Here is a 254,575-nt window from a genome sequence, read left to right as displayed (position 1 = left end):
CTGTGCTCAGACAGGGCCAACTCCCTGTCTGCCCGCCTATGCCTATGGCAACACACACCGTGCCAGACATGAGGCCTCAAGGAAACACAAACATTTCTCAGCTGCTACCTTTCATACTTTCCCTGAGCTGAACACAGAGCTCCCAGAAATTCCCACTGCTTTCCACTCAATGACCTTGTCAGACTGTTTTATATATCGAAAAATAATTTTGCAATGAAAGGAGAGGTTAGCAGAATAAAGAAACAGAGTTCTGATGTAAGTTATTAGGGATTGTATGGAAAAGGAGGCAAACCTCAAAGCGCAGGGGTTTATCAGAACAATGGCAGACATTAAAAGAAGATCCAGACCTACCTCCCACGTCCAAGTCCACCTTATAGTTGACAAAATGGGTATGTATGGTACCCAGGGTGTGTTCCCAAAGCCTATTGCCATATCTCAGGCCGTCCCCATGGAGAAAGGATGAGCTTGGGTACCCCGTGGCCTGCACCTTGCCCTCAATGGCCCCGCTCTGGTAGAAGATGAAGTCCCACACATAGTCATAGTTGCCCACGGTGGCAATGGACCGAATGACCAGAGCAGAGTTCACCAGCCCCCCGTAGTAGAGCGACTGCAAGTTGGAGTAGTGGCGCCGCAGAGGGGAGCCCAGGTTCTGCTCAAAGATGCAGAGCGAAGCCTTCCTCTTCTTGGGCCTCAGGCTGTCAGACAGAGCGTGGGTGTCCACGTAGGTGGCCAGGTAGGGGCAGTCGACCCCCGGCACCAGGGGGGAGGTGTAGCGGCCCAGGCCAAAGCTGCCGTCCATGTAGCGCGTGGACATCCCTCCCGGGCAGTTGGAGCCGTACACTGACAGCGCCTCCTGCACACTCAGCTCATAGGCAACCCTCTCCCCCTTGTGTCGGATGTCAAACAGCCGCAGGCCTGTGCTCACGCTCATCCCAAAGGCAAAGCTCCAGGCCTGGAACAGCACGTGGTTCTTCCTGACGCTGTAGCGGGGACCCTGCGGCTCAAACTGCACAGGGAACAGCGCAGCCGGAGGAGCTCGGGGTTTCATGGATGAGAAGTCCCCATCCCACGGCACCTTCCTCACCTTCTCCACGCTGATCCGACCCTGCACGTAGGCACTCTCCAGCTGAGCCATGTCCCTGTAGTACTGCCCGTTGTAGAAGACCCTGCTCACTGCCCACTGTGAGATGTCCAGGCTGCTGTGGTCCACCAGCACCTCCAGCCCCACCGGGTGCACAAAGAATCCACTCACGTTCTGAAACAGCACAAACCAGGTGACCCGATCTCCAGACTGGAATCCACGGGGAGCAGCTGTCACGACTGCAAGATTGGCTCCATCATACTCCATTACTTGTTGCATGAAAGCTGGAGCTGAGGGGAACACTTGGTTCTTTAGAAACCCTCCCACCTGCTTGTATTCAACAGCCAGCGTGGGTCTGCGGTGGTACGGCACCTTCCCCCCGTACCTCTGCACCGTCACATCTCGGTGGTACGCGGGCGTCGGCAGCGGCCCCACCACGTACTCGGTGATGTTGGGCTCTGCCTGGTTCCCGAAGTACAGCACAGCCAGAGCCTCTCGGGGGGGGCGAGCCCCCCCTGCGTCCAGGAACCGCAGCACCTCTGCCTTGGCGGGCACCTGCAGATCCACGGAGGCGATGCAGTTGTCCGAGGGTTTGGCACGCGAGGTGTCAACCAGCGGCACCCCGAGGTGTCCCTGCAGGTACCGCACCACTTGTGACATCTCCTCGGGTGTCAGGTCAGCAAAGACCAGGCTCTGGCCATCCTCGACGTCCTCCTGCTCCAGGGGCAGGTGCTGGCACGTTCTGGGCGTCCTTTCTCTGGTCAGCAACACGCAAACCAAAGCGAATATTGTGGCTAACGCCAGACCAAGGAGGATGAGCACTGTTTTCAGGTTCATGCTTGTGGCTGGTCCAGCACCATTCAGAGGCTTTCAGAGCAGGCTTTCCAGCTCCTGCCTCTGTTAGTGTATGCTGCACTGGATGGATTAGCACAGAAAGCACAAAAGACTGGGAGAGGCTAGGGGAGGAGATCTGAAACCCTTGGTGACCAGAAAGGGCAGATCTCTCAGCTGCAGCCTCTTCTGTCCTCCTTCACGGCAGTGCCCTGAAAGAACTTGTGGAGATGTAGGGTCAGTGACTCAGACAAGTTCCACATAATTCCGTTACTTTTTCAGTCCAGCCTGGCTTCCTGAGGCTGCCTGTAAAAACGGAGATCCCTCAGTCAGCCTGAGGTGGCTGTGACCACTGCAAGGCTCTGACAAACTGGGAATTGTTGCCACACTGTACAATTTCACCTCTTTATAACTCACCGATTTTCCTTGTTTATCAGGCTGTTTCCTTGTAAACATTCTCCCTGGCAGCACCATTCCAAGCTTGTAGTTACTTTTTATTTAATTTTTTTCAGTCTTCCTCATGGAAGCCTTTGCTGAAAACACATCCTTCTGTGTAGCAGTAGAAAAACTTTGGCAGGCATGGAGATGCAGTTCAGGATGAGAATCAGGCCCCATAGCGCTGTGAACAATCAGCTCTTAGTTTGCACCTCAGAACAGCTCTGAGCCAATTAATTCCCAGTATTGCACTGCCACAGGATCATCCAGCCTTTGTCTCTGCCTCCAATTCACAGATAAACTGAGGTGCAGCTTCCAAGAATTTCCCTCAAGGACAGAATGACCCTGAACCTGCACCTGGCAGCAGCCGAGGGCAGTGCCCACTATCAGTGCTGCCAAGCCACAGTGCCCAGGCTAGGCAGCCACAGCTGCCCTCTGCCACCCCAAGGACAGTCCCTGCTGGCCTCACAGTGCTGTTCACAGGCATCGGCAGAACAAGGCAGCCAGAAGGGCTTGGTGCTCCGTCCTGCCACGCAGCAGATGCTCGGGGTAGACAGGACGCACCACCTTGGCTACAGTCCCGGAGCTGGTGCTGAGTAGGACAAGGCATCCAAGAGAACCAGGGCTGGAGATTCAACCCAATATTTCCACTCCTGCTGCCAGCCTCACCTCACATCACCCTCGTCTTCTCCTCTTCCTTGAGTCAGTTTCCTGATGGGAGACAGTGCCCACCAGCCCCTGGTTCTTCCTCTGTGGCACATCCTGCCTGGGGCTCAGCCCCTCTCTGGTCCCCGACCATGCTCAGACACCACACTGGGAGGCAGAAGGCCACGTTGCTGTGGGACACACTCCATTATCCTCACCACCACTGGCAGCCTGAGCCTTCTTCAGGGCAGGCTGCAGCTGTGAGGCCGGCACACACTCATCCTCTCTGTGCCAGCACACAGGGCTCTGCCTCGCCAGCCACCACGCCAGGACAGCCTCACAGCCACAGCACTTCCTTCACATAGTCACAGTGCCAGCAAAGGGGCTCACTGCAGCACAGACACAGCAATGGGCAGGGACAGGACAGGAAAGAACAGAGCTGTGGCTTCATGGGACACAGCAGCCACAGGTGGCAGAAGTACCTGCTCTCCTTGGCTCACAGCAGCAGAATCAAATGCCTCTAAGTAACCCCAAACAAGGCAAAGCAGCACTGATTTCCAAGTCAGTCTTTCAGTCCATGAAGTTAGTGAGGCTTTAAGGATTACCTGGGGTTAGGCTTGGAAGAAAAATTCCCTTTTGGTTTCTGCCTGGAATATGGTGCCCATTTCATTTGGAGCACAGAGCAGAAGCACTGCTGTCCTGGTGCAGGTTTGGAGCACAGCCAGGACATACCTGCTGTCTCCTAGGAATGGGACAAGTGTTCTGCTGCCACACTGTCAGAGCCAAGGTGAGACTGCAGCAGAACCTCCACAGCTGCGTGACAAAGCTTGTTTGGACCTTTCCTTCAAGAAGTACAAAGCAAATCCTTCAGGTTTGACTTCATCTCTGGGGTTTGCATCTCCAGTTCCTCAAAGCCACGGTACAGGCTGCAATTACAGAAGGGCCCTTTCCAAGCAGCACAGCAGTAGTTTAAGAAAACTCCACAGGCCTTCCTGCCCCACAAATCACAACTCAATCCTGCAGCTGGGCTGAGAGAGATCCAAAAATAGAGTGTGGGAACACTCCTGGTTCTCTGCATGTTGGGGGCTTGGAAAGAAAGAGAAACCCTAATCTGTACTGACATCCCCATGACAAACCAACCACAGCACACGCCCCAGGGCTGCTGGATAAGGATGGCAGCTTTCTGCACTGCCTCTGCCATGGAGGCCTTGTCTGATACTAGGTTTTCTTGTATACTGTCTGTTTCTGCTGGACTTTTCCAGCTCTGGTTAAGAGCTCTGTTTCAGAATAAGCAAAACAGCCTTAAATCTACCTTCATCTTGCAGTAGGAATTTCAGGAAGTAGAGTAATTAACTGAGTTTGCAGAGTCAGAACCTGTGTCAATAGCTGCCTGATGAAAAGCAATGAGGGATCTTTGGGGGCCACACACTCCATGGAATTGCTCGTGTACCCTCTACAAAAGCAGCCTGCAGCAGCTGAAAGCTAACCTAGAATTAAATAAATTGCACATCTCCATAACAGCAGCGTAACTTGTTTATGACCTGCTCAGTGCACGTACTGCTTCCCACATGCCAGTCCCCAGTGTGATCAGCCCATCACTGACCCACATCCCATATGGAGAACTCACATCCCACCCATGTTTTATTTTGGCTACGTGGCTGCTTTTAGGCACTGTCCATCTTATATTTGCTAAACTGCCCACATTCCCCAAACAAATCAAGGGAGAAGGGAGTGCTGTTTTTCACGCACACACAAAGGTAGAGGTGGCAAAAATAACATCTGAAATTTACCCAAACCAGCCACAGACAGGTTTTGGCTTGGGGAAACTCTGAGACAGCAACTGGAACAGCTAGGGAAAGGGCACAGTAGGAAAACCCCTGCCAACACTCCCAACACCAGCAAGGCTTGAGCAAGCCCCAAAACAGAGCTCAAACTTTAGAAAGCTCCCACTCCCAGTGCCTCACCTCATGGGGTCAGCTTATGCAAAACACAACAGTGGAACCTGCCTGACCCTTCCTCCATTCCAGCTGTGCTGCTGAGCCATTATTCTCCTCCCCTGCACTTAAGCTGAGATGTCTCAAGGACTGGTGAAGTGGAGCCCTGACTGCACACTGTGACTGCTCCCAGACTCACTGGGATCACAGACAACAAACCCTCTCCTGCTCCCACAGATGAACCCCACTCCCTGCCAGCACCTGCCAAGACAATTGTCCTGGATGCTCCATCTTTCCATGCGAGTGTTGGCACTGCCTTCCTGGGAATTCAGGTTTTTGGCTGTGGTGAGGAGCCCCTCATGCTGCACCACAGCAAGTCCCCCCAGCCAGTCCTTCCTTTGGGCTCCATTCCAGCTGCCTTGGCCCTGAGACCTGTTTGCAGCTCAGTGCCCCCTCCCTTCACAGGTCAGGCACCTGCAGGGCTTTCCCACGCTGCAGGAACTTCCCTGCACAAGCGGCTGCTCCTGTTCCTGGGCAGCAGGAGGTGCCACAGCCAGGAGCCCCGGTCTGCAGGAGCTGTCCCAGGGCCAATCACACACTCTGCTGAGCAGCACCGTGACCAGGACAGGCACAACCCCAAACAGGCACCAAGCCCTGGACTGGGGGCTGGCTCAGAGGGGCTGCACCCTGCAGCTGGGGGCAGGACACTCAGGAAAGCCTTGAGTGCCCCTCGAGAGGCCTCTGTGCCCCAGCATGGAGGAAAGGCAGTAACAGGATGATCCCAGAAGAGCAGAGGGCACTGTGGCTGGGGACAGCAGGGCAGCTGCCTCTCCTTGGGTACCACATGCAGGGAGCAGCCAGGAGCTGTATGCCCCACAGAGACACCAGGTGCTGCATCCAGGACAGCCAAGAGACACCTGCCCAGAAGACACCTGCCTGGCAGAGAAACCCTGGAGCAACTGCAGGCTCAGAGAAACACCATGCAACGTCCCCATGCCTGTTTGAACTGGGACAACCCAAGTCCCACACTGGGCTGAGATGAGACAGATTCAATCAAACCCAAGCCCATGGGCAAAATCTTGCCCAATGTGAGGCATGCTGAAGGAACAGAAACAACCTACACAGCAGATTAGTTTATAACACAGTCAAAAAGAGGATTGAGGAGAATGAAGGGAAGGAGCAACTGAATGTGAGAAAGGCAGAACCAGAATTGGACACTAAAACTGGATGGCCTAAGACCCCAGCATCACACACAGGGGGCTGCCTTGAAAGAATTCCAAGTACCTTATTTTAATTTCTTGACATGGTAAAAGTTTACATACGTTCATCTCGCAAAGAAAGCTGAACAAATTAAAAGGAACCAATACAAAGAAACACAAGGGGAAATGCTGCTCCCAGACAGCAGCTCAACGCAGTTGGTTTGTTACTGAATATTTATTAGCGGGAAGACTAAGAATTGACTTACTACAAACAACAACAGAAGAGTCTATAGCAAGGGCCAGCAGCCCGCTGCACTCTGGGCAAATCCCTGGGAAACCAGCAAGAGACAACATGGCTCTTAGATGTGGAAGCAGAGAAAAAAAAATAAAAACAAAGTAAAAAAAAATAAGGGAAGAAGGTTCATTCCATTCGTCACTGTTGTTACAATGAGATTAACACAACTCTTAAGGCTACTGCACAATAAGAATATACAGGTGTAACAGCGAGACCTGGGAAACAGCGAGGTTCCTGAAACAAATGATTTAATGTTCCCTGATTAGGGGACTTAAGTAGAAATACTATAAATAAGAAAATTTTGAAGCCTGCAGCGTTATGGGCCCACTTGCCACACACAAAAACTGACGCAATACAACCAGTCATTTCCAAAGGGGTTTGTAATGGACCACGAAATGTTCTGGCAGCTTAGAGGAGTCACGAGGCACGGGAGTGTGCCCTTTGCAGGGGAAAGACTGCAAGGTCTGCAAGGTACCAGGTGGGTATCAGCCACCCTCACCATCAAGCACCAGCTGTGGCAGCCAGCTCTGCCCAGGGAGCACTGCCAGGGACAGGGGGACTCAGTCTGATCACATGCAGAGATATTTTAGGACTTTAGCATCAGATCTCCAGCCCCTCCCTTCCCTCAGCCCAGGCAAAAGCAACCCATGCTGAAGGGGCAACTGGGACGTATGTGAAAGAACATTGGTTTTAGCCAAGAAAGTGGCTCTAGTCAAATGGCAGAAACCACCTGAGCTCATGACAGCCAGGACAGCACCAGCTCTAGTTCCAAGCATTTGCCTCATGCTCTGCACTGATCCAGACAGAACTGGTGAGGCAGAGACCTGTGGGGCAGGCTCTGCTGAGCCAGGAGAGAGCCAGAAAAGGAGTGCAGACGGCTCAGCAGCACCAGAGCACAGCTGCCAAGGGACAGGGTCCTGGTCAGTGCAGAGCTGGTGGCAGAGGGACCTGGCCACAGCCAGCAGTGGGGGGAGAGCTTCCCTGCTGTGGCACCACCAGGCTGCCCTTGTGCTCGGCTGTCTGCCCTGTTCCAGAGACCCCAGTGCAGCCACCAGACGAGATGGGACAGGACAAGGGCTTGGTCTACAGTGTTGTTCCCACTCAGGTAGGAAGCAAGGCATGAAGGAATGTCCCTGCCTGGCTGCAGCAGCCTCTGGGGTGTCCAATGCAGCATGGCCTCTACTACCAGAGACTAGAGGAAGAGGGAGAGCTCCTGAGACCTGAACAAAACCAATCACAAAACTAGGCAAGAATTTCTTTAGAGTTTAACTAAGAATGCAATACTATTTCCAGCCAGTTTCCCATCTCGATAGTCACGTAACAAACCAAGGCAATGACGGTCTTTAGTTGACTGAACAGTTCTCAAGTTCAAACGTTGACACTTAATAGAGGGTCTCAGCATTGCTGCTCCGAGGCCTCTTGATCTTCTCAATATTTTTGAGGATCATGTCATGCAAAGTGACCTGCAAATAGGAAGAACAGGACTCAGACAGGAAGCCATCCAGCTTTTACCACAATCACTGGTTACCACAGCAGCACCACTTCCCTTGGCACCAGCCTCAACCCTTGTGTGCAACCACACACCTGGTTAAGGTAAGGGCTTCCTTCAGCCAGACCTTAGAGAAGCCAGTACATGTAATACCAAAAACATTTATTCAAAAACCCTAGGATTGGCTTGTACTGTATGAAGAGCTTAGGATCAGATTCCCACAGAAAGGACACGAATATTTTTTTTCACTGGGGCCTGTGAACACTGCTAGAAACTTCTGCATCTCTAGGAGATGGTGGAGAAGCAAGTTGGCTCATCTCACTGGAGCCGAAGCAGGCAGGCTTCCTGCCAGGAGTGGCCATGCTCAGGGGGAAAGGGGAGAGGAGAAGCAGCAGGACAAGGGCTCTGGATCACTGCTGAGTGAGGAGCCAGTGTGAGCTCTGTGTTTTCACTTACATATTGATTTCTCAGCTCTGAAATGATGAGGCGCAGACTAATGTACTCCTTCTCGTCGATCTCCGTCACGGTGCGGCGATAGTCCTCCTGCCGGGAGCACACACGGCTCAGCCCAGCCTCCCTCACTCTGCCCTCCACAAAGGAGCCCCTCCACCTTCAGCTTGCTGCCATCAATCCTTGTATGATCCCCCCTCTTCCCCCAGGACACTCAGCTCAGAAAGGACAGGGACAAAGCAGCTCAAATCAAGAAGCAGCAGCATAAACATGTAAATCTCCGCATCCCTGGTGACTTACCACATGAGGGTACTTGGCTATTTTGGAAACCAACTTTGCTCTTGTGATATAGTATCTGGCAGGAAAAGAGAGAGATTAAAGCTCAGATAAACAGCATCAGGATTATTTTCAGGTCCAAGCTGCCTTATAACAACAGCTGCAGAACCTTTCTCAAACACATTCATTTTCCAAAGGAGATTCCAAAAAAAGAAGTCTGCTCTTGCATGCCTACCTAGAAATCTGGTCCAGGTAAGATGCTGCCTCACTCTCCACAGTCCGAAGCTCAGCAACTGTTTCTTCCTGCAGGAAAGACCAGGAAGCTATTAGCTCCAGTAGGCTGCAGCTGGCCTTCAGGGCTCGGGAAGCACTGTCTCAGCAGCACCACCTTAAGTTCAAGCTTGGGTTTTAAAACCTAACCTAATGCCATGACTGCAGCTGATGGACACCATGAACTGAAAGATTCAGAGGAACCTCAGAGATCCGAGTCCTGGGAGCACAATGCAGTGTCTTACCTGAATAGAAACACCAAAGTTGTTCCCATCCTCTATCCTGGGAATGAGAAGCTGCACCCACATTTTGACCTGCAGTGGAGAGATCACAACACTGACCAATGCCAACATCTGCACAAAGACTTCTCTCAGGAAAGTCAGCAAAAGCCTCCCAGGACCCTGCCTTTGCAACACAGCTGCAGGTGCCTTATGCATCTATAACACTTCCAAGATCACTTCCCACACAGCTGGGATGCCATGCAAGCCAGCACGGGCCCAGCTTCCCATGGAAAGCTCTCCTCATCGTGGCACAGGAGCTCCTGGCAGGAGTCTGTGCCTGTGCAAAAGAAGGGCAAAGCAAAGCCTCAGGAGGCCTGTTTACAGACATCCTTCTCCTTCAGGCAAACAATGGAGCTCCCCAAGGGTCTCACCTGCCTTCCAGCCCCTGTCAGAAAAGGCAAAGCCCTGCTTTTCCTCATCTACAGCACAGAGGGACCTGCTCCTTTCACAGCTCCACTCCTCCAGGAGTAAAACCACCCTGCTGCCTCCCCTTACTTCAGGCTCACACCCACCGTATTGCACTTCTCAATGAGCAGCCTGATTTCTGGTTTCACTTTCTCTATGATGTCCACCAGCTGCTGGTTGCTCTTCAGCATCCCATTGGGCATCACAAACACTTTGGTACCTGTGGCAGAGACAAATCCCCAGTGTCAGTGGCTCACAGAAGTGGCCATGCCGGGGTCGGACTGAGGGGCCACCTGAGCCTCACTCATCTCCCACCAAGGCCAGAAAGGGACTGAGCCAGGCTGTGGCCACCTGTAGGGAAGGGGAGACGGGACATGGGATAACAGCAGTGACCACAAGGGAAGGAAAAGAGAAAACAGAACAGGATGAGACTGAAGAGCTCGAGGATGCTGAGCACAAAGGGTTTTCTGGTGCACACGTACAAGAAGTTTCTGTCTCAGCTTAATCCAAAGCCTGGAATCTTCTTCCAGACAAGAGAGAAACTGCACAGAGCCACCAGGATATCAGCTGCCTCTGTCAGCAGACCAAGATCCAGCCAAGTACTACTTATGTCTATCAGAGAAGTACTAATTATGCTTCTAAGAGCTGGAACCTGACTCCTCCACATCCAAACATCTGTAGGTCAGGCTCTGGCCTGTATGAGCAGCAGCTGCTGTCAGGGCAGGGCAAGTGGGGCTCGCATGATTTGCATCCCCAAGGCTCAGTGCAGTGGTTCAGGGGGCAGGCAGCAATACAAGGGACTCGAGGATTCTTACCCTGAAAGGTCTCTTCGTGGTCTTCAAGCTTCCTCTTTTTCATATTTGGCTAAAATATACAAAACGTTTTACTCACAAACTAGTTGTAAGCTGTAAAAGTGTTGCAAAGGAAAAAAAGGAAAACTTAGAGCCCGGCCATGCTCCTGGTTTCTAAGCACTCTTCCTTAAAGCCCAAGGACTGCAGAGGAGTGTTACCTCCAGCAGACTTCCCAGGCTTGAGACATCAATCTCTAAAAGCCTCTGGGTCAAGGCCTGTTATTAAATAAGAATATCCTACCCCAGCACAGAGCAAATTATGCAGTTTTAACAGAAGCTGGGATCACAGCCAAGAAAGTAACCTTACCCCATCCAGTCCATCATGGCTGTTGGTGAGAAGAATTGGGTCAGGCACTGGGAGGTTCATGTCCGAATGGATCTGAGTAAGATCATGAATATTCAGGATGGGTTCCTGCAAAATAAAACAGGTTTGTTGTTTGATTATAAACTAAGAAGTTCTGGCACACCAAACACAATGAGAAGACAAAAGATCTGGCAATAGGCTGTGAGCCCCCAACCTAGGAGTGCCAGATCATGGTAAGCTATGAAGTGTTAGAGATCACACAAAGCAAACTGCAAAAGGCAGCACCCCTCCAGAGCCAACAGCACTGCAGTGCATGTGAGCAACCAGCTGCTGCTTTGTGTCTCTGCACAGAAAACACCCATGAAGAGACCTGCCACATCACTTTTAAAATGTCGCTGAAAATGGAAAAGGATACAGAGCATAAGGCACGTCCTACCTTAAGGAATCCATCGAGTTCTAACAGCTTCTTTGGAAAAAAGTTTGCTACGAGGTCTTCAGCCTAAGAAAGAAAGAACAGTGATGTGAAAGAAGGCCACGCTGCTCCTACTAGCAGGCAGGAACAACGGGGAAATTATCTGTGCAAAAGCAGGAAACAAAGAGAATGCAATTTCTTCCTGCTGCCAAAACCAAACAAAGCCCAGGTGAGAAGAGAGCCACGAGGCTCAGGAACCTCACTGCAGTGAGTGATTGATGTCCTGCGTGTTGCTAAGCTTCCAGGGCAGGTTCAACGCACAGTCGAGTTTGTCAGAAAGACACAGCCAAAAAACCCCTTTCCTGCTCGTCCTGTGACACTCACCTCGCTCGTGATCCGCTCCCTGAAGGAGTCAACCTACAGAATGAAACAGGGACAGGTCAGGGTCGCTCTTGAACAACGGGGCCCGGGGAGGCCCCCGGCTCTGCAGCCGCATGACCCTCCCAGCCCAGCTCCCGCTCTCCCGGGAAACGGGAGGGGTCTACGAATACCGAGCGGGAGCTGCCCGGGGACGCCCGGAGCAGCTCTGTCTGCCCGCCCCAGACTCCGGGCACTGCGGGCGACTGGAAACCGCGCTGCTCCCGCCGGGGTGGAAGATCCGCCGGGCCGGCCCGGGCCAGCGGCCACGCTCTGACGGGGCACGGCTCGGGGGCGGCCACAGCACAGCGCCGGCCGCATCCCCGCCCCTCGGCGGTGCAGGGCCAGGCGGGGGTGGAGACACCGGGGACTCGTCGGGGCAAACGGGCCGCGCTCGGCGGCCAGGGTGGAACGGCCGGGAGGCACCGTGGGGCGGCCCCGGCCCCAGGCCCGCCCCGCCCCGGGCCGGCGCCAGCACACCGGCGCGGGCCGGTGGGGCGGAGGCGGCAGCCGAACCGGGCCGGGCGAGGCCAGGCAGGGCGGGGCGAGCAGCGGGGCGGGCGCACCTTAAGCTTCACCTCCGGGTCCACCTTGAGCAGCGAGGCCATGGCGGGTCCGGTTTCGGGGCCGCTCCGCTTCCCCGGGCCCACACCGGAAATGACCTCACGCCGCGCGCCCGCCAATGCCGCGCGCGCCCGCCGCCCGCGTGACCCCCCCCGCGCGCACGCGCCGCCGGGTCCTGGCCGCTCAGCGCCGCCCGGGGCGGGGACGCAGAAAATGGCGCGGGCGGCCCGCGCACCCCTGCCAGGACCGCGCCCCGCCTGCGTCACGTCCGGCGCGCGGAGATGGCGGGGCGCGCGCGGGCGGCGCGATGGAGGGAGCGCGGGCGGGCGGCGGCACCGCGCACGTCAGCTTCGTGTGCCAGCGCTGCTGCCAGCCGCTCAAGCTCGACACCTCCTTCAAGGTCCTTGACCGCCTCACCATCCAGGAGCTCACCGGTACCGCGGCGCGGCGCGGTGGAGTGGGGGGCAGGGGCCCGGGCCTAGGCCTAGGCCTGGGCCTGGCTGACGCCTTCTCTCCTACAGCCCCGCTGGTGACCGCCGCCCCTGCCAGACCCGGAGACCTGCACGAAGAGGAGAGCGCCCTCACGGAGGTACGGCGGGGCCGGGCGCGGCGGCAGCTCCCCCGGGACTTCCGGTAACGATGTCTCCTTACCTTCAGGAAGCCTTCGTGGAGAACCGGCAGGATGGCGTGTCCAGGAGGTTTATCCCACCAGCCAGGTACAGCCGGTGCCGCATTCCTGTCAGGCCTGGCCCATCTTGGAACCCAGCCTCTCTCTCCGGGCAGCTTGAGCCAACGCTGTGGCAGCGCCTGAGAAAGTTCCCCCCATGACGGGAGGATACACTGAATAGCTCGTGTGACCCCCTAGAGTTTCCCCTGCAGGATCCCCGTGGCCTTCGGGCTCCTTGTCAGTTTTAGCACAGTCCTTGGGGCATTACTCCTTAGCTGTGGGTCAGCATAAACCCGACAGAGCTCCTAAAACATGGGTTGCCCCAGCCTCCTGCCCTCTCTTTTAACTGATTCAGCCCCAGGTTCTGGTCTGGTGCTTGAGCTGCCTCTCCTCAGCACTTAGCACTCATCTCAGTAACATTCTTTCCAAGAATGATGTCAACAGAAAGTGCCAACAGTTTCACGCTGATCGGAGAGGCCTCGGATGGTGGCACCATGGAAAACCTCAGCCGGAGACTGAAGGCAAGTGGGTCACGAGCTGGTAAACTCAGATCCTTGGGAACAGAGCATCGTTTTTTCCTGATGCTCTGCAAAACTAAACTGCAAAGTTTCCCATAGTGTTTGCCTTCCAAGGGCTTGGTTGGTGAGTAGTTGAGCAGAGATAGATTATTTTAATCAATATTTGACCTGCAAAGAAGACTTCTGCTAACTGAAAACCAGCAGGCCTGTGGTTTTCCTTGCACTAATGTGAGCCCTTCCTCCAGGTCACTGGCGACCTCTTTGACATCATGTCTGGGCAGACGGATGTGGATCACCCACTGTGTGAGGAATGCACAGATACTCTGCTGGACCAGCTGGACACACAGCTCAACATCACAGAGAACGAGTGCCAGAACTACAAGTGAGTGATCCAGAGATGACCCAAGACAGAGCTGCTGTAGCTTGAGACACAATCAGCATGGAGAGCTCGGGGCTGACAAGAGGTGCAGGGGCTGCCACAGAACTGGGGACTGGCAGTGCAGGACTTCCTAGGGATACCTGTTTTGGTAATCCTGCTGTTCTGCTTTAGGAGATGTCTGGAGATACTGGAACAGATGAATGAGGATGATAAAGAGAAGCTGCAGACAGAACTGAAAGAACTGGCACTGGAGGAAGAGCAGCTGATTCAGGAGCTGGAGGATGTTGAGAAGAACCGCAAGATTGTGGCTGAGGACTTCGAGAGAGTTAGGGCAGAGGCTGAGCGGCTGGAGCAGGAGGAGGCTCAGTGAGTGAACTCTGCCTGCAGCTTGTGGCAGGGGGTGGAGGCAGCAGATAAATGAGGTTGTAACATGAGAAACCTGTAAATGTGCCCAAATGCCAGTGGCAGAAGTAAAGGTGGCGAGACCAAGCTGGCCCGCAGAGCTGTCACTCTGATGTAGAAGCCAGCACTCAGCACGTCTTGTCTTGCTTTTACTCAAAGGTATCAGAAAGAATACTGTGAATTCAAGAGGCAACAGCTGGAGCTGGACGATGAGTTGAAAAGTGTGGATAACCAAATGCGCTATGCTCAGATGCAATTGGATAAATTAAAGAAAACCAACGTGTTCAACGCAACCTTTCACATCTGGTAACGTGGAGACTGGAATATTATATCCATTTTCTTGGAATCTGCAGTGTGAGGCTGTTAAGTCACTGCATTTGACAGGAAAGGTGCAAGCCAGCTCACAGTTACCTCCCAGCAGAGCAATGAATGCCACCTCCCAGGAGTGGCAGCTGAGTAAGGTGTGCTGGGCTCTGGGACTGGGAAATTCCTCCTTCACCAGTCCCAGTAATACTTTGGGAACCCCTGTGCCAGCCAGCAGTGACACTGGCATCAGGGTTCACAGAGCAGGTAGCTTAGAGGGGCTGGCTATGGGGTTTTGTTGTGTTTTTATGACAAAAAAAGAACAAGTACTTGGTATTTACATAGGCTTGTTAAGAATAGGCCCAAATCCTTTGTGTGCATGGCTGGGACTGTGTGTACTGTGCTGTTGGGACATGACCCTTATTTGGTTATCAGGCCAGGAGCTTTTCCCAGCCTAGCACACTTATTTATAATTCTTCTTATCACAGGCACAGTGGGCAGTTTGGCACAATAAATAACTTCAGGCTTGGCCGTCTCCCCAGTGTTCCTGTGGAATGGAATGAGATCAATGCTGCCTGGGGGCAGACTGTGCTGCTGCTGCATGCCCTGGCCAACAAAATGGGCCTAAAGTTTCAGAGGTACCTGCAGTATCACACACAGTTCATTTGTGACCCAGAGGAAGACAGGCAGACTCAGGTGCCTGTGAATTCTGTCTCCTTTTTTCAGATACCGTCTTGTCCCCTATGGCAACCACTCCTATTTGGAGTCCCTCACGGACAAATCCAAGGTAAGAGATCCCATACAAATCATGGGATGTTGACCTTGAGTGCCAGAGCCCTGGTCACATTGGGGATGCATGCAGGAAACAAAACTTAGTCTCTGTGAGTATGGAGTCCAGGAAAGCTGGCTGCTCCAGCTCCTCCAGCATGGTAAAATCTCACACCACATCCTGTATGAAGCCACTGGTGCTGCCAGCCAGCCAGAACTGTTGAATGACACACCTGGCCAGAGGCAGAGGCATGCTTTGGTGTGATTGGCAGGTAGATAGCATGATTTGGGATTGGTGCAAGTCAGGAACACATGCCTGCATGTGGTGGGCACATGCACAAAGCCAGTCACACTTGCTCTGTGTCACAAGCCATTTCTCAGCACCTCATGACAAATTTCAGCCTCACGTGAGGTTAAAAAGCTGCAGTGACCATATCAAAAACAAGTGCTTGGGGTGTCTGATACAAATCTCTTTTCCAGGAGCTTCCCCTGTACTGCTCTGGAGGCCTGAGGTTCTTCTGGGACAACAAATTTGATCATGCCATGGTGGCATTCCTGGACTGTGTGCAACAGTTTAAAGAGGAAGTGGAAAAAGGTGAAACTCGGTTTTGTTTGCCTTACAGGTGAGTGTTGCCACATAACTGTCAAATTCAGCCCTGTATGCTCCCCCTAGCACTGCTTGCTGTTTCAGTCCTGTTTCAGAAATCATCTGGAATTGTGATGTGTGTTTGCTAATTTTATTGAAACTTAAAGCCAGCCCCTTGGGTGGAATCCTGAGGCTTGCTCAAGTCCCTTTAAAAACAGCATAGTATTATTGTCAGATTTAAAATTTAGTGCTTGGTATCATACTGAGATTAAATGTTTGCAGTAGGAGTGCACTAATTAAAGCTTGTGTGTGATACAGGATGGACGTGGAGAAAGGAAAGATTGAAGACACAGGTGGCAGTGGTGGCTCTTACTCAATTAAAACACAATTTAACTCTGAAGAGCAATGGACAAAAGCACTAAAATTCATGTTAACTAACCTGAAGTGGGGCCTTGCCTGGGTCTCATCCCAATTCTATAACAAGTAACTGTGGTAAGAACTTGGCCTGGCAACTGGAGTGTCTGCATTGTGTTGGAGAAAGGCAAATTCAGATATCTCTTAATATTAACCAGTACAAAATGTTTACAATACCAAAAATCCACAAGACACTTTATTTAAAATACCATTATTACAAGCAGTTTATAGAAAAGCAATATGCAAAGTTGTATCACTGAGTCGAACAGAATAAAACCCAGCTATTAAATGGATTCTAAACTGTTATTTTTGGCATTTATGGCCATGGACGTAAATAATTGTCAAACAAAAGAACACTCATCAGTTTGATGCTGCTCTGTTACAGCTGATGCAGGGTTGGAAAAGCAAAAGGTTACAAACCCAGGGGAAAAGGTGAAAAAACTGCCAGTAACTACAGTTAGAAAATACTTCATTTTGAAGTGATATCAGCACTTCTTTGTGCTACTGAACAAGGTTTGATACCATTACAACACTGTAATCCCTCCTGCAGCCTGTTCCTGCACTAAGGAAATAGTGCCTGGTGTTTCCAGCCAGCAGTGCCTGGCACAGCACAAACCCCTGGCACTCACAGGGACACCCAGCCTGGGCACTGCTGGGTGGCATCACAGCACTGGCCTGATTCTGTCCTCATCACCACACTGGTCACCACTGGCTGTGGTGAGGCAAGAGCAAACAGGCTCCAAGTGCTGGCACAGAGGGGACCATCACAGGCAGCTGAGACAGGAATTTTATAAAAGCAGCAAGAGGACACAGCACAGCCCCATTTGTAACAGGGGTGTGAGAGCTGGTCCCAGTGATCCCGGTCCCAGATGAGCTCCAGGCATGGCCTGGACAAACAAAACTGCACTGAGGGGTCTCTTTGGTTAAAGGGAACTTAGATTCAAAACTTAAAAGATGCAGCTCTTACAATAAAGCTTTTGGGGCATTTCTAAACACTATGGTGCTCTTGGACCTGCCTTCAGAGCATGAGTGTGATGCCTAGCAGGATGAGCTTTGCTAATTAACATGATGGGCTGTTCCAGAATTCAGGTAACCCTGAGCTGTGCTGGGTGCCTGGGCAGTGTCACAGTTGTCAGCAGCATGACAGTTCCTGCTGCTGAGGCAGTGACTGGATGGGCAGGGTGGTTCTATTTCTGAGGCAGAATTCTGTCCGTGGGAGATTTGGTTCCACAGTTCCCACGGTGCTGCTTGGGTGTGGTGCTGCCAACTATGCGCCTCACCACAGCATAGGAGAACTCCAGGATACTTTCTGGAGAAATGCCAGTGATGCAGTTTAAATGCTCCACAACCTGGAAAAAAGAAAAGATACAGCACCTAAAGCTTGTGAGTTTACAGACGAGTAACTGCTCCATGGGCACATTTCACAGGGAGTTTGTCCCATGAGATTGCTTCTCTACCTGCCAGTGGAACATTGCCTGTGGGATTTTGTTCTGGCTGTGAAGGTGAGGACACTCACCAGTGCCAGCACACACTGCACACAGAACTGCCCCATGCCCTCAGCTCTGACAAGCCCACATGCTTCCTGCTAAAAAGACAGTGCTGTCCCCTCCCTCATGGCACTCCCAGTGCAGCCCCACTTGCTGTGCTGAGACAGACAAACTACTTGTGTTCCCGTAGAGCCCACGTGTTCAGCAGCGACTGTACCTGCTCCCAGTGCCCAGGGCTCAGGATGAACACACCTGTACTGATGACTCCAACAGCCAAGAGCATGAAATCTTCCTTCACTGTTAAAAACTTGGCTCTGCAGACGGAAAAGTTTGTTCAGGTGTAAAATGCTGCTTCACAGTTCAAAAGCACCTGCTGCTGTAGTTGCCAATGCCCAGGATATGTTGGCTTATTCAGGCCAACCAAAGCTCCCAAAGTTGGAGCTGACAGTGCAAGGCTGAATTTTAACAACCAAGTGAAACATTTTCCTTGCCTGTGAAGCAGCTGTGGAAAAGCACATTGCTTTGAACCAGTGTATTCAGAAACAATGATGAATGCCCCCCAAAGTGGTTATTTTTTAAAACATGCCCCCAAAATGGCATAATGAGAGTTATGCTGCTATTTATTAGCCTTTTTAAGGGTTTTAATTTCAAAGGGTTAAGTCATTGTCAGGCAAGGCCCTTACATCTGCAGTTTGCTTGGTGTGGAATTTTCAATGGCGATCTTCAGCAGAGTGTCATAGATGGTCTCTCTGGTCAGGTAGCAGAAGTCCAGCAGCTGGACACACAGCTGGTGTAAGGGTTTGGCAGGAAGCAAGCAGCCATTGTATCCTGGCAGAGATCATACCATCAGTCCCACATTTTGGGTCACTAAATTGAATTACAAGTCTTAGGCACCAAAAGGGAGAGAGAATTCTGAGGACAGCTGCCCTGTCTCTGAATGCCACAGGATCCCACAGCCTCAATATAATTTCACTCTAAAATTCAGGCCATCAGACCTGGGCCAAGAAAATGGTGAGTGATTGTAGAAAATGTGGCCTGGCACTACCTTTGGGGGCTTTAAACTCTTTATCTTTTACTGAATGAGTCATGACTCATCACATGTCACCATTCATCACATTCTACGAAGGACAAAGTTCTCATCTAAAAGGTGAAGCCCTGGACAGTTGAAGAGTTCCACGTGCAAAAATCTGAGACATTTTGGTTCAGACCAGCAGCAGCTCTATGACCCTACTAAAAATCTTCCTTCTCATTCTCTCTGACTGATACTCTCACCTAGAACCTCCAGAAGCAATTCCACGTAGGCCAACGGAGTTGACACATTGATGTGGAAGTGCAGAGTGTTTAAAACAGCAAGCTCTGACTCCAGCAATTCCTGTTTAGTGTAGGAGTATTTTAAGGACTGCAGAAATTTTAAAGCTGTGTCACTGGTCACTCTCTGAAGAGGAAAAAAAGAGACAAAACGTCTTCCAGGCAGTAAGGCAGTCGGTAGGAACAAAGTGCTCTATCACCTCTCTCCTGCCGAGCATGAGGCTGCAGCTCACCCGCCTGTCCTTTGAGCTGGCACAGGAAATCCAGCTCTGACCTTTCCCACAGGTTTCCTTGACTCAATAAACCATCTCCAGGCAGGTGTGAACCCCTGTGGACACACAATTTTTGACAACCATAGGCCGAGATTTTCCTGCAATTTTTTTCCCCCAGACTGGGAACATTTCCCAGCAAATTGTTATTGGACGAGCAGCAATTTGCCTGCCCTAAAGGGAATGTCGTGTCCTTGGCATTTCATTATCACTACTGTCTTTTAAAAAGGAAATCTATTTTTAAGAGAGATTAATACACTGCAGATAGCACGGTGCTAAAGCAAGGACAGGCTGAGCTGGCTTACACTGTAGTGCAGAGAGAGTTTGCTGGCGAGCTGAACACACGACACGAGGCGCAGGACAAAGGTGTTGGTTATCTGATCCCTCACAGAGCTCCAGCTGCTCCTCTGCCCTTGGTCACGACCTTTAGCGTTCCCTCTGTCATTGCACATCTGTTCTACCTGCTTGATCATAAACCTACAAAACCCACAATTACTCAGAGAACAGTTCTGTCAGATGAGAGGAAGAAAGGCAATTTCACGTATACTTAAGACTATATGTAGAACTAATAATTCGGATTAGGTGAATGAAGAGACAAAGCCCTCAACATGCACATTAGTCGTGTGGTTAGGGTGGGGGGAACAGAATGGGACAGGGCATGGGCAATATAACCCCATCAGAGAATGGGAAATGTACTGAGTGTTTAGGATTCATTACCGTTCAAGTAACTCCACTGCCTGGTACCGTGTGGATTGGTCCAAGCGCCATTTTTCAGACAAAAGGAAGATAAACTCTGCAAAAAGCACAGCAGTCACTCATTTCAGTCTCCTGAAGCTCACTGTACCGCTGTCATCTGCCCCAGGAGATGCTGTAGCTAAGTCTCACCCACGATCCGTGTATCTTTGAAGTACCCAGCATGCTCGGGCAGCTCACTCAAGTACTGCTCATTCTCCGTGGCCAAGTGGATCAGTGTGTCCTCGATAATTTCAGGAGCAACCCCACTGAACAAGGGGCCTGAGTCACGGCCCCGGGGTTCCAGTGGCACCTGAGACCCCATTTACCGAGTCACGGCCGAAGCCGTAATGACAATGATTCCACCAACCCCTCGGGGAGAGACCAGGACAGGGCTCCGCCACCTCCTCCCAGCAGCGCTGACTCCCGGCCGCCCGGAGACGGCACTGGGGTGGGACGGCCGCTCGGTGCGGTTGGCGGGCAGGGCCGGGAGCTCGGGCAAGGCTGGGGATGCGGGCAAGGCCGGAAGCTCGGGCAGGGCCGGGGGTGTGGGCAGGGCCAGGGGCTCAGGCAGGGCAGGGAGCTCGGGTACGGCCAGGGGTGCGGGCAGAGCCGGGGGTGCGGGCAGGGCCGGGGTTCGGGCAGGGCCGGGGATCGGGCAGGGCCGGGGATCGGGCAGGGCCGGGGTCGCAGCCGGGTCGGAGGTCCGGGCCCGGACGGAGCAGCGCCCCAGCGCCTCCAGTCACATGACTCCGCTCCGCCAATCATCAGGGGTCGCGACCGGCACGCGCTGGGTCTCAGCCAACCATTCGACGCCGCGCGCCGCTCGGGCCCTCCGATTGGCCAGTGCTCCCGCCGGATGTGGCGTCACGTCGCCGAGCGGAAACGGCGGGGAAAGATGGCGGCGCCCGGGGAGCCGGGGGAGGCAGCGTTCGCGCGGCGCATCGACCCGTCCCGGGAGCCGGGACTCAGCCCCGAGCAGCGCCGCCTCATGGCGCAGCTGGAGTACGCCCAGCGCCAGCGCGCCCTGCAGCGCCGGCTCCGCAGCCGCAACGTGCTGCTGGCGCTCGGTATCGGCGCAGTGACATTTGGCATCTGTATCCTTTGGGGCCGGGGCAGGGCGGGGCCGGGGGGGCTCCGGGGCCGGGCCCGCAGCGTTTCCTTAATTCCCCTCACAGACGGTTACACCTTTTACTCGGTGTCGCAGGAGCGATTCCTGGACGAGCTGGAGCAGGAGGCGGAGGCGGCGCGGGCTCGGGCCCGGGCGCGAGCCGAGGGCGCCGCAAGCTGAGCGGGGAGCGCTCGGCTCGGCCCGGCCCGGCCCGGCCCGTGACTGAGCTGCTGCCGTCGCCAGACAGGACGGGCCTCGAGACAGATACGCCTGAGGGGTTCGGGGTCTGTCCCTTGCTCTGCTTTGGCCAGAAGGCCCCGGGGGCTCCCCGCAGGCAGGGCCCCCCCGCGGGCAGACCCCGCCCCGGGGCCTTTGTCGGGACCGTGCCCATGGGAAGGCCAGGGACGCCCAGGTCCCACCACTCCCCACAATAAACCCTCTCACTGGAGACCGTGTCAGTGCCCATTGTCAAGCATCTCTTGGGCTGAGCCCCGCTCAGGATCTCGCCCTGCTCAGGGGCTGCTGCGGGGGATGTTCTGTTTTGCTCTTTATCGTCACACAGTGAGGCAAGCAGCCACACGTCCTGCCCAACAGATACACGCAGACACAGTTTGTATTCAATCCATGTTTATGAAAACACTTTCCCAACACCAGTTCATAACAAAATGCTCCCGGATCCTGCTGCTTCTGGTGCAGGCAGGGCCGCAGGGAGCTCAGGCCACTCCGCAGGGTGGGCGGGGTCCGGTGCAGGGCTGAGGTGTTGCAGGGCTGGGACAAGCCGGGGGTCCTCAGGGCGGGCTCAGCTCCTTCCAGCCACGAAGGGTGGAGACATGTCGTACATGTCCTCCAGCAAAGGGGCTGGGGACAGCGGGCAGACACCTGTGGGACAGGCCTGCACTAGGCCAGGGTTCCCGCTCCTGCGAATCCTACGGCTTCCCTGCTGCAGGCTACAGCCAAGGGGAGCAGGGAAGCCGGGCTCTCCAGGGCTGACACTGCCCCCCGGGAGGCGCAGGGAGTCTCCCCGCCCCGGGGCAGCAGGCACTTGGATGAGGTAGTTCTGGAATCATTCTTGGCCAGCCAGCTACTGGGGAGAGAAGCAGCCGTGAGCCGAGTGCCACAGGGTCAGCCGGGAACGCCATGGGCTCCGGCCCTGCCCCTTACCACGCGCCCGAGGTCGTCGGCGAAGGTCACCCCCTTGTTGAGCCGCTGCTCCTGCGAGCCGGTGCTGCTGCCGCTCAGCGAGTTCCGGCGCATGATGCCTGCGGGGACAGTGGCGCTGAGTGAGCGCACGGGGCTGTGCAGCTCAGCCCGGGGGTCGCTGTCCTGCAGCCCACACCCAGCCCGAGTGCCCTGGAAGGAGTGGGGAGCGGGGCTGGCACCTGCGGGCTGCGCCAGCTCCAGGCGCTGCAGGCTGTTGCGACGGGAGGGGTTAAAGCTGCCCTTGGAGAGGCGGCGCTGGCGGCTGGACAGCATCGCTGCAGGCGAGACGATGCCCGGCGGTGGCTGCTTCCCCATCCGCAGGTACAGCTCCTCGATCTCCTTCTTCTGGGCGCTCTGCAGTAGCTGCACCTCAGCCAGGTGCCTGGGGAGAAGACAGGGGCTGGTAGTGCGGGCTCAGGGAAGGGACAGCGAACTCCCAGGGCTGGGTTGGAAGACCTGTCGCCTCCCAGGTGCAGCCCACCCCCTTCCTCACTTCTGGCGCAGGTTCTGCAGCTCCTCCCAGATCTCCTCGTCCTCACTCTCGGTGTCATCGCTGCTCACATAGGACAAGCTGCGAGAGTAGCTCATCCACACCTGGCTCAGCATGGCCTGTGGCACATTTTCTGTGCTCTCTTCCCCAGGGCCCTCCCCTGGGTCGCTCCCCACTGACACCGCAGGCACCGTGCCCCCCTCGGCTGCCACCTCCTCAGCCTTGGGTTCTCGCTTCTCTGCCTCCAGTGCTGCATCCGAGTCACTGCTCGAGCTGTGGCTTATGTCAGGGACCACAGGTGGTGGGGAGCCACTTGCTGCTGGCTCCGTGCTGTGCTGCTCTCCGTCACTGCTCCCCAGCACCGCAGAGGTCACAGGCAGGTCCTTGGCTGGTATCACCTGGAACCGGCCCAGGACCTGGGGCTTGGCTTCTGCTGGGGACAAGGGCAGCTGGTGGGGTTCAGGGCACATGGGCTGGCCGGGGCACTGCGGTGCCCTGGCACAGGCACAGGCACACGGCACAGCCTTGGCCCTGCCCCACCTTACCTTCATTGATGGGGGAGAGCTGAGCCTTGGGCACACTGGGGGCTGGTGCCTCCGAGATGATCAGAGAGTGGCTGGGTTTGGGGGCACTGGGCAGCACCTGTGGGCACCAGATTACCATCAGCAGCCCCACCCCAGCTCCCACCACATCTCCTGTCCTCCCCTCTGTGTCCTGGGATCTGCATCCCAGTGGCTCCACAAGCCATGAGGCTCCATCCCATCCCAGTGCAGCATCTGCTGCAACCACACAGCCCTCCTGACACTGAGCTCCACCTGGAGCAGCCCTGGATTGCCCTTGTACACCCACACTCACCGTGCTGCCCTCTGGACTCCCAGATGTGGATGTGCTTGGCAACTGCAGAGGGCTCCCCACGGCCTCGCTGCCTGTGGGGCACATTGAGGCTGGTGCCAAGGGAAGGGAGGATATGGGCACCCCAGCAGTGGGGACATCAGCTCCCACTGACTGCAGGATCCCACTGCCAGGTGGGACTGGCTTGTCTGTGCTGGTGGGGTCAGGGTACACAAAGCGTGGGGCACCCAGGACAAGACTCTGTGGCCGTGGCAGCAGTGCTGGGTAGAGCTGCCCACCTGAGCTGGCAATGGAGGAGACAGTGTGGGCCACGGTCATCACTGCCAGGGAGAAGACATTGGCCAGGGACAAGAGGGGGGTGCTGGGGGACAAGGGTGTGCTGGTCACAGGGGGGCTCAGAGGACTGCTGGGCTCACAGGGAACAGGGGATGTGGGGAGAGGCTGTGGGGACAGGAGGGCTTGGGGTAGGGCCGTGGGGACAGGCCCCCCTGGGGTACTCTGGGGAGTCAGTGTTGGTGTCAGTGCTGGTGATGACGTGAGCCAGGAGGGAGCCATCGAGACGAGGGGCCAGGTCTGCACCGAACCTGCAGGGAAAGAAGCATCAGGACCAGCCCTCCAGGGCCATCTGGGCCATCTGGGCCCAGGCACCCAGAGCTTGAAACCAGCGAGCAGCTGGCAGCCCCAGTGCAATGAACATGCCCACTCTGTCATCACTGGTACCTGTGGGGGACCCTAGTGGCACCGGGGCTGCCAGTGGCTCCACAGGACTGGCCAGGTTGGTCTCTGATGGGGAGCGGCTCAGCATCGGCAGGACAGGGGACTGGACAGAGAGGCTGGGACTGGTGCAGCTCAGGTCTGTGGCATAGGGGTGACAGCCAGGTTCAGCCAGGGCAGGACATATCCTTTGAGACCCTCTGGGCTTGGCTGTCACCTGCCCTGCATGGGGCTTGGGGAGATAGGAAGGGCCTGCACAGGGGCACAAACATACCACTGAGTGAGGATGAGGAAGAGATGGAGCGCGAGAGCCCCTGCAGCTGCAGGTCCACCTGTGAGAAGGATGAGCTGAGCCCAGCACTGGGGCAGAGGCCCCAGCCAGGCTGTGCCAAGCCCCTGCTGGGCCCCACCCTGGACCCACCACCTGTGCGGACAGGAGCTGGAGACTCTTCTGAGCTGGGGAGCACCTTGTCTTGTCACAGGAGCGGGCAAGTGACCACAGGAGGACCCTGCACCCCAGGCCCCCCTCCCCCCTGGACTCCTTGGGGCCAGGCAGCATCCCAAGCCATGCTCAGCAGCAGCAGCTTCCCCAGCGCTGGCAGGGCCAGGCTGGCACTCACGGGGCTGCCCACAGCACTCTCAGCCTCGGGGCCCTTGGGCAGCTCGGTGCCACCGCGCCCGTCCTTGCGGAGCAGGGTCTCCACGCGGTGGATGATGTCCCGGATACGGCTGATGAAGCTGTCTCGCTCCGACTTGAGGATGAACTCATTGTGGACCTGAGGGTGGAGGGGCCAGTCAGTACCCAGCCCAGTCAGGCAGACCCCACCTTCACCCTCACCCTGCTCTCACCATGGCGGCTGCAATTTCCTCCGGGTTGTCCCCATCCAAGTCGAACTTGAAGGTCACCATCTTGTTGTTGTAGGTCTGCAGCTGGCACTCCACCACTCGGTCGTTCTTGTCAGAGATCTGTGGGCAGCAGGGCTGGCTCAGCCCAGGAGAACCCACCTGGCACCCGCCTGGCACCTGCCTGGCATTTGTGGCACTCACGTTGGTGATGCGCAGCCTGGAGCGGGCTCGACGCCGCAGCAGCTTCCCCGAGGCTCGCTTGGGCGGCAGCTTGGTGCTCTGCTCGCTGGCTGAGAGCCCCTCATAGCCATCACTCATGCCCGATGCCACATCTGAGGTGTAGCTGCAGGAAGCCCCAGCTCCAGAGCATCAGCATGGCCATTCCCAAGTACCACACTCCCTGCCCAGCCCCTGCCCGACCCCCCAGCCTCACCTGTCCACCGAGGAGGAGAAGCCACTGGCAGGGGGCAAATGCTCCGTGGGCAGCTGCACCGCGATGCTCTGCAGGGAGAGGACGGGGTGAGCCGGTGCCACGGCTGCCCTGACCCCCCCGCCCCTGGGGCCGTGCTCACCGTGGGGAAGCAGCGCACGGGCCGCGTGGGAGGTGGGCTGGTGGGGTCCAGGCCCACAAAGCTGCGATGGGCCAGGTCCGGCGAGTCCAGGAAGCCAGAGGAGCTCAGGTACCCATCTGTCTCACAGTCAGCTGTGGAGGAGTGCTGGCATGAACCAGAGCCAGTTCCTTCCTTGGCTGGGCAGCTGGGAAAGGGCTGTGGGGCTGGGAGAACCTGACAGACCCCCCACCTGCCTCCTGCCCCAGGTCCCCTCTGCCCACCCGGCTGTTACCCCTTGGTGCCTACGCACAGGTGGCTGAGGAGTAGCTGGTGTGCCGGTAGGTAAAGTGCTGATGCTGGTCAGCTTCGGGCTCCTCAGGCTCCAGGGGGAAGGTGCTGCTGAAGGCAGAGTCCCCAGAGCCAGGGGTGGCCAGGGCAGGTGTGGGGGCACCAGGTGGCAGCGGGGACTTCAGCTCCTCCAGCATCCTCAGGACACCTGGTGGCTGCTCTGGCTCTGCAGGTGATGGCGCGCCCTGGACACGCTTCAGCTTCTCCCGCTTGCGCTTGATGGCCACCACACGGTCCCGCACAGCCTTGGCCACCAGCTTGTAGTCGGCCTCACAGACAAAGCCCAGGACCACCTGCACAGGAGGGAGCTTATCACTGCAGAGTGTAGGGACCCCACAGCGCCCAGGGCTCCCTCAACTCTGTACCCACCATCTCCTGAGCCACCTCCTCTGCCACATCCTTGTAGAGCTCAAAGAGGAACTCGATGGCGTTGTTGTCCTTGTATTTGCCATGCAGCTTCTTTGTGTCATCCATGCGCAGCCAGAGCTTGAGCCCAGACTTGACTCCATCGTCCTCCTCAGCCAGCTCCACATGCACCCCTGTGTCCTCCTGGAAGAAGGAATGCTCCAGCAGGTCCTGGATGGTGTACCTGCAGAGGGCACAGCTCAGCCTGGGCTCAGGGCCAGGGGAGACCCTGCAACCCAGGCCCCGCTCTGCCCCCACCTCTCGTTCTTGTCCATGCGGATGCAGCCTTCAATGATCTCCTTCAGCTCGGGCACCTTCACCTTGTAGAAGCTGCTGGGCTTCAGGCCCTAGGGGTAATGAAAAAGTGAGCACCTCCTGTGCCAACCTGCTGCAGCACGGGGCTCCCAGGGCCCAGGGAACGACCAGCCCAGGGCCCCCTGAGCTCTGCAGTGGCTCCTGTGGCCAGGCCACGTGTGCCTGCACGGGCCAGGATGCCCCAGGGCTCTGAGTTTCCACCCCAACAGGCAGGAGCTGGCAGGAGCTGGCCGTGACTGGTCAGGGCAGCTGCAGTGCCCCGGGCCAGGGTGACCGAGCAGACTGCTGCCGTTCCACCCCATTAACACGCTGGCAGTGGCTGGTGCAAAGCCAGGGATGTGGGGTCTGGCCAAGCCATGGCCCCACCACCAGCACCCACAGCTCCATGGCCTGGCAGAGCAACCCCTCACTGCCCAGACTATGTTTAGCCACTCACACTACCTGCACAGTGGCACATTTTGACAGCAGCGAGGTGTGGCAGCTCCAACTGCCCATCCCCCCAGCCCCTTGCTTGCCCTGCCTCCTGTGGGATCAGCCAGCAGCATCACCCGCAGCCGGGAGCGGGGCCTCACCGAGGTGACCTTGCGGTAGATCTGGGCGGCGTTCTGGCACTCCGAGTACGGGTACTCCGAGGTGGCCATCTCCAGCATGCACATCCCAAAGGCGTAGACATCCACGGCCTCATCATACTTCTCCTCGTACATCTCCGGCGCCATGAACTCGGGGGTGCCTGGATGATGTATGAGGGCTCAGGACCCCTGGTATTCCCACCCCCCTGCAGCCCCCACAGCTCCCACGAGCCCAGCCCCACCTATGACACTCTTGGCAAAGGAGGCTCGTTTGAGTGTGGCCAGGCCCAGGTCCCCAATCTTGACTGAGCCCGTGGGGCCCGTGATGAAGATGTTGTCACACTTGAGGTCACGGTGGATGATGGGGGGTGAGCGAGTGTGCAGGAAATGCAGACCCTTGAGGATCTGCCGGCTCCAGCGCTGCAGCACCTTCAGCTTCATCTCTTTAAAGCGTTTCAAATACCTGCCAAGGACCAACAGGACTCAGACCTGCAGGGCTCAGACTCGTGCCCCAGCCTTGACTGCAGCCCACCCTCCTCCCATTGCCATGCCAAGCCCATCCGGACTGAGAGGACCACACAGGGTAAGCAACAAAGAACATCTCAGCAGAGACCCTGTTCCCTCCCCTGCACGCCCCAATCACGTTTTCAGGGTGCCGGACGTCATGAGCTCTGTGACCAGCACGATGCAGATCTGGCCTTTGATAGTTGACTTCCAGGAGTCGTAGAAGCGGACGATGTTGGGATGCTGCAGCCCCTTCAGCATCTCCACCTCCTCACTGAACCGCTGCCGCTCCGTCTTCGACAGCTTCCGCGTCTGTGGGAGCCAGTGAGGGTGTGAGGAGGGCACCCGGGGTCCTGCCGAGCACGGCGGGGGGAGCCCTGGCTACAAAAGACACTCACGTCCCCATCTCCACTCCCTACATACAAGACAGAGGAGCTTCTGTGGCCCCAGCACAGAGCTTGGGTCAGACCTGCTGTGCCCCAGCACGGTGGCACTCACAGGGCTGGAGCCACCCCAGACTGCAGTCCCCCACCAGCCCACCACTCTGGGTGGGTACATGACAGATGGGGCACCCAGGAACCTGTGCAGTTCCCCATTGCCTGGTGCTCGGGCTGCCCGTCCCCACTCCCCTCACTCAGCCCCCAGCTGGAGCCCACCACGCTGCCTCAGGACAGGGAACCCCAGCCTGCAGCTGGAGGGGACATGTGGGGGCTCTGCAGAAGCTGCTGCCATCCTGCCCTGTGCAGACCCAATGGCCATGGCTCTTCTGGCCCCACTGGGGCACCATCAGCATTGGGCTCTGTGTAGCCGGGTGCTGGGCCAGCCTCAATGAGGCCTTTGTTGGGGAAAGCAGGCGGGGGAGGCTCCAGCCCAGGTTTTTCCATGTTCCTCCTGCTCGAGTTAATTAAAGTGGAAACACAAGCCGAGGGTGCTGACTGCAGCTGGGGCAGGGGCCAGCGGAGGGGACAACCCCCTCATCCTGAAGAGACACAGCCCCAGGGTGCAGGAAGAAGGGAAATGCTGGCCAGAGCTAGAGGAGCCAGATCCAGCTGCGAGTGCTCAGCCCTGGGCAGGAGCAGGAGCAGTGACAGCCCCACCACAGCCTGGGGTCCTGCAGAGCTCAGATGCTGCAGAGCCTGGGCGCCTCCAAGCTGGGACCCCTGCCCAGCCCACATTCAGAGGCCAAGGAAACTGGAGCTGCCACAGAGCTCCCACCACCAGTGCTGCCAGAGCTGTGCTCGGCCTCTTGGCCAATGGCCACCATCCATCAACCCAGTCAGCTTTCGTAATATTTTCATTGCATCACAGGCGGCCCCATGGCTTGGCTGGAGCTGCTCCATAATCCCCCCACATTTAATACGCGCTCAGGGACAGGCTCAGCCCAGATGAGAACCTGAGCCTGCTGCAGCAGCATGAATGGGACCTTTCATAAGAAGGAGGAAAACAGCACCCGAACCCCTGCACGGCCAGCAGCACACAGCAGCTTCCCTGCCCAGTGCCACAGTCACCATCACCCCTCTGGCCCCCTCCTCCCCACCGAGAGGTGTCCAGAGGCTTCACTGCACCCCACAAACCTGCAAGAGCATGAGGAAGCTGGCACGGGCTGTGAACTGGGGCAGGTGGGGAGTCATGGGTGCCCACGGCTCTCCCAGCTCAGCAAGAGTGCACCCCAACTGGAGCAGTTGTGCCAGCACAGCCCTCACTGTGCCATGCTCAATTCCAGGCAGAACCCCAGCACAAGGCCACCTCTCCCAGAGTGCTGATGCCTGGAGTAAGGTCTAGGGGAGCCAAGCATGTCCCCTGAGCCTGTGCCAGGGCTGCTGGGTTCGCTTGGCACTGTTCGTTCCACATGACCAAAGTGGCAGCAGCTCCCATTCCTGTGCGTGCTGATACTCGCCCTGTTGAGTGTGGGCATCAAAGCCCAGCCTGGCCACGGCCTGGCTGGAGAAACACCAGAAGGGCAGGGCAGACAGGGCTGCCAGCACAGACATGGCACACAGCTTGGGCACACCATGTCCTCTCCTAACAGCACCAGCACAGGGTGGAGGAGGACACTGGGGATGGTGGCATGGGGACCACGAGGAGCTGGGTGGCAGTGGTCCAGCCCATCCTGTGAGCCAGGAGCTGGCTGCCGAGGAGCCCAGCACAGCCAACACCAGGAACGGGGCCAGTGCAGGAGAAGGGAGGGTGGCTGAGTGGCTGAGGATGGCTGTTGTCTCTGCGGCAGGAGGCTGTCCCCAGCTGGGCAGTGTGGTGCTCAGTGCACTCTGCAGCACCCACAGGGCTCTCCCATCCCTGCAGCCCTCAGCTGTCCTGCTCCTGCAGCCCTCGAGGGCCCTGGCTCTGCACTGACACTTGCATTCTGGAGGGGCATTCAGGGCAACACTACGGTGGGGCACAGAGCCAGTGTTGGGAAGTGCCCAGCACTCTCCCTCCAGACACGTCCACAGCCACAGGGAGGTCCCGAGCCCCCGCCAGAGGTGCCAGCTCTCTGTCAGCAGTGAGTGCCAGCACCTCACTGCTCTCCCTGGGAGTCTGCCCCACCGAGCAGGAGCTTCTGTGTGCTCACAGCCATGTGAGCACACACACAAGGTGCCCTGCAGCCCTGAGGCTGATGGATAAGGTTACCTGCCCAACTTGGGCACCGGAGCCGGGGGAGGCACAGCAGTGCCTGGTGCCCAGAATGCTCCTGCCCCCTGGGGAACCCCAAGGGGTTCCACTGGAAAATCGCACAGTCAGGTATTTACAGCTCGACCCCACTCTGGGCCTCTGGTTTCCTCCCTGCTTCCTCTTTCCCCACCGCCCGCAGCACCTAAGACAGAAATAGTGCCAGGCTAAAGCTGGAAAGCACAAACAGTGGGGCTGTGGACATGGGCGGGAGGCACAGACAGACGCTGCGTTCAGGAGAGGGGACGGGGATGGGCAGGTCCCCAGAGGGGTCTCACAGGAAGACAGAAGACAGGCAAAACCAGCCTCTAGTTCACCAGACTCTGAGGAGGGAAGGACAGGGCAAGGACAGGAGGGAAAGTTGTGTTTTGGGATTGGGATCCATCACAGCAGCTGAACCAGGTTCTCTGGTGCAGAACAGGTCAGGCCTGAGGTTAAGTATTCATTTGGAACTGAAAGGCAATAGAATGAGAACAGTGAAGTGCACAGGACAAAGCTATTTTTAAAATGGCAGAACCACAACCATTTTTATTTGTGGTTCCAAATCCTGTATTTGTGTCACAGTGTCCAATTCTTTGCATGATTGCTGAAAAAAACAAACTTCTAAATGTCTGCGTTTGTGCTCTTAGCCCCTTGTGGGACATGGATTTGGGTACAAGAGACACTGGATAAAGAGCAGTCAGTGGAATGGAGCCAAATCCTGGGTGGGGAGGGGAGAGGGCTGGGGCAGAGGGGTTGCAGGGGCAGGCACAAGGTGGGAGCAGGAACCCGGCTGCACTCCCGTGGGAGGGTGTGGGGTGAGAGGGGTCAGGTCTGCCAGGTCTTCCAACACCATGGGATGCTCACAGGAGGGTCCCTGGCAGGAGCTCAGCCTGGACCCCAGCCTCTCCACAACCACCCCCAGGGGACAAGTGAGTGGCTTCTGCCACTCCTGCCTGGCTGGCTCGCAGAAGCAGCAAGGGGGCCAGCATTACCTGCCGGATTGGGACACAGAAATATTTTGCTTCCCAACCCCCTTTTTGAGATGGTGCAGGCTCATCCCCTCGGCAGCCCTTCGCAAGACACCAGCACTGCCTGCACACAGCCACAGGGAAGAGCAGGGGGCAGGGAACAGGACACGCTGCCAGCCCTGCTGTGTGTGCCAGGCCCCAGGGCAGACAAGCTGGGGCACAGCTGTGACGTGGGGCTGAGACCCACAGGGAGGGACACGAAGCCAGCTGAGTGTGAAGCACTGGGGACAGCTGACTCATCCAGACAAGGAGGGTCCTGGGCTCGCCAAGGAGAGCCTGTTCCAGTCAGTGGTTGCACCTGAAGGAATAAGGACTCTAGAGAGCTCAGGGGCATTTGGATGGAGCTGTGGGGATTTGTGAGGACAGGAGAACTGAGCAGGTTCTGAATTCTCAATAACTGAAGCAATTGTGCAACCCATGGGGGTGGAGGTAAATCTTCACCTTCCTCACTAAAAGGCTACAGTCAGTCCCTCTAGAAACCACCCACCAGTCTCTCAGGATCTCTTGCTCTGCTGGGCTACAGCCACCCCAAGGACCTAGCCCAGGCAGCTACCTGCAACTGCACTGAGCTTTTAGGAACAAGACAACAAACTCGCAAGACACGTTTTTCTGTGTCAACAAGGACTTGGACCTTCCCACCACAGCAACCATCCCAGAGCCTGTGGGAGACTTTGGACTTCACCAAAGCGCCTCCCCAGGGGCTCCAAGGAGAAAAGGTAGCCCCACAGCACAAATCTCCCTGAGCACCTCCATGGACAAGATCAAGCTCATCAAAAGCACTTGAGTGGGCAAAGGCATTGTAGAGACAACACTATCACCACTGCTCTCAGCATCCTGGTGTCAGGCTGCAGGACAGCCAAGGAGATGAAGGAGTGTGGCAGCAGAGAGGAGATGGGGACACTCCTCAGAGTCCTGGAACCACAGGTCCAGCTGCTTCCAGCAGAGAGCCCCTGGCAGCATCACAGAAAGCACACACAGGTGACCATGTACACTACTTCAGCCAAGGTCAAGCAGGCAGGGAGCACCAAGGTCGTGTCGTACCCCGCTCCCAGCTGACAGCCAGCCCCACCTCACTGCAGGCACGTGCCCCAGAGCACACCAAGAGCTATCGGAGCAATCCTTGGAGGCAGCTCCAGTGCAAGCACATGCAGAGAGGGCACTGCTGCCCTCGCTGTCCTCCTGGAGGGAAAGCTGCGTGCTGATGAGCATCAGAAAGACAGTGTCATGCTCAGCCCCAGATCCACCTGTAAAGTGCCAAAACAGGGACTGGCATCAAGAACGTGGGCACCCTGACATACTTCATAGTGCCGGCAGCAAGAAAGCAAATGGAAAACAGCACGTGATGAGCAGGAGGGCCAGGAGCGGCGGCACTAAGCAGGAGTCTGGGTCCGGGCCAGCAGACCCACGAGGCCCCGAGGCACTGGCAGTGATGGGCACAGTGCAAGGTAGTGAGGGGAGCCCGGACCCAGCTCCAGGTCCCTGCTCTGCCCTGCTGCTGTGGCCCGACTGCAGCGAGGCTCCACAATGACAGGCAGAAGCGGATGCTCGAGGGTACCTGCCCTCGCCGGCACAGGCTCCAGCCCGGGGAGGTGCCTCGCGGGTCCCACACAGCACCCAGGCCGGCAGCAGTGGGCAGCAGGGTCAGGGCCGGGGAGGGCTGCACACGCCAGGGAAACCGGACGGAAGAGGGTCCAATGCCTCTCTGGAGCCCCTTGCTCCGGGGCGGGGGCCTGCGGGTGGGGGCATGTAAGGGCGGAGGCGCTGGCAGGGGCCGTACCTGCAGCTCGCACCAGGCCACCTCCACGGTGGTCTCCGTGTCCAACCCCTTGTAGACGGTCTTGAAGGAGCCGCGGCCGATCTCGATGTCGAACTTCAGGAACCGGCCGTCGGGGGAGGTGGCGACCGCCCGCGTCTCCACCTCCTCGCTCTCCGTCTCCTCGGGTTCCCGGAGCCCGACAGCGGCCGGCGGCGGCGGCGACCCCTCGCGCACTCCGTCCGGCGCCGGGTACCCCAGCAGCTCCAGCTCGGCCGAGCTCCGCCGGTTGAAGCGGGAGGAAGCACGTCGGGAATCGCGCCCCGAGGGCCGCCGGCTGCGGCTTCGGTGCGGGGCCCGTCCGGGGAGCCCTGGACCCGGCTCCGGCTGCGGCGCGGAGCCGCTGTCCGTCCGCTCCGCCTCGGGATGGGACATGGCTCCGGCAGCCGCGGGCTCGGCCGCCAGCATCGGCTCAAGCCCGGTCGGAGCGGCTGCTCCCGCGCAGCTTCGCACCCGCTGCCTTCGCCACCCGCAACCAGGAGCGACCGCCGAGACCCGGTTCGGGCACCGGCCCCGGCACCGCCACCGCTCCGCCCGGCGGCACCGCCCCCGCCCCGCCCGGATCCGCCCCCGCGCGACCGCCGCCCCCCGCCCGCGCTGCGCCACCGGCCCCGCACGGACACCGCACCGGGCAGGGGCACCGCACCGACCCCGCACCGGGCAGCGGCCTCGGGACGGCGCCCGGCGCTGCAGCTGCAGACACGGGCTGCGAGCGCTCCACGTCCCGGCACCGCTCGGGATGCCGAGATGGCTCCTTCCAGCCGGGGGTCACCGCCCGGCGCCCACCCGGATCCGCGCTGCCGCGGCTGCTCCAGGGGCTCCTTGCTGTCCCCTCCCCGCAGGACAGCCCCTTCCCTGCCGCCGCCCCGGTGGGGCTCCGAGGCTGCTGTGACTAACGCAGCCGGAGCCGGGACGTAGGAACGTCCCTGGTTTAAACATTTCCTCGGAGTTTCTGACTGGTCCCAGAGCAGCGTGTCCTAGAGCAGTCGAACCCCACTGCCGGGACGCGAGTTCCCCCTCACGCTGCCCCAGACAATCCCGCTCGGGTTCACTACGGTCCGAAATCCTGAAATTAGGGTCACGCAAATAGGAAGAGTCGAAGGTGTGTGTCAGCCCCGCGAGAGCCAAGAGCAGGACAAGAGCGTGTTGTCTCTCCAGGCTGAAGGAGAAGGTTGTTCTGCCGGTGAGGCTGTTTACACAAAACACAAAGCAATTGAGGCTACCGCTAATTTCTTTTCCCTGAGGTCAGATTGTTTCTACTCAACGATACCGGAAACATTAAGGAGTGGATCGACAAGGGAACACAGTCACGGTCTCCTGAACGCCAACCTGGCACCCGCAGGGTGACGCCGGGTGACTGGGGCTGCTGACCTGCAGTTCGGCTGCGGCCACGTCCCGCACGGCTGCTCCCCACAAATCCCCACTGGCAAGAGGGAGGGACAAGGATTTAATGAAACGTTCCTGGCCTGCCTGTGTCACAGTGCTGATCTCTGCTCTGCTACCCCCACCCGACCCAGCTCTTCCTGCCCGAAGCTTCCTCTCCCGCACCAGAGGAACCAGGTACCTCCTTCCCAACAGGAGTTTGACCGATACCTCCCTGCCAAGAGCTGCTCAAGGAGCACTGGCCAGTGAGCAGGCAGCAGCAGCCACATCCCCACTCAGCCCTGCACTCCTTGGAGCGTGAGGGACATGGTCCCAGGTGAACAAGCAGCACTGGCAGAACACCACGTCCAGCACTGGCCTCTGCAGGGCTCTGCTTGATGCTGGGGCACCAGGCGCCCATGGCCACTGGAGCCAAAAGGCCAAGACTGACAGGCCACAGGTGCAGTGCTTGCACTGGCCCTGCCATGGGTGACTCGGGTTGTGAGGTGCAACACGGTTTGACTCAGCTCTGTTAAACAATATTCTTTGCTCAGGTGAGCCTTGCCCAGAACCTTGCCCACTTCTCAGCATTGCCAGAAAGGGGGCCATGCTGCCCAAGGCCCTGTAGGTTGACTCTGTGGCTGTCCCCACACAGGGGTCTTTGCCAGGGCCCGTGCACTGTCCAGGCCCAGGAACACAGCCCAGACTGGCAGGGAGCCCCAGTTCTCCAACAAGAGTCACAGAGCCAGGTAGGGATCTCAACTTGGTCCCTGGCAGGCTCATGTCTCCTTATCAAGGGTTTCCATCATGAAACGAGATGCCTTGGAAGATCCCAGGGGAATTATCTCAGTGAGGCCCCTGCAGACAGGAGAGGAAATTAGGGGTGAAGTTTGCTCCAACTGTTGCCCTCCCACACCTTCCTTGTAAGTGGTCTGAGAAATTCCCTAAATGATCCCTCCAAATGCCACTCCACACCAGAACTTGGTAATGGGGAAGCAGGTGGGGCAGGGGAACAGGTCCTCTCCTGACCTGGCCAGGAACACCAATCTGCAGCCAGCTTGGCCTGAAACCAGAAGGCTCTTTTTCCACAATCAGGCGCCCACTGCAGCTCCCCAGCGTTATCAGGGTGACATTTCTGGGCTGCAGGTGCCAGTGCCAGTCTTCGCTTTGAGGAACCGCCACAATCAGGGAACATAACCCATTTCTCGCCTGCATTTGGCTGCCAGAAAGAGTACAGGGGACTGTGTAATCACTCTCCTCAGAATTAGATCATGAATCAAAGCCCTGCTCAGCTCCAGGCTCCACCAAGCCCTGCCAGGAATTGTTCATTCTGCTCCCAGAGCTCGGGACAGGATCACAGAGGGGCCAGGATGGGTCTGGGCAAAGGGGATGCATAGCTGAGGCTGCAGGAAGCTCCAGGAACACTCAGGGCTTGTTTCACAGTTGGCTTCACCACCCCATACCCATGGGACCTTCTGTGTCTCTCACCCTAACTCACGTGAGTTCAGGGAGGCAAAGATGGTACCCAAACTTCAGCTGTGGCTGTAATCGTGGGCAGATCACTGCAAAGGATTTCCTCAGCCCAGAGGCACTGAAGAGACCCACCTGCACATTTATCCCAACATATAAAGTTATCAAACTGAAACAGTTCTTGCTCCTAAGCAGCTGCATAAAGTAAAATCTCTCTCGGAATCTTTCCTCCTTGACCAGCGGGATCCAAGTGTGCCCAGCCTGATAGTGCCTTATCTCAGCACCAGTCCCTCTGAGCTCTGCCTCACCCTGGCCAGTGAGCCCTAATCACCATGGCCAGACACGGCAAAGGCCTCTGAGGGGCCACAGGCTGGAGGAGGGGGTTGTGCCAGCCATCTCCCCACCCGAAAACACCCTGAGCCACCTCCTCCAGCAAACCCCTCCCCAGAGCTGTGTGGCTGGGCTGGACAGCACCTCCACAGAGGGACATCTGCTCCCTCCAGGGCAGCAGCACCATTTGGCAGTGGCTCTGCTGCTCCCAGGACTCATCCCACGGCCTCAGCAGTGACAGCTCAGACTCAGCAGTGGCACCTCTCTGCAGCAGCACTGCCCAGCCCAGGTAAGCTAGTCCCACAGGGTCCTCACAAGCACGGCTGGATGTGGCCTCTGGTAACCAGCCCAGAGGGTTTGGAAAAGGAATTTTACGCAATGTCCACTCTGCAGAGGGGACGTACTCTTCCTCCTCCTCCTCCCCCCTCACTGAGTAAGCAACTAAATAGGAAGCTGAAAAAGAGAAGGGAATTGCTGCCAGGAGTGCCTTGGAATGAAAAGCTGGGTTTAGGCTTATCTAATGTCACATCAGCCATTTCCTAAGAAGGGAGCAAATTTAATTAAGAACACAGACTCCCTCAAGGACAGCCAGGTTACATACGGCACTCCCAGCTTGGAACACAGTGCTGGGAGGTCGGCATGGTGCACACAGGCAGCAGGAACAGACACTCCCGGCCCGGCTGCTGAAGACTCATTGTTTGGGATCAAATGCAGACACCTTCAGGCACAGCACCCTGGCTCTCTGCTGGGGTACAAGAGCAGCAGGCAGAGCACACTTCCCTTCCCACGGAGGGAAGGGGCAATGTAGGTGGCATGGGGATGAAAACAGAGGTAGATCATGAACATGGAAATAAGCACAGGGCAGACACTGGGAGCACATGAATCCTACACAGAGACTTCGGTGGCTGCAGACATAGAGGGATGATCCCTGATCAAGCAGAGTTCTGGGCTGGGCAGAGCCTATGCCAGTTGTGGAGACAGATGCACTGCAGGGCTCATGGCACATGCCACATGCCATGGCACAGCCTTTGCTGCTGGGTTTGCTCAGCACTGTCAGTGGCAGCACCATGACGGAGCTCATAGGGGTGATGGTCCTCAGAAAGGAGACCACACCAGCTCATTGTGTGAGCAACTCCTCACAAGCATTCCTGGTGCCTTTGTTCAGCAGAGAAGTGCTGGCCCTCAGGAATTCCTCCACAGCACTGCTGAGCCTGGCATGGAGAGGAAGCCTGGACTCCAGTCACTGTTCCAGAGCAATCTGCCCACACCAAGGCAGCACATCCCACCAAGTTCAGGTCAGTGGGCACCTGCTAAAAACCAAATTTTTACATTTCACAGCCCCTAGACTCCAGCATCTTGCCTACACTGAGAATTCCTCAACGCTGACATCAGCTGTGAGGAGCAGGTAAGCCAGTGACAGGTTGTCCCCAAAGGCAGGAAATGCCAGACAGGGGCAGACAACGGCAGCCTGTGGGGTGCAAGCGCCATCTGCTCTGCTGGACCCCCAGACTGACCACAAAGCTCTGATCTGTGGTCACTCCAACACTGCCCCCAACCTCTGCCAGTGACATGCACACAAATGATCACGGAAAGGTGATCCTGCCCCAACACAGCCATCTGCTTCCCCAAGACTGACAAGGTCAGTGACTGCACCTGGGTCACGGTTTCTGACAAGTTGGGGACTTCGTTATCAGCACTGAACGCCTAAAGCTGAGTCATCCCTCTCCCAGCCACAGTGGTACAGAGCTTACCCCATCACCTCGGCACAAACCCAGGGGCTTCCAGCAGGCTGCACATGCAAATTTAAAGTAAACGTTGAGAAGGGCAGTGAGGGCTCCCACAGGCCACAACTCTGCCAAGTGAAGAAACCCACTTGTGCTGCTGCTTCCCTCCCTAGAACCACTGCATTTCCCTGAGGCAGCGAGGAAATATGACTGAAGGGCAGAAATCTGGTACACTTCTGTGTTTTGTTTCTGATTGAAAAATAAAGATAGATGAAAACAGCCAAGTTGCTCTATAAATACATCTCATTTTAATCACCTGAAATTAGTTCCCTGGCTTCCCCCAGCCTGCTTGGCAGCAAGTGCATTTCCTTCTGCCACTGAGGGCTTCCACAGCGTAGCAATAGTGGCCAGTGCCCTGCTCCTGCCTCAACCCCTGGTACTGCAGCAGGACTGCAGGACCCAGGCACGTGGCTGGCAGGGATACAGGAGGGCCCTTTTAGGCCAAGCTTGACCAGCCAGCTGGGACTGCTTTGAGGCCATCACAGGAACAGGGACCAGCAGCAGTCCAGTTTCACTCCTGGGTGGTCCCTCTCAGAACTGCCTAGAGCAGCTTTAGCCTCTCAAACACATCAACAGGGAGAACAGACAGACAGAGGATCTCAGGATATTCCTAAGTCTTTGGAAGGGTTCGCAGACCCATCTTGCCCCAAGAAATCCCAAGATGCAGCTACTTGCAGTCACAGTTTGAAGCCAGGCCCAGAGAGCAACACTTGCAGTGAGACCCGAGACTGCAGTGGGGAAGGGGAGGAGGCTCCTGTCAGAAGAACTTGACGCCTCGGCCATCATCCAGAGTGATAATTTCAGCCTTGTGCTCCTGCTGCAAGGCTTGCAGGGCACGGAGCAGCGTAGCCTCATCCAAGCCATGAAACTCTAGGGAAGGACAACAGGAAAAAAAAAAATAGCATCAGGAAACAAACAGGCTTGTAAGGTCCAGGGACTGGGGGCAGTGATGCTGAGGGCTCTGAAGAGCAGATCCTACAGCAAATCCAGAATCATGGCTACACTGACAGGCTTATTATCTCTGCTTCAGGAACAGTACCTAAAGGTCATCAGACAACAGGGATGAATCATAGCAGCCTATAATGCAGAGCAGGAGTTTGTCTTGAAAACAAAACACCCCTCACACACACACAGATAAATTGCTGAGCACAGGGGATATGAAAACGCAATTACAGAGGGGGACGTTCCTGTAAAGTGATAAAAACCTTTGGAGTAGCATGTGCCAATGGTGGGAAAGGGCGAGTTTGCATCTGAGATGTCAAAATATTTAATCCACAAAACTGTAATCTGATAATCAACTGTTTACATGCTCCAATCTAGTGTGCTCTGAAAATCTGTTCCAGAACATGAGCCCCAACTTTACCTTCATTCTCTGTGTCATCTCCGCTGGCCAGTTCGTACAGTGTGAACACAGAGTTGGTCAGGCCATTCTTTGACACCTGGAAACACGAAGGCAATATAGCAAATTTCATGCGTGTGGCTGAACATCCTTGTCCCATCTCTCATACATCCTGGAGTGTGTAACATGCAGCATGCACAGCACTTGATAAGCAGAAGCACCCTGGACACTCTGGGGCAGAGGGGTCAGGAGGTGCAGCCTGAGGGGATGAAGACAGGTCCTCTCCTGCAACTCTGCTCTTCCTGCCTGTTTCACAGTGAGGACTTGGGCCATACAGAGGCCAGGCAGTGCTGCCCTGTCCTCACCACGGGACAGCCAATGGCACCAAGGGCGGACAACAACACCCACTGCTCACACTACAGCTCACAGCAAGTGACGAGCTGCTAATAAGCTCTCACCTCTCTGCAATAGAGAAAAGTGCAAGGAGAAAGGTAAAAGCGGTGAGGAAGCAAGCAGTGGTCTTTCCCAAATGGCAGCCAGGACCCCCTGTCCTCATGGACACAGCCTGGTGTGGGTGTGCAGCCCCCGTGCTCTCACCCATTGATAGATGAGCTTCCCCCATTCTTCTGGTCTCTTCCACATGATCAGAAAGCTGGTTTTGTTCTTATCTAACCATTCCAGGTTCCCTAGAAACAACAGGGAATAGGGATTGAAGCAGAGCACAACTCAGAAATAAGGGTCAAACATGAAGATTTCAGGACATGTGCCAGACACCGCACCTGGAGGCAGCCTCACAGACCAGCCCCTGCCCTACAGTTCACTCCGACTTCCTAAATATTGCCGTGTCTACAGAAAGTGATTTCTCTGTCGAACCCTCTCTTCCCCACGCAGCTAAAGCTGCCTGCAAAGGCAGAGCTGGGTCCCGCGGAGCCGCGAGCAGGCCCGGGCGGAGAAGCTGATCCGGGCAGGGGCACAGCCCACACCCGCGGGATGAGCAAGAACCGGCCCCGGGACGGAGCTGCCCAGTGGCTGCTGCCCTCCCTGCCCTGCGGTCTGCGGGTGGGGCACAGGCCGCGGCCGGGAGCACGGACGGACGAGGCACCCACCGTTCTTGCGGAGCTCCTCCAGCACCACCTGGATGGATTCCAGCGGCAGCTTCCCTGGGAGCGGGTTAAGGAGGCGTGAGCGGAGGCGGGGGTTAGGGACGAGGGGGGCACGGGCGACGGGGGCGCGGGTACCGGGCCCAAAGGATACGCTGGAGGCGGTGGTTGGCAAAGAGCGGAATGTCCTGAGCCTCCCGTACCGTCATGGCGGGCAGTCGGTGCTGCTGGCTGTAAGCAAGCGCCAGCGCGCACCAGGCCGCGAGCTGCTTCTGCCGCGTCTCGCCGTTGGGCTGCAGCCTGTGGGGTCAGGTCAGCATGGGGGCGGAGGGGCAGCGGCACCCCCGGCCCGCACTCCCCACCCCGCATCTCGCAGCCCCGGCCCCGGTCCCGGTCCCAGCAGTGCTCACGTGAAGAAGGGCGGGAAGCTGTACTGCCAGGGCCACACGAAGCTCATCTCCGCTACGGCCTCCGCCGGCACCGGAATCGCCGCCGCAGCTTTCCGCCCCGCCCCGCCCCGCTTCCGGCCCGGCCGCGGGCCCCGCCCCCGCCGGCAAGGCCCGCCCCCGCGCTGGGCCCACGCCCCCGACCACGCCCTCGTCTCTGGAGACCACGCCCCCTTATAGCCCCGCCCCTCTCGTACGGCGGCGGTCCCGGTTCCCTGCGGCAAGAAGCTGCCGGCAGACCCATGCCAGAAGGGCGCTTGCGAGGGGAGCTGGCCCGGGCCGGGGCCGTGGAGGGATTGGGCGACCGAAGAACCAGCGTCAGGCGTGGGGGGAGAAGCGTTTAATCCCGGACCGCAGGGTGGGGGAAGGCGCAGGAGGAACCGGCCGCCTCAGCAGCGCGGGTTGGTGACCCCGAGAGCCCACCGGGCGGTTCAGGTGGTCGGGCGGCCCCGCAGCCGGGAGTCCGTGCCCCGACGCGGGACAGGAGGGCAGGTCTAGGCCTGCGCCTTGCTATCCTTGCTGCGCCAGATGACCAGGGTGACAAGGAAGGGGATGAGGCAGATGGGTGCGATGATCATGGCCAGGAGCACATCTTCGGGCGGGTCGAAGTACACTGGGTGCTCCAGGGTGCAGTTGTGGAAGTAGCGGTGGTGGCTCTGGAAGATGTACTGCTCCGCCAGTGCGTTGGGGTAGCTGTAATTCAGGCGTTCGGCCCAGAACTCCAGGCAGCCCTGCAGCTCGCTGTAGGGCCTGGGAAGAGAGTCAGGACACACCGGCATGGGATGGGACACCAGAGGAACAGACCCCAGACCAGCACTGGACTGCTCAGCCCCTGCACCCTGCTACTAGAGGGGAAGGTCCTGCTGCCCCATACCTGCTGATGACTTTCCACTCGCACAACTCCGATGTCGTCACATTCCTCATCAGGTCGACGAAGTAATCCCAGCACCACAGTGTGAGGTCGGTGTAATTCCCGTCTGTGAGGAAAGGTGCTGAACATGGGCAGCATGCCTCTGCCCACAGTGCACCCCTGCCTGCCCCTGCTAGCAGGTGACACCTGACATATGGAGTCCTGCCCAGGCCAGTGGGAGAGACATCAGCATAGTAAGAGATGGACCCCACAGCAGCCCTGGGATGCTGCCTGGAGACTGCAGCAGCCCAGGGCAATGCCAGGGGCACAGGGGGAGAGCAGGTTGCTGCTGGCTGCCCCCACTGTGTGCCGTGGCAGGGAGAACTTCATGGTACGGGCCTGCTATTTTTGGGATGGCTAGGGGAAAGGAGGAGTCATTTTGTGGCAGAGGACCAACCCTGGCCAGGGCTGCCCAGCCCTCACTGAATTCCAGCACTCACCTATGGATTGGACTGTCCTGTTGGACATGGCCATGGGTGGGCTTGTCCCAGCATCCTGGCTGAAGCTCGTTGTCACTGTGTCCGTATGAACTGTCTGAGTGTGTCCCAGGAGCACTGCAGAGGGAGGGGACACAGGGTGAGAGGGGACATAGGGTCTGGTGTGGGTAAGGGTGCTGGGCTCCATGCGCAGGAGCTACTCTGGCAGAGGCTGGGTCTACAGGAAATAATTGCTTTTGAGTGTCCCTCGGGGGACACTGGAGCTGGCAGGTCAGGCACAGGGAGCCAGAGCGTGACACAGGCTGGGGCTAGGGCGTCCAGTATGGGCAGGGGCTGTGAGGAGGGGGTAGCCAGGCTGCAGGCAGCTATCCAAAGATTCCGAGGGGCTGTTTAGGGGCTACGAACCCTGGGCCATGGTCACAGCATGGGGGCAAACTGGGACCCCACCCATGGGGAGCCAGCTTGGTGCTGTGTTACAGCCGGACAGGGCTGGGACAGGAAGAGGAAGCACTGGCCACAACACAGAACTGCTGGAGAGCCCCTCTGCCTGCCATCAGTCCCACACCCAGCACAGCCTGCCAAGGGCGTAGGGCATGTCTTGCATGGCCCATGGGAGCCTCATGGCTCAAGGAAACTGCCCTTACCTGTGGGCCTCCAGTGTGGGGCACTGCTGCTGGCTCCACGTTGAACTGCCAGAGTGGGCTCTGCCTGGGCACTGGCCACGGGGTGCTCCTGGGCTGGTACACTGCTGTGGTAAGGGCACCCCTCCCTGTCCCAGTCTCAGTCCCTGATGGCCCCATCCAGCCCCCCTGCCTCGGCATGTGTGGTGCTACAGCTCCTGTTCCAGCCCGGGTCTTTGCAGAGCTCCCTGTCAGAGCGTGGTGGGAGCTGCCCCACAGCACCTGGTGCTCACCTGCCACTGTCCCCTGGCCATGCGATGGCTGCCCCAGCTAACCTCAGAGTTGACAGGCTGGTCCCATCTTGGGGTGGGGCGATGGGGCGGGCTGAGTCAAGCCCCTGGCCCCAGGACCTACGAGTGGGAGGACGGCCACGTGCGGGGTGGTTCGGGGTGCGGAGCCCCCGGGGCCGCGCCCCGCGCACTTACCCCACAGCAGCAGGAGCCCTTGGGAGAGACGGCCGGAGCTCATGTGCGCGCGCGGTGCCATCCTGCCAAAGCCTGCCGGCTAACGACCGGGACAAGGATTTCAATGGAAATAACAGGAAGCAACTCCTTTCCTCTGACAGGGGCAGTTTGACTACAGGAGACGTGTGAAAAATGAGATTGCTCAGTGCTGCTCTGAAGCGGCTCTCCCGGCGGGACCCTGCGCTGTCCCGTGCGGTGCCGGCCCCCGCGGGCATCTCTCCCGCACCCCGGCACCCACGACGCCCGCGCCTCACCCACCGGCCTGGAGGATCCACTCCTTGCACAGCACGTCCAGCGTTACGAGGCCGCGATTTGTTTACTTGTGTATTTCTCTTTAATCCTGTCTGGGCTGGGTTGTGAAATCCCTCGTCTCCTGCGTGGAGGGCAGGCAGCCCAGCAGCGGGGGGAGTGGACGGGAAAGCACAATGTCCCCGGACGGGCGCTGCCGCCCGGGAATGGGGACGGCAGGGGGACCCACGGCCCCAAAACCGCAGTTTCTGGTTCACCCAGGCACCTGCCCCACAGGCGGCACTGCCGGGGCAGCCCCAGCTCCTGCCCGTGGCCAAGGAGGGAAGGGTGATGACACAACCTACCCCCAGGCACGAGGCCGAGGAGGTGGGGAGAGGGCAGACACTTGGCCGACCCTGCCAGTCCTTGGCCCCAGTGCCTTCCTCCTGCACTGTCCAGCCTGGCGCCTGCTTGACTCTGCCAGAGTCCCCCTTCCTGGAGCAGTTCCCGCCCAGGGGCCCATGTCTCCCCTCACTGAGGGTGACTTCAGCCCGCAGGTCTGCGGGATTCCCACACAGGACCTGGCTGAGGCTTGGTGAGCTCCTTTCACGCCTGGCCGAGGCAGAGCGCAGCTCAAAGCCTCTCCTTTAACAGCCGCCTCAGGCACGAAGGGCAGGGACTGGAGTGCATTGAAGAGCAGCTCGGAGGGACCCTCCCTGCTGTGGATCGCACTGGTCTTCAGCTTCACAGCAAAGATCCTGGCAGAGCTGTGTGATGTTTCCCGGGCTGCAGCAGCCACCTTCTACGGGCGAGTGGCCACATCTGGAAGTCATCCCCAGCACTCCAATGGCTGCAGGGCTGGAGCCCCTGGTCCCTCTTTCTGGTGGAGCCGGCGGAGCCTCCAGCCGGGTGGCAGGAGCCTCTGCCAGGGAGACACCCAATGATCTCAGCGCGGCCCCAAGGCTGGGACGGCCGCCCCCCTCCTGGGGCGTCCGGAGGGGATGGGCAGGAACAGGACGGTGGCTGCCTGCCAAGAGCCTGGGTTCTCCACCCAGCCTGGCATCCCCGGCGCTCCCCGCCAGCCCCCACCTGGGGTGTCGAGGAAGGAGATCGGCCTGTGCAGGGTCAGTTGCCTGGGACTCTTCTCCCGATGTTCCCCCCAGGTAGATGCCCCCTGCCCAGCCTCCCTTCGTACTATAGGACCACTCCAACCCCAGGGAATCCCAAACTCCCCATCCCTGCTCTGAACTGTCACACTCACCCTCAGTTCTCTCCCACTCAGTTACCAGGACTGGGTGGGAAGGAGGCTGTCAGTGGCCTCTCAAAGACTTGGGGGCACGCAGGAGATGGGCAGCTTCTTCCTGGGATTTGAACCCCTTTCCAGGCTCTGTTGAGTGTGAGGGCAGCTGCAAGGGGCACGAGGCAGCTAAGCCCCTTGGCCACAGCCACACTGTGGGGCCAACTGCATAGCGTGGGGAGCCTGGCCTCTGTGCAGCTGATGAAGTATTCAGTGTGGACGTGCAGGAAGAAGGTGTTGAGGATGGCCCAGGCCAAGGCAGGAGAGCAGCTGGCCAGCAGCTAGGTGCCACTGGAGAGGTTGCTGTAGCTGCTGTGGAGGGGACAGCATGAGGCCAGCCTGCAGGGCTGGGGACACATCCTTGCCATGGCCCTGCTCCGAGTGTGCATGTGGCACTGCTGGGGCTGATGCTGAAACACCTGCTGATCTGGTCCCAGTGGCAGTGACTTCCCTTGTGGATGGCCATGAGTGTGGCATGGAAGGGGGCCCAGCAATAGAGGGAGATCCAGCCCTGGGAGGTGTCCTGGCAGGGGACTGGCACCACCAGCACCTCCAGAGGTCCTGCAGAGCACCAGACAGACCCTTGGATGTTGCCCCACTCCCAGTTCTCCCCCCAAGTGTGGTTTCAGGAGGGCTGTTTGGGGTCACCCCTGGACTCTCCCCAAGATGAGGCAGGCACTCTGTTGTGCAGTTCAACACACAGCCCTAGGGGTCCCACACTAGGGCTGCCTGTGACTATGGGAGCTCCATGGGCTCAGCCAAGCCGGGAGTGAGGCTCTGAGGCTCTTGCAAGCCCCAGCACAGATTGCACAGGTTTCTCTGAGGTCTGTGGTGGATGGGGAGGACAGCCAGGATGACAAGAGGGCAGCTCTACTCACGATCCTCATCCAGTAGTCACCTGGAAGCACAGATTGTGCCATTGGTGGTGGTAGGACCTATAGGACCATGTGAGATCCAAGGGGTGCTGGACATTGCCCTGCCAGTGGTAGAATCCCCCACTATAGCACTGCTGCAGAAGCCAAGACTGGAGCCACCTGGGATATGGCACCAGGGTACTACCTTCATCCTTGAGATTCTCATGCTCAGTGTTCCCGTGCCCTGCAGCAAGGAGACACGGGATGCCAGGCCTGCATAGCCAGGAACAGCCCCAGTGCCCAGTTGGTGGTCCCAGTACATCAGAGACCCCCTCCTCCCAGGCTGAGCTGAGCACAGTAGAGGTAAAGGGGCTGAGGGAGCAGGGGGCTCTGCCTTGGTTGGCCTTTGCAGCCTGGAAGAGAAGTTTCTGAGCCAATACCAGTCCTGCGGGCAGAGAAGTGCATAGCAAACCCTGCTCAGAGATCCTCAGAAAGAAGGCCAGGAGGGGCCAGGTGAGCTGTCCCCCAGCACAGCTGCACTGGGACAGAGGAGAGACTAGGCCAGGGGCTTGTGGGGACTCGCTGCCTGCCAGACCCTGTGCCCAACGCCCTGGGGCCTCCGTGCAGCACCCCCAGCTGCCTCTGCCCCACCCGCGAGAGCAGAGACAGGAGCAAGCAGCAGAGAAGCTGTAACCGAGGGAGCATCCTCATCCTCTCGACAGCGAGATTCCTGCGTCCGGGCTGGGGATCCCCGCGGGCATCTATCCCGGACGCCTGCCCATCCCAGCACTGACCTCCCGCTCCCGAGCCAATGTCCGGGACGGTCGGGGCACGCCGGGCCCCCGCTCCACCTGACTCAGCGGAGCTCCCAGATGCGGGCGGGATGAAGCCCTGCTCATCCCCCGCAGTCACCCTGCCGGAGCTGCGGGGAAAGAGTGTCTCGGCGCAGCCAGCCCTCCGCACCGCGGACGGGGGATGGACGGGGCCCCCGCCGGGGCAGGAGCCAGCTCCGTCCGCTCCCCAGCGCCGGGGCCCCCGGGGCAGGAAAGCTGCCGCCAGCAGCCGCTTCCTGCCCGGCGCCGCCACAGGGAGGCCCGGCGGTGGGGCCAGGGGGACCTGGGACCACCAGGACAGCTCGTCGAGGAGCGTGGCCACGCCGGGAAAGGCTGTGCCATGGCTCGGAGGGCGGTGGAACCGGGCGGGAACGGCGCTGTCCCACCCAGCGCTTCCCGCGGGACCAGATCGGGCCCGCAATAGGAGCCGGAGCCGGGAGGGCCCAGGCTCATCGAGAATGGGCGGGCACGGTACTGAGCCGCCGCGCTTAACCCGTTCCCCACAGCCGATAGGGATGTCCTCCAGGCTAGAACGGGTCCGCTCCGCCGAGGCACGCCCCGCGCCCCGGCCCCACCGGCACTGGCACCGGCGGCGACGCGGGGCGGGGCCTGGGGGGTGTGAGGGGCAGGGCGGGGCCTGAGGCCTGACGCGAGCCAGGGGAGGGGCCCGGGGCGGGCCGGGGCTGGGGCGGTGCAGGGAGCGGGCCCGGGCGGGGCCGGGGCCTGAGGCGGGGCGGGCTGGAGTGGGGGCGGGGCCGGGGCCTGAGGCGAGCCGGGGGCGGGAGCCGGGGCGGGCCGGGGCCTGAGGCGGGCCGGGTCTGGGGCGGTGCACAGGGCGGGCCGGGGCCCGAGGCGGGCCTGAGGCAGGCCGGGGCGGGCCGGGTCTGGGGCGGTGCACAGGGCGGGCCGGGGCCTGAGGCGGGCCTGAGGCAGGCCGGGGCGGGCCGGGTCTGGGGCGGTGCACAGGGCGGGCCGGGGCCTGAGGCGGGCCTGAGGCAGGCCGGGGCGGGCCGGGTCTGGGGCGGTGCACAGGGCGGGCCGGGGCTGGGCTCCAGGCGGGCCGGGGGCGGGGCCCGGGGCGGGCCGGCGCGCGCGCAGTGTCGCGGGGGCGCGCGGCCTCCCCCTGTCGCGATGGCCGAGCAGTGAGTGCGGGCGGGGCCGGGGGGTCCCGGGGGGTCCTGGGGGGTAGCTGGTCCCCGAGGAACCGATCGGGCCCCGGGGGACAGGGAGTTGCGGGGCTCAGACCCGCTCTCCCGGCCCGGCGGCGCCGCTGGCCTCGGCTTGCGCCAGTTCTTGTTCCCGGGCGCTCCCCGCGCCCGGGCCCGGCCGGAGCGGCAGGGAGGGTGGCTGGAGTGCACCCGCGGGTCTCCGGTGGCGTGTCCCGGGGGAGGGCGGGGACCCCAGCAGCCCCCGGGCTCACGTGCTGCCCCGGGAGCTCGGCGGACAGGGGCGGGCGGTTCTGGTCAGCACCACAGCTCGCTGCTGTCCCGGGCCTGTCCGTGCGCTTCGGCTGTGGGTGTTTCGCAGTTAGGAGCACTACAGAGCGACGGCGTTATTTTGCTTGGTTGAAGTCTGTGATGCATAGAGTGTTTTTCCCATTCATAGGGGTGTAATATCACTTGTTTCGGGGTTGAGCTCTCCATTATATAATATTTATTCTTTCTGTACTGTTACAGAAAAATGGAAATTACTACTCCTCCGACATCCAAGTGTATCATGTACTGGAAAAGGAAAGTCAAGTCCGAATACATGCGTCTGCGGCAGCTCAAGAGGTTCCAGGCGAACATGGGAGCAAAGGTACAGCCACAGCAAGGAGATGCCCCCAAAAAGCTTTATTTCAGCTCAGAGTGGTGCCAGAGGGTGTTAGCAAGGTGGATTGATAAGCTGTGCTTGACTTGCAAGTTCGATCAATGGGAAGAGATGCTACTTCTCCTCGTGCTCTGTCTTGTGCTGTGTGAGCAGCAGCTGTCACACATGAGGCCATTGAACAGGCACTGGTGTAACTGCAGCAAGAGAGCTCATTTCCAGTTGATTTTTACAGGATCTCCCTGCTGAACTCTTTCAGTGCTGTGGGAGTTCTTGGTGGGTTTTCTTAAACATTGAGAACTCCTTTCTCTCCTTTCAGGCTCTCTTTGTGGCCAACTTTGCAAAGGTTCATGAGAAGACTCAAATCCTTAATGAAGACTGGAAGAAGCTTCGAGTGCAGCCAGTGCAGCTGATGAAGCCAGTCAGTGGGCACCCATTCCTGAAACAGGTGTGCAGAGGAAAAGGGGCAGCAACAGCACATGGGGACGGGAGCCAGGACTCTGCAGAGAACTGTCAGGATATGGGATGAGTTTTTGTCTATGTTGTCCTAGGTCAGTGTCAGGCCACGCCTCACACTTCTGGAGTGCAGAAATGGACAAAAAGTACCCCCAAAGCTTTTTCCTGTGATGGATTCCACAGGGTGGATGTGGGGCTTCTGTGTTTGTCCTGAATTCAGTTTTCCTCAGGCTATGGCGGCCTCCCAGGGTGGTTCCTCACTGACTTTCTCTGTACTTGTATTCCAGTGCACTGTTGAGAGCATTTTCCCAGGATTTTCAAGCCAGACACTGTACATGAGGACCCTCAACACAGTGGCCCTGGTGCCCATTATGTATTCCTGGTCCCCTCTTCAGCAGAATTTCATGGTAAGTGTTTAAGACAAGGTCACGGTGAAGTCAGCATCTGATTGTTACACAGTTGGGAAGTGGTTCATCATCCCACTTGTTTCAGGCAACATCTGCTTGAGAGATGATGAAAAGTGTTGCTTTAGTTGTTTGTTTTGTAGAATCACATAAGCCAGCCTTGTGTCCACACTACCTCATCCAGGTAGTCTCTTTTGCATGTGACTTCTTGACAGAGTCACCATTGCTTCACAGGATTCAAGGAGTAAATATGGTTTTTTGGAGGGTTTTGTTTATGTTTTTTCCTAAGATTTTTATTTCCCTGTGTGTGAAGAGTTTTATTTCTTAGGCAGGTCCTTTCGTTTGTGACTGGGTTACAGTGGGATAGCACTGATGTGTCAGTGGTGAGACATCTGAACCTTTGCTGTGCACCGTGTTGTTGGCAGGTCTGAGGGACCAGGGAAGCCTTGAGCACAGCCCCATTAGGGTCAGCAACTACTGCTTTTCTGAGTTGTCTCTGATCTCTCTTCAGGTGGAGGATGAAACTGTCCTGTGCAATATCCCTTACATGGGCGATGAGGTGAAGGAAGAAGATGAAACTTTCATTGAAGAACTCATTAATAACTATGATGGGAAAGTTCACGGAGAGGAAGGTAACCTAGGAGCAACCAGCTCTGTCCAGTCCACGCCAGACTGGATGGGGCTTGAAGCAACCTGGTCTAGTGGCTTGTCCATGACAGGGGTGGAACATGATGAGCTTTATGATCCCTTCCAACACAAACCTTCCTATGGTTCTGGGATTCAGTGTCTTGTAAATAACATATTCAGGTAGTTCAAAAGTCAAAAGGTGGCAGCAGCAACCAGCTTTTCTGTGGGAGCTCTCAGAGCAAGGGAACAGGATGGTGCCTGCCGTTCTCCTTTGCAAGGGCACATTCTTGCCTTTGGGTACCTCACTCATTTTAACGCCTGGAGTGCTCTGGAGCCAGTCCTCCTGTGTATAGGGATTCACATGTGTCCTGGGATGTTGAAAATGGGCTAGAGGGGGAGGAGCTCAGCAACCCTGTTCTGCTTGTTGCCTTAGCCGAGAGTTTAATCACTGGAAAGTGCTGCCTGCTCCATCATAAAATTGCCCAGCGGGGAGGAAGACAGGGAAAACTAGTGTGACCTGCCCCCAGATTGCTGAAAATGATACACCACTACTGACTGTAGTGCTAAAATCCCACCTACCCCAAAAAAACTGAGAAGAGGGCTCTGGTGGGTAGCAGAGCACATTGGCTTGTAGTTTGCTATGGCGAGAAATGAGAAAGATGGGGGCACTCCCACTTCTGTGTGTTTCAGAAATGATCTCAGGGTCAGTCCTCATCAGTGATGCTGTGTTCCTGGAGCTAGTGAATGCTCTGAATCAGTACTCGGACGAGGAAGAGGAAGGACACAATGATTCTGAGGTGAAACAGGAGGATGGAAAAGAGGAGCTGCCAGTAACAAGGAAAAGAAAGCGAATTGCAGTGGAAGGTGGGTTTAGCCCCCAGAAATGGAGATTATGTTGGTCACGTTTCTGTCCTGCCCCACCTGAGCACTGGGCACTGCTCTCCTGCCATCACTGGGTTGTTAATGTGTTGCCAAGAGTAGTTCCATCTTGACAAGTTCTGCAGCAGAAGGGAAATGGTTTGTTATCTCTGTCCGCTGTGGACAGAAGAAGAAATCACCATCTGAAAGTGTGGTGAGGAGTAATTTAGATGAGTCATCTGAAAACCCACTTCCTGGTGAGATTAGCAGAGCTGAGTGTTATCTGAGAGGCTGTGGGATGTTTTCAAGTGCTGGTCTGGCAAACACCTGTCGGGGAGGTGTGGGTGGATCTGTTTCTGTGGGAGGCAGGGAGATGGACATTTTCAAATCCCTTCCAGACCTGCTTTCCATGTATTAGTGTTCCTCTTACTTCTCCTATGCCACCTGGAGCTCTTGTTGCCTAGAGGAAGCTCTGGTTTGTGGGATTTTCATGTGTCCTCAATGACCTTCTGAATGCTGATGGGTAATTTTGTCTTTGTCCTTGATCTGTAGTGATGCAGGTGGCACAAACACCAACACTTCTGTGGATGTAGAAAAGCACTGTCTGCAAGTTCTGCAGACAAAATAAATAAATAGTAATAGCACTTAAGAAAAGTTGGTACTTCCAGAAGTACATCGTGCTGCACTGAAAGTCGCCTAGCAGTGCTTCTGGAAATATCTGTGTGGTTGCAGGACATAAGGTTTATCTGTTGTCCATAAGATTACATTTCTGTCTTAAAATACAATCCTGAGCATCTCTGGAATTGCTCTGTGCAAGAAGGAAAGACCCAGCCACATCAGCTTGGCTGAAGAATTGTGTCTCCTTTTCTTTGTAGGTAACAAGAAGTGTTCCAAGAAGAGGTTCCCCAATGACATGATATTCACTGCTATTTCTTCCATGTTTCCTGAGTATGGCTTCCCAGAGGATATGAAAGAAAGGTAGAAAATCCCTGCACTGGTTGTCTGTTCCCTTTCTTAGGAAGAGTTGAAATCTTTTATTTCAGAGACCAGCACTGTGGGCTGGCTGGGCCACAAAGCTCAGCGCCTGCAGACTCTGTGGGCAGAGTGTGCTTTGAGTGTTACAAACTGCAGTTTGGCCTTGAGGTACCTGGGCCAGAGCCTGATAGGCCCAGATGGTGATGCAGGCATGTAAAGCTGTCACAAATGGGGAAAGCACATCCCTGGGTCTTTTTGTTTGTCAACAGGTACCGGGAGCTCACGGAGGTGTCAGACCCCAACGTGCTGCCGCCGCAGTGCACTCCTAACATCGACGGGCCCTGTGCCAAGTCGGTGCAGCGGGAGCAGTCCCTGCACTCCTTCCACACCCTCTTCTGCCGCCGCTGCTTCAAATACGACTGCTTTCTGCATCGTAAGTGCCACCTCAGCCGGACGCTTCCCTAGAGCCCTTTCTCCTCAGTTTTCCTCTGCACACCTTGCTTAGTCCATGCTGGAGTCTCTGGAGGGTGGTGCCTCATGAGTTTGCAGTGGGGCCTTAGGAGCTGACAGGTGCCCAGAAGCCTTTTGTCCAGACGGCTCCGTTCTTTGCTCCCACGGATGGCAGACCGACGTGCGTGGCCGTCCCCTCTCCGCGCTCAGCACGCCGCGTCAAAGCTCCCGGCAGTTTGTGCGGCAGTCCTGCCGCCACCAGACTTTGCTCTTGCTTTGCAGAAGCTCGTCAGTGAAAGGCATGAATGTTTCACTGCCAAAGTCTGTACATGCCCCTGTGTTTTGTTGCTACCCTGGAACTTACAGCTTCGTCTTAGTCATGTTCCTGCCGTTGGTCCTGCCAAAGCCTTTTGGATACTGATTTAGCTGCTGGACCTGCTGTTCTCCAGGTCTAAGGGCTTCTTTGGGAAGTCACAGGACTTTTTCCAGTGAATTATTTATTAAAAGATACAATATTAATATCATGTGGTCTTTTTGTTTCAGTGTGAAAGCTGATCCTTCTCCTATGGCCTCTCCTTCCCAAGCTGCCTAGTCCCCCTTGTGGGTTGGAGCAAGGCTACCCTGTGGGTCTGGTTGCCTCAGGCTCTGCTGCCAGGGGACCCCTCAAGCACACAGGCTCCTGCTTCCTGTCCCTTGCAGAGTGGGGGGAAACTCTTGGAGAATGCTAATAGTAAAGATAACTGTTACTTTTTCAGCTTTTCATGCTACTCCTAATGTGTACAAACGAAAGAATAGAGAGACCAAGATTGAGCCAGATCCTTGCGGCGCAGACTGTTTCCTCTGGCTGGTATGTTTCTGTGTCACTGCTTTAGAAACCATGAGAGAAGTGCCCTGGCCCACTCTGCTCTGCAGAGCTCTGTGGATCTTTTTCACAATTTGGATGATTTTTTCAGAATTAGCTCTGGTCCTTGTTGGATTCAGAGGAGCATGAATGCAAATGCAGACCTTACCAGATGCATATTATAGCAGATCTCCAACAAAGGCTAATCCCAGAGCTAGCAGATGGGAAATTGTGTGACAGATGATTTCTCTGGACTCAGTGCACTGTTAGAGAAATTAAGCCCGTGTTATAAAGGAGCAGAGCGAGAAGCCAAGAGGATCCAGACAAGTGGGCTGGGGGTTCAGGGCCAGGGAGCCTCTGCTGACTGGGCAGTGATGCTGAAAGGAACAAAGTGGGAACCTGCAATACAAGGATGGCAGGGTTTGGCACTTGCTGAAGGGACCACATGTGGCCAGCCTCTTCTACCTTCTCTTGGTGCTGGCAGGATAGGGCTTGTCCCAGGGCCTGTGGAAAAGCCTTCCTGCATTCCCTGGTCATCTGCCACCTTGTCTTGTCTTCTGCTCTGCTTGCAGGAAGGAGCCAAGGAGTTTGCTGCACTGCACAACCCCCGATCCAAGTGCTCAGGCCGTCGCCGCCGGCGGCACCACGTGGTGGGTGCATCCTGCTCCAACACCCCGGCTGTCACTGAGACCAGGGAGGGCGACAGCGACCGGGACACAGGCAACGAGTGGGCCTCTAGCTCCTCGGGTATGGTGCTAGTCCTGAGACACCCCACTCCTCTCTGTGCGGGCAGGCAGCTCGAGTTCTCCCAGGCTCCCCTCTGCTTCCTGCACAGCTGGAGAATTTGGAATTAGCAGTCAGTGTTCCCAGTAAACCTGAGGGACACCAGCCCTGTCCTTGCTGCTATGGGATATGCTGGCTTCTCCCAGGAAGTAGGAATGTTGCCAGGCAAAGCAAGAGCTTTGCTGGGACCTGCAAAGACCAGAGTGAGCCCTTGGCTCCTGAGCACTGTGCCAGAAGCACAAGTGTGTGGCTGGGAGTGCAGTGCAAGGTTGCAGGGCACTAAGGGGTGACCACTGTCCCCCAGAACCATGATGGCTAGGTGCCTTCTTCCAGGGTGTGTTTGGCTTAACATCTGCATTTCCCGCCAGAGGCCAACTCCCGCTGCCAAACCCCCACTAAGCAGAAGCTGAGCCCAGCATCCTCCCAGCTGTTTGCAGTGGAGACACCACAGGAGCCCGTGGAATGGACAGGAGCTGAGGAGTCACTCTTCCGTGTCTTCCATGGGACCTACTTCAACAACTTCTGCTCAATTGCCAGGCTGCTGGGGACAAAGACCTGCAAGCAGGTGGGTACCCAGAGCAGGCAATGCAGCAGCAAGAGAGAGGCCAGGGCCAGAGGCACTGCCTGTTGGTTTTATTTCTCTGGCACAAACCTCCCTGAGGAAGGTGCCATATCAATGCTTTTGGAATTCAGGGTGTTACTCTGCAGCAGTGCTGCTGTTGGCAGCATGAGCCCTGTGTTCCGGTGTTGTGGGTTCCCTCCCATGTGCAGTGTTACAGCCAGGTGTGCTGGCACTCATTTTCCAGGCAGGAGGAGGCAGTGTGCCATAGGCAGGAAAAGGGCAGAGCTGCCGCTCTCTGGGCCCAGGCCTGGGAGCCTTGCTGTGCTTACTCACACTCTCCTTATGCTTTTGATAAAACAACTTGAGTGCACTGAACTTGTTTCTTCTTTTTGCTTCTGTTCTTTGGTAGGTCTTTCAGTTTGCAGTGAAGGAATCACTTATAACGAAACTGCCAACAAACGAGTTAATGAATCCATCCCAGAAGAAGAAAAGGAAGCACAGGCAAGTGTTGGACAAGCTTGTTTTGTTCTTAAAATGCAACCAGATCCGCTGCTTTTTGTGCCAACGCATTCCTGGTAATCCCCATCTGGCTCCCATCTGTGCGCACGTCCTGCTGTCACATGGGGTTGCTGGGGCTGCTGCTGGGCGCTGGCCCTGGCCCTGCTCCAGGGCTGCTGCTCTGGCTAGGGGCTTAGTGGCCCTGCTGCCCCAGACTCAGTTCAAGGATAGGACAGCACTGGCTATAGGTCCTGGTGCCACTTCCCTAACAGCAGCCTCAGCCTCAGCTCCCTCACTTGTAACCCACTTTGTGTGTTGATCCCAGTGAGTCCAGTATTATTCTGGCTCTGGTGTTTGGCTTAAGGAGCTTCTGCTGCAGCTGCGTCACTCTCATCTCTCCACTTTATGGTGGCTGCTGATCATTAATGCATGAATCTGCCAGGCCCATCTCTGCTGTGCTGGCTGCTGATGCCAAGCGGCGCTGGCTGCCTCTCCCTGATGGCTAATGCATCCCCTCATCCTTCTCTACTCCTTTTGCAGGCTGTGGGCTGCACACTGCAGGAAGATCCAGCTGAAGAAAGGTAACGTTGGCTGTGGCTGTGTCATGGGAGGTTTGTGAGGGTTGAGTTCTCCAGCTCCGACTGCTGCAGCAGGATGGCCATGCCCTGCTCACCAGCCTGGCAGGTCCAGCAGCATGGAGGGGAGTGACCACCCCTGACCAGGCTCATTGGGTGCTGGAGGCATTGTGGCTGTCTCAGTGCCCGCTGAGGCTGCATGTGCAGCAGGGTTTGCTGCAGCCAGAGGAGGCTGAGGGCCAGTGTGTAGCCCTGCTATGGACTGGGGTGTGGTCAGTGAGCACAGCCCTGTGTGTGCCTGCAGGAGCTGAATGCTGCCAGGCTCCCTGCTCAGTGCAAGCAGATGGGCAGCTTGCACCTTCTCCGCTCCAGTGCCCTGCACTTGCTGCTTTGAAAAGGTTCCTGCAACATGCATCTTGCAATCTTGGCATTTCTCTTCTTGTTCTAGATAATTCACCAACCCAGGTGTACAACTACCAGCCCTGTGACCACCCTGAGCATCCCTGTGACAGCTCTTGCCCTTGCATCATGACTCAGAATTTCTGTGAGAAGTTCTGCCAGTGCAACCCTGACTGTAAGAAGAGGTCAAGGACTATCGGGCAGGAAGCAGCCAGCTCTGGCACAGAGCATGGGGAGGGTGCAGAGCTGGGGCTCGCTGGGGGTCTGCTTTATTCCTGCACTTGTTGCTCTGTCCGTCCATAGCAGTTCTGTTAGCAGCCTGCTAAAATCCAAAAAGAAATGGTTCTGTGCTTCCATGCAGCTGTTGACAGCTGAGAGACACCCCTGTTAGTGCTCGTTCTTATGTCTATATCTGTGGGTGCTGCTGCTGGTCCCCTGTGAGCAGGATGTGCCTCCAGCAATTAGGATGGGCGTTGGGTCACTGCTCTTCCATGTTTGTTTTTCCTGTCTGGGTTTCCATTCCCAGCTCTGCAATGGAGAAAACAGCCAGACTTTATCCTGTCCCTGCCCAAGGCCTGCCAGGGCAAGATGTGGCTGGGGAGAAGCAGTTGGGACAGAGACCCTGTGTGGCCCCTCTGTTCTGTGCCAAACCTCAGAGTGCAAACCCATGGTCTGTGTTGCTGCAGGTCAGAACCGCTTCCCAGGCTGCCGCTGTAAGACCCAGTGCAACACCAAGCAGTGTCCCTGCTACCTGGCTGTGCGGGAGTGTGACCCAGACCTCTGCCTCACCTGCGGCGCTTCCGAGCACTGGGACTGCAAGGTGGTCTCCTGCAAGAACTGCAGCATCCAGAGAGGCCTCAAAAAGGTATCAACAGCAGTGTGGAAGGGGCTGCCTCAGGGCAGGGCTGACACACAGCTGCTGCTGCTGCTGTGTGTGTGGGGGGAAAAACTTCTGGCAGCTGCCAGAGTGCCAGAGTCTGGAAAAGAAGCTGCTCTGCCTTGGGTCTCTGTAGCACTTACTCTAGAGTAAGGATTGTGGATGTGAAAATCAGGAGATGGGAGTTACTTGAGGAATGGTGAGAGCAAAGGAGTGTATAAAGTGACTCGAGAAAGATTTAGTGTTGAATTCTGTTGGTGAGAGCAAGGAATTGTGCATTTAAAAAAAGGGAAATTCAGAGAAAGTTGCAAATTAGTGTTTGTCAGATCCTGTGTAGCTCCATGTAATAGTGTAAGTCTGTAGGGAGCTGTGTGTCACCATAACAAGGGGATGCTGGATGGACACTGGCTCCCCTCTGCCCCCATGATCTGTGTGCTATGAGGTGCTGTAACTGCTAACTTTGTCGTTCTATTTTCGTTCCAGCATTTGTTGCTGGCCCCATCAGATGTGGCTGGCTGGGGGACTTTCATCAAGGAGGCTGTGCAGAAGAACGAGTTCATCTCCGAGTACTGCGGGGAGGTCAGTGCTGCTGCCTGTGCTGGGGCTGCTGCCCAGGCACACAAGGGCTGTGTGTGTGGTGGGAGAGCTTCCTTTGGCTGTGGGGTCAACTTCCTTCCCTGGCTTGGCTGTGCCCATGGGCTCACTCCGACCAGGTCTGGAGATGGAGCCTTGTGCTGTCTGGGGACACCTCTCAGGTACCTCTGGTCCTCCGCTGTGGAGGATGGAGCATGTGTGTGTGCTGCTGCCTGAGAGCCCTGCTCTGGCCCTGCCCCTGTGAGCCCTGGCAAGCTCCTGCCCATGAGCTGGGAGGGAGAACAGGAGGGTGTTTCCAAGAGGCAGGTGGGCACCTGGCCCAACCCTCAGCTTCTGAATTTCTCAAGGTGATCTCCCTCTACAGCTCATTTCACAGGATGAAGCTGACAGGCGAGGAAAGGTCTACGACAAGTACATGTCCAGCTTCCTCTTCAACCTCAACAATGGTAACTTCCTGAGGTTGCCAGGGGTGGAGAGGCCAGGACTGCTGGCCAGGTGGGCAGGGCAGGCTCAGCCCACCTCTTACCTGGGTGACAGGCCTGACCTTACACCATGATTTCCTTCTCTTTTTTTTTTTTTTTTTTTTTTTTTTTTTTTTGTTGTTGTTTTTTGTTTTGTTTTGTTTTTGTTTTTGTTTTTTTGTTTGTTTTTTTTTGTTTTGTTTTGTTTTTTTTTGTTTGTTTGGTTTTTTTTTGTTTTAAATAGATTTTGTTGTTGACGCTACTCGCAAAGGAAATAAAATCCGCTTTGCCAACCACTCAGTGAACCCCAACTGCTATGCGAAAGGTGAGGTGCCCCTGCCCAGCCAGGCCAGGCAGGACATGATGCTGCGAGAGCTCTGGCCCAAGCTGGGGCTGCACATCTCTGATATTGTATCTCTGGTGTTGTGTCTCTGATGTTGTATGTCTGGTGTTTTATCTCTGGTTGCAGTTGTGATGGTGAATGGAGACCACCGGATTGGTATCTTTGCCAAGAGAGCCATCCAGGCAGGAGAGGAGCTCTTCTTTGACTACAGGTACCTTGGCCAGTGGGGACCTTGGGCTGCAGGGTTGACCCCATGCTCTGTGCAGGTTTGTGAGGAGCATGGGAGGTCATTTCTGCAGCCATGACTTCCTGTCCTGTAGGTACAGCCAGGCAGATGCCCTGAAGTATGTCGGCATAGAGAGGGAGACAGACATCATCTAAGCTCCGGGGTGGTTCTGGCACACCTTGCTGCTGCACCTTGTAAGCAATGCCATGTTCGCTTCACGCTGACATGACTGCTGCTGTTCCTGCTGCTGTGTGTGTCACAAGTGCTACTTTCCATCCAGACACCAGAGAGATTTGGGGCAGGAGTGTAAGCAGCCCCTGGGCCATGGCTGTCCCAGCGTGGTATCCCCTCTGCCCCAGCTGGCTGGGAAATGGGGACTGCCCGGCTGTGGCTGCAGTGGCACCAAGGGATGCCTGGGGATGGGAGAGCAGCACTATGCAACATGATACTTTGAGTAGGGGTGCCACTGAGCTAGGTAGAGGACAATGTTATAGTCACTGCCTGTTATGACCCAGGGGAAACTTCTCAAAAACCTTCCTTGGGCTTTGTAACCCCCCTGGCCCTGGGAATAAAAAGGAAATATTCTCTGGCAGGATGAGGTTTAGCCTTGGCACCCCATGCAAAAAGGAAAGAAAAAAGCACTTTAAACTAATCCTCAGCTGGTAACTGGGCCCTATATTTTGGGGTGGAGGGACTGCAGGCATCCCAGGTGTCTTGCATCCATCAGCAGCTTTGCAGGGATATTGCTCCAGGCCTGGGAGAGGGCAGGCTGGATGGGGCCTGGGGTGACCTGAAGGTTGGGGCTGTCCCTGAGAGCCATATATGCCACCAGCCTCCTGCCTGGCCTGGTGCTGGGTGTTGGGCTGTGCTCCCAATGTCCAGGGCTGGGTTCTCAGGATGACATGGGAAGCCTGGCTAAGCCCTGACCTGGCTCCAGGGCCCCAGGTCACTCCCAGCTGTTTTGTCCAGGACCACAGAGAGGTGCTGGGTTTGCCTGGGAGCCAAGCCCTCCCTGGCCCAGCCCTCATCATGCTTTCTAAATCTCCTGCCATGGCAGGCCAGGCTGTTTTGTCTGTCCTTCCCATTTTCTGTGATGGCCCCCTGGAGCCTGAAGGTGTTTAGGTTCTGTCTGGAGCAGTTCTTGTATCCCAGCACCTGCCTGAGCCTTGCTCCCTGCCACCTCCATCTGCCCAGCTCCTGCCAGCCCTGCTCTTGCCTAAGCGTCTTCTGCCACTTTGGCCATATCTGCACTATGCCAGGCTTGTGTCTGTGGTTTGTTGACGGTGAATAATGGTAATAATAATGCACTTTAAATAACATGGCTTGTAGCCTTTGTCATAATAAAGTGGTAGCAAAGACCCTCCCCTGTTTGCTGGCCTCTGTCCCCAGACTGTCCCCTGCCTGCTGGGCTCAGCCCAGCTGTCCTCAACGTGGCTCCCAGGGTCCAGGGGGAATCACGAGTGACCCGGTGCTACACTGCCTGAATCACAGTGGCTCAGGGTGGGAAGGGGGCAGAGGTGTGTGGTGGGGAAAGCAGGACGTGATGTGTGCGTGCAGCAGCAGCTGAGCTGCCTCTAGCCCCAGCTCACTACACCCTGCATTTCGCTCTGGCACCAGGAATTGCTGTTGTCAATGCAGTGCCTTCCTTGGTACAGGCTGAGCCAGGGTGGGAGAAGAGGATCTGCCCAGGCTGCCAAGGGGAAGGCTGGGGAGTGTCAAACGCCATCATTCTGCCTTTATTTGATTATCTTCACATCTCATTCAAAAGAACAGACTTTTTAAAAATAAAGTGCCCAGTGGAGCCAGGCCTTTGGGTAGATAAATGCATATCTGTAACATTGTCTTACCACAACACAGCAAGTGAACAGGAGCTTTCCCTGGGCTGGAGGTAATCAGCAGGACTGGCACTTCGTACAGAGAAGTAGCAAACTACAGACCACGTACCACGACACGCGGGACGTCACGCCCGCGGGAGCTTCCGTTTGGTTTTTTTTTTATACAAACCGATAGAATAAAAAAAACAGAGTGTAGTAGAATATCCAGCAACAAAAATGGTAGAAAGGATCTGTACCTGATCTTATGAAAGCAGCATCTCAGCAAGGTGCAGTGGCGGCATGCGCGGCGCCAGTGTGGAGTATTGCTTGGCAGCCCGGCTGTGCGGGGCCGGTGCTCGTGGCTCTGCGTGGCGCTGGCGAAGCGAGCAAAGCAGCGGGTCATCTACGCGGGCAGCACTAACGGGCGGCGGCAGCCGGGATCCCCCGAGCAGAGGGAGGGTGGGAGCCGGGCCTGGGGCTCCCCGACAGAGGCCAGGCAGGATTTGGCAGCGGTAGAGGCAGCAGCCTGCCTCCGCCGTGGGGGCTGTCGGCGTGCCCGGGGCGAGCGAGGCTGCGGCTCGGCGGATCGTGGCCGCACTCCGGGGGCCGGTCGGTCCGGCCGTGGGGAGGAGGTGGCGGTCGGTGCGGTCCGGTCAGGTCAGTCTAAAGGCGGGTGTTGGCAGTTCAGGTGTGCTCGGCCTTTTGGTCCCGCAACGCTCGCTCATTCCCGGGCGGCTCCCGGGGCTGTGAGCCCATCCCGGCCACGCTAGTCCCCTCTCGGCTCCTCCAGGATCTGGGGCAGGTTCTGTTCCTTGCGTGCCGACGGTTTGGTAGCACCGCCATAATCCTGGATGGCCTTGGGTTCGTTGGTGTGGTAAGAGCCCTTGTAGCGGTGGTGGTAGAAGTAGAGCAGCACCAGCAGCCCTGACAGCAGCAGGAGCAGGAAGATCACGACTGCGGAGAAGAGACCGCAGTGAGGGATTGGGGAGGGGCCGCAGGGCTGTGCCAGGGTGGAATACCAGCCAGAGGCTTCACTTACACCCAATGATGATCCCAACCCAGCCGTCGTCGTGCACGTGGGGGAATTCTGCAGAGACAGAGTAGGCAGCTGAGACCAGGCTGCAGCAAGATCTCGTGCTGGAGCTTCCCTTCTGCAGCTGGTGCTTGACAAGGGCTCCATCCCCACCAGGGTCCCACCACAGTAGGCACTCACCTGTGGCCATGTACCAGGGGTCCATCTCAGGAGGGATAAGAAGGGTGCTGAGGGGGAGCATTGAGGCACAGCTCGACTCCACCAATTCACCCCGGATGCTGTAGGGCCGCAGGGGGCTGGTGGGGTGGAAGATAGCTTTAAGGGGCACGAGGGTGTTGAATTTCACCCCTGAGAGGCAGCCTGAGAAGCCAGGTGTGTTGTAGCGCTGGATCTCGGGGTCAATCACGCCAGTCTCTGTGGGGCCACAGAAGGAGATTACTCATCCCTCTCAGAGGGCAAGGGCCATTCTGTGCAGAGGAGACCCTGGAGACCCCAGCATGGGACCCCAGCTGAGGGCAGGACCCAGCTCACCCATCACACGGCCCAAGTACAGGTTTTTAGGTGAGTCCAGCTTGCTGTCCACAAACAGGGAAAACTGCTGCTCCACGATGGGGAGATAGTCCACCTGGGAGGTAGGTGCACAGCATCAGTGCCCACAGAGCCATCCCACCCAAGCCCCCTCCCAGCCTGACTTGAAGCCCCCAGGCCCCACTGGGAAGGTGGCCCAGCCCAACCTGGGTGTACAGTGTGCGGTGCAGGCGGGTGATGTTGACACGGTGGGGCCGCCCGTCCGTCACTGGCTTGTTGGTGAGAGTGAAGACGTAGGGGCTGGTGCCCAGCTGGTAGCGCAGCTGTAGGCTCCCTGCGGGCAGCACAGGACTGTCAGCAGAGCTGGACCTCTCAATGGGCACCTCCAGCCCATCTATAGGGCTGGAAAATGGCATCCACAGAGAAGAGCAGCCTGTGCATCCCCAGCACCAGACAGGGGTCCCCATGCAGGCTCTGGGTGAACCCCAGGGCAGGGGGCCCTGCCCTCACCGTCATCCTTGATAAGCACGGCCATGTAGTCCTTGACGAAGGTGCTGACGTAAAGCAGCACGGCAGGTGCTGAGGTGGTGCTGAAGCTGAAGCTGACCTCCTCGCTGGTGAGGTTGTAGCCAGGCAGGGGCTGCCAGGGACTGCTCACAATGCTGGCGAACTCGCGGGCGGCGTACAGCGACATGGGCAGGATGTTGTACCGCACCCAGGTGCCCTCCTCGAAGTACCCACCGATGTCTGTAGGAGAGCTGAGGGTGAGGGGAGCCCCAGCTCCTCGGCCCCTCCCACCCCTGGGAACACAGCACTCACCGTGGTTGCAGAAGGGACCGGTGAAGGCAGAGATGCTGCAGTTGCAGGTGTAGTGGCTGTAGCGCTCGACGCAGAGCCCACTGTTCTGGCAGGGCACCGGCGGGTCCTGGCAGTAGCCGGTGCAGTTGACCCGCACACCCTCGGTCTCGTTGGCTTTGCCCTCCAGGTTGAGCGTCACCCCGTTCATCCGCAGTGCCCGCAGGCACCCCAGGAACGGGCGCATCTTGTGCTCTGCTGCGCCTGCAGCGGGGCCAAGACTGAGTGCCCTGTGGCACCTGGGGACCTGGGGGTGCAGGGGCGTGGCCAGAGGCTCTCACCTACGTAGAGGGGCCTGTCAAATTCCAGGCGGACGAAGCTCTGTGGGGGGAACGGCCGCACTACCCAGGGCAGCTTGTCCACCCGCAGCCGCGCCAGCTTGACGTTGAGCTCAGCTTTCACCTGGTGCCACTCATCGTCGTTCCAGGGTACCACCGACCGCACCGTCAGGTTCTCGTCCCCATTCCCAATGTCAAATATAAATGCCACGTCCCTAGTAGCTGCAAGGACATGATGCTGAGAAGAGGCCCCAGCCCTTCTGCCCCCAGCAGCCCTGCACCCTCTGCCCCCCCGTACTGTTGAGCTCAATGCGGATGTAGTTTCGGTAGCCTGGATTCTCCAGGAAGACTCCAGACTGGGCAGTGGTCTTGAAGTAGAAGGAGATGTCAAGGCTGTGGTTGGCCTGGAAGGTGGGGAAGATGAGGGCTGCGCCCCTGTTGAAGGAGACGGTGTTCCAGGTGTTACCTGCAGGGCATGGGAGAGGCAGTGAGGGATGACACCACAGGCAGGTGTAGGCACTCTGCAGGCAGGGGATGTTCTGTGGGGCCGGTCACTTACGGTCTCCATAGCACCGTAGGGGCCCCAGCACGAACTGGGCTTCGGAGCCAGTGCGGTTAGTGTCTCCAACTACAACCTGGGTGACGGGCAGGTGGTCCACAAAGGTCAGCAGACCCTTATCTGTCCTCCTGCAAATGTGAGTGCATCAGAAGGGCCATGAGGTGTTTCTGTCCCTTCGCCAGCCCACAGCCCTGCTACCCCCACCTGAGTGTGCCAGAGTCTGTGCCCACCATGACTGCAGCCCCCACCCCACATCTCCTGTTCCACAGCCACCATCACTCACCAAATTGCGTGGTCGGCATCGCAGTTGCAGAAGTACTGGGGGTCAGCACAGTTCTTGTCCAGCCCGCAGGCACAGCGCTGGATGCCTGGTCGCGAGCCCCCCCAGTAGTAGTGCCGCTCATCGTTCCGACCCATCCAGAAGCTGAAGGGCAGCCCGGCTGCAGGCACAGAGGAGGGTCAGGACACGGTCCCATGTCACGGCCCTGCAGCACAGCCATGCAGCACCGCCCCCCTTCTCCCAGCACTCACAGGGGGTGTTGAGCAGGCGGGAGTTGTAGCAGTGGAGCTCAATGCGCTGCTCGCAGTACTCGGAGGCATTGGCCAGGGCTGAGACCTCGGCCCAGGAGGCGTTCCAGTACTCCACGGCCCCCAGGTAGGGCTGGTCCACACTGGAGCCCGTCACCCGCGTACCGTAGTGACGGTTGTGCCGGATGATGGTCCATGCTCGGTCCTCTGCAGTGAAAAGGGAGCTTTAGGACTTGACCCCTAGGATACTCCTGCTCCCTCTATCCTGTTCCAGCTCCAATACACAGGCAAGGAGTGGCTCCCAGGGGCACCAGACAGAGATGCCCTCTGCCCTCCTGCAATCCCCACCTCGGATGTCACAGTACACCGTGAAGGGCTTGAGCGGCCCACTGCCATCTGGATCTATGGTGTAATTGCCCGAGGTCTTCCCGCTGACCCGGTAAGCATCACATGTTTCCTTGTAAAGGGCTGGAAGAGAAGAATGGGGTGGAGGTCAGTGCAAGGGAGGCACCAGGCAGGAGTAGGGGCTGCAGATACCCCTACTGTCCCTGACCCATGAGGCTCCAGGCTCACATTTGTGGCAGGTCTCCCCCTTGTACCCTGTCAGGTCACAGATGCACATGAAGTCATCCCAGGACTGGATACAGCGGCTGTCATGCTCACACAGGTTGGGGGTGCACCTGAGGGCACAGAGGGTTCCTGTCCCAGCACCAGCACAGCCCCTCAATGCCCCCCACTGCCAGGCAGCACCCTTGTCCCGGTCAATACCTGTCTGTGATTCCACAGACATTGAAGAACACATTGTAGTACTGTGCCTGCCGTTGCTGTGCCAGCAGCTCCACGTCCACGGGCTGCATGTCTACATTCAGCATCTGCAGGCAGCCGTGGAAAGCTGTCTGGTTTGACCGGCAGCCAGTGACTGAGGCCGGCTTGGGGCAGCCTGCAAGACAGATCAGGGTGAGCAGCCCTCAGGCACCCATTGCCCCGGACCCTGCCCTGCTGCCCACCTCCAAAGAAGTACTGGCTGCCAGTGCGTAGCTGGAAGGGGTGCGCCACCCGAAACTCGGCACCATCATCATCGTCAATGGTCACCACAGCTGAGCCCTCCCGTGCCACCAGGTGCACGGAATGCCAGAAGCCATCATTCAGGCGATGCCCTGTGCAGAGAGGAAGATGTGTGGGGATGCTCCACTACCAGACTGACCCCCCAGCCCCGTGCTGGATCTCCAGCTCACCTGCGGCAAACTCCAGCTTCTTCTTGCCGGGCTGGGCGATGGAGACATTGACCTGCCCCTCGCTCAGCACCATCTCGAGGGAGCCCAGGTGGTCATCAAAGCCAGTGTAGAGCAGGAGGCCAACAGTGTCCCAGGAGCGGAAGCGGAAGCTGACAGCCAGGCGGTTTCTCCGTGGGATCCCTGGCACCTGCACGTAGTTGTTGATGCCAGCAAAGGTGATGGGGGTCATCAGCTGGTCCCGGCAGTAGTGGCCCACATTGCCCTAGAAATGATCACGAGAGGGGTGAGGAAGGGAATGTTCCCATAGAGGGGAGGCCCTCTCATCCCCGCAGTCCTGGCCTCAATCATGCCCAATTGATCCCAGTGCCTGACAGAGCCAGGCGGGCGCCCCAGGCCAGGGACAACCTTGCACGGTCAATCCGGCACCGCTTGGCTGAGCACGGCCCCGCATCACCCCGCAGTGGGCAGGGAGCCTTGCCCCAGGGAAGGGGTCACCCCACAGTGGGGCTAAGGACACCCAGGAAAGGGGTCCCCACACAGCAGGGAGAGGACTTCCAGAGAAGGGGCCACCCCCCAGGCTGAACCTCAAAGCGAATGTTGGGCCGCCGGTGCCGGGCCAGGTCGGCGATGTTGACCCCGTTGAACATGATGTTCTCCACACAGCCTCGGAAGTTTTGCCGGTAGGTGAGGTGCTGCTTGTCATGGTTGATCACCCCTCCAAAGAATACCTGTGAGGCAGAGGGAGGGTGTCAGCCCCTCTCTGGAGGACACCACAGTTCAACATCCTGGCAGCCCCCTGCCCAGTGCACCCACCTCAGTTTCGAGGTCAAGCTGGTCGAAGGTGCCACGGCAGCGGAAGCGCTTGACCTCCCCGTCCAGCGTCAGGTTGACGTAGTGGCCGAGACGCTCAATGTGCAATGAGTGCCAGTGCTGGTCATCCAGGAGGCTGCCCACCGCCACCGTTGTGTGGCCCTCACTGGCGTGCAGTGGGCTGCTGCCTGGGGAGGACCAGCATCAGCCGGTGGCCCCCTGGGCCCATGCCCCCAGCCCCTGGCCCCAGCTCACCTAAGCTGATATGCAGGAGGAGCTGGGCCTGTTTGAGCTCCACTGTGATGTAGTCACCCTGTGAGCCCTCCCCGTGCATCAGCACTCCATCCTGCTCCAGTGTCTTGAAGTTGAAGGAGATGTCATCCTCGAAGGTACTGACCCTCTTGGCTCGGAAACGGTAGGAGATGGCATCATCCCCATCGAAGTAGAGCACATGAGACCCTGGGGATTGCAGAGCAGCCCCACCCTTGTCATTGCCTGCAGCAGCAGGTGCCCTGGCACAGGGAATACTCCCTTCTGCTATGGTCTCTGCCATGGCTGCAGACTGTTTGGGCACAACCCCTTCTTAGAGAGTTTTCTAGATGTGCCAGAGCCAGGATCCCACCACGCAGGGGTGCTGGAGCCCTGGGCCAGGTACTCACGGTAGGGGCAGCCATAGAGGCCCAGGCGCAGTCCAATCTTCCCGCGTGGGTTCCAGGCCACCGGAATGATGCGAATGTATCGTGCAAGGATGGGGTAATGCAGATCATGCCGCACCACCCCGCTCTCATTCACGTTCCCAAAGAATGTCTGGGGATGAAGGGTCACTGTCAACACCTTGCTCCAGGTCAGGGGTTTCTACTCCCCTCAGAGAACCCCTCCCACAGGGAAGCCGGGCTCCCCCCTACCCAGTTGCTGCCCTGCTGGAAGAAGGGTTTCCAGCTCGTAGGGTGGTCTCCATAGAGCACAATGTAGCGTGTAAGCCAGTCATAGGTGTTGAAGGTTCCCTGCGTGGCCACTGCATTGATCCGGTGCTTTTGCATCAGGTCGATCTGGAGCCAGGGCTGCTTGTCGCGGGGGTCGGGGGACCAGCCGCTGGTGCCTGCGGGGGGAGCAGCTCAGCGGCTCGGCTCCCGACTGAGCGCCAGCTGCTCGCTCGGCCCCACCACAGTACCTGACTGGACCCCTCAGCCCCGCGAGAGGCAAAACCTGGCCATGGACACCCCCTGCCCACCTCCCCTGCCCCTCCTGAATCTAATTTCCGAGGGGGACTCACTGTGTAGACGGGCGAAGCTGGCCGAGTAGAAGATGTTGTATCTGGAGGAGGCACCGATGGAGTAGGAGTAAAGGGGAGCAACGAGCTCATCATAGCAGGGTCCTGAGGGGAGAATGGAGTTCGGGGCGGCCTCGGAGCACTGAGCTGGGCAGTGTCCCTGTGAGCCCTGCGGACCCTGAGGGCTCTGGGGACCCCGCGGCTCCCGTGGACCGGCGGAGCGGCGGGCCCAATTTGCTCTCCCCTCCCACTGCAGCGGAACTGACACACCTCTGCGGGCCCCGGCGCCGGCACCAGCCGCCTCCGCACTGACGTGGGCGACGGGACCCCTGCTCTGCCCCGCCCCGGCGGGGAACGATCCCGCGTGGGATTCCGGGGGATCCCGTGCAAACCCTCGCGGCACCGGCAAAAGACCCTCCGAAGGGGCCGGGGTCTCGAACCTCTTTCAGAGTCCCTTACCGGGCAGGAGGGAGCCCGGGGAGCCCAGGAACATCCCCAGCTATAGGACCGTGCTGCATCAACCCCCAGTCCACCGCCCGCCGACTCTACCATGCCCTGTACCACCGCCCCCCTCCTCACTGCCCCGGGGAAGGGGCTCCGGGCGCCAGCTCAGGGGGCCACGGGAAGCTGCCCGATGCGACCAGGGCCTCGCCGATTCACCTTCCCGAGCGGCTGCCCCCAGCCCCGGTAGCGAGTCGGGCCCGGTGCAGCCCTGGCGGGGCCAGCCAGGCGGGTGGCGGCGCTGGCCGAGGTGCTGGCGGAGCCCGGCCGGTCCCGCGGGGTGGCCCCGCTCTCCTCGGCATTCCGGGGCATCCCGGGTCCTCGGGGCGTCCCGGTTGTCCCGGGTCCCCAGAGGCTGTGGCCGGGAGCGGGGCCGCCGCAGGCGGGGGGGCTGCGGCGGGGCCGCCCCGGGCGGGGCGCGGTCGGGAGGAGAGCCCGGACGCCCGTGTCCGGCGGTGACCTTGGGAACGATGCGAACAGGGGCAGCGGAGGATATTGAGAGATGCTGGGGAATGCCCGGGGAAGAAGGAGGGGATGCCCGAGAGATCGGAGGATGCTGGAACTGCTCGGGGATGCGGGGACGGGGCGGCGGGCGCGGTCCCGCAGTGCGGAGCGGCAGCTCCCGGGACTGCGGCCCCACTTACGTGCGAGGCAGCCGGGACCGGGGCGCAGGAAGCCGGCGCAGGCGGCGAGCAGGAGCCCGAGGAGGCGGCGGGCGCCCATGCTGAGCGCCCCGAGCGCCCTCGGCGCCGCCGCTCCCGGTGCTGCAGCCGCGCGGCGGAGCGGGGCCGGCGGCTCCACCCACGGGGCGGGGGGAAAGCCGGGCCGGGCCGGGCGCGGCGCAGAGCCTCGGCCGCCCCCGCCGCACCCGCTGCCGCGCCCCGAGGAGATGCTCCGCCCGGGAGCCCGATTTCCCCGCTCCTGGGCACGGCGAGCTGCCGGCCGCCCCGGGCTGCACCGGGACACGGCTCTTGTGGGTGGGGGTACGGGGGCACAGTGAGGCTGTGCAGGAGCTCTCCGGGCTCCCCCGGTCCTCGACGCACTCTGAGCCTCCCCGTCCCTGCCCCTCTGCAGCCCCCGTGCAGGGAGGCTCGGAGCGGTGCCCGCAGCCCCCCCGCAGCAGATGTGGTGCGGCGGCGATTTGTAATCAAGCCGTGGATTAAGGCCTGCAGGTCTCGGGGTCGCTGCTCTCTCCAGTGATGCAGAAGAAGGGATTTAGTTTGTATCTGCTCTCAACCACCCCCAGACGCCCACAGAGGGGTTGGGGGGTTTGGTGCCTGCGTGCCCTACATACACCTACAGACCCGCGGTGCTCCGTGTCCCCTGGCCCCGCAGGGGCAGTAGATCTGCTCTCCCAGGGGCCTCGAGCTGTCCCGAGAGACGGGGATGCCCCAGCAGCTGCTGGGTCTAGGCTGGCTCCAAGCGTAGAGCAGGAGCACGGCCAAGCTGTGCCTGGGGCAGGCAGCTCCTCACGGGTGGCTCTGGACCTGGCAGCGTGTGCCGGGCCTGGCTGCTGCGGGCGGGGCAGCACAGCCTGCGGGCAGCCCGTGCTACAGCTCCTCCCTGCCCGGGCAGAGCCCAGGCCGCGGCTGGGGAGTGAGGGAGGATAGAAAGCCCCAGGTGTGGCAGGGATGTGGGACACCTGGCAGTGCACCAGGAGTTCTGCTACCAGGAGCTGGAACCGTATGCTGAGGACATTGGCACTCACCCTCCTGTCCCCCAGCCCCTGGCATTGCCTGTGGGTCCATCCCCAGGAGAGGCACAGCCCACATGGCCTTATCCTGACATGCCAGGGGGCTGCCTGCTCTGGCCACAGCCCCACATCCTGACCCTGTGCTGGCTCAGATCTGTGACCCCCCAACAGGGACATATAGAATCCCTGCTCTGTACCCATAGCTGGCTGTAGGGTCAGCACTGGCCCCAGGATCCTTCTCCCTTCCCTCAAAATGCAGGGTGCAGGAAAGCACCCCCAGAGCCAGCACAGAGCAGAGATCTGTAGTTAGCATCCTTGTACTGCAGAAAGAGCAGGAGAGGGGGAAGAGACCCTCCAGCAAAGAGCCCTGGGGACCCCCTGGAGGCTGGGGGGCGCCTGTCCTGGCTGCTCTTCATCCAGGGTGCAGCAGCTCCACAGCCCCACAGCGATCACCCGAGATCCTGTGCTCGTCTGGAGGCAGCAGGAGGGCCCAGGGCAGACTGGAGATAAGCCACGGCAAAAACAGCTGTAGCTGGGAGAAAGGGGGATTGCGGGATTATGGTCAGGAGCCCATTAAAGCTAGGGATCAATTTTCTCCTCCCTGGCGAGAGGAAATGGGGCCTCTGCCCCACAGGAACTAATCTCTTTTTAATGAGGAGCTGGGAATTTTGTTGTCAACAAGCAGCAACATGCCTGCCCAGCACTGCAGGGATACAGCGCCAGGTTGGGACCCCTGGGTGGGTGGTGTGCCCTGCACCAGCAGCCACCTCAGCTTCTGGAACCATCATGTTTGCCATCGGGAAAAGATGATCCTAGACTAGACAGGCTCTGCTGATCCTGCTGGAGGAGCATCCTGCCTGTGCCCAGCTCAGTGCCAGCCCACAGCAGCCCCCACTCCATTCATTGGCCCCGTTCCCTCTGGTCCTGCAGGAGCCAACAGTAGTCCTGGGGTGGGCTGGGGTTTCCTGCATGTGCTGGATGTCCTCGGACAGACCCTGCTTCCCTGGCTGGGTGCTCCCGGGTTTGACCTGCACACCCGCATGACAGAAACTGAGTAGAGCTGCTATTTCTGTTCCCAGCATGCAGATGTAAAAGATGCACCAAGTAAAGGATTCAGGACAGGCTCCTAACTGGGGTCACATCTGCCTTCCTCCCCAGGGCTGGGCCTGTGCTCTGCATGTTCTCAGTATCAGGGAGTTGCACGTGGTCAAACCACAGATTAGAGAGCACTGAAACACCTCTCTGTAACCTGTGTTTTGACCATGTACAGCTTCAGACCCGCTGGCCAGAAGAAAGACTCTGCTGTGCAATGATGAAGCAGGTGAGGGGGCTGCAGGGTGAGGGGTTTGCTGGGTGCCAGGCAGGACCCCCCGTCACTGGCTTTTCTTAGTTTTTTAAGGTAGTTTTCTTGTGAGCCCCGCGGGCTAAGACTGAGAGGCTGGGGAATTAGAGCAGTGCCTGCTGCTCCATGCCCCTGAGGCCCCGAGCAGGAAAGGGCTAGAGGAGCTGCTAGAGAGTCAACCTGCCCTGGCACTGGGTTCTGATCCCACCTGTGGCCCCAGAGCAGTTGAGGGGTTCAACCCCAGATCCCTGGGTTCACTGATAGGGGCCAGAGTGAAATTGCTATTGTGAGGTTACTGAGAGTCAGAGAGTGTCAGATCCTGATCGCCAGGTCAATGGGGTCCCAACTGACCAGTACCAGGCTGCAGCACTGTTCTGCTGCCCCAGAGCAGGGCTGAGCAGCTGGGAGGTGGGAGCACTGTGCTCAGCTGCCGGCAACCTGTGTGAGGCAGGAGCTCCCTATCTGGGAGCAGGACCAGGTAGTGCAAGGCTGGGGTCCCCAGGGTGGTATGTGGGGGCTTTGGGCACCTGGGGATGCTGGTGTGGATCCCCAAGATTCAATTGCCCAGGGCACTTGGGGCCATAGCCTGGGTGCTGAGCCCCAGAGCAGTTCCCCTGGCAGGTTCAGGGTCAGTTCGTGGGACATGGTGCTGTGCTGGAGACACCATGGCTGGGGTTATGTCCCTCCACCAGTTATGTATTACAGACGGCTGCTGGGAAAATGTGCGGTCACTCCTGCAATGCCTGAGCACGGTGTTTCCTCCCCCTGCTGAAGGGTGGATGTGAGACGGAAACAAACCGCGCGCGGGACCGGGGGCGGCGACACACCCACGCTCTCAGTGGTGAGGCTGGGTGGAGAAGGGCTGCCTTGGGTGTGGTGCTCTGCCACCACTGCCCACCCCTCCTCACTCAGCCTCCCTCTGCACAGGTAACTCCCAGCCCCGTCTCAACAGAGCTGATGACCACCACTGACTTCTACCTATGGGAGGACGGGTACTCGGGCGAGGCCGACATGTTGCCTGAGATCTGTGAGAAGCAGGAAATACAGGGCTTCGCCCGCACCTTCCAGCCTGCCGTGTACCTGCTGCTCTCACTGCTGGGCACAGTGGGGAATGGGCTGGTGCTGCTCACACGCACCCGCTACGGCCAGGTACACAGCATCACCGATGTCTGCCTCCTGCACCTCGCTCTATCTGACCTCCTGCTGCTCCTGATGCTGCCCTTCGCCATCACCGACAAGCTGCAGGGCTGGTCCACAGGCACAGCCGCCTGCAGGGCGCTGCAGGGTCTCTACGCCCTCAATTTCTACAGCGGCTTCCTCTTCCTCACCTGTATCAGCGTGGATCGCTATGTGGCCATTGTGCGGGTGTCCACTGCTTACCGCCTGCGCCCACGAGTTCGCCGCCATGGCTGGCTGACAGCGGGGTCGGCCTGGCTGCTGGCCACGCTGCTAGCCCTGCCCCAGTTCATCTACAGCCAGGCAGAGCAGCACCAGGATATCCGGCTCTGTCGTGTCGTCTTTCCCCATGTGGTCTCACGGGTAGCCCGGGGGGCCACCAACCTGGTGCAGGTGGTGCTCGGCTTCGCGGTGCCCTTCCTGGTGATGGCAAGCTGCTACACAGCGGTGGCACGAACACTGCTGGCGGCCCGCGGTGCCCAACCCCACCGGGCGCTGCGAGTGCTGCTGGCCCTCGTGCTGGTTTTTGTGGCCCTGCAGCTTCCCCACAGCCTGATGGTGCTGCTGGACGCGGCCGAGCTGCTGGCCAGCTGGGAGATGAGCTGTGCCCAGAGCCGCCGCAAGGACCTGGCACTGCTGGTCACCGGCGGGCTGGCGTACCTGCGCTGCTGCCTCAACCCCTTGCTCTACGCCTTCCTTGGCCAGCGCTTCCGCCGAGAGCTGTGGCTGCTCGCCAGCGACGCCGGCTGTGTGGGCTCCCTCGACCCGCGCTGCTCCGGCTGCCCCAGTCCCTGCCGCCGGACATCGCTCTCCAGCTGCTCGGACGTGGTGTAGTAGCCCAGTGCCCGCGGCCGGGGCAGGGGGTTCGGTCCCTCCGCGACTCCCCAGGGACAGCCCCGTCCGTGCACGGACCTGCCCCAGCGAGCCGCTGGGCACGGGCAGCACCAGACGATCCGCACGGCGCCTGCACACGCTTGGGCAGAGGGAAGAGCAGCCCCGCAGTGCCTGCATACCCTGCGAGTGCCTTCATTGCCCGGCGACCCGCTGGGCTGCGGTCCCCGCAATGTCACGCGTGTTTCAGGGGAACCCTGCAATGTCACGCGCGTCGAGGGCCATGCAATGTATCACATGCTGGGGGGGTTCGGGCGGTGCCGTGAGCCGGGTCGGTGGGTGCAACAGGCAGGCAGCTGGTTCCCGCTCTCACAAATAAACCCTGAACGTGTCCCGGTGGGCGAGAGCAGTGTCCGTGCGGGGCGACGCTGGCCTGGGGGTGTTTTGTGGGGCCGGGGCCGGCTCCGGCTCCTTGGCCACGGGCACTGGCGGGCGATGCCTGCAGGAGGCAGCAGAAGCTCGCGCTTCCTTGCCGCCCTCCGCTCGTCCCCACCGCTGGAGGGACAGGGAGTCCCCGGACAGGGGACAGCAGAGACACCCCGGAAGGACCCTTGGGTCCTGCACCCCAGGGCGGGGGCAGAGGGACGTTTGTCTCCCCTCCTTACTTCCCCCACGAGCTCCTCTGCACATCCCGGCCCAGAGGCTCTCCGGCACCAGGGTGCTGCGCTGGAGCTGGCCGGGCCCGGACACGTGGCAACCAACACATGACCACGGGCTAGGACATGGCGAGCGACACATGTCGCAGGGGCTGGCACATGGTACCGTGGGCCGGCAGCGCCGGGGCCGTGCAGTGTCCCACTCACCAGGCCTGGCTAAAGAAGTCTTCCACAGTGCCGGGAACAGGACTGGGCTTGACTGCAGTGCAGCTGCTCATGGAGTCTCCCAGCAGAGCTAGGCATGCAGAGAAGCAATCCCAGTCCTGCCGAGGCTGGAGGCTACTTCCTGTTCACCCCCTGCTCTGTTTGGGATTAGCCCAGGGCTCGACTAGAAGAAGCCATTCCAGAAGCTTCACTTACTGCTGGGCCAGAAACAAGTTACTGCTGACTCAGCAGCCGCAGAGGCGGGGTGATGGGCCTCTGTCCCCTGCAGCCCTCGGTGGGGGATCAAGGGCCAGATTCGGACAGTTCTTGGCCAGACAGCACAGCTGCCCCTGCTACCCACCCAGCCTGTGGTCTTGGGTGATCCCACTCCAGTCTTCCACTGCCCCCATAGCTGGTGGGCTCTTCTGGATGCCCGTGACTGCCCTGACAGCATAGCCGGCCCCACACCATCGGCTCAGCCCCAGGCACAATCCAGAGCAGGCTGCGTGGGAGGGGAACTGGCAGCCAGAGCTTCCTGCCTGCGCATCCCAGCACCCAGGCTCCCAGGGCCGGCGGTGACCCAACAGCTGTAGCAGAGCCAGAGCCTTAACTCCTGGAGCGTCGGGGCCAGGGCCTGGACGCTGCCAGGGCACCGATGGCTTGAGGGAACTGCAGACCCTCTGCCACTGGGCAGAGCCCAGGGCTGAGCTGAGCCACATAGTTGTGGTACCACGTGTGACCCCACCATGAACGCCTTGCACCAGCTCCTTTGTGGAAAGGCGCTATGAGAGCCTGCAGGACAGGCCTCCCCGGGCATGGTGCCGTCCGGCCCACGGTGCCCCCCTAGCCGAGCACAGAGCCCACGGTGCTGTCCGCTGGCACAAACTTGGCACCACACCGGGCTGAGCCGCCATGCTGGGGCGGGCGCCAGCATTGCCGCACGCAGGAGCCAGGGCAGCGCATGATGGGGGTGGCGCGGGGCAAGGCAAGGGCCGGTGCCCGGTGCCGGTGTCCACACCGGGCGCGGGCAGTGCTCCGTGTCGGTGCCCCGTCAGGTGCCGTGGGTACACGGTGCACCCCACCGGCGGTGGCTCCGGGAGCACCGGCCCTACCGCAGCCCGGCCCCGCGCTGCCCCCGCCCCGCCGCTGACGCACCGGCGGCCCCGCCGCCCCGGGCAGGAGCTCCGCCCCGGGCCGCGCGCGGCGATTGGCGGCGCCCGGTGACGCGCGGCCCGGCCCGCCCGGGGCGGCGGCGGGGCCGGCGGCCGGTGCGCGGGGCGGGCCGGTCCCGTCGCGTCCCGGTGCCGTCCCGTTGGTGTCGGCGGGGCGATGCCGTTCCCGGGTGGGCTGTGGTGGCTGCTGTGCTGTCGACGGGGATTCACGCTGCTGCGGCGGGACTACGGCGAGGCGGAGCGGGAGGCGGACGGCGAGGCCGAAGAGGAGGAGGAGGCGTCCTTCGAGCTCCGCGCCCAGGGAGACCAGGTGGGGCTGGCACCGGCTCTGGGACGACCACTGGGACGAGCACAGCCGGGATGGTGCTGCTGCGTGCAGGGGTGGCTCGTTCCGGCGAGTTCGGGCGAGCCGCAGCTCAGGGAGGGCTCCGGCGGGCGCGAAGGTCCCGGGCCCGCGGGGCAGGGCCGACCCTCACGGTACCCGCTGCCCGCTGGGTGCTCCTGCTCCCTCCTTAGGATGGGTCTGCCGCGAGGCTACCGCGCCAGACCCTCGGCGGTCCGGTGCGCGGCGCGGCCCCGGGTGCCCCGCCGGAGCGGGCCGGGGCTGTCCCGGGAGCACGTGCCGGGCGTGGGGAGCGGGCCTGGATCTCCCCTCTCCGGCTGCTTCCTCTCTGGAGGGAAACGGAGCGGCGGAAACCGGTGCTTCCTCCGACCGGGCTGCGTGTTCGACGGCTGATAAAGCGGGGTGCGGGGACAGCCCCGGCTCCCGGGGGCTTCCTGGCTGTCCCGGTCCCGTCGGTCTCCTGCACCAAGGGCCGTGGGGACGAATCCCAGCCCGGACTCGGGGGACGCAGGCGGTGGTGACTGCCTGGTTCCGCTTGCTGTGGCCCCTCTCCCCTGCCCACTGCAGGGGCTGCGGCACGGCCCGGGCTGTGCAGGGCTGGGGGCAACCCTACGCTGTCGGTCCTTTAGCAGTAGGGCGCCTTTCCCAGCAGTGCTAGCCCCATGGGAAGTGGGGACAGTGACAGGGCTGGAGCTGGGCCCTCTGGGAACTGGTGGCAGTGCCAAGGGCACAACTACGTAAGGAACAGTCTTTGGGCTTCCCACATCCCATGGGCCACACTGGCTCCGGGCTGGCGTGGGCGACTGGTGACGCCAGCTCCCCCGAGAGCCCTTTGCTGTGGCCAGGGGGTCCTTGGAAACCCACAGTTGCTCTCTTCGTGGGAGCGTGGGAGCAGCTACCCTCGCCCTGTCGCCGCAGCTCCTCTCCTGTTTATTTATATCCCTGAGAAGGAGCCGGCTGCCACCACTGCCTCCTCTGGACTGCCTGCAAGAAACCAGGCGCTGCCTCCGTGCCTGCAGCCCTGAGGAGTGCATGAGGCCCTCCCCAGCCTGGCAGTGGGGCAGTGTCTGGAGATGCTGGCCCTGTGCACCGGTACCAGCAGTTAAGTGACAGGTGCCCTTAATGCCACAGGTCAGCGGTGTCTGGTCCTGCTCCACAGCACAACCATACCTGCGGTGGCTCCCCCCTCCCTGTCACTATTTTTAGCATCTGTCTCTTTTTCTTGGCGTTGCGTGCTCTGGCCTGTCGTGCCTCTAGCTGCCCTGTTGGGCTGCAGCTGGCAGGAGCTCCCGTGCATCAACCAGGACAGCATTGCCGGTGCTTCCATGTCCCCGCACCCCACTCTGCTGGGCACCCTGCCCGACCCGGTGCCTGCCTGTGCCTGGGCTCTGCCTCATGTCCCAGCATGTGTGCCAGGGCTGTCACGTGAGCGGCACTGTCCATGTCAAGTTGTGCTGCGTGAGGAGGAACTGACCCTGTCCTACTGTAGGGCCAGGGACTTCCCAGTGCTGCGTCCCACCGCCGCGGGCAGGAAGTCAGTGGCCCCATTACAATGGGACTTTGTGCCGTAAGCGTATTACTCAGCACTGACCTTGTGCAATTCTGCACGGTATTCAGCCAGCCGGGTCAGCTGAGGACACATGGCCAGCGCACCCGCCGGCTGTCCCCGCACCCGGGGTGCCCCAGCTGCAGCCCTGGTTCTTGCCGTGGCCTTGTGGATGCCCGGGCTCTTCTGCCCCATGGCAGCAGGATGTGAGCCTGTCTCTCTGGGCCCAGAGCTGGGTAGATGAGGAGGCGTACAATCATGGGGGGATGGCCAAGGGTACCAGGTAATGACCGTGGGACTGAGATGTCTCCTTCCTCCCCAGGGATCCCTGGAGGTGAGCCTGAGCCAGCCCACCCGTAGCAGCAGTGGCTCGGAGCGGTGAGTGATCCCCTGCCTCTGTCCTGCATTGTGTCCCTTGTGGGGTGCTGCAGGAGCCGAGGGACTGGCATGTTGTGGGAGGTTGCCCTGGTGCTGGTGTGTGCTGAACCATCCTGCCCACAGAGCTAGCACCAGGCTGTGCTGCTCTGTCAGGCAGAGCAGGGAGTGGCAGAGCCAGGACTGCCGTGTTTGTCCCCATGCCTGGCGCATCCTCAGGCATGTCTCCTTCTCCCTGCCATGCTGGATAGCTTGACTGCCGCAGGCTTAGCTGACGGGGCTGTGCATGACTCTTCCTTGCCAGGAGGCTCTGCCAGGCTGTGTCCATGAGCAGAGGCTCTGCCCTGGGGTGGTTGGTGCTGAGGAAGATGGGGTGCCGGGGCACAGGGGCCTGCTCGCTCCCTGTACTCGCAGTACTGACGCTGCTGCCAACATTCCTTCCTGGTTGTTCATTTTCCGAATTCCTTGGCAAGGCCAAGACTGCAAACAGCTTATTTTTAGCTGGGGTCATTTGCACCCAATGACTGCCGCGTTCCCACCGCAGGGCTCTGGGGTGCACAGAGCCCCTTGGGACCCAGCTCATTCCAGACCCAAGGCCAGCTCCCTGTGCAGGGGCTGTAGGAGACCCCCATGGGTACCTGAGCTCAGCCCCATGTTGTCCTCAGGTCCCTGCTTGTTGCGGAGGAGATGCGCAGCCTCATCGTGGAGAAGGGCCCAGGGCCAGTTGAGGATGACCCTGATGCTCTTGTGAAAGGTAGGATTGTGCCCCAGCTGTGCCTGCTCCCATCCCAGAGGGATGGTCAGACCTGTGCAGACCCTTCCTTGTGCTGAGAAGCCGGTGGGGTGGATGTCAGTGAGCACTGAGGGTTCCCCTTCCCAGGCTGGCTGCAGCGGGAGATGCGGGGCTGCATGAAGACCCCCTGGATCCGTCCTCGGAAGTACTGGTTCGTGCTGACACCTGACTCCCTGGACTACTACAGCAGCAACGAGAAGGGGGCCCGGCGGCTGGGCTCCCTAGTGCTCACCAGCCTCTGCTCTGTGCTCTGGCCGGACAAGCAGCTCTACAAGGAGACAGGTGAGGTGCCCATGCCCCTTGGCCGGGCTGTGTCTTCCCAACCCCTTGTGCCCTGTGTTACCCTCCAAGCCCTGAGGGCCTCTTTTGCCCAAAGGAAGGGCTATGCTGAGCCCTGGGGCACTGAGCCAGCTTGGCTGGGGTGCTGGTGGACAGTGGGTGAGTGGGTCTGTCCCTCGCAGGCTACTGGAGTGTGACGGTGTTTGGCAGGAAACATTGCTACCGCCTGTACACAGAGCACCTCAACGAGGCTGTGCGCTGGGTGTGTGCTGTGCAGAAGGTCATTGACAGCAAAGCTCCTGTCCAGACACCCACCCAGCTGCTCATGCGTGATGTCGAGGTGAGCCCATGGCACCGGGCTGTCCCTGCCCACAGCAGCACTGGGATGGATGTTTGGGGCCTTGCATACCCCAGAGTGGTGGTGGGGATCTGTGTCAGGCACTCGGCCAGGTGACTGCAGCTACTGCCATTGCTTTGCCCCCCTAGGAGCACAGAGACAGCCCCGAGGTTCTGGAGCAGATCTATCGCTGCAACCCCATCCTGCGCTACACCAGTGGCCCCCTCTACGCTCCCCTGCTGCCCTTCCCCTATGGCAGCCTGGACCAAAGCGGTGAGAGGCAGGTGGGGGGCACAGAGCTGGGTCCTACACTCTAGGCTGGTGGCAGTGATGGCTGGGCTGGACGCTGTGCAGGGCAGGGGCCTGGCTGGCCCTGGGTGTGAGGGCAGTGCCCAGCTGCTGGCAAGGGCTCCTGGGGAGAACCACAACGCTGTTAACCCTCATCCCATCCCACAGCCCCTGGCCCCCGCAGCTACACCACGCTGCGTGATGAGGCTGTGAAGCTCTTCAACTCGCTGCAGCAGCTGGAGTCAGAGCGGGACCCGGTGCCGCTGATGCAGGGTGTCCTGCAGACCTGCCTGGACCTGCCACCGCTGGTGGATGAGATCTACTGCCAGCTGGTGAAGCAGACTACGGAGCCGCTGGCGCCAGGTGGGCAGGGCGACCTGCACTACTGGCAGCTCCTCACCTGCATGAGCTGCACCTTCCTGCCTTCCCCGCCTGTCCTGCGCTTCCTGCGCTTCCACCTGGACAGGTGAGTGCCAGAGGTGCCAGCTGCCACCAGGGAGCTCACCAGGTACTAAGCACCCCTCAGATCAGTGCCACTCTGATCATCCTGGCGTTTCTTGCAGGACAGAGAACCGTTTTCCTGCCTCGGAGATGGCCAAATATGCCTGCTTCATCCGGGAGGCGTTGGAAAAGACGAAGGGGAGGGAGTGCGTGCCCTCTCTGGAGGAGATCCTGGTGCTGATGCAGCGGCAAGAGATGATCTGCACAGTGCACTGCCCTGGGGTGCCCGCCTGCAGTGTGGCCATCAGTTCCCACACCACAGCCGAAGAGGTGAGAGAGGTTATGGCTGTGCCAGGCAGGGGGCTGGGGACATTTTGGTGCACAGGGCTGGGTGGGCAGTGTACCACAGCAGGTGAGCAGAGTCTCTCCCAGCTAAGCCATGGTGGAGAGGGACCAGGGGCTGTCTGCCGTTGCCCACCATGACCTATCTGTGTCCCTTTGCAGCCCTGAGTGCCGTGGCCAGGGACACGTGGTCACCATCGGTTGCCTTTGTCTCGCCCAGGTGGCCCAGGAACTTGTGTCACGCCTGGGGCTGTCCCAGAGCCCCAACCTCTTTGCGCTCTACGAGCAGTCCCGGCGACGGGAGCAGCCAGTGGGCAGTGCCACACTGCTGGCTGATGTCCTCACCAGGTTTGAAAAGTAAATGTCCTCCTGTTCTGCTGCCTATGAAGGAGAGGGGCTGGGGGGCCACGGGTGGGAGGGAACAGATGGTATGGGGCACGTCCACAAGCTGATGGAGCTGGTCCTGTCTGCTGCAGCCTGGCTGGAGAGGACCGCGAGCAGGACCCACCATGCCGGCTCTGCTTCAAGCACTACGGTTTCCTGGACACGGACAATGTCCCACGGGACAGCCTGGAGTTTGCCCTCCTCTTTGAGCAGGTGAGTGGCACACTGGGGTGGCTGTGCTGTGCCGTGCCGTCCCGTGGTGGCCGTGCCAGCTCACCCCTCTCTCTCGCAGGCACATGAGATGGTGCTGCGGGGCTACGTGCCCACATCAGAGGAGACACTGCAGACACTGGCGGCCCTGCGCCTGCAGAGTCTCAACAGCGACTTCTCCACCCACGCGCCCTTCCCGCGCCTGGAGGAGCTCTTCCCACCCCACGTGCTGCATGCCCGCTTGCCACCCCTGCCCCACCAGCCCCCCACCAAGTGCCGGGGGGCCCGACTGCGTGCAGGGCTGCTGGCCGGCGGGCTCTGGGGTCAAGCGCTGGCCAAGCAGCGGGCGGAGAGGGACCAGCGCCTGCGGGGCCGTCTGCGCGAGGAGGGGGCCAGCACCATGGCTGCCATTGTGGAGAAGTGGAAGCTGCTGCAGGGCATGGGCCGGCCCGAGGCCATGGCCGCCTACGTGGCCTTGGTGCGGGAGTGGCCTGGCTTTGGCTCCACACTCTTCGATGTCGACCTGCATGCGGTGAGGCCCCGGCTGGGTGTGGTACAGGGGCAGCCCTGGCAGTGGGCAACCCTGACACCCCTCTCCCTGCAGAGCCCGTTGGGCTCCGGGCCCCAGCGCCTGTGGCTGAGCATCGGGGCCAAGGCTGTCTCGCTCTACAAGCCGGGAGAGCCCGAGCCCTTGGACAGCTTCTGCTACGGCCGCATCTCCTCCTTTGGTGCCTCTGACAGCAGCACCTTCCGCCTCTCCGTGGAGGATCGAGACCTGCTCTTTGAGACCTCCCAGGTAAGGGGCTGCCATCCCTCCGCCCTCCCCTCTCACCAAGGGTGGCCCAGGCTGACCCCCTCTGCCTGCTCTACCTGCAGGTGGATGAGATTGCCCAGCTCCTCAACACGTACCTCGCCTCTGCGGGTGCCCAGCGGCTGCCCCGGCCCCAGGAGCCTCCCACCAGTAACCCCACCTCGGAGCCCACTGTGCTGCCCCAGGGGCTCTGCCCTGCAGCTGGGCCCTGGCAGCACCGGCCACCAGTGGGTTCCTCCCACAGCTAGCCCAACAGCAGGTGTGGCCAGCAGGTGCACCGATGGCCAGCGTGGGAGGGCCACCAAGCCCGGCAGCGAGTGGCAGGTCTGTGCTGGCCCCCAGCTGCTCCAGAGAGCAGGGGGCCAGGGGGTCATGCTCCCCCCACTGCCATTGCCTTTCTGGCTATTCCCTTAATTTATTTTGAGCGCCTGCGCGCCCCACGTCTCCCAGCACTTTCCCTGGTGGGCAGCAGGGCCGCCCTGCTGCGGCCCCCCAGACTGCCCCCAGGCCTGACCCCTTCCCCTATACCCTGGTGCCTTTGCCTCCAGCACTTGTGTTGCCTGGCCACTCTGCTTGTGCTCTGGGGGCTTCTCCCAGAGCAGAGGGTACCAGGCAGTAGTGCTGTGCCATCATCTGTCTGTCCGTCCTCTGGACCCACCCCTTCTGGAAAGCTGCGGGCAGCTTTAGCCAAGCTGCCCCGGGGACCCGTAGGCTCCTCCTGCATGAGTGGCTGGGCTCTGCGGTGGCCCTGTGGCCAGGCTTATGTCACAGGGGTGGCTGGTGGAGTGGCAGCTGGTACGGCTGGGGCTTGGCCCCTCAGTGTTGCCTCTGTAGAGTTTGTTGGTTCTGTCTTGGGATGGGGGGGTTGGTTGATTGTTTTTCTAAATAAATGCACAAAGGAAAGGCTGGGCCTCCTGTCCTGGAGCGTGGGTTGACAGCGGGAGGCTGGGACAGTCAGATCCCTGGGGCAGCCAGGGCAGCAGGGCCTGGGACAGGCAGCAGGGAGGAGTGGCACAGCATGTCCTTGGGGGCAGGGACTGCTGTCCCTCTGGTCATTGCCAGGCGACCTTTGGCATTTCACCAAGAGCACAGGCAGCTCCAGCTCCCCGGCAGCCCCTGGCACTGGCTGCTCCGGCGGGGGGAACTGCCCCAGCCACAGGGGCCGCTGCCAAAGAGGGCGTGGGAGCCCATGCTGCCATGCTGGCTGTATTTTTAGTCGCCTGCTCTGTGCCCCAAAGGGCAAGAGGAAAATGCTAATTTTCACCTTGGGCTGCCTGGGCTTGGGATGGCGCCAGCACTGCCCCTTGTCCCCAGCCCACAGCCCAACTCCCACAGGGCAGTACCAGAGCTGCTGTGTCCATATCACCTGACACTGCACGGCCTCAAGCCCATGTCCTTCCTAGTGCTGCTGTCTCCTGCCTTGGATCCTGAGCGGTGAGGGCACCCCCAGCCCTTCATGGCCCACCCCAGCACATGGACTCACTCCTGTATAATAGCCATGTGGGTGCTGTGTGCTCTGCGGGCAGGGCGGTGCTGGTCCCAACCCTGGTCAGCGATGCCGGCAGGTCCTGCCAGTATTTCTGGCTCTGCAGCAGCAATTGCCCAGTGCTGCCTGGGCCCCATGGCACTGCCAGCTGGGGTTGAGCAGGCCCTGCACGCCCCAGGAGCTCCTGTGCCGTGGGGCCAGCTGGCCGCCCAGACAAGGCAAGCACCAGCCCCAGGTTTCTCTGCATCTGGCTTCCTTGCCTGGCTGTTCAATCTGGAGTCATGCAGGCAGCATCAGTGCAGGAACAGCCTTTATTAAAGCAAAATAACCTACAAAAATATAGATACAGCCCGTGCCCCAGGCCTGATCTGGCCAAGGAGGAACAAGGCTCCTGCCCAGGGCAAGGACTAGCTCAGCCACACGGAGCCTTTGGCCACGGGGGGGCCAGGCCTGTTCCCAGCCTCAGGGTCACTCTCCTCCTCCTTACGGCAAGTGTTGCTCCCACAGGCAGAGGTTCCCTCCCAGCAGAGCGCGCAGCTGCCCCAGTCCTGTCCTGGGCCAGGGCACACGGTGGGGTGGAGGCTGACCCCGCTGAGGAGCTGCAGGCTCCTCGCTGAGGGCCTTCCGTGTTCGGCCGGCGCGAGGGCTCTGCCGCGCCAGGCAGCGCCGAGGGGTGATAAACGTGGGCACGGCAGAGACGAGCCCTGCCGGCGAGTGTGGGGGTGGCCACGGGACCTTCCTGTCTCCTGGCAGGGCACTCACTGTTCCTGCGTGCCCCAGGAAATGTAGTCAGGGCGTGTGGCTGCATGATACTCATCGATCAGCTGCTGCACGATCTCCCGGGAGTTGTCCAGCTCGTCGAAGTTGTCCTTGAAGATGTCCTCCTTGCGGAACTGCTCCAGGAAAGCCTCTCGCTTGCGCAGCTTGTCGTACTGCCGGCACGTCCGCTCAAATAGCTGGAGAGCAGCTCAGGGTCAGGGGGGCCAGAGCTCCCCAGGGACCCTTCCCTGCACCTTGGCCAGCAGGACTGACGGGAGGACCCTGGACCAGACCTGACGCCTGCTGGGAGCCACCCACCCTGTCCCTGGCTTTGTGACAGGCCCAGACTGAAGAAACACAAGGTGTGGGGCTACAGGGCCCGGCGTGGCGAGGGAAGGCACTCACCGAGGAGATGTTGGTGTGGTTTGCCATCATGAGCCCACTGACACGGTGAGCGGACGGCAGGTAAGGGGACTTGCGGGACAAAGCCACCTGGATGCTGGCAGGGCCCCAGGGGATGAAGTTGGCCAACTTTCTCTCCCGGATCCGCTGCAGACTCTTGTGAACCTGGTGGGATGAGAACAGCAAGGGGCAGCAGGGTGAGGGACAAACAGCTTGGCTGCAGCAGACCCAGGAGCTGCTCCTCCCAGGAGGCACAGCCATGGGAAGGGGGACTTCAGCATGACTGCAGCCTTTCCGTTGAGGCCTAAGCCCAAACAGGAGCAATCTGAAGCCAGCTCTCTGGTACTGCCTAGTGTCACTCCAGAATCCCTGCACAGACAGTGACCATACTGTTCCCTGGGCCACCCCATGGCCATCAGTATCTGAACAACCATGGGAACCAACCTGTGTAGGATCCACCTCTCCCTGGATGATGTTGAGGATGGCGATGTAGCAGTGGTTGGTCTGCCTGTCTCGCCCTGTGGACACCATCACGTTTTTAGGCTGCAGCAACCTTCTCATCACGTCCAGGACTGTGGTCTTCCTCACACTGGCCACCTGCACAGGCCAGCCAAGGGTCAGAGGGAGCAGGTATGCTGCTCCCTGCCCTCCTGCTGCCTGGTACACACACATACAGGAGCAGGGGGCAGCTGGACAGAGATGCCCTCACCCCAGGGATGGGAGTCACATGCAAAGCCACATGCAGGACAGGGAAATCCCAACACCATGCAACAGGCACAGCCAGGCCAAGACATGGAATGTCAGTGGAGGCTCCAGCATGGGGGCTGTCTGGCCCCCACCCTGCAGCACAGCAGGGGCTGGGGGTGAAGCTCAGCTGAGAATAGAGGGACAAGGACCTGTTTTATGTTGTTGCTGTCAAATATGAGTCCTGTCCCACTGCCAGGCAGGGAACAGTGGGGGTTCAACAGGAAAGGGGTTGTTCCCCACTGCATGCCCTCCCTGCCTTGCCCAGCTCTGAGCCATGGGCAATCTGGCCACTGACCTCCCCAAACGCTGTTGGGGCTTTGCCCAGCTGCTACTGGCCAGGGGGGCCCCAGCCAGGGCTAGCACTCAGACTGCCCACAGCAGGGACAGCTGGGTGAGGTGGCAGCCCCCTCCTGCATCGGTTGAGCCGTTGGCTGAGCCCTGCCTGCACTCCTCCCTTGGAGGACAGATCACACACTGATACCCTTTTCAGAGCCAGCAGTTTTTCAGATTTGCTTCTCTGAGAAACATCCTGAGGAAGTGCACACAGGGAGAGGAGAAGAGCAGCTGTTAGTTCCTTCCGGATCACGGTGGGCCACTGCAGGTGAGCACCTCCCAAAACAAACTGCCCCAATGGCACCAGTGGGCTGGGGGGCACTGCTTAGGGACAAGCCAAACACAAGAAGCAGCACTTGAAGTGCAGAAGAGTGGCAAATTCAGATTGAACTTCAGGAAGGGGCTGACACCTGTAGCCCACCATCAGCGACAATAAGCATTAGTGTTTGGACCCAAATTGCCAATGGACGGCTCATGGGGGTGGCAGGACTGGCAGGCCCACTCTCCTGGCCGTGCTCTCATCACTGCTGAGGGTGGCTTTCACCAGTCCTGACCATGATGATCTCGGCAGCCACCCTGATGCATGCAGCAGGTAGCCTGGCACAAGCACAACTGCCTGCTCATGTCTGATTCATTGCACATGCGGCAGTCACGTGGTGTGAGCACATGGGCCTGAGATTTGGGACGTGCAGTGACAGCTCACACTGAGATGGGGCTGACAGATGCTGCAAGGGGAGTGTGGCAGCTTCTCTGCCCTTGGGGATGGGAAGGAGAGCCTGGGGCTGCCTTACCGACTGGTCGGTGGTGAGTGGCGTGTAGCCCGTCATAAGGAAGTGCAGCCGGGGCGTGGGGATCAGTGAGGCGATCAGCCCGATGAGGTCATTGTTCATGTATCCGGGATACCTGAGTGTGGTGGTGCTGGCAGACATGATGGTGGACACCTAGGGGAGAGCACAGGGTCAGCAGAGGGTCACAGAGCATGTCAAAACCTGCCTCACACAGACATGCCAGGGGAAGCCGGGGCGCCTGGAAGGGCACAGGACCCTCGCTCACAGCTCCAGGGTGCCCACCCCTGAGCCCAGTTCATAAAGCAGGTTCAGACTCAACTAAACACAGCAGGAAAACCCCATGCTGGCTTCTCCTGAAGGAAAAGTCCTCACCAGCTGGTTGATCTGCGAGAATGACGGGTTCTGAATGTGCAGCCGGTCTGTCGCGATCCGATTCAAGGCTGTGTTGTCCAGAACCACCTGCAAGAGAAACTTGGCTCTGTGAACGGCCCCTGAGGCAGCTAAGGAAAGGCAGTCCTGGCCATGTGTCCCAGGACACTGGTGGTCCAGCACAGGCCCTGAGTGGAGCCCTTTGCACAAGTGGCAGACACTTGAAACCACAAGCTGACTCATCTGTGGCGTGTAACTGACACCGTCAATGGAACCTCTTCCCTCCCGCCTGGCTGTGCTCCCCAATGCTCTCCCAAAGAGCTCTGCCCCTGGGCCAGCACTGCACAGCAGTGTCAGTTCCAGCAGCTCCAGTGCAACTGCTCCTCCACTGCCTCATGCTGGGACCGGCTGCAGGGAACGAGACCTGACCAAGCCTGGTGCAGGCTGAAGGTGCTGCCTGGCTGGGGATGTTGTGGGTGCTGCAAATGACACAGGTGTTGCATTCAGGCAGGGGCTGCAGCACAGCTACACAGAGGAAGCACAGCCAGTCCTCACTGCCTTGGGAAGATCTGCTGGATCCAAGGTATTTCTGCCAGGCAGCTCTGCAGGGGTTAGCACCAGTGAGGGTCCCTGGGGCCACATCTGCTTGGCCCTTTTGTTCGGGGTGCACTCACTGCTGCACCTGGGGCTTGCAGGCACATGGTGCTGGCCCCAGGATGGGCTGCAGTTCTGAGCTGTGGGGACAGGGCTGTCTCCTCAGGGCTGGCTGCACCACGGGCCTCTTACCACACAGTCAGCATTCTGGGTCAGCCTCTTCAGTGTCAGCAGAGAGTTATATGGCTGGACCACAACATCGCTCATCTCATCCTGGTTGGGGAACACTGAGTAGGTCTCCACCAGTTTCTTGGGATACCTAGTGAGAAGTACAGCATCTTAAGAGTTAACACCATCAAGCTGCACTCTCCCCTCCCGTAAGCTGCCTTAGCAGTCTCCAGGGCTCAAGACAGGGTGAGTCACCAAAGCTGTAGCCAGAGTGGCTCCTAGGGAGGGAGAGAATGTGTCCCAGCAATGCCTACCCCAGCAGCACAGGAGCAGGCTGCCAGAGGAGCTACAGGGAGGCTGAGCCATCCACAGGCTGATTAAGCAGCTGCTCACAAGTATTTCCAAGAGGATGCAAGCTGAAACAGGCCAGAATGGCAGCTCACAGCCTTCAGTCAGAGCCTCCCACCCTCCCCTGCACCGTCAGGGTGTCCGCAGGCAGCTGCCTGATAAGAACGGCTGAGGGAAGACAGGGCTTGGACAGAACGAGTCCAGTTTCAGAGCCTCTGAAGTCCCCAGGCGTATCAGGAGCCAGCCTTCTGCAGGCAGCATGCCAGGGATTGCACAAGGCAGTGTTTGGGTGGGGGTGGTGGCTCTGAGTCAGCGCTCTCCAGCTCCAGCTCCAGGCAGGCTGCCCAGGCTGGGCCAGGCACTGCGGTGTGGGAAGGGGACAGGACTGTGCTCACCTGTCATTCAGTCTCTCCAGGAGGTACGAGCCCAGCCCAGAGCCTGTTCCACCAGCGATGGAGTGGCAAAGCACAAACCCCTGTGAGGAAGCAGAAGGCAAGTGCTGAAGGTGAAGCTCAGCCCCAGAACAGGCAGACAATGTGTCACCTCCACTATCTCCAGCAGAGACCTGCCAGACAGGGCCAGAGCTCCTCTGGCAGCTGGGAGCATGGATGCAGCAGAGATTGACCCCAGCTCTCCAGACCCCAGCAGCAGCCACAGCTCCTCAGGCCACTCCTGACCACACAGTGGGATCTACATCTCTGCACACCCCTCAAAGTGCAGCAGCTGTCTGGGAGCCTTCAGGATTCCTCCCACCCAGAACAGAATTGGAATAGCTCCAATGTCACCTCCAAAGTCCAGTCCGTCACAGGAAATGGAACTGCACATTCTCAGCCCTTTCCTGGGTCCTTCACACCCCTCTCTCCTTCTAGAATGACTGAGGCCAAGCTCCCACTGCCTGACCCCAGGGCAGCTCCCACCTGCTCAGCTCCCACAACAGGCACTTGAATCTCCTGCTAGCTTGTCTTGGCGATGTTCTCCCTTCCCCTGCTGCCATGTCACAGCCTGACATGAACACCTGTCTGCACACAGGGTACGCGTGCACACGGACAGTGTAAAGAAAAATGCCCCACAACCAAACAATGAAAGAACTTCTGGGACAGGCTGGCATGTGGAGTGGGGATGGACAGACCTCCTGTCCCTAGATCCCCTCTCTACATGGTCTGTGCTCAGTCCCAGAAACTCACTGAGCAAGTCTGTGCCCACTGGAGTGCTTGCCCACTGGAGTGCTGAGCTCAGTCTTACAAAGAGCAACCTAGCTGGGAAAACACCAGGCAGGGCCACCGGACCCAAACACCTTGTTCACTTACTTCCAAACTGTCACTCCCATCAGCCTCTCTGTCTATTATGTCAAAAATATCTTCATGGATCTTTTCTCCCTGCAAGAGAGATCAGGACTGGTTTTGTTCCTTTGTCACAGAATATGGAGAAGAGCTGCTCAAGCTCGGTATGAAGTTGAGTCAGAGTGGCAGTAACGTCCTGTGCCCAGGCTGCCACAGGGTGCAGGGACACAGTCCCAGGGACATCAGTCCCTGCCAGTAAGGAGGTGTTCTTCAGAAACTGGGACTGAGCTGACATGAGGGAGCCAGGACAAATTCCCAGGGCTGAAGAGCTGCCCTGTGTTTCACCCAGTCACCTCTATCTCTCACTAGAGCTGGTACCTGTGAGAAGCCACTGGCCCAGTTGTTCCCAGCTCCTCCTCCATGCTCAGACAGGTAGATGTTTTCTGGGTTGTAAAGGTTGGCGTAAGGGGAGTTGAGGATGGAGTGGATGACGCGGGGCTCCAGGTCCAACAGCACAGCCCGGGGGATGTAGTGCTCATCATCTGCCTACAACGGGAGCAAGAGGATCTTGATGCTGCTGCAGCTCCGTGCCACTTCCACTGCCAGAGCAAGAGCTACCCCCTGACTGCAGATGAGCCCACACGGGCCTGGTGAGAAGGATGAGAAAGGAAAGAGAGAGGCTGCTCCTGTGCAGCCTATCCTCAATGCAGCGTCTGTGTGCCCCAGAACACTCCCAGTGCAGGAAGGGGGGGACTTTCGTGCTTACATAAGACACTATCTATGGCAGCCACAGCCTCGTGCCTCTGCTCCGCCTCCACAGCGCTCCACTAACAGACCGGGAGCGCAGGCGGGAGACCGGAGCTGGCTATAAACAGGAGCCTGGGCTGAGCCGCCGCTCCCACCTGCACGGTCAGCGCCCGCCCAGCCGTCCCTGTGCCCGCAGGGGATGTGGAGCGGGCTGCATGGGCACAGACAGCCCAGCTGCACCTGCTCGGGCACGGAGACCCGTGGAGACCAGGGCAGCACACTTCGCGCGGTGTGCCCGCTCCGCGGCCTGGGGCCGCCGGTACCTGGTAAAAGAAGACATCCTTGCGGTCGGTGCCCTCGGTGGCGAACTCTTCCACGATGCCCTCGGGGCTGATGCCGTGCTCGGCGCAGAGCTGCTTCCAGAACTCGAACCCGACTGCGGGGAGGCGCGATCAGACGTGCCGGGCAGCGGGATGGGGATCGGGACCTGGACCGGGACCGGGGCCGGGGCAGGGCCCGTAACGCCCCGGTCCGCAGGCCCCGCCCCATTCGCTTGAAGCCCCGCCCCGTCCAGACAGGCCCTGCTAACTGCCCCCCCACCCCAGCATCCCGACCCCGCCCGGTGCGTGCTGCCCCGGGCCCGCCACAGCAGTGGCGCGCTCACTCTGGTTGCCGCACTGGCCCAGCTGCAGGGTGATGATCTCCCGCGGCATCGCAGCCGAGGCTCCGCTCTGCTCTGCTCCGCGCCCCGCCCGCCTCCGGTACCGCCGCGTCTCCCGCCGGCGCCAATGGCAGCGCGCGTGCGCACTGCTCACTTCCGGGGCAGCTTCGCGCACCTCCGCCCGTGGCGGCGCCCTGGCGACGCGCGTGCGTCCCGGCAGGAGGTGCAGGCTGCGCCTGCGCCAAGATGGCAGCGCACAGGATGGAGCTGCAGCTGGTGGCAGGGGGCCGCCATGCCTGCGGCGGGAGCGCGCGCGCGGCGGGCGGGCGGATGTTGACGCCGTGAGGGAGCGATGGCGGCGGCGGCAGCGGCGGCGGGGCCCGGGCCCGGGCCCGGCGAGCGACAACGGCGGGTGCAGGCGCTGAGCGCGGCACTGCGCTGCCGCCTCGGGCCCTACGAGCCACTGCTGGGCGCCTTGCAGGCCGCGCTGGTGTGGGAGCGGCCGGGCCGCAGCGCGCTGTGCTGGGTGGCGGTGCACGGCCTGTTCTGGTGAGCGGCGGGGCTGGGACTGGGACTGGGACCGGGACCGGGCCGCGCAGGGTGGGCGGCACCGCCGCCCCGCCTCAGGAGGCGCGCTCCGCCGAGCCCCGATCGCCGGGGCTGCGGGGGTCGGGGGACTTGGGGGAGCTGCCCCCGGGGAGGAACCTTCTCTAAGGGGCTGCGGATTTGGTCCGTGTCCCGTTCCGGACAGGAGGGACCTGGGACCGCTGGGTCTGCTGCAGCCCCGTCCGCGTGCTCTCCTTGTACCTGAGAGCATCAAACTTGCCGGGAAAGCTCAGCCTGCTCCGTGGCAGTGGAGGGAGGGCGGGCAGCTTGCCTGGGACAGGAGCTGTACAGCAGGGCTGTCCCGGGACAATTGACACGAGCAGACCAGGATCACCTGGCAGCTGCCCCCAGGGCAAGCTGCGTGGTGACTGAGTAGCAGGTGCTGAGTTTTCCCCCTGAGTGACTGGTTTTAGGTTGGTTTGTGTTACCCCTTTGTGTCTCACAAAGATCTGGTTAGTACTGACTCATTGGTTTCTTCCCCACAGGTTCTTTGCTCTGACTTCCCTTCGTTTGCTGTTCCTGGTTGCACTTACCCTCATAGTAGTAGTGTGTCTAGACCAATGGAAGCACAAGATCTGGCCAGAAATTGGTGGTAAGTTGTATTTTGAGCTCATAGCAGCAAATCAAGCCCCATTTTCAGCCCCACAAGTACAGGCTCTGCACTGCCTGCAGTTACATTGTTAAAACTTGGGCCTTTTGCTTTAAGCAAAGCAGAAGCACTGCAACAAGAGTACTGCAGACATGCTCTTTCTGGAGCTGGAATACTCTAAGCTGTGTAAACACAAGTTCTTTTTGTGCTTGTGACACTGGTATTTGTCTTGTAATCCTGAACCACAGGATGTACGTGACCTAGTGCAGGTTTGAGACAGTGATTCACTTTCTGAGCATTCAGTACTAGAATAAGAAATTGAAGCATAGGTGGAACTCGTCTGGATTCCTCCTCAGAATCCATAATAATCCAGTTTAGGATGAAGACAAGTCCCAGCCTTGCTGTTGATCAGAGATTTCTTTGGGAGAAGAGGCATCTGAACGGCTGTAATGAAGTTAGTTTTCAGCTTTCAGTAACCAAAGCAGTTGTATCCCTCCTTTGTGACATTAATACACTGATGAACACCCTCATTCCAAGCAGCTCGGGGTCCCTTGGCTTTGCATGGACAGGTTAGTTTGGAGCAGTGTGAGTGAGGGTCTGCATGTTCCCAGGGCTGGTTCCCTGACTAACCAGCAAGTTCAGCTCCCAGCTTTCTGCTTCAGTCCGTGTTCTCTGTAGTTCCTGGGAAGACATTAAAGCTTTCCTCGGTTTCAAAGCCTGGCTCAGGCTTGTTCTTACGACAGAGTCTGTCCAGCTCCCTCATCCCTCTGATTTGATCTCTCAGGTTGACTGGTACATCCCTTTCAAGTCTCAGCCTGGGTGGGAAAGTATTAAAAGATTTAAATGCCTGATTCCTCCAGTCTGCAGGCTGTTCCTCCTCCCCAGCTGGTGTGTGCAGGGAGTGGGGGAGAGGGAAGTGGGCAGCCTCTAGTGTCCAACAAACACCGAGGAGCAACAGGGAGACTTGCAGTCCTGTACTGTCACACGTACACACTCAAGATTTATTATGGAGTGATGCGTCTCCATCCTGTAATTACAGTTAATGTCTTTTCCAGGTGTTCCCCAGCTCATTAAAGCTTTACTTAAATCCCAAGAGCTAAACATTCCCATGGCAAATTCCTTGCAACTAATGTAGTGTCTGTTCTTAATATTTTAGTGGCAAGACCTGATGAATTAGACAATGAGAGGTAGGAAACTAATTGACTCCTCTGCTGTGATACTTTGCTGTGATACTGTGTTGTTACCTGCACATGCTTGGGATGTTGGCTCCTTCGGGTGAGGAGGAGGGGGAGAAGGGAGGAGGGAGCTGGGAGCTGCTCAGTGGAAGGCAGATGGAGACCCAGATGCAGTCAGGTGGTCTTGAGAAGTTTTTGACTTGCCCAAACCATTTATTATGCTTTGCCTTCATACCGGCCTCCAGATACGCTTGCTTGGTTCCCTGCGCCCTGAAGTTAGAGGTGCTGCTTTAGGAGCAATTCCTCTTGTATGGATCTCCAGTAGCAGGAAAACAGCATTTCTGTGGGAATTAATGAAGTCTTCTGAGACTTGATGGGGAATATTTAACAGGCTTGTTCCAGCAGTTGTTTCTGCATAGTTATGATCTGACTGCGGCATTAATAATGGGTTGAGAAATGCTGAGGTGTTGCCTCACTGCTCACACCTGCCTCTCTGGGCACACCTTCCTGCTGCCACTGCCAGGCTGTGCTGGATGTCAGTTCCTGATTAAATCACCTGAGCTGATGCCAAAGGACAATTGTCTCTATTCATATTTTGTAAGAGGCCCAAGCACAAAAGGAATTGCTCTTTCTAACCTTCAGGTACTTATGACTAGCAGTTAAGCAGCACTAACAAAACTGACCAATTCAAGGCCTCCAGAGTAACTTGAGTATATGAAGTGAGGTGCAAGGCTGCTTCTAGACCTCATGCTGAACACTTGGAGGCTGCAGCTGACCAGATAAACACAGAAAAAGTAAATGGATTCACTTGATTTGCCTCTGCACTGCGCACTCCCTCCAGCAGCATGGAAACTGGTTCAGGCCATTGGCTGAAATTCCTGCTCCTCAGCTGCTGTGAGAGCACTGGGATGCTGCTAGAAGGGCTGTAGATGATCTGCTTTGGGCAGGGCGCTGCTTGGAGGGCGAGTGACCCTCATTTCTAGAGCTCCGTGCTGGGCGGGAACAGAAGCAAGCATTGAGACAAGTATTTGTAACAAGGGTCTTCAACCCTGACACTGATGCAGCAATATCTGTTCCCAAATTTGCCTTCACTGCAGCTGGGGATACGTCCACCCTCGGCTGCTCGGAGTGCCAGAGCTCTGTCATCATTTGGCTGAAGGATGGGTGACTGGGACCAACTTCTTAAGTAATCTCTTCGTTTTCAAGAGGCAAAGTCCTGGCAAGGTGAGAATGTACAGTCTTCAGAAATAATCTGTTTGGTGTGGAGCCTCTGCTGACCATGAGGATCCTCCTATGCTGGCACCCAGCACTGGCTGAACACGTTCCTGGATGGGAGGTTGCCACAGGAGGTCTCCCACAAAACTGCCTATTAGGTGGTGGGGAAGAATAGAAAGTACAGGCTGAATAATCGGGTTGTGGAGGAGGGAGGAGAAAGTGAATGTCAGTGTGTGGATTGCACCACTGAAGTGAAAGCGTTGCTGCTCCTTCTGTAGGTTTCTGGCTTTTCAAGTGTCTGTCAAACTTGTCTCCTCACTGGGTTTTAACAGCTTGGGAAAGTGTGTCAAGCTTTTTCTTTCTTCTTTTTTCGAGTTTATGGAAAGAGAAACCTGTAGCACAGTGATACTGTCCTTGTCCTCTTCACCTTGAAGAGCTCTCTAGTTTAGCCTCTTCCTTGCTGTTTTTTGGAAAGTTCCTCTTGCCCTGAGGCAGGACGCCTCATCTGCCTGTAGCTCTGAGGAGAGATACCCCTGTGTCTGTGCCCAGGCTGGAGCAGGTGGTTGGACACTGTGAAGGCTTCACTGTCTTTGGAACAGTGGCTTGATCCAGAATTTGCAGAGTCTGAGATAGTCAGAAGTGAGTGAACCTACTGCTTAACTCTGGAAACTCACTGTCTCTCATGTCTTCAGTTTTGCCTTCTAGTGTGTGGAGTGTTCACCTTCCTGGCTGTCCTGGGCCGGTATATCCCTGGGCTCTTGCTCTCATACTTGCTGTGTAAGTAAATCTCTGTGCCAATACATGTGAGAATAGATGAGTGGGTGCTGAATGTCTGAGGAATTGATCTCAAAGAAAAGCTTGTGTGAATGGCTTTAAAATTTGAAACAATACATTCTGCCAGGAATTTGCTGGTTCTTGACCAGGACCTGAAGTCTGGTCTGGAGAGAACATGTCTGAGTGCTTACTAACTACAGAGTTGAGCACTAAAACGTTGGCCTCTCGATTTTGTTAAATTGGCAGAGGTGATGGCACCTGTTCTAGCTGCCCTCAGTGCTCAAATCTGCCGTGCTGTGTGTTGTGCTGCATCACGAAACGGGCAGGATATTTGCCAAGCAGCATCCTGAACAACCTTCTAACCCACATTCCTGCTCACTGCAGTGCTCTTGGTCCTGCTGTGGCCCCTGGCCGTGTACCACAGGCTGGGGCAGCGCGTGTACCTGCGGCTGGAGCCCGTGCTGCAGCGGCTGGACTTCAGCGTCCGGGGATACATGATAGCCAGGCAGCGTGAGAGGCAACGTGAGTTCTGTGCCCTTTCTGGCCCCAAGATTTTACACCTTGATCTTTGATACCTGAAACGGGTTGTGAACAGAGGCTCCAGCCCTGATGGGCGGTAGGGGCTGCATGTCTGGCATGGCAAATTCTTGGAACTGCCTTGGGGAGAGAGAGAGGCAGTTCCGCCTCTGCAGCCACCTCCTAGGAAGCAGCTGTGGTGGGCTTTTCACAGCACTGAGCTGCTCCAGTTCTTGGCTGCCAGAACTGTGTGTTCTCTGTTCTAGAAAAAGGAGGAAAGGCTCTGTGCGAGGGAGTTCTAAACATGTTCATCTCAGTAAAAAAACCTGCTATAGCCACAGTCAGAAATGATCATGGCTCTGCTGTGGAACAGAGCTGGCTCTGCTGTGGAACAGAGCTGGCTCTGCTCTCTTACGTGCAGTTTGAGGTTTTCTGGTCCTGCACAGAGCCTTGGCCCAGCAGCAGTAACAGCTTTGTGTCTTTTTTCTAACAGTGCGTGCCCGGGCCCTTGGTCAGGAAGCCACGGACGATGGGAGTGACAGTGAAGAGGAGCTGGCTGCATTTTGCCCCAAGGTAATGGAGCCTCTGGGAGAGGGAAGAGTTCAGCTGGAAAAAACAAATTGCTCTGTGGGGACATGCAGTGTCTGGCTGTGTGTCAGCACAGTGTAGCTGAGAGTGATGGGAGAGCAGATGAGGACATTGTCCTTTCAGATAGGTCTTTCCCATTCTGTTCCACTAAAGAATGTCCAGAACTGCTTGTGCCAGCTGCAGTCTCCTAGACTGCAATAAATGTGAATGAGCCTCAGGTACCAGTCTCCCATGAGGGCCAGGTTTAGCTGGAGGCCACTCCATCATCTGTTTTGTCTTGAGGCATTGGGATAACCTTTCTAGTGCTGATGTTTTCAATTTTATCTTCTATTTCAAAGCTGGATGACTCCGTGGTCGCTAAGGAACTGACCATCTCTGACTCAGAGCATTCAGATGCTGAAGTTTCCTATACTGAAAATGGGATGTTTAACCTTTCAAGGGGCCAGACGCCCCTCACAGAGGGATCAGAAGGTGAGAGGAAACAGCTTCTGCAAGGTGTGGAATGCCAAGCAGGCACCAATGTGATGTGTTGGAGGGAGGATGCGTTACCTCCTATAATTGAAGTCTTTCTGTTTGATGTTGGCCTTGCTACTGGAAATGAGCTGGAACTGCCTGTTTTGTTCAGAGCTGAAGCTTCCTCCTTCATTCCTGTGGTGCTTGAGTGGAGCAAGGGCAGCAGCTCTGCAAAGGCAGATCCAGCTCTGCCAGTCTGGCTGTAGGTGTTGGTGCTCCCCTCTAGCAGGTGGCTGCTTCAGCACCAGCATTTCTCGCAAGGGAGCTGGGATCTGCACAGCTGGGATAGGGAGAGTGAGATGTTGGAGAGAGTGTAGTCTGTGAGCTCCCAACAGTCTGACCAGGGGAGGTGCTTGCCCAGCTCCTGCCTGGGCCTGTGGGTGCTGGTGAATACTGGCAGTTAAAGCACTTTCTCCTCTTCCAGACCTGGATGGTCACAGTGACCCAGAAGAATCTTTTGCCAGAGATCTCCCCGATTTCCCTTCCATAAACCCAGAAGCAGCCGGCATAGAGGATGAAGATGACACCAGCATTGGGATCCCGAGCCTGGCGTACCGCCCACAAGGGACAGAGGATTTGCAGCTCCCATACGAGCAGGAGGAATTTGGCACATTGCCATCAGTGCAGAATCTCACCAACAACATCACTGGCTTTGTCACCAGGGGCATGATCCAGCTGGCCCTGTCAGGAGCCACTCAGCCAGGCTCCTCACGCAGCACCAATCCCCAGAGAGGGGCAAAGACTCACCTCAGAGCAGCCAGTTTGGACTTGGACACTGATGCTGAAGGGGATGACTTTGAACTGCTGGATCAGTCTGAGCTGAACCAGATGGATCCCACTGGCTCCAGGGGCCAATGAACCATCCTGTCACTTCCCTCTGGTTTTCTGTTGCGCATCATGGAGGGAATCCTAGAAGGAAAAGCCTTGCACAGTTCTCTCAGTCGTCTCCTGTGAGTCTGAGTGATGTGACAGCCAGTCCTGGCTGGGTACACCACTGTGACTTGTGACTCTGTAGCCTCGCTTGGATTTTAAAATAAAGGACACTGGCAATCTGTAGGGAAGAGGCGTTGATGGGATAGCTCCACAATCACCCTGCACTGTCTGACATGATGCTGCCTGCTCCAAACTTTATCTAAGACAATAACTCTGGTGTCTGCAGCTCTCAAGTCCAGTGGGACTGACAGCATTGCCAGGAACAATTGTGCACTGATGTATAACCAGGCGAACAGGACGGAGCCCCTCAGATGTGGTGTCTGAGACTTAATGCTGTTCTGTCTCAGACAGCTCCTAATATGTGCACAAAGCCAAGTCTTCTCTCCCAGCAATATCCAGCTCCAGGTGGAACCAAGCTTCTTGTTCCATTGTGGATGTTGTGCAGCCACTATGTTTTCCTTGCACTGGCTGCTCCCTCGTCTCCAGCTCCTGGTGATGCTGTTTTGTAAGAGCTCAATGGCAATAAGATTCCTGCTGTGACCACCAGACCACCTGCAACAACATCCACGTGTAGCCCCTGCTCTTGTGTTGCTTTTCTGAACTAACAGCCTTTGTTAACAGCCAACTAACACTTTGGGGGAAACCCCTGTGCTGCTGCAGTGCATTCCCATGAGTAGGGCCGAGGCTGTGCATCCCCCGGCAGTTTTCCTGGAGGAAGGAGGAGGTGGAGCAGGGCTGACAGAGCCATGGTGTGTCCTCTAGGCCCTTGCTGCCTCCAGCCTGATGCAGGCAGAGCCCAGCAGTGGGTATGGGATAGGGACAGCATCCCAGACCACCAGTGACTGAGGAGGTCGTGTCTGCCGCGGTCCTGTGAACAAACCAGCAAACCCTCGGGAAAGCCACCCCTCCTCTGCCTACCGAGAGCCCCCGTTACTTTTCCTAAGCCATAGACCCCGTTCTGATCACGTTTGTGCAGCCAAGAACGTACCTCGTCAGGGACCCCGTTACTGGCTGCTGTTTGTCTGACTCTGCCTATCCGACTGCGTCGGCCGTGCCGGGGCTGAGGTCGGGGGCGAGGAGGCGGGTTCAGCCGGGAAGGGGAGGTCGGTAACGGGTTGTTCCATACGGGCTCGAGCCCCTTCGCTGGCCGCGTCCGGTGCGGAGGTGGGGGCGCGAGGAGGCTCGCCCCGACCCGCTCCTACCCCAGGCTGTGCGTTGCGCCCTGTTCCCGGGGGTGCGGGCCGGTACCGGCGGCACACGTTCCCCCCGCCAATCCCGGTCTGCCTCCGCCCTCGCCGAGATTGGCCGGGAGCGGGCGGCGCGCCGGAAGTGCGTGAACGGCGCCAAGCGGGAACGGAGCGGGGTTGGAGGCCCGGCACCGCGGAGATGAGCAAAGGGCGCGAGGCAGCAGCGGGGGGTGAGTGCGGGAGCACCGGGGGAGCACCGGGCAGCCTCTGCGGTCCCAGGAGGCCGCGGTGACCGGAGCTGGTCCCTCAGGAAGCGCCACCGCTGTCCTGCTGCGGTACCTTCAGGAGCAGAACCGCCCGTACAGCGCCCAGGATGCCTTCGGGAACCTGCAGCGGGAGCACGGGCTGGGCAAGGCGGTGAGCGGGGCCGGGCCGGGCTGGGGCGGGGCGGACCCGGGCTTGGCTAACGCCGCGTCCCGCAGGCCGTGGTGAAGGCCCTGGAGCAGCTGGCGCAGCAGGGCCGCATACGCGAGAAGGTCTACGGGAAGCAGAAGATCTACTTCGCGGACCAGGTGAGCCCCAGACGCCGCCGCCCGCTGGCTCCGCTTGCCCCGCGCCCCTGACCCGCCGCTCCCCTCAGGAGCAGCTCCCGGCAGCCAGCGATGCGGAGCTCCGCGGGCTGGACGGGGAAATTACCGCGCGCTCCGCCCAGCTGCAAGCGCTGCAGCAGAGCTGCCGGCAGATGGAGGCGGGTGAGTGTGCCCGGCCGGGCAGCCCTGAGCAACCGTGGCATCCCCGAGGCCGCGGGCAGCTGTGCCCTGGTGCCGGGTGGCAGCCCGGCCGGTGATCGGTGCCACCTTCCCAGAGCTGAAGGACTTGAACAGCTCCATGACAACCTCTGAGATTGCTAAGGAGATCGAGGCACTGAGGAAGGACTGTGCCAGTTGCACGGAGAAACTGGAGAGGATTAAGTCTGCTACCAACCACGTGACTCCAGAGGAAAAAGAGAAGGTGAACAGCTGCTGTGTCTGAACCTGGAGCCAGTCTGGAGTCAGGATCCAGCACTTCCCTTACAGGCATTGCTTGCCCGGGGCTGCTGAGAGCCCTGCGGGGCGGCTCTGACCCAGTGCTGTTGGCAGGTGTGCCGGGAGCAGCAGCTGTACCGCCGGGAGTGGCGCCGGAGGAAGCGCATGGTACTGGCCGTGGTGCGGGTGGGCAGTGAGGGCCCCGCTGGGACTGCTGGCCACAGCCTTCACATGCCCTGTCTTACCAGGCCACCGAGCTGCTGGATGCCATCCTGGAGGGGTATCCCAAGAGCAAGAAGGAATTCTTTGTAAGTACCGAGGCTGGGCAATGCCCATGGCTGTTGAGCTGGGCACTAAGCCTGTTCTGATCTGCTTGGTGCCATGCAGGAGGAGGTTGGGATAGAGACGGATGAGGACCACGGTGCCGTGCTGCCAGCGACCGTGTGAGGTGCTGGGGGAGCCTTTATTCTGGGGAGAAGCTGTTGTGGAGCTGCCTCTGAAACTTGGCTGTTGGGTTGTTCTTTTTTTCCAGGACTGGGCCTTGTCCTGTGTATTTTTTGTTTTAAAATGTTTTGCAGTTGGAAGGGTGGTAGGTGGGTAACTTGGCACTGGCCCTCTCCTTGCAGTGGAATGTTGTTTTTTCCTGCCCCCAGTGCACGGAGCTGCCTGGCTGCGGTCTGATGTAGCTGAGGGGACATGTGGGGGCTCTGGTGCTGTGTCCCTGGTTTTCTGGTAAGGAAAGGGAACAAGGGACTCTATATGTGTTCTAACTGCTTCCTGCTGTGGGCCTGAGTGGTCACATGAGGATATGATCCATTAAACACCAGGCTTTTGGTTCAGCTGCACATCCCTGGGGTGTTTGTCTCTTCAGAGGGTGTCAGGGCAGGGTTTAGGCCTAGAGTGAGGACTGGGGAGGGCGGGAGCCAGGAGAGGTTAACCTGAGCCACAGAAGCTGGAATGGCTTTCTGGAAACCACCAGGAACTTGGTATCAGAAAAATCGTTAAAACATTCAGCAAAATTTATTTAATTACTTTTCACAATAGAAAAATACATCAGTTTCACATGTGAGGTCTGTAAAATTCCACATCCTCTTTCCAAGGCAGGAGGCAGCACTCCCTCCTCAGTGCTGGAAAAACTGCCTGAAATAAACATTGCCTAGATGTGCCCCTGGAGCAGGTGCACAAACATGGTTATGGGAGAACAAACCTTGCTGCTGGCAGCACCCTGGTCCCATCACTTTAGACAGTGACCAACCCTCACCCAGGCAGAGCTCTGGCCCAAACTCATGGGCATGGTACAGGGTCATACACGTCCCTGATAGCAGCTGCTTTTACATCTGGCACAGGCAGCGCTTTGGAACCATTCCAAAATTTACAACAATAAAAATCAAATTGAGGCTGGTCATGTATGTGTGTACAGAAGTTCTAAGGAGGAGCAGCAAATGCTCGTGGCTATACTATGCTACAGTTGCAGAACTTTCCTGTGCAGTACAGCCAGTGTTTCTAAAAAGGAGAGGCATTCCAGCACTCGCAGGAACTTCCTGTGTTCCTTCCCAGGGACTCACGGCTGCAGTAGCAGTTGGGTGGCCAACATCAAGACCCTGGTACGTGCTGCCAGGGCCACAGCTCCCAGATCTTGACAGGCTCATCCTGCTGCCAGCACTGCCAGGCTCCTCCAAAATGCAATAGCTGACTCAAAACAGCTGCTTCAGAGGGGCAGAGCACAGCCCAGTAGGTTGGGGAAAAGCAATTCCTACTGCTATACCAGAAACCCATCATTTTTAGTACGCATTTTCACATTTCCCCACCCTGGGGATACCAGGGCTGTCACAGGCCTGAGGGCACAGAATAGACCTGCTCTGAGATCAGCTCTGCAAGGAGAGTCAGTGGCACAGGCAATGCTATGGCACTGCCTGAGCCACAGACTCTGCTCCCCGCCTTCTGCTCCTCACCAACTTTCCCTCCCCTCCTGCCCAGTCCCTATAAAGATTTGGTGGCACTGAGTGGAGCAGCAGTGTTTGCATTGCCAATGCTGGGCTTCAGAAGGAATACAATAAATAATTCATAGAACCTTAAAAACAGCCACAAAGTAGAGGGCCCAGGGTGGTGCCTGGCACCCAGGCCTCTGTGCAGAAGTGCCCTATCCCCATGGGCGCAGAAGTGGCGAGGGAGGCTCAATAGAGCTGGCTCTTCACCTTGTGCAGGACGCCGATGACAATGTCCTGCAGCGTCTGTGACAGAGAGAGGACACGGTCAGTTGGTCTGTGGAGGGACAGCCACCCCTGTGCCACTGTCCCCTGCTCCCTCAGCCATGGCACCAGCCCCTCAGCAGCCCTGCATTCACCTGGGGCTTGCAGTGCTCCTCAATCCAGCTGAAGACACATGCTGAGAGCTCCTGAAAACTCGTTACAGAGATTGAGGCATTGAAAGACTGGAACAGGGAGTCCATGATGCCTTGGAAAACATTGAACTTCACCTCATCAGAGATCTGGTTCTTCCCCTCGTTTGGGTTGTCCTGATGAGCTTTAACAATCTGCTCATAGTTCCTGAAACAAGCATAACACACCAAGGTCAGCAGTGAGGCCTCCACTCGTGACTGAGCTGCCACTCCCAGCTCTGAATTCCCACACCCAGCTCCTGGTTCCAAGCTCCAGGCCTGTCCCCAGATGGAGAACCACTGCAGAACCTGCAAGGATGTGAGGGAGCAACAGCAAGTAGAGGGCATGACCCCAACAGCTCTTCCCTTACACTTTCATGATCTTCAAGGCCATCACATCTTTCCTGAGGGTAGAAACTTCCTCCTCCTGCTTTTTCTTTTCCTTGTGCAGGAACTGGATGTAGTCAATAGCTGAGCATGAAAACACAAAGTGAGGATTTGGAAGCACACATGGGCCCCTGAGATCCCCATGGGGGGTGCCTGAGCCAGGGCACCATCAGCTCCCACTGAGCCAGTTCCTCTGGGGAAGGTGAGTGCAGGTGAGCAGCACCCAAGTTCCCCAGAGCCTCATCACACCAGAAGGTTCTAAGGTGCTGAACTTTGCCCTGCACACCTCTAGGGTGGAGCTTTGGGGGTTGATAGCACTTCCTCCCCTCCCGCCCTTGGGACTCACTTTTCTGGAGCACAATGGCCTTGCTCAGCTTCTGTGAGCTGATGGAGAAATCTTGCTGCTCACAGGTGGGGACGATGGCCTGCAAGTCATTGTAGCCTTTCTGCAGGGAAGTAGAGCCACAGAGTGTAGGCTCATCCTGTGAGGCCAGGTCCACACCCAGCTCCCACAACACAGCCCTTCAGAGCCAAGGCAGCTCTCAGCACACACATATGCAGGGAGGGCAAATCCAGCAGCAAAACAGAGAAGTGCTGGAAGAGTGGTGTGCTGGAGCAGGCTGGCAGCAGTGCTCCAGCACTGCCTGCCGCCTCTTGCCTCACCTTGATGGCATCTCGGCGCTTCTGCTCGGCCTGGGTGTGTGCCCGGCGGCGCTTGTCCTTGTATGACTCCTTGTAGGACTCCTGATGGTAGTCACTGTCCTCATCATCTGTGGGGATAGAGTGTGGGGAGACAGAGGCATGAGGAGGGGCACAAGGCAGCTCAAGGGACCACTACAGCTGCAGCCAGGCCCAACATAACCCTCGCCCCATTCAGCTACAGCAGGCTGAGCCAAAGAAAAGCCTTCTAAGGAGCCCTGGCAACCCTTTCCCTCTCCTCAGGGAGCTGGGCAGGAGGCTGATGCTGGTAGCTTTCTTGGGAAGGTGTCAAAACCAGAGTGACTCTCGACTCCAAACCCTGCTGGGAACCACAGAACCCTGACGCTGTTCCCACCATTCTCCTCCTCTTTCTTCTCAGGATAGGAATCCTGCCCAGCCACACTCATGCCCTTGGTGCAGGGCAGACCTGGAGCCCGGCACATGCCGGATTCCCAAGCGAGCAGAAACACGCGGTCATGGAGAACAAACCCCACCTGTGTTGGGGACAGAAGAGGCACTGGTGGAGCCGATGCTGTTGGCCCGGGACACTATGCTGCCTTTCCGGGCATTTTCCATGAAGAGTGCTGTAAGAAGAGTGTCCCGAGGTCAGTGCCCAACGCGGGGTGTGACCGGGCGCAGGGACGTGAGGGGTGTCTCAGGGCAGCCGCTGCCACCCACGAACGGGGTTGGCGCGGGCCGGGCGCTGTCCAGGCACCTACCAGAGTCCAGGCCATTGTCGCCGTAGGCCGCGTCCACCTGCGCGGGGCCGGCGGGCGGAGGAGACACGTCAGCGGGGCTGGGGCGGCGATCGCGGCCCGCGCCCCGGAGCCCCCCGCCCACAGGAGCTCGGTCGGCCCGAGCAGCACCCGCCACCCCCGAGATGCGGCCTTTGGCCACCGCCCCTCGCCCCGGCACTGACTCGTGTGCGCTCCCCGCCCCCATAGCCCAGCCCGGCGCTCACCCTGCCCGGCCGCCACGAGCCCAGTCCCGTCGCGCCGCCCTGCGCCCCCGCGGCACCCGGCGGCCCGGCCCGACCCGATCCCGGCCCCACCTTCCCCCACGAGTCTTCGGCCGCGGCGCCCGGCGGCTCCGCCATCTTCCCCCCGCGCGGTCATGTGACCGCCGAGCGGCCGCCGGGGAACGGGGGCCATCCGCGCCGCCAGGGGGCGCTCGCCCACACTCCCGGAGCATGACGCACTCGCGTGACATCATGGGCGTGACGTCACCCCGCGCGCCCCCGGTACGCGCTCCGGCCAGGGGATCCCTCTGGGCACCGGCGTCCGACACCGAGCCCCGCGGGGCCGGGGCCAGCACGGGAGCGGAGAGGGGCACCGGCGCATGGACACGCACTGCAGGAGCAGCCTCTTTACTGTCACCCAGCGGGGCTCAGCTCTGCAGGGTTCCCCCTCACCGGGGGACCGCAGGACGCCCCGGACTTCTCCGGAGCTGGACGGGGCCGGTGGTCTCGGTCCCACGCTGCTCCGTCCGCCGGCTCATCGTGGGCAGTGGTGGCAGGACACGAACCTTTACGGGGCCGTGCGGGACGGTCCCTTACGGGCTCAGGCGCTGCTGCAGCAGGTCCCAGGCCTTCTGCACCTGCCGGAGAACCGTCCGGGGCCACACCTCAGAACCCACGGGGAAGGTGAGCGGCGCCTCGGTTCGGGGCAGGAGCGTCAAACGACAGTCCCACACCTCTGCCTTCCCGGCTGAATTTACATGCCCAAATCCACCCCTTTGCGGCAGCCTCGGTGGTGAAACAACACACCCAGAGCTCAGCACTGAGCCCTTCAGTTCCTGTCACAATCACCCAGAACATCCCTGGTGCTGCAGCAGCCCCAGGCTCACCTGCTGGCGGGTGATGTCCGGCTCCCAGAGGGTGCAGAGCACCACCTGTGACTGCTCTACCCGTTGCTTGTTGCTCATCTGGCTCTGCAGCCGGTGCCGAGCAGCCTCCTCGGTCAGCCCATCCCTGGCCACAATGCGCCTCACGGCCTGGCAGGGACACAGGGGACACTCGGGTGCTTAGGGGGAGGCTGAGGACCAGCCCTGGCAGCAAGTGAGGGGCCCAGGGCATTGCCCACCTCCTCTTCCGGGATGATGGCTGTCCACACCTCGTGGACCATGTCCTGCCAGCCGGCCTCCAGCAGCACAGCAGCGTCCAGCACACACACGGCCTTCCCTAAGGTACAAGGGCATCCAGCACTCAGTGCCCAGCCATGGACGGCAGCAGCCTGGGCTCAGTCCCACCTTCCTGCAGTGCAGATGCTTCACTGCTGAGCTGAGGCTGCCACAGAGCCGCCCCCATTACCTTGAGCATCAGCCTCCCTGACTCTCTCCTTTGCCATCTGGGCTATTTCGGGCCACACAATGTCTGTCAGGCTCTTCAGCCGCTCCTAGAAAGGACCACAGTGGGATTTGAGAGTCAGTTCCTTGCCCTCAGAACCCCTGTGTAAACAACCAGGAGAGTGGGGGTGTAAGCAGTCAGGGGACACCCAGGAAGGACCCACTGAAGCTGGGGAGGTGTGTCCAGCCCATTGCCAAGCACCAGGAAGGAAAGCTTTTACACTGGTCAGAGGCTCCTATTCCTGTTGCCTGTTAGTTTTCCCTGTTAGTTTTCTTGTTCTGCCATTAGGGCCCTGCTATTAGCAGAGATCTCAGTCTTTGCTGTGAGAGGTGCTTTGCTCCACAGCACAGCAGGCTCCCCGTGCAGCAGGTCCCACAAAAGACCTGTCTATCCAGTAAACCTCTTGAGCTGCCTCCACCTTGGCCTGGGGCAGCAGCAGAGCAACAGGCTGAGCACCTGTGAAGGCCAGGTGCCACTGCACCCTCCTGGGTACAAGGGGCAGAGACCACTGGCTGTGTTTGTCAGGTCTGTTGCTCTGAGTTTTATAGAGGAGATGGGGATGGCAACAGGGACAGTGATGGGAACAGGAAGGCAGCAGCAGCTGCAGGGCAAGAGCAATGTATCCAGCACAGCTGCTGATTCAGCTGCAGAGATGCGATCTGTCCCACCCTGTCCCCATGCCACTGTCAGAAAATACAGCCAGGAAGGTGTCATCATTTCAAAGAGCTGAAAACTAAAAACCCCTGGCATAAGACCCACTCACAGCATTAAGTATTTACAATAAACCTGCTTTTACCTGGTTTCCAAACACTTTTGCCCCAAGGACTTTCCTGTTAATCGTTCCATCTTTGTTCAGGATCTCTGCAAGGCAGAAGCACAACAGGTTTGGGAGGGACAACTCCCATCCCTGTGGCAAGCCTGGGTTGGGGAAAGGGCTTTGGCACAGGGCTCTCAACAGCACGCAGGCAAGGGCTGTAACACCTAACCTGGCAGCTCTTCACCTGATTCCTGAAAAGGACAGGGAAGAACTTTTTCCAGGCAAACAGCAGACTGGTTCATCGTTCCCTACCAGCAGCTCCGACACGCGACACAAAAGACCTGGGGAGCCCAAAACCCATGGAGGGGCATGGGGGCACAGGCCAGGGCTCTCTGGGATGCTGGGACACCTCTCCCTCCCCTTCCTCCTCCCCGCAGCCTCCAGTGACTCTACCTGCCCCAAAGGCCGCCACCACCGGCTCGTAGGCCGGGCCACCAGGGACATAGACGGCATGGCCCAGCTTGTCAGCGTCAATGACGAACGCGCCCAGGTGCCCCAGGAGTTTGGCAATGGAGGTTTTCCCGCTCCCAGTTCCCCCAGTCAGGCCAATCACGTACGGGCGCAACGGCAGAGCTGGGTCTTGCTAAGGGAAAGAGGAAAGCTGTGGCAGCAGATGGAGAACTGGGCTTTTCTGGAGAAGGATCCTGACACCCCAGCCCGGCGATGGCCATGAAAGACTCTGGCCTGCAGAGCAGCAGGCAGCTTTTCCAAACTCTTTGACTCCCACCCCTCCTCCTGGGCACTCCCATTGCCGCTGTGACTCTGCAGGCCCCCCTCACCCGTGGGGGCTGCAGCAGTGTCCCCAGCAGCCTCTGCCGGAGGCTGGAGGAGCTGATCTTCTCCTCCTCGTTCTGACTGCGGAGAGGGTCTTTCATCAATTGGACTTCATGGAGAGCCAGCTCGGGGAGCCCCTGATGAGAGAAGGGAGCCCCCAAGGGCCGTCAGCCATGAGAATGCAGCAGAGAGAAGGAGCAAATCAAGACCAAATTTGCCCCTAGGCAGTATCAGGCAGGGCGAGAGGACGGGCAGGGGTAGCCCAGCAGGCTCCAGCGTGGCAATTACATTTTCAAGTCTCTTCCTGTTCACGGCCTCCCCTCCCCGGCGGGTCTCCTCGCTGACCACCAGGCACTGCAGGTCGGGGTCTGTGACTGAAGGGCCGAAGGGGTCGGCCAGAGGCACGATATCGTAGCACAGTGAGGGCTTCACATCCTCCAAGAACTCGCGCAGCTTAGCCGCCCGCAGCTCGTACGGCTCGATCAGCTCCGGCAGGACCTTGTCTGTCGGGTGCCAGGAGGGCGGAGAAGCACAAGAGTGACGGAAACGCAACACCAAAAGATGGGAGAAACCACGCGGCTGGGACTTTGAACTCTGCCTCCCCCTCCCCTTGCCTCGCTGCACCTGTACACCTTGCTGGTTCTGGGAAGGACACCAGGTCCCCACTGGATCCCCACTGACGCTCTGCCTGGATGGCACCACCTCGGTCCTGGCTGCCAGGACCTCATTTGTTACTGGGCCCCCAGACCACTGCCCTGCCCCGGGCAGCACCGGGCTCGTCCCCGCGCAGTGCCACGGCCGCCCCCGACTCACGGCGGAGCAGGTCTCCGTCGGCCACCCCGGCCAGGAGCCGCCGCCGGGCCAGGAGGCAGCAGGCGCTGAGCAGGAGCCGGTGAGCGCCGTGCAGCCGGTCGAAGGTGCCGCCAACCGCCACGTCCAAGAATTCGGGGAGGGTCGCGTCAGGATCCTGCTCGGGGTCCCCCTCGGGGTGGCCCCCGGCGTCCCCCGCGGTGTCCTCGCCCAGCAGCAGCGCGGGCAGGCTCGGCGGGCAGCCGTACACAGCCGCGGCCAGGCGCTGCAGCCCGAGCTGCACCGGCTCCGGCGGCCCCGGCGCCTCGGCAGCGGCTGCCAGCAGGACGCGGGGCTGCCGTGCCAGGCGGCGGCCGGGGCCGAGCAGGACGCGCAGGTCCAGCCCCCGCCGCGCCGCCGCCGCCGTGTACAGCGCGGCCAGAGCCCGCAGCAGCGCGGGGCCCGCGGGCGGCGCGGCGGGGCCGGTAGCGGGGCCGCCCAGCCGCAGCCCCGGCTGCAGATGCACGTACAGCGGCCCCGCCACCAGCCCCGCCGCCGCCGCCACCAGCCCCGCCGCCCGCCGGGGCAGCGCGGGCAGCGGCGCTGTCAGCACCAGCAGCCCCGAGGCGAAGGGCGGCATTGCCCCGCCGGAAGCGCCGCCGACCGGAACGGGGACGGGAACGGCGCCGGAACAGCACCGCCTCCCGGGCAGCCCCGCCCGCGGGAGGAGGAGACCGGCAGAACGGGCCCCAGTGCAGCCCCGCCCGCCCCGCTGGGCGGAACGAGCCCGGGAACCACGGAGGGAGGGGGACGGAGTCGGAGCCGTGCGGCTGCAAAAAGCTTTATTGGGGAGACGGCGGCACCGAGCATGCGACCGAACCCGGAACCGGGCTGGAGGTTCGCATGGCAGCGGGTCCGGTGTTGTGGTAGCTCCGCTCAGGGCTGGTCCCCGCCGGCCTCGCTGCCGCCGAACACGAAGTCGTGCATGGCGCGGACGTACGCGGAGCCGTCGGGACTGCTCAGCCGCAGGCGCCAGAGCGGGGCCAGGAGCTGGGTGCTGGCGCAGCGAAGAGGTGGGCAGGGGCTGCCGATGGCGTCCAGGAACACCTGGCAGCGCAGACGGGTCAGAGCCGTCTCCGGCGCGGCCCCACGGCCACCCCCGACCCGCGGTGACTGACCGGCAGGACCTCCTCCACCTCCTGGGCCGTGTCGCGGAAGATGCTCTGGCAGTGCCCCAGGTACCGGCGATACAGCCCCTGTGTCTCGGCGTCCAGGCCCTGCATCTCGCTGCCCTCAGGGTCGGGGCACTGCAGATTGGCCTGGAAGCTGGTGTGGACGGGCCCGCACTCCACCAGCGTCAGGCTGCGGGAGGGAGCTCATGAGCTGCCACCGTACCCCCACCCTGGCATTCCCCCCCATCCCGGTGAGCAGGATCCAGCCCCCGTGGCATCGCCGGCACTCACTGGATGTTGAAGGGGCGCAGGACGATGGCCAGACTCTCGCACAGCCCCTCCACTGCAAACTTGCTGGCACAGTACACGGCATTGAAGGGCAGCCCTGGGGCAGAGCCGCACCCTGAGCACCAGAACTCTTCCCCACGGCTCCCTGTGCCACAGGGTGCTGGGGGTCCCACCTTGCAGCCCCCCAATGCTGCTGGAGACAATGATCCGCCCGGCCCTGCGACTCTTCATGGCAGGCAGGAATGCCTGGATGGTGCGGACAGCCCCGAAGAGGTTCACATCGAAGAGAGTTTTCATGGCTTGGTCAGAGCAGGTCTCCAGCGGTCCCATCAGTCCCACCCCTGCATTGCAGACTGCCAGGCATGCTGCCATCAGCTGAGCACAGGGCCGTCAGTCAGTGACTGTAGCCCCGCACACCACCGAGTGCCAGAAGGCAGAAATGGAGGGGCCTTTCACTATTAATGGGCCCTTGGCACCCCCAAATCCATCTGCTGCACCTCTGCTCCGCTAAACGCCTCCTGTCCCACTGCCTGCACCTCCCATGATTTGGCATCTGCTCCCAGTGTCCTGGGGAGGGTTGTGACCCCTGAGAGGTCCCCTCACCACCCCAAGGACACTGGGGGCACCAGGAAGAGCCATACCCAGCACATCCAGCTGCTGTCCCTGCACCTGCTGTGCAGCAGCTGCCAGCGAGCAGGGGTCAGTGACATCAAGCTGCAGGACCTCCAGCGTGTCGGGGCAGCAGCCCCCCAGGCGCTCCAGCAGCCGCTCACCCTTGGCCAGGTCACGCATGGTGGCATAAACTGGGGAGAGAATGTGGCTGTGGGCAGCAGTGCCACCGAGCTGCATGGCCAGCACCAACCCCAGCCCAACCCCAGGCTCTGTCTCTCCTTGCTGAGCCAGCCCAGAGACCACTTGGGACCCCTTGAAGTAGCATCAACCCCTTTACCTTTGAACCGGCGAGCGGTGTCGGCTGCCAGGCGTGCAGCCAGCCCCAGGCCGATGCCTGAGGAGCAGCCTGTGATCAGCACCGTGGTTCTCTCCATGGCTGGCAGTGCTGGCCAGCGGGACCATGGCATTTAAGAGGGCTGGGAAAGGGGTCCCCCCGCCCCACGCCACTGTGTTGTGTCTGCTGCCTTATCTCAAGGCCCCTCCACCCACCTCCCTGCGCATGCCTGGGGCTCCCTGTGCCTTGATCCTCGTGCAGGTGCTGTGATAAAGTCTCCACTGAGCCAGGACCTCCCTGCTGGAGGAGGCTCTGTGGCACAAGGGGAGCCGCAGCCCCAGGGGTCTGCCCTAGTTGTACTTTGCTGTGCCAGGTATCCTGGCTGCCAGGACACGTCTGGCAGGGTGTTGTTCCTTCTATGCAGGTTCAGGGCTGAGGTGCTCCTCTGCCCCCATGTTCCACACAGTCCTGTGCTAGCAAAAGGAGTTAGACACACGTGAGAGAAAAAGAGTCTGTATTTGCTCCATAGCCGGGCTCTGCCCAAACCCAGGCTGTGGAAAAGGCCTCAAAAACTCCAGCAACGCTGCAGGCAAAGCTGCAAAGTCTTTTATGATACAAAAGGCACCAAATATGGGCAGGGCCATGTAGTGCCAAGTCCCTTCAGGCACTGGGGTTCAACGCTGCTCTGCCCCTCTGCCCACTGACACCTCCCTGTCTGCTTCTCCCCCATCACTGCCCCTGCTAGCCAGCCAAAGCCCCACACCAGGGACACATTTGTCCTGTCCCTCTGCAGTGTCCCACCAAGCTTCCAGCTGAGGGCACTGGCGCAGCCCAGGTTTCCTGGGAACAGGCTCAGGGCAGCTAGGAAGAGCTGAGCACAAAACATGGTGCCCTTGGGGCACAGTCTGCCCCTTCATCCATCTGCCCTTTGTCCATGTGCCAGTCCCTCTTGGGGCACGTCCTGCCCATGCAGGGGAAGGGGTGGATCCAAGATGGCTGAGGGCCACCAGGGCTCTATGCCCCTCTTCCATTACAGCCAGGACACAGCCATCAGGCCAGGAGCCCGCATAGGGGAGGGAGCAGGGGCTGTGTCCACCCTCTCTGGGGGAGGCTCCGGAGGCAGAACCCAAAGTCACGCAGGCCCAGCCAAGCTGCGCCGCAGGGCGCTGGGATAATATTTGAGGAACAGCTTCCTGGAGATCTCCATCGTATCCCCAGCTGGCACAGCTGGGTACCGCTTCTTGTTGTAGATGAAGCCTCTCTCCACTTGGAAAACAGCCTGGTTGAATTGGTCCTGGTGGAAGGGGCGGCCTGAGTTGAGGCTCTCTACCAGCACAGAGACGAAGAGGCTCCAGCGCACAGTGTAGTAGTCCAGCACCAGCCCCCCCAGCTGCTTGTTGGCATAGTCCAGAATGTTTCCACTGGGCCCCCAGAGCGTCACCTGGTTCCGGGCATTCAGCTCATACTGCTCAGCCTCCCGGTCACTGGTGGCCATGGCACGGGCGTTCTCCAGCCAGCGGCCGAGGAGGAAGAGGCTGTGGCTGGACAGGAGGCTGTCCAGCTCTGGCAGCAGGTCGTACACCAGCACACCACCGGCCGTCAGCAGCTCCGGCAGCGCGTGGCTCTGGAAGGCCTGGCGGATGCTCAGGTAGTAGTCACTGACCAGCTGCTGGGCTGCCTGCCGTGTCACGTCCACCAGGTCGTAGAGGAAGGTGGGGCTGGAGCCCAGCTCGGCGCCAGCGCTCAGTAGCAGGCGCCAGGCTTCGTACACATCACTGGTGTTGTACCAGAGCTCCGTGTCCATGTGCAGCGAGGGCCGGCGCACCAAGGGGCTGCGGTTGTGGTTGACACAGACGCCGGTGCAGTTATACACACTGCGGAGGAGCAGGCGCCAGGCGCTGGCTGCGGCGGCGTTTGGGGCACCATAGCGGCGCTCGGCGTAGCGGGTCACCCAGCTGGGCAGGTCGAGGGGCTCCTGACGCCAGCCCAGCTCATTCATCAGCTCGTATACCATGTCGTTCTGCTCAATGCCCTCGGGCACCAGCCCCGTGCCCACCATGGTGGAGTTGGGGAAGCGTCGAGCTGCAAAGGGGCCGTGGTTGATGGCCTCCACAGTGCCAAAGAGACCGTGGTTACCTCCGAAGTTGTGCAACATGCACCAGATGAAGGGCTGCCCATAGAAGGATTCTGTCCACTGGTAGACGGGCTTGGACTCAGCAAAGAGATCGAGAACAATCATCCTGCCAAGGGGCACTCCATGCAGCAGAGCCCGCACCTGTGCTGGCTGCCAGAAGTCAGGCTGATGCTGGAAGAGCCAGCCCTGCATCAGCCACAGCGCCTTGGGGTCAGCTGGGGACAGAAGAGCACTGAGTGAGATTCTCTTCAGACAGGGCCCACAGGTGTCTCATGAGGCTCTAGGGCCACCAACCACCCCTCATGGGGGTTCTGGGGATCTGGCACCAATGGGTTCTGCACTTGCATGGGGCCCAGCACCATCTCTCCCAGCCCCTGTTATCCCACCTGGACCACACACTGACCAACCTCCTGTCATCGACCTGAAAACGGCATTGCTGACTCTGGAGAGATAGGCAGGGTCAGAGGAGAGGGGGGTCATCTCGTTGAAGGTGTCTGCGCTATAGACATGGTCTGTGCCAAACTCCTTGATCAGCTCCTTCAGGAAGAGGGTCCCGATCACCTGGAACATGCGGTCCTCTGGGTCCAGCAGGTAGATGCATGAGTAGGTGCAGTCGAAGTGGCTCCAGTGCCCCAAGCGAGTGGCATTCACGCGTGGGAAGACCCTGTACCGGAGGGCAGAGATGGGGATCAGGAGAAGAACAGGGCAGGACAACTGTGCCTGTGCGGGGACAGGGCAGCCTCCCAGGGAAGCCGCAGCGGGAGGTGCTGCCAGAGCTGAGACCCCGGGAAGCGGCCAGGGCTGAGCCCCCAGGGCAGGGACTGCTCCTACCGAAGGATCCCCTGCGGCACGTGGCCCGCGAAGGCCGGCAGCACCGTGGTCATCCCCAGCGAGCGCATCCGCTCCACGATCCGATACTGGGAGAGAGAAGGAGGGAGGGAGCAGAAGAAGAGAAGCCCCCACATTCCCGCGAGGGAACCCCGGACACTGCTGCAGCTCGGGTCGGGGTGGAGGGCTCCCCGAGGCTGTGTGAGGGCAGCCTCGGCCAGGAGGACCAGGGGGTGAAAGGGGTTTGCCCCGGGCGGGCGGGGCTGCCCCCGGTACCTGCAGGTAGAGCTGCTTGAAGTGCCAGGCGGGAGGCAGCGGCCCGGCCCAGCGGCGGAGGTTCCCCATCCTATTCCAGGCCAGGAACGCGGGGCCCGTGAAGTACTTGTCGATCTCCGACTGGTTCAGCCCCAGGTTACGGTAAACCTGCGCCGGGCGCCGGGGGTCAGCCGCTCCCACGGCTCCCGGTTCCAGAGGTCCCGCCACCGCCACCCTGTTGGTTCCGGTCCCCGCCGCCCCTCGGCCCCGGTGCTCACCCGCTGCCAGACCGCCTCCTGCCCCGCGAAAGCCGGTGCCAGGTTGATGCCGCTCAGCGCCATCCAGTCGATCTCCCGCTCCCAGCGCCCCCAGTCCCACCAGGCGAAGGAGTAGCTCTGGGCGCAGACGTTCTGGTAGTACCGGTACCTGCGGGAGCGGCGGAGGCTGCGCTCGAGCCCCCCGCGCCCCCCGCGCCCCCGTTATGTAACAGCGCCTTGTCCCGCGCTAACGAGGCGTGAGCGGCGCGCGGCCCCGCGTCCCCGTTACCTGCCGGGAGCGGCGGCGCGGATCTCGGCCCGCAGCCGCGGCAGCGGATCTGGCAGGCGGAGCTGAGCCCCGGACCACGACAGGTGGCAGCCGCAGAAGTCTCGCAGGTAGCGATAGAGGCCGGCGGCCGCCGCCACGCCGCTGGAGCCCGTTACGGCGACGGCCACGGCGGCGCTGGGAGGCGACCACAGCCGGTAGGCGTCAGGCCCGCCAGCCGCCAGCGCCGGGTCCACCGACAGCGACACGGCGGCGGCCCGGGGACCGAGCAGGCGCCGCGCCAGCGCCCGCACCGCCTCCTCCTGCCGCGCGTCCCCCGCTCGCGCCGCCGTCGCCGCCAGCAGCAGCAGGAACGGCAGCGCCAGCCCCGGTCCCGGACCCGGTTCCGGTCCTCGCCGCACCGCCATCGCTGCTGCCTGCCCCTGCGCCGGCCCCGCCTCTCCCGGTACCTTCCCGCCCACCGGTCCCGCCTCTGAGGACCCCGCTACGCTGGGCGGTGCCGGCGGCGGGGGGCGGCCCTGACCTGTCACCGGCCGAAAGAAGCGGGGTGGTTCCGCGGGCGAGTCTGGACCCCCTGGAGCAGGGATGTCCCGGGCCGGCTGGGGACAGGCGCTCCCTCAGCCCCGGGGCCACTGCGGCCCCTTCCCCGCCCGCTCCGGCTGCCCGAGCAGGAACCGAGTTTGCAACTCCTGCCCGGGGCAGCGGGACCGCCGGGGCTCCGGGCTATTTCCAGTCTCGCGTTTCCCACCCGCGACAGTTCCGCACCACCCGGGGAACCGGGCCGCGGCGGCCCCGCCCATCCATCAGTTCGGGGGCTCCTGGGACTGACCGGGACCCGCTCCGGCCGGCCGGTGGCGCTGCGAGACCGGGCAGCGCCGGTTCCTCGGGGCTGGGCAGCGTCCCGGCAGCCGCAGCAGCCCCCGGCGCGGCCCCGGGCCTGGCCGACGAGGCGAACCCCGCCGGGGAACGGGAACGGGACTGCGACCGGGGCGGGCTAGGGCTGCCCGGGTCTCTCTCAGCTGCAGGGGAGTTCGTAAACACTTCCAGGACAGAACCCGACTGCGGAGCGGCCCGGAGAAGGGACGGGATGGGGGAACGCGGGACTCCCCGAGCACCCCTGGTGCAGCCTACGGGGGGCCGGGATCTCCTGCCAGCAGCAGGGCTGCGCCTGTGACCCCAGAGCCATGGAAACTGGCAGAAATGTTATGAGTACACGGGAGAATGGTGAAAGAGGAGAGAGAACATTCTCCCAGCCCGCTAGTACCTACAGCTGCAGGAAAAGCATCCCCCGGACCGGCGGGAAGCCGGTTCCTCGTCCTAGAGGTGCGGGAGGCTGGGGCCGCAGCTCAGCACGGCTTCTCGCCCTCCCGGAAACATCAGGAAATGGGAAACACACAGACATCAGCAACACAATCGCCAAACCCCTGCAGAACCCTCCCTTCCGCTGCTCCCGCACATGTGGAAATAGCCGGTCCGGCAGGAAGGACCTGAGTAAACACGGCCCTCCGGGGGCAGGGGGTCCCTGCACTGGGGAAAGCAGGAGAAGGGCACAGCCCCGGGAACGCAGAGCGTGCTGCCTCAGTCCCCATCGAACGGTGCCCACAGCACCCGGGTTAAACAAGCTGGAACTTTTTCCCCTGCACAACTCCTCATTCCACCCAGTCACAGGGTCTATGAGGATGGGCAGGAGCCCCCGGGATAAACAGCCCTGTCCTGGCCTTTGCTCAGGATATCGCTGGGGCTCGATAAGCACAGAGCCGGCGCAGCCCAGGCAGGGTCACGCCACCCGCGCTGTACAAACCAGCCCTGCCTACCCCAGGTTCTGGCCGTGGAAACGACAGGATCCTGGACAGAAATGCCTAAGGTCCCAGCAGCTCTGGGGGCTGTGTTCTGTGTAGGTCAGGGATGAGGGGCTGCCCTGAGCCCCCTCAGCCAGCACTGGGGAAGCAGAAAACAGGCCACAGTGTTTGTTGTGGAGTTCATTTAATTTATACAGCGACTGTCAGCAACATTTCACCCAGGCAGCAGAATACATAGGACTCATGTAAAAGCTCCACCTGCAGTCACGCTTTGATTTCACCCTTCAGTCTGTGAACACCTCTGTGAATACCCATCACATCCTCCTGTAACACAGTGATCTGCCCAGGTGCAGCACAAAGGTCCCTGTGCCCCACACACGTGCACATTGCACTGTGAAAGGTAACTTTCTCACCTAATTTTAAGCGGCCTGGCACCTCGAGGCACTTCCTCCTTGCTTCCAGGTTAATGAGTCTCGTTATTGTTCTAATCTGTTCATACACAAATACTCAGCTCCACTGTGAGAATCGAACATGACAGTCACACACAGCACTAACACACACCCCACTGCTGCTACAGCTACATCAAATTGAGGAGTGCAAGGAAATTTTGACAGCTTGGACAGTAAAGAAAGCATCAGCTAATGCAGGGACACACCAGAGAGACCCCCCTGCCATGGAGCTATTTTGGCAAGAGTGGGCCATGCTCTCTCTTAACGGGCTTCTCAGACCCTGAGTGCACAGGACAGTGTGAGTCACGGGTACATCCACCTGTGCAAAAGCTGCCTCCACCGATGCCAAGCCCACACAGGCACTAATCTGATGTGTCTCGAGGGCTTTGGTTTCAAACCAGAAAGCCCAGTTTCACTGCCAATGGCAGTACCTGCAGTGACCAGTAACAGTCTGCACCAAGGCCCATCCCTCCCCAGGCCACAGTCAGGCAGCAGAGTCCCAATGCATGAGGACTCCTCACCATTGCCTCCAGCAATAAGAGGAGGAACAGCCTTCTCGAGCTGAGGTCGTTGGGCCTTTTCTCCATGTGCTGATTTGTCCCCTCAGCACAGCTGCCATTTCTTTTCTGCCCTGATCAGCTGCCAAGGAATGCACAATACAGGGAGCACACGACTGCACACCAAACAGACAACTCATGCACTTGGTACCTTTAGGAGTAAACTTAATGAATAAAACGTTTCTGTGATCCAGTGTCGTTACCCCAGAACGTCAAAGCTTTTGGCTTTGGGATGCCATGGTAACGCTCAAGGGTGCTGCAATAAGTTATTGTCACTATACACACAACTCAGACAGACGGGGAGGGTGTTGGGGAGGGTCACACACACACAAAGTTTAACACTGCTGGACTGACTGGGGGGATATCAGTCGTCAAACCTCCCCTCACGGATGATGTCAAAGGAGAAAGGAAGAAACTTGAACCCAGTGCCAGTGTAGAACTTGTTCTGGAATTCAATCCTGCAAGAGATAGAAGAGTGATTATTCATTAAAAAGGCATCTCTCAATAAGAACAATTAGCAAGAACTCCATTAAAAGTAGGATTACTGACTGTAAAAAGCTTTAAAAAGAGGTATTACAACATAAAGTGTCTTCTGGCACAACCTCCCCATCTAATGTGATGCTTCTGTGTGGAGCAAAGAGTTGTCCAGAAACTTCGATCCCACCCTCAGAGAGAAAAAATGGCAACAGGAGCAGAAAGCCAACTCTGACCACAGTGTCCCAGGAAGCACAGGGAGCAGAGACAGCATTTTCTACACCAGCTGCTAAAGTTCCCTTTTTCATTAGCACAAGCCTCAGCCATGTGACACTGAGCTCAGACTCCCCACCAGCCACTTCTGTTTATTCCCTGCAGCACATTTGCACTGGGATGTGCCCGACAGCTCCAGCCGAGCGTTAGCTCAGCCCCATTTGCTGCTGCCCCTAATGAACTCAAGAAAAAAAAGCATTATTCTAGAGAACTGCCCAACAGTCATCAACAGCCAAATAAGAACAGGGAAAACTAATCCCCTGATTCCCAGCAAAAACAAGGCTAGGCTTCACAGACACTTTCCACTGCACAATCCGCTGGAAAACAAAGTCTCTGCAGGCAGTGACAGCAAACTGGGGAGCCCTTAACACAGTTCAGGAGAAGGGGTTTTTTCGACAAAAAAAAGAAAAACTTGAATTATTTTTTCCCAAATGGAGAATCATGGCAAACTCCAGAGCTGCTGGATTCAGCCAGCAAAAAGTGATTTCCCCACAGAGCCCAGGAGGGAAATGCTCAGGAAAACCAGCTTTAGCCTGTATCTTCTGCTGCCTTGCAGGCCAAGGGATCCCCAGGATGAGCAGGATTTTCCATGTGGGAGGAAGGGCTCCTTGCCAATGTGCTCTAGTTTTTCAGGAACCCTGATAATCTCCATAAGTATCCTGTGACTAAGTAACTGTTCTGTAAGCAAAGGGAAATGAGAGGCAGAGGGCTGGGTATGTGAGTCACCCAAGCTCACTGTGACTGACATGTTAACCCTGATGATTCACAATTCCAGCAGGCCTCAGGATCCAAACCCTCCTTTTGGACATTCTGTTACAACTGGAGGCCTGACATTGGAAGAGAGGCTGCTCTAAGGTTAGAGAACTAGCCAGAAAAGTGTATTTAACCAAATAATCAGTGTAAACGGTCAGTGGGGTGTTCTGCAGGTGTCTCCAGGAACACCCAGGACCCAGCAGAAAGCACTGTTGTTGCCAGGCTCACTGCCTGTTACGTGTCCCAGTTTACTGCTAAACCCTCCATGTGTCTCACATCAGTGACCAAGTTCTGCAGAGAATTTATAGAGAGTGGCATTATCAGCAAATAGCCCAGGAGTCCTCTGGCAGCAGCAGCACTACAGGAGACCCACTCTGCAGCTTTTTGCATTAATAGTGTCAGCATTTGTCAGACTCTTGTTCTCTGGGTTTTCCAACCCCACAGAGTCAGGGTACTGACACTGGAAAACCAGGCAGCTCCAGTCCCTGAGTAGGAAGCAAAAGTGCAACAGGAACCCCGATTGTCACTCAGTACAACTGCAAATTCCCACTCTATGTTTGTGTCCCTAAAAGTGCCAGAGCCTGGGTCAGATGTAAACCAGGCACAGCTCAAGGGTGGCACACACGACTGACAGAACCCACTGGGGTGTCTGCACAGAGACTGTTGCAGTTACTCCTTCCCAAAAAGAGCAGAGGTACCGTATCTGTCTCTGGGATATTCCATCCTGCCTGACAGGAGGCTGGGGCTGCCCCTTGGAGCAGTGGCTCCTGCAGCCACACTGCAGGCGAGTCCTGGCTCATGACATTCACAAAGGAAAATCAAATCCTGGCAGGTGGGTGAGCACCTGGACTTCACCACTCCCACTCACTGGATTGAGAGCGGGATGCAGCTCCAACACACCCACTCCTCCAGAAGCAGCACCCTAAATAGTTACAAACTTTTTCTTTTGGGCACAGACTGTTCTGGCTCACGTTAGAAGAGGTGACTAGCTTAAAAAGGGGGAAGCTGCCTTAATTTGAATGTTCATGTCAAACTACATCACTGAAAAGCAATAAATGGAAAGATTAAATATTTCAGAAGAGCGATATATTTCAGAAGAGTTACAGCAAAAGAAGCTGACAGCACAACAGCTCAGACACATACTGAGCTGCAGTAGAGCCCAAATTCACACCCTGCAATCCTGGCAGCAATCCAGAGGGCTGCCTCCACACCAGAATGGCCTGAAAAGCCCAACCTGCTCAAAGAATGCACACTGAAAAAGCACAAAATAAACCTCCCTCACTCGGGACTGCCAGGCACAGCATATGGAACAACCTGTGAATTCCCTGACCAGTAAAACACATGCTCAATTTCTCCTCCTTTCCAGGAAGGCTGAACCACCCACACCTCAAATTCCTGATAGGTGACGGCTCTCCCATAGCCAAAAAATCCCATCTGCTCCTCCCAGGACAGCTGTATTTGACCTCCACTCTCCCTTCCTCTTCCTAAAAAGGGAACACCTGCCATTGGAACTCCTTGTTTTCAGTTCAGGAGCAAAAAGGAATGTGAACAGTGTGCTCTTTGGACCTACTGCAGGTGCCTCCCTGTGAAAACCAACACCCAGCAACTTCAAAATCATTTCAGCAGATCACTTGCCGTCTGAAGCAGAACCTTAAACTTGCTTTTCGGGCTCTGAACCTGAACAGATTTTCTCTCAGATTCTGTGCATGAAAGGTTCGCAGGTTTGAAACACATGTTTAAGGAAAACAGGACTTTGTTAAGCACTCCAGTTCTACAGCTGCCCTGCACTGGTCTGCATGGGCAGAGTGCTCTGTGCTCTCACTGCTGCTGCCTCTGAGTTTGCCTGTTTGCCTTTTCACTAGCACATACACAGATGTTTTCTTAATGGCCCTTTAGGGAAAGCCTTGCAATGCAAACCATTACCTCCAGCTCACAGCTGTTCCAGGTGTCTGAGCCGCATCTGGAGGTGCAGTTTGTGATTAACACAAGACAGGTACCTCTCTAAAAATGTGTTTTCTGCTCCTTAGAGCCTGTCTAGAGCAGCTGCTCAGAGCTGTTCCCCTGCTGCTGCTTAGAAATGGCCATGCTGCTCCACAGCCCAGAGAGGCCACAGCCCTGGAAATCCTTTAATCCTCAAGGAATTGCAGAGCAAGCCCACCACATCTGGAGTTACAGCACTGCTGCACTCTCCTCCTCTTGGACTGCTCTCAGTGCCCAGCAGGGTCCATGGGGCTCCTGCTGTCACTGCTATGGTGGCCCAGCACAGTGACAGCAGGGAGAGGATGAGGGACCTCTGGCCAGTCAGCAAGGAGCTCTCCAGTGACTGCTATGCAGGGTTCAGGCTGGATGCCAGGAAAAACAGAGGCACCATCCAGCAGCCATTTCCAGGAGTGCCCCCCCAGCTCCCTCAGCACAAGATGGCTTCGCCCCAGGATCAGCTTGGCTCACTTGGCTACAGAGACACAGGACCAGGTGGACCAGGACTCTCCAGCCTGCACCTCCAGGAGCCAGGACACTCCAATCTGCACCCCCCAGCCTGCACCTCGCTAGCTACCAAGGGAGAGGGCAAAAGGCCAAAGCTTTCCTTCCCCACAAGCAAGGGAAAAGTGCAAAAAGCTGATTTTTTTTTTTGCCTTTTTTTTTTTTTTTCCAGAGGCATTTGCTTCCTTTTGCACTTACAGAACTACTTTCAGAGAGTGTTCCCAACTTTTTCTTCCCATTTAAGCAAGACAGAGTATTTCTTGTGATCTTCAGAGACTTCCCTTTGCTACCCCCCTCCCCCCCAGGAAATCAGCAGCCTGAGGAGGTGACAGCAGCCTGAACCCCAGAGGCACAAACTCTCTGACATTTCCTACATGAGAAAATCCTACGCCCAGTTGCTCCTCTGATCCCACCAGTGCACTAACGAGGGAATCTGAAGTGGAACAATGAGGGCTCTTAAACATGGATTAGAGAAAGCTCTCGAATATTTTCCATACTTGGGAGCAGAGTAATTCCTTCTGCTTTGCTGGCTGCATACACAGGAGCTTAATGATCACAGGAAAGGGGCGCAAACTCAACTTCCCAAAGCAAGACCAGCAAAATCTCGCTGCCACCCCAAAGTACCCCAAGGGCAGAAGGCAAAGCTGCTCCTGTCCAAGGCAAGGTTTTATAGCAATGAACAAGAGCAGTCAGCAGCTATTGGACACAAAGGACAACAAACACAAGAACCAGAGAAAAGACCTAGAGATGGAACGAGAAAGTCCTGCTGAAAGCCACAAAGCTCCAGCCAGCACAGCCTCCCCAGTCCCTGATCTCAAAGCTTTGGCCCTAAAGCTTTAGTCTTTTAGTGCTTATTTCTAAGCAGAGCTCCACAACTTTAAACAATTGAGGACTGAAATCCCCAAAAAACAGGATTGAAATATCTGACCCTTTTTAAGACTTTCTGCTTTCTAGAAGATGGCAATTCTGCACAGTCCAGGTGACATCAATTTTCTTGTTATGAAGAGATCTCCAAGTTTCTGGATGTCCCAGTAACTCACCAGTGCAAGCGCAGAGCATGGAGGAAGGCTGAGAGCCCCTCCATGACCAGCAGAATGGCCACTGTCAGCGTGGCAAAAGCAGCAAAGATGAAGAAGAGGCCCAAGCCTCCCCCCAGGCTCCTGACGCTGAGGCCGATGTGGATCACCATGGTCCAGAGCACCTCCGAGAGCTCTGCCGAAAGAAAGAGGAGAAAACTCAGTCAAAAGGAACAGGGGATTGTTTACTGGCAAAGAAAAAACTAAAGTCAAGCAAACCCCTGCTACAATGAGGTAGAAACTGAAGAGGGACAAGAGCTCTCGCAGCCAAGTGTGTCAGGACATTGCCTCCAGCTGTCACACAGGGCAGAGTCCCTGCTCAGCAGCTCTTTATTCTGTGATTTTAACTCCATTCCTCCCATTCAGCAGAGCTGTGGGAGCAGATCCTGGTGTGTGGAGCTCACTGCTCCCAGGTAATGCACACACAGCACTGTCCTGTGCCAGCTGAGCCCCGAGAGGCCTCTTGTGCTGCTGCTGTTAAAATTATGTTTAGACGGACATGATTGGCACCAACATCAGTCTTTTATTAAAAACTTTTCATGCCTTCTCCAGTGGACTTCTTCCAGGCAACTCTGACTCCTTTCCTCATAGGCAGCTCCACACAACACTAACTCCTTTCCTCATTAGCTACTTCACACAGCACTGACTCCGTTTCTTACAGGCAGCTCCACACAGCACTGACTCCTTCTCTGCAAGTTTCCTTTGTCCTTCTGCATGATTGACTAAACCCAAACCTGTCCCTTACCTGGCTGCCTAACCCTGTCTGTCCCTCACACAGCATCCTCTTACCTTATCTGTCCCTTACACAACTGCATGTCCCTTCCCTCCTCACAGCATAGCCAGCAGACTCAGGATCTCAAACTATAACTAGCTAGCCCACTCTTTTATAACACCCAACCTCACTGGGCAGGCAAGGCTGTTTTCACTCCTCAGTAATCAGTAAAGCTGTAATTCATTGGGAAAGATTGCCTCCTGCACTAACCTTACAAACTATTCTGCTACACTTATAAACTATTCTACTACAGCCTCGAGCCTGCCTGGGCTGAGCAGGCACAGCTCAGCTCCCTGAGGGACACTCACGTGCGTGGGCCAAGCTGAGTGCCCAGAGGCGCAGGTAGGACGCGGTGTTGGAGATGCAGCCCAGGCAGTACTCGATGGTGTGGATGGCCTGGTACACCACGGTGTCCCCAAAGTCAAACTGCAAAGGGAACAGAGGATGAGGGCAGCTGGGAGCACAGTGCAGGCCAGCTGGGCAGGGACACGGGCAGGGGGAGTGCTGCTATCACCAGGGACACTGTGTGTGACACTGCACACTGACACTGTCTTCTCCTGGTTCACCACGACAGCGCCACAAACAGAAAATGAATCTTGACAGGTTTTGCAGAACGACAAATGCTGTGATGTGAACATTGTTTTCTTATTCTGGCATGTGAAAGTCAGATATTCCAAATTCATCCATGGGCTTAGCCAGGAAAAGACTGTTCAGCAGAAGGTGGTGCTGGTGTGCACTCCCTGGTAAACCAGAGGTGCTGCTGTGGGAAGGAGGCAGTGCCCCAAGCCATACTGTGTGTGCCTTTACCACGGAAGCAACAGGAGCATTTTGCAAGACATGAACCTGCCCTTTTTGAATGCAAAAATAATGCATTATGCTACCCTGAAAAAGTCGCATCTGTGCGCTATTCACTGGCAAAGTCTCTGTGTCTCAGTAATTTTCTGCAGCAATAAAAGAAGAACTTATAAGGAAGTCTGCCATGTCGGGCAGTTTCTTATCTTGCAGCTTGGGAAAGCATTCCCTGCACTTTGGATTTAATCCACACTTCAGAAAGTGTTCAGATTTAAGTGAACATGATGTTTTAAATACATCCAGTGACTAATGCTCTAGGCATGCACACAAAGCTATTTATATTCTTAATTCTCCCCTAGCATATCCAAGGCAATAAATATTTCAAACAATTCAGTTAAATTAGCTGTCAAAATCCTAATCCTTTCTCTACAGAATGTGAGCTGTGTCACTAAAGGCTGCCCTAGCCAACAGTTCCAGCTCTGGACACACGAGCCACCAGCAGGAGAGAATGTGGGAAATGTTTAAACAATGACCTTTCAAAGCTGAGTGAAACTGCTAGAGAGAGCAACCACTGAGCCAGGACTGGGAGTATCAGGATTGCAGTGGCACAGTCCTTGTGGGTTGACACATTTTCCCCAGGTTCAGTGAGACATCAGGTATACCAAAACAGAAACCCCGTGCCCCTCCCCTGCCCCTCCATTCCACACAGGCCTGTGCACAGCAGAGCTCTGAGCAAACCATTCTCAGCACATTTTTCACCAGCAGTGCCCTGGTCAAGCTGTTCTATTTTCATGCCATTTGTATTGTTTGTAGTAAAATTGCTTATCTGATAGTGCTGAAACCTACACTCAATGCTGCATCGGTATTAAACCCCCATGTTTTTAATACTTGTTACAAGTGCATATAGATGAGCAGTTTCTCAGAACAAAGCTTCTCTCTTACACAAAGCCTCTGGCCAGTTCAGTTCCTAAACTGCATGAAACTGGACTGGTTGTGCTGCATTTGCTCTCTGGGTTAACCAGCATAATCCTTAACATGGCAGATAGTTTGTGGGAAGAAATCTCTTTAAACAGTTTGCTGCAGCACAAAATTAAGAAGGCCACAACTTAAACAGCAAGACTTCTTTGGAAGCTCGGAAGTGAAAACTTTTCAGTTTCAGACCTCCAGCTGAACAGTTTCCCAGGTAACTGGGAACAATCTGCAGACAGGGGATCAGACAGACAAGCTGTACAAATGAAGTATAGAAGTCTGTTGATGTATGTGTGCATGAATTAAAAATGGTCTGTAACATGAAAACAGCAAAATCTTTTGGAAAACAAGATGCTGTGACATAACAAGTTCCATTCAGCACGTTTTACACTGATGGGAAATGGCCCAGGTACACATGAAGGCAAAGCTGCTGTGCTCTTACCACCTCGTCCTCTGTAGGCTTGAAAACATAAATTTACATTTAGTGCAGTGTTTTGATCACATTAATCATGAACACATTCAGCAATTCCCTCCTACACACGCCACGGAAAGCAGTAACACATCCCATGCACTACAGAGGCAGGATCTGCTGCAGTTGTTCAGAGACATCAGAAAACTCCCCAGCTACCTGAGATTGACTGTTTTTCTCCTCTCCCAGAGGAAAGGGAAGTAATTAATATTACCCCCAGCAGTCAAAACGAATACATAAACAAAATTTCAGTGCTGCAGAAACACAGCCCCTGAATTTCCACTGGCATGGGAGAAGCAGATAACATGTGGCACCTGGGAGTGCTGTGCACTCCTGAGATGGTGGCTTTTGGGGGACAAACAGAGCCACAGCTCCCAGGATATGCAAATTATGTTGCTTTTTCTGGAGTCCTGGGAGTAATCAAGAGACAGTCAGTGAGAAAACTGCTAGGAACATACTTCACTGGGAATGTTGCTGTTTAAACAGCCTGGAAATGAGTAACTACAGTCCCAGTGAGCTCATCCTGCTGCCGAGTGCAGTGCCCTGAGAGCGAGGATGCTCAGGTGCTTACCTCTTCCCCCTCCTCAGAATGGGTAGATAACTGGTCATGTTGAATGATCTCAGCATCCTCCTCCGTTGGGCCATTGCCCACCCGGATCCCACCAAAGTTGTGCGTGCCCTGACACATGCAGAAAAGAAAGAGCAAAGTGTTGTTTGGGTTTTAGTGCAAAAGTGCAGGTTTCTCATGACTCCATGTGCAGCAGCAGCTCACAGAGGAAAACAAAATATTAAATATTAAGGCCCAGATTAAGGCAGGTACAATTCTATTTCCCAGCTTGGATGCGAAAGGTGCTGATTCCTGCTGGGGCTGGGGAAAAAAAAAAGTCTGTCTGAGTGAATCCTTGGTACATTTCTACAGTGTAACAGTAACCATGAGGACAATAAAGGCACACCTCTGAGAGGACATTTGCTGGCTCTGACATGCAACAGCCCCACGTCCTGCCCAGCACGGCTGGACAAGCATGGACACACCACTGCTGGCTACTGGAGCAGGTTATGGAGCTAACACAAACACACACACACTTGCTCCCACCAGCCTCAGGCACACCAACACCACATGGAAAACCAGATCTTCCCCTGCTCAGAAACCCTACATTGTGCAAGCAGGTCCTTTTAGAGACATTTGTTCTGACATTCAACATCTGACCCTCAGCTGCAGCTCCAGGACTCCAAAGGGAAAAGAACAACAACAGGCTGAGCTGAAATGCTGAAATCGGGAGTGGTTCCCACCCAAACCCTGAGTCTGACCCCTAGAGAGGCAAACTACAACACCATAAATAGAAATAAACCCTGTGCCCAGCTTCAGCACTGTCCTGGATCACCTGTGACACAGGATGTGACCTGACTTGCCACACCAGGACTGCAGAAGTCCAGGGATGCCCATGCAGATGAAAGAGGCTGAAGGTCCGATGACCTGGTACTTGCACAGACCAGCAGAACAGCTGCTCTGAGTTCTTCTACCTCCTTTGTCCTTAGAAGCCTACTTTTATTTTAGGCTGAATTATAAATATGCCCAAAATGCTAGATACGAATTAGAGATTTTGTCAAGTTTCTAAAAACAAAATTAGGTAGGTGTTTATGCTCTGAAAACAGAAATAAAATTTACAAACTCTCCACATTAATAACTAAGACAATGCTTTTATTAGGATTTTCAGTATCTCTGAAACACCAAAAGTCAGTGATGACTCCTATCAATATTCTATTTATGTATTTCTAGCCTGTGTGAACTTGCACTTGAGCAGCCCTTCCCTCGCACTTGACTCATATCAATTCCCTGTAAACCAGCCAACCTAAACACAGCTCCAACAGCTCCAATTGTTTACTTGATCCTTCTAAGCACACTTCACACAAGACCTCCCCTTGCAGCTTCCTGATGGAGATGCATTTCATACACTGGACGGATCCTGCACAAAAGATCCATTTTAATTCCTGACATTTCTGTGAGGAGACTAAAATGTCATGAGAGAACCAGCTGACATGTCCCTCCCAGCACCTCTGGCACCTGGAGAACGTGATGTGCTCCACACAATCAGTGAGATTCACACATCCTAGTCAGCCAGACAGATTCAGAACTAAAATGTAGCTGAAATAGGTAGGACTGGGGAAGAGACTAAGTTCTGGGGCTGCCACAATCCTTAGCAGAAAGCTCTGTCAGCAAAGGGCCATCTGTAGGCTTAGAAACATGTAAGTCAAAACAGCCACCACCAAGAAGCTTGCTTGTGCACAACCATTTTATAATAATTTCAGATCAAAGTGTGTACAGGACAGATGTGTCACAAATCCAATGATTACTGACATGGAGTTGCTGGAGGCCATCACGTCACTTGTGTGTTTGGGAACACGTAATGCAAACAGAAATACTGCACTGAGAAGAATCCTAATCTATCTTAAATACAGAAGCAGAAGAAAAAAAAGGGAATTTAAGACGAGGGGGGAAGATGTGGTAGCAGGAAATCTTGTGCTGCTCTGCTGATTGGATTCAGCAGCACTCCTGCAAGGAAGTGTCTCTGTGCACACACAACTACCATCCTCCAGCCTGGGTGTTCATCCAGAATGTATCAATTTGGCTAAACTTTGCTCTTTCCAAGAGAAAGTGTTTTCCACCCTAAAGGTGCACTTGCCATTCCCTTATGAAATTGAGATACATTCCATGCTCCCTCGATAACCAGACACAAAGCCAACTCCCGTCTGTAATGCATCAGGCGAGTTTGAAGTGCACTCACTGTTGCAGCCGCTGCTGCCTCGAGCGCCTGCGAGTTCGTGCTGCCCTGGGCCTCCTCGGGCTGCCCTTCCTGGGGGTGGACGGAAGAAGAGAGAGGGAGGAGGAAGAAAACAAAAAGAGAAAGGGAGAGGAATGGAGGGGACATGGGAGGATGAAAGGTGGTCAGAGAAGGGAGAGGGAGTGTCTGTAACTGAACTGATCTTTGACTGGCTGCACATCCTCACAGCGCTGCCAGACGTGCAGGGAGCACTCGCACGTCTCCGCAGTGCACGTGTGCCCTGTTCCTGCATCTCACACACAGTGCAGATGGAATCCTACAGAGCACCCCAGCAGACAACCTCTCACATGAGTCTCTAAGCTTCTTTTTCCGTTTTTTTTTTTTTTTTTGTTGTTTTTTTTTTTTACCGTCCAAGCTGCTTTAACAAAGATAGCTGAGAAGTCTGCCAGCCATTTCCATCTCTGTTTCCCACTGCCAGCCCAGCCCAGCAATAGAAGTGCATCCAGCACCAGTGAGACTGTTCCTAAACCACCTACCAAAGCCCAAGCCAGAGACGCTGTTCTGATCATTACCAACATAAGTGGTTTTTAAAAGCAGGTTTGATGCTGGATCCAGATCTGGGAAGCAGGCAGGCAACACTCTGTCTCCAGTAACACCCACTTGCTGGTATGGTATGCCCAGGAATACGAAAAAATACTTTACAGGTTTCAGTGCAGTGTGAATTCATGAATCCAAGCTCAGGATGGAGAACATAGCTTTTCAAACAAAACTAGTTTTCATATGTAAAATGTAAAAGGGAGTCACCCACCAAGTGTTTTCTCCTTAAATACTGCTGGCGAAGGACCAGGGGTTTGGCTACCAGCATCCATGGCACACACAGCAAGGCTACCACCACGAGGAAACACTGGAGCCCTTTCTGCAAAAGAAACAAGTCTCAGGTAATTCAGCTGCAGCCCCTGCTCAAACATACACAGAAACCAGCAAGAACAGCTGAATTCCCAGTATGTGGATACTCCATTACCCCTCTCTCTTCTGGGAACAGCAATTAAATACTTAATACCTGCAGCTCTGACTGAGCACAGCATTTAATGCTGAGACTGGGTTAGATTGGGGAAAAATCCAAAAGATCCTGCAGGGAACGAGAATTTGGCAGATGTCTGATACTGCTGGGAGGAAACAGCATTGGTGTCTGAGCTAAGCTGAGAGGTATCACATTGCAGACATGGGACAATATTCCTAATTGCTTTCTGTCCTTAATCAGGATCCACGTGTTCTGAAGTCACAGTTGACTTATGGTCAAATAAAAATTCCTGGTATAGGAATTATTCCTTCCTTCTTCAACATTACATAGTATCAGCCTTCAGAAATGCATGAAAGATGTTTCATGCTTGATTTCACAATTATGACAAGATCAGTGAGACACTCCAGTATCATGAAGCATCTCTTATTCTGTTTTAGCAAGAGCACGCACCTGCCCACTATAAAGCATCTTATTACTGGTGTCCTCATAGGAGAACAGAAACATGTTGATAAAGTGTATTAAGAGGCTCGGTGCTTCCTTGGATGTGTGAGCATCATAGGCTGTCCACTTGTAGAAGATGAGAATAACAAGGTATCCAAAGAGGGAGGACATGAAAATCATTTCTGGGATAAATCCAAGGTATATGTTCAGTGGCTTCTTAAAATAGCTACAGGGAAGAAAAAAAAAAGTTTCTATTAGATTTGGTTAGAATTAGGGCAAAAACTTTTAATAAGAGAGAGAAGGGAGTCTTTGGAACACAGTTTGACAACAGCTGGGCCTGTAGCACAGGAACTGCCTGACAGGCACAGTTCCACACATAGCCAGAGACAACTGCACTGCACCTTCCATCAGGAGGTGAGGGCTGGCAGGCATCTTAAACCACACAACACCCAAAGACACTCCATTCCCCTCACCATGAGAAAACCAGAGCAAAGCACTTACATGTGGTTGAGGAGACTCAACGCGACACCAAAGAGCATCTGGAAAATGCCAAGAATCACAGACATCTTCATCTTAAAGGAATTGAGGAAAGCCAGCTTATTGCTGGCAATATTCCAGATCTGTGAAAAACAACACCTAGTCAGATACCAGGGAAAGGAAAACAGGAGAAGGAAAACACTCCCTTTAAGCTAAACAGTATGAACCAGTCAGGAAGTGTGAGGCTGAAAAAGCAGGTTTTTAAAGAGGTATTTGTCCTACGGATATCTTTTGGGGAAATGAGCAGACAAACTTTCAGCTAGCAACAGTCTGACCCTGAGCATGAATCAAACCTGTTTTCATGGTACCTCAAAGGTGCAGGAGAAAAGAGGCTGTATCCTTAACAGAAAGAATATGATTATCCATTTAAAGGAACAATTACACACAGCTCTGATTTCCTACATTTTCTCTATATGTGGAACCCACACAGGGTTTGTCATATATTACAAGCAGAGTTAAGAGCAAAGGTGTTGATGCAGGCAGGTACAAAGTGACAGAATTACTGGGAAATGTACATTTCCAAGGGTGACTGATAAAAGAGATTAACAGCTTTCCCCAACGTTAAAAAAGTAATTTCAGAAAGTGATTTTCGAGGCTAATCAGTTTTGATTAAAGCACTGCAGGTTAGAAGGGGTGAGAACACAGCCTTTAATGGACCTCAGAACAAGGGTCTCCATCCCAAATCTGGCTAGGAATGATGTTATTAAGGAGTATTCCCACCACTGATGGACTTGCTAAGGGAATGGCTGGGCTGGGGAATCTTTCATAGAACAGTGAGTAGCCAGGTACTTTTCTTTCTGCTGATACTGAGGATTTTTCCCAAAGGACTGCAGAGGAAGGATGAGCTCTTACTGGGTCAATGCCAAAGGGGTAGGGCCCACCAAACACCCCTGGGACAGCAGGATCCAGCTGCAGCAAGGGGGTGGTCTCCAGCAAAGCATCTCTGTTTGGGAATAAGATTATACAAACATTAACAATAGCAACCCTCCTTCTGTAAAAACCAGCAACACTCTTCCCTTGTGAGAGCAAGGAATAGCTTAAACTGAGAGAACTTCAAGGTTGCAGAAACTGGACGGTTCTAAAGATTTTCCCAAATGAATAAACCCTTGTTTCTTGACCTTTTACTCAGTGTCACAAGGAAGACAGGTGCAGGGGACAGGACTCTTGAAATGTCTATGGGGAAATAGGTAAGAAACTGCATTTTGTAAGTTTTATGGGAAAAAAAAGTGCCATTTTGAATCTTTGCACATATAATCCCATTTACACCCCTCCTCCAAATCTACCTGAGACAGAGGTCAGAAATTTTTATTTTCCTGAGCTGAAGGACAATGGGGAAGGACAAGTCACCTGCTTCTCACTGTCTCTACAAAGTTACCAAGGGTTTACTCACGACCAGTTGGCTTTATTGAACATTGGCCGGACGCTCCAGGAGGAACCGAACATGTTGAGGGACTTGGAGAAGCAGTCGTTGTAGATGAGGCCCGTGTAGGTGGAGAACAGCCCCATCAGCAGGATGATGTATCGACCACTGAACACCATGTTGAACATCTGGTGTAAAATGCCAAAAGGAACAAAGAAAGTCCATGAGAACAGAGCAGGTCCTTCTTAAAGCCAAATTAAGGAAATCAGTCTGTTGTAGTGATGCCTTAAGTTTCAAGTTTTTCTGTTCTGCTTTGGTGTGCAGCTTTTAGTTTTATATTAAGGGTTACTAGGCTATTTTCACCGGATGGTGAAGACAAAACATTCCAGCTGGGGACTCAAGGATAATCTCTTCAAACTTCAGGCCCAAAACATAAACAATGTGAAAAGAGGAGGGCAGGCAAGCAAGCAAGCAAGGAGGATGAAACTTCATGATTTGAGGCTATTAATTAGAAGTTGACTACTGTGTGCAAATGGACCAAAACCTATAAAAATGTGAGCTCTTGTGACCACGCTCTCTTTTGCTTCCATCTTAGAGCCACCTGGGTAGGGCCATGACTGTGGCACTGGTACTGCCAGGGTGTGGCCTTTGAAGGCCCCTCAATCCATTTCATTCCTCTTAACTCTGTCTAGCCTCTGTTTCAGATCCTCTAGGCGTCAGTTGGACAAACATCGGCCACATGAACCGAGAGCACAAAATCTCTATTTCCCCTCAGCAGAGATTAAGGGAGCAGCACAGAGAACAAGGATAAAGGGGCAGTGTGGATCTCCACAGGGGACCTGGGAGTAGCTGGAGAGGACAAACTGCACTGCACAGCCTCATGCAACTCCCAGCTGGCAGCAGGAGTTTGGAACCAGGAGCACAGACCCTGTCAGCCTCCTCCAGCTTGGCCAGTGTATCTTAACTCTGGTTCAGTTCCTGTCAGCTCTGAGCCAGCAAAACCAACCTTGAGAAGCAAATAGGAAAAATGCTGGAGATGGGACATATATGTACAGGAACTGGGAGTTTTGCACTGGCTAAACCCCACCGTGATCCAGCTACATTTGTGGTGATGTTTTTAGGCCAACTTACCTACTACACTTGATAATTTCCTTCAGACAACTGAAATTAATAATTTCCTATAAATGTACAAAAGGAAAACCACGGGAACTCAATAGTATTATGAAATTACACTACTCAATGGGTGGTGTGTTCTTCAGGCTTCCCAGCCTGTCCAAGTACTTCAAAAATTCCAAAATAGGAGTAATGGGTATTGTCAAATCAAGAGGAAAAGGATGGGAGTAAACTAAGCTGCACTTCTTTGTTTGAAATGCAAAGCTCAGCATAATCTGCCACTTTACCTCATTGTCACTCTTCTGGGACAGAATCCTGCTTTCCCTCACCACCATCCAGACAGCAATCAGAGTCATCAGGATTCCATGGCCAAAATCCCCAAACATCACAGCAAACAGGAATGGGAAGGTGATGATGGTATAGGGTGCTGTAAGGGAAAAGACAACATCACTCTGTGTTCGTCAGCCCAGATTCACCATGGTACACTTCAGGCAATTTAGGAAATATAATTCCCCAGCTTCCCCTCTGTTACTGAAAGCTGGTGAGTCTACTAGAATTCTCTATTAGAGATTTCCACACAGGACAGGCAATACAGATAAATACCATGACTAAAAAATTTGAGACATAAGTCTTGGATTTTTCCAAGTCTTAATTTACCTGGATTTATTTCCCGATATGTCCCAATGCCATAAGCATCAACAATGTTTTGAAAGCCAGAAGTAAACTTGTTAGTTTTGTTGTATGTGGGTGGGGTCTGATTGGTTTGCATCCTGTTTAAAATAGATGGGACAGTGGATCCGCTGTGCTCCTGTTTGAGAAAAACAAAGGGAAGATCAGCAAACCCACCCTTGGAGCACTGGAGGAAGAAGTCCAACACAGCTGTCCCACTGGCATTTGGAAAACTGCAACGCTGAGTGTTTGCAGTGTACTTGCACAATGAGACACTGGAGCAGCTGAGGAAGGCTGCCAGGATTCCACTGCTCTCTGCTTTGTGTAGCAGGAGTAAAGGTGAACATTGTCTGCACAGGACAGAAAACAAGTGGAAGGACTTCAAGAAACCCAACTCTCTTGACTATCTGAGCAGAGAGTGAGTTTGCCAACATCGTGGAGAGCTCCTTATCCAGACACCAGGACTACAGAGCCAGCCAGGGTAACTAAGCATACCAAAGGACTCACACAGGGTAAAATCCTCACCATTCCAGCATTCGCCTGAACTTTAAGCTTCACAAAATGTGTCTGTTACTTCTTTTATCTCTAAGTCATCATTCCTGCCTGCTAAATGAGCTGTCCTCTGTGAGGGCTGATTCCAACAACCCAAGGGGATGGTGTTCAGGGGCTCACAATATAGAAAAGGCAATGAATCCATGCGGTGCTGCCACAGCTGACTGGCACAGCATCTACTCACAGTGCCTCTCCTGAGAGCAAACTGGATGGAATCGAGGTCAGCAACAGGACACCATACTTCAGCAATCAAGCACTTCTGTGTCACATCGATGTTGCACAGGTTCAGGGTGTGGTAAATCGCCTTCATCTTCCTCACTTTGATGAACCACACACGGATGTTTTTAGCAGCTGCCTGCAAAACCCTCTGGCGATGATCCTCAGTTTGGTTCAGCACCTTTCAGAGAAGCAGGAAAAACATGAGGCCAAATCATGGACCAAAGCTCAAGTTGCACCAACAAGACAAGCCTTTCCCACAGAGGATGAATGACCAGCCTGCTCCCCCACCCCAGGCACAGGCTGCCCCATGCCTGCAGTCTATAATGTACCCCCATACCAATTAGTTCTGCTTAAAGGCTTAAAGGCTTTTTTCAGACAATTTCGGATTACTTTCCTCCTCCAGCTCCAATGTCAGTGGTTGTTTCAAACAAAGAACTGTGCCAAGATCATAGGGAACAGTTTTACCTCCACCCGGGTTAAAAGAGCAGAGAAGAGTTCTGCAAGTAAAGGGTTTGCTGCCTTGAGAAAACACACATTACTCTGAAAGACTTGTTTACTGAAGGGAAAAGGAGAAAGTGTTTCCTACTGAGGGTGTTTTCCAACTGGAACATATCAAACTCAGGCCAAGTCAGATTTCCAGAGTGGAAAATCTTAGATTGTAGGGAAAGTGAGGACACAAGGCATATGCAGCTTACAGCAGTTACATTGCTTCTGATTTCCTGTCTACTTTAAAACATCTTTTGAGCTACACTGCACAACTCTCAGCTTGAGACAGCTTCTCTATCAAATAAGCAGGTCAAATTCAATCTTTTTCCTTTTAGTTTCTGAACCTTTTCTTGATTTTTGTCTCAAATCCCTTAAATCTTTCTACATTATCACATACTGCCTTTCTTCCTTGAAGCAAGCACCAGATATTTCAGAGGTGGCACCCGCGAGATCTGGGTGCTAATTGCTTTTTACCAACACTCAGGCTGCTGCACAAGTGATTAGCTAAAAAGAAGAAGCTCTTCAGGACAGCACAACACAAAAATATAAGGACAGGCAGGAAAAAAGAAGAGCTACGTTAATGTTAGCATTGTTATCGCAGCTTGGAAAAAAGTTTAAAGGTTTTCAAAGTACTTGCAGATGAAACAGGCAGTTACACAACATGCTCTCAGAGTCAGAACCTATGGGACCATCCTACACAAGTTCCTCTTTTCTCCCTGGCACCGAGTTCTCTGTACTTATTTGTATATAATTAATTGCTTAGCTCTCCAGAAAAATCAAACCACCCATCCCAAATAATGACACAGAAACAACTGAGCAGTGTCCACACACCTCTCTTGCACTGCTGGTCTCAAGCTATCTGAAGCTGAAAACATGGTCATCTAATAGGGGCAAAAATCCTCCTGTTTTAACAGGATCCAAAGTTTCTATAGTTTTCATCCATATTATTAAAGAAAAAAACCAAAGAAAGGTCATTGGCCCCAGTTATTTTACCATCTGAAGATCATCAATTCTAGTATTGACACCAGAAGCCATTTCCTTCCGCTCCTGAGGTGTTTCTGGGCATGGGTAGAGGGAGGCCCGGAACCTGGAAGACAGGGAAGCACCTCAGTGACAGAGACGGAATGAAGATCAATCAGCCAGGGGTGAGGCAGAGGCACCTTGAGAGAAGTTTCTGATGAGCAGAAACTGCCAAGCAAAGCTCCAGCCTCTACATCAAAGGGATGCAGAAGTTTGCTTTAGGCCGAAGCAGAAGCTGAGTGGTAAAGAAAACAGAACTAGGAGAGAATCCTCTGCTCCCTGTGCTGCCAGTGTGTCTCCAGGCACTGTCAGGAGGCTGGTCTGCCACCCAGCTGAGGGGGGATGCTGTCAAAGCAGTGCAACTGCTGATAGAAGCAGTCACTGTTGTCTCCACTGTGAGAATATCCCACTGATGTCCCATCAGGCCTGCCCCAGAAATCAACACTGCCTTGGTATTTTGCATTCCCTAGCACAGCAGTTGTGTACTTTGAGCATTACAGGCTGGGGAGTGGTGAGTGTGACTGTAAAATGTGTCTCAGTTACTTATGGCACATTTCATTTGCTGTCTAAATATGTGCTCCTGCAGCCACTGCGAAACAGGGAGTTGAGAAATACTGATATTAAGTCATGTCAGCGTGTTTCAAATAATTGAGAGCTGCCCAGCTGTCAGACTTCCATACCCTTCACAGATCTTCTTGACTCTATTCTTCAGCTGGTCACCTTGGAAGAAGATGATAAATACAGACTTGTGCACATAATCCCCCTAGAACAAAAGAAAGAATTATAGAAATTAGCATTAGATAATTACCAGAGTTCTACTTTTCCCTTCACCGAGTTTGCTCATCAGAGTTCAGATATGCACAGCAGGTCAAGAATGTACCTTTGTAACACTGGAACAGTCACAAGGAGAGCAATCTTCTCAGCCTCAGCACAGAGTACCTGCACTGTGTTTGTGTTTACTGAAGCAAAATGCCCCAGGTTATCCATTATTGATTCTATGCAATACATGGAGATCTGGGTAAGATCTCCAAAAATAATAAAGATGCAATTAAATATTTATCAGCACTTAGTGCAGTCAGCTCACCTACAGAATCAAGCCAAAAGAGTGAATGAAGATTAAAAAAAATGGAGTTTAACCAGTGTGGTTCCCAGGGAGGCCAGAGGCACATTCCTTGCACAGCTGTGTCCGTGGGGGCAGCCAGGGCCCCTTTCCTGCATTTGTTGACAAGTTATTGTTCTACCTTACTTAGGAAATTTTAACATAATGTTTCGAGAATAATTACATTAGGTGTAACCTCAGTTTAAGGAAGTTCTGCACAATAAGAACAAAGTCTCTCCTAGCAGACAGATAATTCTACAGGTCAGCTATTGGTGGTTGGTGGGACAAGGGAACACATCAGCCTCACTTAAGTGTGGCTGTTACTGAGCTTCACCTCTTGGATCTGTGCTCCAGGGCAGCCCTTTACCAGGTAAGAGCAAGGGTGCCCCAGTTTGAGCAGTGCCCACTGGTTTGAGAACAGAAGATACTGGATATAAAACCAGCTCCAATCATAACATTTACTATTTATTTCTATACTAATGCAAATGGTTCTAAGGTGAATGTTTAAACTATTGATTATTGAATTAAGAAAAAAATGAAAAGTTCAAGTTCAGAGAAATGAGCTTCAGATATTACACATTGTCCCTGTCCCAAAGAGCATTCTCCATGGAGGATCACTACTCATTCAGAACTGCACTTGCAGTTTGGGCCAGAGAAATCCCTAGGCCCTCCCACAGTCTGTGTTTTGAGTTGATTTCCCCCTTCCAACAGCACTCCCCATCCAGCCTCCTATTTTTGTTTTATTTAAACAGGAAAACATTTGTTGATGAAGCTCAGAGGCTGCAGCAGGTGCTGGGATGGACCTCACTGAGGGACAGAGGCTTCTATCTACACATCCACAGCTCCCAGCTCCTGCTGCTGTACCGTGACGGGGTCCTCGAGCGGGTTCTCGATCTCGGCCTGGCGCAGGAACACGTTCCCGCGGCACACGCGCCACAGCATCCGCTCGAACGTGGGGATGCGCTCGCGGTTGATCACGCCAGCCACGAACCTGCAAAGGGACAGCACAACCTGAGGGGCTGCACCTGAGCCACGCCAGAGCCTCGCACCCAGCACATGATGGAAACTGGGCGTCGGCCCGGCACCAAAAGCTGTAAAAATTTTATTTTAACTTCCACAATGGAAGGTCCTCTAAATACACGGAGGTAATACACAACAAAACAACTGCACTATAGCACAAGCTCTGTTTTTTAACAGAATGAAATAATCTTTTAAAATATATAAATTGCTGCTTATAGGAGAAACAAATGCATTTAGATATATATTTTCTAGCTTTCATTTCCCTACAGCCCTGGTACATTGGCTGCAAGGGTTACAGCAGCCGTGGCTGCCAGTGACTGTGTCCTGGGCTCATACTGGACCTCACTGGAACAAACCCCTGTGTCCAGATAAAGTATTACAAACGTACAAGGAAGCCTGGAAGCAGCTGATAAAGAGGATGTAGAACTATACAGTTATTCAGACCATTATGTGCCCACAGTAGTTAAAACTTTCAACAAAGCTCTGAGATCTCAGAATGTCTGAGGAAACAAGCAGACAGGTTTCCACGGAACAAACTGGGTTAATTGTTTGGCGCAGAGAGAACTCTGAAGCACCAACATGAACAGGGAAGTTAATATGGGCAGGAAAAGAGCAGAGAGCAACAGCCAGTTTTAGATCAGCTTTCATCTGCTTGGTGTGGAAAGTTCCACAACTGTGCTGAAATTATTGCTGCTTCCACAGGCTGATAATCCCTAATCCAGCAATCCTGAACTGCAATTACCCGAGTCGGAGCGGGGCACCCCTTCCCATCTCGCTCGGCTCCAGCAGTGAAGAGGATTCCTCCAACAGGTCTGGATCCGCCATCTGCTGATGATGCAATTCAGCCTGAATTCACAAATCAATTAATATCTAATGAAACCAGTTAGTGGCATGCAGGGAATGAGGAGCCAGGAGATAGTTGTGGGAGACAAAGAAAGAAAAGAAGAGAGGAAAGGAAAGGAAAGAAAAAAAAAGGAAGAGCAAACATAAGACAGCAAAAAGAGGAACGAGATGACAGAAAAGACAGCAAGAATCGCATATGGAAGGAGAAAAACACGAGGAAAAATGGAATGGCTCAGCAGGGCTTCCATACAAGAAAGGCTTGAGGACTGTTGCAACAAAGGGGCTGGGACATATATAAGTCTGAAGAGAGGCAGAATTAAAAAAATAAATTTCAAGTTTTAAACACAAGTGATGTTCCCAAGAACCATTTTTAACGGCACAAACCAGAGAAACACACTTGACTCATGTATTTCCCCAGATATTAAATGAATTTATCCTTATTCCTTGTATGGTTCACCATCAGACACAAACACTGCTTAGAGCAGGCTGGCAACATAGCCTCATCTCTTGGCCAGTCAGGCACTGAAACAGGACAGTTTTACGCCATCCTTCTTTGGAACCCATTTGCAGGCTACAATTCTTAGGAATATGGCTTGTAAGTGTCAGAAATTCAAGTTAAGGATGCTCAAATCATATCCTCTTGTGCACCATCTTCACACTTGTTCAATCCCACCTCACACTTAGTTCTACCTCTGCAGCTTATATAACGAAATGCCAAAGATTACAGCTCCTGAGCACAATCAGAGGGCCAAAGTCTTCCCTCTGTGGTATGCAGGAGGTCTTTCCCACAAAGCCATCAAGGGAACTTGCTAAATTACACTGGAAGGCAGAGTTTGACCCAAGGACATGTCATATACACACGCACACACACAGAGCACAGCCTTGCAAAATCTGTGGCAAGCACAGTAACTTAGCCCCAGTCTCTGTATTCGGGCAATAGTTCTGTCAGAATGAAAATCTCTCCAACATTTTACTTGCTTGTTAAATTAAAGTGCTTGCCATATACAAGAGAGTTTTTGCAAGGCTGACACCAAATGCAGCTCGACTGCTTGTACACACACTTGCTGCAGCTTAGGATGTTACATGAGGGAGGGAGCCCTTCACTCAGCTTGGAAAGGCAACACAGGGAATTCCTGATCCTTTCAAGTTTAAGACAACTTGTTGCAACATCAAAAACTGAATGAAAATTCGGTTCATAAAGAACAAAATTAAAATAAGAAAGTTTGGTACCTGAATACAAAACACAGACCAAACATCCCAACAACTGTTTGACGTCTCAATTTCAGGATGTTGAAGTACAATAAGTTACAATTGTTAGAGGCTTGTGTTGTATTTCCAGTAATCAAGACAGTTTGCAGTAATTTTTTATGATGTGCAGCACATTTTAGCAGATTACTCATGAAAAAGGAAGGACAGCACAGGTGACACCTTTGGATTTGCCTCACCTGAGAGAGAATTTGTTATATATGTTTAATATTAGCTTGGCCCATTTGGGCTATGTGTCCTTTATTCAGGACAAATCCTGCTTAGTGGGGGTGGAATTATAAAGCAAAACAGTTTAGAATAAATGTGGATTAGACTAGTTTAACTAAAAGAAAACGTTCTTTTGCAATGATTATTTACATTACAAATTTCATGTTCCTTAAACTCATTTCTCAATAACTCTGATTTGATGAATACACCTTTACTAGAAAGGAAATGGCACAGTAGCAGCAGCTCTGCACCAGGAAGGATAACTAAAGCACTGCTAGAGGACTTAATAGAAATAAAAAATTGAGACCACGTGGAAATGGAAGAATTATACAGTTTCAGTGCAGGAAAACAGGATTCTGGGAAATCTACTTTGCATATGAGATTATGCCAGCAGTGAGTGAAATGTCAGAGTTATTGTGGAGTATTTTTTACTAGATGAGGTCGTTCAGGATTGGAATGCCCCAAGCATTTCCATGACAGTAATCAAGAAGCATAATAAAGAGCTTCCATTATTAAACATGCTTAAATTGCTTATAGATCCCCTGATCCACATCTAGATCAGCACCTTTAATCTCAAAAAAGGTTCATTTTCTCCACTCATGATTCCAGTCCTGTCCTGTGATAATTCTGCACACCCAGTGCAAGCCCATACAATTCAAGCCTCTTCCAGGTCACAAACAGGACAAAAATCAATGTTCACAAGAACTAAAAAGGATTCATGTCACCATCTATTAACCCAGAGCCAGACAGAAGTGACAGATGCAAAGCAAACAGAGAAAAGCAGATGGCAGAAGAGTCAGAGGGAGAAAGAAGGGACTGCATGCCATTAACCGTTACTTTTCCAGTCTTCTTTTACGCTCACACTCTAGGCAAAGCTCTCAGAGAAATCTCTCCAGCTCATAGTGCTCTTCACAAGCAAGGACAAGAAGACTGAGAAAAGGAGCATAATCATCAACATGGTGTGTTGGAACAAGAAATGGCTGCTTGGGCTGGAATGGTCACAGGAAGAAAAAGGGGATGTTTTGCCACCCTCCCTCCCACCACGTTCAAGCTCTGGAGAGCAAACACCAAGCATGAAGGAACTGGAGAGTCAGCCATTTCTTGTGCCACTCATTACTATGAATAACACAGTCTTAATTACAAGTTATCCTAGTCTTCAAGTGTTGAAAGTGCTGTGCAATGGCAGCAAGGAGGAAGGGAGTGTTAGTCACTCCAGGATGGTGAGCAGAAGCAGCTCTGGGCTGCTTGGGGCTCTCCCCACTTGCTTGCTGAGCACAGAAAGCTGAGACAGGTTTAAACTGTCCACACTTGTATTTTACTGAACATCACCTGTAAGCTGTTCCATTTGCTTTTACATAGAGCAGCACATGTTATTTGGTGTATTTTGTTTTATTACTATAGAATACAGTTATGAACGTGAAGTAGAATGTATCTAAGCTTTCTGTGGCTGGTTGGTATAAGGCTGTGGGTGACCTCCCATGGACTGTTTAGAAAATTGATTTTGATCTTTAAATTTCGTTTGATCCCACTGCAGTTGAAGAAGAGCAGTAGGCAGAGAGGGCAGTAATTAACAAGGCCAGGTTGGACGGCACTTAGAGCAACCTGATCTAGTAGAAAGTGTCCCTGCCCATGGCAGGGGGTTGGATGGGGATGAGCTTTAAGGTCCTTCCCAACCCAAACCAGTCTGGGATTCATTCTTGGTACAGAAGTGCTCAGCTCTTGGTATGACATGATCCTCAGAACAGGCAGTGCTACTTCAACTCAGCAAAGTAATGGATTATCAGGTTAATCCTGTTTGTCCAAGGGACACTTGTAAGTGAACATTCAACACTCGAAGACAATGGTTTTTTTGTACTGAAATCAAACCCACAACCCAGTAGCCCTCACACCAGCAGCAGTATCTGTATCAGCAGTGACTATGACTGGCACAGGACCAACCTTAGTGCCTGAACAGGCAATACCTTGTGCCAAAACAACAAAAAACAAACCGTTAGATTAACGGACTGAAGTGTGCAGGAGACCAGCTCCACTTGACAATAGCCCTTGTAAATACCAGGAGCCATTTCCGTTAAGAATTCTTTGATCAAATCCTGAGATCAGAGGAAACAGGACATCTACTCAGCAAAAACATGTCCTGAAAAACATATGGGAGCTCTTTGAGAGAACTGCCAAGACTCTTGAGATACTTCAGCTTTACAAGGAAGAGTTATGTCTTCTCCCAAGCAGGATTTATGTCAGTGCCATGAACGACATCGGAGAAGCTGCTCTGAGGTCCAGTGAAAGTTGCCAGTTCCTGGCAAGAAGAATGTTGAAGACTTTAAATGTCAGCTTTGCTCCACAACTGACCTCTGAAAGCTTCAGGGTTTGATCAAAGGCTCAATTAACTAATTAATGTATCTATTCCTTCAGTGGACTTTGTAGTGTAACCGTGATGAGTCCCCACATAACACTTAAAATGCAGAAGAGAAATTCAGTATGATCTTAAGTCCTCTGCATGTGCACCAAAGAGACTCTTACCCACTAGGGAGAGTGCTTGTAGCACCAAATTTTGGGGCTGTCGATGTGCTTTCAAAACTACTTACATCTTAATTATTTCACACAGTTCTTAGACAAACCATTGCTTAACTAGAAAAAGCCCAAATCAGCATCGCAGGAGGTAAATCATGGGTAGCTATGTGTACTGCATGAAAAATGGAAAACAATCTGTGCAGCTTTCTCAAACGAAGCATAAAATGACCCTGCTGTCCAAAACAGCAACTAAAATATATTCGAGAATAAAAATGGTAATTTCCATGAGAAGAACCAGCTCCCCAAGTATTAAACCCCACCGGTATTCTGACCTCATCAAAAAACTGCTGAGTTTTACGCAGTATAAATTTTAATTCTGTCAGCTCCAAGAAGTTTCTCTTCAGAGCCTCCTGGTTGGTGTTGATTTCTTTAAGCTCATTTTCAATTTTCTCAAAGTTTGCCTGGAAGATGTGAAAAGAAGAAAGAAAAAGGACTTAAAGCAATTCCATAATTAAGTGCTGTTCAGTCTGTCAGCATACAGAGGCAAGTGAGATACTTCACATCCCCTCCCAATTTGCATGGTTTACAGGTGCATCTCCAGCCTGCTGTGACACAGATACAGATCTGCCACATCTGCAGGCAACTGCAGACTTCTCACACTCAGCCAGATTTTTATGGAATGGATTGATAGAATTTCTTCAAATAAATAAAATCGTGATAAACTTTTATGACCCACCACCATAAATCATGCAGTTCCAGCAGTTTTTGGCTTTGCAGTGGTGAAATTCCTTTCGAGTACTCACTCTCACTTCTGTACTTAGACAAACACCATCAGCCCAATGTGAGCTGGCAGAGCTGCCTGCAGGGACGACTGAAGACTGAGCTAATGCCCCCTGCCACTAAATTCTACGAGCATTGGCCAACAGAGATAATTTTCCCTGTTTCCATCCAGAGTCAAATACTAGTTCAAGTCTTAACACATCATTACCTCCAGGTCAATCATGTCACGTGGAAAAGGCACCTCTGGATTTTCGCCGGTGTCCATGATAGGAATATTTGCCTTTTTAATCTCCTTCTCCACAAACCCTGCCGAGACAGCATTAGAAGTGTTGATTACATACATTTCAGCGTCAAACAGTTACCCCAACCTGCACCTGGCCCCAGCAGCAGCTGATTCCTTCATCTCCTATTCCAAGATTGTCTGACTTGGCCAGAGTTATCTTTTGCGGGGGGAATGAATCCCTGGAGGCAGCAAGCCCTGCCTATGCCCTCAATCCTCTGCTCTGTCCCAAACGCTGCTCTGCAGCTTCAGCCTCCCTTGACTGTAGATTTTTTTTAAGCAAAAGCTGCAGGGTCAGAGCCACATCAACCCCAGTGGGAACGTACGGAGCTTTCGGTCCATCTCCTCGCACCTCCGGACTTCATTGACGAATTTACGGTGGAATACGTTCACGTCGGGGTTCAGCTGCAGGGAGAGACACGGCACTCAGCAAACCCCCGCCCCCGGGGCCGGTGCGGCTGGGCCGGGCCCCACCGGCCCCGCTCCGCGGCGGGCACGGGGGCGGGGCCGGCCGGGGCTCCCGATCCCACGATCGTCCCGGTACCGCGGGCCACGCAGGGAACACTCACGTCGCGGAACTGGACCTTGCCCAGCTCGCCCAGCTCGCTGACACAGCAGTACGCGGCCTCGGACTGCAGAAAGAGCTGGGCCAGGGTCATCTCCTCGCTGCGGAACAGCTCCCCCATGGCGGCGCCGCTCCCGCCGCGGCCTCTGCGGAGAAGGGCCGTGAGAACCGGGCCGGGGGCAGGGACCGAGGCCTTCCCGCCTCCGCCGCCCCCTCACAGCCCGGCTGCACCTGGACCCCACCCCAGCCCGGCCCGGCGCAGCGTTCCCACCCCACCCTATCCCGTCCCCATCACCCCATCCCCATCAGCCTCGTTCCGTTCTGTTCCGTTCCCCGCCATTACCTGCCGCCGCCGCCGCTGCCGCTGCTGTTGTTGTTGTCGCCGCCGCCGCCTGACCCGAGCCGGCTCCCGTTCCGGCGTCACCGTCCGCGCGGGGCGGTGTCACGCGCACGTCTCCTGGCGACCGAGCACGGCCCCGCCCCGGAAGTGATGGTAGGGCCCCCGCGCCGCTGTCGGTGACGTCATGAGTGGAGCCGTGACGCAGCGCTGACGTCACGGGGAGCGTGTCGTAGGCGCGAGGTGCCGGGGGTGCGGCTCCGTGTACGGCCCGGGGCAGTGACGGCCGAGGCACGGTGTGAGCGAGAGCAGCCCCAGATCCAGCCCTTGTTCCCACTGGAAGAGATCGACTCCAGACTGAGGCTCCAGAGGGGAGGCTGCAAATTCCCGGCCATTGGCTGTTCCTAGTGTGTCTCCAGCAGAAAAGGGACTGAACTGAAGTTAATCCAGACACAGAAAATAACTCGTGGTGTTCCAGCCCATGGGAATTCCAGCCCAGGGAACTGCTTTGGGCACAGAGGCACCGAGTGGGGCACTTCAGCCCCCTGAGCCCCAGGAATAGATGGACATCCCTATCCTGTGAGATTATCTGGCTTTATCCAGACTGACCTACCAAGGCAGGGGTATTTTTATTATTCCCAAATGGACATCCAAAGGCACAGAGATTCATTGGAGTCACACATGGAATGGATGTCAAAGACTTTAAATATCAGCTTTGCTCCACAACTGAACGCTGAAAGCTTCAGCTTTGATCAAATGCTCAATTAGTTAATGAATTAATGTAGAATTTGTATTATGACCCTGATGAGTCTTCACATAACACTTTAAAGGCTGAATTCAGAAACTCAGAATTTCTGAAGACAAATTCAAGGAGCTCTGCCCTGCATGAATCCTTTCCTATACCTGAATCCCTACACATTTATCTGTGGAAGCCCACCCTGGAGCAGGTGACCCCGGGGAAAAAGCAGCTCTGGGGCCTTGCACTGGCTGCCTACAGTGAGGGCTTTTTTCATGGAACTCTCAGCAGCAGCAAACACTGGGAATAATGCTCTGGAAAAAGTTCCCTCCAGGAAAGAACAGTGTACAGAAAGCAGCCTGCTTTCACTCTGTGACACAATGACTGTTGTGGGGGCACAGGATACAATTCTGTGATCCCAGAGCCATCAGGCCCGGGTCAGTGGGGACAGTGAGCAGTCACGGGGCAGGGACATGGCAGGGAAAGTGCTGACTGCTGGGATCATTGTGAATGAACAATGTTCCTCTGCATCTGTGGGACCGGGTTCCCCAGCATGTAGCTAGGATGGATCATCTCCCCCAGTCTGACCTCAGGCAGCTGAGCTGGGAGGAGCCCAGGGAATTCCTGGTATTTGCCAGCCAGTGGCAAAGGCCGAGAGCAGACTTGACCTGGCAGGAGGTGCTGAGGATGAATAACAGTTGTCAAAACTATAGAATGAGGGAAGCTGCCACATTCCAGTGTGCCCACAGCCTTCCCAAGTGGCAGCTCTGTCCATGGGCACTTGGTTCCCAACCCAGAAACAGTGAAGGGTCTGGCCCAGGCCTGGCCCAGGGTCACTCTCAAGATCTGAATTTTCCTTCTCCACATTCTTGGCATGTTCCAGCTGGGTTGTTGCAAAGTCTGTGGTGGTGCCTCCCACGTGTCTCCCTGTTTTGAATAATTTAGGGTTTTTACCATTAAATCTACAAGTAACCCACCAGATTTGGGCTTTGCTTACAAGCAGTGTACACTGCAGTGTGTCCCACATTTGAAGTCTAGTGACTGGATCTATAGAAGGCTCGAGGATTGCGGAGCTGGGAGAGCTCCTTTAGGGGGAGTGCCCAGCTGCCTCACTTCAGCAGCGAATTACCCTTCTCTGTGTTAAATCTGTGTGGAGTTGTGTTGCACCCTGCATATACAATGTGTTCCTCTTGTACATTCGCATACATGGGCATTCCTAAGATACAGACGTTTTCATGCTGTAACTACTGAATTTCAAATTGGAGCATTTCTTTAAAATAAATCGGGCTCTCATAGTCCTGGAAAAAAACCCCAAACCTGAATATTGGCAAAAGGTCTGAACTTGCAGCTGAACTTCAGCGTGTGCTGTTGTTTAAACCAGCCTTCAGTGCACACAGCTGTGCCCAGATGGGGCTGCTTGCTTCCCACTCTCTTCCCAGCAGCTTCCCGAGCCGTTTACTAAAGGATTTTGTTTTTTCCTCTTGTAACTTCAGTGCCTTTAGACTGAGGGTAAAGAAGGGGCGGCTGCAGTTCCAGAGCTTTGCATTCCTGGCTGAGCTGTGCTTGTGTTTGCATGCAGAGCCATCGTCTCCCCTCCAACTATTTTAATCATTTCAAAAGGGTGGGTCAGCAGGCATTTGGCAGCGGCTCCTTTTCTATAGCTGAGGTGGAGTCAGCCAATGACCTGCAAGCCTGGAAAATTTTGCAGGGCAGTTCCACTGGACGGCTGTGCGGAGCTGTGCCATTTGAATTTCAGCACAGACACTCACTCACTGCGCTCCCCATTCCTGGCGTGTCTCCCAGTGCGGAGTTTAGCTGAGGCTCGGGCTCAGTTTTCCCTGCTCTCTCCCTGCAGTGACAGCTCCTCCGGGCTCCGTGAGCCAGGACTCCCGAGCGACCATGGAGGACACCACCTTGCAAATCATCGAGCCACCCACTGTTTCTGAGACCTCGGAGGAGCAAGCGCCCGAGGAGCCCATCAAACCAGACCAGATCAACGGTGTGATGGTGCTGACCCTTCTGGACAAGATCATCGGAGCTGTGGATCAGATCCAGCTGACCCAAACACAGCTGGAGGAGAGACAGCAAGAGATGGATAGCGCAGTGACCAGCATCCAGGGAGAGCTGACCAAGCTGACCAAGGCACACACCACCACCAGCAACACTGTCAACAAAATGCTGGAGAAGGTGCGCAAGGTGAGCGTCAACGTGAAAACAGTGCGGCAGAACCTGGAGAAGCAAGCCGGGCAGATCAAGAAGCTGGAGGCCAACGAAGCGGAGCTCTTGAAACGCAGGAACTTTAAAGTCATGATCTATCAGGTAAGGAACAGTTTCGCTATGTGTTTACATCCTGTTAGTGGGTGTTTTCTTTGCTGAGGGTCCTGTCACGCTGCATGTTCGGCCCAACCCTCTCCCAAACTCCCCAGATTGTTTGGCAGTCCAAACTGAGGCGGGTCCCCTGTCACTCTCGCTCGTGGTTTAACATTTTCTGTGTGTCCTAAGACAAAGTTTGACAGAGTTGTCCTATTTAACAGGAATTTTAATGCAGATAGGGAACAAGATCTTAAGAACTCACTGCAATTGGCCAAAAGTATCAAAATAATCTGATTTTACTGATTAGCTCCACAAAGACCAAGAGTGCTCTGGGTTCTGGAAGGGGCTGTTGTAAATCCATCTGCCAATGTCTCTTCTACCAAGAGACACCATGTGTATGGTTACGTGGAGACTGATAATATTTCAGATTTGTGACATGCATCTGGTAACGAGTGATAGTAACCTCAGCCTCAGGGTTAATCTGTTCAGCCAGGGCAGATAGAGCTGTCAGAGAAAATCCAACCCAGCCCTCTGAGCTTGGCAGTACTTGGGGTGGCCTTTGCCGAGGGCTTGTACAATTCCCATCTTTTTTCTTCTGCATCCTGCAATTCTTGAACCTCCTTGTTGTTTAGTCTCAACAACAGCTTTGGTTTGCTTGATGTTCACCCCCTGCACTAAATGTTGGAGTTTTCACTTAACATTAAACAAGGAGAGAGAGAGAGGAACGTGATTCTGTCATGTTTCCTGCCTGGAGTTAGTTTTCTGCATCAGAGCAAGCTCTTCTATTGGGCCATGGAAGAAAAGTGAGTGAAACAGTTAATGCTACAGTTGAAAGCCTCTGGGTTAATAATAGCCAGCACTAGGAACAAATGGAGAAGCTTCGAGTGCTGATCATGGGAAGAGAGAGAAGAAAAGCAGAATAAAAGGGAGAATGGTCCTTACTGTGAGGTTTGAGGGTGAGTGGCTCATGACAGGCTCAGGGCTCAGACATGTACAGGGCCTGTGGGTCTCCTTGGTTCAGAGTTTGAGCATTTGTTGTTTTATCACGGCTGAAAGGCTGAAATACTTGAGTCTGTTCAGGAAACACAAGAAACACAACCAGTTATAGATAGATATATGTGTATGGATTTATATAAGCTTTTTTTATCTATCTCTCCATGGAAAAATAAAATACAAACAACAACCACTGCAAAATGAGAGGAGTGAAAAGAATTGTTTAAACATAACATTCCATGTCAGTTACGGAAATAGGTAGGAAGTTGGCAAGGTTCAAGGTCCTTGGGAAGCATCCCAAACATCTGCAGATTAGTGTTTCATGAGCAGTTTGTGTTGGTTTGCTGTGCCTTATTGATATTGAGCAGAGTTTCTTTTTGAATACGAAAAAGCAATCCTGCTTCTAAAGGCTTGGGGCCTGCCCTTACTGCTGTGGTGAGGACAGAGCAGCCTCGGAGAGAGTTGTTTGGGCAGGGGCTGTGCCAGGGACTTGAGGAATCATGAAGGTATTAGAAGAAGAAATTATTGGGGATTTGGGATAATTTCCCAGCATGGAATTTAGTGTTATTTGACTGTCACAGCGCACAGGTGAGGAATTCTCCAGGTTTGCACAGTGTGAAATGACCTCATGGTCGTGCTGGCACTTCCATGCGAGCCAAGCAGACCCAGCCCCAGAGGGAGAGCATCCGGCTCTGGGGTCCACCCTGGGGGTTAACTGAGGAATTCACTGTGATTTCCTACGGGTATCTACAGTTAAAACCAAATAGTTACAAAATAACTCTTGTCTGATTCAGTATCTCATTTCTCAGACCCACCATCTACCAAAGTGTCTGCTGGGTAGTTACGGGTCATGTAATTAATTCTGCGGTGCTGAGCACATTATCGCTCCTCTCTGACTCCGGGAAAGCTACTTTCCCACGCTGGGGGTGACTCCTGTGTATTTTCAGTTGCTGTGGCAAAAAGTCCAAAGATTTATTAGTCTTTTCTTTTGGAGAACGAGAGATAAACTCATCCTAAGAGACGTCAAATATTCCATAATCCCAGCAGTGGCTGTTTTCGGATGACAGATTTGAACAGAGCAAGAGTTGTGCTCTATAGGGTTCAGTATTGCACAGTTCTGGAGTTGGAAGAAATGTAAAGATAAATGAGCTCTTTGCTGGTTCTTGATGTTTGATTATTCGCTCAGCATTGAGTCCTGAGACTCCAGCCATTGTGGAGGGATTATTTCAGGAGTGCAAATAAAACTTCTTGCACCTTGGAGGGAATTAGATTGCCTGTGTGAATTGTGTTTTGCTTGCTGTAGATTAGGAGGAGATGAAAATGAAATTTTTATCAGGGAAAGCCCGACCTGTGGCATGATCCTGAGCACATCTGCCAGGGTAGTTACAAAATTTGGGGGAGAAAGTGCAGGGCTGGATATCACTCCCACGTCCTGGCTGAGGGGAGATATTGAGCAGAACATTTACAGGCATCACTCTCAGTCCCGTCCATGCTTGTGTTTTCTCACTTGCTTATCCTGTTTGAGCTGATTTTGGCAGGAGCTGGTCTGATTTCTCCGAGTTAAGAGTTTTTGTATAAACTTAATATAGGGAATTAGATCAATTCTTTAGAATAAAACTTGAAAACAACCATACCCCTCCAAATTGTCCCATCTTCCTCTTTTTAAAACTTGCTGAGCCAAAGCAGGTGACAGCTTTGACAGGTCACTGTGTACACAGACATTACCTTCCTAAAAAGTCTGATGTCAGTGAGTGCCTGCACTGCTCAGCAGCCCCTGGGAACAGAGCTCAGAGCTTTCTTTGTGCCTCTGTCCTGGGCTCCTGTCTTTCAGAGAAATCAGGACAACAAAAAATTCCATGAGAGTGGTTACTAATAAAAACAAAATAAAGTGACTTCATCCCAAATCTCCTGGTTTTAGGATCCTGAACATGGGACTGGTTACTGCAGTTCATGGTTAAATAATGGATGTCCTGTGCAAGCAGCTACTGCTCTGAAAACAGACTTTGTGCCGTGTTCAGCTGGAGAGTGGCACGTGGCAGTTTATGTAAGCTTGGCATTTTCCTCCAAACATTTTTTGACAATTAAACTTTTTCCAGCAAATGCCAAGGGCTGATTTTGTTACAACCGGACAAACTCTTGCAGCGCTCGGCACGCACACGGAATATTGAATTTCTAAAGTGTGCCGGTCCTTTATTTTGAGGCTTGTGTGGGCGCCGAGCTCTGGGAGCTCTGGCTCGGGATGTGCAGTGTTTTTTATTGGGAAGAGCAGCCTTTGTGTGAGGGGTGTGAGGCATGCTCCCCACATTGTCCTGTTTGGAGGCTCCAGTGGGGCTCATCTGCTCTTCAGGGGGCTTTGGTGGCCGCTCTGAGCTGTGTGAGATGTGAGTTTTCGTGGGAAGAGCTGTGCTGAGCAGGGTGGGACCTGGATCCCAGCCATGCTGTGTTGGGTGGGTAGGGCTGGGCAAGGAAATATAAATAGCCCAGCCTGGTTTTGTGCTCGCGTGGGCCTTATACGGACGGGAGCAGCGAGGCTGTACATCCAGAGAAGGAGGGGTAGATTTCAAACCCACACATTAATGTGGCAGATTCAGAGGGCAAACCTGAACTGCCTTGGTTTTGGGTCTGTTCTCCTCAAAAGAGAGTGTGGGAAAGGACATGAGCTCAGGGGAGAAGCACAGGGCAGGGAGCCCAGGGCATACAAACCTACTACCCCCGGGCTACAGCCTTTCTCCACTGCCCAAACAGAATGGCAGCTGCCCTGAGCTATGATTTTGTTTCAAATTAATCATTCAGAAACTCATTCATGATGAGTTTCATGGCAGCAAGATCCACAAGCCTGAAGGACAGCCTGGGTGGGTGACGTGCCTGCAGTTCAGTGGATCTTGCCCTGCTACCAGCATTAAAAAGTAAATAGGAATTTCCAAAGCAATTTGGGTTGACAGCACTGGGATAGACATGGGCACCAGGTACCCACAGGGTGCTTTTCCTGCAAGATCAGCTGGTTCCATGCGCTGGAACAACCAACTCTCTTCCCAGTGGGTCACAGCAGGGATTTGCATTGCAGCAACCGCTGTGTTTATTTTCTGATAATACTTTTAAATAAAAAATGCGTTTGACTTTCATTGCAAATCAAAAGCAGCTCCTGTCAGTGCTGCCTCCATTGCAGGGGGACCACACGAACATCCCAATGTATAAAAATCTTGCATATTCTCTGCATATTACGGAATTATAAGAGTCTCAAGATAATAATTCAGAGGAGACAGCCTTAAAAAAAAGTCAGGATGTTAATAACTCTGACACTTAGGGTTTTTTTAGTGCAGATTACCAGCCTACCAGTAGACAACTCTGGAGCATGGATTTCTCTATTGCAGTCTAGTATCAACTGCATTAATATTTCATTGCTCAGCTATTATTTATAAGCAGTTGGTGCCAAAACTGTTGGCTTTGCTAAAATCCTTTCAGCATTCTAGTTCCAGACTGAGCTGTGCAGCCATGAATTGTCTCAGAGCAAAGGGCCAGAGGCTGCCCAGCCACTACTGGATAAGTAGTGGCTCTTGAAAATAAACCCAAGGGTAATATCCCTCCTGATCACATATTCCTCCCTCTGGCTTCTCATGTGTACAACCCAAAAGGCACAGCAATGACTCATAAACTATTCAGCAACAGGTTTAGCCCTCTTTTAATCCCATTTGGGATTGTTCTCTTGATTCTGCAAGCTCTCCTACAACTTACAATGCACCTGAAGAATTGTGGGTCCACTGTCCAGCTGTGAGATAGAGAAAGAGCAGAAACAAAATGTGCAGTATCAGTAAAGGGAAATCAAATATTTAGAACAAAAAGTTTCAGGATGTTTAGTCTCCAGCTTTATGTGAGGATGCAAATGTCAGTGTCTGCAAGTCATCTGTAATACAAACCCCATCTTTGCTTCTTTGCTGCTCAGGAGCAGCTCCGGAGTCATCAATCAGCTGAGACAGGTTTATCCGGGAGGAGTAGAACTGAGAGCAAAGCCAGTGGTACGAACAGACTGATAATGACATCAAAACTTTTTAATGCTGTCAGAGGGGAAAAAAGCTCCTTTTCACTCTCAATCTATTTACTTCTCTGCTTCCTACAACCCTGCGTCTCTTCTGACTCACTAAAGGCAAAAGCATTTTTCCAAGCACAGCCTTCTCCTCTCCCCACCCTCCCTCCCTCCCTTCCTTTGCACCAGTTCTGGTGCCTATACCAGGCTGCTGTTTCTCACAGCTCATGAAGCAGATCCAGCTTTTCAGACACAGCTTCCAGGATACAGGGGAACTGGATGTGCCTGATAGAAAGAAGTGCCAGGAAAATTGCACAACACTCAGAATTATAGAGGCTGGGAGGACTCTGCTAGTCAGGGAGATGCTACTTGAGAATGAACTATTTATCCCTCTAACATTCACCTAATCCCTACCTAATTTGCTTTCTCTCCTCGTATTTTAGATCTTTTTCTCTCAGCAGTATTCCTTGGTGACTTCTTACTGCAGGACTCAAAAGTCTTGTCTCTAAAGGCTTGAGGCTTCTCTTTTCATTAATCTCTTGACGCTATTGGAGACAAAGTTTGTCCAACCCTTGGAACCCAGAATCAAGGCCATGCCTGACTTTGCTGTGTCACTGGGTGCAGAGATCTGGGAGCTGCTGGGAATTGTCTGGCGCTGGTTTAGGGTAAGGTCAGTACGTGACAAAACCAGCGGATAGAATTCTGGAGTTGCACCCGCCTGTTTCAATCTCTGCAGCCTCTGCACTTGAATCAATAAACACAGGGTTTCAAATCACCACCCTTTTTTAAATGATCTTACACTTACAAGCAAACTCTGAGTTCAGCTACACCACAGCAAAGGGAGACATGTCCCCAACAGGCGACACTGAACCCCTGTGACTGTGAGCAGAGTCTGGCCATGTCTGAGCAATGTCAGTGAGAATGTGCCTGAACCCACAGAAGGGATCCTGTGTCTCCTAGGACCTTCTGAATCAGAGATGGACACTCTTCCATCTTACAGATCTTTGCTGACTCTCTTTTCTGTCAAATTTTGCTTCCTGGCTTCTCCCTTTACTAAAACGTACCCCTGTGCCTTTTCTCTCTGCCTGTTTTCATGCTAACCCGGATCACTGTTGGCGTGTTCCTAATCAGATTCCCGGCAGGAACAGGTAAGTGTTTCCATTGTGCTTCCTTTCCCCGGCCATTGAAACGCAGTTTTCCTCGTCTTAGCCCGAGAAGATGCCGCGCGTGTGCCTTGAGTCTTCGCCAGGGACTGCCCTGTGAGCCCAGCCCATGGAGACAGGCCCAGGGCAGCAGAAGACACGCCAGGAGGCAGCAGTTTAGGGCCTCGTCAGCAGCACCCCCCGAAGATCACTCTGAACCTCTTCTGAAGCTCTGGGAGCTGCTGATTCCGAGCCTTTGCTTCTTGCCTGCTTGGGGCTGCCTCGGGCTCTCAGACCTGCAAGGCTGCTCCTGCTGCTGACTAATGTGCTTGCTGCATGAGCGTGGGTGTGAGGAGCTGGGATTTTCCCTCTGGCCATCTGGGAGGGAGGAGCTGCTGTGTGGCTTGCATGAAGAGCAAGTGGCCAGGGGCAGTTGGCCCTACTGATGTCTGCTGTAACTGGGCAAATCCCACCTGTTCTTTGGGCTGCCATTTCTCCCTCTGAAACACAGCCCTGGAACACCCACCTCCTCAGGCTTCTTGTGAGCATTAGTTTGTGATTGTGAAATGATTTGAAGTTGTTGTTTTAGACAGGTAAAACAGGCAGAGGGCACAAACTGTGACATAAACTTCCAATGCCTCAGGCAGCTCCTGCAGCATCTCCCATTTCTGTCCAGCCACAGCCCCTGGCGCTGCCTGCTCGGAGTCAGGCCCTGCACACACTGGAGTGGTGACTTTAACTGCTGTTCACAGAACATTTAGCCACAGAGGCCATAGTGGCCTATTACCTTCCTGTCATTGTGCAGCTACTGGACAAAACACCCCAAGCTCCAGCTGCCCTTTGTGGGTCACCCAGCAGCATGTGCAGCACTGTCCAGTGGGAATGGCCACCTGGGTGGACAGGACTATTCCAAGAGCCAGGTGAGGGTGAACCAAGTCCAGGAATTGTGGTCTCTGGGCAAAGCTGCCAGGGAAAACTTACTCTTTTCAAGGAGAGTGTAAGATGTAAGGAAAGCTTTATTTTTTTTGTCATCTAGAAAAAAAAAATCTAGCAATCTAGCAATTTCAGTCTCCACAGAAAAGGTCTGTTCCACCAAGGCACTGGAGAGGAAAGCACAGCACTCTCTGTGCAGGGTATCTGGACACTCATGAGCCTTGCTAGGCTCAGAGTGCTTTTCAGGCATACTGCTGTTACTCAGGAATAGCTGAATCCTCCTTCCCATGACACTGCTGGAAGGTCAGCACAAAACAGTGTCCTCTGGGTCCTGGCAGAACAAAGCAGTTATCATGGCAACAGGAGAGCAGAACTTGTTCTCCTCTGGCACGGTTTGACCTGACCTGGAGGCTGTTTGCTGCCCAAACTCCTAATCCTCCCCCGGGTCTCCCCGAGGCCAGGGCTGGGCTGTGCTGCCCGGGGTGGGCAGAGGGAGGGCTGGGGTGCAGGAGGGGCTGCAGTCTCCAACTCACCCAGCGTTGGCATCAGCCCGATTTGGTCATAATGGAGCCCAGGAATGTGAGCTGGTCATTTTCTGCACGTTATGGCTGCAAATGTCAACCAAACTCACTGTTTGTGCTGTTGCAGTTGTGTAAAAATAACGGAGTGAAATGAATTGCAGATGTGATTTGCATGTGCATGTGAGAACCTTCCATTAAACCTTCCAAGAGAGACCGGAGTGGCTGGGAGTGCTGGGACTCTGTTTCTTACACACTGACTGGGAATGCAGCTCAGCTCTGTGTCTCCTTGGCCTTTTATACTCCAGGGGAAGTGTTTACGTGTGTTGTAGCAACCAGGCGGGTGTCCATGGCCGTGGGCTGCGGGTGACTCACTGCCAGGGAACTCGAAAACAATGTCAGATAAAAGCCCGCTCAGGGGAACCGGGGAGAGACTGCTGTGGATCTAACAGCTCGGAATTGTTTGAAGTAGGAGGACACAGAGCAGCTGGCAGCCAGCTGCCTTTGGGGCTGGCTGTGGGCACTGGGGCCCCTCTGGGTGCCCACAAAGTCCACAGATGGACAGGCCCAGTGCCAGGGAGCTTCCCAAAGCACAGCTCATCCCTGGAGGTCTGTGCTGCAAGGCTCCCTGTCCCTATGCAGAGCCTGGGTGCAGCTCTGCACTGTACACAGAGCAGGGAGTATACAGAGTTTGCTGCTGATGATACCAAGCTCTTCTGAAAAATGTTGTTTACCCGCTGTCCTTGTGCCAGTTGGATCCAAGCAGAGAGGACAGAACTGGTTTGCCTCTGCTGATTGGGAGCCAGGTTTTGAACACCCCAACAGGCAGGGATGCCAAGACCCAGGATTTTGGACTCACCCACTTCAGGATCAGTGTTTTCCGAGTAAAAATAGAATGCCTGATGTTAAAAATGTGGCTCAACTGGATGAGTCATGAGTGAAATGAAGTGCAGAGAGCATAGTGGCTTGCTCAGAGCAGGGATTTGTGCAGCAGCCACCCGTGGGCCTGGGATAGTTCTTGATTGTTCTAGTCAGGTCCCATTATCCTCCTTGCCTGTGTCTGCAGGCATGTCCTGCTCACACCAAGCAGCTCCCCTTCCCCATTGGAGAAACCTTCCAGGCAGGGAGGAAGAGACTCTTGGTGGCTTTTGGGGAGTGCCTGGGTGCAGGAGGGAAGTACATGCAAGGGATGCTGAGCAGGATGTGCTCATCCCCATTAAGATATACCAGAGCTGTGGATGTTCTCGTACCAGCTGTGCTGTGCCTGAACCCACAGGAATGCTCCCTGAATGCAGGTGAGCTGGGACTCTGGGGACTGTCCCTTAGCACACTGCTGAAAATCCTCCAGCTGTCCCCCAGCTGATCTACTGGTCAGAAAAGCAAGTAGTGAGGAAGAGATGGGCTGGGGGTGGGAAATTAAGGAATTATACCATGCTTAGGAGAGAGAGAGGCCAAGAGCAGGACTTGAAGGGTTTCCCAAGCACAGCTGGAGAAAAGCTCTTGGAAACAGTCCCAAGGGGGAAGGCTGGGATCCTCACATATGGGATGGACTGTGCTCCCTCTGTGCCTCTGGGTTTGATCCATGAGGTGCCTCCTGACCGAGGCAAGAGCAGAGCTGTGAGCGCTGCGGGGCTGGGGCTGGGCTGTGGGAATGGAGCATGGCCGGCAGAAGTGGGAAAAGTGCCTGAGTGCAGCCCTTGGGATCATAGAGCTGGGCAGCAGCTGCTCTCTGGGTGAAGTGCAGGATTAGGGAGAGCTGCAGGCACCTCAACAGGGTTTGCTCCCACTGTTCCATGTATCCAAAGCTGATGCTGGCAATGTCTTCGTGGCTGTGAGGGAAGAGCTGCAGGATGCTGCTGAGGCTGGATGGGAGCATTGCTGGTGCAGCCATCCCATCACACCAGAAAATTCAGTCAGGAGATGGATATACTAGTGTAGCATGAGGAAAGGTTGCTATTTATGTGACAGACGTGGAGTTTTTGAGGTGGTATTTCTTTCTGCAAACACATATTCTGGAGCTCACAAGGGGCTGATAGGATCAGGGTTTGCAGGATATGGCCCATTTCCAGGGACAACCCTGCCAGGGGAGAGGGGGATGCCTTTGTTCTGGCTCATTGTGTTGCCTCAGAGGGAAGGAAATGGCTGGAGTTCCTGATGTTCTGCAGGCTGGGCAGGGTCCCTGGAAGTTTCTGGGATTGCTCTGGCAGGTGTTGTTGTGGAGAACAGGATCCCTGCCTTCCCCGTGATGTGGGTTTGCCCTGGACTGACCTGGCCCTCTGGAGAACGTGTGTATTGTTTTCTCCCGAAGTGGCTCATCAAATGAAGAAAACACATGTTGGCCACTTCACCCCTTAATCTCCACAAAGTTTATGAGACCTGACCTGTGATCTGGAGGGTGAAGAGCTTCACCCAGCACAGTTCTCTGCTCTGAAGAAAACCCAGAATGAAAGCTCTGCCCCAGCAGTGTCTATTTTCACCACAGACACTGCAGCCCATGCCATTCTCACTGAGCCCAGTGCTCCATGGAGCTGGCTTTTCACTGCTCACAAAAGATTCTCCAGATGCCTTTGTGCTTTCAGAACTTCAGCTGACCCAAGGAACAGTACCTGTGCTTGGGAAAAAAAAATGAGAAAGCAGCTGAGAGCATCTGGATTTCACCCAGGTGAAGCTGTGCTGGAGTCACGTATTCAATGAGTTGTGTCACTTCTCCAGGGGTGCACGGGAAGAAGGGGCTGGGGACAGCACAGAGGGCTGGCCACAGCACCTGTGTCTGCAGGGAGGGCATCTCCTCCTGCCCCTGTCCAGGAGCTCAGGACAGAGCCACAGAGGGCAGTGACCTTGGTCAGCCAGGGCAGTGGTGTGCACTCAGGGTGAGGGTGTGCACACATGCCATCCCTTCCGACGCTGAGCAGGGACCAGGATGTTCTGTCCCATGACAGAGCCAGGAACACTTCTCCTCATTCTTGATGTAATGACGATCCCCAATGTTTTGGCTCTTGGCACTTGTGCAGCTCGTTGGTGCATGGCTGCAGTGGAGCAGTGGCAGCTGCTGTGACATGCAGAGTATGGGAGGTGCCACAGCAAAGTCACCCTCCTGGGTCCCCAAGCCAGGGGCACGCAAATCACTGCCGGTGTTCCAGGGTTTCCCATGCACTTCAAGCACTTGGGGTACATCAGGGGCTGCCCCTTGATTTCCCTGGGCCCGGTTCCTGCCAGTGCAGGAGTGGAATCTCGTCCTTGCTCCGTTCTGGTGCTGCCTGCTCCAGGGCTCAGACTGGCACCTGGCTGTCCTGCTGCCCAGGCTCTTCTCCAAACCTCAGCCCAGCAGCTCCGCGTGCTGTGTGCCCGTTCCACACATTGCCCTTTGGCTGCTGCTGGATTTCTGACAGCGCTGGTCCTGGCAGCTCCCACCTCTCCAACTCTGTAGATTAAAACTGCTTGAGCAATAAATTTCGGAGCGTGAGCCACAGCCCTGCAGCTGTGACGCTCTGTACAGTGATGGGCTATTTCCAGCCTGTCCCAGGAACAGAGAGGTGAATCACTGCAGCAGGGACGCATGCTATGTGCTGCTCAGATGAAAACCAATCCTGCTCCAGACCTGTGCCCCTCTCCCAGGCACATGCTTGTCCTCTGCCACTGGGATCAGAAACTTGGCTGGCTCAGGCTCATGGAGAAGCTGAATGAATCCAGCCCTGTCCCAAGTAGAGCTGCGTATCCTTGCAGACCAGGCTGTGTGATTTGAGACCACTGCCTCCACCATCTCCAGATATGGACTTGGGCAAGTTCTCTAACTTATTCCCCAGGGGAGAAATAGGGAAAAAAAGGGCAGCTTGCTGCATCCCGAGAGATGTCCCAGCCCCACATCTGGATCCTGAGGTCTTGGGAAAGTCTGAGTGCGGCCTGGGGGTGGCCAGGACAGCGTGTGCACACTGATGCTGTGGCCAGACTCAGGTCTGGCCATGCCTCTGCAGCCCTGCACTGTGCCTGGGGCTGCTGCTGGACCCTGGTCAGGCTGGAGACATGCAGACCACTGTCCTGCGTCCGGGAGTGAGGGGCTGTGATGGCCAGGTCCTGGAGTAAAGATGAGACTGGAGTGCACAGGACTGTGACACGGGCAGAGGAAGAAGGGAAAAGGCTCCAGTTTCAGTGGTAGGATGCCTTTCCTGTACTTCAGGTGTCACAAATGAATTTGGAGCCAGCCTAGGGTGAGCAGTGCTGGTGCCTGAATCCTGCTACAGGCGAGTCCTAAGCAGATCCTCTTCACACTAACTTATCAGCTGCCATAAGGGAGGATGAGCCCAGGCCTGAGGTACCTGGGTGTGATTAGCTGGGTGGAGGCTGATGTCTCTGTAGCACCGTGGGAGGGAGGATGGGCTGGCTCCAGGGTTGCTGGTGTCCGTGTCTCACTGGCTCCGCTCTGTGTCTTGCAGGATGAAGTGAAGCTCCCATCTAAACTGAGCATTAGCAAGTCTCTAAAGGAAGGTGAAAAGCTGGAGAAGGAAGGTGAGGGTGAGGAGGTCCCTGCGGGTGAGGACCATGCAGAGGAGGACCACATCCAGCTCTCCTCAGATGAGGAGGTGGAGATTGAGGAGATTATCGAAGAGTCACGGGCAGAACGCATCAAAAGGAGCGGCATGAAAAGGGTGGATGACTTTAAGAAGGCATTCTCAAAGGAGAAGATGGAAAAGACTAAGCTAAAGACCAAGGAAAACCTGGAGAAGACCCGCCACAACTTGGAGAAGACCCGCCACAACCTGGAGAAGAGAATGAACAAACTGGGCACTAAAATTGTGACTAACGAAAGGAGAGAGAAGATGAAGAGCTCTCGGGACAAACTGAGGAAGTCTTTCACCCCTGACCACACCATCTATGCCAGGTCCAAGACAGCCGTCTACAAAGTGCCACCCTTCACTTTCCATGTCAAGAAAATAAGAGAGGGTGAGGTGGAGGTGAAAGCCACAGAGCTGGTGGAGGTTGGTGGAGAGGAAGGAGAAAATTCAGATCTGATGCGTGGGGAGAGCCCCGACATGCACACACTGCTGGAGATCACGGAGGAGACTGACGCGGTACTGGTGGACAAGAGTGACAGCGAGTAGGACAGACTGCAGAGCACAAGGGTTGTGGACGACAGCTGAACACATTATCACTCACATTTCGAGCTCTCCCTGCCCTGGAGCACCAGGGAAGTGTACACAATGCAACCTTCTTACCCTGCAGAGCCAATGCCGATCCCCTGCCTGCTTGTACAAGGTGTATTTTATATTTTAGTTTTAGCACATAAACATTAGGAACACGGAACTGTTTTTCTTACACTACTAAATCACCCTTGGAGACCATTCCTGCTGCAGCCTTTTTGCCCCACACCTGAAGATGGGCATTGAGTGACAAGGCCCTGACCGAGCTGGAGAGTGCTGATCCCAAGACATTGGCTGCACAGCTGAAAGTTCAAGAGTCCTCCATAAGATAAACCTGGTGTCAAGAAAGCTTCTTGCAAGTAGCCCAGCAGCCCACACCACCCGGCCCCCTGTGCCAAGCTGTGCAGCAAGAAGACTCCCAGCACCCAAACCGGCTGCTCCTTCGGGGGACCAGAGGAACTGGGATGCAGCCGGTGCATGGGAGGGAAGAGCTGAGCAAGTCCTGTTGATGGGCAGCGCATGGCAAAGCTGAGATGGTGTGGGGCAGGTGGGGCTGCTTCTCTCTGCCCTCCCAAGGACTGGGTGACCTTTGCCATGAAGCCACTCTGCAGCTGGACCTGCCATGGGTGCCTGTGGGGTGTCACACAGCTGGGGCCCATTGCTCCTCCCCGCTGTGCCCCGGGGCCATGGCAGGAACAGCACAAGGTGCAGGCTTCCTGCCCGGGTCACAGATCTGGCTGCCAGAGATCCAGAGTCTATGGCAAGTCCCAGGGGCAGGGAGCAGCATGGAGGTGAGGTGCTGGATCTGCTCCCTCCACACTCACAGAGGTAGTGGCAGTAGGTAGTGAGGTCCACGCTTGTTGCCTTGGGGGAGAGGGACACCCAGGCAGCCATGCCAGAGCAGCTCCCATGGCTAGGGACTTGTTTCCTGAGGGATATGGGATGCACTGCTGCCATGTGAGTCTCTAGACCATCAGAAAGAGGGCTTGACACCTGTCCAGCACCAGACCTTGAGCATTTCTGAGTGTCTGCTTTCTGCAGGGGTCCTGGCACAGCTCAGGCTCATGCCCATGCCCATGTCCCGTGCTTTCCTCCCTGTGTCCTGCTTTCTGCAGCTTCACTCCATGCCCTGAGTGAGGCAGCACGAAGGCAGCACACGGTGGCTCGGTGGCTCTGCCTGGCTCAGCCCCGCTTAGCTCTTACACACTCAACCCCTGCTGCAAGCTCCAGCCCTGCATTCCCCATCCTGCTCCCCCCAGCACGAGGCTGCTGCTGTTCACATAACCAAATATATAAACTCGCTTTTCCTTTAAGAATTATTTTCCTCCAAATTGTCCAGTGCTGTCCCGGGCTCGGGGTCCTGCCACAGCTTCCCTCCCCACAGAAGGTGTGACCGGTCGGTTCCGTGTGCCGGCTGCAGGCAGCCCTGAGACACCGGTGGCCCCGAGGCTCCCGGTGTGGGGAGGCACTGGGCATCGGCTCCTGGCTGCTGGTGGTTCCCAGCCCAGTGTGGGCCCGCAGGTCACCTGCCCTCACGGAGTCTCTTGCTGGCCCACAAGCAGATTTCACGCAGGATTTCTCTGAGCGGCAGGGCCAGGACAGCAGGGTCAGGGTGGCAGAAGCCCGGGTGATCCTCGCCTGTCCCTGGCTGTGCCCAGGCAGCAGAGCAGCAATAAAGTCTCTTTTGTAAATCACCAGTGTGCGGCCTGTCCATGGCACTGGGCCCTGGGGAGGGGATGTCACACTGCATGGGACTGACACTCAGAGCCCCACAGGGATCCATCCCCAGAGCTTCAAGGGGATAGATGCCCACAGCCCTACAGGGCTGATCCCCACAGCCCCATGGAGATGATCCCCATAGGGATTGAGCCCCACTGGGCTGATCCTCACAGCCTCACAGGGATCGATCCCCACAGCCCCACAGGGACTGATCCCCACAGGGCTGAACCCCACAGCCTCACAGGGATCGATCCCCACAGCCCCGCAGGGATCCATGCCCACAGCGATCCATCCCCACAGGGATCCATCCCCGTTAGCCCCATAGGGCCGATCCTCCTTTCCCCACGCGGGGGCGCTGCTCCCAGAGCGGCGCACGGGCCCGCCCGGGACAGCGCGGCCCCTTTAAGAGGCAGCGGCGGTGGCGACGGCGACCGCGTGACGTCACGCCGCTGCCCGGAACTCAGCTGGGTTTCCCGCACGGCTGTTCCCGGCAGTCGCACCCCCCCGGCCCCCTGCACCTCCTCTGCCTAGCGAGGCTCTGCGGCGGGAGGCGGTGCCATCCGGGAATAGCCGGGGGGGCAGCCCCCTCGCCTCGCGCCGTGACGCACCACGCGATGGCCGCACTGATTGGCTGTCGAAGGCCGGCCGAGGCGGGGCCGCGGGAGCACCGAGTCGCCATTGGCAGTAGGATGGTGACGTAACGGCGGGGTGGGACTGGGTTGTAGGAGGTCCGGTCCCTCGGCGCAGCCGGACGCGATCGCCGCCGTCACCGGGAGCCGCCGCCCCGCCCGCCGGGACCGCCGGTGAGCGCGGGAGGCGCGCGGGCGCTGCTCGTCGCCGCGAGTCGGTGTCCCCCGGGGCGGTTTGGGGCCGGGGCGGGAACGGGGCCGGCATAGCGGGATAACGGGGGGGGGCCTGTCCCGGCTCTCCCGTCACTGGAGGGCCGCGCCCCGGTGCGGAGCGGGGTCGGTCTGTGCGGCCCGGGTCGATCTTCCGGGCTGGCACCGCATACGGCCCGGCACAGGGGCAGCTTCTCGGGGAGCGAAAAGCGTCGGGACCGGCAGGGCCAGGGGAGGTGCGGCCCGCCCAGGTCCGGCTGGGGCTCGGCCGAGGCTGACACGGCTCCCGGGTTCCCGTGCGGAGCGAGGCACGGGCTGCTGCGGCTTGTCCTAGCGCTGGTAGCATTGTGTTGAGGGCAGAACTCGGAGCTAGGACTGGAAGGCGAAAGGGTGGCCCGGGCACAACGGGGCTGACAGACCCGTCTGGGATCTGTGCAGCTGCGAGCTCAGTGCTGCCACACGCCTCTTGGACTGCAGCAGCCGCTCGGGGCCTCCTGCCTGCGCCGGGCCTTGCCCGGTTACTGTCCCGGGTGTGACGAGCGGAGCTGTCGTGTTCTGCAGCTCGGGAGAAGGAGCGGCCCGAGAGCTCTGCGGGGGCTGACAGCGCTGCCCACCGCTCCTGCCGCCCCGGCTCCCGGCACCGCGCCGCCCGTGTGCGGGTGGCTCCTGTCCCGCTGGCCATGGGACACCCCCGCGTTCCCCTGGGAGGGACGCAGCGCGGCACTGGCACTGTGGGTGGAACTGAGAGGGTGGGCTGCCTTAGGCCCGCCCCCTGTGCACCTGCGGGGTCTGGCCTGCCTGGTGTGCACACTGCGGAGTAGTAGACCCTCTTTCACCCTGACGTTGATCGCTGTCACTGTCACTCCCCCAGTTTTCTGCTTCCTGTGCATCTGTTGGAGCTGCTGGAGCAGCAGTGACAGAGGACAGGAGAGGTGGGCTGGGTGTCCCATGCCCTGGGGTGGATGGTGACAGTGTCACTCGCAGCTGCTGCAGTGGGAGTTCTGCTGGGATGGACCTTGGAGAACTGTGATGAGGAACAGCAGGCCGTGGCTTGTGGGGTGATTGGAACTTATGCTGTGGCTGTGAGGTTGCCCAGAGCCATATCCCTTCTCCTGTTGCAAATCTCTGCATCACTGTTTTCCACCTCCGAGGCTGGCTTTGAAATCGCTCCAGAGGAGCAGAGCCAAATTCTTCTAGCAGCCTTTCCAAACTGGCTCTTGTGCTGCCAGAGTGACTGGCTGCTGTATCGAGCAGTTTTCTTCCGTCAGGCTGCTGATGGTTGTGTGGAAGAGGGGGCAGCGAGGTGGATGGTACAGAGTGCCTGGTGCAGAGATGCTGTGAATGTTGTTGATGGCATCTGTCATGACCCTGTGATGGCACCGTGATGATGTGGCCTATGCAATGCTGTCAGTGACTGAGCTTCATCCTACTCATGTCACTGCAGAGGACATGGAGTCCTGGGATCCTTCTAAGGCACTTTTCCAGTGACTCCCCCATACACGTTGCCCTAGGGCTCATTGCTTGTGGTGGGGGCACAAGTGGAGGGTGTTCCAGGTGTGTCCCAGAGATGAGAAGGCAGATAGAAAGCAGTTGCAGGGTTGTTTCCAGGGCAGCCCCATTTTGAACAGGTTGGTTGCAGTATGCAGAACTGTTCCAGAGCCTGCGGGTGACAGTGTGCAGCTGGGCCTCTTGTGTTCTGTCCTTGCAGGGAGATAAAGAGAGATGAACTTTAGCTCTTGAGCTACTTTTAGCAGCTTTGCTGTGAGCTCTGGACAGCATGTTTACCCCCGAGCTTGCATCATGCTGTTGGTCCTGGCCATGTTGGCTGCTCTCTGGCTCCATTTCAGAGACGGAGGAGAAGCAAACCACAGAGATGGGCAAGGCTGGTGGAATCAGAAATGTTCAACCCTCAGATCTTTAACCCAGGCAAGGGTGGCTTCCGTTGGTGTGGCTGGCCAAGCAGAGGCTCCTATGTGGGGTTGCAGGGCTGATGGGGTCAGAACTTCCTTGACAGTGGGGGCTGCTGCTGTAAGGAGTGTCTTTGGGACCCTTTTCCTCCAGGAATGTCAGAGTGCCTTGTGTGGATGCCAGGAGGAGCTGGAGTTTAGTGCTGCAAGCTGGCTTGTCCTACAGCTGTTTGTGGTCGTGGGAAGTGGCTGAGTCCCGTCCAAGTGCTGCTGCCGGTGGCAGCCTGGGAGCTTAGCTCTTGGCCTTTTGGTGCTCTCAGATTGGGGCTCCAGCACTGCTCTGAAATGCCGAGATTGTGGCTTTCAGGTGGAACATCTGCTTGGATCATGGGTCCGGATGTGGCATCTGGTTCAGTTTCTGCAGCCTGGTGTGGAGGTCTGCCTGGGAGCCACTTGGCGCCAGGTGCTGCAGGGGCTGCGCAGGTAACTGCCTCCTGTGCCATGCTGCCACAGCACTGTTCTCAGACCTGGAAACACGGCTCTGACAGGAGCCGGGCTGGGGCAGCAGCTGCTGCTGTTTCCGGAGGGGCTGGTGCAGCCCCCCCGCCCGCCCGCGGTGCATGGCGCAATAGGAAGCGAGGCGGGTGAGGGCTGAGCTCACCATCCAGGCGGGGCAATCTCTGCGGGGCTGGTGGGCTTTTATTCTTGCCTGGCCTGTGCATTTGTTGGATTTTCCCTCCAGCCTTCACCACTCATGCTGCAGATGTGGCCTCCAGGACCGAGTGGAAGGGCTGGAGCCCTGCAGCTGCTGGGGCAGAGGGAACATTCCCTGAGCTGCTGCAGCTGAGAACTGGCCAGAAAGGGCCAAACCCCCTGTGGAAGGGGGCTCTGCTGTGCTGCCCCACATGCAGCTCTGGCCCACAGCTCATAGCACAGCCCTTGGTCTGTGCATCACAGAGGCTCTGTCACATCAGCCAGGTCTGACTCCAGGGCTGTAGGAGGACCTGTCTGCAGGACCTTGCAGGACCTGTCTCTCTTCTATTGTGTTCACTTGTTGCTCCACTGAAAGCATGTTTGGTTCATGTGGACTTCTCTGAGGATTGCACCAGAGGGTTGTAGTTCAAGGTTAATGTTGCTGCTCCTGCCTTTGGGGCTGTTCAGTGCTGTGAAGTACTAAAAACCTTTCTAACTCCCATGTCAGTTCCAATGTCTGTCCCCTCCTGGTGCCTCAGCCCACAGAGGATGTTTTCATTTTCTTTCTTCACACCCAGATAAATGGGGCAAGAGTCCCTCAGGAGAGCAGGCCATGCAGTGATGCTGCATCACTCAGCACAAAGACGTTTAGGAAAAGCAAGCCACTTTCTGCAGGGAAGTGACTGCTGGTGTCATGTGGAGCTCTGCTTTCATTTGCCAGCACAGCTGGAGTTCCCTCATTAGCGTCAGTTTGATTTCCATTGATACAAGTTGTGAACTTGAAAATTGCTCCTTCCTTGTTTCTGTAGTTTCCTGGCAGTCTCCGCCTTCCTCACTTACTGTAAGCTCCACAGTCACTTCCCTGCCTCCCGGCAGGGCTGACCAGGAGTGCCTTTCAGACCAAACTAAAGTCTCATTCCTACCTGTTGCCAGTGACCAACCTGCCCATGCCAGCTGTCCTGGAGCCCTGTGCCCTGGGCTTGTGCCATGGCTGTCTCTGATTCTGGCCAGAGAGAACCCTGAACCCTTTTCAGGGCGTTGTAGTAGTCACAGCTGGGTCCTGGTGGGAGGGGTGCCAGGAGCCCACTGGGAGCCAGCTCTGAGCCACCTGTGTGCCCATCCCTCAGGTCTCCGGAGCTGGCCAGGATGGCGCAGTGGAACCAGCTACAGCAGCTCGACACGCGGTACCTGGAGCAGCTCCACCAGCTCTACAGTGACAGCTTCCCCATGGAGCTCCGGCAGTTCCTGGCCCCGTGGATTGAAAGCCAAGACTGGTAAGGCCTTTTAAAATGTCAGTGAGGGGACTTTGCTCGTAACACCCACCCGCAGGGGCTCAAGTGGGCTGGAGGAGCTCTGTCACTTTCCCTGGGCCCCTGGTGTGGTGGGACTGGCCTCTAACCCTGTGGCTTATGTGGCATCAAGGGAAAAGCAGGACTATGTATAGAGTGGGACTTTGTGCACTGTGTTAGACGCTGGACCAGGAGAAGAGGTAGCTCTGAAGCAGGGGGATGTCCCCATCCAGGGCTGGCTAACACTGACCTCTGTTGTAAAGGGGGCTGACACAGAGCATTGATCCCTGGATCCTGCCCATGAGCATGTGGGATGTGCTCACAGACATCAGGTGCTGCTGTGCACTGTCTGCCTGGTGCTCTGGTCTACTTGACCAGATGGTGATTAGTCACAAGTTGGACTCGATCTTAGAGGTCTTTTCCTACCTAAATGATTCTGTAAGTTGCACAGGAGATGGTGGGTGTGAGCAGAGCCCCCCCTGCATGGTCCCTTGCTTTGCCCTGTGCCAGGCACTCAGGGCTCTCCCTCCCTTGTACAGGGCATATGCTGCCAGCAAGGAGTCGCACGCCACTCTGGTGTTCCACAACCTGCTGGGGGAGATCGACCAGCAGTACAGCCGCTTTCTGCAGGAGTCCAACGTCCTGTACCAGCACAACCTGCGCCGCATCAAGCAGTTCCTGCAGGTGAGATGGGAAATGCCAGCTTGGCAGGAGTAGGCATGGTGGGGGAGCTGGTGAGAGTCCTGGTGGTTCCTTGGCACAGCTCATAATTCACAGCCCTCAAGGATGAGGAGATCCTGAGGGTTGCCTTGTGCCTGCTGACCGTGGGGTGTTTAATCCTTTACAGAGCAGATACCTAGAGAAGCCAATGGAAATAGCCCGCATTGTGGCTCGCTGCCTCTGGGAAGAGTCCCGGCTCCTCCAGACAGCTGCCACTGCAGCCCAGGTCAGTGGCCAGGTATCCTAGGGCCTCCATCCTGAGTCCCAACAGCCAGGACACAACCTGGTGTTCTGGTTGGGTGTGGTGAGCTGGGTGCTTCCATCTCTCCTCTCCTCTCCCTGACCCTGTGCCACCCTGGAGCTGATGTTGAAGTGAACAGCCAGCTGCCAGTGTGTGTTCGAGATGGGCTAAAGACCCTGCAGAACCTTCTCAGGCTGGGAGGGAGTATCCCCAGGTTACAGGCCTGTCCTTATGCTCTTCTTGTCCCCTTTGCAGCAAGGGGGACAGGCAACACATCCCACAGCAGCTGTGGTGACAGAGAAGCAGCAGATGCTGGAGCAGCACCTTCAGGATGTCAGGAAGAGGGTGCAGGTATGTGTCTGCCTGGGCACCTTCTGCTCTCCTCATCACAGTTCTTGAGTGCTGTAAATGAAATCACATCTTTTGCCTTGCAGGATCTGGAGCAGAAGATGAAAGTGGTGGAGAATCTCCAGGATGACTTTGATTTTAACTACAAGACTTTGAAAAGCCAAGGAGGTAATGACAGCTCATTAGCATCTGCAAACCACAGTATGTTCCTGCAAGGAAACTTGCTGGAGAGGTATTCCAACCTCCACTGCCAGCGGCAATGTGCTCAGGCTCAGGGCATTTGCATGGCAATTGGAGAAACTTGGTCTTCTGTTTGTGCCACTGATGCTGCCCTTGAGGGAACTGAACTGAGCTTTGCTGTAAGCACAGCAGTGGGATGGGGGGGGATTGGCTTCTGTGAGTGAGCCACAGAGATGCTTGGAGGCTGTGGATTCCTGCTTGCCTATAGGGTGCCTGCACTTTGCTGTGGGAGTGTTGTGGCACTTGAGAAGGTGGGAAGAGGCCATGTGTGTGGCTGAAGCTTCTTACCTCTGCACAGACATGCAGGACCTGAATGGGAACAGCCAGTCGGTGACCCGGCAGAAGATGCAGCAGCTGGAGCAAATGCTGACGGCACTGGACCAGATGCGCAGGGTAAGTGGGGCGAGTGGCCCTCCAGATTCCCCTGGGTGCAGATCCCCCTTCTTCAGGGTCAGAGTTGGGTAGTTTCTGCATGGCCAGAACCAGGAGCAGTGCAGCAAGCACAGCCCTAAGTGACTTCTTCCTTGCCTGTGAATGTGAAACCTGTGGGTCCATGAGGGAAGTCACATGGTGCTGAAGGTTCTGCTTTCTCTCTTGGCAGGGCATAGTGAGCGAGCTGGCTGGGCTGTTGTCGGCCATGGAATATGTGCAGAAGATGCTGGCAGATGAGGAACTGGCAGACTGGAAGAGACGGCAGCAGATTGCCTGCATTGGTGGCCCACCCAATATCTGCCTGGACCGGCTCGAGAACTGGTGAGAGCTGGCTGGAACCATGTCAGTCCCCTGAACAGTGGCATTCATACACCTGTTGTTGAAATGAGCTCTTGGTCTCTGTATATGTCCTTGCAAAATGGTTTCTGATGTTTGCACGTGTGAATGTAGCCTGCAGCTTAGACTGAGCCATGATGGTGAGCACGGTGCTGGAAAGATGTTCCATTGTCCCCAGCTCCATGCCTGGGGGATTCTTAGGCTGCTGAAAAGTTTCTGGCCCTGGAGTCACCTGGGCACGTGCAGGTTTTGTTTGTAATGCATGGCCTAGAAAAATGCTCTGGGCTTGGAGCCACAGACAGACTCAGTTCTTGACTGGTTTGGCATGGAGAGTGTGTTCTTGCATGGGAAGAGGAGGGCTCTGCAGGCTGGACGGTGCAGGCTTGGCAGCCAGAGCTAATGCTGGTTCTCCCTGCTCCCCTAGGATAACCTCTCTTGCTGAATCACAGCTACAGACCCGGCAGCAGATCAAGAAGTTGGAAGAACTGCAGCAAAAAGTATCCTATAAGGGTGACCCAATCGTCCAGCACCGGCCCATGCTGGAGGAGCGGATTGTGGAGCTGTTCAGGAACCTGATGAAAAGGTGCTGAAGGCATGTGGGAGCCACAGGCAGTCCCAGTCATGGCCATGGGTGGAAGGTGGGCAGTGAGGTCTGACTGTGGTCTCTGTGCTGTTCCTGCAGTGCTTTTGTCGTGGAGAGACAGCCCTGCATGCCCATGCACCCAGACAGGCCCCTTGTCATCAAGACAGGTGTGCAGTTCACCACCAAAGTCAGGTGAGTCACCTCCCCTGCAGGTGAGGGAGGGGAGCTGAGCAGGGAGGGCAGCCTGGGATCACTCTCTGAAGACGCTGCTGCAGATGCAGTCCCCCAGCTTACCTGAGGAGCGCTGGTGCTGGGAAGGGATGGATACCAGCAGGATAGAGCCCAGAGGGATGATCCCAGTGGGCTGGAGTGCTGCCCACATGACTCAGTGCAGGGCTGGCTGGGGATCTGCCGTGTTCCTGGAGGCAGCCGGGTTCTGGTAAATCCCATTGCGGGGGTGGGAAGCATCAGCACGTCCCTGGCCAGCTGCTGCTCAGCTGGGCCATGTTCCCTGCCAGTCTCCATGGAGGGAGGCTGCTCTGGCACTGGGCTCTGACTAGAGCTTCCTTGCCCCTTCTCAGCTGTACCTCCATTGGAGCCTCTTGCCCGGAGTAATGTGGAGGGTGTTTGTTCAGGTGTGGGCAGTCATCAGCCCAAATGAGCTCCTCGGGATGCTGAGGGGAACATCAGCACCTCCCTGGTTCTGGGGACAGGTGACAGGGCTAACATGTCCCAGGCTCATGTGAAGGTGTGCCCAGGGCTGCCAGAGGAGCTGGTCCATACTGCTAGCTGTGCCAGGTGCCCTGTGGAACAGGAGCAGTTTCTGTGCACAGGATGTTCATGCTCTGTCTGCTGACTCTTGCAGGTTGTTGGTCAAGTTTCCAGAGCTGAACTATCAGCTGAAAATCAAAGTCTGCATTGACAAGTGAGTCCTGTGCTTCCCTTCCAGTGGCACTGGGTGGGCTTACTGGGATGGGACTGATTCCTGCTGCCCTTGGATTGGGCTTGATCTCCACAACGAGGGCCAGTGTGGCCCCCAGTTGAAGGGGATGGTGCAGGGTGGCACTGAGTCCTAAGGGTTCACCCCCACCTAGGGATGAGGCCTGTGGGGCTCAGGGGACTTGTGCTGGGATGCAGCTAGCACTGCACATCAGCTTGTCTGCATCAGGGTAGGAAGGCCATTGCCGTGACCTGGTGTCTCTTTCCCCTTTTCTAGGGACTCTGGAGATGTTGCAGCACTTCGAGGGTAAGTGCACTGTTTGCTTTGGTCCTTTTTTTCTTGTTTCTGCTTTTATTCCTGGCAAACATTCTACCATGCATTCACTCCAAGACAGCCCTGTCAACCACACTCTTTCCTCTTCCCAGGTCCCGGAAGTTTAACATCCTGGGGACCAACACCAAGGTCATGAACATGGAGGAGTCAAACAATGGCAGCCTCTCAGCGGAGTTCAAGCACCTGGTGGGTACCATGAGCTGCTGGGCTGCTCCTGCACAGCCATGTGTCATTGTGGTGCTGCTGCAGCCTGTCCCTCTCTCTGCAGACCCTGCGGGAGCAGCGGTGTGGGAATGGAGGCCGAGCCAACTGTGATGTGAGTGCCAGGGGAACTGGCAATGGACAGGGGCAGCTGAGCTGGGAAGGGATGCAGGAACCCTGCCCTGAGGCTGGGCTGGCACTTTGGCAGCTTGCCAGGCCAGCCCTGAGCAGCCATGCCAGGTCTGGTGGTCATGTGTTGGGCTGAGGGTGGGTGTCTTGTGGTGCTCATGGTGTTCCCTTCTGCCCCAGGCCTCGCTGATAGTCACCGAGGAACTGCACCTCATCACTTTTGAGACAGAGGTGTATCACCAGGGGCTGAAGATCGACCTGGAGGTGAGGCATGGGTCACTGCCTTCCACTGCCACGGGCCTGGGTGGAGGCCTGGGAGTTCTCCCAACCCATGGTCACATCCTCTCTTTGCAGACCCACTCGCTGCCTGTGGTGGTCATCTCCAACATATGCCAGATGCCCAATGCCTGGGCGTCCATCCTGTGGTACAACATGCTGACCAACAACCCCAAGGTAGGGCGGGTGTGGGAGGGCAGCAGGGCAGGGGTCAGGATAGGGGTGTCACGATGAGAGAGGGAAGCTGAGGCTGGGGAGTGAGGCAGTACCTGGCCCTGCTCCTGTCCCATGTCCCACTCAGGGCTGTGTGTTCCCTCGTGCAGAACGTGAACTTCTTCACTAAGCCGCCCATTGGGACCTGGGACCAGGTGGCAGAGGTGCTGAGCTGGCAGTTCTCCTCCACCACCAAGCGCGGTCTCAGCATTGAGCAGCTGACCACGCTGGCAGAAAAACTGCTGGGTAAGTGCAGGGTGACTGCATGGTGTCCTGCCCATCTCTGCTGTCCCCTGGGGTGATTCCCCACCTGTACAGGCCTGTGTTTGGCCTGAGAGCTTTTGGCCTCAGTAATTTTCAGTTGCTTGCTTTTCTCCCAAACGGCACAAACCCTGGACATGGTGTCTTTGAAAGGACAACTGTGCTTAAATCGTTGTGTTCTTTTTTTTCTCTTCCAGGACCAGGTGTGAATTACTCTGGCTGTCAGATCACCTGGGCCAAGTTCTGCAAGGTAGAATTTCCTCTCTTCCCTGAACACCTTCCCTTGGCTGTTCCCTTCTTCCAAGCTGTGCTAGCAGCCTCTCTGCCTTTTCCTCAGGAGAACATGGCTGGCAAAGGCTTCTCTTTCTGGGTCTGGCTGGACAACATCATTGACTTGGTGAAGAAGTACATCCTGGCACTGTGGAACGAAGGGTGAGTGCCAGCCCAGAGCCTGTGGTTAGGCTGGACCTTGGAAGGGGGATGCCTTGTCCATGTGCAGGTGTGCTGTCCTGGGAAACTTTTTGCTGGTCCAGAGTGAAAACTCACCTGGGAATCCATAAAGTGTCAGGGGCCTGGCTGAGTTCTGCTGTTGAGCAGAGCTGGCAGGGCTTACATCCTGGAGGAGCTGCTCCTGTGCCCTGACCCACATTTGTTGTTCTTGCTTCTTCCTGCCCAGGTACATCATGGGGTTCATCAGCAAGGAGCGGGAGCGAGCCATCCTGAGCACCAAGCCCCCAGGGACTTTTCTGCTGCGTTTCAGTGAGAGCAGCAAGGAAGGCGGCATCACCTTCACTTGGGTGGAGAAGGACATCAGTGGTACGAGCTCTACCCTTGCTACCCTGGTGCCTGGCTTGGCATTCCATGTTCCAGAGGGGGCTTGGATGCCCTGAGAAGCACTCGTCCTTTGTCCTTGTCCCAACAAGCTGTTTGCATGGGTTAACTTCTGAGCCTGGCTGCCCTTTGCTGGTCTTTGCCCTCTGGGTGTGCTGCCCATGGGCACAGTTTTCTATAGCACTGAGCACAGTCAGGTCCCAGTCCTGCACGGTGGTCTGCTGTGTGCCTGGTAGGGCTAAACACAGGTCCAGGCCCATCTTGTCCTTACTGTTCTCGGGGTGTCTGAAGGCAACCTTGCCTTTGTTCTGTGCCAAAATTCTCCTTCCTTGCACAGGGAAGACACAGATCCAGTCAGTGGAGCCTTACACCAAGCAGCAGCTGAACAACATGTCGTTTGCGGAGATCATCATGGGCTACAAAATCATGGATGCCACCAACATCCTGGTGTCCCCACTGGTGTACCTGTACCCAGACATCCCCAAGGAGGAGGCTTTTGGAAAGTACTGCCGCTCTGAGAGCCAGGAACACTCAGAAGCGACGGACTCAGGTAGTCGTTGACTTTCTGTGGCTCCTTTGTCACAGAGAGGCTCAGAGGATAGCTGTCACCAGCCAGGACTCTGTGCCATCCCTGGAGGGCACAGCCACAGTGTGGGACCAGCCATGGGGTCCCATTGGGTATGGGCAGAGGGTGGGACACTGCCTGTGTTCATGGGAAGGAGAGAAGGATTCATCCTCGGGTGGCTGATGACAAAGCTTCTCCCTCCTGTCAGGTGCTGCTCCGTACCTGAAGACCAAGTTCATCTGTGTCACCCCGTGAGTGTTCCTGGGGGTTGTCTGTCAGTGGTTGGAGGGGTCTTTGTGTGCTCAGCCTTGCTTGAGGGAAAGGTTTCCTTCCTTCCTTTCCACCTCTGTCTGAGCTTTGCTTGGTTGCTGTGGGGTTCCCAGCCTGGGGTGACGGTGGGGGCTGAGCCAGGCTCCGGCTGCTGCCCAAACCACAGCCCTGTTCTTCCCCTCCGGGGCCCCTTTCCTCTGGAGAGCTCTGGGGGCCGCTGGGCCGTGCCCAGGGGCCCCTCAGCGGGTAGAGGGGGTGTTAGAGAGCTCTGGACAGGCCCTGACTCCGGAGGTTTCTGTGCTTCTTCTCCCTCGGACAGCACTTCCTTCAGCAACACCATCGACCTGCCCATGTCCCCGCGCACCCTGGACTCGCTCATGCAGTTCGGCAACAGCAGCGAGGGCGCAGAGAGCAACGCGGGTGGGCAGTTCGGTGAGTCGGGGGGGGCTCCAGGGGGCCCTGGCTGCCACCACGCACGGGCCCCGTAACCCTGGCTGTGTCTGCCCGCAGAGTCGCTGACCTTCGACATGGAGCTGACCCCTGAGTGTGCGTCCTCGCCCATGTGAGGGGCTGCGCCGGCGCGCGGGGCCCTCCCTGGGCTCAGCCTTCCCACCTCCAGAGCGCTCCCCTGGATTTGTCCCACTCGGCTGCAGCTGCTCCGGGCCTGCCCTTGGGAACAGCTGAGGGCCAGGGTCCCTGAATGGGTCAGGTCCTGACCTGACCCAACAGAGCAGCCCCTCTCTGGGGTGGTGCCACTCATCTCTGGGGGAGGGGGATGAACCTTTTTCTATTTCCTTCCATAACAGTTTTCTATTATTTTTGCTCATTCAAGTGCCTATTTGCCTCCAATTGCAGCCACAGTTCCTACAAACGCTTCCACAGCCCCTGTCCTGCTGCTGGAAGCTGCTGCCCTGACTGCCCACACCCACAAGACCCTACAAGTCTGGAATTGCAGAGGGGATTGGCCATATGGCAGGGTCTGCCCTGCTGCTCCCAGCACCTCCCTAGAGCTTGCAGAGTGCTGGGGTGAGTCCCCTCTCTGCACCCGCCTGGCCTTAGTTTTGGCCAGGATAACCAGTACAGGGCTTGGAGCTGCAGGTGGATTTATCCAGGTGCTCCCACCTTGGACTCAGCAGGCACTGCCCTTGCTGGATTCAGCCTGGGTTTGCTGGGAGCCCAGAGGTTTGGGAGCTGCTTGTGCTTGTCCCCAGCTTCCTGCTTCAGGCACAGCAATCTGGCCAATGCCAGCAGTCTGGGCTCTTTTTTGGGATGGCTGGTGTCCCTGAGGTAGGGCAGAGCTGCTATCCAGTAATGGCACTTATGTGTAAACAGCATTTGCAGCTGTGGCCCATTTTGGGAGCTGTGTGAAGTCACAGGGGCTGCCCTGGCTTTCCTATGGCCAGGCTGGTGCAGGGAGCACAGTCCTGCTTCCAGCACTGTGCTGAGTTAGACCAGTTGGACCCTGGGGAACTGGGGGAACCAGCATGGCTGACAGTGGGGCACCTGTCCCTTATTCTCTGGGTTGTGAGGGGCCAGGCATGGGGTCTGCAGCTTCTCGGGGGCTTCATGTGGCATTTCTGTTGGAGGTTGATCCTCACAATTAAGGTGGGAAAGGGCAGGAGTTGAAGGGAGCAGGTGGATGTGAGCAGAGGAACCTGTTGTGGGGCAGTGCAGGAGAGTGACATGGGTGTTGTGAAGGGCACGTGTCCTGACTTCTGGGGGGTTGGTGGTTGTGGTTCTGCATTTACCAGAATTGGAGGAGCCCTTCTGCCCTTTCCATGCAGTGGGCAGACACAGATGAGCAGTGGAGGGGTGAGGGAGGCAGTGGCAGAGCTGCTCCCTCCAAGTTGCATCACAGCTGGTAGGGAACCAGAGGGCAGGGAGGAGTATCCCTATGGCTGTGGGGTCTGGGCAAGCCCTTCCAGGCTGTGTGGGAGCAGGATGGGGTGTCTGTAGCTGGACCTGAGGATGCTCAGGGGCGAAGAGGGCCTTTCGCCCCTCTGCTCGCTCACCATAGCTGCCTCCAGCCACAGTCCCTGGAGCCCCAGGGCAGCATTCAATACTGTAAAAAATTTTATTTTTTGTATATTTTATTGCTGTATCTACAGGCTTTAACTTTCTCCAAAATAAAGGCCCTGAAGTGACGTGCTCTGGGGTGTGAGCTTGGCTCTGCCTGCGGCCCCCGCCTGACCCTGCTCCGGGAACTGGGGCCTCTGTCAGCGAAACACAGCCCCAGTGCCGCGACTGCGGTTTGCTCGCTGCGAAGCAGCTCCAGCACTGCCAGCACCTGCCCGGCATGCGTGGGCAGCTGCCCCTTATCGGGACCTGCAGGGCCCTTCCCGGGGCATGCAGGGGGCAATTGCCGTGCCCCAGCCCGTGGTTGCTTTCTCTCCCCCAGAGACGTGCCTGGGTCTCCTCCACTTGTGTAGAGGAAATGCCGGTGCCAGCGTGGGAGGACACGGCTGCACTGGGGCCCTGCTCTGGCTGCTCTCAGCCCAGGGTATCTGGGGCTGCAGTGGGGCCCCTGCGAGTGCTTCTGCCTTGGGGGTCGATGGGCTCTGGGTGGAGGTGACTGGGCTGGGGCTGCAGGTCCCAGGCTCTGCCAGGCATGGACTGGATGGGTCACACTGTATGAGGCTGGGAGCACTGGCTGGTGACAGTGACATTCATTGCCCACAGGATCCCGTGGATCTCACCCCAGCACTTTCTCCCCTAGCCCTCTGCAATACATGGAGAACAGGATCATTCCAGGGTTTGTGCTCTGTTGAGGCCAGGAGGGAGAGATTATTCCTCTGTCAGAGCAGGATTAGAGGGATTGTTCATGCAGGTCATGTGGAACTGGATGTGCTGGATGGTTTGAGGTGCTGGAGGTGCCCTGGAGCCTTCTCTGCCCTCTGTGTCCCCTGGAGCATTCTGCTCAGGACTGGGCTGACCACGTCCCTGCTTTGGGAAACAGCCCCACTCCAGGACCCCTCCATTTCATTGTCAAACCAAACCAGGGCTCTGCCCAGATCCCACAAACGCATTCCTGCTCCCAAGGCAGCTATGTTAGATCATTGCCTGTGTCAGTGGTGCAGCCCAGAGTGCTGTGGGTGGGGGGCAGCTCACAAAGGAATGAGGCCCAGCTCATTAGCAGGGACCCCCTTCTCCTGCCCTGGCAGGTACCAGCTCCCGTCTGGCAGCTGCAGGATAGAGTTGAGAACCCGGGACTGAGGAATTTTCTTACCCATCTGCAACTCCTGGGGTTGCCACAACCATGTGGTGTGAGGAACTTGATGTCTCATTCCCTATTCCTGCAGATCGGGGGTTCCTTATCTCCCTGGGCTCACTGCATGCCTGATACATCAGCTCTGTTCAGCCAGGGGCCAGCCCTGAGTAATAGGGTCAAGGGGCCACTACTCCCAACTTGGGTTTCCTGCTGTCAGTGTTCTGGGAACTCTTGGAGCCTGGTGTGTAGAAGGAGAAAGTGCCCAGGGAAGGTCCCTGGGCTGGGCTGGTGAAACCCCTGCAGCACCAGCAGCAACTGGGGCAAGGGACACTTGCCAGCATCCTGTCCCCTTCCTGCCCCAGTCAGCCCCACGGGGCTGCAGCCCTTGCTTTCTGCCTGTGCTGGGGCATGAGGTTGTTTATGGCTCCAAAAGGAGGTCACGAGGTGGCTTTGCTCCTTGCCCAGGGCCACAGCACAGTGGGGAGGAGTGGGGATGGTGTCTGAGCCAAGCGTGCAAACGGATTAGGGGTTTCCAAATGCAGATAATCCGCTTGGGCTGTGGACACTTGCGTGACGGGCACAGGATGGCCCCGTGGGGATGGGCAGCCACCTGCCAGGGCAGCTCTGCACCAGGGGCAGTCCAGAGCAGGCACTTGTGTAGGGTCCCACTGCTACCTGGGGTGTCTGAGCTGTGCAATATTGACAGTTCCTTGGGAATAAAGCAGCAGACAGGGATTAGAGAGGCCGCATCTTATCTGTGGCTCCAGCCCCATCCTCAGGGCCAAGCAACTGAATGAACAGGACTACAGTGAGGGTTGGGAGGCAGAGACCCCTACGACTCAGCTGCCACCTGCCAAAGGACCGGCTTGAAAGTCTCCTCTGCCCTCCCAGGTGCTGGGTAGGATCTTCCCACAGCACCACATGCTGAGCTGCAGAGCACATGCTACTGCTGCCCAAGCCAAGAGTCATCCCAATCCCTGCTTCCAGTGCTCAGAACACAACAGTCAAATATTGCATCACACTCAGATTAATACAGAGCAGAGCCAAGCAGTGGTGGCTTCCACTGCCACATGTGGCAGAGGTCAGACCCAGAGCTCCAGCATACTGTGATCTCCCAAAAACACGACCTCCCAGCCATTTCAGGAGGACACAACCTGCCTGCTTCCCTATAGGTGTCCCATCCTGGCTCAGAATGCAGTGTTTGGCTGTGGTGGCACCAGCACCAAGGGCTCTGCTCACCCTGACAGGGGTGAAGGGCCCTGGCCCTGGTGCAGCCGCTGGACTGGGCTGACCTGTGGCAGCACAGTTTGTGGCAGGAGCTGCTGAGACTGAGCGGTTACTGTGGCGGTTACTGTGGTTACTGAGCTCTGCAAGGGAGAGCAGGGATGCATGGGGATGTGCAGGGATGTCAGAATGCACCTGCACGGGTGGGGGCCAAGTGCAGCCCCGGTGCATGTGTTCCTGATGCCCCCAGCCAGCCCTGGCACTAGGGTGGGCATGAGATGATTGTGTCCTTGGTCCCAGCTGAGCTGTGGGTGCTGCAGGCCCCCCTCCCGTGCCCCCTCAGGTGCAGAGATACTCACTGAGCTGGTGAGGGGTTCTGGTGCCCTCTGCAGACCCAGTAGGGCTCTTGCCTGTCCTGGATGTTTCAGTAGCAGAAACTGGATGTTTTTTCCTAGCTGGAGGAAGCAGAGTCTTTGCCCAAGCAATGGCACTGCTTGGCTGCTGAAGCCAAGTGTTTGCTGGGTTGTTCCCAGCCATACCCAAGTGGCTGGAAGCAGAGGTTTCCTGTGGAAATTCCCCCTTGGACAAAATGTCATTTCCGTTTTTTGCTAGAGCAGATCATCCCCTCCTACTGGCACTAGGCATCGGCAGGCTGAGCCTGTGCTATTGACAAGCTTCTCTGGTGCCCCCACTTCCCCCTGCCCATGGCTCCAAGTCGTGTGCTGCCCATGGGCTGGCCAGGTTCTGGCAGGGTCTGTGCTGCTGCCCTGTCCCCTCGGCTGCTGGCCTCACTCTTCACAGGCTGCTTCTTGCACCAGGACCAGGGCTGGAACCCCGCGGGGCCCGTCCAGACTGGCTCTCCAATGGGACCTTTGTGGGAAAACGTGGATCTGTGACTAATGTGGGGATTCATCTGTTTCGCATTAGCTGGGCTGAATTATCACAATAGGGTTTTGTGGTCTCAGCACAGACCTGGGAGTGCGAGGGATGCAAAGCAAGGATGGGATGGGGCTGGGCTCTCCCCTGAGACATCCTGCTTCCCAGTAAGCAGGAGGGGATGGAGCCGAGGCTGTGTCCTGCCCGCAGGTGACGTAGTTGAGTGTTTGTGCTTTGCCCAAGCCCTGCACCCTGCACATCCCGGGAGCAGCAGGGAGGATTGCAGAGGAGCCTCGCATACAGGATGTGCCCAGAGGGCAGTAGCCAAAAGCGTCAGGACCTCTCCAGAGCCGTCTAAATAAATGTTTCCACTCCTGAGAAATAATTAAGACCCTTGAGATGCCACTTAGAGAGGAAGGCTGTTCCGCCTGCACTCTTTGCGCTCCTGCTCCAAACACAGAGGCAATTTTCTCGGAAATCCATTACGAAGCTCCAGGCTCCCTCTGTCCCCGGAATGCACGGCGTCATTCGGCATCCTGCTGAGCTCATGCGAGGTGACCATGCGTCTAGCTGCGGCTCAGCCTGGGTAACGCTCACTTTCTCAGAGGCTTCCCGAGACTTTCTGAGGACCAAAGAGAGCCATGGCAGAGCTAGAGCCACTACAGGGCATCGCTGGGGTAGAGCTGGGGCAGTTCCAGGGGCAGCCTCTCCATGGATCACTGCTGCAGTCACTGTTCCTCTGTTCTTTTCCTCTGGAAAGGAAGATTTTCTCCCGGTAACATCCCCACCAGCCAGCTTGGAGTTTTCCTTGGGACCTGGTGAAAACAAATTACGATTGGATTGGATTTTATTGGATTCCATTTGCCCTCTCAGCAAGGAGTACTCCCCGATTTTCTCTCCCATCACTAATTTATTTTTCCTTTTTTTCCCCTTCATACCAGAAAGGGAAGGGAGAAAGGAGGGAAGTGAGAGGGAACGAAGGGTGTTTTGTATACATCTTCCAGCTCTCCCAAGCACATGCAGCTGTGCAGGTCTCTGGCACAGGGAACACTGTGTCCCCAGGATCCTCCAGATACCCCTGGATCTGTGGTGCCCAGACAGAGCCCCAGCAGTCACAGACGTTGTGTGTGACCTTGATTCTGTGGCCTGAGCAGCCAGTGCCCGCCTGGCTGACTGTGCCAATGGGTTATGTGGGCCAGGGATTGTGAAAGCCGCGTGTCCGCGTGATGCAACTCACCAGAGCAAGAGTGTCCCCAGCCAAGCAGGGTGGGCAGGCACCAGGGCCCTGCGCTGCGTTCTCTGTTCCTTCTCTTTTTGTCTCATTGAATATAGACAGTGTGGGAGCTACTGGCTTCACACTGGGTGCCTGTCCCTGCTTGCCAGGGTCCCAGCCCACCTCTCTGTGAGGTCTGGAGTGCCCCAGGAGCGCTGGGAACTGCAGCCAGGGCTCTGCTGGCAGCAGCTCAGCAGCGATGTGTCAGCCTCCGTGCGTGAGATTCTCCTGAGCGGGTGAGCACAGGCAGCAAAACGTTTGGTGGGAGCTGGAGGCTGTTGGGGCTGGAGTCGCTCATTCATTCACCAGGGCTGCTCCAGGCACAGAGTGGGACTGGCAAGTTGGAAAGCACCGTTTTGTGGCTGGCGTTTGCATGGAGTAGGTGCTGGGCTGGTGCCTGCCCAGCCCACAGGTATTTATCGCTTGGAAATGTGGAGCTGGATGAGGCAGCAAGGAGCCTGAGCTGGAGCCGGACGACTTTAGTGTAAGAGCAATAGATGAAAGCAGTAGAGAGGTGGGAACTTGGGGCTGTGCTCTGACACAGTGGCCAAGTGATTTGCAATTGCTGGTGCATCAATTGTCTGAAAGCGATCCTGTTCCAGCGCTGGCACAAGGAGAGACGAGTCCCTCCTTCTTCGATCCCACCGGGGAAGGGTCACCTGTGATTCTGCCAGCCCAGAAAAGGAGAGGGACCTGCGTTTGCTGAATTTCCCTCTGGAGTTTTTTCCGGGCTACAGAAGATGAGCTGGTAACGAAAGTGAAAGCCCGGGAGATCCCATGCGGCGGGTGCAAGCGCTGGGGCAGAACGAGCACACCCAGTATTGCTTCCTGCCGCCGCCTCTGCCCATCACCGCACAGCAGCCGCACCCCGGGGTGCCCATCACCTGGGGTACCTCATGCCCTGGGGTGCTACTGCTGCCAGGAGGAGTCTGCTATGGGTGGCAGCGTGCAGGAGCTCCTTAGGATGGCTTTCTTATGGCTGCTATCAACTTTCCTTGTTTGAGCAACTGCATAGGAGCTGGCAGTGCCTTGGATCTCCTCACAGCTTGCAGGGGACGTGGCAGCTTGGAAGAAGGGAATGCAGTGTCTTGTCCCAGCAGATGTCCGAGGCTGTGGCAGCGCTGGGGATCTTGGCTGTGCATGTGGCTGCAGTGTCAGCCCAGGCCTGCGGTGAGAACAAGCACGGTACAGCCATGGTTGTTTCACGCAGATGGCCCGGTGTCAGCACATGGCAGCCCTGCAGCCACATCTGTGGCCACCTGGCACTGGTTTGGTCATTCCTGCTCCCAGAACCAAGGCTTGGTGCTGCTTTGGGCTTCCCCGGTACTTACTGCCAAATTCTGGTGCTGGTTTGTGTCCTGCCAGAGCTGCTGGTGTTGAAGCCTGGAGCTGCTTTGGATTCTGCCCACACCTGGTGCTGGTGCCACTACTCACTTATGGCACCCTGTGCCATTACCTGCTGCTGGTATTGGTGGCGTTAACCCGTGCTAGTGCCTGGTACCCTCATCCAGTACCACTGCCTGATGCCATTATCCCCTGCCCGGTACCGGTACTGTTACCCGGTGCTCGATGCCCGGTGCCGTTACCTGGTGCTGTTGCCCAGTGGCTGGTACCGTTCCCGTTACCCGGTGCCGTTCCCGGTGCTGGCGGGGGCGGGCGGGGGCGGAGCCGTGGGGGAGGCGGGGCCGCGCGGGCCGGGCCGGGGCGCGGCGGGGGCAGAGCGGCGGCGGAGCCGAGCGCCGGGAGCCGCCGGGAACCGCCGGGAGCCGCGGGAGCAGTGGAGCCGCAGCCGCCGCCGCGGCCGCAGGTGGGCGCGGGCGCGGAGCCGCCATCGCCGCCTGGACCGGACCGGACCGGACCGGACCAGACCGGACCGGACCGAGCTGGCCCGGATCCCGTCCGCCTTCCGCAGCAGGGCCGGGCGGGGTGCGGCGGGGCCAGTGCCGGGGTTGGGGCTCGGGTGGTCCGGTCCGGTCCGCGCTGTGGGTGTTTCGTAACCCCAGGCGGGCGCAGCTGGGCCGGGCGCGGGGCTCGGCGGGAGCCCGGCTGGGCCCGCGGGCCCCTGGGCGGGCGGAGGCGACGAGTGGGGCCACTCCGAGGGGGCGGCGGGTACGTCCCGGGCCCGTCCTGGTGCGGCGGCGCATCCCGGGGCGGGGGCGCTCCAAGCCCGGCGGAGCGGGGCCGGTTTTCTCACGCGGGCCCCGCCGGAGCGGCGGCTGCGGAAGGCGGCTCCGAGTCCCGGTACCGGGCCGAGGGGAGGATCCAGGACAGCGCGAGGCGTCCCGTGCAGTGCCGTAGGGGTCCCGCCGCAGGTAGCACACCGAACAGGGATGGCGGGAGTGAGAGCCCCGTTGCTGTCGATGGGACACGCGGCTCCGCGCCGCGGGGTGGGTGGGATCGTTTCCCGGCGGCAGCGGCGACAACACCGGGACCGGTGGCCTTTCACCCACCTCGGGCGCGGCTTGGTGACTGCGAGCCCGCGGGAGCCGCGGCCACCTGTCCAGCGGGTTACGGAGCTGTCAGGGCTCCGTGCCCGGCCAGCCCCGGGCTCGTGCCAGGCCGGCCACGGGCAGCTCTTGCTGAGCGGCTCCGGGGCTCCGGTGCTCAGCTCGCACCGGCACTGCTGAGCGCGCCCTGAGCTGCGGTGACACCGCCGATGGGCCGGGGTTGTTGGCTCGTTCGATTCTCGGTGCGCCGTGCTGGGCACCCCGTGGCACAGGGCCGGGGACAGGCGGTGACCTGCAGCAGTTTGATGGCAGTGTCTGGGGCGCGTTGTGGAAGGAGACAGGGCTGGGCTCAGGATAGCTCCGCGTGGTTTGCCCATAGCAGGGGCATGGCACACGATGTCCCTGTGGTGCGGGGGGTGCTTGGTCAGAGCAGGACATTCTTGATTGTGGGCTGGCTCACTGTGCTGGCTGCCTGCAGTGCTCGTGCCTGTGCCCAGAGCAGTGTGAGCCCCAGCAGTGCCATGCGAGGGGGCGCTTAGTGCAGGCACAATGAGCTGCTCCACAGAGCCTGACCACTGCCATGGGCACCAGGAGCCAGCTCTCCCCTCCGGGTCCTGACTCCTGGCCCAGATCCTTATGCTCCCGAAGCTATCAGGATTGCAGCCTGACCTGATGTGGTTCTAAGGTGCTGGATGTGAGGATGGAGGCTGTCTCCCTGGGATTTATAACTGTTCCTGGGGAGCTGATCATCTCTGGGGCTGGAGAGGGCTATGCTGTGCCCTGCTGTGCTGTGGGTGCAGCATGAGGAGGAGGAGGAGGAGCTCTGGTGCGGGGTGAGAGGTGCCAACAGCCTGTGTGCACGGACATGGAAGAGCTGGGCTGGGAACAGGGCGTGACAGGTGGCTGTCACCCACTCTGTGTTTTGTGGCACTTTGACAGTGCCCTACTTTGGGGATGTTGAGCCCCTACAGTTCTCATTAGAGCCACTTCACCCGGTCTGCTGCACCTGTCTTGTGCTAAGGCCAATGTTTTGGGGCAGGATTAGGGATGCTCTCACTGTACAGGGAGCTGCCGTTGGGGATGCTCAGCACAGGGCACACAGAGTCTCTGGAGGGACCTTCCCCTCTTGCTGCAGGGGAAGTGCTGACTCCAAAGTGACTGTGAAGGCTTTGCCATGGGGTTTCCCAGCTCTCTCTCGAGTGATAGCAAAACCCAGATATCCTGCTTGCAAAAAATCCCTGCTCCCTGCACTCCTCTATGTCGTGGGTGGCAAGTGGCGACTGTGTTGGGCCAAGTACAGTGAAGCGGCCCCATCAGCTGGGAAATTACTTTCTAGTTTGCGAGGAATGACTGTAAGTTAGGCTGCACTCGACAGGCTTCACGGGAGCCCTGGAGAGCTGGCCGGAGCCCAGGCACAGTGGGATGGCAGGCAGGATGAATGGGACGTCCCTGCCATCAGCATCCCCCGGGTACCTGCGCTGGAGGCTGCATCCCTCTGCCTGCCCAGCTGCGGTGTCTGCCAGTGTCCCACACACTGTGAGTGCTGCTCTCGAAGCAGCCACTGCAGGGAAGCCAGGGCATGGCTACGGTTAGGGTCCCCACCTTGCCAGAACAGGTCAGCACTCAGCTCTGTGACCATGCAGGCAGCTCCAGCCTGGGAGGCTGTGCTGGCTCTGGGGCTCCGGCACGCTCCAGGAGAAGTAGCCTCGACAGCTGTAATGTTTCTGTGGCATGCCTTTCCTTTCATGGGGTGTCTATTTTGCAACCCCCAAGTGTTTTGATCCCGGGAGGAAGGGGGCGGGGGTGTTTACCCTGGCACCGCATCGCTGGTGCAGGGATCCAAGTGGTGCTGGGCATGCCTGAATTTCACATGCAGCAACAGTTCTAGCAACATCTGCTGGCTGATAAAAGGTAGGCTGCTGCACGCCGCTGCTCCCGCCGCGTTGGGAAACGTCGAGGGGGAGGCACACTGTGAACACGGCTTCCTGGCCGATAGGGCTGAGCTGACTTGCTGATAAAGCAGAATCCACCCATCTGGCTGCACCAGAGGGGCCAGGAAGACGAGCTAGTCACAGCCGCTTCATGCCCAGTGCTTCCCTGAGTGCTGGGTCCTGCTTCCCTCTGTATCAGGAACAATGTTCTGCCAGGCTGGGACAGCCACAGCGGCATAGCCGAACCACAGCACAGTCACAACTCATGCCCGGTTCAAACAGTCACTGGTGAGTTTTGCAATCTCCATTTTCTGTGTAACTTTGTGTTATGAGCTGGTTTATAGCACAGCTCTGCTGGGGAGGGAACTGGGGAAAAGGCTGGTGCTGGAGAGCCACTGCCTCAAGGAGCCAGAGCAGCTTTGACCCAGCCCTGCTCACCACGTGCAGGGTGCTCATTCTGTCTGGCCTCATCCCTATCATTCAATGGCCATGCAAAACCTTTAGCAGAGGAAGAGGCTGCTTTTGCTGGCAGTTCTGAGCCCTTGCACCAGCTGGAACCTCTGTAAAATGATCTTTGTCCTCCCTGGTGTGAATACCCGACCCTGCTGCTGTTGGGCTTGGGCCCAGGGGTGCAGCTTCTCTGGCCCTGCTCGTGGAGATGCAGTGGTGAGGCTTACAGTGCAGCTCAGGTGCAGGGGCTCTGCTGCTGTTTCAAGGGCTGGAAAGCCCATCCCAGGGTCAGGAAAGCCAAAACCCACCTGGAAATATGTGTGTTGACTGGGAAATTTGTTACACAAACCACTGGCATTTTGGTTGTTTTATTCTGTCTGACTAGTCCCCTCTCCTGCCAGCATCCCTGGATGTTTGTGTATCCCCTCTTCCAAAGGCAAGGCTTTACCCCTCTCCATCCTGCTCTGCTGACTTGGTGCAAGAGCGTCTCTGTGTGTGGAGCTGCTGCAGCTGCTGGGGATGAACTCTGTGAGTGTAGTGGGGAGATGCAGGAGCTCTGGCTTTGGTGTCCCTCTGGTTCTCTCTGCTCGCCAGACATCCAAAAGCCTGTGCCTTGCCAGCTGGGCTGGCCCTGCAGGACAGCTATGCTAGGGGTGAGGAGCTCCTGCACCATGTCCCCAGCCCCAAGGAGAGCTGGACCACAGCATGGATCTGAGGGGATGGATGCAGCCAGAGCAATGCCATTGGTGCCTGTGCTGCCCACATCTTCCCCAGCCCACCTGGGTCCTGCCCAGCAAATCCAGTCTGGCTGTGGCTGGATTAGTGCCATTGTGTGCGCTCACTGGAGCATGGCAGAGAAAATGAAATTGTGTCTCCAGACCCCAATCGGGACTAATTCGATGCTGAAATGAGCTTAATCCTCAGGTTCTTCGCCCAGCCTCTCCCTCCTGGGCTGGCGCAGGTCTGAGCGGGGATTAGCACTGAGCCAGGGGCTCTGATGGATTTGGCCTTGGTGCAGCAGGCTGACACAGAACCTGCGGGACCCCAGGGCTGTGCCCTCAGCTTGGCGTTAAAGGGACTTGGGGTTGGTCATTGTTAGCGTGGAGGGAAAATCCCTTCCTTGAGTGTCCTGGCACAGGGCAGCTGCACATCCCTGCCTGGGCAAGGGTCAGAGTCTGCCCAAGCTGGGATGCTGTAAGTGGTCAGTGGCTTTGTGCTTGCCCTGGGATTCCCCCACCAAGCCAGGGGAAGCACCAGAACCCTGAGCTGGCAACTCCCTGCTGTGCCAGCCCCAAAGCTAGTTAATTCTGCTGCTTGACTGCAGGGAGCCAGGAGTAATTAAAGCTCTGCCCAGGCTCTCTAATCATGTCTGGGGGTTTATGGTGGGGGCAGCACCAGTGCTGGCAGGGACTGGGCTCCCCACAGCGAATGTCCTGCAGGAGCCACACTGGACTCGTGCCCATGGGGCTGGTTGGGCACTGGGCTCTGCTGATGGGGCTGCACAATGTGTCCTGACCACCAGTGCTGGTCCTGCTACGTGCTCAGTGTCTGAAGGAATCCCACTGGTGCCAGGGCAGCGCCTGTATCTGGCTGTGGCTGCTCCAGGGTGGCTCTTGATGCACTGAGGTTTTCTCGAGGTTCCAGCCATTGGATTCAAGGGATTTTGCTGGGTATTTTGGTGGTTTTGGTTTGACGCAGGTTTCTGTGCCTCTGTGATTGGAAGAAATCTGAAGTGATGAGAAAAACCTTTCCCAAGGGTGACAAGTGGTAGCAGGGAGAGAGCCTGGCCCGTGGCGTGAGATGAGCTGTCAGCAGCCCCCAGCACTGATGCCCCTGGCACCAGTCCCCAGCTGGGGCATCTCTGCCTGTGTGGGGCTGGTGTCCCCTCTGGTCATGCATGTGGTTTCCTTGGTCCTGTAAGGGTGTGAATTCTCTGCTTTTGGCTCCCAGACTTGCTGGGACACCTGGACAGTCCTTGTGCTACTAGTTCCAGCTCTGCCTACTGGCTGTGGGGCCTGTCACCTCTTTTGGAGGGCACATTTGATTACTAGAGCCAGCCATGCCTCTTTCATGACTATCATGGTACCTGGCCCCAGATGTTTCCAGTGTGGGCTGAGTGGTTCGGCTGCCTCCTCCCCTGTGCCATCAGAGCGAAGCCATCAGCTACTGCCACTTTCTGTAGGAGACAAACAAACCTCATCAAAGCACGGAGCTTCTAGAAGGAGCTCACGCCTGTGCTGGTGGGCGCTGCTGCCTCCCAGCCAGAGGTGGAAACCACAGGCCAGTGTAAAACACGCCAGCAGCCCTTGGCCCTCTGTGCCAGCTCCAAAGTGTGCCGGTGCCACAGGTCTGAGCAGGGCTGGGGGCTGCTCACGGGCACACGGCTGTTCCCACTGCAGCCTCTGCCCCAGCTGTGTGCTGGGGGCTGTGAGTGAAGCTGGGGGTGCAGGTGAGTGGGTCCCATCTCCCCCATGCCGAACTCCTGCGTGGATCCCTGGGGCCCCATCCCTGGCTGTCAGCCAGCCACGGGGGCTCAGTGGCACTGTCCTGCTGAGGACAGACCGAGGCTGTGCCTGCTCTGGCACCGGGGAGGTGCGAGGGGCCGAGGGGGAGAGTGCGCCGGACCCACTGCCCGGCCGCAGGCAGCCTTGGCAGAGGTGGCTGTCAGCACTCGGGGGCAGGCTGTCCCGCGCAGGCACCTGACATTTTGGAAGGAAATAGCTGCTCTCCGCTCCTTCCTGTAGTGCGCAGCCAGCGAAACGGCCGCCCGGGAGCCCGGCCGTGCCGGCTGTGCCCGCCCAGAGCCGCAGCCGCGCTGTCCTGGGGCCGGACTGTGAGCGGCGCGGGGGCAGAGCGGGGCAGAGCGGGGGCAGAGCGCGGTGAGTGCGGCTGTGGGACGGGGGGCTCCACTCCAGGCTCCAGCGGGGCCCTGGGCTGAGCTGGGGCGGACACGGGGCCGCTGTGGGCGGCGGGGTGGGTCTGTGCTGGGGTAACCGGAGCCCTTGGCTGTGCAGAGCAGCCCGGCTGTCACCTCCACCGTGCCCGGGGCCCGTCTGGGGGCTGGATCTTGCCCTGGAGGGACTTTGCCCACCTTGGAGGGCTGCAGGAACCTTCCTGCCGAGCCTGCCGAGGGCAGGGGCAGCGCTGGCTGGGGCAGCAGCGGAGCCCCTCGGCGGCACCGCCGTAGGGTGCAGGGTCCGGCCCTGCGGCCACAAGCGAGGCCGGCTCTGACCTGGAAGCGATCGCGGGCTCCCGGAGGTGCCGGGAAACCACGTGTCCGTGTTTACTGCGGCGGGCGCAGGGCCGCTCCGCCAGAGCCCAGCGCCGCGCCCCTGCCCCGGGAACACCGCTCCGGAGAGCCCCGGGCTGCGACCGCACCGGGCGAAGGGCAGTGCGGGAGCGGCTGAGGGACTGCGTGGGTCGAGGGAGTGGGGCGGGGGGTTACAGCCAGAACCCTTGGCTATGCTCCCCCCAGGCCTTTGCCTAGCCCTTGGTCCCTTCACGGCATGGGTTTAGGCAAGAGGCTGCTGTCGGGGGCTGTGCCAGCACTAGAGCAGGGGTGTCCTGCTCACGAGGAGGTGTTCGGGCTGGCTCTGTGCAGGGAGCGTCCTGTGGCAGATTGCAGTGAGCATCCTTTGCAGAGCGTGCTCCGGCCCCGGGGTAGCTGCTGCCTGTGTTTGGATTTTGCCATGCCCATGGTGTATGGGAAGCTGTTACTGCCGGCCTCATCCTGTGAGGCATTTCCCTCCTTTTGTGTACCCACGGATGTGCTCTGGCTCACCTGCAGCTTGGGACTTGCTGGTGCCTACTGCCACTGTGTCAGCGACCCTCCCTCAGTGTGGTCACGTCAGTCCCCTGGTTGCACCCAACCCCAGCTGAGCTGCCACCTTCCCCATCTTCCCCTCTCCTCACTGCTGCCTCTGGCCTTCTGAGTGCCCTTTTTGAATGAGTTTCTCCTGTTTTGCGTTGGGTTTGGCCGTGCTTCCCCATCTCAGTGGGCAGTGAGGCTGTAAGAGGCAGAAATGATGACTGCTGGTATCTCCCTCTCTCTGCTCTGTCTCTCCCCACAGCTCTGGGGTCTGTGTCCTCAGCAATGGTCCTACCCCAGGCAGCTCCTGCCTGTGCTGCTTCACGGGCAGTAAGTCTGGTGAGAGCGTCGCTGTGGCTTGTTGAGTGCTGCTGGTTAACCGAGCTGCAGTGACGGGTGGGTTCCAGCTCGCTGCCAGCGAGTAAATGCAAAGTAGCCGAAACCACTACAATTATCTGCCTCTTGCAGTTGTTGGAGTGCGCATGGGGCTGGTGACTGCCGTGCATGGCTGACCCATGGCAGTGCTTGAGGGCAGTGGCCCTGCTGGGGCTAGTGGGCTGGAGATGGCACTGGGGTGGGTGAATATCTCTGGACATGGAGGTGAATCCATCCCATGGCTCTCATCCCTCAGGCAGCTGGTGGTGCCACTGAGGAGTGTGATGCTGGAAAGTGAAAAGGCATGAAAGGCATAGTCCAAGCTAGGGCAGTGGCTGCCAGCAGCAGCCAGGTGCAGGAGGTAGGGCTGCCTGGAAAGGCTGGCAGTGGCAGCTCCAGTGGTGCTGCAGCTTATGCTGAAACAGAGTTGCTGCCCCAACAATGCTGAGTCTCAGGGTCAAAAATCTGCCCATGGCAGAGAACACTGGTTACTTGTGCTGGAATGGTCAGGGTACCCTGCAGCCCCTGGGGAGGTTTGGTTTTTCCACAGGTGAGACAAAAATGAGATTAATTTCCCACAGAAATGTCCACCAAATGGTGTTTTGGGGCACACACCAGGCGAGCTCTGTCACCGTCAGCCACTGCACGGCCCCTTGTAGAGGCAGATGTGACACTGGTGCTCCTGCTCCCAGGCTGACACTGGCCAAATGCCTGCCAGCTCACCACAGAGCAGTCAGAGACTCGTTGCTTAACAACATGCTGGAGTGGAGTAGGAAGTGTTTTGTCACTGTGAGATGGGAAGAGATCACCATTTTATCAACAGGCAGGGAGGGCAGTGTCTGTTTGCTCTGTGTCCGTGCAGATGTCCCCACAGTACTGGGGACTTCGGTCACTTTGTGGTGCAGTGGCACTGGCATGGCTGTAATTGGCTCTGCCCCTTATCAAGTGTCCACAATTTCCAACAGCAGCATGTCCTGCTGTCGGCCATCCCACCTTCCCTTTCCTCCTTGCCAGCGTTCTTCTGCCTCCCCAGGCCCCTCCTCGCCAGCAGCATTTCCAGCTTGGTGATTTCTGTGAATGTGGAAACGTTCCTCCCTTTTTATAGAGGAAAAATTCATTTTTAGCCAGCTCTGGGTTATTGTTCCTCTTCCTGTTCGGGGGCGGGTGTGCCTGGCTCGGGGGCTCTGGCTGTGGCTGTTCTGCTCGGACCTGCTGCCCCTGTTCCCCAGCATGTGCCCCCTGACAGTGCGAGCTCTTTTGGAGCTCTGTGGGCCACTGGGTATTCCTGAGGCCAAACAAAATGCTTCGTGAAGAGGGGGAAGCACAGCCTTCACTGGCTCAGTCCCTCTGCCTGTCACCAGCCAGTGCAGTGATCAGGTCCTGGTCTGATCACCCAGCCTTGGGACACATCCAAGGCCTTGCGCCCCTGCCTGGCCCCTCTGTGTGGTGCCAAATCCCAGGTGGTTTGGGTGTGAGTGTATCTAAATGCTGTTTACTCCTGCCTCCTCACTCAGGGGGGACCTTGAGCCCCACAGCCCTTCCTATGTCACTATCACCCTCATACACTCAACTGCAGGTTGTGTCTCCAGCCCCTCGAGCCACAGGTGACCCAGGGGACACACTGGATTTTAGTAGAGGTGCTGTCACCACCATCTCATCCCTGCCTGCTCCTGGGAGAGCTAAGGCTGTGTGGTGGATGGAATCCCTGCATGAAGCCAGAGCCGCCCCAAAACTGCTTTAGGAAGGTCCCTGTGTCTCCACCAGGACATGAGGCACACAGTGGCCCTGGCACTGGGGACTTGTCAGGGACAGTGGTGCCACGTGGGCTCTTGGGGTTGGGACTGCTCCTGCCTGCTGGCGCTGCCAGGGTGTGGGCAGGAGCGGGGTGAACACAGGGGGGGCCTCTGCTCTGCGTCACCCTGGATTTCTGGCCAGCCCTTCCTCCCCCTGGCCTGTTTCCTCATTTGCGTGGCCAGCGATGGCTGCGATCCCGTGGTGCAGTGAGGGGAAATGAGAACCATGTGGAGAGGCCATGCAGAGGCACGTCCCTGGCCCTGGGCACCCCCAGGGTTGTTCCTAGAAGAGAGGGGGTGACTCAGAGCCAGGGTCCCCTGCCCCCGCATGCCCTTTCTTTCAGCAGCTGGAGACGGCACTGGCAGCACCAGGGGCTCCGGACACTCCTGCAGAGAGCGTGGGGACAGCCGGGACCAGACCCCTTGCGGCACAGTGCCTGCCGGTGTCCTGCAGGTGCCCTGACAGCACATCTCCCGCAGGTGCTGAACCATGGCGGTGTGGATCCAGGCCCAGCAGCTCCAGGGAGAAGCCCTGCGGCAGATGCAGGCACTCTATGGGCAGCACTTCCCCATTGAGGTGCGGCACTACCTGTCGCAGTGGATTGAGAGCCAGGCATGGTAGGTCAGGGTGTTCCCTTCCTGGGGGTGCTGGGCTTGGCAGCAGCTGCCCCGGGGTACAGGTGGGTGCTCCCCACCACCAGGCTGCCCTGACACCGCTCTGCTCCCCACACAGGGACTCCATCGACCTCGACAACCCCCAGGAGAATGTGAAGGCAACACAGCTTCTGGAGGGGCTGATCCAGGAGCTGCAGAAGAAGGCAGACCACCAAGTGGGTGAGGACGGCTTCCTGCTGAAGATCAAGCTGGGCCACTACGCCACGCAGCTGCAGGCGAGTGAGGGGCTGTGGGCAGGGGTACAAGGCCAGGGGGGTCCCTGCCCTGTGCCTGGCTCAGACAGTGCTCTCCCCACAGAACACGTATGACCGATGCCCCATGGAGCTGGTGCGCTGCATCCGGCACATCCTGTACCACGAGCAGCGGCTGGTGCGGGAGGCGAACAATGTGAGTGTGGGTGGGGAGGAGTGAGGGAGAGGGTTCCACAGGGCTGAGGGGATGCTCAGGGACTCTTCCCCATGGTGATGGGAGCAGCCCTGAGGCAGGGAATGGGGAGGGTCCTCTCACTGTGCTGAACGCACCCTGTGCCCCGTGCAGAGCCCTTCTCCGTCCGGCTCCTTGGTGGATGCCATGTCCCAGAAGCACCTGCAGATCAACCAGACCTTCGAGGAGCTGCGGCTCATCACGCAGGACTCGGAGAATGAGCTCAAAAAACTGCAGCAGACACAGGAATACTTCATCATCCAGTACCAGGAGAACATGCGACTCCAAGGTGGGTGGGGGGCCGAGGGGCATGGGCCTGGGATGCTGGCACAACTAGCCCTAACACCTTGCCCTTTCCCCCAGCCCAGTTCTCCCAGCTCTCCCAGCTGGGCCCCCAGGAGCGCATGTCACGGGAGACGACGCTGCAGCAGAAAAAGGCATCGCTGGAGGCCTGGCTGCACCGCGAGGCCCAGACACTACAGCAGTACCGTGTGGTGAGTGATGCTGCTGTCTGCTCCCCATGATGCTGTCTCCATGATGCCCTGTGACACTGTCCTTGCACCTCTGATGTTGTCCCGCCTCGCAGGACCTGGCTGAGAAGCACCAGAAGACGCTGCAGCTGCTGCGCAAGCAGCAAACAACCATCCTGGATGATGAACTGATCCAGTGGAAGCGTCGGCAGCAGCTGGCGGGGAATGGGGGCCCACCCGAAGGCACCTTGGATGTGCTGCAGACTTGGTGAGTACCTGGTGGGGTGGGATGGGGCAGGGTGCTGAGCCCCAGTGTGTGCTGAGCCCTGTTTCCCGCAGGTGTGAGAAGCTGGCAGAGATCATCTGGCAAAACCGGCAGCAGATCCGCCGTGCCGAGCACCTGTGCCAGCAGCTGCCGATCCCAGGCCCAGTGGAGGAGATGTTGTCAGAGCTGAACGGCACCATCACTGACATCATCTCTGCCTTGGTCACCAGGTACAAGTTGGGCTCAAATGGGTGGGGGGCCAGGTTGGCCCTGCTGCCTTCCCAGCCCCCCTGATCCCCCTATCCTCCAGCACCTTCATCATCGAGAAGCAGCCCCCTCAAGTGCTGAAGACACAGACCAAGTTTGCAGCCACCGTGCGGCTTCTGGTGGGGGGGAAGCTGAATGTGCACATGAACCCCCCCCAAGTGAAGGCCACCATCATCAGCGAGCAGCAAGCCAAGGCCCTGCTGAAGAATGAGAGCACCCGCAAGTAATGCCAGGGGCTGGGGGTGTGTGGCTGGGGCTGCCAAGGCAGTGACGGGGGGGGGAAGGGCTGCCCTTTGCACAGCTCCAGCCCTGGTGGTCCCCTGACTCCCTGCATTCCTGTGGCAGTGAGAGCAGTGGGGAGATCCTCAACAACTGCTGTGTGATGGAGTACCACCAGGCCACTGGGACACTCAGCGCCCACTTCCGCAACATGGTGAGTGCCCCTGGTTCCCTGTCCTGTCCCCCTGTGTCCCTCTGTGTTCACCCCAGTGTCCCCATCGGTTCCTCCACGCTCACCCCTTGTGTCCCTGCAGTCCCTGAAACGGATCAAGCGCTCAGATCGCCGCGGGGCTGAGTCAGTGACAGAAGAGAAATTCACCATCCTCTTTGAGTCACAGTTCAGTGTCGGTGGGAATGAGCTGGTCTTCCAGGTGAAGGTAAAACCACTATGTCCCTTCTGCTGGCCCTAGGCAAGCCATGGACACAGGAGTGGGGCTGAGCTGGGGCTGCATGGGTGCCCATGGGTGATGCTCCCTTGCCCCACAACCCATTTTGGTCTCCTTCCTCTTGGTAGACACTGTCCTTGCCTGTGGTGGTAATTGTGCATGGAAGCCAGGACAACAATGCCACGGCCACTGTGCTTTGGGACAACGCTTTTGCTGAGCCCGTGAGTGCCATGGGGCAGGACAGGCCCCATCTGTCCTGAGTGGGTGTGGGAGTAGGGCTCAGCCTCCTGGTGGGACATGCCTGGAGGCATCAGGCAGAGCTGGTGCTGACCATGCTCTCTGCCCCCAGGGCCGCGTGCCCTTTGCTGTGCCTGACAAGGTGCAGTGGCCACAGCTCTGTGAGGCGCTCAACATGAAGTTCAAGGCAGAGGTGCAGAGCAGCCGTGGGCTGACCAAGGAGAACCTGGTGTTCCTTGCACAAAAGCTCTTCAATAGCACCAGCTCCCACCTGGAAGACTACAGCAGCACCACAGTGTCCTGGTCCCAGTTCAACAGGGTAAATGGCCTGGGCTCTGTCCAGAGCCCCCAGTGCTTGTGCTTCTGGGGCTGGATGGGGACATACTCACCTGGGGGTCCCTGAGTCTCTGCTGCTCCGCCCAGTGTCTCTGCTGGGTAGCAGAGGCTCAGAGGCTGGTGACAGGAGTGCTCATTTTCTGGGGATTTCAACAGGAAAACCTGCCTGGGAGGAATTACACCTTCTGGCAGTGGTTTGATGGGGTCATGGAGGTGCTGAAGAAGCATTTGAAGCCGCACTGGAATGACGGGTAAGAGCCGCCCTGCCCTGTGCTGCCTGGCCTGAGCCCCAAGCCCTGACGCCCTACTCTGCCTAGGGCCATCCTGGGCTTCGTCAACAAGCAGCAGGCACACGACCTGCTCATCAACAAGCCCGACGGGACCTTCCTCCTGCGCTTCAGCGACTCGGAGATCGGTGGCATCACCATTGCCTGGAAGTTCGACTCCTGTGAGTGTGTGCCAGGCACTGGCATCCCTGGACCAAGTATCCCTGGCCCCAGCCGGGGCATCTCATGCCCATGGGGTATTGGCACTGCCACAGCAGACGTGCTGGAGCCATCCTCAGGAAAGAGGCGAGCACCAAAGCCCCCAGAATGCCTTGGCTGTCCTATGGGGAGCGATGCTGCCCTTGCTCACTGCAGCTGTGGCTGTGTCAGGCCTGAACACTGGCAGCAGGGAGGAGGGACCAGGCTGAACCCTTCAACCCAGCCCTGGGGAGTGATGTGGTCTGTACGAAATCCAGTTACTCCAGTTACTGGTGCTCCCCAGTGCAGGGGTTGTCAGGGGTGGCCTGACCCCATGCAGGAGTCTGTTGCTGTTTGCAAGAGCATTCTTTGGAGGGTCACATGGCTGAGAAGCACCACAGAACCCTACAGAAGCCCGTGGCTGGGGAACCAGCCCCCATGTGTCAGGATGAGGCCAGACCTGCCTTGGCTTCACTGTGCCTCCTACCTTATCCCATTTTCTGGTGATCTGTGCTTTATCCTCAACTGTTGCTGGGGGAGGGATGCAGTGTGGGATGTGCTGTTTGTTGCTTGATGTGACCTCGCAGCCCATGTCCAGAGCATGGCCAGGAGCTGCTGCAAGCTCTGGGAGTCACCATGATCCTCACGCTTGTCTTGCAGCTGAGAGGATGTTCTGGAACCTGATGCCTTTCACCACCAGGGACTTCTCCATCCGCTCCTTGGCTGACCGCCTTGGGGATCTCAGTTACCTCATCTACGTGTTCCCCGACCGGCCCAAGGACGAGGTGTTCTCCAAGTACTACACGCCGGTTCTCTGTGAGTCCACGCCAGGTAGCGCTGTCCCTCCACCCCACATGTCCCCTCCTTTGTGCATCCAGCCAGGATGGAGCTGGTGTTCTCAGCATCCCCCCTGCCCTAGGGCCACACGGGCCCCACAGGGCTTCTGCATCTGGCCACGTGTGAGCCCCCAGCACTGCCTGGGGTCGTGGCATGTGCTGGAACTTGGGCCTCAATGCTGCCTGTTTCTCTCTAGCTAAAGCTGTGGATGGATACGTGAAGCCACAGATCAAGCAAGTGGTGCCAGAGTAAGTGTTACCCCAAAGGCAGATCCTGGGCAGTGGTTGCCATGGGTTCCCAGCCCTGAACTGGCTGGGTTGGGTGGTAGCCCAAGGCACTGAGGAGCTCAGGTCCACCACCAATGGCCACATTGGTGCTCAGCCTTGTGAGACATCTTGGCAACTTCCCCTTTGGGGCACCCATCCTGTCCCGTGCCAGTGCTCATGAGACCCATCCCCACAGGTTTGTCAATGCATCAGGAGATTCTGCCCCTGGAGGGGCCACGTACATGGACCAGGCACCCTCGCCTGCCGTCTGCTCCCAGCCTCATTACAACATGTACACCCAGAAGTAAGTATCACACCCCTATCCCTGTACTGCTGCAGCTGGTCCTCCCCTCACCGCCTGCCTCCCACAGCCCCGACCCTGTGCTGGACCCCGAGGGTGATTTTGACCTGGAAGACACGATGGATGTGGCAAGGCACGTGGAGGAGCTGCTGCGGCGCCCTGTGGACAGTCAGTGGATCCCCCACGCCCAGTCGTGACAGGCAGGCGCCTGGTCCCTTGCCCCTGGCCTCGGTGCTGCGGGGACTGTGCTGTGTTCGTGTCTCTGTGCCAGGGGACAGCGGGTGGGCCCTGCCCCCAGGATTTGCTCTGTGCCCCGAAACACAGGCTGGCGTCCAGCTCTTTGGTGTTTATGCCCTTGTATAAACAGCAGCGGATTTGTCGCATGGTTTTCCTGTATGTTCCTTTTAAGAGGCCCAGCTTCGGCTTTCCGCTTCTGCCAGCACTGGCCCTGCAGCCCCCATCCCCCCGGGGTGCTGCCGGGGCAGGGGCCGCCAGCCCGGCCTCAGGTTCGCTTTTGCAGTCGTCACTAAGAATGTACATGTCGCCTTCTTGTTCTCCCCCGCGGCTCCGTTCCCAGGGGTGCATGAGGGCAGAGGGCAGAGGAAGGGCTCTGCCAGGGCTCCCCTAGCCTGTGCTGGTGCTCTGCTCCACAGTGGCAGGGTCCCTGGATCTCATCTTCTCCTCTGCCCCCAAGGATGCAGGAGCCCCTCCGGTGTCCCCTCTGGAGCCGGTGCAGCACGAGGGTGGCAGGGTGCAAGGGCACCCAGCGAGGACAGTCGGGTGGGCAGGCGGTTTGGGGAGGCAAAGCCCTCTGCCCCCTGCCTCTCCCCTTGCCTGGGCGGGAAACTCTGGGGTCCTGGCCATGTTATTTTTCTATCACAGAGTAAATAAAGCACGGAATATTTTTGTAACACAAAAGCTCTGGGTGCCACGTGTGTCTTGGGACAGAGGCGGGTCCCTCTGGGTAGCTCCTCATCTCGGGTGCACCAGATGAATGCTGGGGCTGGTGCTTGGGGTTCCTATCTCCGAGGGCAGGGTCGTTGGGCCTCCGTTGGCACAAGCTGGGCAGATCCAGGAGGCTCTGTCCGGGCGAGAGGCTGCCCTGGGAGCAGGGGTTGGGCTGGGCTGGGGCCGTTTTACAGGGCAAAAAGAAAGGTAACCGGATCAATTGCTCCGTTTTCCCCAAGAAGCTTGCTCTTGGAAGGGTAGAGGGCGCTGGTACTCGGGACTCACTTGCTGTTGAATTCCCCGCGGAGCGGGGGGCTTCGGGTGTGCTGTGTAAAGGCGAAAATGAAAATAAAAGTAAAGCGGGGAGGGGGGCGGCGCCGGGCGCGAAAATTCTCCGTCATTTCTGCCGGAGGCGGAATAGCCGGGTGGGCCAGGAGGGCCCGGGACCGGGTCCCTGCCCTGGGGCGGTGTCCGCATTCCGCGATGCTGCCGGCGGTGGCGGTCGCGGCGGTGGTGGCCGTGGCCGCGGCTGTGGCCGTGGCTGTGGCCACGGCCGTCCCCGGGCTGCGGCACCGCCTGGTCCGTTCTGCGCTGCGCTGCGCCGGGGGCCGGTACCGGCGGCGTCTGGAGGCTCTGGGCAGCGACGTGCGGCTGCGCCAGGAGCGGCGGCTGCGGCGCCTGCTGGGCACCGGCACCGGGACGGCCGGCGGTGAGCGCGGGGCTGCGGGAAGGGGGTCCGGAAGGGCTCGGTCCCGTGGTTGCCCTTCTCAGCTTGTCCTCTCCCGGCAGGCTCGGAAGAGTTCCAGGAGCGGCATCCCTTGGGGCAGCCCTGTCGGGACGAAGCGCCGGGAGATTCGGTACCCCCGCTGCGTCTCTGGGCTCTGCTCCCCGGCTGCTGGGACTCCGACCCTCGGCTGCAGGTACGAGGAGCGGCGGGCGGGGTGGGCGCGGATCCCCGCAGGGCGTGCCCTCCTGACTCTCCCCTCCCCCGCAGGGGTCCCTGCTCTACCTGGATGCCCTCGGCGCCTCCTTTCCACGGGCACTGACCCGCCGGGGCACGGCCCTGCTGCACTGGAGCCCTGGCTGTCCCCGCGCCCCGGCGGGGTGGCCGCTGCCCACCCTGTACTGCACCCCGGCCGCAGCGGGCACCCTGCCCTCGCGGGCCGCTGCGCTGCGGGTGCAGCTGCTCTTTGCCCTGCGGCAGCGTGCGCTGCATGTGCTGGAGGCCGGGCTGGCAGCCGAGCTGCACGACGCGCTGGTGGCCCTGCGCACTGAATGGCCCCAGCTGGCCCAGGAGCTGGCGCTGGGCAGGCTGAGCCCCCAGCCCGGGCTACCCGAGGAGGTGCGGGACCAGCTGCAGGCACTGCTGATCCCTGATGCTGCCCGGGCAGCCGAGCTCCGTGCTGAGTGCGCCCGTGGCTTCGAGGGCATCTTGCTGCGTCTGTGGCCACAGCTGGAGGTGGTGGTGGTGAGGACGGTGCATGGTGCAGAGCGGCTCTACTGCAACTCCCTCTGCCAGGCTGATTGCCAGGGGCTGCCCTTCTACTGTCCGTTCTACCAGGCAGCAGGAGGTGAGTGTCCCCCACGCTGGTGTGTCCCCATGCTGCCCCGGATGCCCACAGGGAACTGCTGCCATATGGCAGCACAGATCTCCCTGCCACAGCAGATGCTGGTGCATCTCTATGCTGCATTCCCTTCCTGCAACCAGAAAACAACTCAATCCTGGCACCAGCAAAATTCTACCCCTTGGAGAGGGATGAGGCTTCTGTGGGCAATGATGGGGGGTCTGGGGAGCTCACATTGGCACATGCTACCTCTACCTAGCCCTGCTTGGTGTAAACCTTTGGCCAGCGGAGCCAGTACCCCGATTCCTGCTGTGCCCTGACTGGGCTTTCTGCGAGTTCCTGCCCTGCTTGGCCAACAAGGAGCCACGGACGGTGCTGCTGGATGAGCTCTGGGAAGGACGCGAGTATGGGCTGGTTGTGACAGCTCAGGCAGGAGAGTACAGGTGCCTCCTCCCTGCTGTGTAGTCCTGGAGGGCTGCCTGCCCCAGCCCCATGTACCATCTCTCCCTTACACTCTCCCTGCCCATGCAGGTGCCGTACTGGGGACGTGCTGAAGGTGACTGGCTTCCACATGCAGTGTCCCGTGGTGGAACCTGTGCGCAGGTGAGGACACCCCCGTCCCTCACCTTAGGGAGCTGGGCTCATATACTGGCAGGGTCTTAACAGGAGAGTGCCAGTGACCCACCCAGTGTCCCTGCACCGCAGGGAGAGCCAGACGCTGAGCGTGCGAGGTGAGAGCATCCCTGAGGAGCAGTTCTGCCAGAGCCTGTGCCGCACCCTGAGGATGTGGCCAGGCGCTCGCCTGATTGACTATGTCTGTGTGGAGAGCAGCCTGCTGGGTGAGTTCCCTGAGCTGTCCAAGTCTCCCCAAAAGTGTAGCTGGCACTGCATGGGCTCTGCAGCCCTCCTGTGTCCACAGGGCTAGGGGCAGCTCTAACATACTCATGGTACTGCTCCAGGTGACTTATCAGGGCCCAGTGCCCCCCACTACGAGGTGTTCATGGAACTGCAGGGCCTGCGGGACCTGTCAGAGGGGCAGCGCTACAAGGTGAGCAGGACCTGGGCTCTCCTCTGGGTTTGTGTGGGGTGGCTGAAGGACACTGGTATGGCAGTGTGGGACCAGCACAGGCAGCTGCCCTCTCTTTGCAGCTGGACCAATGTCTCCAGGAGGATTTCCCCGTCTACAAATCCTTCCGCTTCAAGGGCAGCATTGGGCCCCTGCGCCTGCACCTGGTGAGGCCCGGGACCTTCGCCCAGCTGCGGGAAGCACTGGGCTCCCCCAAGCCCATGCCCAGGGTCCTGCACGAAGAGCAGCTGCTGCGGCTCGTCCAGGGATCAGTCATCTCCTAGGGCAGCCTAGGGGTCCCGAAGCCCTTCCACCCTGGGGTTTGCTTGGCATACTCCCTCTGAGGAGGGGCCGTGTCCCTGGGGCGGGAGGGTGGGGGGAAAAGGGTGCCCAGCCCCAAGGGTTTGGCTGAGTGGAGCAAATGGAGACAGTGAGCTTGACTGTGATCCGTGGTGGCAAGAGGCACCACTCAGTGCTGCCATGGGGATGGAGCAAGAGCTTGGGAGCATCACGGGGCAGTGGGATCCTGCAGCTGCAGGACCCCCTCACTCAGTGCCTTTGCAGAATCTGCAGCCACAGTGGAGTGGGTGCCTGTGCCTTTCCCAAGGTACACACTGTGCACCATAGCCCATGGCTGAGGTAGAGGGCTCAATAGAAACCTCTGTGGGAGCAGGAGGGGCAGAACAGGCGTGGCTCATCACTGAGCACTGGGGCTCTGTGGCATTTTGTACCCTGGAAGGGACACTGTAGGCAGGGCTCAGGTGGCTGGTGGTGGAAGGTGCCACAGAGCAGCCCCAGCTGGGCTTCAGTACATGTCCACTGGTTTAAGAATAAGCTCCAGTGAGGGCTGCTTTTAATGTTTTAAAAACCAAATACAAAATAAAAGAGGATTATCTTTTAAAAATAAATAAAGGACTGCACTCTGGGATTGATTTTTTAGGCTATTATTTTTAATCTTCATTAAAGAGATTGCTCAAGCAATCTGACTGCTCTGAGGGCTGAGGAGTTGCTGCTGTTCTCGGGGGTCCTTGGGAAGGGGAGGCCATGAATATTTAACCAGCTGAGCAGCCTCTGTGCTCTGGGGGCACCAGGCTCTTTGTGCCTTTGAGGCACATGTGTACCAACGGGAGGGACTGGTCATTTCCTCTCCTGCTCATTAAGGGTTATTTCAAGGGCTGGCAAGGGCGTGTGGGGCACCTGCTGTGCCGCAGCTGCTGCTGGTGGGCAGCCGGGCCGTGGGCAGGAGATGATGTCTTGAACAAGGCTCACACAAAGCAAAGCGTCCCCAGGCACAGCCGAGACCCCCGCCAGGGATAAACCTGGCTGAGGCCTACTCCCCATCCCTGCTGGAAAAAAAACTGAAGCAAAATTTCTGCTCCAGATCGGGCAGGGAGAAGCTTTGCCTTGGACTGGGGGCCCCCTGCAACAAAAGCATTGCCTGGCAGAGCGATGTGGGGCCAGGGCTGCACTGGGCGTCTCTGCTCGCACTGCTGTGCCCGGGTACCACCCCGGTGGGAGGGGAGGTTGGTGGGGTGGAACCTGCTGGGCAGGGCCAGGCTGCTGAGTGCCCGGCTGGATTTGGATGCCAGGCTGCAGGTTGCAAGGTCGATTTGAGTGCCCGGCTGCAGGGTGCAGCTTGTTTTGGGTGCAGGCTCATTTGTGCTGCTGGTACCAAGGCTAGAGGGTGCGGGTGCCCGGTTGAAGGATGCCAGAGTGGGTTTGCGTGCCTGGCTGCAGGGTGCGGGCTCGGCCGGGGTCCCACTGGGATGGAGCGGCTGCCGGGCCTGGGCGCTGCGGTGCTGGGCGGAAACCGGGGATGCCCTGGCGGTGGAAGGTCCCGGTGCCCGTCCGCGCGCCCCGCCGCTGCAGCCCAGGGCGAGGGGACCGCGCGGTCCCCATCCCCATCCCCGCGGCGTCCCCGCCCCCGCCCGGCCCATCCCCTCCTCCCGGCCGCGCCGCCTCCCGCCCGCTCCGCCACTGAGCCCGCAGCGGCGGCGGCGGCGGGCGCAGGCTCCGGGCGCCCCGGGGCCCCGCGGCGGCCGCTGCCCTGAGGCCGCGGGGGATGGCGGAGGGGCCCCGGGGCGCCCCGCCGCCGGGCTCGCCCCGCCCCGCCGCACCGCTGCCCAACGGGCCCCGCGGCGGCGGCGGCGGCGGCGGCGGCAGCCCCGGCTCAGGCTCAGGCAGCAGCAGCCGCGAGGACTCGGTGGAGCGGAGCCCCGCGCCCGCCGCGCCCCGGGCCAGCATCATGAAGGTGAGAGCCCCGCACCGGCAACGCACCGGCCCGGCCCCCCCCGCCCCGGGCCCGGCACCTGCGCAGCGCTGGGGTGCCGAGCCGTGTACCCCCGCCGAACCCCGCGTCCCCCCGCATCGGCTCTCGGTTCCCCCTGTGCCCGTCGAGCAGCTCCGAGGAGCTGCAGAGCAGCCGCATCCCCGGGTGATAGAGGTTCGCCACCTGCCCGCGGTGCTGGTCACACCGGGACTGACACGGCGTCTCCGCGCCCTGCCCGGACCCAGGGTCCCCAAGAGCACAATCTGGCCCGGCCCGGCTCTGTGGAGTGTCCATGGGTCGCCCTGTCAAGTGTCATGGCCAGGCTGCAGCATCACCCGGTCCTGCTCAGGACACCCTTGGGTTTCCGTGAGAAAATGCCCGCTCCCGCCCCTCGAGCAGCTTCTGCTCTCCCATGCTCTCTCCTGACAAGCCCTGAGCCTTGGGCCTGGCCTGACCAGCTTGCAGTCTGCTCCCAACACCTGGTGTCGGTGTTGCCGGGCCGTGGTGGGGCCGTGCTCCAGGGAGGGTCTCGGGGGTCTCCCACCTGGGTGGGCAGCGGATCACACGTGTGCTTTCCTAAATGAACCCCCCTGATTGTGCTGATGCTGGCGGTACTCGCTGACACAATAGGTCACGTCCGCCCGGGACTCTCCTCCCTGCTCCCGGCAGCCTATTTTAAGCTGGGATTGCTCCGGTGCTATTAATACCCCGTGAGGGGGCTGTTTCCGTGGTGCCCCAGTCCCGCTCTTCTGTCCCCAGGATCCAGTTTTCTGGGGAGCGGTGTCAGGACCCTGAGTCCCTGCCCGCACCCGCCTGGGCTCTCGCTGCAAACTGTTGCGGGGGCGGCCGGGCTGTGCCCACGCGGTGACGGCACGGAGACCTGCCGGTGCTCCCGTGCAACCAGAGGCTGGTGCCAGTGCACCGTCTGTGACCGGTTTCCCTGGGGACCTTGCCGGGGTCTTCTGCTCCCCCCGGGACGGACCAGCATCTTTCCTTGCCCAGGGACCATCCGTGGGCACTGCGGGATGGGAGTGTTGAGCCTCTCCTTGCGCCCGGGCGGGCACATCCCTGTCACCACCTGCGTCACCACGGGATTTGGCCTCACGTGAAGGTCGGGTGGCCCAGGGCCAGCGCTGGCGGGGGAGGGCACTGGACCGGGGGGGAGGTCAGACCCGGACAGCGTCCCCAGCTTGTGCTGATCCGTTGTGCATCTCCGAGTCCATCTGGGGCCTGAGCGGCAGTGGAGGCACATGTGGAAAGAGCTGCCGGCTCTGTTATTTTTTGAGATTTCCAGAAGAGGCTGGAGGAGTGAATATGAAAGTGCGACTCACTGTCTGTGTGGAGGTAGGGGGTCCTGGGGCAGCGGGGTTCAGAGCTGTCCCCTGCAGTGTCCCTGTGCCCTGGCTGGAGGACCTGCTCCCTTCTTTCTCCCCAGGCCGAAAGCGGAGGGGGCTGGCTGTCCCGTGGGCTGGGAGGATGCTGGAGAGGGACATAGGGGTATTGTATCTGTTCTCCCTTGCTGCAGGAGGTGTCCCTTCCCTGGCATTTTGCTGTTCTGTCCCCTGAGCCCCCTTCCCATCGTGTGCCAGCCCCAGGAGCTGTGTGGTGCCTTTGCTGGGATCTGACTCCACGGCCCCTCACCGGGGAGTGGCAGCTGGTGCCGCGGGGAGTGGATGTGTCAGTCGCTCTCTTCTTGGCAGGGAACAAACGACTGTAGAAAAGCCCTGACTGTGCCTGGTCTCCCACTGCCTCAGCTCCGGGGTTGCTGCCTGCCCTCACCCCTTCCCACGCTTTCCAGCCTGAGATAGGGTAGTGGGGAGACCCAGGACCTGAGGAATTCAGCTGCAGATGAGTCACTTCACGGCCAGGATGGAGGATAAAGGGAAGGGAGAGACAACTGATGGGCCTTTCTCCATCCCGTGCTTTGAGATTGGGTTACATGGCCGGTAACATTGGCCATCACGTGGAGGCTGAGATTAGGGCATCAGCACTCACCAGGGCACTAATGCAGGAGATAATTGGCTGAAGAGGTGCTTAACACATGCTGCAGAGCTGGGCAGGGCAAGCAACTGGGCTGGAACGTGCCCTCCCGTGCAAGCCCACGCTCACCACTGGCATCGTGGTCGTGGTCGGCGTCGGCATCAGCATCGTGGTCTGTGCTTTGCTCCGTGGAGCCCTGCCTACTCCCTGCCAGCTCGGTGGCACAGTGAGCGGGATCCCTGCTCTGGCCAGAGCCCTGCCCTCTGTCTGGAGGTGTTCCATGCTGTCGTGGCCATGGACGCCGTCTCCTCCCGACTCCTCTGCTGCTTTACTCGTCACCTGCCTGCGCTGCTCCTGCCGCGCCTCGCCCAGCACTTCGTGGGCTGTGCCCCGGGTTGAAGAGCACCTGGAACAGCCTGGGAAGGGGCTGCCAGGGAGCAGAGGCTCTTCCCTGACAGTCCCCAGGCCGCACTGAGGAGTGTAGGGCAGCTGCAGAATGGGAGGGAGACTCCTCGCATCTCCTGCTCGCTGCTTGCCCGTGCAGGGGGAGAAGCAGAGCCTGTGTGCTGCAGGGCGCTCTTGGATCTGTGCCATATATCTGCACCCCAAAGTGCTGCAGCAGGTACCCCCCTTCCCTATCTAAGCCTGGGAGCGTGGGGGTCTGCAGGGAGGGCGTTCGGGCTGAGCCGGGGTGGCCAGGGGACCGGCGGGGCTGGTGCCAGGGGGGTGTATCTGTGCCTGCAGCGGGCACAGCTGGAAGCAGGTCCCTGGCGCTGGGTGCACGCAGGCCCCCCGCCCGTGTTTCCTTTCCGGATGGATTTCCTGTTTTCATCTGTGGGGCCCGGTGCGGAGCCGCGGGGTGGGTGCGCCGGGCGGGGAGCGGGTCTGCAGGGAGGCGGGGGGGTCCTGCCGGGGGCAGGAGCTGCGGCCCCCCCCGGTGCCCATAGCCCCGCGGCGAGCTGGGGGCTGGGGCTGCCTGGCAGTGGGGCGCTCAGGTTGCAGCATGCAGGAAGCATCCGGCGTCGAGTCCTTCCCCGCAGGGCTGGCCGATGGCATGACCTGCCGCTGAGCGCCTGCCGACCCGGGATGGCTGGCACCGAGGCAGGGTCTTGGAGCTCGGCCAGCTCCCTGGAGCAATCTGGCAGCTAGAGGATGCAAACAGCCACCACATCCGAGCTCCGGGATATTAGGATATGCCTGGTTCTAACACGGGGCTGCGGGCTGGTGCTGGTTCCTCCTTCCTCCTTCCCTGAGCCGTTGTGTCCCGGGCATCCCTGGAGGATTCCCCATTCCCTGGGGAAACCGTAAATCCATTTGTGGGACTTATCCCGAATGCCCTTGACTGTGGCTGCCTGACCCCGTGGAGCAGATCCCGCCCCTCCAGGATCAGGCACAGATCAGGGATGTGCTTGCCTGCACAGCTCCTTGCAGGAGCTGTGGAAGCTCTCAGGGCACTGGAGGGGAGCAACCACTCACCTCCAACATGGGCAGCTGAGCAGAACCCGCCTCTGACAGAGACACCACCAGATTAGAGGTGACTCACCATAATCTTGAAGAAGTGGATTAAATCTCCTCCTACTGTGCTACTTAATGAAATCCATCCCATAATATACCCCTGGCCCTGCTGTTCCCCCTTATCCCCTGCCCCTGCGAGCCCCATGGCAGCTGGGTCCCCCCTCCCTGTAGTGAGGCAGTACAGAGTGTGGGCAAGAGGTCTGGCAGCAAACAGCCCATGCCCTCATGACTGCGCTCTGTGGGACAGAGCCGTGGCCGTGGTTGTCCCCAGGATGTGGCACTGGCAGGGGCTGTCCTTCTCTGCTTCTCACAGAAGAGTGGGGTGTCTGTCTTAGGCTCTCTAGGAGCAGCTTTGCTCATGCATCACACGCCGGGTGTCTCTTTTCCTCTGGTGTCCACAGGCCAAGGAGACAGGGGCTGTGCTGGGCTTCTGGTGCACGGCTGTGCCTGTGAGGGTGAGCAAGCAGTGGGGAAGGATCCAGCTCAGGGCCAGGAGCAGGAAGGAAGGAAGGAAAGCAGAGTTAAAATAAGCCAGGCAGTGAGCTGTAAGGAAAGCCAGGGCTGGAGCTGGCTCCCAGCCCCCAGGAGAGGGGCAGACTGGCGTGGACTGGGCTTAGCGTGTTGCTGGGGCACCCTGGGGTAGTGCTATGCACTGCTTTGGGCTGGAACAGGGGAACCATGGGGCAAGAGGATGCCCGGGACTGGTGGGGCGTGTGCTGCCTGTCTGTCCTGATGGCTCTGCCCCTTTCCCACCTTGGCAGGATGGCTCCCGGCAGCGGCCACCACAGAAGAAGAAGACAGTGTCCTTCAGCTCCATGCCCAATGACCGCAAGATCAACAGCACAGCTGCCTGCATCTCCCTCATGCTGGAGGGCTGTGAGCTGAAGAAGGTGCGCTCCAACTCCCGCATGTACAGCCGCTTCTTCGTGCTGGATGCTGACATGCGCTCCGTGCGCTGGGAGCCCTCCAAGAAGGACTCCGAGAAGGCCAAGATTGAGATCAAATCTGTCAAAGAGGTGCGTGTGGGCAAGAAGACGCCTGTCCTGCGCAGCAATGGCCTCTCCGACCAGTTCCCGGACGAGTGCGCCTTCTCCATCATCTATGGAGACAACTACGAGTCCCTGGACCTGGTGGCCAGCTCAGCAGATGTGGTGAGTGCCTGGGTGATGGGGCTGCGCTATCTGGTGTCCTATGGAAAGCACAGCCCTGAGGCGCCCGGGACTGGCCACCCCAGCCTCCGGACATCTTGGATCTCCTCTGTCTTCGACCTTGCTGACCTGGAGAAGTCTGGCCACATCCCTGTGTCGCGGGCTGTGCAGTTGATCAAAGCACTCAATCCTGGCATGAAGACCTCCACCATCGAGCTGAAGTTCAAGGAACTGCAGAAGGCCAGTGAACGTCCTGGCACGGAGGTGGCCTGTGACCTCTTTGTGGAGGCATACTGCGAGCTCTGCACCCGCCCTGAGATATTTTTCCTGCTGGTCCAGTTCTCCAGCAACAAGGAATACCTGGGTGTTAAGGACCTGCTGATGTTCCTGGAGGTAGAGCAGGGCATGGAGGGGGTGACAGAGGAGAAGTGTTTGGAGATCGTCAGCAAGTATGAACCCTCCAAGGAGGGCAGGGAGAAAGGCTACCTGGCCATCGATGGCTTCACACGTTACCTGCTCTCTGCTGACTGCTCCATCTTCGACCCACAGCACCGCAAGGTCTGCCAGGATATGGCGCAGCCCCTCTCCCACTACTACATCAGCTCTGCCCACAGCGCCTGCCTGCTGGAGGACAACTTCTGGGGCCGCTCAGACATCAGTGGCTACATCAGTGCCCTGGGCCTGGGCTGCCGCAGCATTGAGCTGGTGCTGTGGGATGGCCCTGAGGGTGAACCCGTGGTCTACACCAGCCCCTCAGCTGCCTCCTGTGTGCCCTTCCGTGCCGTGGTGGGCCTGATTGACCAGCATGCCTTCACTGCCTCTGCCTACCCCCTCATCCTCTGCCTGGTGGTGCGCTGCTCGGCCCCCCAGCAGCGACTTGCTGCCCAGTGCCTACGCAAGACGCTGGGGGAGAAGCTGTACCTGGAGCCCCCCAACCCCATGGCGTCCTACCTGCCCTCGCCAGAGGAGCTCAAGGGCCGCATCCTCATCAAGGGCAAGAAGCTGCCGCCCACCTGCGAGGACAGCGAGGGGGAGGTGTCGGATGAGGAGGAAGGCTGGGAGCTGGCGCGGCGACTGGGCCAGGAGGACCGGGAGGCACCTGAGGGAGGTGGCCTGCGGCGGGTGCGCCTCAGCCGTGAGCTCTCAGAGCTGGTGAGCCTCTGCCAGGCAGTTCCCTTCCAGGACTTTGAGAGCTCGAGACGTGGGCAACGCTACTGGGAGATGTGCTCCTTCAGCGAGGTGGAGGCGGGACGCTTCGCCAACGAGTGTCCGGCTGAGCTGGTCAGCTACAACAAGAGGTTCCTCTCCCGCATCTACCCCAGCCCCATGCGCATCGATGCCAGCAACATGAACCCCCAGGATTTCTGGAAGTGTGGCTGCCAGATGGTGGCTATGAACTACCAGACACCAGGGCTCATGATGGACCTGAATGCGGGCTGGTTCCGGCAGAATGGAGCCTGTGGCTACGTCCTCCGTCCGGCCATCATGCGGGAGGAGGTCTCTTACTTCAGTGCCAACGCCAAGGACTCCCTGCCTGGGGTGCCTGCCCAGCTCCTACACCTCAAGGTCATCAGCGGGCAGAACTTGCCCAAGCCCAAGGGCTCAGGAGCCAAGGGGGAGGTTGTGGAGCCCTATGTCTGTGCTGAAATCCACGGCATTCCGGCCGACTGCGCTGAGCACCGCACCAAGACAGCCCTGCAGAGCGGGGACAACCCCATCTTTGACGAGAGCCTGGAGTTCCAGATCAACCTGCCAGAGCTGGCTGTCCTGCGCTTCGTTGTGCTGGACGATGACTACATCGGGGACGAGTTCATTGCCCAGTACACCATCCCCTTTGAGTGCCTGCAGCCTGGCTACCGCCATGTCCCCCTCCAGTCGCTGGCCGGAGAGCCCCTGCCCCATGCCACCCTCTTTGTGCACGTGGCCATCACTGACCGCCGTGGTGGGGGCAAGGGGCACCGCCGGGGGCTGGCAGGGCGCCGGGGCCGCCGAGTGCGGGAGTACACTTCCACCAAGGCCACTGGCATCAAAGCCATCGATGAAGTCTTCCGGACGGCCACCCAGCCACTGCGGGAGGCCACTGACCTGCGGGAGAATGTACAGGTATGGGCCCTGCAGAGGCACCAGGGGATCTGGTTTCTGCAGGGGAGGATGGGGCTGGACTGAGAGTGGTGGGGAGCCAGGCTGTCCCCCTTTTCCTGGGGAATGTGAGCAAGGAGCCTTACCCAGAGCAGAGAGCTGTGGGAAATGGGGGTGTTCCTGTGTTGAGGGGCTCCTGGGGGTCCTCCCAGCTGAACTCCTGACACTGGATACTGGTCTCTGCAGAATGCGCTGGTCTCCTTCAAGGAGCTGTGTGGGCTGACACCCGCTGCCAATATGAAGCAGTGCATCCTGACGGTGTCCACATGGCTGCTGCACAGTGACAGTGCACCCAGCGTCACCCTCAACCTGGCAGAGCAGTACCCCCCCATGGAGGCCCAGGGCCCCATCCCCGACCTGCTGCGCAAGGTCCTCACTGCCTACGAGACTGTAAGTGCCGTCCTGTCGGGGCTTGGCTCCTTGGGGAGGATCTCTGGGATCGGTGGCACTGGGACTAGCACCCAGTGGTGGTGCAGGTTTTATGGGATGAACCCAGGCAGGTTTTGTGGGATGAACCCAGGCAGGTTTTGTGGGATGCATCAGAAGGTCCAAGGATGGGGAGCCCTGAACTCACTGTACCCATCCTGGGGCAGGGGAAGATGAGCAGCCAGGGGGCTGCTCTAGGGCTGCCCAGGGAGGAGCCTTGCCAAGGCACAGACTTGCTCAGATCTGTCCAGCCCTCAGACACTGCAGTCTCTACCCTGTGCCTGCACTGCTTGTCCCCTGCTGTGGTCCCACCAGGTGGGAGAAATCCCATTAATAGCCACAGCCAGAGCTGCTTCCTTCTTTTGTGTTGAAGGGAACCTGGCCATTGGCCAAGTGCTGGTCACACCATACCCGGCCGTGTGTGGTGAGGTGGGAAGGGCCAGACCCCGGGCACTGTACTGGTGGCAGGGGCAGCCCCTGATGAACAGTGTCTCCTCATCCACTTGGCCAGGGGGTACAGGGCCAGGGCTGCCCAGCTCCTCATGCTGCCCCTCTCCCTAGATGATCCAGACTAGCCGGACGCTGATCGAGTCTGCCGACGCCGTGTACGGGAAGCTCATCCAGGCACAGCAGGCAGGTGGGTCCTGGAGGGCAGCCCCAGCTCTGCTGAGGCTCTGGCTGTGGATCTAGGCATGTTCTGGGGTGCTGGGGTTCAGGGCTTCCTGCACTGGGACAGGGTGGGTGGGCTGCAGAGCTGTGTGGTAGGGAGCAAGCAGAGTGGGGGAGGCTGATGAGGAAGCGGGGAAGAGTCATTAGCTGTCAAACGCCAGAACATAATTAGTGCCAGAAATAACAGGCTGGGGCTGACGGCAGAAATGGCAACTGAGTGTTAAGACTTCCCAAACACATGGCAGAACCCACACAGGCAGGTGCTGCTGCTGCCTGCCCTGGTCCTCCCCGCAGGTGCCCCCACTCTGGCAGCTGCCTGGGACCTCTGGCCTCATTGCAGGCACCAATGGCTGCGTGGCCCCTCTGTTAGCTGGGACCCACAGGGATAGCCCCAGCAGCTCCAGGGGCTTCACCCTGTGGGGCTGGGAGAGTGTCAGGAGCTGGAGGGGCTGGGGAAGAAGGAGGAGGCCCTGCTCTGCTGTCCCCGCCATGCCAGCCTTGCTGCCAGCAGCCGTGTTTGTTCCCTGCCTACGCGGCAGACGGAAATCTCCCCAAGCTCTTGGCTCAGCTCTGCCACTGCTGCGAGCGCTGGGGGAGTGGAGCAGTGGGGCACAAGCTGCAGGGCACAGATTGGTGCTGTGCCCTCCTGGACTGCTCTGGCTGCTGCGCTGGAGTGCTGCAGAGAGCAGAGTGACTCTGGGGTGTGCAGCCTCTCGGGGGGGGGGTGGTAGGCAGCAATCTGGCAGCTGCAGCCCCCACCCCTGTGCCCTGGTGCTGCCTGTCCCTGCTCTCACCCTGGCCATGCTGTGGGCAAGCCCCTGTGGTGCCAGCATAGCCGGTAGCCGGCTGGCAGGAGCTGGGGGTCCGGGGAGCTGCAGTGGGGGCGCGGGGCTGTGGGCGTTGGTGATTGGCAGCGCGAGGGCGACTGAGCTGCGTGGGAGCTCTCGCGTGGGCCCAGAGCCGGTGCTGCGTCAGGAGGGGTAAATATAGCACCCACTCACGGGGATGTCACATGGGGCACAGTGACGGGGCCTGCGCTCCCATGGGGGGCCTGGTGGCCCTGCTCTGACTCCCCCCAAGATGAGCCGTGGAGTGCAAGAGTTGTGCCTCTGCCCAGGGTCTTCATTGCCCTTCCAGACCTCATGGTCTCTGGGTCCAGAATTGCCACAGGCTGCGGCTGACCGTGGTGCTGGGATGTTGGGGGTTCTGTTGGCCCGTCATTTGAGGCATGGAAGATTCTTGAGGCTGCTGGGGCAGTGGGGAGCCCACCCAGCCTGCAACCCCACGGTGTGCAAAGGACGTCCCTCTGTTTTGGTCCCTGTTGGTCGTGGGTGGTGGCTGTCCCTGTGCCAACATCTCTGCACCCACTGAGCACCTCTCCTGCCAATGCAGGGATGGATTTCCACAAGGAGCTGCACCGCATCGAGACCAAGGAAGGGCTGCGGGGCCGCAAGCTGCAGAAGGCGCTGGAGAGCTTCGCCTGGAACATCACTGTCCTCAAGGTGAGGGGCAAGGGCTGCGCGGACACCCCTGCCCTGCCCTGCCCTGCCCTGCCCCCTCACCCTCCTGCCTCCACCCTAACACACCTCCCGGCCTCTCCTCCCCGCAGGGCCAGGCTGACCTCCTCAAGCATGCCAAGGCGGAGGCACTGGACAACCTGTGGCAGATCCACAATGCGGGACAGTCCTGCGGCATTGGCAGGAACGGATCAGCTTCGCCAGAGCCGTCTCGGCTGCAAGCCCCGCTGGAGCCCATCCCTGAGACAGATGGAGGTGGCGACACAGCGTCCTGCTGACCCCGGTCTGGGGCTCGGGGCCCGGACTGAGAACCCCTGGCTGCAGGGGCCGGGAGCAGGGAGCCTCAGCCTGCCTGGGGAATGTGTGTGAGGCTGGGTGCCTGTGCTCTGCCGTGTTGAGGGGCTTGCACCAGAATTCAGTGGAGAGGTTGGGGAGAGATGTCCTTGCTCCCTCTTGCCCTGCCAAGCTCCCAGAGGATTCATCCATCCCCTCCATCTGCTTCTGGAGCCAGTACTCTTCCAAGAGGCCAATGGGGATGCTGATACCCCGGTGCCCATGTGCATGTACCCCCAGCCTGCTGTGCCAGATGCCACTTGGAAAAGCAGTCCCAGGTCTGGGCTCCTGCCCACCCTCCCCAGGGCTGTAGGTTTGGCCCTCACCAGCTCTGGGGAATACCTGGCTGGCAGGAAGGATCCTGGCTGGTCCTGTCACCTCCATAGCATCCCTGAGGTCCCCATTATACAGAGGGACTGGGAGGCTCTCTGGTGCAGCAGATGTAGGGCCAGAATGTCCCTGAACAGCAGATGTGGCTTCTGGCATCAGGGAAATGTTTGGGTTCATCCCCCAGGGCAAGGGACTTCAGCACAAGCAAAGGCTGGAGGTGATCTGGGGTCGGGCTGGGGCTGTGGAGTGTTATAAAGAGTGCAAGATCCTCCCTGGTGCCCTGTGGCTCCCTCTGTTCCAGGCACAGGACCAGGATGGGATGGTGTCACCAAAGGGGATGGAGGGTGGCGCTGGGTACAGGATCCTTGTGACACTATCCCTCCCTGGCACCAGCCAAGCACAGAGTGACGGCTCCCCACGTCAGTCAGGGAGCTACAGAGCTGCTGGCACCCCTTTGTTCGGGGGGTTAATTAGCCTAATGGGGCTCTGAGCAGCGGCCCCGCGCACTGCGCTGCTGTCGGAGCCGGCCAGCGCTGACCTTCAGCCTCTTTGTGCCAGCCCAGCAGCTCAGCCCATGGGCAATTATTGCCTCATTAGTGCCAGGCGCCCCGTCCAGTGAGTACCCTCACAATGGGGAGCTGCAAATGAGGGGAAAGGCCTGGATGGTCTCCGGGCTACCGGCCACAGTGCTCCCACGTCTCCCAGAGACCAGTTGCCCCCGCTGCCCCGGCGGTATTTTTGGCAGCACTATTGTGCTGGGCACTATAAAGTGGCAGTGGCAGTGCAGGGTGCTGCGCTGTCGGCTGCCCGATGGGACATGCCCCAGAGCTGCTCAGCCACCTGAAGAGCCCAGGAAGGATGGAGGTGCCCAACACCAAGGTGGGGCTGGGGTACTGCAGCCCCTGGGGACAAGAGAACAGCGATGGGTGGGAGGTCAGATTGTACGGCTGGGGGTGTGGGAGGGCTTGGCTGGTTTCTTGGGAAGCTCGGAGTTGTGCAGCAAATCCCCGGGACTCCCCGACTGTAGCGGTGCCGATGAGGGGGCTGCTTGGGAGGGAGTTGGACTTGCAATGCCTGCAGCATGGGTGCTTTCAGTGCTTGTCCCGTGGCACTGGATAGCGAGAGGAGGGTGTTTGCCACAGCTGCTGTGTGCCGGAGCAGAGCAGGGGTGCAGTGAGGACACCCACATCTGCCTGCTGGCTGGAACACAGGTGAGGGTGCTGGCCGTGCCCCAGGGCAGTGAAGTGTGCACCTCGGGTGTGGGGCTGGGCAACAACCAGGGCAGGGGGGAGTTGAAACACCAATGAGCACAGCGAGGGGGCAACCCTGGGGCTGTGCAGTCCCCCCTCTCTGCCCTGCCTCTGCCTGCACTAACGCTGCCCGTTGCTCCGGCAGCCCCGGCGAGCTGCCTGCCTCCTGCTCCTGCTCCTGTTCTGCTCCCTGGCTGCGGCCCGGCAGAGCCTGCCCCACTGCTGCCGGCAGAAGACCTGCTCCTGCCGTGTCTACGACCTCCTGCACGGCATGGGCAACCACGCCGCTGGCATCCTCACACTGGGCAAGAGGAAGAGCGTTCCCCTCGCCTTCCAGAGCCGACTCTACCGCCTGCTCCATGGCTCCGGCAACCACGCTGCGGGCATCCTCACAATGGGCAAGCGTGGGCAGCAGCCTAGCACCACCTGCCACGACACGTTGGGCTGCCCTGCGGGCACGGTCACCCAGCCGACAGCGGAGCCGCGAGGTGCTGACACCAGCCCTCATGGCCCCAGGGAGTGCCAGGGACACTCAGGGAAGGACCTGAGCACGAACCAGGCCCAGGGAGCTGCGAGGAGCTTTTACTGAATGGGATGGGGGCAGAGGGACAGAGAGGGGATCCCTGGCAGGATGGACTCCGGGGACACACAGCCGGAGCTCAGTGTAAATAGCACTTTTAGATACCTCCTCCCAGCCCTGGCCCTGGCCCAGCCTGCTCAGGGCACCGCGGGCACCGCGGCCTTTTACAATAAATGGTAGCCTGATGTCACCCGGCTCTGTTGTCTCTCTGGGGAGGGTGCAGCTCAGCGCCGGGGCAGCCGCCGGAGCAAGTGCGTTCCTTTGCGGTGCTTGGACTGGAGCGTGCGCGGGATCGACTGCCTGAGTGCAGTATCAGGACAGAGGTTAACCGAGGTGCGGCTTCTCCTGCTCCTTCTGCAGCCCCCGTGGACCCGGGACGGCCGGGAGTGAGCAGCTGCCGTGACCGAGCGGGTCTCGGTGCCTCCCGGTACGGCGGCTCCAGTGCTGAGCGGGTCCTGGCGCGAAGAACCCAGAGCTCCCCCGGGCCAGATCGCCCTACCCGCGGGCGGGAGACGGTGCTCGACGGTTCCGAGGCCACTCCCGGTGCCGGGGCGGGGCGGGGGCGGGGCGGGAGCCCCGGGCGGGCCGGGATCAGCCTGCGGCGCTGCGGAGGGGCCGGGGGCGGCGGAGGCAGCCCCGCCGCCGCAGCCCCGCGGCGGCCGGCCGGTCGGGCGGGACGATGCCGGTGATGAAGGGGCTGCTGGCGCCGCAGAACACCTTCCTGGACACCATCGCCACCCGCTTCGATGGCACACGTAGGGCTGGGACGGGACCGGGGAGGGGCGGTGGCGGCGGCGTGGGGGGAAAGCGGGTGAGGGAAGCCGCTGCCCCGCAGGAGATGGCGAGAAGGACAGGGGTGCGGCCACCCACGCGCTGTACGGGGACCGTCCCGTACCTGGGCTCGGTGCTCCGGTACTCCCTGTGCCTGTGCCCCAGGCCGCCCCCGCGATGCTCTCCCTGCTCCCGCGGCCGGTGCCGCTCGGTGCCGCCGCAGCCGCGCTCAGCACCAGGGACAGATCCCGGTATCTGAGGGAGGGGTGCGTGGGGCCCCGGGAGCGGCGAGGGAGATCCGGAGAGGGCACGGTCGGTCTCAATAAGCCCAGGCTGACCCGGGATCCCCAGGACCCCGGCATGCCCCGTCCCGTGCCCGAGTGGTGCCCGTGTCCTCGGCCGCTAAGTTCCTCTCCGTGTCTATGTGCCGGGGCCGGGATGGATTGAATCCGGGATGGGTGATGCCCGGGTGCCACCTGTCAGCTCCAGGACTGCTGGCACCATGAAGTCATCCGGGGACAGTCCATTTTCACGACTGACCTCGGCTTCCCCTCAAAACACCTGGAGCAGGTGTCTCCCGGGCCAGCTGCCTGGGAGCGACTGGCATGAGGATGGCACTGAGAGCCTGCGGCCGCCTCCCAGGGCACTATCGAGGCACTTGGAGCACTCTAGAGCCTGTGTTTGCTGCGATGCCCGAGCTGTCTCCTGGCCTGGAGTGACACGGGGCAGCGGGTCATTTGCCCAGGGAAGCTGAAATTTGGCATGTTACCCTTGGGGCTGCAATGTGTGAGAAATCTCTTCCCCGACTCTACTTGAGCTACTCCTGGAGGTGACAGGGCAGAACCACACGTGCCCCATGACGGTGATCCCACCGTCCCTCCGCAGGGGCAGAGCTCCTGGACCAGTCTCTCCAAGGGAAGAGTCCCCGGAGAAGCTGCCTGCAACACCACGACCAAAGCCTTGGGAATTTGCCCTGGAGAGCTTGGCTTTGCCTTCAGTGTCCTGGCAGTCCCCTGTCCAAAGCTGCCCAACCGCCCCCGGGCAATTTTAAACAGTGTGGGACTTTGTGGGTTTGATGTGCCTCTTATCGGCTTTATCTGCCATGGAGAGGGGTTTAGCGCAGTGATACCCCGTGGGGAGTTAACCCTGCCTCTCCCGGGCAGTCGCTGCTTTGGGCCCCGGGGCAACCGGCCAGGCACACTGGCCACCGTGGTTGGGGTCCGCCAAGCCTGCCAGGGCCACATCCTCCAGCTCAGTGAGCCACTCCCAAATGCAAACCCTTGTTTTCTGTTCTAATAACACATCCTGGATATCACCATAATCCCAGCTTCCCAGAGCCAAAATCTGGCCTTAGTCACAGCTTCAGGCTATTTTTGCTTTTCCGAGCTAATCCTGGGCTGATCTGTGCTGTGGTGGCCCCACGGCACTCCCACCAGCCAGGGCTGCCTGCGGTTGCCTCCCGCAGCCTCTCTTGCTGCGTTTGCCTTGCCCTGGCACCACTCTGCCCATGGTGTGCGGGTTCTGGCAACACTGTGGGCTCCTTTCTTCTGTGAGAGGGGCAGAGCACATCTACCTGATCCTGTCTGTGTGGTGCAAGGGTCCTGTACGGGGCATCCACCACTGGAGACCATTTGGGGGCTGGGAATACCCTGGTCTGCCCACGCTGGGTTCCACCACAGTCCATGCCAGCTGCACACCCGCCTCCTTGGCACCCTGCTAACATGAGCCCATCTGTCCCCTTGCTGTGGGGCAGGGCCTATGGCTGGGGGCTGGGGTCAGAACAGCTGTTCTGTGATTGGGCAGGGCACGGGGCTGGCGAGGACTTTACTGTGGCTGGTGCCACCTCCCACTGCCAGGCTGGGTGATGCTGGGGAGGGTCTGTGTTGCTGAGAGGCCAAGGATGCTGTAGCTCATTTCTGGCTCATGGCAGCTGGGCACTGGCCCCTGACTTCCCGTGGGCTCATGGTTTTTCTCCCACCCTCTCAGCTGGTGCCCCAGCACCCCACACCTCTGGGGATCTCAGCAGCACAGCTGGGCACCCCTGGGCTGGATACGCCCAGCCGGGAGCTGCTGCTTCCACTAAGCTCCCTGAGCCCCTGCGGAGCTGGAGCAGCAGATGGTGAGGGGGAGGCGTGAGCTGCCTTGCGTGGGTGATGGGGGCCGGGAGATGGATCCGGGCTCCTTCCCTTCCAGTACATGGGGCTGGGGTCCTGCCCGGGCTGGGGCCTTGGGGGCAGCAGGACAGGGGATGGAGCAAGCTGTGGGAGCATCTAGGGGCAGCCAGCAGACAGATGGAGATCTGGCTTCACTCCCCAGAGGGACATGTGGGGGTCCAGGAAGGCTGGGCTGCTGTTCTCGCCCTCTGAGGTGGCCCCAAGGCCTCGGGGGCAGCTGTGTCTCCTTTCAGATAGCAACTTCATCCTGGCAAACGCGCAGGGCCGCTGTGGCTTCCCCATCGTCTACTGCTCTGATGGCTTCTGCGACCTCACCGGCTTTGCCCGCACCGAGGTCATGCAGAAGAATTGCAGCTGCCGCTTCCTCTGTGGGGCTGAGACCAGCGAGCCCACCCTGCAGAGCATCGAGAAGGCACTGGAAAGCAGGCAGGAGTATCAGACTGAGGTCTGCTTCTACAAGAAGGGTGGTGAGTGGCACATGTGACTGGGTTCCTGGCCACAGCTCCAGCAGGGATTTGGCCCCATCGTGGTCCTGGGGGGAAGCTGATGAGTGGTGGGGGAGCTTCCCTGCCTTCACCAACTCTCTCCTCCACCCAGGAGCTGCCTTCTGGTGCCTGCTGGACATCATGCCCATCAAGAATGAAAAGGGGGAGGTGGTGCTCTTCCTCTTCTCCTTCAAGGACATCACAGAGAGCCGTGGCAGGAGCTGCCCTGGTGACAAGAAGGAGGGTGAGCCATGGCTGTAGAATGGGGATGGGATTCAGGGAGCAGTGTGTGCAGTGGGCAAGTGGCAAAGGGGTTCCCTGTTCCCTGATGGGGAACACATACACTCATGGCACAGCACTCTCACTAACTCCTTGTACACTGCAGAGAAGCAGAAGAGTGAGAAGCAGAGGAGCAAGAAACCTGGGAACCCCCACCTGAGGGCTGCACGGAGGCAGGGCCGGACCATGCTGCACCAGCTCAGCTGCCAGTTTATCCGGAGGGACCATGGCGAGGTGAAAATGAACCATGTAAGGAGCTGGGGGAGCCTCAGTTTTGCCCAATGCCTCTCGTGATGGGGCTGTGGTGAACTGGCAGTGCAGCAGCTCTCCTGAGAGCAGCTCCTAGCAAAGCCCAGGCTCAATAGGATGCTGTTCACATGCACATCCCTCCCTGGCTTTCCAAGTACTGAAATTCCCCCCAGCTCCAGCAGCCACGCTGTAGCCAGGCTGCACTTGTGTTTGGTTGGCAGCAGAAGAATCCAGTGGGTGCCCAGGGCTTGCTGTTGAGACAGCAGACCTGGCAGCTCTGGCAGAGCTGTGCCTCTCCTCACACACTCGCTGTCAGGAAACCCCAGTGCTGGCTCTGAGCACAGCCATGCTGGCTCTGGGGAGTGCTGTTACCAAGGTGCCAGAGCTGTGGAGCTGCCAGATGGGGCAGAGACCAGAGTCAGTCCTGTGCCAGCCCCTTTGCACTGCTGCTGTGCCCAGTATCTGCAAGTATGGGCCAGAGAGAGGGTCCAAGTGCTGCTGCATCCCAGAGCTGGTGCAAAGGATATCGGGACCCCAGTCTTAATTTTGGGGATTTGGGTGGGATGGCTCTGGGTCTGCAGTCACCTCTTCCCTCCTCTGCCCCAGCATTTGAATTGGCACCTGAGATGGTTCCAGTCAGCGATTGGCATTGCCAGGGAATTACTGTTAACAGCAATGACATCACATTAATCGATGTGCTGTAATTGGTTCTCATTGCTGTCCCCATCTCTGAGGGTGACCATAGTGCAGGAAAAGGGTGTCATCAGTCTGGAATCAAGGGGTGCCAGCGGGTTGGCAGTACTCAGGAGAACGGGTGGCTGTGGTGGCCTTCACCCCTCGTGTGGGATGTCCCCTACCACCCCACATTTGCTCCTGCAGAACATGTTTGAGAACAAGCCGTCCATCCCCGAGTACAAGGTGGCCTCGATACAGAAGTCCCGTTTCATCCTGCTCCACTACAGCATCTTCAAGGCACTCTGGGACTGGTTGATCCTGCTGGCCACCTTCTATGTGGCTATCACTGTCCCCTACAATGTCTGCTTCACGGGTACAGAGGACAGTCTCTCAGCTGCCCGCAGCACCATTGTCAGCGACATCGCCGTAGAGATGCTCTTCATCCTGGGTAGGTCTGTGTGCGGGGCTGAGCACTGATCCAACATAGAGGACATGCTGGGGCAGGAATGAGGCGTGATGGAGAGGGCAGTTGGGATTGCTGTGCCCCTGCTGTTGGTCCTGGGCACACCAGAAATGAGACCAGTGTTGGCTGTGGGTGCTGTCTCAGCTCTGCCAGCCATAGAAGAGATGGTGAGGGCTGGTCCTGCTCTCCTGGGGTAGATATCATCCTGAACTTCCGGACAACATACGTGAGCCAGTCGGGTCAGGTTGTGTACGACCCTCGCTCCATCTGCATCCATTACGTGGCTACCTGGTTCTTTGTGGATCTGATCGCTGCTCTGCCCTTCGATCTGCTCTACATCTTCAATGTGACTGTGGTGAGTACTGCTGGCACAAACGCAGCCTTTGACAGCAAAGCCACTGCCCACCTCCCTGCCCCTCTCCAACACCCACATCTCCTGGGGATATTTGGTGCCCTGACAAGCCACAACCCTGGCTGCCTGCTGGGTGTTTGGCACAGGGGTGCAAGGCTGATTGGAGATGAGCTGCCTCTGGCTTGCCCTGTAACCCATGACCCTCCTGGCAGCTGTGGGGGTGGTAAAGGATTCCTGCAGCAGGGGCGGTGTTGGGGTCCCTTCTTGTCCCTGCCTGCAGCTACACTGGGTTCACATTCCTGTCTGCCCCCCAGACCTCGCTGGTTCACCTGCTGAAGACAGTGCGGCTGCTGCGGCTGCTGCGGCTGCTGCAGAAGCTGGACCGGTACTCGCAGTACAGCGCCATGGTGCTCACGCTGCTCATGTCCATGTTTGCCCTGCTGGCGCACTGGTTGGCCTGCATCTGGTACGTCATCGGCCGCAAGGAGCTGGAGAGCGACGACCCCCGCACCTGGGACATCGGTGAGTGAGGGGTGGAGGCATGCCCGGAGCACTGGGATCACCGCTGTGCTGTGGGGCAGCAGTGCCAGGGGTACAGCCCTCTCAGCTGGCTCCTGCAAGTGCTAACCCCGGGCTGTGCTTGGCAGGCTGGCTGAACGAGCTGGGCAAGAGGCTGGAGGCTCCCTACATCAACAATTCTTTGGGGGGCCCCTCTATCCGTAGCGCCTACATTGCCTCCCTCTACTTCACCCTCAGCAGCCTGACCAGCGTGGGCTTCGGCAATGTCTGTGCCAACACTGACACCGAGAAGATCTTCTCCATCTGCACCATGCTCATTGGGGGTGAGGCGAGCAGTGGGGCTGGGCAGGGCACTCACCTCAGGCTGCCAGAGCACTGTGTCCTAGGCAGGGTGCTGGGGGAGGTGATGGGCCTCCAGTATATTCCCTGTGAGACAGCCCTGGGCTGGAGTTTGGGGAGCAGTCCCCCGTGCTGTGCCCCCCATACTGTGCCCCCAGTTGCCCCTTGCTGGGCCTGACGCTGTCCTCCTGTCCCCAGCGCTGATGCACGCCGTTGTCTTTGGCAATGTCACTGCCATCATCCAGCGCATGTACTCGCGCCGCTCGCTCTACCACACCCGCATGAAGGACCTCAAGGACTTCATCCGCGTCCATCACCTGCCCCAGCAGCTCAAGCAGAGGTTGCTGGAGTACTTCCAGACCACCTGGTCGGTGAACAACGGCATTGATGCTAATGAGGTAGGAGGTGTTGGTCGGGCAGCCCCCTCCAGCCCTGACCCGCACCCAGCAGGGGAGCAATGGGGCTGGCAGGGCCAGCTCAGAGTGTTGCTGGAGGGACCAGGTCTGGGGCAAATTCCTGCCAGCATGGGGAGCAGGACAGGCATATGGAGCAGAAGCAGCTGATTACCACAGGGCCTGCCTCTGCCAGTCAGGACGGCTGAGCACTGCTGAGACACCAGGGCAGCTCAGCAATGAAATTCCCCACTCCGGAGGGGGACCTGTCCCTTGGGGCTGCCAGGTTGCAGGAAAGCGGCTCCCTGTACCCTGTACCTTGTGCCCAGAGCCCCGGTTCCTCTCTCCCCAGCTGCTCCACGATTTCCCCGATGAACTGCGTGCGGATGTGGCCATGCACCTCAACAAGGACATCCTGCAGCTGCCCATCTTTGAGACGGCCAGCCGGGGCTGCCTCCGCTCCCTCTCGCTCCACATCAAGACCTCATTCTGTGCCCCGGGAGAGTATCTGCTGCGCCAGGGCGACGCGTTGCAGGCCAACTACTTCGTCTGCTCCGGCTCCCTCGAAGTGCTGAAGGACAACGTGGTCCTGGCCATCCTCGGTGAGGGCAGGCGGCGTGGGCTCTGCCCCGGCCCTTCCTGCTGCCCGGCAGAGTGAGGGGGTCAGGGCTTGTGTCACTAGCCCACCCCTGGTCCCCTCCTGCAGGCAAAGGGGATTTGATTGGAGCCGACCTGTGCAGCACAGACCAAGTGATCAAGACCAATGCAGACGTGAAGGCACTGACCTACTGCGACCTCCAGCACATTGGGCTGCGAGGGCTCTGTGAAGTGCTACAGCTCTATCCTGAGTACGCCAGCAAGTTCACAGCTGACATCCACCAGGACCTGACCTTCAACCTGCGGGAGGGCAGCGAGATGGAGGTGGGTGCGTGTCCTCCTGCTCAGGCCCCTTCCTGTCCTCATGGCCCTGGGGCTGGGGCTGTGCATGGCCATGGAAGAGGAGTCTGTGCACTCCCTGCTCGCAGTCCCCAGGCTCCAAGGCTGGGGCAGGGGCTGCAGCTCTGCCACCCCAGCATGCAGGTATGTCCTGTCCTGGTTCTGTGCAACCTGGGGAATTGACAGAAAGACCATTTGCAATGCAGGAGGGTGAGGTAGATGGAAGGCTTGGAAATGTGGTTGGAGAGAACTGGGGGGTACTTCAGGATAGACTGCAGAACAGACAGCTGTACAGCCCTGGAGTGCAGCACACAGCTGGGGGCTGTGGGTTTAGTCATGCTGATGGCTCCAGCATCCGGGGGGATGTTCTGCTGCAGAAATGGCTCTGCTGTACTTTTCCTCCCTCAGCTCTGCTGAGAGAGGCTTGGAGCTCCTCTGGAGCATCTCTCTGGTACCCAATTTCCCCTCGAGCCTGATGGAGGTGGTGCAGGAGGTCAATCTCTAGGTACCAAACAGCTCTACCAAGACCCACCATGCCCATAACACAGGAGGGGTGGAAACAGACCAAGAGTGGAGAATGCCAGGAGTGTGCACCAGGTTCTGCACCTGTGTCACCCTCCCCAGCTGGCTGCATACTCCAGACAAAGCTGGTGCTCTGATGGCTGAGCTGGGGCTGGGATTTGGGGTGCAGCCTCCGCTCTGGCTCAGGACACTCAGGCTGAGGTTGGGTCTGAGCTCATCATTGACATGGCAGCAGCAGAGGAAGGAGAGTGGGTGAGGGGTTGTGGAGGCTGGTACTGAGGCTGATGTGTGGGGCTGGTGAAGGCTTGGTTGTCCAAAGGGGCACTGAGAGGCTGGGGGACTGCGGGCCCATGACTGGTCCTGTGGAGCTGTGCAGGGACTCCCTCCTGCTGCTGAGCCGGTACCGTCTGCTCTCCCCGCAGGGGCTCTGCCGCTACTCCCGATCCCCGAGGCTGTCACAGGCACCACAGGTTCGTCCTCTGCCGAGGCGATGGGGGAGGACGGGGCAGGGATGGCTGTGGCTGGGACCAGTCCTGACCTCCTGCCCGCCTGCAGCCTCGTCCGGAGAGCGGTGCTGCCCCGGAGAAGCCCCTTCCCTCCATTGTGGAGGATGAGGAGGAGCCCGAAGAGGTTTTCCAGCAGTCCCCTGCCAGCGCCTCCCGCCGCAAGCTGCTGCTGCCCGCGCTGAGCAGCTCAGTGCGCCGTGGCTCCCTGAGCAGCCTCCTGGGCGATGAGCTGTGCCAGGTCTCAGCCCCGCGGCACAACTGCCCCTCCCCAGCCCGTGGCAGCCGCAGCCCCTCTCCACAGTGCCGGCGGGACACCCGGCTCCGGGAGAGGAATGGTAGCGTGGGCAGGAAGCCGGCCAAGCTCCTCATCCCCTCCCTGCACACTTACGGCTCGCCCGACCTCAGTCCCAGGTACGCTGGGATGTGGCTTATCCCGCTGCTGCGGGTTTGTGTCAGCCAGGCTGCGAGGGGCCCTGGGGGGCTGCTCAGATGGTGGCAGAGAGGTGAGGGGGTGACACGGGGCAACTCTCACCCCCTCCTGTTCCAGAGTCGTGGATGGGATTGAAGACAACGGAGGGACTTCAGAGTCACAAACCTTCTGTTTCAATGTGGACCCGCTGCCGAGCGCGGCAAGGGACTCCCCCACCTCAGGTACTGCCAGCAGCTGCCGGGCAAGGCCAGAGCGTTGGCCCTGGGGCCGGGAGGCTTGGCAGGGTATTCCACCTCTGTCTGTGTCTTCCCCAGCAGGGACTGATGCAGTCGGCCCAGCCCTGGTGATGGAGGCAGAAGAGATAAAGCAGAACATGAGCAGGCTCAACCAGGAGGTGTGGTGGGGCCCAGAGGTGGGTGCATGTCCCCGAAAAACCCGGGGACGTCGGTCGGTGCTCACTGCTGTCTGTCCTTTTGCAGATCAACCACCTCAACCAGGAGGTTTCGCACCTCAGCCGGGAGCTGCAGAATATGATGGAGCTGCTCAAGGGTCACCTGGGCACCCCGCAGTCCCCAGCCTGTCCCTGCCGTCTGCCTGCGACCGTCTCGCTGCCTCCCCGGCCGTCACCGCCCGCTGCCCCGCTGCCCCCCTCGCCCCCGGTGCCCCCCAGCTCCCTCAGCTCCCCCTCCGCCAGCCCCCGGGCCAAACGCTGCCCCGTCCGCAGCCGCTCTGCCCACGCCGCTGCCCTGCACCCCTGGGTGGGAGCCGAGGGGCCGCGCCCGCCGCGGGGGGACAGCCCCGGCCCCGACCCTCGCCGGGGCTCGGACTCGCAGCCGCCCCCGCTGCCGCCCCGCTCCGCCCGTTCCTTCCCCGGCTGCTCGGCCGGGGCTTGCACCCGCACCCGCCCGCAGCCGCGAACTGGTTCCACCAGCTCCCACTGACCCCGCGGGCACCGGGGGTCTCCGCTCTGGGTCACCCTGCCCGGGAAGGGGGGCCTGCCCCCGCAGTTCCCCGGGACGCCGCACTCGGAACACTCGCAGGGATTTTGATACGGTTTTATACTCTTAGCCCACGGGGCGTTTTCTACAGCCCGGCCGGGCCCGGCAGCCCCGCCTGCCCGGGACCGTGGGACGTGGCGGGGCCGGGAGCAGCGAGGATCTGGCGGGGGGAGGCGAGGGGGATCCATAGGGATCTCCGGTAAGGTCTCCAGCTTGCCCGGGGATCGCGGCCGCTACCGCCCCTCCGCGGCTGTAGTTCGTGTTGTTCCGCCCCGCCTCTCCCACGCTCCCCGCGACACTGAGAAATAAAGGTTCTATTTTTCCAGCCCCGGCTCCGCTGAGTCTCTGCCCGCAGCCGCCCCGCCCTCTCCAGGCCCCCCCCGCCTCGAATCCCCCACAGGGCCGGTTGCGCCGGGACGCCCCCGACCACATCTCCCAGCAGTCCCTGCGGGGGGCATGACGTCACGCCCAGCTTGCTGGGGCAGTGCGTCTCAGGGGCGGGGCGAGGGTGGGGCGGGGACAGGTGATTGGCAGCTGCGTCTGCCTGTGGCCGGCGAGTGGGGGGCGGAAGGGGTGGTCGGGTCCGGAAGCGGAACGGGTAAAGGCGGAAGTGAGGGCCGGGGCCTGCGAGACGCACCGGCGGGAGCGGCGCTGCGGGCGGTGAGTGTGGCCGCGGCCGCTCCTTTCGTCCTGAGGTGGCCGGGCTCGGCCAGAGGGTGTGGACCTGTTCCCGGGGATCTAGTCCGGCCGAGGGTGGCAGCCGGGCCCCGCCGCTTCGGGGGCCCCATGGCGGGAGCGGAGCGGGGGCTCGGTGGCGCCGCTGTGCCGGGCGGGGCGATGCTGGGGCTGGACCGGACGGGCGCTGCCGCTGCCGGCGGGGCGGGGGCTCTGGTCGACTGGGTACCATCCCCTCTCGCCGTGTGTCGGCCTAGCGAGGCCCTGCGTGTCTTGCGAGGCCGGGGAGCGGCGCTGCCGCGGGGCACCGGCAGCTCCGGCCTGGTGGTACCGGCGTTTGGTGAGCGGTAACGGGAGAGGAGCCACGCTGGGTGGGGGGAGCGGCACGGCCGCGGACGGTGCCTGGCTCAGGGCAGGCGTCCCGGCGGCGCTGTGGTACTCGGGTCAGGCTCCTCCGGGCTGGCTGTGGGCAGGAGCGGCTCGCGGGACAGCGGGAACGAGCACCTGCCGCCGGTACCGTGTGTTTGTCTGGCTGCTGTGCCCCAGCTCCCATCTCTCACAGCCGTGACTGACTGAAAGTTGAATGGGATGAAGAAGATGTGGTGCTAGGACAGAAGGGGTTTTCATAGTGGAGTCATATTTTGTAGTAGTTGTTCAGCCTCTGAGGCAGGAATAGAAACTCCAGTGGAGTTGGGAGGCCCAGCTGAGTTCCTGGGAACTGCTGAAATGAGGGAGGTGACTTGATTTGCTGTAAATGGGCTCCAAGGGAGACTGTCCTGGGTCACTGCTGGTGCCAAGCACAGCCTCGAGGGCCCTTGTGAAGGGAAACCCATGGTGCTGTAAGGCCCTGAGCAAGGCCCACGGGCTGCAAGGACATTTTGTGGCTTATCGGTAAGGGAACCTCAAGCAAGGCTGTCCTTGCATCTCTGTCACAGCAGGAGAGACTCTGGTGTGTGAGCTGGGCGTATGATTGATGTGGGATCCTGGTGGGATTACACCAGGAGTGCAGGTGTGAGTGCGAGCAACAGGTTTGCCCTGCTAAATCCTGGGGAAACTGCTCAGACCTTATTCCAGGTGATGCTCAAGGCGCTGACAGAGCTCCTGGGGCTGGGCAGGAGCTGTGAGTGGTGCTGGGACCTGCAAGGAGCCCAGCCCAGCTCTGACCCTGGCCCAGCTGACCTTTCGTTGCTGCCCTCGGATGTGGCTGTTGGAGCTCTGACCTTGGCTGTTTTCAATCCTGTAAGGAAGTTGGAGAGGGGAATATGTCGAGGGACTATTTTAAGTCTGGTGTGGAACAACTTGCATCTGCTATTCTTAGCTTTTTGTGTGGAGGGTCAGCACACTTGAGCTGCCCTGTTTACAGCCTGACATTGGGCCTGTGCTCTGCTGGGGCTCCTGAGCCGGCTCTGAGCCCTGGCTGGGGTCAAAAAAGTAAACTCAGTCTAGTTGTCTTGACATGCCATGTAGTCTGAGTGAGCCTCCTGGAAATGCCCGGTAATGTCCAGTACTGCCTTGACTCTGAAAGTCTTTTACATTTCTTTTCAGCTCACCTGGATAATAAGGTGAAAGAACTATGTCTGAAAAGGGCTAGGAATTCAGGATAGTACCTATAGGCAGCTACAAGACAATGTTGATCTTGGTACCTTCTTGGAGTGAGGTGAGCAGGTAAAGCACAAGCCTGGCTAGATTTGGGAGGCCAAAGACAGGAATGTTTGGGGTCATACCTGGGTTTCTGTGTTGAAATCATCTCAGACCCCTCATGAGTCACAGTAGTTTGCTGGACCAGTCAATACCTTCACACCAAAAATGTGCTTCTGGGGTGACCTTCTCTCCTAAGATGCTCTGGCCGATTTAGCTCGCAATTGGTTGCAGGTTGTGCAGGCAGTGGGGGGTCCCTGTAGGCTCTGTAAGTAGGTGCTGATGCCTCTTCAGGTGATGGAACAACCCCGGCAAGGTGAGATGGACTCCTGGAGAGGGTTTGAGCTGCTAGAGAGCATGAGGGAAATGCTGGCTTGGCATGTGGATATGAATACAGTAAGATAAAACATTTATCTGGTTTTGCATTAGTAGAGTACACTTTGCTTTCCTGTGAAACCAGTGATGCATTGGGCAGTGTGTAAAGGAACTGTCTGGTGATGTGTGTGTGCTTGGCCAAACCTAATTGTTGTGCTGAGATGTGGGATTATCTCCATCACAGCAAAGCTCTTCTGCATCTCAACAGGGATCAGCTCGAGGGTTGCTCTAGGCCCTGCCAATCATCAGCTCTGCATCCAAACTTCTTCAGCTGCTGCACAGTTAGTGGATGGTGGTCATGGCATCTCCCTGAAGAGGGAGGGGGAAGGAATGCCAAGTGCTTTCCGACACAGGAAATGAAATGGGAACGTTTCTAATGAAGTGGGTGTAGCCCAGAGTATTCCTGTCAGCAGACTTAAAAGAGGATAGAATGTAGAAATGTTGGAGTCAGCTGTTTTCTTCCCTTGGGGTATGAAGTTTGCAGCCTCTTATGCAAGTCTGAGAAGTTGTCAGAATAACATGGAAAGCACTCCAGACACTAACCAGAAACGGGGAACCTTCCTGGATGTGACAGTACTGGGGAGGTATAAAATTCATCTGAGGTCTGGGGAGAATGCTGTCCTCCCCTGGAGCACAGGAATGAGCTGCTGGAGCAATTCTGCATAAACAGATAAGAAAACACTGGTTTTCATGTTTGCTTTGGTTTGGTAGTGCTCCAAATAAGGAGCTGCTTGAGGCAGGAGATCTTTGTGCAGTCTGGGAAAGATATTCTGAAGGTCACAGATTCTTTGCAGTGCAGGTGGCAGTTTGCTGCTTTGCACTGCTGATGTTGCTTTCTTGTTGGCAATAGTGGGTGCTATCCAAGGGATGTATTGCTGAGTGTCTGGTGAAAGTGAAGCTGTGTCTGTTGTGGGCATCTGAACAGGAGTCAGTGTCAGGAATAGGAGTTAAACAACCTTGGCTGAAGAATTTAAACCTTGATGCTTTTGTTCCGTTTGAGTCAGTCCAGGCTGCATCCATGAGTTGATGTTCCAGCCTTGCTGTGCTAAGGGTAACTGAAAGTGGATGATGGATCCAAGAGGGAGCTACTGTGGGCCAGGGAGCTATTGGGCAGCTAATGGGAGATGAAGATGATGTAAAACTCTTCCACAGAAGTTTATGCTCGAAGGATTGTCACAGCAGGGTGGTGGCCTTGAAATCTCTGAGGATAGAGTTGTTTTGGAAAAGCTGCTTTGGAAAACAGCTGGCTGCTGGGGCTGCTCCAGAGGCCCTGGATGTGCAAATGTCAAGAAACAGATGGGTTTATCAACAGCATGAGAAGGAGCTGGTACTAGTTCAGGTCTGTAGCTGAGTGAGCAGTTCGACTTTGGGATGGAAGTCCTATTTACCTCTAAAATTAAGATGAGCATGTCCAAGTCTTTGTGAGTCTTGGACTTGGAATGCACAGAGAAGTTGTTACCCTATCATAATCGTAGCCATAGAAGTGCTGCTGAAACAGGTGTCTGAGCTGATTTGGCTCTCTGAATCTGCTCTTTAGGGCTGTAGTGCAGCTCCTGCCAGCTGAAGTGGAGAATAGCCCAGTTCAGAGCAGTTCCTGAACTCCAGACTGGATCCTTGCTGATCAGGGCACTGAGAACTCATTCTTTGTGGGGGGTGGGGAAGCAGGAAGGTAGGGTATTGTCTGTGGAAAGGTAGAGTATTGGAACTCATAAGACTTGTTGGGACTGAGGTATGTAAGTTGAATGTTTCCTGGTTCATCTCCTCTGCAACAGCTGGGTCTGTTCCTCCTTTCTCTGTAGTCTGGACTCTCCTCCAGTCAGGCTCAGGAAAGTTTGCTCTTATTAATCATATTGATGAGTTGGAATATTAGGTTGACATTCCATGCTGTCCTAGCCTGGGCTAGCATGGTCCATGTGTTTCTGGTAGGACACACACTTTCTGCTGATCCTGCTCATGGAAGTTGCTCCAGTCCATGAAGCTGACCTGTCCTGAAGCTGACTGTGCAGCCCTGGGCCAGCTGCCCATGCAGTGTGAGGTGAAGCAAAACCACTGGGTAACTTCAGGGCTTCCTTTGCCAAGGAATTCATGTAACGCTGTCAGCTATTTAATGAGATAAATACTTCACTGGGGCTTTTGTCTTGAGTATTTTGGTTCTAAGCCAACAAATCCCCAGTGAAGCAACTCCTTGCATAGCTGAGAGCAGCAGCAGTCCTTTGGGTAACCAGAGTCTTCAGGATTGGGTTTCTAAATATCCTCAGCTTTCAGAGTAGTCATTGCTACTGGGTGAACACAGGGCAGAAATATCAGATTCTCTAACTTCTGACACCTTAAATGAGCAGCTTCCCTGTGGTAGGGTCTTTTGCAGGGGCTAACATGGGGATCTGACAGGAATTCCCCTGTGAAAATTTGTGTTCTTGTTCTGGGTAGGTTTGTTGGGAATGGTCTCTGGTGCTATTCCCCACCATCCTGAGTGCTCTGGAGAATGGTCTTGCACTTGGGCAGGGAGTACAACAGCCATGGCATGTGCTTTATCATTTATGGCACTCAGATTCTTGAATTTAATATTCCTGGTTGTGTGCAGCCTGCTTCAGCAAACTCTGGCAGGCAGAGGAAGGGTTGGAGGAGCATGAACTGTAGAATTGATAGACCTGGAGCTCTCACTTGTGGGACAGCATCAGGAATTGACTTTGATCTCAAAGTAAACAAGAAACTATGTTAAGAGTTCACAATAAAAAAATCAGTGCTTTTGCTGTGGGATGCAGAGCTCCTGTGTGTGCTTCAGTGAGCAGGAGGTGGGTAGGGCAGGTAAACAAACCAGCATGAGCCTTTTCATGGGTCTTGTGATCTCCCAAGTGCTGGGCTTCACTAGTTAAAAGAAACTAGCAGGAAAATTAATGCTTGTTAATCTTAATTACATGAGTACCCCACCATTCCCTTCCTTTTCATGGCCCTGATGGCTTGAATTAGCATGGCAGGCTGGGACAAGCTGGGCCTTCAGCTGCTTTCCCTGTTTCTGTGGTATCACTGTGCTTATTTTGGTCTGCCTGACCCATGGCTCGAGTGTCACTGCTGGGGTTCTCCTGAGGAGCAGGGAGGGGTGAATGCCCAATTCTCTGCTGGAAGAGGTGGGAGGATGAACAGCTCCCCAAGCATCAGAAATGGCTTCATACAGCAGGAAAAGCAGTCCCTGTTCCTCAGGTCAGTGTCCAGTGGTGGGTGTAGGCTGATCCAGCACAGGTTCAGGCTGTGTAGTTCAGCTGCCTGTTCCCTCTGCAGAGCTGAGTTCTGTCTCACTGGAGTCCTCTCACACATTGGCAGAAAGTGCCCGTCCTGCCACAGTGTGTGCTTGCTGTCTGCAGCATTGGTGGGCACTTCCTTCAATTATTTGCTTCTTCCTGTGACCATCAGCTGGTCATCCAGGTCTTGGGTATGCCCTTAGCCCAGGGCCATCAGTGACCACTTAGGGTCTCTAAATTCCACTCAAACATCTGAAAGATATGGCAACTTCTCATGTGAACATGAAAACATATAATCTTGTATCCAGTCTTCAAACTGTCCTTAGATGATGATCCAGTTCTCCATAATTGGAGCAGTCAAGGCTCTGGCTGCTGCTCTGACCAGTGGCTGTCCATGGTGAGCTCAACACAGATGTGCTCACCTAATTCCATTGGAGTTCATGTAGCACAACCAGATGGCAAAATGCATCAAGATCTGTGAAATATAGGTCAGGCTAAGACTTGAGGATGTCAACAAGCTCACTTTCCTTTTGCTCTGGGATTCACTGCTATCAGATTTCGGGAGGCCATAACTCAAACACACTGTGATTCACACAGTGTTAGTGCAGAATGTTGGTCTGGAGCAGCAGTGGAGCCGATAGACTGCCCAGGGAGTTATAAATACAATATTAAACCAAAGCTGTTCCCTTGCAAGCTCTGTTTAGAGGGAAAACTCTAAAAGGTGGAAGCCTCTTCAGGCTGGTAGAGATGCAAAGCTGCTGCTGAGCCTGTTGAACCTGCAGTGACCAAGCTGCTGCTGGCCAGAACAACCAAACTGCTCCCTCACTGTCCAGCAAAGCCAGTTGTTGGTTTGTTTCATATCAAGCTTTCTCATCCTGTCAAACAGTGTTTGCCCTTCCTCAGAAGAGAGAGGGGAATCCTGACCATGCTACTTGCAAGGACCCAGTTCTGAATTAGAATATCGTTGCTGCTTAACTTAAGACTGGACTCAGACCAATGGCTTCACAGTTCTGGCTCCTGAAACATCCCACAGCACTCATAAGTTTTACTCCTTGGTTTCTGTCCTACCTGCCAGCTCCAGTGAGTGGTACTGGCTTAACAGCTGGTGTCTGACTGCCTTCTGGTCAGAGCAATTTGAGGTGAGATGTCTCTAGGTCAGTGTATGGTCAAGTGCTTTGTGTTGTGTAAACTGTTGAGGTTCTCCAGCTGCTGGCACTCACAGGCTCCAGAATAGCTCTGAAATGGCTTGAGGTTCCCTGTCAAAGCTATCGAATATGTGATTGTTTAAACTTGAGGCATAAAGTAACCTCAAGCAGTCACAGCTGGACAGGCCTTGCTCTGGAAAGCAGCTGTTTGAAACTCTCCTCTGTGCTGAGGAGGCTTGAGCCTTGTTCACAGGACACTGCTCCCGTTTGACCTGTTTTAAACTTCTTATTCATGAATATCTAATATTGGCTGGGAAAATGCAGGATGTATACAGAATCTCTTTGGGAATACTCTCAGGACAAGGAGAAATTGGCTTTTGGGGCATTTTCTTTCAACAAACAGCCTGTGTTAGGCGAGTAGAAGGGAAAGTGGTGATCCAGAGCAGATGCAATCAGCTGTAGCATTTATCATCCACAGGGAAGTGGGAGTTGTGAAGGGTACAGGAAATGTGCCTAAATCTGTAACTGTGTACTTGGAAAGCATTCCTGTTCTCTGCAGGCAGCAGAGCTTAGTACTTAGGGAGGCCCTGGGATTCACTTGTGGGTAACTCTGGATGCAAATTAGCTTGTCCTGCTGTTCCTGCCATGGTTTTGTGCTTCTGCACCACTCGAGAGGTTGGTGCTGGGGAGTGGTTGGCAGTGCTGATCCCAGGGAATGCTGATCCCATGTGAGGAACGTGGCCAGTAGCCTGATGACCTGGAATGCTGTGGGATAAGGGTGCTGAGGCAGTGGGATGGGTGTGGGAAGCATTAGGTACTGCCTCTGTTTGGATCAGGTTGGGTGGTGATTCCTGGTGTGCGGCAGGAGTGGGAGCTGCTGTCAGCTTCAGAGGGGACAGCCTGTGCCCACAGAGCAGGTGCCTTTCTGGGGTGGGCACCTCCTCAGGTGTGCCCCCTGTACCAGACCACCTGCCTGGCTCCAGGGCCATCCTTGGGCCTGCTCGGAGGTGCAGAATGTTGTGATGCAAGTACCTCAGGATGAAAACACAGCTCTAGAAACTTCTTTTGTCCAAATGCCTCATGACCTGTAGAGCTGCCTCCTGCCACTGTATCACTGGGATGGCTCTGTCTAACATTGGTAATCTGAAGTGCTTCCTTGTGAGCTTGGGAAAGGAGGAGGGAGCTAAAGGTCAAGCTCAGTTACCTCTGTGAACTGAGTAATTGCTGTTTCAATAGACAAAGCTCTAGCAACACCCGTTGTGTACTGAGTGCTCTTTACTTGCCTCACCCCAGCAAGGTGTGTGTAACATCCATACAGGGTGGAAGTGCTGGAGGGCCCATTGGTGGGGAGGAGAGCTTGTATTACCATTACCTCTTTTCCAGAGAGGCTCTGCAGACTGAGGGCTGCTGCCTGGTGGGATCTACTCTGTGGTGCTCACAGCTGATAACTCTCCACTGTGGAAGGAACCACCACCAGTCTGTGCTGATGGCTGCAGATCAAACCACCCTCTAGAACTGGTACAGCGGGTCCCTGAGCCTATCACTAACTCTGACCTCCTCTTCCAGTTGCAACCTGCCTACAGGTGGATCCCAGTAGAGAACCTGCAGCATCCTTAACTCTCGGCACTCCTGCACTTAGACCACAATGGCAGGTCGAGGTGGAGCTGCCCGACCGAATGGACCAGCTGCTGGGAACAAAATCTGCCAGTTTAAACTTGTTCTCTTGGGCGAGTCCGCGGTGGGGAAGTCCAGCCTGGTCCTGCGCTTTGTGAAGGGGCAGTTCCACGAGTACCAGGAGAGCACAATTGGAGGTGAGTGCCAGCTCCAGATGCCTGTGGCCAGGAGGTGCTGACCTTGCTGGGGCAGTCTGGGGTGTCAGAAGCAAGACTGGCTATTTTGGTCTGGTCTGGGATTTTTGCTATAAATAGAGGCAAACAGTTAATGCTTTAACTCTTGGTTCACAATTTGTTGGTGTAGTGATCAGCACAGCAGAGAATAATGCTATGGCAACCCTGCACTTTGCCTCTGAGGCTTTGTTTCCAGTGTCTCAGCTTCAGCTTCTAATTGGAACTGAGGCCTTCAGCTTGGTTTGTAGCCCTTAATTATCTTTTCAGATCATGACCTGGGATTTTGGGGCTGCTTCTAGCCTGATATTGTTAACTATTTTCACAGTGCTTTCAGATTTAGTATTTTATTAGCTTGAAATCGTTAGCATGGCATCACCAATCTACCAAAGGCTGGTTGGCACGTGGGTGTCTGAGCAGCAATATTGGGGGGGTCTCCTGAGAAAAGGCTTGAGTTGTCCCTCTGTGACCTGTGTAGGGAGTAAGCACAGCTGAAAGTGTGGCTTACTGGCAAGCAGGGCCTAATGTGCCTCTGTGGAGGGCTGTGCTCTGTCTCAATCTGTATCTGACACCTGTGCCTTTGTGCTGGGTGTTACACGTGGTGTTAGACTCATTGGGACATGAAAACAACCAGTTACTAAACTGGGGAGTGTGGTGTAAGTGGGCTGAGTTTGATGCTGTTATTGGTGCTCCCCAGGTCTGATCATGGTGGTACCACAGCTGAACTGTGTGATCCCTGTCAGGGGCTGCTGGGTGGCTCTGGCAGTGTGGATGGTCCAGGAGCCAGCTGCTGCCTGGGCCCTCTGGGCCACCTTCCTGTCACTGTGATGGTTCTTGGTTCCTGTGAGCAGGGAGTGTGACACAGCAGAGCTGCAGCTGCCACAGCGAGTGGCTCTGGGCTCTCTAGGGCTCAGCCTGCTCCCATGTGGCAGCAGAGCTGCTCTGAGCTCCTGCTCTGGCTCCTGCTGGAGCTGAGGCAAACTCCCTTCTCTTGCAGCTGCCTTCCTAACACAGACAGTGTGTCTGGATGACACAACAGTGAAGTTTGAGATCTGGGACACAGCGGGGCAGGAGCGATACCACAGCCTGGCCCCCATGTACTACCGGGGGGCTCAGGCAGCCATCGTGGTCTACGACATCACGAACACAGTGAGTGTGGGCAGGGCTGGGGGGCGGCCAGGAGGCTCCCGGTGCCCCGGGAGCATGTCTGGGTCAGAGCCCTGCAGGTACCTGGCTGTGGGTGCCAAGTTCTTGAAAACTGCTCATGGCCTCTTCCTCAGCTCTGGCCAAGGCTGTGAGCTGATAAAGGATCCTGCTGCCAAGTGCTGCAGAGGCAGAATGCTGATCACAGGAAAGCCTTGCTCTAATCATATCTGCCCTCTGGATTCCTACATGGCTGCCCTTCCTGACTGCTGCCTCCTGTTTGCTTCCAGGACACATTTGTACGAGCCAAGAACTGGGTGAAAGAGTTGCAGAGGCAGGCTAGCCCCAATATTGTAATTGCACTAGCAGGAAACAAGGCAGACCTTGCTAACAAGAGAGCTGTGGACTTCCAGGTGAGTGGGAATCCAGGGAAGTTGTTACCCAAGCAGGTCAAGTAAAAAGATGCTTTTCTAAGTGAGGGAGATGACAGCTATGTAAAATATGCTTTGAGGGAGAATGAAAGTGAGGTTTTGTGCTGAGGACTGCAGGATGCCATTGTGCCCTGCCCCTTCCATTGCTTCTGTCATAGCACATGTGGCCCTGGCTGGTGAAAGTCCTGGTAAATGTGGAGGAGGAGGCCCACAGAGCACAAGCTTCTGTCCTCAGCCTCCTTTGCTGCCTTACTCATGTGGGGATGTCTGCAGGGTGTGAAACAGCATCTTCTGGGTACAAGACACATGAGGAATCATTCCTAGCTTGTTCTCTGTGCTTCACAACTCTTACCTCATCTGAGGCGAGTGCTCAGGAGAGGTTTTTACCCAGCCCTTGCACAGGATCGCTTGTGGTGCCCTTGCAATGGGTGACACACTCCCAGCTGACCCAGGTCCCAGGTGCTGTGTGTGCATGTGGCTGTGCCCCAGCTCAGCTGTGGGACACTGGCTGTGCAGGGCTGCTGGTGGAGCATGTCCCTGGGTTTTCCAGGCCCCCCCAGGTGGGGGCAGGGACAGGGAAGAGAATTTCTGGCCCAAGGTGGGACATAGTGTTTCTCCAGCAATTAGTGCATTGACAAGTGAAGTGCATGAAGTCTGCTTGGGCCTCCTGGCAGGCTGCCTTTAGCACACTGATGTGATTGTTTGTAGGATGCACAAACATATGCAGATGACAACAGCTTGCTGTTCATGGAGACGTCAGCGAAGACAGCGATGAATGTGAATGAAATCTTCATGGCAATAGGTATGGCCTGCATGTAGGGCTGGGGTAGCTCTGAGCACCAGCACTGCAGCCCAAGAGGGTACTGTGTCAGCCAGAGCTGGTGGCTCTTACTGGGGCAGTGTCCAGTTTGCCCCACTGGTGTGATTGGTCATTCCCTGAGTGTATGGAGCCTTAGCCTTGCAAAGCTGGTTCCCTATCCCTGTGTCTGGGATGGTGATGGGAGCAGGTCTGATGCCAGCCAGAGCTCAGGATGGGTTGGTTTGGCATGCAATGCAAGCTGCATGTTTGTCCTGTCCTAAACTCTGTTGTCGGTGAGGGCTCAGGCTGGAGGAGGCTGAACCCAGCCTGGGGTGTGCAGTAGGAGGAGGTTGGCCTCTCTGGAGAACCCTGCTTAACACCCTGTTTCTTTCTAGCCAAGAAACTGCCAAAAAATGAACCCCAGAGTGCTCCTGGTGGCCCAGGCAGGAATCGGGTGGTGGACCTTCAGGAGAGCAGCCAGCCGAGCAGAAGCCAGTGCTGCAGCAACTGAGCAGCTGCTGCGGCCCGCGAGCCCTTGGAGGACGTGACTGGAACCCACGCTAACGATCGCACTTACCGTAGGGCGGCTGCTGCCGGCGCCGCTGTGATTCTCCATCCCTTTCTGATCATAGGCTGGAGGGAGTTCTTCCACCTGCACCTTTCTGTACAAATACTAATTCAATTCTAAGTCTTAAGTCACTTTTTTAATATATGAACTTCTGCTCTTCCCTCTTCCTGGTGGTGGTGGATGCAGGACCTGGTGTCTGCCCAGCCAGCGTGGCCGTCCCGCGGGTGAGGCCAGCAGCACCCAGGTCCCACAGCACTGTAGTTCACTATGGGAAACAAAGGGATAATGGGACACGTGTTTAAAGTTCCCTGTCTGTAAGAGCTGAGGCTGATCCCGTACGATGCGCCCAGAACAACCACTAAACTGTAGCATTAGAGACAAACTCCGGCTCTTGGGCCACTTATTGACCAAATCAATGATGAGTATTTGGGGTGGGGCAGAGGGAAGCAAAACTGGTTTCTTCTGTATTTTGTATTGTATGTTTCTCCATGTAACCAATCAGTATCTTGTCAATATAGTACATCCAACGAGCTGCCTGTTGTCTTTCTTTGTGTTGGACTCCAGCATGCCAACTCTTCTTTTCTCTTGGTTCTGTCGTAATGCACTAATCCTGTTGCAACTTTTGCAAAAAATCTTGTATAGAAATTTGTCCTTTTCTTGATGGTTGTGATGCCACTAATATTGTTAACCCTGCCCTGGTGGGAATACACAAGGTTTACTGATGTACAGAGGTGTGGGGTGGGGGAAACCTTGGGTAACCTGTCGGTGGGAATGACATGTATTGCAAAAGCCTGTAATTCCACAAAGAATGAAGGGAGGTATTAAATGGCTTCTGTTGCCAGACTCTAACTGATGTTGGCTGCTGCCTAGTGCCTAATGCAGTGTCTTATGCATCCTGGTATTTAAGAGGAACTGTTGACTTAGTCTTCATCACAAACTTCAGTTTTGTGTGATTAAAACAAAATTTTTATAAACCTATCATAACAACAATGTTCATGTCTCTTAATGCAGCAGGGACTGGACCTGAGTACAACAGTTCTGGTGGAGGCTGAGTTGTGCTGGGCTGCTCCTGGTATGTCCCACACCTTGGTAGGGAAATGGGGCTCTTCCTTCCTGAGGAGAGAGAAATGGGGCTCCTGAGCTTGGGCTGTGTGGCTGCTCCTGCACAGTGATGCTGCTGGTGTTCTCTTGGCTCCAGTGTGCTCAAAGAAGCTTGAGGGAAATTGTGGAAATTATTCCTTGCTTGTAACTTCTGGGGAAACTCTATAATGCAAGTTGGGAAGAGGTGGGGGAACAGTGTGTGGAGGAGCTCTGCTTGGCAGTGGGACGGGCTTGGGATGGTGCTCCAGGATTCACGAACACAATGCCTCTGTCACTGGAGCACGATGACCTTGGAACATGCTTCTCTCCTGTCACTGCTGCATGGATTATGAAACCCTGACACCCTGGGACCTGGAGTCAATATGGAAGAAGGAGTAGCCCCTTGCAGCTCCATCCCTACCATGTGTGCTGCCAGCAGCACCATTCATGCTCAGGAGAGGCTGAGGATGGAGATGTGCTGCATTTGGAACCCACTGCCTCCCTCACCTGAGGGGCTGCAAGAGGCTCAGTCACAGGAGGGCTGTGAATAGAGTTGTATGAACAGCCTTGGCTAGCGTGCTCTTCATCTGCTATCCAAGGTCTCAGTGCCTCTTCCTCATGCTGGATTTCCTTAAAATCCTGGAAGCAGGAAGGGTCTGGAGTGATTTGGTGATGGAGTGCCTGGGATCATGCTTGAGCCTGGGCCAGCTGTAGGATGTGGGCTTCAGTGGCCCCCACTACACCTCATTTGCGTGGTGCTGTTTGTGCCTGGACTGCTTAGCTGCTGGAGGTGCCCAGGATCTCTGTGGGCCCATCCAGTGCTCACAGTGTGGGGTGGACTGATGCTGGTGGTTTCCCAGATGGAGATGGACCAATTTGGAGAAGAGCTTCCCCGATCCCACTCAGAATAATTCAGTGGGCACTGTGTGCACTGCTGTTGCCATCTGCTGGCTCTTCTCCCTGGGTGCCTGGTTTCTTCCTAGACTTGGAGTTTCTGTGGAGGCATCTGTGATACCCCGAGGAGGGTCTTGCTGCTTGCCAGAGCAGGTGCTCAGTATTGAGGCTGGGGCCCTGCTGCTGTTCCTGGTGTGTCTGGGCAATGGGCTATCTGATCTCAGGGCAGCTTTAGCACAAACAGGCGTTCCTGCCTGCATACCTGCTACCTGCCCACACACCTGCTGCCTGCCTGGGCCTGAGCATGGGTGTTTGTGGTGGTTATGCACCGCACCCGGGGTTGGGCTTTTCACTCCCTGCTGCTGGGAGCTCAGGGTGGACTCCAGCAGCCCTTTGCCAAGCTGGGAAGGGGAAAGTGTGGGTACAACAGCCTCACACCACACCCAGCCAGGCAGCCCAATGTGGTTCTGTGGGGATGGGTTTTGGCCGAGGCTGTGGAGGTGGAGATGATGCTGATAGCAGTGTGAGGAAGGGGCGACAACACCCCTGCTGCTCCCGTACAGGTGAGTAGGACTGCCCTTCCTGCCTCCCTCCCATAGCAGTACAGTGGTCCCAGATCCCCTCCCTTCCCTCACAGAATCCTCTGCATCTGTTGTCTGGCCCCATTTTGTACTGCCCTGAGAAGCAAGAAAGGTTTTTCCCTCTCTGTGCATCCCATTCCGCTGGCACCAAGAGTAGGGTGCAGCCTCCCCATCAATCAACACCCAGAGAACACAAGAAGATTCAATGCAAAAGTATTTTTATTGGATACAAAAACATTCCAGTTTAGTGAAAAAAATGACATCATTGCTGATGGAGCTTGTCTGGGCTAAAACCCGGGACTTGCTCCTGTCTGCTCCGGTCCTGCCGTGGCTATCGGGTCCCATCCTGTTACGCCTGGGCTTTGTTGGTGGCTCCATCCTCAGAAGCTGGTCCGGTCTGTGGGGCAGCAGGGCTGACCTGGATGGGCACGTTCCTCTCGGGAGCAGCCGGCAGTGCCAGCTTGGGGGCCTCGATGCGGAGCTGCCCATCCTTGGACAGGGAGCAGGTCAGCGCTTCGGCATCCACCTCCTCGGGCACGTCCCACTCCCGCTTCAGCACCTCGTACTTGTAGGAGAACGAGCCCTTCTCATCGACATTCTGTGTCTCCTTCTGCCCCACCAGCACCACCTTTCTGCCCACCACCTTCACTGACAGCTGCTCGGGAGCGAAGTTCTTGACGTCCTGGCAGACAGAGAAGCCATCCCCAGAGCCCTGGGTCAGGGTCATGCTGGTGCTCGGGGCTTTCTCCGCAGCGATGGCTCCGTGGTTGCTCAGGAGCTGCTCGAAGCTGCTCATGAACTCCCGAGCTTTCTCCATCTCCTGCTGCAGCTCGGTGAAGATGGTCTCTGCGTGTGGCCAGAGGGTCCTCACTGTGCCCAGCCGGCTGGCCAGGGAGCTGGAGGCGAATGGGGCGAGGTGCATCCGGCAAAGCATCGCTGCTTCTTCTTCTTCTTCTGCTGCTGCTGCTGCTGCTTCTGTCCCGTTTCCAGTGGGCTGGAAGCGTTCTGCCCCGCCGCTGCCGTCGGAGCCTTTTATACCCGTTCGCTGGAGGCGTGGCCTTGTCTCCCACATTACGTCACCCTCGGGAGAAGAGCTCAGCTCTTTCCAGCCCGTTCCAGCTCATTCTTGTTACTCACCCGTGAGGAGCGGCACCCCTGACGTCGTGCCCGACATACCTTCGTCCTGACTCTTACAGCTCTGCTCTCCTGGCTTATAATTAGCAGCATCACCTCAGCCTCCGAGCGGGATGTCTGAGCCACCCTTGCCAAAAATCTGTGCCCTTTGCATTTCCCAGGCATGGAGTGAGTGTCGGCTCGTCTCCTCCCTGCTTCCCCCCACCCTCACCTGTGGCCCATATCCCCCCATCTGTGTCCACGGAGGTCTCCTCAGGTGAGACCAGAAGTCACCATGCCCAGGTGGAGTGCACATTGGGGTGCTGAGGGGTCAGGACAGGATGGGGGTGGCCAACAAGGAGAGGGGCTCCAGAAAGTGCAGGAAGTGCCTGGCAGCAGATGACATGAGACATGTACTTTAGGGGTGGGACTAGTCCCTGTACTGGCAGAATTTATGAGCTCCTGGCACAGTGGAGCCTGGCTCCACTGAGCCCCCGGAAGGGAGGCCAGGGAAGGGCTCTGTAGCCCCCCGGCTATGGCCCCATGGGCCCTGCTGCATCACGATGGCTCTGCAGAAACCTGAGCTCCCAGCAGTGACTGCGGCTCCCTATTTGTGGCATGTGACTTGTCCCCAGAAACAGGCGCTGCTATTTTGGCTGGTGGATAATCAGCCTCTCAAAAATAGGCGATGGCTCCAGGAGGGTGCGTGGGGAGAGAGCGTTCTGGAAAGGACACACCCCTGGGCAGGGGAGAATAAAATCCGCTGCTCCCCTGCCCCAACCCAGCACCGATCAGAGCTGCAGCACAGCCAGGAGCACTCGCTGAGAAAAGAGATGCTTTGCCGCCTGCACTTTATGCCACCCATGTCCAGCTCGCTGTTCCCGTGGCTGGGACCCGTCCGCACCCTCTGGCCACATCCAGGCACCCTCTTCGCCGAGCTGGAGCGGGAGATGCGGCTGGAAATGGAGAGGGCTCGGGAGTTCATGAGCAGCGTGGAGCAGTACCTGACCAGTGGGAGCAGCCCCGGGCGTCTTGGCATCACCACAGACCGCGCGTCCAGCACCAGCGCAGCCCTGACCCAGGGCTCCGGTGACGGCTTCTCTGTCTGCCAGGACGTGAAGGACTTTGCGCCCGAGCAGCTGTCGGTGAAGGTGGTGGGCAGAAAGGTGGTGCTGGTGGGGCAGAAGGAGACGCAGAGCACAGACGAGAAGGGCTCGTTCTCCTACAAGTACGAGGTGCTGAAGCGGGAGTGGGACGTGCCCGAGGAGGTGGATGCCGAAGCGCTGACCTGCTCCCTGTCCAAGGATGGGCAGCTCCGCATCGAGGCCCCCAAGCTGGCACTGCCGGCCGCTCCCGAGAGGAACGTGCCCATCCAGATGGGGCCGGCGGTGGCACAGCCAGCTGGCAGCACTGAGGAGGGAGCCGAGCGGGCCAAGGCTTGAAGAGGAGCAACGGGGACCAGGCTGAGCCTGGCTACGGGGGCAGCTGCTGGCCGCAGAGCGGGACCGCGCTGGCACTGCGCGATGGCCCGAGGGGTGTTGTCTGCCCAAAACATGCGGCTTTTTTGATATATAATAAATATTCCTAACTTTTATTTGTGTGGTTTTGGTGTTTCTGGTCTTGCTCAGCACTTTGCTTTGCAATGCTCTTGCCCGTGCCCACTCAGCGCGATGGCCGGGTGGGGAACGGGGCTGTGCTTGCACCGGGCGCGTCCCTGGCACCTGCGCTGGCAGAGCTCCGCCCTGGCAGAGGAGGTTGGGCGAGGGGCTCCAGGCCATGTGTAGCACTGAGAATCCCCGGGAGGTCCTGAGCATCCCCCTGAGTAGCCTTCGGACAATTGACTCCCATCTTTGGGATGGTGCTGGAACATTCCCGTGCGGTGCCCCCCCGCCAGTGCTGGCCCGTTCCAGGCGCTGCCCGCAGCTCCGCGAACCAGCCCGACTCTAAGCCGCGCCCCCACGGTGAGAGTGGGCGCGGCCTCTCAGCAAAGGCCGTGCGGGCGGAGCCGGTTCTTTGGTACCGGTCAGGAGGCGCGGCCACGCTCCACGCCGGGCGCTTAGCCGCACCCCGTGCCGGCTGCGGGAAGACGGAGGGCGGCTCGCACACCGCATTTGGAGAAGAGGGCGTGGCCATGCTCCATATTTGCGGGAGTCCGCGGAATGCGGAGCGCGTCGTGCGCCGCCGGACCGGGAGCGGTACCGGTTACCAGAGGGGTGGGAGGGTTTCTCCTGACACCGACGGCGCGGCATCGCCCCGTGAAGGGCTGTCGCGGTGGGGCGTCATGACTGGATCTCGATCCTTTCTGGACGGTTCACGCCACCCGCAGTCGCGAGTGGGACCTCTGCTCGCGTTCGGGACAGCGGGTGACGTGAACCGGCCCCGGGAGCGTCGTCCCGGGAGCGACGGCCCCACCTCCCCCGCCGCAGCGAACTACAGATCCCGGCATTCCCGGCGCGCAGGCGCAGTGAGTGCGGGGCGCACGCCGGGCCCGGCATGGCGGAGCCGGAGGCCGCGCAGCCCGGGCGGCCCCCGCCGGGCCCGGGGACGGGAACGGCGGGGGCGGCGGGGGCGAGCGGCGGAACGGCTGGAGGAGCGGGATCCAGCGACCCGGCACGGCCCGGGCTGAGCCAGCAGCAGCGGGCGAGCCAGCGCAAGGCGCAGGTGCGGGGGTTCCCCCGCGGAAAGAAGCTGGAGAAGCTGGGGGTCTTCTCGGCTTGCAAGGTGGGGGACAGCGGGACAGGGAGGGCAGGAGGTGGGGTTGAAGGCTGTGCATGAATGGGAGGTGCAAGGACGAGCATGGGTGGCGGTGCAGGAGGGGGTGCAGGGGATACGGGAGTGGGGGTTCAATGCTATGCATGGGTGGGGGATGAAGGACGAGGGTGCTGACCTGAGTGGGGGGTGCAGGAGGGAGTTGCAAGGACGTTTTTGGGTGTAGGAGGGGAATTTAGAGGCTGCAGGAGGGTGAGTGCAAGGAATACATGGACAAAGGATGCGGGATTGGGTGGTGGGCTGTACATGGGATGCAGGACTGGGGTGCTGGGATATACATGGGGTACAGGACTAGAGTGCTGGGCTGTGTGCAGGCAGGGAGTGCAGGAAGAGAGTGATGAGTTAACCAAGGAAGGTGCAGGGATGTCATTGGGCAGGGGCTGCAGAGCCCTGGGGCTGCATGAGGGAGAGTTGGAATGGTGGATGATGTAGGGTGGGGGCTGAGAAAAGATTAATTTGGTGAAAAGGGGTAGGTGGGAGCCGGGGAAATCCCTTGGCCACAGAAGGCTGCAGCCTCAGCGTGTGGCAGCACGTGGGCCACTGCAACGACCACTCCTGTCCCTTGTCCCAGGCCAACGACGCCTGCAAGTGCAATGGCTGGAAGAACCCCAACCCCCCCACAGCCCCTCGAATGGACCTGCAGCAGCCAGTGACCAACCTGAGCGAGCCGTGCCGGAGCTGTGGCCATGCGCTGGGTAACTCCTGTGGGACCTCCTGGGCAGGGCGAGTGGTGCTGATCCCGCAGTCTCACTGTGGCTTTGTCTCACATGGCACAGCGGACCACGTGTCCCACCTGGAGAATGTCTCAGAGGAAGAGATCAACCGTCTGCTGGGCATGGTGGTGGATGTGGAGAACCTCTTCATGTCAGTGCACAAGGAGGAGGACACAGACACCAAGCAGGTGTATTTCTACCTGTTCAAGGTGCGTCTGGGGCTGTGCATGTCTCACTGCCCCACTCATGTGGGGACTTGTGCCGAGTCTCTGTCATTGTGGGGGAATGGGGGCTGCTGTCCCACTGTTCATGCTCTGTTGGAACTGGCACTGAAGACCATCCCACAGCCCAGAGACCTGGAACACTGACCCTCTTCTGGAGTGACTGCTCTCCTGGCCTTGAATTCCTTAGTGGAACAGTTTCTAGGGGATGAATGGGTGTGCTCCAGGGGCAACACTGGTGCCTTCCTGGCTGTAGAAATTGGAGCAGCCCCATGGCAGCATTTACCCACCTCCACCATTCCTGGAGCATCCAGTTTCTGGGACTGTGTTGACTGTGTCTGATGGTGTCTTTGTAGCTGCTTCGGAAGTGCATCCTGCAGATGAGCCAGCCTGTGGTCGAGGGGTCCCTGGGGAGCCCCCCCTTTGAGAAACCAAACATTGAGCAGGTGAGGCTGCTGTCAGGCTCGTGCACTGCCCTGATGACTTGTCCTGTGTTTTGCTGTTCTTGCACGGTCCCCTCACTCTCCGGGATGCAGCATGGAGGAACCCAGAGCAGTCCCTGTCACCCTCCCACTGTCCTGTCCTCTCCCCAGGGAGTCCTGAATTTTGTGCAGTACAAGTTCAGCCACTTACCACCCAAGGAGCGCCAGACCATGTATGAGCTCTCCAAGATGTTCCTGCTGTGCCTCAACTACTGGAAGCTGGAGACACCGTCCCAGTTCCGTCAGCGCTCCCAGAATGATGATGTGGCCACCTACAAGGTCAACTACACCAGGTAAGGGCAGGGGGCCACTGAGCCAGCCGCCTTGGGGTCTAACTGCCAGGACTCCCCAGCTCTCCCACACTGTCAGTCCACTAGGAGAGCAGGCACCCAGCGGGGCCAGTGCTTCTAAATGTCAGCCATACCCTTCATCCACCCGCTCTTCTTGCCCCTGCTCCTAGCAGCATTGTCCCAGGAGGGATGTGGTTTCTCTGGGGTCTCTGGTTCCAGCTCTGTCACCAGAGCCCTTTCCTGTTCCACAGGTGGCTGTGCTACTGCCATGTGCCACAGAGCTGTGACAGCCTGCCCCGCTATGAGACCACCCATGTCTTCGGGCGCAGCCTCCTCAAGTCCATCTTCACGGTGACCCGCCGGCAGCTGCTGGAGAAGTTCCGGGTGGAGAAGGACAAGCTGGTACCAGAGAAGCGGACACTGATCCTCACCCACTTCCCCAAGTAGGTGCCCAGTGTGGAGATGGCTGCTGGAGCACTGAGGAGACTCCTCCTTTGGGACGCTTGCATGCTGATGTGCCACTCCCTTCCAGGTTCCTCTCCATGCTGGAGGAGGAGATCTATGGTGAGAACTCTCCAATCTGGGAGGCTGATTTCACAGTGCCAGCTGCAGAGGGTGCCCAGCTGGTGTCTCGCCCAGGTATTTCAGGAAGCAGCTCCCCCTGTTTGGAGGCTGTGGGATAAAGGGTCAAGGTGTGGCTGAGCAGTTGCAGTGGCTGTGACTGGCTGCCATGGTGTGATGAGGCATTTTCCAGCAGTCATGGGCACCATGGGTCTGTTGCAGCTGCAGTCAGCACCGTTGCTGTGCCCACCACTCCTCTCTTCAGTAAGAAGCTCAGCAGCAGCAGCTCGGCTGCCAGCCTGGATGCCAGCACCCCAGAGCCCCTGCCAGGTAAGGACACATGAGCCCACGCAATAAAGCTGGAACTGTCCATGGTCCCTCCCAGCACTGGATGTGCCGCTCTGCTCCCATCCCAGGAGAGAAGCGGAAGCTACCTGAGAGCCTGACTCTGGAGGATGCCAAGCGGATCCGTGTCATGGGAGACATCCCCATGGAGCTAGTGAATGAGGTTATGCTGACCATCACGGACCCTGCTGCCATGCTGGGCCCTGAGGTACGGGCTGCGGATGCTGGGGTGGCTCTGGTCCTCTCCAGTCCCCACAGAGCTGCTTTCCCAGTGTGCCAGGGTGGAGTGGGGCTCCCCCCACGGAGAGTGTGCAGGGCCAGTGACCCCCCCATGCCCCCAGACCAGCCTGCTGTCGGCCAACGCGGCACGGGATGAGACGGCGCGGCTGGAGGAGCGCCGCGGCATCATCGAGTTCCACGTTATCGGCAACTCGCTCTCACAGAAATCCAACAAGAAGATCCTGATGTGGCTGGTGGGGCTGCAGAATGTCTTCTCGCACCAGCTGCCCCGCATGCCCAAGGAGTACATCACTCGCCTCGTCTTTGACCCGTGCGTGGCTGGGGAGTGCGGGGGGGCTGGTGTGGGGGACTCCCCTCACCCTCGGCCGTGCTGCCCACAGGAAGCACAAGACCCTGGCGCTGATCAAGGATGGACGAGTGATTGGGGGCATCTGTTTCCGCATGTTCCCCACCCAAGGCTTCACGGAGATTGTCTTCTGCGCTGTCACCTCCAATGAGCAAGTGAAGGTGAGAGCAGGGGGAAGGGAGATGGCCACACACATGTGCCCCCCAAAGCCCGGGGGCAGGATGGTCTCTCTGTAGGTGGTGTAGGGCTTCCCCAGCCCCTTGGGCAGCCAGACCTGCTCAGCAGGTCTCAGCCAGCCCCAAGCAGTGGTAGTTGCTCCAGAACATCTTCCAGCTGCCATTTCCATGGGTAGGAGGGAGTTGTTTATCCCAGTTGGGGCTGCCTGGGGGAGTCTCTATCTCATGGTACTTCCCCAAGGGCTATGGGACGCACCTGATGAACCACCTGAAGGAGTACCACATCAAGCATAACATCCTCTACTTCCTCACCTATGCAGATGAGTACGCCATTGGCTACTTCAAAAAGCAGGTGGGCTCTTTTCCCTGGGAGCTGCCCCCAGCTCTGCTGCACACCTGCCCCCTCCCACCTACCCCCTCCCACCTGCCCCTCTTTCCTAGGGCTTTTCCAAGGATATCAAGGTCCCCAAGAGCCGCTACCTGGGATACATCAAGGACTATGAAGGGGCAACCCTGATGGAGTGTGAGCTGAACCCTCGCATTCCCTACACTGAGCTTTCACACATCATCAAGAAGCAGAAAGAGGTACGGCCCAGGGGTGGGCAGGAGGGTAGGTGAGCACTGCCAGCCACCCCCTGAAGGCAGGGGAGAGATGTGGGGCTGTGCTGGCTCTGAGAGCAGCCTTGCAGGGCGGCAAGGGGACATTGACACTGGCTGGGGTTGTCTCTGGCCCTGCACGGTGAGTTTGTGGGGTCCCACATCACAGTGTGGCTCCCTGGAGCATCCTGCAGCCCCACTCATCTGCTCCCTTCCCCATTCCCTGCAGATCATCAAGAAGCTGATTGAGAGGAAGCAGGCGCAGATCCGCAAAGTCTACCCAGGCCTGACGTGCTTCAAGGAGGGTGTGCGGCAGATCCCCATCGAGAGCGTCCCTGGCATCCGTGAGTGCTGGCAGGGGTTCAGGCAGGAGGGTTCTGTCCTCCCTCCCCATGGCTGCAGCACAGACATGGTGATACTGACACTTCTTTTCCAGGAGAAACAGGATGGAAACCACTGGGGAAGGAGAAGGGGTGAGTGCTGCATGGGGGTGGGGTAGACCTGCAGCAGAAGGACTGGGGTCTCAGCTTGGGCTGTGCCTCTGTCTTGACATTTTCCTGGCCCTGGAATGCAGAGAGGCTGATGGGCACTGGCTTTGTCCTGCAGGAAGGAGCTGAAGGACCCGGACCAGCTCTACAACATGCTGAAGAACCTCCTGGCCCAGATCAAGGTGTGGGCAGGAAGGGGCCTTACTCCAGGGTGCCTGTCTGCCTGACAGCCCTCAGAGCTGCCTCCCTTGGGATGGGTTGTACAGGGCTTTGCCCCTGGGGACTGCTGGGGTGACCCAGGTGTGGGGGGAGCAGGACCCGTGGGTACTGGAGCAAACAAGGGTCGTGTGTTCATTGCTCCAGCTGCTCCCCACTTCTCCCCAGACCCACCCCAGTGCGTGGCCCTTCATGGAGCCGGTGAAGAAGTCAGAGGCACCTGACTACTATGAAATCATCCGCTTCCCCATTGGTAGGTGTCCAGCCCCCCAGGACAGGATTGCACAAGAGGGGGCTGAGGACTCCACATTAATTGTGCTGGGGACTCATGTTTGGGGTGGTGGGAGCCTCGGGATAGCCCAGGGTGAGAGAGGGATGAGTTGGGACCCATGGTTGGTGTCCAGCTCAGCGGCTGCAGGGGTGCAGAGGCCTGGGGAGGGGTCTGACCCTTCCCCACCCACAGACCTGAAGACCATGACGGAGCGGCTGAAGAACCGATACTACGTCACCAAGAAGTTGTTCATCGCCGACCTGCAGCGCATCATCACCAACTGCCGCGAGTACAACCCGCCCGACAGCGACTACTGCAAGTGTGCCAACACCCTCGAGAAGTTCTTCTACTTCAAGCTCAAGGAGGGGGGGCTCATCGACAAGTAGCGAGGGCTGGCCTAGACCTGCTGTGGCCACCGGCCCTCTCATGGGAGGGACAGGGCTCCTGTGGGATCCAGCCCCACTCTCTCTGTTGGTAGGAGCTGCTGGAGGGATTGGTGCTGCTGAGCAGCCTGGGGAGCTGGGCTTTCCTTCTTGGGGAGCCACAGGGGCTGGGGGGCTGGTGCTTTTATCCCTGAGGTGCTCTGGCTGCCTCTCCTAGGGAATGGGGGTGAGGCTGGAGCAGCCTCATCAGGATCTGCCCAGGGCAGGAACAGCACTGAGCTCCTGCCTCTGCCTGGGGAGGGGGAGCCCCCTGACCCCTGTGCATCCCCCCTACCTGGGATTGTGCCTTCTGCCCTGACTCCCTGTGACAGGGCAGGGGCACACAAGTGCTTTGGTTTCTGCTCCGTCCACATACAGGCAGCCCCTACCCCTCACACTGAATGTACAGCAGGGTCAGCCCTGCGCTGCCCGCAGCGGTGCTGCTCCTGGGCCAGGGTCCTGCTGGGCAGGGGGCTCTGCCCTGCACATCCAGCTTCTGCTGCCTCTGTCAGCTCTTCCCTCCCCCCGGGGCAGGTCTGCCTTCCATGCCTGTACATCCTGCCTGCCCCTGCTGCCAGCTGGGGGCTGGGAGGCTGCCAGCCCCAGTCCTGCCCCTCTGAGTGCCAGGGAGGGTGGCTGCCCGGTGCTGTGCTGGCCTCTGCTCCCTGCTCTACCCTGGCTGGCAGCCGCCTCTGCTCATCTCCTTGCTCCCCCCACCTTGAGCATCCCCACCCCTTTCTCTGCCCTCCACTCCCCCATTCCACTTACTGGTGTTTTCGTTGGTTTGGTTTGTTTGTTTTGTTTTGTTTTGTTTGTTTTTTTTTAAATAAATGTCCTTGTGCAGCCCCATCTCCATCCTTGGGGCTCACCCCAGTGTCGTAGGCAGGGGAACAACCTGGGATGTTCTGGGGGGTGTTGGGGAGGGGAACAGGAACAGCTCGGGATGGGGAGAGTGTGAAGATCCCCGTGGATGGGCTGGGGTGCACTGGGCAGAATTGGGGTGCAGGGGTTGGTTGAGGTGCACAGTGCTGTGCTGGGGTCCCGGACAGTCGGGGCGCAGGGGCCGTCTGAGTGCGGAGGGGTTTTGGCTCCAATTCCCAGCCGGGGTTCCCGAGGGATCCCCGGGTGGGCGGCTCGGCTCGGCTCGGCTCGGTTCGGCTCGGCTCGGCTCGGCTCGGCTCGGCTCGGCTCGGCTCGGCTCGGCTCGGCTCAGTTGGCTTGCTGGGCCCTCCCCATGCCCCGCCCTATGGGACCGGCCCGACGCGCCGCCTTCAGTTTCGATTCCCGGCTGCTGCAACTGCGGAACCGGGAGCGGCGGAGAATGGAGCTCCGGGGGTACCAGCGGGAGGCGGCAGCCCCGGCCCTGCGCGGCCGCAACAGCATCGTTTGGCTGCCCACGGGCGCCGGGAAGACCCGCGTGGCCGTCCACGTCTGCCGGAGGCACCTGGAGAGCCGGCGGGGCGGCAAGGTGGCCGTGCTTGTCAACAAGGTGCTGCCCTGCCCCAGGACCGCAGGAGCCACGGTGGTGGTCCTGGCCGGTGCTGAGTGTGGTCCTGTGGGCACAGGTGCACCTGGTGGACCAGCACACCGAGAAGGAGTTCTGCCAACTGCAGGACACCTTCAAGGTGACGTCCATCAGTGGGGACACCAGCCACAAAACTTTCTTTGCCAACCTGGTGAAGAAGAACGACATTGTCATCTGCACAGCCCAGATTCTGCAGAACGCGCTGGTCAGCACGGAGGAGGACATGCACGTGGAGCTGACAGGTGGGTACTAGACTACATATTCTGCCGGCCCCACAGCTGTGGCTGAGCCCCCAGCTAAGCAACCATCTCACCCTGCTCACCGCCCTGCCCGGAGCAGATTTCTCACTGCTGGTGATAGACGAGTGCCACCACACGCACAAGGACGCCGTCTACAACAAGATCATGCTGAGATACCTTCAGCACAAGCTCAATGGGGAGCAGCACCTGCCACAGGTCCTGGGGCTGACGGCATCCCCTGGCACTGGGAGGGCTACATCCTTTGAGGAGGCCGTAGAGCACATCCTGCAGGTGCGTCCTGTGGCCCAGTCCTGCGTCAGCAGAGCTTCCCCTGGGGTTCAGCAGGGTGTCCCTTGGGATGGGGGTTGATGCCCAGGTGTGTGGGTGCTCGGTAGCCCAGAGGAGTCATCCCCAAACTCACCAGGTTGCCAGCGAACACCACGTGCTGTACTGTCCTGGGCAGCTGGGCTCAGGGTGGAAGCAGGCTTTTTGCCTCTCAGATCTGTGCCAACCTGGACACCGAGAAGATCACATCGATGCAGGACGAGGTGCATCGCCATCTGCAGAGCCATGTCCCCCAACCCAAGAAGCAGTATGACCTGTGCCAGGAGAGAGTGCAGGTGAGGGAGGGCTGCTCGGAGCCATGGTGGAAGATGAGACCCCCAAGCCTTGCTGGGTGGGGGGCTGTGTTCCTTCACCTGTTTCAGTCATGCCAATCAATTGACCCAGGGCTTTGGTGCTGGGGGATCCTGCAACTGTCTGGGTCCCGCCATGCAAATAGCCACAATTCCTGGATCCTGAGCCCCTCCCTGCTCCCAGGACCCCTTTGGTGAGCAACTGAAGAAGGTGATGGTGCAGATCCAGCAGTTCATGGAGAAGCCAGATCTCCCGCGGGACTTCGGCACGCAGATTTACGAGCAGCGCATTGTGGAGTTGGAGAAGAGAGGTGGGGGTGCAGCGTGTGGGTGTGGCAGGACTGAGCCGCGGGGACAGGCTGTGACTCTGGTGTCCCCACCCAGCTGCAGAGATGTTTTGTCGCAAGACGCGGGTGTGTGCCGTGCACCTGCGCAAGTACAACGACGCTTTGCTGATCAGTGACACCGTGCGGATGGTCGACGCCTTCCAGTGTCTCCAGCAGTTCTACAGCACTGAGAGGGATGATACTGACCCCACCGAACAGTTCCTCACCGCCACGTTTGAGGGTAACAGAGGGGCCTGGAGGAGGGTGATTCTGGCTGTATTTTGGGTTAGGGAGTGTCCCTGACACCCTGCTCACCTGTGCAGAGAACAGGGCGAGCCTGCAGGCACTTGCTGGGGACCACCGCTATGAGAACCCCAGGCTGGGCAAGCTGGAGGAGATCCTGCGTGAGCACTTTCAGTCCCTGGGCACTTCTCGTGGCATCGTCTTCACCAAGACAAGGCAGAGTGCCTACAGCCTGCTCAGCTGGCTGCAGACCACAGCCACGCTCCGTGGGAAGCACATCAGGGCCGCCGTCCTCACTGGTGCTGGCTACAGCAACCAGACCAGGCACATGACACAGGTGACTGGAGGGTGGGCAGGAACTGAGCCCACCCCACTCTGCACATTTTGGGGGTGCTGCCCAGGTCTCAGAGACCTGTACAGCTGCTGAAGCATCACCCTCCTGTCTACCCAGAATGAGCAGCAGAATGTGATCAAGCAGTTCCGTGAGGGAGCCCTCAACCTTCTCTTCTCCACCAGTGTGGCCGAGGAGGGCCTGGACATCCCCGAGTGCAACATCGTGGTCCGCTATGGGCTGATGACCAATGAGATCTCCATGATGCAGGTGCTGCCCAGGCTCCTTCTGGCCCTGCCAGGATCCCCCAAAGCTGCGGGGGTGGGACATGGGGGCTCTTGCATTCCCTGCAGGCAGCTCCTTGGGGGTGAGCCCAGCCTCTGGCAGAACATCGCCTTGGCAAGGGGCGGGAGAGGGTGGAGGTGGCTCCATCCTCACAGGGTAGCACAGAAGGGCTGGCTGTGTCCCTCCTCTACTGACTGCAACATTTGGACCTTGCTCTGCAGGCTCGGGGCCGTGCCCGTGCTGAGAACAGTGTCTACTCGGTCCTTGCCAAAGCCAACAGCAAAGAGGTGACCCGAGAGCTGCTCAATGAGGACCTGGTAGACCTCATGAAGAGGGCGATTCAGGCAGTTCAGGCCATGCCTGAGCAGGAGTACCGCCAGAAGGTGGGTACTGGGTGCTGCCGTGGGCACTGGCAGGGCCAGGCAGCTCTTGCCCCCCGCTCTGCATCCTGCATTTGGCTGCCTGCTCTGTCTCAGGGAAGCACTGGATTCTGGGATGGGGTCGTGTGAGGGGCATGGGGCAGCGTGTGCCCATCCTGCCCTGCCTGCCCTGCTCTGTGGCTTGTGCTCCTGGGGTGATGCATTGCTCGGTAGCCATCGATCTTGCTATGTCTGCTATCTGTCCTTGCCTGCAGTCCTGTGCTGACCCCTGTCCCCCCAGATCCGGGAGCTGCAGAAGGTGGCCGTAGCCAGCTGGCTGATGAAGGAGGCCAAGATCAGCGAGCGGCGGCAGCTGCACGACCCGCACGCTGTTCGCCTGTACTGCGTCAACTGCAACACGGCCGTGTGCCGCGGCAGCGACATCCGCACCGTGGAGGGCATGCACCACATCAACATCAACCCCGAATTTGGGTAGGAGGCTCTCATGGGCAGGGGTGGGCAGGCAGATGGGCAAGGGTAGCACCAGCCTGCTTCCAGCTCTTTCTTAGGGACCTTAGTACAGGGAGATTGCAGGAACTTTGACTACGGGAGCACCTGTGCTGCCCTGTTTGTGTCCCCTGGATCACCATCCTTACTGCCTGGCGGCCCCTTCCTTCCAGGTCGTATTACAGAGTTTCTTCTGGGAAAATGCAGTTCCAGCGGACTTTCAAGGACTGGGAGCCTGGCTGCCGTATCTCCTGCAAAGCCTGCAAGCAGGTGAGCACCACACTTCCTCCATGTCTGCAGCCCAGCCAGAGCTGGAAGGACAGGAAGGGCTGTGCCTTGTGCCCCAGCTCATAGCTGCACATGCCTGTGTCATGGGTGTGCTGCGGGGCATGCACACAGGCTGTCTCCAAAGGAGGGACATGCCTTGGGAGCAAGGAGCTGCCCCATCCCTGTGTGTGTGGCCCTGCAGCCTGGCGATGCTGTGTGTGCATTGGGTAACTGTCCCCTCCCTGCCCACACAGGACTGGGGGCTGGAGATGCTGTACCAGCAGGTGAAGCTGCCTATCCTCTGCATCAAAAACTTTGTGGTGGAGACACCAGCAGAGAAGAGGAGGTACAAGAAGTGGAGTTCTGTGACATTCCCCATCAAGGCGTTTGACTACGTGGAGTACTGCTCTGACACCTACAGCCTGTCCTTCTAGCACAGGCTCTGTTCAGAAGAGAACTATTCACAGGACACTTTCAAGGTGCTACATAAAAAGGGGAGGCTTTCTCGACCCTTGGACAGAGAGCCATGGCTCACTCCTCTCTTCCTCGCTTGTCTGAGCTCCAGCAGCACGTCCCTAGCTGGAGCCCATGGCTGCTGCACCCACATAGAAAGGATGAGATGCTGGCATCAAAAACCACCCAAACCCTTCCTTGCTCCCTATGCTGCTGCCTTCTCCTCCGCAACCCTGCCAGGAGAACCATCCGTTTCTGTGGGTCCAGGACAAAGCCCAGTGCTTCTCTACTCCAGTTTATGAGTTTGATGTGTCTCCATTAAAAACTGACATGCTAGAATGAAGTGGTAGGGTGGCGGCATCACTCGTGGCAAAAGCTGGCTGGGCACAGGAGGCTTAGAGGGTGGACATTGCCCCGGAGCCAGAATCCATTGTACCCTGTGCCAGCAGAACAGGGGTCTTTCAGGGGACAGTGGAATCTGTGAGCCTGCCCAGGCCCTACCCCATCTCACCTTCCCGAGACGCAGAACGAGCCTAAAGCCCTCTGGGGCAGCCCCAGGGATCCCTGCGGGGTTCCAGGTGTCCCCTCGGTCTCACCTGGGAGCGCCCTGGGAAGCCTTTCTGCGTCCGAGCTGCGGGACAGCCGCGGGGCTTGCGGCAGGACTCGGCACCGGGCTCGGGCGCAGGACCGGGCCGGGTTTGGGGAGCGGGATTCGGTACCGGGAGAGCAGCCCAGACCGTGCTGCCCCGCCGGCGGCCGCTAGAGGGAGCCCCGGGCCGGGCCGGGGGATGCCCGGGAGCCGGGAAAAATTCTGGGGGGACCGGGGGATGCCCGGGGAACCGGGGGATGCTCGGGGAACCGGGAAACGATTCGGGGGGGGGCGGGGGATGCCCGGGGAACCGGGGGATGTTCAGGGAACCGGGATATGATTCGGCGGGACCAGGGAATGATCCGGCGAGCACAGGGGGCTGCAGCGCTCGCACCTGCCGCTCCACGCGTGTCCCTTTCCCGCGGGATCCTGCCACACGAGTTGGTGCTGGCCCGGGGACCCCCCGCGCCAGTAAGCAGCGTGGATGCTCGGCAGGTCATGGGTGACTCCATGGGTGGCAGGGAGCTGCAGAAGGTCAAGGACATGTGCAGGGGCCCAGAGTCCTGCTCCTGCCTGACTTTGGTACCAGAGGTTCCCGCAGTGTCAGGCACATTTTTAGGTAGAGATGGCCCCGGGGAAACCAAACTCCTGTTCGTCAGAAACTGGGTAATGAGGCCGTTTGAGTTATTTGTAGCTCCTTGTGGGCTGGGATGGCCTCTCCTCCCACTCCCTAGGCAGGATCCCTCCCGCAGAGACCCCAGGCCGTTTCGTTCAGCTCAAATTGCCCTGATTTGTGCCTGGAGAATTCACGTTGTGAGTTAGCCCAGTGCGTGCCCACAGCACTGGGTGGTGCAACCTCTTACCCTGGTAGATCTGTCTGTCTGCTTGGGTGCCCCAAACCAGAATTTCTGTAACAAAACTTGCTCCTTTTTGATGGGGTGCAGCTGACTTCATGGGGTATGGGGCCAGGACAGCACTGTGAGTCTCAGTGGGTTTTGCAAGTGGGTCTGTATCCAGCCTCTGCTGGTTCTTCCCTCTGCGTCCCTGCTTTAACGTCAAGCTGCATCTGATTTCTCCTTCCCAGGGGCTCGGTCACCTTGGGGCTGGCGGCAGGGAGCAGCCGAGCTGCAGTGATCGGTGCTGCGACCTTGGTCGGTGTCCTTCAGGCCTGGCATCCTTCTGAGCCAGCATCCTTCTGAGCCAGCATCCTTCAGGACTGGCATCCTTCAGTGCTGGCCTCCTGTGGCCAAATCCCCAGGCTGGAAGAAGTCTGTGGCTCGAAGCACCTTTGCTTATCTCAGCTCCCCAAAGCACTTATGTTCTGGCCATCACAACTTGCTGCCTGTAAGCAGAGATGGGCACCATTAGCCCCGCAGCAAACAGCTGCTGCAGCAAGTTCTGCTGGCAGAAACACCGTGAAGAGGTTTGCCCCTGGCCCACAGGCTGCCAGCATGGGCACAGCCCCAGGAGTGCCTGTGGCCTCCTGCCCCAGCACCCCCCGTGCCCCTGGGTGCGCTCACAGAGTCAGGGCAATGCAGCAATTTATTTTTCACAGCTCATTTCATTTGTCATCAGTGCGTCGGAAAGCACGGATTCCTCTCTCAAAGCACCAGCTGGAAAACCTCCGTCTCCTCCACCTGGCAGCGCCTCAGGTCAGCCCTTTCCCCAGGCTGGTGTTTAGTGGGACTTAGCGCTCAGCCTGTTCGACTTATCGGGAAGGAGCCTGAGATGTGACTTGATTACAGCATGCAAGTGTCTTCCTGGGGAGAAAACTGCTGGGTATTAAAGGGCTCTTTAACTTGGCAGAGAGAGGAATAATGAGAACTGGGGCTGAAAGATAAAGTCAGGCAAATTGAAATTTGAAATCCAGGGCAGGTCTGCAGCAAGGAGGGCACAGAGCAGCTGAAGCAGGACCCCAGGAGCCTTTATCAAAGACATGCCTGGGGCTGAGGGTCCTGCCCTGCGGGTGGCTCCATCCTGCTTCGTGTTTCTGGCTCAGACAGCAGCAGGATGAGCAGCAAGAGTCTGGTCGCATCCTGGGTGAGGGGGATGGGAACTAAATTTTGCTTCCCAGGCACATCTGAAAATCTGGCTATTGCACAGTATCTCTTCCAGAGCCCGGGAGCACATCAGACCCCGAGGTGACCTTTTCCGGGACAGCTGGAGTTTCCCTCTGTACCAGGGGAAATTC

At 57.6% G+C, this 254,575-nt stretch overlaps 33 protein-coding genes and 1 long non-coding RNA gene across 68 annotated transcripts in view; 19 read left to right on the top strand and 15 right to left on the bottom strand.

Annotated features, from left to right (window-relative positions):
- Positions 1-6,194, bottom strand: part of LOC148221089 (amine oxidase [copper-containing] 3-like) — an 8,259-nt gene extending 2,065 nt beyond the window's left edge. Inside the window, exons 1-2 of one of the 2 annotated variants that reach the window (XM_088179740.1) lie at positions 2,330-6,194; positions 220-2,218 (exon numbers count right to left, since the gene is read on the bottom strand). In XM_088179740.1, the coding sequence (XP_088035866.1) occupies positions 227-1,918 (1,692 nt within the window). In that variant the 5' untranslated portion in view covers positions 1,919-2,218; positions 2,330-6,194 and the 3' untranslated portion in view covers positions 220-226. Of the gene's footprint in view, positions 1-219 lie in introns of those variants that run through there. The other variant, XM_088179741.1, reaches the window with a different exon arrangement.
- Positions 6,195-6,341: 147 nt separating this feature from the next.
- Positions 6,342-12,310, bottom strand: PSME3 (proteasome activator subunit 3). The gene is made up of 11 exons (XM_014885428.2): positions 12,142-12,310; positions 11,543-11,575; positions 11,183-11,245; positions 10,750-10,854; positions 10,407-10,455; positions 9,699-9,811; positions 9,151-9,219; positions 8,871-8,938; positions 8,660-8,714; positions 8,366-8,452; positions 6,342-7,883 (listed from the first exon to the last, which is right to left on the bottom strand). The coding sequence occupies exons 1-11, from the start codon at positions 12,181-12,183 to the stop codon at positions 7,803-7,805; spliced, it is 765 nt and encodes a 254-aa protein (XP_014740914.1). The 5' UTR covers positions 12,184-12,310; the 3' UTR covers positions 6,342-7,802.
- A 78-nt stretch (positions 12,311-12,388) lies between these two features.
- On the top strand, positions 12,389-16,469 carry BECN1 (beclin 1). Its single transcript, XM_014885423.2, has 11 exons — positions 12,389-12,573; positions 12,661-12,728; positions 12,797-12,855; positions 13,237-13,327; positions 13,570-13,706; positions 13,875-14,069; positions 14,265-14,411; positions 14,897-15,046; positions 15,135-15,195; positions 15,657-15,799; positions 16,081-16,469. Exons 1-11 carry the CDS (start codon positions 12,447-12,449, stop codon positions 16,247-16,249), a joined length of 1,347 nt encoding a protein of 448 aa, XP_014740909.1. The 5' UTR covers positions 12,389-12,446; the 3' UTR covers positions 16,250-16,469.
- Positions 16,470-16,594: 125 nt separating this feature from the next.
- On the bottom strand, positions 16,595-20,520 carry CNTD1 (cyclin N-terminal domain containing 1). Its single transcript, XM_014885435.2, has 7 exons — positions 20,126-20,520; positions 19,958-20,033; positions 19,546-19,717; positions 18,936-19,098; positions 18,347-18,491; positions 17,881-17,977; positions 16,595-17,525 (listed from the first exon to the last, which is right to left on the bottom strand). Exons 1-7 carry the CDS (start codon positions 20,295-20,297, stop codon positions 17,364-17,366), a joined length of 987 nt encoding a protein of 328 aa, XP_014740921.2. The 5' UTR covers positions 20,298-20,520; the 3' UTR covers positions 16,595-17,363.
- Positions 20,521-20,816: 296 nt separating this feature from the next.
- COA3 (cytochrome c oxidase assembly factor 3) lies at positions 20,817-21,531 on the top strand. Its single transcript, XM_014885432.2, has 2 exons — positions 20,817-21,069; positions 21,151-21,531. The coding sequence occupies exons 1-2, from the start codon at positions 20,832-20,834 to the stop codon at positions 21,261-21,263; spliced, it is 351 nt and encodes a 116-aa protein (XP_014740918.1). The 5' UTR covers positions 20,817-20,831; the 3' UTR covers positions 21,264-21,531.
- A 162-nt stretch (positions 21,532-21,693) lies between these two features.
- On the bottom strand, positions 21,694-33,908 carry WNK4 (WNK lysine deficient protein kinase 4). 5 transcript variants are annotated; one of them, XM_088179734.1, is made up of 20 exons: positions 33,332-33,908; positions 28,017-28,258; positions 27,616-27,836; positions 27,377-27,534; positions 26,748-26,836; positions 26,454-26,673; positions 26,047-26,377; positions 25,758-25,888; positions 25,619-25,686; positions 25,387-25,528; positions 25,189-25,305; positions 24,960-25,115; positions 24,614-24,671; positions 24,346-24,480; positions 23,629-24,209; positions 23,319-23,415; positions 22,777-23,206; positions 22,463-22,665; positions 22,245-22,342; positions 21,694-22,167 (listed from the first exon to the last, which is right to left on the bottom strand). In XM_088179734.1, the coding sequence occupies exons 1-20, from the start codon at positions 33,773-33,775 to the stop codon at positions 22,165-22,167; spliced, it is 3,924 nt and encodes a 1,307-aa protein (XP_088035860.1). In that variant the 5' UTR covers positions 33,776-33,908; the 3' UTR covers positions 21,694-22,164. The 5 variants fall into 5 exon arrangements, with proteins under 5 accessions (XP_088035860.1, XP_088035858.1, XP_088035859.1 ...); XM_088179732.1 differs by having other exon boundaries at positions 21,694-22,164; XM_088179733.1 differs by having other exon boundaries at positions 21,694-22,164; positions 22,777-23,203; positions 33,332-33,907.
- Positions 33,909-36,585: 2,677 nt separating this feature from the next.
- LOC148221088 (uncharacterized) lies at positions 36,586-38,532 on the top strand. 2 transcript variants are annotated; one of them, XR_015808607.1, is made up of 2 exons: positions 36,586-36,818; positions 37,698-38,532. It is a non-coding gene; the product is annotated as an uncharacterized LOC148221088 (long non-coding RNA). The 2 variants fall into 2 exon arrangements; XR_015808606.1 differs by having other exon boundaries at positions 37,695-38,532.
- A 6-nt stretch (positions 38,533-38,538) lies between these two features.
- VPS25 (vacuolar protein sorting 25 homolog) lies at positions 38,539-41,283 on the bottom strand. Its single transcript, XM_014885526.2, has 6 exons — positions 41,163-41,283; positions 40,907-41,052; positions 40,759-40,812; positions 40,250-40,338; positions 39,677-39,752; positions 38,539-39,183 (listed from the first exon to the last, which is right to left on the bottom strand). The coding sequence occupies exons 1-6, from the start codon at positions 41,207-41,209 to the stop codon at positions 39,071-39,073; spliced, it is 525 nt and encodes a 174-aa protein (XP_014741012.1). The 5' UTR covers positions 41,210-41,283; the 3' UTR covers positions 38,539-39,070.
- Positions 41,284-41,523: 240 nt separating this feature from the next.
- Positions 41,524-44,275, bottom strand: RAMP2 (receptor activity modifying protein 2). Of its 3 annotated transcripts, none has more exons than XM_014885530.2 (5): positions 43,944-44,275; positions 43,651-43,801; positions 42,549-42,662; positions 42,073-42,175; positions 41,524-41,948 (listed from the first exon to the last, which is right to left on the bottom strand). In XM_014885530.2, the coding sequence occupies exons 2-5, from the start codon at positions 43,709-43,711 to the stop codon at positions 41,693-41,695; spliced, it is 534 nt and encodes a 177-aa protein (XP_014741016.1). In that variant the 5' UTR covers positions 43,712-43,801; positions 43,944-44,275; the 3' UTR covers positions 41,524-41,692. The 3 variants fall into 3 exon arrangements, with proteins under 3 accessions (XP_014741016.1, XP_014741015.1, XP_088035857.1); XM_014885529.2 differs by having other exon boundaries at positions 43,948-44,270; XM_088179731.1 differs by lacking the exon at positions 43,944-44,275 and having other exon boundaries at positions 43,651-43,809.
- Positions 44,276-45,054: 779 nt separating this feature from the next.
- LOC148221087 (uncharacterized) lies at positions 45,055-45,839 on the bottom strand (the record flags this gene model as incomplete). Its single annotated transcript, XM_088179483.1, is given in 2 exon segments — positions 45,055-45,396; positions 45,399-45,839. Coding segments are annotated over 2 exon segments (642 nt in total), but the record flags the coding sequence as incomplete, so codon positions are not given.
- A 2,131-nt stretch (positions 45,840-47,970) lies between these two features.
- Positions 47,971-59,994, top strand: EZH1 (enhancer of zeste 1 polycomb repressive complex 2 subunit). 2 transcript variants are annotated; one of them, XM_014885493.2, is made up of 20 exons: positions 47,971-48,043; positions 48,578-48,698; positions 49,027-49,155; positions 49,451-49,570; positions 50,079-50,199; positions 50,885-51,058; positions 51,928-52,030; positions 52,297-52,460; positions 53,233-53,324; positions 53,891-54,065; positions 54,470-54,666; positions 55,073-55,164; positions 55,702-55,742; positions 56,185-56,310; positions 56,822-57,000; positions 57,496-57,591; positions 57,971-58,052; positions 58,312-58,392; positions 58,537-58,621; positions 58,731-59,994. In XM_014885493.2, the coding sequence occupies exons 1-20, from the start codon at positions 48,033-48,035 to the stop codon at positions 58,789-58,791; spliced, it is 2,250 nt and encodes a 749-aa protein (XP_014740979.1). In that variant the 5' UTR covers positions 47,971-48,032; the 3' UTR covers positions 58,792-59,994. The 2 variants fall into 2 exon arrangements, with proteins under 2 accessions (XP_014740979.1, XP_088035918.1); XM_088179792.1 differs by having other exon boundaries at positions 58,537-58,625; positions 58,735-59,994.
- A 352-nt stretch (positions 59,995-60,346) lies between these two features.
- On the bottom strand, positions 60,347-68,785 carry CNTNAP1 (contactin associated protein 1). The gene is made up of 24 exons (XM_088179791.1): positions 68,692-68,785; positions 67,550-67,651; positions 67,182-67,375; positions 66,936-67,083; positions 66,532-66,735; positions 66,280-66,464; positions 66,051-66,194; positions 65,467-65,728; positions 65,239-65,388; positions 65,000-65,171; positions 64,805-64,911; positions 64,580-64,699; positions 64,235-64,438; positions 63,987-64,143; positions 63,704-63,831; positions 63,443-63,610; positions 63,148-63,366; positions 62,831-63,070; positions 62,522-62,758; positions 62,218-62,345; positions 62,015-62,108; positions 61,664-61,897; positions 61,490-61,537; positions 60,347-61,404 (listed from the first exon to the last, which is right to left on the bottom strand). The coding sequence occupies exons 1-24, from the start codon at positions 68,768-68,770 to the stop codon at positions 61,217-61,219; spliced, it is 3,912 nt and encodes a 1,303-aa protein (XP_088035917.1). The 5' UTR covers positions 68,771-68,785; the 3' UTR covers positions 60,347-61,216.
- A 1,996-nt stretch (positions 68,786-70,781) lies between these two features.
- Positions 70,782-73,478, top strand: CCR10 (C-C motif chemokine receptor 10). 2 transcript variants are annotated; one of them, XM_014885388.2, is made up of 2 exons: positions 70,782-71,061; positions 72,010-73,478. In XM_014885388.2, the coding sequence occupies exons 1-2, from the start codon at positions 70,918-70,920 to the stop codon at positions 73,090-73,092; spliced, it is 1,227 nt and encodes a 408-aa protein (XP_014740874.2). In that variant the 5' UTR covers positions 70,782-70,917; the 3' UTR covers positions 73,093-73,478. The 2 variants fall into 2 exon arrangements, 1 of the variants encoding a protein (XP_014740874.2); XR_015808575.1 differs by lacking the exon at positions 72,010-73,478 and adding an exon at positions 71,775-71,919 and having other exon boundaries at positions 71,026-71,061.
- Positions 73,479-75,173: 1,695 nt separating this feature from the next.
- PLEKHH3 (pleckstrin homology, MyTH4 and FERM domain containing H3) lies at positions 75,174-82,173 on the top strand. Of its 2 annotated transcripts, XM_014885386.2 has the most exons (13): positions 75,175-75,431; positions 77,333-77,388; positions 78,051-78,139; positions 78,266-78,460; positions 78,640-78,797; positions 78,944-79,067; positions 79,251-79,548; positions 79,646-79,853; positions 80,086-80,222; positions 80,342-80,462; positions 80,542-80,991; positions 81,064-81,255; positions 81,336-82,173. In XM_014885386.2, the coding sequence occupies exons 1-13, from the start codon at positions 75,279-75,281 to the stop codon at positions 81,516-81,518; spliced, it is 2,364 nt and encodes a 787-aa protein (XP_014740872.1). In that variant the 5' UTR covers positions 75,175-75,278; the 3' UTR covers positions 81,519-82,173. The 2 variants fall into 2 exon arrangements, with proteins under 2 accessions (XP_088035769.1, XP_014740872.1); XM_088179643.1 differs by having other exon boundaries at positions 75,174-75,431; positions 80,542-81,255.
- An 876-nt stretch (positions 82,174-83,049) lies between these two features.
- TUBG1 (tubulin gamma 1) lies at positions 83,050-90,126 on the bottom strand. The gene is made up of 11 exons (XM_014885521.2): positions 89,956-90,126; positions 89,615-89,727; positions 88,923-89,090; positions 88,572-88,640; positions 87,660-87,739; positions 86,941-87,067; positions 86,158-86,244; positions 85,789-85,938; positions 84,362-84,514; positions 83,921-84,082; positions 83,050-83,712 (listed from the first exon to the last, which is right to left on the bottom strand). The coding sequence occupies exons 1-11, from the start codon at positions 90,002-90,004 to the stop codon at positions 83,515-83,517; spliced, it is 1,356 nt and encodes a 451-aa protein (XP_014741007.1). The 5' UTR covers positions 90,005-90,126; the 3' UTR covers positions 83,050-83,514.
- Positions 90,127-90,270: 144 nt separating this feature from the next.
- RETREG3 (reticulophagy regulator family member 3) lies at positions 90,271-97,868 on the top strand. Its single transcript, XM_014885385.2, has 9 exons — positions 90,271-90,501; positions 91,044-91,150; positions 92,304-92,334; positions 93,420-93,546; positions 94,230-94,314; positions 94,696-94,833; positions 95,321-95,400; positions 95,754-95,886; positions 96,353-97,868. Exons 1-9 carry the CDS (start codon positions 90,305-90,307, stop codon positions 96,784-96,786), a joined length of 1,332 nt encoding a protein of 443 aa, XP_014740871.2. The 5' UTR covers positions 90,271-90,304; the 3' UTR covers positions 96,787-97,868.
- A 131-nt stretch (positions 97,869-97,999) lies between these two features.
- Positions 98,000-99,912, top strand: PSMC3IP (PSMC3 interacting protein). Its single transcript, XM_014885520.2, has 8 exons — positions 98,000-98,278; positions 98,359-98,465; positions 98,531-98,620; positions 98,689-98,800; positions 98,914-99,059; positions 99,188-99,241; positions 99,322-99,381; positions 99,461-99,912. The coding sequence occupies exons 1-8, from the start codon at positions 98,248-98,250 to the stop codon at positions 99,518-99,520; spliced, it is 660 nt and encodes a 219-aa protein (XP_014741006.1). The 5' UTR covers positions 98,000-98,247; the 3' UTR covers positions 99,521-99,912.
- A 162-nt stretch (positions 99,913-100,074) lies between these two features.
- MLX (MAX dimerization protein MLX) lies at positions 100,075-103,707 on the bottom strand. 3 transcript variants are annotated; one of them, XM_014885518.2, is made up of 8 exons: positions 103,588-103,707; positions 103,256-103,292; positions 103,031-103,120; positions 102,501-102,607; positions 102,184-102,283; positions 101,822-101,921; positions 101,418-101,619; positions 100,075-101,304 (listed from the first exon to the last, which is right to left on the bottom strand). In XM_014885518.2, exons 1-8 carry the CDS (start codon positions 103,630-103,632, stop codon positions 101,248-101,250), a joined length of 738 nt encoding a protein of 245 aa, XP_014741004.1. In that variant the 5' UTR covers positions 103,633-103,707; the 3' UTR covers positions 100,075-101,247. The 3 variants fall into 3 exon arrangements, with proteins under 3 accessions (XP_014741004.1, XP_014741005.2, XP_088035856.1); XM_014885519.2 differs by having other exon boundaries at positions 103,498-103,647; XM_088179730.1 differs by lacking the exon at positions 103,256-103,292 and having other exon boundaries at positions 103,588-103,666.
- A 179-nt stretch (positions 103,708-103,886) lies between these two features.
- COASY (Coenzyme A synthase) lies at positions 103,887-107,900 on the bottom strand. Its single transcript, XM_088179729.1, has 9 exons — positions 107,285-107,900; positions 106,760-106,974; positions 106,477-106,608; positions 106,091-106,280; positions 105,677-105,741; positions 104,845-104,929; positions 104,618-104,715; positions 104,382-104,528; positions 103,887-104,132 (listed from the first exon to the last, which is right to left on the bottom strand). Exons 1-9 carry the CDS (start codon positions 107,898-107,900, stop codon positions 104,088-104,090), a joined length of 1,593 nt encoding a protein of 530 aa, XP_088035855.1. The 3' UTR covers positions 103,887-104,087.
- Positions 107,901-108,049: 149 nt separating this feature from the next.
- Positions 108,050-110,025, bottom strand: HSD17B1 (hydroxysteroid 17-beta dehydrogenase 1). The gene is made up of 6 exons (XM_014885397.2): positions 109,670-110,025; positions 109,362-109,523; positions 108,894-109,073; positions 108,724-108,817; positions 108,439-108,622; positions 108,050-108,367 (listed from the first exon to the last, which is right to left on the bottom strand). The coding sequence occupies exons 1-6, from the start codon at positions 109,797-109,799 to the stop codon at positions 108,197-108,199; spliced, it is 921 nt and encodes a 306-aa protein (XP_014740883.2). The 5' UTR covers positions 109,800-110,025; the 3' UTR covers positions 108,050-108,196.
- A 138-nt stretch (positions 110,026-110,163) lies between these two features.
- Positions 110,164-115,238, bottom strand: NAGLU (N-acetyl-alpha-glucosaminidase). Its single transcript, XM_014885383.2, has 6 exons — positions 113,430-115,238; positions 113,162-113,309; positions 112,905-113,051; positions 112,632-112,717; positions 112,208-112,464; positions 110,164-112,015 (listed from the first exon to the last, which is right to left on the bottom strand). Exons 1-6 carry the CDS (start codon positions 113,831-113,833, stop codon positions 110,799-110,801), a joined length of 2,259 nt encoding a protein of 752 aa, XP_014740869.2. The 5' UTR covers positions 113,834-115,238; the 3' UTR covers positions 110,164-110,798.
- A 154-nt stretch (positions 115,239-115,392) lies between these two features.
- ATP6V0A1 (ATPase H+ transporting V0 subunit a1) lies at positions 115,393-143,681 on the bottom strand. Of its 6 annotated transcripts, none has more exons than XM_088179724.1 (22): positions 143,400-143,681; positions 143,061-143,202; positions 142,818-142,896; positions 142,420-142,517; positions 141,764-141,892; positions 137,350-137,435; positions 136,452-136,578; positions 135,169-135,251; positions 134,462-134,555; positions 132,948-133,160; positions 132,200-132,350; positions 131,830-131,969; positions 130,460-130,617; positions 129,922-130,012; positions 129,034-129,152; positions 128,542-128,758; positions 127,879-127,986; positions 124,862-124,969; positions 124,264-124,281; positions 122,369-122,486; positions 121,253-121,424; positions 115,393-116,689 (listed from the first exon to the last, which is right to left on the bottom strand). In XM_088179724.1, the coding sequence occupies exons 2-22, from the start codon at positions 143,175-143,177 to the stop codon at positions 116,596-116,598; spliced, it is 2,520 nt and encodes an 839-aa protein (XP_088035850.1). In that variant the 5' UTR covers positions 143,178-143,202; positions 143,400-143,681; the 3' UTR covers positions 115,393-116,595. The 6 variants fall into 6 exon arrangements, with proteins under 6 accessions (XP_088035850.1, XP_088035852.1, XP_088035849.1 ...); XM_088179726.1 differs by having other exon boundaries at positions 137,350-137,432; positions 143,400-143,637; XM_088179723.1 differs by having other exon boundaries at positions 137,350-137,453; positions 143,400-143,510.
- Positions 143,682-145,829: 2,148 nt separating this feature from the next.
- On the top strand, positions 145,830-160,878 carry CAVIN1 (caveolae associated protein 1). Its single transcript, XM_014885412.2, has 2 exons — positions 145,830-146,448; positions 158,480-160,878. The coding sequence occupies exons 1-2, from the start codon at positions 146,029-146,031 to the stop codon at positions 159,143-159,145; spliced, it is 1,086 nt and encodes a 361-aa protein (XP_014740898.1). The 5' UTR covers positions 145,830-146,028; the 3' UTR covers positions 159,146-160,878.
- A 729-nt stretch (positions 160,879-161,607) lies between these two features.
- STAT3 (signal transducer and activator of transcription 3) lies at positions 161,608-174,694 on the top strand. 3 transcript variants are annotated; one of them, XM_014885410.2, is made up of 24 exons: positions 161,608-161,706; positions 165,470-165,616; positions 166,171-166,315; positions 166,479-166,577; positions 166,848-166,943; positions 167,027-167,108; positions 167,479-167,573; positions 167,782-167,933; positions 168,373-168,531; positions 168,631-168,723; positions 169,397-169,456; positions 169,748-169,777; positions 169,897-169,990; positions 170,073-170,120; positions 170,315-170,398; positions 170,489-170,587; positions 170,734-170,869; positions 171,082-171,134; positions 171,222-171,316; positions 171,561-171,700; positions 172,053-172,265; positions 172,489-172,531; positions 172,870-172,982; positions 173,061-174,694. In XM_014885410.2, exons 2-24 carry the CDS (start codon positions 165,489-165,491, stop codon positions 173,114-173,116), a joined length of 2,313 nt encoding a protein of 770 aa, XP_014740896.1. In that variant the 5' UTR covers positions 161,608-161,706; positions 165,470-165,488; the 3' UTR covers positions 173,117-174,694. The 3 variants fall into 3 exon arrangements, with proteins under 3 accessions (XP_014740896.1, XP_014740895.1, XP_088035848.1); XM_014885409.2 differs by having other exon boundaries at positions 172,053-172,268; XM_088179722.1 differs by lacking the exons at positions 161,608-161,706; positions 172,870-172,982; positions 173,061-174,694 and having other exon boundaries at positions 172,053-172,268; positions 172,489-172,535.
- Positions 174,695-180,811: 6,117 nt separating this feature from the next.
- LOC106858640 (signal transducer and activator of transcription 5B) lies at positions 180,812-196,059 on the top strand. 5 transcript variants are annotated; one of them, XM_014885407.2, is made up of 19 exons: positions 180,812-180,938; positions 190,416-190,553; positions 190,669-190,825; positions 190,908-190,997; positions 191,148-191,322; positions 191,397-191,527; positions 191,620-191,771; positions 191,843-191,998; positions 192,079-192,258; positions 192,381-192,468; positions 192,569-192,691; positions 192,829-192,921; positions 193,050-193,256; positions 193,430-193,524; positions 193,591-193,721; positions 194,398-194,553; positions 194,771-194,822; positions 195,037-195,144; positions 195,212-196,059. In XM_014885407.2, exons 2-19 carry the CDS (start codon positions 190,426-190,428, stop codon positions 195,336-195,338), a joined length of 2,349 nt encoding a protein of 782 aa, XP_014740893.1. In that variant the 5' UTR covers positions 180,812-180,938; positions 190,416-190,425; the 3' UTR covers positions 195,339-196,059. The 5 variants fall into 5 exon arrangements, with proteins under 5 accessions (XP_014740893.1, XP_014740892.1, XP_088035846.1 ...); XM_014885406.2 differs by having other exon boundaries at positions 194,398-194,568; XM_088179720.1 differs by lacking the exon at positions 180,812-180,938 and adding an exon at positions 181,289-181,443.
- Positions 196,060-196,258: 199 nt separating this feature from the next.
- On the top strand, positions 196,259-199,648 carry GHDC (GH3 domain containing). Its single transcript, XM_014885411.2, has 8 exons — positions 196,259-196,798; positions 196,879-197,009; positions 197,084-197,660; positions 197,914-198,097; positions 198,186-198,257; positions 198,360-198,493; positions 198,614-198,702; positions 198,804-199,648. The coding sequence occupies exons 1-8, from the start codon at positions 196,432-196,434 to the stop codon at positions 199,002-199,004; spliced, it is 1,755 nt and encodes a 584-aa protein (XP_014740897.2). The 5' UTR covers positions 196,259-196,431; the 3' UTR covers positions 199,005-199,648.
- A 1,134-nt stretch (positions 199,649-200,782) lies between these two features.
- On the top strand, positions 200,783-211,317 carry LOC106858639 (inactive phospholipase C-like protein 2). 2 transcript variants are annotated; one of them, XM_014885405.2, is made up of 6 exons: positions 200,783-200,971; positions 205,246-207,735; positions 207,958-208,161; positions 208,759-208,834; positions 210,259-210,368; positions 210,476-211,317. In XM_014885405.2, exons 1-6 carry the CDS (start codon positions 200,783-200,785, stop codon positions 210,659-210,661), a joined length of 3,255 nt encoding a protein of 1,084 aa, XP_014740891.2. In that variant the 3' UTR covers positions 210,662-211,317. The 2 variants fall into 2 exon arrangements, with proteins under 2 accessions (XP_014740891.2, XP_088035843.1); XM_088179717.1 differs by lacking the exon at positions 200,783-200,971 and adding an exon at positions 203,360-203,591.
- Positions 211,318-212,429: 1,112 nt separating this feature from the next.
- On the top strand, positions 212,430-213,066 carry HCRT (hypocretin neuropeptide precursor; the record flags this gene model as incomplete). The annotated part of the gene is made up of 1 exon (XM_014885417.2): positions 212,430-213,066. A coding segment is annotated over one exon (456 nt), but the record flags the coding sequence as incomplete, so codon positions are not given.
- A 455-nt stretch (positions 213,067-213,521) lies between these two features.
- KCNH4 (potassium voltage-gated channel subfamily H member 4) lies at positions 213,522-223,291 on the top strand. 7 transcript variants are annotated; one of them, XM_088179709.1, is made up of 16 exons: positions 213,522-213,631; positions 214,533-216,288; positions 216,419-216,550; positions 216,692-216,834; positions 217,714-217,957; positions 218,170-218,327; positions 218,639-218,846; positions 218,972-219,166; positions 219,381-219,580; positions 219,927-220,176; positions 220,281-220,495; positions 221,455-221,502; positions 221,588-221,949; positions 222,086-222,189; positions 222,283-222,380; positions 222,448-223,291. In XM_088179709.1, the coding sequence occupies exons 2-16, from the start codon at positions 215,970-215,972 to the stop codon at positions 222,907-222,909; spliced, it is 3,138 nt and encodes a 1,045-aa protein (XP_088035835.1). In that variant the 5' UTR covers positions 213,522-213,631; positions 214,533-215,969; the 3' UTR covers positions 222,910-223,291. The 7 variants fall into 7 exon arrangements, with proteins under 7 accessions (XP_088035835.1, XP_088035841.1, XP_088035840.1 ...); XM_088179715.1 differs by having other exon boundaries at positions 213,525-213,631; positions 216,055-216,288; positions 222,286-222,362; XM_088179714.1 differs by having other exon boundaries at positions 213,525-213,631; positions 216,055-216,288; positions 222,283-222,362.
- A 282-nt stretch (positions 223,292-223,573) lies between these two features.
- On the top strand, positions 223,574-235,804 carry RAB5C (RAB5C, member RAS oncogene family). Its single transcript, XM_014885415.2, has 6 exons — positions 223,574-223,626; positions 231,602-231,846; positions 232,877-233,028; positions 233,313-233,435; positions 234,162-234,255; positions 234,648-235,804. The coding sequence occupies exons 2-6, from the start codon at positions 231,681-231,683 to the stop codon at positions 234,761-234,763; spliced, it is 651 nt and encodes a 216-aa protein (XP_014740901.1). The 5' UTR covers positions 223,574-223,626; positions 231,602-231,680; the 3' UTR covers positions 234,764-235,804.
- Positions 235,805-237,576: 1,772 nt separating this feature from the next.
- On the bottom strand, positions 237,577-238,517 carry LOC106858644 (heat shock protein beta-11-like). Its single transcript, XM_014885414.2, has one exon. The coding sequence runs from the start codon at positions 238,445-238,447 to the stop codon at positions 237,725-237,727; it is 723 nt and encodes a 240-aa protein (XP_014740900.2). The 5' UTR covers positions 238,448-238,517; the 3' UTR covers positions 237,577-237,724.
- Positions 238,518-238,912: 395 nt separating this feature from the next.
- LOC106858636 (heat shock protein 30C-like) lies at positions 238,913-240,082 on the top strand. The gene has a single exon (XM_014885401.2). It carries the CDS (start codon positions 239,052-239,054, stop codon positions 239,928-239,930), a length of 879 nt encoding a protein of 292 aa, XP_014740887.1. The 5' UTR covers positions 238,913-239,051; the 3' UTR covers positions 239,931-240,082.
- An 871-nt stretch (positions 240,083-240,953) lies between these two features.
- On the top strand, positions 240,954-247,468 carry KAT2A (lysine acetyltransferase 2A). 2 transcript variants are annotated; one of them, XM_088179708.1, is made up of 18 exons: positions 240,954-241,209; positions 241,829-241,952; positions 242,034-242,179; positions 242,548-242,637; positions 242,785-242,966; positions 243,215-243,406; positions 243,496-243,602; positions 243,747-243,854; positions 243,941-244,077; positions 244,211-244,419; positions 244,490-244,616; positions 244,873-244,983; positions 245,073-245,216; positions 245,458-245,572; positions 245,665-245,701; positions 245,835-245,898; positions 246,080-246,185; positions 246,396-247,468. In XM_088179708.1, the coding sequence occupies exons 1-18, from the start codon at positions 240,982-240,984 to the stop codon at positions 246,587-246,589; spliced, it is 2,421 nt and encodes an 806-aa protein (XP_088035834.1). In that variant the 5' UTR covers positions 240,954-240,981; the 3' UTR covers positions 246,590-247,468. The 2 variants fall into 2 exon arrangements, with proteins under 2 accessions (XP_088035834.1, XP_014740886.1); XM_014885400.2 differs by having other exon boundaries at positions 240,960-241,209; positions 246,101-246,185.
- DHX58 (DExH-box helicase 58) lies at positions 247,455-252,138 on the top strand. 3 transcript variants are annotated; one of them, XM_014885399.2, is made up of 12 exons: positions 247,894-248,114; positions 248,191-248,392; positions 248,490-248,680; positions 248,890-249,009; positions 249,209-249,335; positions 249,409-249,591; positions 249,674-249,930; positions 250,045-250,194; positions 250,431-250,592; positions 250,870-251,060; positions 251,249-251,345; positions 251,597-252,138. In XM_014885399.2, exons 1-12 carry the CDS (start codon positions 247,947-247,949, stop codon positions 251,774-251,776), a joined length of 2,028 nt encoding a protein of 675 aa, XP_014740885.2. In that variant the 5' UTR covers positions 247,894-247,946; the 3' UTR covers positions 251,777-252,138. The 3 variants fall into 3 exon arrangements, with proteins under 3 accessions (XP_088035832.1, XP_088035833.1, XP_014740885.2); XM_088179706.1 differs by having other exon boundaries at positions 247,455-248,392; XM_088179707.1 differs by lacking the exons at positions 251,249-251,345; positions 251,597-252,138 and having other exon boundaries at positions 247,456-248,392; positions 250,844-251,041.
- Positions 252,139-254,575: the final 2,437 nt, after the last annotated feature.

Source organism: Sturnus vulgaris, chromosome 27, assembly GCF_052056855.1.
Source record: "Sturnus vulgaris isolate bStuVul1 chromosome 27, bStuVul1.hap1, whole genome shotgun sequence".
Taxonomy (NCBI): Eukaryota; Metazoa; Chordata; class Aves; order Passeriformes; family Sturnidae; genus Sturnus; species Sturnus vulgaris.
The sequence above is the reverse complement of the archived record's forward strand: the minus strand, read 5'-3'. Positions and strand labels throughout refer to the sequence as shown.

What these genes read in the sequence shown, in the direction of transcription:
- PSME3 (XM_014885428.2), bottom strand. Translation starts at nt 12,183, where the DNA reads ATGGCCTCGCTGCTCAAGGTGGACCCGGAGGTGAAGCTTAAG. An exon ending in TACCTGGACCAGATTTCTAG is followed by an intron (nt 8,715 to 8,870) that starts GTAGGCATGCAA and finishes TTTTCCTGCCAG; the next exon opens with ATACTATATCACAAGAGCAA. An exon ending in TAGCCAAGTACCCTCATGTG is followed by an intron (nt 8,453 to 8,659) that starts GTAAGTCACCAG and finishes TGCTCCCGGCAG; the next exon opens with GAGGACTATCGCCGCACCGT.
- BECN1 (XM_014885423.2), top strand. Translation starts at nt 12,447, where the DNA reads ATGGAGGGAGCGCGGGCGGGCGGCGGCACCGCGCACGTCAGCTTCGTG. An exon ending in AGGTTTATCCCACCAGCCAG is followed by an intron (nt 12,856 to 13,236) that starts GTACAGCCGGTG and finishes ATTCTTTCCAAG; the next exon opens with AATGATGTCAACAGAAAGTG. An exon ending in ATGGGCCTAAAGTTTCAGAG is followed by an intron (nt 15,047 to 15,134) that starts GTACCTGCAGTA and finishes TCCTTTTTTCAG; the next exon opens with ATACCGTCTTGTCCCCTATG.
- CNTD1 (XM_014885435.2), bottom strand. Translation starts at nt 20,297, where the DNA reads ATGGGGTCTCAGGTGCCACTGGAACCCCGGGGCCGTGACTCAGGCCCC. An exon ending in CAAAGATACACGGATCGTGG is followed by an intron (nt 20,034 to 20,125) that starts GTGAGACTTAGC and finishes TGCTTTTTGCAG; the next exon opens with AGTTTATCTTCCTTTTGTCT. An exon ending in AACTCTCTCTGCACTACAGT is followed by an intron (nt 19,099 to 19,545) that starts GTAAGCCAGCTC and finishes TTTCCTCTTCAG; the next exon opens with AGAGTGACCAGTGACACAGC.
- COA3 (XM_014885432.2), top strand. Translation starts at nt 20,832, where the DNA reads ATGTGGCGTCACGTCGCCGAGCGGAAACGGCGGGGAAAGATGGCGGCG. An exon ending in CGCAGTGACATTTGGCATCT is followed by an intron (nt 21,070 to 21,150) that starts GTATCCTTTGGG and finishes TTCCCCTCACAG; the next exon opens with ACGGTTACACCTTTTACTCG.
- WNK4 (XM_088179732.1), bottom strand. Translation starts at nt 33,775, where the DNA reads ATGCTGGCGGCCGAGCCCGCGGCTGCCGGAGCCATGTCCCATCCCGAG. An exon ending in AGGAGGTGGCTCAGGAGATG is followed by an intron (nt 26,378 to 26,453) that starts GTGGGTACAGAG and finishes CCTCCTGTGCAG; the next exon opens with GTGGTCCTGGGCTTTGTCTG. An exon ending in CCAGGCTGCGCATCACCAAC is followed by an intron (nt 25,306 to 25,386) that starts GTGAGTGCCACA and finishes TGCTGCCCACAG; the next exon opens with ATCTCTGACAAGAACGACCG.
- VPS25 (XM_014885526.2), bottom strand. Translation starts at nt 41,209, where the DNA reads ATGAGCTTCGTGTGGCCCTGGCAGTACAGCTTCCCGCCCTTCTTCAC. An exon ending in AGCTTCCCGCCCTTCTTCAC is followed by an intron (nt 41,053 to 41,162) that starts GTGAGCACTGCT and finishes CTGACCCCACAG; the next exon opens with GCTGCAGCCCAACGGCGAGA. An exon ending in AGATGACACAGAGAATGAAG is followed by an intron (nt 39,184 to 39,676) that starts GTAAAGTTGGGG and finishes GTCCTTCCCTAG; the next exon opens with AGTTTCATGGCTTGGATGAG.
- RAMP2 (XM_014885530.2), bottom strand. Translation starts at nt 43,711, where the DNA reads ATGGCACCGCGCGCGCACATGAGCTCCGGCCGTCTCTCCCAAGGGCTC. An exon ending in AGGGCTCCTGCTGCTGTGGG is followed by an intron (nt 42,663 to 43,650) that starts GTAAGTGCGCGG and finishes CTCCCTCTGCAG; the next exon opens with TGCTCCTGGGACACACTCAG. An exon ending in GAGTGGAAAGTCATCAGCAG is followed by an intron (nt 41,949 to 42,072) that starts GTATGGGGCAGC and finishes CTCTCTTCCCAG; the next exon opens with GCCCTACAGCGAGCTGCAGG.
- EZH1 (XM_014885493.2), top strand. An exon ending in CTCTTCAGCAGAATTTCATG is followed by an intron (nt 49,571 to 50,078) that starts GTAAGTGTTTAA and finishes ATCTCTCTTCAG; the next exon opens with GTGGAGGATGAAACTGTCCT. An exon ending in AAAGCGAATTGCAGTGGAAG is followed by an intron (nt 51,059 to 51,927) that starts GTGGGTTTAGCC and finishes TTTTCTTTGTAG; the next exon opens with GTAACAAGAAGTGTTCCAAG.
- CNTNAP1 (XM_088179791.1), bottom strand. Translation starts at nt 68,770, where the DNA reads ATGGGCGCCCGCCGCCTCCTCGGGCTCCTGCTCGCCGCCTGCGCCGGC. An exon ending in CGGTCCCGGCTGCCTCGCAC is followed by an intron (nt 67,652 to 68,691) that starts GTAAGTGGGGCC and finishes TTCTCCCCTCAG; the next exon opens with GACCCTGCTATGATGAGCTC. An exon ending in GAAGCTGGAGTTTGCCGCAG is followed by an intron (nt 65,389 to 65,466) that starts GTGAGCTGGAGA and finishes CTCTCTGCACAG; the next exon opens with GGCATCGCCTGAATGATGGC.
- CCR10 (XM_014885388.2), top strand. Translation starts at nt 70,918, where the DNA reads ATGTTCTCAGTATCAGGGAGTTGCACGTGGTCAAACCACAGATTAGAG. An exon ending in GCTGTGCAATGATGAAGCAG is followed by an intron (nt 71,062 to 72,009) that starts GTGAGGGGGCTG and finishes CCCTCTGCACAG; the next exon opens with GTAACTCCCAGCCCCGTCTC.
- PLEKHH3 (XM_088179643.1), top strand. Translation starts at nt 75,279, where the DNA reads ATGCCGTTCCCGGGTGGGCTGTGGTGGCTGCTGTGCTGTCGACGGGGA. An exon ending in CCCTGATGCTCTTGTGAAAG is followed by an intron (nt 78,140 to 78,265) that starts GTAGGATTGTGC and finishes TCCCCTTCCCAG; the next exon opens with GCTGGCTGCAGCGGGAGATG. An exon ending in GTCCTCACCAGGTTTGAAAA is followed by an intron (nt 80,223 to 80,341) that starts GTAAATGTCCTC and finishes TGTCTGCTGCAG; the next exon opens with CCTGGCTGGAGAGGACCGCG.
- TUBG1 (XM_014885521.2), bottom strand. Translation starts at nt 90,004, where the DNA reads ATGCCGCGGGAGATCATCACCCTGCAGCTGGGCCAGTGCGGCAACCAG. An exon ending in GGGCCAGTGCGGCAACCAGA is followed by an intron (nt 89,728 to 89,955) that starts GTGAGCGCGCCA and finishes GCCTCCCCGCAG; the next exon opens with TCGGGTTCGAGTTCTGGAAG. An exon ending in GAGAGGTGGATCCTACACAG is followed by an intron (nt 84,083 to 84,361) that starts GTTGGTTCCCAT and finishes TCATCCCACCAG; the next exon opens with GTTCACAAGAGTCTGCAGCG.
- RETREG3 (XM_014885385.2), top strand. Translation starts at nt 90,305, where the DNA reads ATGGCGGCGGCGGCAGCGGCGGCGGGGCCCGGGCCCGGGCCCGGCGAG. An exon ending in GATCTGGCCAGAAATTGGTG is followed by an intron (nt 91,151 to 92,303) that starts GTAAGTTGTATT and finishes TTAATATTTTAG; the next exon opens with TGGCAAGACCTGATGAATTA. An exon ending in TGGCTGCATTTTGCCCCAAG is followed by an intron (nt 95,401 to 95,753) that starts GTAATGGAGCCT and finishes TCTATTTCAAAG; the next exon opens with CTGGATGACTCCGTGGTCGC.
- PSMC3IP (XM_014885520.2), top strand. Translation starts at nt 98,248, where the DNA reads ATGAGCAAAGGGCGCGAGGCAGCAGCGGGGG. An exon ending in AGCACGGGCTGGGCAAGGCG is followed by an intron (nt 98,466 to 98,530) that starts GTGAGCGGGGCC and finishes CGCGTCCCGCAG; the next exon opens with GCCGTGGTGAAGGCCCTGGA. An exon ending in CTCCAGAGGAAAAAGAGAAG is followed by an intron (nt 99,060 to 99,187) that starts GTGAACAGCTGC and finishes TGCTGTTGGCAG; the next exon opens with GTGTGCCGGGAGCAGCAGCT.
- MLX (XM_014885519.2), bottom strand. Translation starts at nt 103,632, where the DNA reads ATGGCGGAGCCGCCGGGCGCCGCGGCCGAAGACTCGTGGGGGAAGGTG. An exon ending in AGCGCCGAGATGCCATCAAG is followed by an intron (nt 102,284 to 102,500) that starts GTGAGGCAAGAG and finishes ACTTCCCTGCAG; the next exon opens with AAAGGCTACAATGACTTGCA. An exon ending in AGGAGCACTGCAAGCCCCAG is followed by an intron (nt 101,305 to 101,417) that starts GTGAATGCAGGG and finishes TCTCTGTCACAG; the next exon opens with ACGCTGCAGGACATTGTCAT.
- COASY (XM_088179729.1), bottom strand. Translation starts at nt 107,900, where the DNA reads ATGCCGCCCTTCGCCTCGGGGCTGCTGGTGCTGACAGCGCCGCTGCCC. An exon ending in ACAGGAAGAGACTTGAAAAT is followed by an intron (nt 106,609 to 106,759) that starts GTAATTGCCACG and finishes TTCTCTCATCAG; the next exon opens with GGGCTCCCCGAGCTGGCTCT. An exon ending in CAAAAGTGTTTGGAAACCAG is followed by an intron (nt 104,930 to 105,676) that starts GTAAAAGCAGGT and finishes GGTCCTTTCTAG; the next exon opens with GAGCGGCTGAAGAGCCTGAC.
- HSD17B1 (XM_014885397.2), bottom strand. Translation starts at nt 109,799, where the DNA reads ATGCCATGGTCCCGCTGGCCAGCACTGCCAGCCATGGAGAGAACCACG. An exon ending in ACAGCAGCTGGATGTGCTGG is followed by an intron (nt 109,074 to 109,361) that starts GTATGGCTCTTC and finishes CATGCCTGGCAG; the next exon opens with TCTGCAATGCAGGGGTGGGA. An exon ending in AGGTGGAGGAGGTCCTGCCG is followed by an intron (nt 108,368 to 108,438) that starts GTCAGTCACCGC and finishes CTGCGCTGCCAG; the next exon opens with GTGTTCCTGGACGCCATCGG.
- NAGLU (XM_014885383.2), bottom strand. Translation starts at nt 113,833, where the DNA reads ATGGCGGTGCGGCGAGGACCGGAACCGGGTCCGGGACCGGGGCTGGCG. An exon ending in TCAAGCAGCTCTACCTGCAG is followed by an intron (nt 112,718 to 112,904) that starts GTACCGGGGGCA and finishes TCTCTCTCCCAG; the next exon opens with TATCGGATCGTGGAGCGGAT. An exon ending in GTGCCGCAGGGGATCCTTCG is followed by an intron (nt 112,465 to 112,631) that starts GTAGGAGCAGTC and finishes CCTCCGGTACAG; the next exon opens with GGTCTTCCCACGCGTGAATG.
- ATP6V0A1 (XM_088179723.1), bottom strand. Translation starts at nt 143,177, where the DNA reads ATGGGGGAGCTGTTCCGCAGCGAGGAGATGACCCTGGCCCAGCTCTTT. An exon ending in ATATCGGGAAATAAATCCAG is followed by an intron (nt 131,970 to 132,199) that starts GTAAATTAAGAC and finishes TTTCCCTTACAG; the next exon opens with CACCCTATACCATCATCACC. An exon ending in TTGAGTCTCCTCAACCACAT is followed by an intron (nt 128,759 to 129,033) that starts GTAAGTGCTTTG and finishes TCTTCCCTGTAG; the next exon opens with CTATTTTAAGAAGCCACTGA.
- CAVIN1 (XM_014885412.2), top strand. Translation starts at nt 146,029, where the DNA reads ATGGAGGACACCACCTTGCAAATCATCGAGCCACCCACTGTTTCTGAG. An exon ending in TTAAAGTCATGATCTATCAG is followed by an intron (nt 146,449 to 158,479) that starts GTAAGGAACAGT and finishes TGTGTCTTGCAG; the next exon opens with GATGAAGTGAAGCTCCCATC.
- STAT3 (XM_014885409.2), top strand. Translation starts at nt 165,489, where the DNA reads ATGGCGCAGTGGAACCAGCTACAGCAGCTCGACACGCGGTACCTGGAG. An exon ending in CTGGACCGGCTCGAGAACTG is followed by an intron (nt 167,934 to 168,372) that starts GTGAGAGCTGGC and finishes CTGCTCCCCTAG; the next exon opens with GATAACCTCTCTTGCTGAAT. An exon ending in CAGCGGAGTTCAAGCACCTG is followed by an intron (nt 169,991 to 170,072) that starts GTGGGTACCATG and finishes CTCTCTCTGCAG; the next exon opens with ACCCTGCGGGAGCAGCGGTG.
- LOC106858640 (XM_014885406.2), top strand. Translation starts at nt 190,426, where the DNA reads ATGGCGGTGTGGATCCAGGCCCAGCAGCTCCAGGGAGAAGCCCTGCGG. An exon ending in TGGTGCGGGAGGCGAACAAT is followed by an intron (nt 190,998 to 191,147) that starts GTGAGTGTGGGT and finishes TGCCCCGTGCAG; the next exon opens with AGCCCTTCTCCGTCCGGCTC. An exon ending in GGAGAACATGCGACTCCAAG is followed by an intron (nt 191,323 to 191,396) that starts GTGGGTGGGGGG and finishes CCTTTCCCCCAG; the next exon opens with CCCAGTTCTCCCAGCTCTCC.
- GHDC (XM_014885411.2), top strand. Translation starts at nt 196,432, where the DNA reads ATGAAAATAAAAGTAAAGCGGGGAGGGGGGCGGCGCCGGGCGCGAAAA. An exon ending in GTTCTACCAGGCAGCAGGAG is followed by an intron (nt 197,661 to 197,913) that starts GTGAGTGTCCCC and finishes ACCTCTACCTAG; the next exon opens with CCCTGCTTGGTGTAAACCTT. An exon ending in GCTCAGGCAGGAGAGTACAG is followed by an intron (nt 198,098 to 198,185) that starts GTGCCTCCTCCC and finishes CTGCCCATGCAG; the next exon opens with GTGCCGTACTGGGGACGTGC.
- LOC106858639 (XM_014885405.2), top strand. Translation starts at nt 200,783, where the DNA reads ATGGCGGAGGGGCCCCGGGGCGCCCCGCCGCCGGGCTCGCCCCGCCCC. An exon ending in TCCTCACTGCCTACGAGACT is followed by an intron (nt 208,162 to 208,758) that starts GTAAGTGCCGTC and finishes CCCTCTCCCTAG; the next exon opens with ATGATCCAGACTAGCCGGAC. An exon ending in CATCCAGGCACAGCAGGCAG is followed by an intron (nt 208,835 to 210,258) that starts GTGGGTCCTGGA and finishes CTGCCAATGCAG; the next exon opens with GGATGGATTTCCACAAGGAG.
- KCNH4 (XM_088179709.1), top strand. Translation starts at nt 215,970, where the DNA reads ATGTGGGGGTCCAGGAAGGCTGGGCTGCTGTTCTCGCCCTCTGAGGTG. An exon ending in GGCTGTCACAGGCACCACAG is followed by an intron (nt 221,503 to 221,587) that starts GTTCGTCCTCTG and finishes GCCCGCCTGCAG; the next exon opens with CCTCGTCCGGAGAGCGGTGC. An exon ending in TCGCCCGACCTCAGTCCCAG is followed by an intron (nt 221,950 to 222,085) that starts GTACGCTGGGAT and finishes CTCCTGTTCCAG; the next exon opens with AGTCGTGGATGGGATTGAAG.
- RAB5C (XM_014885415.2), top strand. Translation starts at nt 231,681, where the DNA reads ATGGCAGGTCGAGGTGGAGCTGCCCGACCGAATGGACCAGCTGCTGGG. An exon ending in TCTACGACATCACGAACACA is followed by an intron (nt 233,029 to 233,312) that starts GTGAGTGTGGGC and finishes GTTTGCTTCCAG; the next exon opens with GACACATTTGTACGAGCCAA. An exon ending in TGAAATCTTCATGGCAATAG is followed by an intron (nt 234,256 to 234,647) that starts GTATGGCCTGCA and finishes GTTTCTTTCTAG; the next exon opens with CCAAGAAACTGCCAAAAAAT.
- LOC106858644 (XM_014885414.2), bottom strand. Translation starts at nt 238,447, where the DNA reads ATGTGGGAGACAAGGCCACGCCTCCAGCGAACGGGTATAAAAGGCTCC.
- LOC106858636 (XM_014885401.2), top strand. Translation starts at nt 239,052, where the DNA reads ATGGCTCTGCAGAAACCTGAGCTCCCAGCAGTGACTGCGGCTCCCTAT.
- KAT2A (XM_088179708.1), top strand. Translation starts at nt 240,982, where the DNA reads ATGGCGGAGCCGGAGGCCGCGCAGCCCGGGCGGCCCCCGCCGGGCCCG. An exon ending in TGTATTTCTACCTGTTCAAG is followed by an intron (nt 242,180 to 242,547) that starts GTGCGTCTGGGG and finishes GTGTCTTTGTAG; the next exon opens with CTGCTTCGGAAGTGCATCCT. An exon ending in CCACTGGGGAAGGAGAAGGG is followed by an intron (nt 245,702 to 245,834) that starts GTGAGTGCTGCA and finishes TTTGTCCTGCAG; the next exon opens with GAAGGAGCTGAAGGACCCGG.
- DHX58 (XM_088179706.1), top strand. Translation starts at nt 247,456, where the DNA reads ATGTCCTTGTGCAGCCCCATCTCCATCCTTGGGGCTCACCCCAGTGTC. An exon ending in CCTCACCGCCACGTTTGAGG is followed by an intron (nt 249,592 to 249,673) that starts GTAACAGAGGGG and finishes TCACCTGTGCAG; the next exon opens with AGAACAGGGCGAGCCTGCAG. An exon ending in AGACCAGGCACATGACACAG is followed by an intron (nt 249,931 to 250,044) that starts GTGACTGGAGGG and finishes CTGTCTACCCAG; the next exon opens with AATGAGCAGCAGAATGTGAT.